General features: G+C 38.0%; 7 protein-coding genes, 1 long non-coding RNA gene and 1 other non-coding gene across 14 annotated transcripts; 3 read left to right on the forward strand and 6 right to left on the reverse strand.

Annotated features, from left to right (window-relative positions):
• Positions 1-315: 315 nt before the first annotated feature.
• On the forward strand, positions 316-84,858 carry LOC101746018 (protein split ends). Its single transcript, XM_012695226.4, has 8 exons — positions 316-548; positions 22,743-23,244; positions 76,300-76,362; positions 77,117-77,314; positions 77,690-77,816; positions 79,662-79,846; positions 80,304-80,458; positions 81,089-84,858. Exons 2-8 carry the CDS (start codon positions 23,074-23,076, stop codon positions 81,555-81,557), a joined length of 1,368 nt encoding a protein of 455 aa, XP_012550680.1. The 5' UTR covers positions 316-548; positions 22,743-23,073; the 3' UTR covers positions 81,558-84,858.
• Positions 34,219-52,248, forward strand: LOC101740981 (malate dehydrogenase, mitochondrial). Of its 2 annotated transcripts, none has more exons than XM_004931662.5 (7): positions 34,219-34,563; positions 35,144-35,357; positions 39,902-40,049; positions 43,918-44,103; positions 47,690-47,890; positions 48,510-48,721; positions 51,530-52,248. In XM_004931662.5, the coding sequence occupies exons 1-7, from the start codon at positions 34,296-34,298 to the stop codon at positions 51,786-51,788; spliced, it is 1,488 nt and encodes a 495-aa protein (XP_004931719.1). In that variant the 5' UTR covers positions 34,219-34,295; the 3' UTR covers positions 51,789-52,248. The 2 variants fall into 2 exon arrangements, with proteins under 2 accessions (XP_004931719.1, XP_021207311.3); XM_021351636.3 differs by lacking the exon at positions 51,530-52,248 and adding an exon at positions 49,596-49,938.
• LOC101741123 (pancreatic lipase-related protein 2) lies at positions 52,236-73,259 on the reverse strand. Its single transcript, XM_004931663.5, has 8 exons — positions 71,345-73,259; positions 65,936-66,035; positions 65,323-65,471; positions 63,978-64,044; positions 61,342-61,529; positions 59,517-59,735; positions 54,196-54,349; positions 52,236-52,368 (listed from the first exon to the last, which is right to left on the reverse strand). The coding sequence occupies exons 1-8, from the start codon at positions 71,388-71,390 to the stop codon at positions 52,305-52,307; spliced, it is 987 nt and encodes a 328-aa protein (XP_004931720.1). The 5' UTR covers positions 71,391-73,259; the 3' UTR covers positions 52,236-52,304.
• Positions 79,494-82,291, reverse strand: LOC105842406 (uncharacterized). The gene is made up of 3 exons (XR_001140057.4): positions 82,166-82,291; positions 79,988-80,097; positions 79,494-79,893 (listed from the first exon to the last, which is right to left on the reverse strand). It is a non-coding gene; the product is annotated as an uncharacterized LOC105842406 (long non-coding RNA).
• LOC100174851 (lethal(3)neo18) lies at positions 84,857-86,871 on the reverse strand. The gene is given in 3 exon segments (NM_001130905.1): positions 84,857-85,316; positions 86,293-86,503; positions 86,692-86,871. Coding segments are annotated over 3 exon segments (573 nt in total). The 5' UTR covers positions 86,847-86,871; the 3' UTR covers positions 84,857-85,109.
• Positions 86,872-88,313: 1,442 nt separating this feature from the next.
• Positions 88,314-112,946, forward strand: LOC101745882 (brefeldin A-inhibited guanine nucleotide-exchange protein 3). Of its 3 annotated transcripts, none has more exons than XM_021351620.3 (24): positions 88,314-88,574; positions 92,428-92,561; positions 93,273-93,392; positions 93,786-93,963; positions 94,787-94,916; positions 95,488-95,667; positions 95,918-96,016; positions 96,781-97,008; positions 98,051-98,287; positions 98,691-98,743; positions 99,182-99,341; positions 99,709-99,823; positions 101,707-101,874; positions 103,000-103,171; positions 103,427-103,550; positions 104,592-104,769; positions 105,032-105,173; positions 105,769-105,979; positions 106,592-106,685; positions 107,652-107,804; positions 108,371-108,580; positions 109,186-109,359; positions 109,770-112,379; positions 112,642-112,946. In XM_021351620.3, the coding sequence occupies exons 1-24, from the start codon at positions 88,562-88,564 to the stop codon at positions 112,852-112,854; spliced, it is 6,096 nt and encodes a 2,031-aa protein (XP_021207295.1). In that variant the 5' UTR covers positions 88,314-88,561; the 3' UTR covers positions 112,855-112,946. The 3 variants fall into 3 exon arrangements, with proteins under 3 accessions (XP_021207295.1, XP_062532306.1, XP_012550641.1); XM_012695187.4 differs by lacking the exon at positions 88,314-88,574 and adding an exon at positions 90,165-90,305; XM_062676322.1 differs by lacking the exon at positions 92,428-92,561.
• Positions 112,941-162,429, reverse strand: LOC101740837 (reversion-inducing cysteine-rich protein with Kazal motifs). Its single transcript, XM_004931661.5, has 18 exons — positions 162,293-162,429; positions 155,841-155,971; positions 146,767-146,831; positions 123,730-123,813; positions 123,042-123,078; positions 122,387-122,569; positions 121,560-121,739; positions 120,934-121,160; positions 119,997-120,129; positions 119,338-119,479; positions 118,738-118,849; positions 118,066-118,237; positions 117,234-117,383; positions 116,353-116,532; positions 115,433-115,613; positions 114,668-114,813; positions 114,236-114,375; positions 112,941-113,997 (listed from the first exon to the last, which is right to left on the reverse strand). Exons 2-18 carry the CDS (start codon positions 155,959-155,961, stop codon positions 113,362-113,364), a joined length of 2,889 nt encoding a protein of 962 aa, XP_004931718.2. The 5' UTR covers positions 155,962-155,971; positions 162,293-162,429; the 3' UTR covers positions 112,941-113,361.
• A 2,438-nt stretch (positions 162,430-164,867) lies between these two features.
• Mir2807b (microRNA mir-2807b) lies at positions 164,868-164,951 on the reverse strand. Its single transcript, NR_107424.1, has one exon. It is a non-coding gene; the product is annotated as a microRNA mir-2807b (primary transcript).
• A 4,306-nt stretch (positions 164,952-169,257) lies between these two features.
• On the reverse strand, positions 169,258-189,362 carry LOC101740562 (NADH-ubiquinone oxidoreductase 75 kDa subunit, mitochondrial). 3 transcript variants are annotated; one of them, XM_004931660.5, is made up of 14 exons: positions 189,223-189,362; positions 188,742-188,912; positions 187,896-188,227; positions 186,628-186,769; positions 186,196-186,321; positions 185,119-185,214; positions 184,285-184,458; positions 177,906-178,071; positions 176,845-176,996; positions 175,047-175,253; positions 174,014-174,188; positions 172,674-172,836; positions 171,307-171,454; positions 169,258-170,099 (listed from the first exon to the last, which is right to left on the reverse strand). In XM_004931660.5, exons 2-14 carry the CDS (start codon positions 188,907-188,909, stop codon positions 169,953-169,955), a joined length of 2,196 nt encoding a protein of 731 aa, XP_004931717.1. In that variant the 5' UTR covers positions 188,910-188,912; positions 189,223-189,362; the 3' UTR covers positions 169,258-169,952. The 3 variants fall into 3 exon arrangements, with proteins under 3 accessions (XP_004931717.1, XP_004931716.1, XP_012550658.1); XM_004931659.3 differs by having other exon boundaries at positions 189,068-189,264; XM_012695204.3 differs by having other exon boundaries at positions 189,062-189,250.
• Between the last annotated feature and the right edge of the window lie 14,239 nt (positions 189,363-203,601).

Raw genomic sequence — 203,601 nt, forward strand, 5'->3', positions numbered from 1 at the left:
ACAATTTCCTGGCGAACACTTTCATCAGACTATAGCAATTGACATCACCAGAATACAGCCTCCGTAGCTTCTATTGTCAAACACATATTTAATTACGACCGTGTGCAGTGCGGCACGCGCTATCGTGTCTGCTTCAAGATCACAAGCGTCTTAAAGTGTTTACCTGAAACGAACCGTAAAGAATTGAGAATAAGTCTCGCTATTGAGCGATCAAACTAGTTCAGTTCAAACGTTTATTATAACGGCACAGGGGTGAATTTCAGCCGATTCCGTACTTTAATACGCCTGCGCAAGAACACAAGACAAGTAAGCTTCAGTCAAAGTGAGGCGGCGCGCCGGCTAGCGCGCTCGCCCGCCGACTGTTCGCGAATCCCGCCAGACACTATGTTATAGAGCATACATCAATAAAACTAACTCCCAATGTGCGTCCCGCTGTAAGGATCTTATCCGTATCCCGCCAACTGAGCGAGAGACAACACACAACCGTCTTTCTAGTCTTCCTAAAGAAAAACGTGGTCAACGTGTGACGATACCGTTGTTTTGATTAGGTAAGTTGCAATTGCCGGTTTAAGGTCGAATGTCGCCCTTGGACAATGCCGGTCTGAATATACGTGTCGCAAATTGAATGCGTGCATGCAACAAAATCATTCAGAAAATTGCCTACTCAAATGCTACCTGAGTTCAGTCATCATTATTGACCATCAAGTTTGCCCATTTGACGTAAGGACGCGCACTATGATCGAAATTCGACCACAATTAATTGACACCTCAAGACCTAAGTAGATTCATTTTATGTACCACTTTCTCCTTTGTTCTGGTTTTGAAAAAATAGAATACTCGCGATTTGAAGAATTATTTACGTTGGTAACACTATGAAAAAAAAACGGTTGGCAAGAAACAAGAATTGGTACTTAGGTATTTCGTCTCCGCCTTTTTAAATATAAATAAAATCGAGATTCGCCACGCATTACTTTGCTGGAGTTCGACATAACCCGCTCTATTATGCCTCTCGACCGGATGTCCATAAATGGATTTTCCCTAGCGTTAGAAAAAAAGGATATCTCGGCACTTTTGTAAATTTAATTTATCAACACGAGTTACGTAACTGTTGTAATAAAGATATCTGCAAAACAAATATTGTGCTATGAAGGATTTCGAACGTAAATTTAAATCTGTCTTTAAATATCTTTGAAGCAAAGGAGTTTTCCAATTAATAAATACGACAACCATAATAATTTTATAGTTACAAAAACATTTTGAAATCGGAATGCTTATTAAATCATAAAGTTATTTAATAAATCCATACAACTTGTTTCTCGTGATCGTAATCAGAAAAGGCAGTAGACAGGTATATGTAATATCTGGATCATGTAACTTTCTCTGACCTCGTGGCCTAAGGAAATGGGATTGTACGATCATTGTGTTTTTTTTATATATTAATACAGAAAAGAAACTACCTTATATAGCAGCGTACTAATGTAACCGTTTCCGAGTTATGTAATATTCTTATTAAAATAATAAGAATATTTTTTTTTTTTTAACTTTTTATATTTTATACGAAACAATCAGTACACTTCATATTCAATACAGAAGTCGTATATTAAACAGGTTAATTCGAAATAAAAATACAGTCATGCTGAGTCATTATACCTACCCGCAGCCCGTTATTTCACAAGGTATTCTTTTCCAAGAAGCGTAGTTGGACGTGCAGGGTAAGTCATACACTGCCCACTTAACTAACGACTTGCCATCTGTGATAATTTGAATACGTATTCAAGTATAACATAAATGATTTTACCTTGACGTCGTAAATGAAAAGTTTTATCTGAACATCTAAATTACAACACAGACTTGTCTGTAATATAATACAATATTAGCATTTTTTTCAGTTTTCGCGATACACTAAATTAAAACTACGTTTTGTCGATTTATTTTATTGTCGGTCGTAATCCGGTTTAACCCGGTATAAAACACGGTTTCACTCTAACGTGAAAAGAAAATTTCCCCAAAACCCTCATATAACACGGTCCTTCTACAACACGATATTTGTTTAAAATTATTTAGAAATTTTACTGTTTATTTTTTATTTATAATAGATAAAAAATACATACGGGCATAGTTGAGATGTTTTATTCAGAAAAATTACTCTCCTTTTTGTACTGGCTTCTATTCTCTTATAACACAGTTGTTTTGAGATTTTGTGAGAACGTATTTACCGTGTAACAGGACCTTTACTACATACATTGTTGTGGTTCACGGACGAGAGTGGTCCTGGGCCAAGGAAGGTCAAGTAGGTACCTGGGAGACCCTGGGTGCATCGATGACATTCCGCCGAACTCACAAACACGAACTCGGCAAAGAGATCGACGTGCAACCTAACCTAAACCTCAGCCCGCTGAGCTTCTCGCCGGATCTTCTCAGTGGTACGCGAGTCCGATACTAGATTCATTCGTGAAGCAATTGCTCTTGAGTTGTTAGATCTCCTTTGGAGGTACTCGGGTAGCTCTTAGCAAATCCCACCCCTCCTGGCTGAGCCCTTGCTCACCCAGCTGTCCTGGTGAAACTGGAAAGGCCTCCGGGCCACCAGTAATCCCTCAAACATAAAAAAGGACGATTGTCGTATAGGAAAGCTTCGATTTTTTTTTATTGCTTAAGGTGGGTGGACGAGCTCACAGCCGACCTGGTGTTAAGTGGTTACTTGGGCCCATAGTCATCTACAACGCCACCCACCTTGAGATATAAGTTCTAAGATGTCAGTATAGTTACAACGGCTGCCCCACCCTTCAAACCGAAACGCATTACTGCATTACTGCTTCACTGCTTCGGTGGAGTACCTACCCGCGCGGACTCACTAGAGGTCCTACCACCTGTAAAATAATGACATTTAAAAAACGCGAGATTAAGGCGTAAAAGTAATTTTAATTATGGAATACAATAGTATTATTGTAAGTGGTGCGTAAACATAATGTATTTAAGCTGCTTATTCCATTTAAGTATCTCGAAAGGTCGCCGATTTTGGGTACAACATGATTAATGTACCGACCGACAGCCGCTGTGTTTTGCTGCTCTGTTCCTTTTGTCTTTGATCGTGAAGCCGTGAATGATTTGTCTGTTTCCATCGTGTTAAGGTACCGGATTAAAATATTAAAGAATTATTATTATATTTGTATTTTTTGACGAATAATAGCGTGAGTGGCGTAGAATTTTGGCTACACACACACAACAATAACCTGCTCTTTTTTTTTATGTTTGAAGTATTACTGGTGGCCCGAAGGTCTTTCCACTTTCACCAGGACAGGCGGGCGAGCAAAGGCCAGCCAAGAGGGGTGGGATTTGCTAACAGCTGCCCGAGCGCCTGCGAAGAAGACCTAACAACTCAAGAGTAGCTGCTTTGCGAATGAATCTACTACTGAATCGGAATCGCGACCTGCTGAGAAGATCCGGCGAGAAACTCAGCGAGCTGATGCATGGGTTAGATTGCACGTCGAACTCTTTGCCGAGTTTGACGAGTACGAGTACGGGATCCCTAAGCCTGCTCCTAGTGTTAGAGCTGAAGGTATCTAATGCAGGAGTTATAGGATCTGATGGATCCGTAAGGACGTGAACCTGCTCATTTGAAAGTGTCGTCTGAACCGAGACATTGAGACATTAGTCGTATGTTACAGGTTGGGTGACAGTATTAACTTTGTGATTTATATGGGAACCTCTTTACCGGATGAACCGTGAGTCTATGTTCTCACATCCAAAAAATACCTCTTAAACAATAACCGTGATATTTAAAATGTCGAATGCACGTTAAATATATTTTAAACAAACAATCTTATATATAGGTACTTCATGGCTTATCAAATAGCTGAAACTTTCGTATTCTGTCGTTGACTAACAATTTCCAAAAAGAAAAATAGCATTGTTCGACAAAAATCTAAGCACGCAGAATTTAAAATTTTACTTTAATTAATATCCTTTGGCAAATATGTCAATTTAACACAGATGAAATTACAATAGGTATAGAATCTAGTTTATCATAAATTAGCTTCCATTTAAACTGAAAAACGAAATTAGATGTTTTTTTTTTTTAAATTGACATAGCCAGCTTTATTTTATTACCTGACGAGCATACGTTCTATCTGATGTTCGGTCACGAAGATCTGTAATGCTAAGGGGCATGCATAGTTAAGCCGCTGCCTACCTATCTCAGTGTGTTTAGTGTGAGTTTTTTAACGTTCTCGATAGCGTGAAAGTTAACTGAAATTTGTATGAAGTTTAAACGTTTGCCTACGTTTGCCGCTAGAGACGCTGTTCCTACTGCATACTTTGAGTTAACTTTTACGCTATCGAGAACGTTAAAAAACTCGCACTAAGCACACAGACATACTCAACGTTGATAATTTTGAATTCTACCGAATAAAATATGTATTCGCATAAAACTCAAACTCAAAGAATGCAATCTCTAATTTGTAGCTTTCCATAGCTAAATTTCTGTTCAATATACACAAATAAAAAAACTAGTTATTTGTCCAGAGTAGTTTATACTACCTCTTACTATACCGTATTCATTCACAAAAGCCTCACAGGTTCAAAATTATACATTTTCAGTATTCTGAAAGGCATGTGAACCTAACATTATGCCAAGGGATCTTTGGTATAATTCTGTCAAGATCAACCTTGAACTTGCGACTTAGTCACGAAGAAGCAAGGATTAATATTGGACTACGCGTAATCTTCAAATTGATTCACTACTTGACCTTCATTAGTGCTGGTTATCCGATAAATTGTTTTATTATTAGCTAAAATTGACATATGGAAAATGATTTCAAAATCTCCGCAACGTACAATATTTGCGTGCGTACTAAAAATGCTTACGTACAGAAATACGTTAATCGTAGTTTCTAAAGTTGAAAAAACTCATTATTTAACCTCTAAATTATAACTGACCTATTAAGTATAAAGCAATTCAGTTTTAGCAGAACAAGAAAACATAACTTCGACTACCTATGTAGAGTTAGTTTAAATAAAAAAAATCAAAACATTCATATTTTTAAAGGGATTTTATAACCTGGTAACTAAGACCTTTAAGCCATGTCTTATTATATATATATGTTTTATGTATATAATAATATATTATATTCTTATTTTTATGAAAAATGATAATATTGAGTGAAATGAAATGAAGATGATTAATTTGAGACATTAATTTAATACTATACTACTATACTAATTCTACCACGTAAACCAGAGACACGATAATCTTTACCGGACTGTCAAAATAATTCTACTTGTGGATTCAGTTCAAGAATCGTTAACTGAATTGACTTATTTGTTATGTGTATTATCTATACTGAACTATATCGAGACTATCACAGAGTGGACGTACGGCTAATTATACTTTGTAGGCTGTTTCCATTCGGTATCCGTGTGCCATTGTGAGCGTGAAACGCAATTTGCCAGCCTATTCAAATAAACTCTGAACAGATCTGCTCCGTGATTAGACTATTATTTGTTTTGCGGACAATTCAAAACATGAATAAAGTTTGTAAAGCAATTTTTAGGATTTAGATAGTCTTTTTATTACTTTAAATTTGCCTTTCTCATAGTATCAGCATTTCAGTGTATTTTTAATGGACTATCCTATAATTTAATCCAGACCACATAATTACTTTGTGATAGAAATAGGCAAGTCTATAGGAATCTAAAATAATGAGGGTAGAACTATTTGTATAGGTTCTTTTTCTTCAGCATAAAATTCGTTTATGTACATTTATAAGTACATATGTATTTTCTCAAATAAAAGGGGGAAGATATCCAAACAAAGCAGGAACAATAATTCGAAAACACATAGGTGCATACCCATATCTTCTGATACCGGTTATTTATAGGTACACTCACTATTAGTTAAGTTCCTCTGATGGAAATATTCCTATACCTCTGTTTTTATTGTGTTAGATCGGGGAGGAGCTCAGGTATACCTATGACACTCACTATTTTGCCTGCCTACTATTAATGTTTAATTAACATTTCATTTCATAAAGAATATTAAAGACTTTCTCTAATTGGTTTAAAAGTCTTTGCTAATTTTAAGTACAGAGGTTCTGTTTTGAATGTTGAAAAATAGTAGTACCTACTACCTGAATAAATTTATTGCTTATTCGCTGATTACAAATATTGCGCGTAACTATGTTATCAATAGGCGTCCAAATAACACAGCGCTTTTTTTTTCGTGCTTGTATTATCTGTGCTACACATTTCACAGGTATTTATTATCTATAAGTATTTCGCTAATAAAAATGAGGACTTTTTGGCGGGAACGCGAGGAGTGAAGTTGTGTGATTTGTTTTATTTTGTCTATTTAGTGTTTCTTCAGGTTTAAATGTGTAATAGCGGTGGCTTATTAACTGTTTAATATCTGTGAAAGTGCACAAATGTGGAAAAATGATACAAAGCCGTTGGACGTAACTTCTCGGGATCCTCCAAAAAGTCCACTGAAAAAATCTCAGTAAATGACCACAATTTTACTGAGATTAGGTATATTTCATCCCATATATCTCATCTCATTTCATTTCATTTCATCCTAGTTGATTAATTATCATCCAATTAACCAATTAATTATCTTCATTTCATTTCACTCCATATTATCATTTTTCATAGAAACAAGAATATTTAAAATAAAATAAGACATGACTTAAAGGTCTTAGTTACCAGGTCATAAAATTCCTTATAAAATAAAAAAATAAAAATGAAGCGCTATTCAAAAGATCAAAGTGTTATCATTGTTAATTCTATAACAAAAATGGGGAAAGTTGTGGCAAGAGTGCTCGCAAATTCCCCGAAATTTGCGATCGCAATAATGCACCATGCTGATAATCTAGAGCGTTACGTTCTTGAGAACGACGCGGTCTTCATGTTTTTGGTATGGTGATGTGTATATTATTATAATATGCATAGATAATATACTTAATATTTTTAAGAGTACGGTTGAGTCAACGGAGAGACGTGAGTGTTTTGTATCTTATATTCCATGGAGAGTGATCTGTGGAATTGTTTCGTCGTTTTTACCATCGCACCGCCCACCACTTGAGTAGAGTTCTACTACCTGGAGCCACTGGGCTTATCCACAGTGCGTTTCCAGAGATCTTTTGTGCCACGTACCATCCAACTTTGGAATGAGCTCCCCTCCACGGTGTTTCCCGAGCGCTATGACATATCCTTCTTCAAACGAGGCTTGTGGAGAGTACTTAACGGTAGGCAGCGGCTTAGCTCTGCCCCTAGCATTGTTGAAGTCCATGGGCGACGGTAACCACCCACCATCAGGTATACGGCCTACCTCGTCTGTCTACAAGGGCAATAAAAAAAAAATCGCCCATACTATCTAGAATCACTGCGTTAATCCACAGTGCGTTTCCAGAGATCTTTTCTCCGGCTTTGGAATGAATTGCCCTCTACGGTGTTTCTCGAGTGCTATGACTTGTACTTCTTCAAACGAGGCTTACGGAGAGTATTAAGTGGTAGACTTGGCGCTGCCCCTGACATTGTTGACATCCATGAGTGACGGTAACCAGAGACCATTAGGCATGTGCTTGACTGCCTATAAGGGAATAAAAAAAAATGTAATTGAAAAGTCAAAGATGACAGCTGTCAAAATTTAGACAAGTCATTTTCATGAGAAACAAATTACATACGCAGAATTTAAATAGTCTACTCTAATTGAGATACCGTTTAATAAACTTTTTTATTATACATCTATTTCGATTCTATCTTAGACACAAGTCGGTTAAATTTTGTCTAAGTAACTAGCTAGCCTAGTTTCAAACTTTACCACAAACTTCGTACTTGATATCTCGTGGTAGATCGGGTGTTCTTTGATCCACCGCCCACACCATCTAGCATGTTCTAGAAACTCAACCGAGTCATTACCCTTGGATGGATACAATAGGCATGCAGCCATTATTTTGCTTGCATCTCAAAATGTATTTAGACATTTTTTGTGTGGTGTTAAGTGGTTACTGGAGCCCATAGACAATGACATTTACAACGCAAATGCGCTACCCACCTTGAGATATAAGTTCTAAGGTCTCAGTATAGTTACAACGGCTGCCCCACCCTTCAAGCCGAAACGCATTACTGCTTCACGGCAGAAATAGACGGGGTGGTGGTACCTAACCGTGCGGACTCACACGAGGCCCTACCACCAGTAATTACGCAAATTATAATTTTGCGGGTTTGATTTTTATTACACGATCCTTCACCGTGGAAGCCAATCGTGAAAATTTGTTAAGTACATACTTCATTAGAAAAATTGGTACCCGCCTGCGGGATTCGAACACCGGTGCATCGCTAGATACGAATGTACCGGACGTCTCATCCTTTGGGCCACGACGACTTATTGATATAGATACCTACTAAATGTGTAGGTCGCGCTCCGCTGACCCTATCGCTGAATGAATTAAGATACTTCGGTGGATTTTTCAAACAAAAAGTCGTTCATGCCTTCCGCTGATAATTACGAACCCAATGAAAAATAATTTAAGTATGTATCGAGAAGTGAAAACCTATTTGGCTTAAGCGTCATTTCGGTTAAAACGCGACGTTGATATTTGTAATTAAAGGTGCGTTTTATTTATTTGTATTAGTATCAACAAATCGATGTTTTTAATTGAACTTCAATTATGTTTACCACATTCAAGTAGATGAAGAATTGTCATGTTTTTTTCCAATTTTAATTTTAAATGGCTTTCCTGTAAGATTGCAAAAATATCGCTTAAGCCTTTAACCTATTGATATTTAGTTTAGAACCTAATAAAAACATGCTTATATAGCCAACTATACTAACAATTAATTTCATATTTTTTTTATTGTTTAAACAAGTGAATATTTGAGCGAAATTATAATTTAAAATTAAATATTTCTCTGTCATCGATCCCTAACGCTTGTGCAAATTTTCAAGTTAATCGGACGCCTTGAAGTCTGTGAAAGCTACGGTCAAACATTTCAAACAAACAAACAAAAATACCGAAGCTAAAAAGGGTGTAAATTTAATCTATCAAACCAATCGAATCATTCTCTTCGTCTCAAATACGGCGATTGAACTTTATAGCATATATAGGACGCATATATAGACGTTGCAAATAAATGACCTTAATTCTTAACAGTCTCAATTAGATTCTATAGACAATATAATATGAATACCGCCCCACCGTGATATACTGGACCGAATTTTATGCTCTTGATTTATGCCCCATAATCATTTACTCAATTTAAAATAAAAATCTTACTGTGAGGGCTTAATTGAATTCGTCAAACTACTTATTCTATGTAAGACTTCCGAGTGACTCAAATATCAGAGGTCAGTCGCGTCGAAAAATATATTATAATGGAAATCTTAATATCATTTTTCACTGTTTTCATACCAGTAGGGCGTGCGGTATAAGCATTCTGCTTGTTTCCATCGCAATTATGGTTCGGTGTGTGTTATGGCCTTATTGTAATACAATTCGTGCTTCGTTTTCATGTCGATGAGGTTTTTTTTTTTTTTATTGCCCTTGTAGGCAGACGAGCACACGGCCCACCTGATGGTGAGTGGTTACCGTCGCCCATGGACTTCAGCAATGCCAGGGGCAGAGCCAAGCCGCTGCCTACCAAAAGCCGCTGCCTACCATACCAGGTATTTGCGTCTTGATGCGTGTAGGGTCTAGTAACAATACCACGTGGTTCTTTTTATCTGTTAAGACAGCTCGAAATATCGGTAAACGATAATTTGAAACCTGGTAACACCGCAGTATTTTGGCACTTATCAAATAAACTTGGAATGCCACGTTCTGAACGAGTCCTAAGCAATTGGCTACGACTCGACTATGCCCTTAGCACTGTTGAAGTCTATACTCATCGATGTCTAACTATCAGGTGGCTCGTGTGTGCGTCAGCCAGTTGAGCCAATATAAAAATAAAAAAATATTAAAAATAAGGCGATCCATGAACCTTTAACCGTACCCAATCGACGTATAGTTAGATTTATTTTACGGAACGAATTAAAAATAAGCATCTGCTTTTGCGTGGGTGTATAAGAATTTAAACACGCACTAGCACAGAGAAATATAGTTATTCATGTATAAAATTATAAATGCGAAAATCAGTTTGTTTTTTATAAGCTTTCATATACCACTCGGTAAGCAGTACAGAAAAGAGCATACTGGGCTACAGAGAAGAACATAAAGACGAACATATTTTCGATCTGTAAAAACATTAATATTTCCGAGGGATATTTTTTCCGTATATAAACGGAAGCGAAGCGACGTATCAAGTTGATAATATTATAATTCTAAATTCTTGGTATTGATATAATATATTATGACTATATGACTAAGGACTCGAAGCGTCCAACCATTGCTTGAACTATAAACTAACATTGAAGATCTACAATACCGCATTGTGCCTATTATAATAATAAAACTATATTGCAGTTTTATTAGGAGTTGCCCATTTATATGGAACGTCTGTGAGAATGCGTTTGTTTTCTGAAAACTATTACGAGTAATTACAGTTGCAGTCTTGTCACTTGTCTCTGTGTATGAAAAACAAGATAGTTCATTAAAATTGATGAATTTTACTTTTGATGGTTTGGTTATGGTTTGATTGATTAAAAGTGAGAAATTCGTCCTCTTTGGGACTATACTTATTATAGGATACAATACGCACACAAATAAAAAATCGAATAAAGGTATATTTTTTTGGTAATAATTACCAAAAAAATATACCTTTATTCGATTATATTACTCTAATGTAAAATACTCTTTATTACTCAAAGTATTACAGAGTAATCCGGTCACGGTCCTCGTCGAACCCGTCGCTTGCGACGAAGGGCTCGAAGAGCGAATTAACCCATAGACTCAGCCCACTGAGTTTCTCGCCGGATCTTTTCAGTGGGTCGCGTTTCCGATCCGATGGTAGATTCTGCGAATTCACTGCTCATGCTAGGGTTAGTGTTAGCGCCACTCCGGTTTGAGCCCCGTGAGCTCACCTACTAGCTAAGGTTACGCTGAAATTGTCTCTGAAGAGCTTAGGTAGGAAAAAAAACAGAGTAAGCTCTAGTAAAAAGCAAAAGTAATAACGTCCTAGAAAAGTTACACTTTACATTCTTGTGCGGGACATCAACACTGTATCTATGTTGCAGTCCACAGTATTGGTTTAATCAGAACGAGAATCAAACCAACTAGTTGTACGAACTTTTCTTTTCAACTTCGAAATGCTCTGGTTTTGTTTGCAATCTCGTTTTTCATGTGACTTGCGCACTACAGACTGACATTTACAACTCTTGTCCATGTTTGTTTTTGTAATGGAATTTTGATTTCATTAAATTTTATTTTTAATGTTAAAGACAATTACTATTTCCATATTTTTTTTCTAGCACCTCATCAGTCACAAAATAAAACTGAAAATCAACAGGCCACAAAAGAGTTATTAACTGGTTGCGCTTTGCCTATTTAAGTAATCTATATCAATACTAATATACCTAGTCTTGCCATAAATACTAAGACAAAGGAAAAAAATAATTCTATTGCAAATAGCATTTATTACTTTTACTGTGTCTTAGTTTAATACGTAGATATAAAACAATTTAAAGTATAAAAAGCTTATTCAAAGTGGTCTCCATTGGCTGCAATACAGTCCTTTAAACGTTGAGGCCAGTTATCAATCGCACTCTTTTCATGGGAAAAATTTTCACTACCAATCGTACGGATTGTTTTAGGGACTCCAAATTATCATGGCGTTTAGAGCAAGCCGTACTCTCTAAAACTGACCATAAATTATGATTTATAATTTATCCAGCGGATTAAGATCGGGACTAGACGACGGCCAGTCTTCAGCTCTGATGAAGTCCGAAACGTTCGTTTCCAAACAAGACTGCGTAGATCGAGCTTTATGACCTGGCGCCGAGTCTTGCTGGAAGGACCATTCTTGATTATTGAACATGGTGTTGTTAAGGGGCTTCACTACCTTCTCAAAAATGGTATCTTGATACACTTGTGCCGATGTTTTGATGCCTTTTTCACAAAAATATGGCTAAGTCACTCCTTCATAGCTAATACCCCACCAAACCATCACTGAAGTCGGATAGTGCCCACGTTGCACTCTGTCAACTAATTGGGAAGCTTCCTTAGAGCTTTGAGCATAAATACGGTCATTTTGCTTGTTAAAATGTTGCTCAATTGTAAAAAATTTCTCATCCGTAAACAAAATTTTTCTATGACCTCCCTTTGCGTACCGCTTCAGTAGTTGTTTCGATTTTACCACCCTGTTCTCTTTTAAATTATCAGTTAAGAAACGACCAGTACGTCTCTTATGGGCTGCAAATCCTAAGTCATCTTTTAAAATACGCGACATGGTTCTAGGTGCCATCTTCATTTCCCGAGATAAAATCTTTTGCTTTCGGATAGGATTTCTTCGAATTCTTTCCCTTACTGCTTTGACCACCTTTTTCATACGAACACTACGTGGACGGCCAGATCTTTTTCTGTCCCAAACAGAGGAGCTCTCATTGCACCTATTAATAGCCCGGTACACAAACATTTTACTAATACCAAGCGTATGGAGAGTTTTAAAAATTGCATTTGGCTCCATACCTACTTTGTGTAATGCAATCACAGCGATTCGGTTCTCTTTGTCACCCTACTCCATTTTAATATTATACAATGTATTGGCGCCAAAATGAGAAAACTCAATGAGCAATCATATAAAAATAACAGATTCCAAATTCAAATGTAATATTTTGTTTATTTTCAATTGTAACAGTATTAATGGACAGACTAAGTATAAATCAACAGTGGTTTTTACGGATGTTCCGTTATAACTGCTGAACCATCCATCTGATTGACTTGAAACTTGGTATCCACGTAGAAAATACATGTACTTAATGGATAGCCTTATATTTATATGAGTGTTAATAATAATGACAATAAATAATAATGTTATTTTTAAATGCCCAGCAAAGCGGGTGAGTACGTCTAGAATAATATAAATTTATAGAAGATAGATGTGGACTAGACTGGACTAGTCTGTCGTCACGCTAGCATACATATTACTTGCTCTCATAGGAGTACACGAAGCCTTTACATTTCCTACTTAAATTCAGCTTGCAACGGTGAACATTTCGTGCTTAAGCATAATTAAGCTACGCTTGTTGACATAACCACATACTGTATTAACTTCACAGTTTCTTTGAAATTCATGAAGTCATTGAACTTTGTTAGTTTGCAATAATTATAAGTTCAATGCCTTCTCGTTAATTCAAAATAAAATGGATCGGAAAACAGAATGATTTTTTTCTTAATTTTTTATTTGTACACAATAAAAATGCGTAACTTGTGGAATATGATTTAATTAATCTATTTTTCTGCAGAAATAATAAAATTGTTAGTAAAATTAATAACTAAATGTCGAACATTTGCATTATCATACAGGGTGGCCCATAAGTCCTTTGAAAAGTAAAATTTGAATAAAACGAACAGGGCGCGCGTGAGCGGTGCAGGGGAAGCGGAGGGAGTAACTTCGGTTTCTGGGAATTTAGTCGCGATGGAGCGTTTTACCGGAGCGGACCGTGCGTTTTGTGTGCGCGAGTTTTATAAAAACGACAATTCGGCAACCGTTGCGCGGCGTAAATTTCGAGAACACAAAGGTTTACACAACTTTGACGACACTCCAACTCTTCAAGCGATTAAGAACTGGGTTGCTAAGTTCGAGGAGACCGGTTCGACGTTAGATAAACCGCGGTTGGGTCGCCCAAGGACGTCACGTACGGAACAAAACATAGACACAGTGACACAGTCTATTCGCGAAAATCCGACACAGTCAACTCGTAAGCGCGCCAGAGCATTAAACGTATCCAGGACATCGTTACAACGGATTTTGAAGAAAGATTTACATATGCACCCTTACAAAATTCAGTTGGTTCAAGAATTAAAGGAAACTGACGGTATTCAAAGACAAAATTATGCGAATGAAATGTTGAATCGGTTTACTTCCTTCAATAACATAATGTTCTCTGACGAGGCTCATTTCCATCTTAACGGGCATGTTAGTAAACAAAATTGCCGCTATTGGAGCCCCATCAATCCAAAACTTAAGCATCAGAAGCCCTTACATAGTCCGAAAGTGACTGTTTGGGCCGCTATGTCAGCCCATGGTATCCTAGGGCCTTACTTCTTTGAGGATGGCAGAGGGCGCGCAGTTACTGTTACGTCGGAGCGATATGTGGCTATGATCGAAGAGTTTTTCATACCAGAATTGCAAAACTTTTCAGGCTTTAATGCCAGGACGTGGTTTCAACAGGATGGGGCCACTTCTCACACCTCTAACACTGCTATGCCCGTTATCCGTCAACTTTTTCCTGGCAAAGTTATCTCTAAGAGAGGAGACATTTCCTGGCCTCCACGTAGTCCAGATCTGACCCCGATGGATTTTTTTTTATGGGGCTACCTTAAGGCTAAAGTATACGACACAAACCCGCGGTCAATTGAGGCCCTAAAAGAAAACATCCGCAGAGAAATGACAAGCATTTCAGCAGTGACGTGCCGCGCAGTCATCGACAATTTTAGACGTCGTTTGCAAGAGTGCCGTGATCGCAACGGATTACATTTAGGAGATGTTATTTTCAAAAAATAATTCCCGTTTTTTAAGCTTTTTATGTAAATAAAAATTTAATTCATAATGTAATTAGTTTTATTTTAATAATTTTTTTTTCATATCAAAGGACTTATGGGCCACCCTGTATAATAGACTCTTATTCTAATACATAGTTAAGTCGAACAGTTTTAATTTAAATCACGAATCCAATCCGAGTGCTTTCAATATTTAAAAAAACATTAAAAAGCCCAATTTTCGTGATTGATCTTTTTATAAATTTATGCATTCATGAATATTCATAGCGCCCGAGAACAAGTGTTCATTTTAATTAAAAATATGGCGGCGGTGACACGCTGCAAAAAAGACTTCAATTAAAAATCGATAGCGGTAGTTGTTTGATAAGGTTGTGAGTGTTTAGGTTTTTTTTTTAATACTTTTCTTTATTATTCTATTATACTACAAAACTCATAACTTTATTCCGCTACTCTTATATAACAAATTCAATTTTTATTTCTTATTAACTCAATGACTGTCAATGTTTCTATTAAAAGCTTATTAATACGCTTTTATTAGCTTTATACGTATGTTAGCATGTAACGGAATCTTTGAACATGATTTGGACCCCCTTCAAAACGTCCGATTAACTCGAAATTTGGCATAGGTAACTTATTAAGGACCGATGACAATTCAATATTTTAAACAGTTTGATCCCTTACTAGGATAATCAGGACCAGAGATTTTTTGTTTTCCTGACACCCGGAGTGTCTGCGTCAAGACTAAGAACGGAAACTAGCAGGCGCGTCGATGACCTATGTTTCGGATAAGTTATCGACTAATTCAGATGGTATTTTTGAAAAATTAAAAAATTTAAATTCAACTAAAAATTAAAAATAAATATCAGTATAAAAAAATAGGCTTTTACAGAAAATCCAACTAAAAAATAAAAAATAAATTTTAGATGGGGTGCATAGTATCAATAGTTATAAATATTTTGATAATATCCTGAAAAGCACCCCACGCTTTTTTTACAATAAAATTATTTTAGCCTACACTATTTTTAATTCAAATTTATTAAAAGTTTTTTTCTATTTTTTAGTTGGATTTTGTATAAAAAAGAGATTTTTTTTTGTTTTTTTATACTATTATTTATTTTTGTAAGTTTATCTATGTCTAATACGAGTACATTACGCATTTTTGTCGTACAATCTCGGAATATTAAAGCTGTAACACTAGAACTTATACATTGGAGCTCTAACTATCTAGGACTTACTTAATTACTTAATACTTACTTAACTTAATTACTTAATACTTACTTAACACTGGTGGTAGGACCTCTTGTGAGTCCGCACGGGTATGTACCACCACCCCGCCTATTTCTGCCGTGAAGCAGTAATGCGTTTCGGTTTGAAGGGTGGGGTAGCCGCTGTAACTATACTGAGACTTTAAAACTTATATCTCAAGGTGGGTGGCGCATTTACATTGTAGATGTCTATGGGCTCCAGTAACCACTTAACACCAGGCGGGCTGTGAGCTCGTCCACCTATCTAAGCAATAAATAAAAAAAACATAGCAGTCTTATTAAGTTATCTAAAGTTGTTTTGACATATAAACTTATTTCTTTATCCGCCTTTTCCAAGTGTTCCTTAAAGTACCTCTTAACTGTAAGTTACATATCAAGACGGTAAAATGATAGAGAGCCATCTCCTACCTTAATCCAACGTATATAATATAGGCTACATTCCAAACATAAAGTTGTTTCGGTAAACACTACCAAAACTGACAGTGGCCATTTCATTTAGTTTGATAACACCATTATTTGTGGACGCGGAGTGTAGGAATGTCCGTGGCCATTTGGCGCGCTGCGGCATGGCCGGCGGATGCGGACATGACGTCATCCATTCCTCCCCTTGCTACTGCTAATGCTAGACCAAAGGTCAGTTCGTCCGAAGGTTAATAGACCAACACCTAAGTAAAAATTTTGATGGAATTATGAAAAAAATCGTTACCTATCCACTACCTATTTGTTGTTATATATTTAAAGTAGATTCAATACACATTAAAACGCACATTGAAGATTTCTTTATGGCAATAAAAAAAAAAACAGAAACACGTTTTTCAAAAAGGAAGGCAAGAACATCGCATGAAAAGCCCTTATTACTAGTTGCGAAACTTCCATTCAGAGGCATTGAGACTTTGACGAGAAATCGCAACTTGGGTAACTTTGATAGTTCAATTCTTGCAGTGTCCTCTCCGCAGAGAAGCGCACAAACACCCGAACTGATGACCAAGACCACTCTGCCGAAAGTGTAAACGGCTGAGAAATTCAGATCTCGCCACTGACCTAATTATATATTGCATTATTTGAGTCGACTATTATCAAAGCCGGCAATCTGACTTTTGGACAATGATTGGTAAATCAGACAAACGAATTATTGACTTTGTATTCCATTGGCAGTCACAAAACTCTTCGGAACGACATCTTAGATAAATAACAGGTTAACTATTAACCTTTATTTAATGCAGGTTTTGAACCGTATTCTTTGAAGGAGACGATTATATTCAAATGAATCTGTATTGAAATATCAATAAAAAATTTTTGTCCAAATGCACAGATTGCCACCTTTGATAATAGACGACTCATTTCAATGCTTTGCGTTTATTTTACACAATGTTGATTTTAAATGAGTTCTATCACATCCATATTTCTTTTCCAATATAGAACATCCTACGCATAAAACTGAAGCGGCCGAGAAAAAAAATTTGAATAACAAAAGAGAGTAACATGAAAGCTTTTAAAAGGGAAGAATATTAAAAGTGCGCGATGCCGGCGGAACCCGACGGTCTTGTCATTTTCCGCATGAGGGATCCACAAGAAATCACTTGAATGCCTGTAGTTTAGTACGCGAAGCTATCTCTATTGTTTTTAAGAAAACAAAGTCTTTTGTATGATTCTTAAAACGCAGAAAAAATATGCTGATAAGACTTAAACTCTTCTTAATTTTTGGCGACTTTAGAACTCATTAAAAGTTGGTTCGTTCTAAACGAAGAAACATAGTCAGAATGCAATATAGACAATCTGGCACACTGAAATTCAAAGTGACGAATATTACACTGTTTCAAATAGTTTTCTCAATTGGAGGCTTATACCGAGTACGCACATACGACTCTTAGTAAAAAACGGCTCAATATAAAACTCTAAATTTAATAATGACACGTTTGTCTCCTGAGTTCTCTTTCGATTTCTTTGCTAATGCTTCAAAGGAAGTTGGGTAATGTTTTTTCAAGTCATATACACAACTGAGCAAGATCAACTTAGTGTAAAACTCAAATAAAGACTAAAATAAACCGAACGAATTTGGAATATAATATGTGAAAAGTTAAAAAGTGATGAAAAATATTTATAACGCTAAACGTCAAAGTTATTAGTAAAATTTCAATCTTCTTTGTAACGTACAGTGAATTGAACAGGCTATACTACCAACAATAATTATAGAAGTTTGGCAGGTTTGATTTTTAATACGCTTTTATTAGCTTCATACGTATGTTAGTATGTAACGGAATCTTTGAACATGATTTTGACCCCCTTCAAAACATCGGATTAACTTGAAAGTTGTCATAATTATTAAAGACCGATAACAATTCAATATTTTAAACAGTTTGATCCGTTACCCTTACTAGGATAATCAGGATTAGCGACTTTTTGTTTTCCTGAGACCCGGAGTGTCTGCGTCAAGACCAAGAAGGGAAACTACCAGACGCGCCGATCACCTATGTCTCGGATAAGTTACCGACTGATTCAGATGAGATATATGAAAAATTTAAAAAATATATTGAAAAAATAGAAATTCAACTAAAAAATGAAAAAGAAATGATTTATTATTACAATTTATTATTACAATTATTCCTTCATCGTGGAAATCGTTCAAAAACAAAAAATTCCTTGATGCACTTGCTATGGAAAACACGATCATTAAGAAAAATCATGGCTATTTACACAGTAACAATGGCTTACTTCATTTAGTGACATATTATATTTATTAAAATTATATTATATAATATTAATATATAAAACTAATGTTATATACTTTGTATTAACGAATGCTCTCGAAAGCTTAAAATAGACCTGTAGCCCAATTTTATAACGTGAACAAGAGTTCAGTCTTGGCAACCGTAATTACCCTAATCTCATTTGGATTCTATTCAAATAACTTCAGAGACTGGCTTTTAACCTGATTAGCCCTTTGAATATTTCTCTTGCGCTCTCTTTGATTTCGTATTTCGTTTGTAAAACTGGTACGACTTTGTGTTTATTAAAGAACAAACAACAGGGGCGTTATGAAAAATTAAAACGAAATACTAGGAGCTCTTGTGAATCCGCCTGGGTAGCTACCACCAATTCTATTCTATTTCTGCCGTGAAGCAGTAATGAATTTCGGTTTAAAGGAAGGTAGCTGTTTTGATGTAAAAAAAACTGAGACTTAGAACTTATGTCTCAAGGTAGTTGGCGGCATTTACGTTGTAGATGTTTATGGGTTCCATTAACCACTGAACACCAGGTGGGCCGTGAGCTCGTCCACCTGTTTATGCAATAATAAAAAAGCAATATTTAGGGGTCCATACAAGACGCTGCTAGGTGTATTTTATCATCTTCAACTTAAAGCCGGATATAATAATAATAATAATAAGTAATATAATAATAATAATAATAATAAGCTTTGGCACATAGCTCCATGACTTTGTTCAGATGCTAACACGGAATATTCCTAATATAATTCGAAGCACACCTAAACTCGTTACACGGTAGTTATCCGCGAGGCAATCAACCGGCGGCCGTGCCGTGGCCATTTCACAGGAGAGTTTACGTCGCATCATAAGCCCTAAGAATGGCATTTAGCTTCAACGATCTACTTTAAGACTTAAAGTGGATGCTATCTTTATTTTCAAACGTGAAGAAAATGCCCGTTTGCGCCCAGAAAAAAACGAACAGTCTTTATATCTTTAAAGTTTAGTGATGATAAAATTATTTTATGATATTATAGTGCTTTAAAATACTTAATATTGCTAATGACTCGTGATTACATTTGTCCAAACACTCTCCTCCTTGCGTCGGTTTCCTCATTACTGAGGGTCGTGGTCATGGCCTTGAAACAGTTTGTTTTATCTGTTCCTATCTGGAGCTGAGTGCACAGCAAGCAGTATTCGTATTAAATTGTTAGACTTCTTAGATTCAAATATAAAAAAAACTTTTTGCGCTTATTCCATCTTCCTCCGTCATTCCCTTGTCTTTGCCTAAGTTCATCTGTTTCCTGTATAAAGACATCAGCCCACCTTCTAATGTCCAGTTCCCATTTATAGACCAACAGGTTTATCGATCAAAATTCCTTTTCCTCTTTGGTATTTCTCATCGTAGTCACCTTTTTCTGCCTGTTTATCTACCAGTAGCCTCGAGTAGCTATTCTGAATTGACCTTGGTGTGTGGGCGAACACACAGCTCAGCCCGAGAGGGTTTCCCTAAGTGTGTTAGGTCGTCGTGGCCTAAAGGATAAGACGTCCGGTGCATTCGTGTTGAGTGATGCAACGGTGTTCGAATCCCAGGCGGGTAACAATTTTTTTTATGAAATACGTCCTCAACAAATTTTCACCATTGACTTCCACGGTGAAGAAATAACATCGTGTAATAAAAATCAAACCCGCAAAATTATAATTTGTATAATTACTGGTGGTAGGACCTCTTGTGAGTCCGCACGACTAGGTACCACCGCCATTCTTGAGACCTTAGAACTTATATCGTATTTACGTTGTGGATGTCTATGGGCTCCAACTTATTACCAAGTGGGCTGTGAGCTCATCCACCCATCTAAGCAATAAAAAAAATATATATAATAAAAATGCCGGAATAGTGCTTCGTTGAATCTACCACCGGATCGGAAACGCGCATCGCTGAGATGATCCGCCTAGAAACTCAGTAGATTAATCAAGACTATACGGAAGTATTAACATTGAAATCCATAATTCATCCTGAAGTGGCGTCATCGAAAGCTACAAGCTTATACGGCGATCCTATCATGTCAATAAGTCTACCGCCGGCTGGTACGGTCTTGCACGGGCATCTTAAACCAAAGCCGTTCGATTTTACGAGGCCACTCATTGATTCTGGTGAAAGGTTTCTGCGTGCGATCGGGAAGGTCACTGACGGGGGAAATTCAATTGTCGTTGTTAAATTGTCTTCTTTTGTGACGCCTCTATCGATTATCATAATCGTTTATGGGTGATTTTAAATGGTCTTAAATTCGTTTTTTTTGTATGTCTTTTTCTTTATTTAGGTTATTCAATCGAAAGTATATCATTGAGTAAATAAAAATTCTTTAAAAAAATATTTGTTGTTTTTAAATTATAAATTATTTTTTGAACACAATAAATAGGCTGTCCAAATTTTAAAATTCGAATTTCTTAGCACAAATTTATGTATTCCAAATTTTGAATATCTGTTCCCACGTTAATATTTGTTATTTGTTACCGTGACTTTGGAAAAGCTACGCGCGTTTGGAAGAGCTAACATAATATTTACTAGGTTTATTGCGTAACATTTATAGACATGTTATATAAACTATTTGTTCGCTCGCCTACGAAACGACGGGAACGTAAAAGAACCTATTACCGCATTTCGCTGTAGGAGGAAACTGTCAATCAACATCGTCGATGATTAGGGCTGAATTGTGTTTTTTTTTTGTTATGTACGACGACATAATTACATTTTTGTTATCAATGAATTTTGTTATTTAGATTTTTATATCCAACTAGCTGACCCGGCAGACTTCAAGGTGCCTCAATCGAGAAATAAAAGACCTAAACTTTTGTATAAAATAAACTTAAAACAAACAAAATGAATCCGTCCGACGGAGGACATATCAAAGAAACAAAATTGTTATTTTTATTTAACTCCGAGGATTTTCATATTTATCTACCTTTTAAACCTTCTCTGGACTTCGACAAATAATTTAAGACCAAAATTAGCCAAATCGGTCCAGCCGTTCTCGAGTTTTAGCGAGACTAACGAACAGCAATTCATTTTTATATATATAAATGCAATAAATATGAAAGGTGAAAATATCTAAAACTTATTCCTGTCAACCTATCTATTTTTAGAAAGCACTTAGTACTTTGATATTTAAATGACCTTTTAATAAACCATAGACACAGCCGACTGAGTTTCTCGCTAGATCTTCTCAGTGGGTCGCGATTTCAATCCGGTAGTAGATTCTGTGAAGCACTGCTCTCACTAGGGCTAGTGTTAACAAATTATCTCAGGCTGAGCCCGTGAGCTCACCTACTACTGGGCGCAGATGGGATAGCCCCCTATGCTACCAGCGAATAGGTAGGAAAAACCAAATCGCTTTAACTCTTGTTGTTCTATATTCAAGGCAAAGTTCATAATACTTACAATAAATTTTTTACCGCAAATTTTACATGGCAATTTATGGACAGCCCTGGATTTGGCATCCATTAAGCCTATTTCGGTCTCAAGCATATCAGTAAGTTCGTTATCAGGTAATTTAAGGCATTAATTAATCGGATTCCGCTGGATTGTCGCCGAAATCGCATGATCACTGAGGGGATCTCGGCGGGGTGTTTGCTCTGAATTGGCATACTTCGGATTATTGAAGATCTTGTTCGATATTATTATATCAAAACGACACGGCTTTTAAGATCTAAGGTTTTAGATTCATTTAATTTAAGGAAATTAATTATACATATTATATAATTAGTTTTTACTGGTGGTAGGACCTCTTGTGAGTCCGCGAGGGTAGGTAGTTACCACCACCCTGCCTATTTCTGCCGTGAAGCAGTAATGCATTTCGGTTTGAAGGGTGGGGCAGCCGTTGTAACTATACTTGAGACCTTTAGAATATCTCAATATCTCAAGGTGGGTGGCGCATTTACGTTGTAGATGTCTATGGGCTCCAGTAACCACTTAACACCAGGTGGGCTGTAAGCTCGTCCACCCACCTAAGCAATAAAAAAAAGAACATTACATCTATGAATTTGTTCATTTAAAAATCCGTTTTGGAAGCATTGATAATTTTTTATTAATAACCACTGTTTTAAAAACTTCTTTTTTCTTGTTTCAGATACGGAGCAATGACACAATTGTCTGAAATTCTCAGAAGGAAAATGCTCTAAGAACGTGTGAATAAAATTACTAGGTCTATTAAAAAAAGCAATAATAAAATCAAATTATTAAACGTAGAAACCCCTTAGCAGTGCTACATAATATAAAGGCTTAGTTATATTAGTTTTAATCTATCGAAATCTTCCATTAAGTGTTAGTCGCGTCATAACATTTATTCATTGTAAAATGATTTCAAACGTACAGAACACAAGGCTTAAAATCGCGAGTAGCAGTACTGTCGCCGAGAAAAGTGCATTTTAAAAACGGAAATAAATAATGGTAATGGGAAAATGCCGCAACGAGCGCAATCCTCGTCGAACAGTTTGATGCGACCGTTCGTGGTTCTAGCCCTGCCCGGAATGTATTTGCTTTACAAATATAACCAGTATCGACAGCAGCAGATGGAGACCGCGCGGCGCCGTGTCACCGAGAGGGAGCTTATGCATCTCAATACGAAAATCGTGAGTATTGGCAGATCTTTAATTTGGCGTTTGAAAGGCCCCTTTTTGGTGCCATAGTGCTTATAACAACAATCTCGAATGGAATCTCAATACGCAAATCATGAGTAGATCTTTAATTTGGTGTTTGAAAGAGCCCTTTTTGGAGCCATCGTGTTTGTAACAACACCCTGGAATGGAATTTGTTCCAACACATTAGTACCCGATAGTGGTTGGTAAGATCATAAGCATTGGTTATATGGTACAAAAAACAAAGAACTTAACGCTTCCATGAGTCCAAAGGTTAGAAAGGAACGATAGCTTTGCCGGAGGATTTCGCAAGGAGCCAAACGAATGTGGTTGGTACTTAGAAGCCCCATATCAGAAATGAGATCTCACACTATCACACTAAATTTCTGTTCACTACTAAGCTTCTCTCTGCCAGTTTTATCTAATTACAGAAATTGTTTCTGTTAAAATTTTTACATGTTACATACTTTATAACCGCCAATCTGTGTAATTTTTGTTTATTCGCCGAAACCTTGCTTTTGTAGTTACATATGGATTCTATATGTATGTAAAAGAATGTACGAAGGCCGAAAATATTAGGTAAAGCGATCAATCTTGGTCGCGAAACCTTACCAACAGTCCCAACGCCTGTTGGGTGAATAAAGTTTCAACGCGTCTTACTGATCGTGATATGTTTTTAATTGAAGCCGTAAGCGTAAAAGTGACCTAAGCTTACCATAGTTAGTATGGAGGCAATTAGGTTTGAATTTTCGTGAATTTGAATTTGAGTAGGCAAAAAGAACAGTACGCGCAAAAATAATGTTTACAAAGCTAGCTGTTGTCTATGGGTGATGGATAGGCCAGTTTTGCATCAAATTTTATATTATTTCAAAAAAAAAAAAATATTGCTTAGATGGGTGGACGAGCTCACAGCCCACCTGGTGTTAAGTGGTTACTGGAGCCCATAGACATCCACAATGTTAATGCACCACCCACCTTGAGATATAAGTTCTAAGGCCTCAGTATAGTTACAACGGCTATCCCACCCTTCAAACCGAAACGCATTATTGCTTCACGGCAGAAATTATACGGGGTAGTGGTACCTACCCGTGCGAACTCACAAGAGGTCCTACCACCAGCGATTACGCAAATTATAATTTTGCGGGTTTGATTTTTATTACACGATGTTATTCCTTTACCGTGGAAATCAATCGTGAACATTTGTTAAGTACGTATTTCATTAGAAAAATTGGTGTCCCGCCTGCGGGATTCGAGGACCGGTGGTACATCGCTACATACGAATGCGTCGGACGTCTTATCCTTTAGGCCATGACGACTTATATTTTAAATAAATTCCAATATACGTCATGTAAGCTTGAATATAAAAAATTGTGGGTTAGGCCACTTTTGCGCTGATGGCCTCAATTTATCTAGCAGACGACCTCGTGCTACTATGGACCATACTATTAACGATTTAAGATATAGTGGTTATATAGTATATTGTTCATGAGTGGATACCATCATCTCGTCTATTTCAGCCACGGATCGGTCGTGCATTCAAATTCGGAACACTAGCAAGTCTAGGGCTCCTCCTGTCCGACTTAGGATATTAATTTTTTTTTAGTGCTTAGTTTGGGATGAGCTAGCGGTCTACCTGGTGTTAAGTGGTTACATGAGACCATAAACATCAACATTAGCATTAAATAAAAAAAATGTACACGAATAATTAACTTCGACATCAAACACCTTAAGGATATATTAGTGGTAGTTGAATTCCAATACGAGGACCACAATATCCTAGGCTATTAACATTGAATGTCTTCCGACCAGTGGAGTACCAGAACTTAACCAGGGTTAGGTAAATCTCAGTACATACCAGTATACGAAAATTTTGTGATCACTATATTAAGTATATAATAGTAATTTAAAGATTCCTTAGTGAATTAGAAAGATGAGATTCACATAATCAGTGGAAAGCACAAAATTCGTACCAGAGGTAGGTGAACTAGGTGTGACTAGGTGTATCTACACGCGATGTCGTGCGCTTTGCTGCTCAGTTCAATGGAACATATTATCGTACGTATAGACATCACTATTTGTAACTACATAACGAATTTTACTATTTTATGGCTTGAGAGGTTTTTAATGCACATAGAACGTAAGTCGTGAAAAAATCTACGAAAATTTATGTCATGTCACAACGTGAAAACCGCTTTAAATAAATAAAAGGAGAATATATTCCTTGTCACCAAAATTTATATTTGTCATCAAGTTGTATCAGCTAATAAATAGATCTATCACCACGTATTATTTTCATTCTCAGATAAGCAAAAGTGTTCCCACGTATGAATTATCAAATTAATGTTAATATGTATATGTGCAAAATAAGAGATGGATTACCAACAAAATTGTAGTGCATTAGATGAATATAAACTTCGTTCTTAAAACAATACTTTTATTACTAACTATACTTGAGACCTTAGAACTTGTATCTCAAGGTGGGTGGCGCATTTACGTTGTGGATGTCCATGGGCTCCAGTAACCACTTAACACCAGGTGGGCTGTGAGCTCGTCCACCCATCTAAGCAATAAAAAAAAAAAAAAAAAAACTTAGGATATTGTTATATAATATATAGGATAATAGGAATTGATTTTATATTGTTTGGTGACTACATTTTGGTGACAAATCTACTATTATATTTTGCGGGCAAAGCCTATTATTTAAGAAATACATAAGTAATTAAATTGGCGATAGCTTAAATGATACCCTATATAAAATATAATAGTAGCTACTAATTGGCTCACAATTCAAATTTCAAAACCTAGTTGAATCAACCACTCAAAGTTGTTACCGAGAGGGTGTTAAATAAGAACACTATAGTGATTTAAAGATGCAATAAATCAGAATCTATTCATTCAATACCGCCATCTTCTTCAGTACTAGCATGCTCTACTAGATCTAAAGCCTGAAATTTAACAACCATATTACACGGATTTACGCATCACGAAGCCCGGAATCACCTCACGGACGATCGAGAGTCAAGACCGCTCGTAAAGAGGTCTAGTTTATTGCCACTTTAGCCCACTAATGGCCAGTTGAGGTTATCACAAACCAAAACCTACGCGCGTCACGCTATTTCGTGTATTCGCATTCATACAATGCTTCGATTGAGGCGTATGTAGTTCTGTATCATAAAATGAATCTCACTTTAAAAAGTTTTAATTTAGTAATAAAATAATAATATAAGGACTTTTTGGCGAGAACGCGAGGAGCGAAGTAGTGTGAATGGTTTTATTTTGTTTCTTCAGGTTTAAATATGTAATAACGGTAGTTTATTCACTGTTTAATATCTGCGAAAGGGCAATGTGTGTAAATGAAACAAAGCCGCTTGGACGTCGCTTCTTGGGGTCTCCCAAAAAGTTCCCTGAAAAATTCTCAATAAATACCCACCATTTTTCTAAACTACAGACGCTAAATTTCATCCTATATAATTAAATTTCATCCTAATTGATTAATGTCTCAAATAATCAACCTCATTTAATTACGTTCCACATCATTATTCATAAAACAGAACATACAAAATATTAGGCCGTATGGTGTGATTGATACCTTCGACTTTCCAGTTATAAAAATGAACTACTACCTACATATAATATAGATGACGTTTGATGACGTTTATCAAATTTTGACTGCAAAGACTAATGTTGAAACACTGAAGTATATCATAAAGGTCTATATTTTATGTTGAAAGGATGCCACTAAAAGAGCGCTTAGACAATACAGATAAAGCCCTTTGTTACGCCATTTCCTGACGCACCGAATAACGAATCAAGTGATTACGAGTATAAAATAGTTCGCGAAGGGTTCGAGTCGTAGGTACAATAGAAAGTTCACCGTGCACCGTTCAAGGTTTATGTTAATTATGTCTAGAAACAGCTGAACAATCCAATGAAATGAACCTTATAACAGTATTTTTCTAATGGGCTGATTTAATGGGTAAATAGACATTACAGTGTGAATGCCGTCACTACCTTGAGACATGAGATCGATGTCTCAATACTATTGTACAAAAACCATAAATAAATTCGAACGTAACTCTGCTTTGAGGCCAAGGAAGCAGGATGGTGGTGGCGTATTTACAAAACAAAATGTAAGAAAAAATCAGTAGTCACAAAATATTAAATAAGTTGAGATATGGTTGCGAGTTAAAGTATTACGGAGTACGACAAGAATGCATCTTATCGCTACTACTATTCAATGCCTATAGGACATTATGCTTATTATCTTGGAAGAATGGCACAAGGACATATCAGTTGAGGGACGACTGATAAATAACATGAGATGTCCTGATGATACTACCCTTCTCGCACAGACCAAAGAAGACATGGAAAATGTACTGGCGCATCTAGAAACTACCAACCTTAAGTTCTAACTTTCTATTGACCTGGAGAAGACTAAGATGATGATTGTAGACCAGGCTGAATGAAATAGAATCAATGTAAACTACACTACACTACATAGCTGATTGCGAAGTCGTACACATCTATATATCTCTCGGTTCCACTATCTCAAGCACTGGAGGATGTGGAGACGAGATCAAATGACTGTGCGCCTTTAGCAGGTTGTCAGTGGAATGGCTGGAAACTATTTGTGGGTTATGCGGATTACCAAGAAGACTAAGGTCAGATTGATGAAAAGCCTTGTGTTTATAATATTTCTTTATGGAGCCGAAATCTGGTCTCGGCGACCGCATGATCACCGTAAAATCGATGCACTAATATGACGATGCACTATAATGCTAAAACGCCTCCTAAAGATCCCATGTAAGGCATTCCGCACCATTCAAAGAATTCGGTATCAAGGATCGACTTTCGTCAAATGCACAATTACGGGATATAAAGTTTTTTGGTCACATCTCCAGAAAAGGGGATTAAATGGAAAAACTAGTGATTCAAGGCCAGATCACCGGCCCACTGGACTAGCCTAATAAAGAAAGCTACTGAGTCATTCATGGCCCAGTGTATTCGAAACGCTTCACGCCGCCAGATGTGAAAGCGCATCTCCAGGAGGGAAATTCTCGAAACCATTGGGGACTTATCCGATAGCTTCGTTTACAGCATCTGCACAATTACAACCAATCTGTCAAGAGTGTCCGACTAAGAAGAAGTTAACGTATTATGAAAATTTCATTGAATTTCGCGAGTCGTAGATAGAATTATAATTACATTTACGGTTGAAATTTATTATTTTTGACGTTTCAAATACTGTATAGTTTTCGTAGTCTCCTAGTACGAGTACACTAAGATTTTGTTATTCGTCGACATTTGAATTTAATCTTAATTTTTATTTTTTATTTTTACCATTTATTTACAAGAAGCACTAAACAGCAAAAATTAGAAAAAAAAACCTAACCTAAAAAGCTGCCACAAAATGGTTACTTACTCAGCTAAATCCAGTAATTGGTCTCCGCGTTGGAGGTCGCATTGGACTTTTTTACTTTTTAAAGGTCAGCGGGGCTTACTTCGTAATTTAATGCGGACAGTAATCGACCTTTAACCCTTACGAGACAAAGGTATTCATATTCTAAAAATGTAAACCATAATTTAATATTTCTCGCTTATAATTATAACGTGCGCGCGAAAATACATTTCTACTTCCAAATTCGAATTGATATTTGATTCCTTTAAACAAAAACTTACCTAGCGGCGAACGCACTTAAACATCCATACATTAATCCGGTTGTCGTTTTCGAGAGTTTTCCACATGAAATTGTTAAGCGGTTGAATTCGAGCTTAACCGTTTAAGAGATTATAAAATGGTTTTATTAGCCTAGATAGTTAAGGTGAAGGATAATAGTGCATACAATAATGAAACAATTTTCTTCGCTTAATTTACTTTACGACCGCGGTCAATGCTGCAACCAGACACGCGGCCAGCGAGAGCTATGTCCAACCTATCCATAACTTATTTATAATATGTAGATATTCAATATGTTGTCACCTTATTTTCTTTGTCGTTTCCACACGTATGTAAGCATTTCCATGAATATCGGTCCGCTACGAGGTGGACCGTCTGTTGGATGGTGCCTCTAACTGTCCTCTTTACAATGTTTGACCATCTTGTTGGTACCCTGCCTTTGGCTCATTTCCCTTTCACTTGACCAAGAATGAGAAGCTTTTCCAGACTGTGCCATGGAAATCGCATGATATGTCCGAAAAATTAGAGTGCTCGATCTTGGCAAATGGTGGAGAGCCGCCTTGTGGTCTAGAGTTCTGGGAAAATTGAGTCATTGGTCCTCAAGGCAGTCCATGGTATGCGTAGCAATCTCCTCCAGCACTACATTTCGAAGACATCGATCTTATTAACATCGTGACGCTTTATGCAGCAGGTTTCATCACCATACAGAATAATGGAGAACACTAGCGCACGCACCAACCTAAGCTTAGTCTCATGGCGAATACTTCGGTTTTTCCATATTCTTTATAGTTGAGTCATGGCACTTTCTGCTATACCTTACCTTCGACGAATTTCTTCCGAGTAGTTGCCATTTTGAATTGTAAGCGAAGCCAGATACACATTTTTTTTACTTTTTCGTATCCGCTGAGGGCCGTGGTTTGCGAAAAGCTAGCGTCTATCTATAACCATTAGTTTTGTTTTAGAGTAGTTGGTCTTCAGGCCAAGCTTGGCACTTTCGGCTTCTATTCGTTTCAGAACGAAAGCCATCTCATCCTCACTTGATGCAAAAATCTGCATATCTGAGATTTGTGGGCTTTTGGCCGCTGAAGTAAACTCCGCCGTCCCAGCTCTCAAGTGCTTTCCTAATGATATGTCACTACCTATATCCAAATGAAGTTTGCACTACAGTCCCCACTGAAGCATCTAACTATTCGTAGAAAACCCTCGAGTTCTGTTCTTTACGATAAGTTTGTTTAACTTAAATATCTATAAACTGTAATGGTGTTAATATAATGTAAATTTCATGACATCTACACGGTAAACGGCCACGTTAACAACTGTCTCGGAAACTTTTTTTTATTGCTTTGGTGGGTGGACGAGCTCACAGGTGAGCACCTGGCGTTAAGTGGTTACTGGAGACCATAGTAATCTACAACGTAAATGCGCCACCCACCTTGAGATATAAGTTCTAAGGCCTCAAGTATAGTTACAACGGATGTCCCACCCTTCAAACCAAAACGCATTACTGTTTCACGGCAGAAATAGGCAGGGTGGTGGTACCTACCCACGCGGACTCACAAGAAGTCCTACCACCAGTAAATACGGGAAACTTAAAACCTAAATCGTTAATAGCAACAGCAGTTAATCATATGAATACCGATCAAAACAAAATCCAATTTTAGAACTATCGGAGAGGTAGTAGTACTATAAAAGCAATGCCTATAAATACTGCAGTGTCAAGGTAGTACGTCGACGTTCGCTTTCCCTCTCGGTGTCACTATAAATATGTTGGGACAACTATTATCGATAGAGTGAACTTAATTAAATACTAAAGTCTGAGCTGGTGATGAAACTGACTTGCTAATTTAACACGGATCGCGATATTACAAGATTATCGAATCAATGGGTTTTTTTGTTTAGCTATAAATATACTTTTTATTTTTTTTTATTTTATGGAGGGATTGTGAGGGGTGTTGTTGTGTTAACTGTTTTACTCTGTTAATTTAGTGTTTGTTCAGGTTTATACTATTTACTAACTAACACTGTCTTTTGATTATTACCTCATTATGGTAGATAGCTCGTATAGTATATATCGATATACCATACGAGTAGTATATATCGATATAAGTTGTAGACTTACTGTTATTGCGTTACTTACAAAGCAAAGTTGAGTCGGTCGAAGACACATGAATGTACTCTCGACGGTGCAGTAGTTAGCGCTTTTGCGCCGAGAGTCGTGGGTTCGATTCCCATATTGGGCATACTGACGTGTTTTTTTTTACCCTACCTATGCTGATAGCCTTGAGAGACTATTTCAGCTTCGCCTTGACATGTAGGTGAACTCACGGGGCTCAAACCGGAGTGTTGCTACGCTGCACTGCTCTTGCTAGGGCCAGTGCTAGCAACACTCCAGTTTGAGCCCCGTGAGCTCACCTACTAGTTCGGTGAATCTATAATAACCCCTCGAGGTTACCAGAATAGATAGGAGAAAAAAAACTGGTGGTAGGACTACTTGTGAGTCCGCACGGGTTGGTACCATCACCCTCCCTATTTCTGCCGTGAAGCAGTAATGCGTTTCGGTTTGAAGTGTGGGGCAGCCGTTGTAGCTATACTGAGACCTTAGAACTCATATCTCAAGGTGTGGGCGGTATTTACGTTGTGGATGTCTATGAGTGGTATGTGAGCTCGTCCACCCATCTATGCAATTAAAAAAAACCCGTGATATAGTAAACAGAAACAACATGCCACGTTTTTCGATTGTGAGTACTCTGTTATTTAGAGGAAATCACCGTTGTTATCGGTCAGTGAGCTAGATAGCTGTTCAGCTTAAATGAACTTCGTTTAACAGGTAGCGCTCGCTCGTACGCCCCGGATACCCCGCGGGGTCTGAAATAACGCGGGGGATTCTGTCACCCGTCCCCCAGCAATTATAGAAGTCAAGCATCAACTGTCACAACTCGTCGCTACCTATTTTTGCAACAAGGATATATGGGGGAGACCGCTAGCTTTCGCTTCGCCGTGTTCAAGTTAAGGTGCACAGACACCATCCTTTTGTTCATTACGTTTCATGTTTTTTTTTATTGCTTAGATAGGTGGACGTTCCTACGACCCACCTGGTGTTAAGTGGTCACCCGAGCCCATAGATATCTGTTTCGTACTGAAACAGATTTTTTCGTTTTTTCTATATTTTTTATTAGTATCGAGTATTAATTAGGTGATACATCTTCAAGACAACACAAATCTTAACCTAGGTGCAGTAAGGTTCGATCTCGCCTGTAGACGGCCGACTAGCCAACCAGAAGCTTGCTGAGCAACCCCTCCAAGCCTACGGGCAGAGATCGCCGTCGTATAGTAACTTAGCACACGCGTTCCGCGGCAGACATTCTTTATTACAAACAACAAAAATTATCCAACGCAAGTCACGCGTAACCATTAGAACCAGCGACAATTGTTCATCGTGTACCAGTCAAGGGACAGACGGTCCCACCTCCGGAAACGACGCTGAGCCCAGGGAGCGCGAGGCAGTGGAAGGAAGGTGAACCGGTAAGTCTTCAGACTTATTTCGTTCCTTACTGTACAATATCTACAACGTAAATCCGCCGCCCATCTCAAGATATGAGTTCTAATGTCCCAGTTTTTACAGTACAACGGCTGTCCCACCTTTCGAACCGAAACGCATTACTGTTTCACGGCAGAAATAGGTAAGGTAGTGGTACCTACCCGTTCGGACTCACAAGACGTCCTACTGCCAATATATAACATTACATAAACTAAATTATGATTATGTAAATGAATACGTACTTAAATAAAGCCCATGGGTGGTTTCTGTGCATGCGTATTATTCTATTCATGGATGTTATGGACAACAATTTTCTTGAATTGACGATCAACTAAGCGAGGAAAAGAAGCAAGTTTTATCTTATATGATTGTGACAGTTTGCGCTCATTTTAAATATACGTTTTACTGACTTTTGCCTGCGACTTTTGTCCGCGTGGAATAGTTAGTTTGGCATAAAGCTAAATTTTACCCGCCCCTTCATTTACGTAGAATATCATCATCTTTATTAAAACACCTTTACAAATAATACTTTATTTTAGAACAAATTTGGTTAGCATAAAAAACGTTATATAGAGCCAACCTTTACATATAGACATAATAATATGCTGTCGTGGACTTTTTTTTAGGTCTTTTAAAGATATTTTAAACAATTCTCTCATACATTATTTTAGCGAAACTTTAACCGTTTCCACAGCGCACGCAGTGGAAGCTCTCAAAAGGGAAAAAAACTCCGATTTTGAAACATTATTTATTGGTGCTCCGCTTGCATTGGTCTTGGCGTGTTATAAGCCTATAGCCTTCTTCGATAAATGGGCTATCTAACACTGAAAGAATTATTCAAATCAGACCAGTAGTTCTTGAGATTAGCGCGTTCGAACAAACAAACTCTTCAGCTTTATAATATTAGTATAAATAAAAACACCTATGCTAGTATTACATTAAGTATGTAGATGAAATCCGAAGCGACCGTAGGTTTAGTGATTCGACTATGTTTTCATTCAAGTACATGAAAAAAGGGCATTTTGTTCGAAATAAAACGGATATTAGGATAGTCTGTGTGAATTTTTTTTTTTCGAATTTTGTCGAGAAAGTTTTCTTACAATTTCGATAGTTTGTAGTAGGCAGAAGCGTGACCGGATTTCACTAGTAACGTAAAAAACACGCAAACGTTTATCTACAGCAGTAAAAAAAATAACTATTACTGTCATACCAATGTTTTCCTTCAAAGATAAATAAAAACAATTCTGTGTTTTAAGCAGTTAATCGATCTTCTATATATATAAAAATGAATTGCTGTTCGTTAGTCTCGCTAAAACTTGAGAACGGCTGGACCGATTTAGCTAATTTTGGTCTTGAATTATTTGTAGAAGTCCAGAGAAGGTTAAAAAGGTAGATAAATATGAAAATGCTCGGAATTAAATTAAAATAACAATTTTGTTTTTCCTTTCAAATCAAATCAACGTGTCCCCCGTCGGACGGATTCCTTTTGTTTGGTTTAAAGTTTATTTTATTATACAAAAGTTTAGGTATTTTATTTATCGATTGAGGAACTACGAAGTCTGCCGGTTCAGCTAGTTGGCAATAAATAAACGAATTCAGTTGTGCGTAAATTCACGACAGAGAATCCAGATGTTTCGTAAAATCACAACAACCACGATAATTGACATAACAATTCAGTTTTAATTTTAATAAAAGAACAAAGAACTAAATCCTCTTTTTTAATCAGACCTGACATGCGTTTTACCTGATTTGTGACAGAAAAAAAAACAAATTAAAACATGTCAAATTCTAGCAGCAACATACAATAAAGTTTTTTTTTAATAAATAAAAATGAATCCATCCACAGTCTTCATTAAATCAAAACATTTATGGTCATGTCTACTCGATGCATATGTACCATTAACGTTTCGGAGTGACGTATTCAACAGATGTTATGCTAAGAAATCTGGTGATGACGAATGTAGAAGAGCATTAGTGGATATTCCACCGGACGTAGACCCGAAATGCCCACAGCCCTGTGAGAGAATAAAAAAGAAAAAACCTGGTTTATTACATAGAATTAAATTGAGGGTCATCGAAGGAGGCACGAATTTCGGAAGTAAGTCCCGATTATATCACTTTCACTATCACTTTTGTAAAGAAGTTTTGTTTTTCATTCTGCCCTCATTTATAGGACAGTACGTTAGATGTCTCTTTTTTTCTTTAAATTTTACCACCGACCAGTCGTATGCTGAGAAACATTAGGTCTTGTATTGGCAAGTAACAGTAGCAATCTGTTGGATGGTTTAATTAAAAACCACCCAGCGGCTAGTGGTCTACTGCGGACGAATGCTCCAGAGATAAAAGAACTAGCTCGTGTTCAGTCGAGCCGAAATGTCCACTAAGTTATATCGCCCGACGTATAAGCCTGCTTAACTATGTTATGTAATTGGTGCCACAGTCCTGCCTATCACCGTCCGTCCGCTTTGAAGAAGAAAATAAAGATTAAATGGAAGTAATCCGTCTCAGTTCGTCTTCGAAGTGTGGGGAAGCTGTTGTACTGTAGAACTCAGAATTAAAACTCAGTCTCAAAGTGGGTGTCGACACGTACATAATTGGTGTCTTTGAGCTCGTAAACACTTGACACCAGGTGGACCGTCACCAAATTCTACTGTTTAATCAATTGTTTTAAAACACAGCTCCATTTCGGCGCGTCTCGTGTAAAGAAGAGGAGAAGCTTCCTCCGAAAAAAGTTGATACTGAAACGAAGGCATTGCCGCCACCGTCACGACCGGCAAAGGTGCCTTCAATGCCGGAGACTAGGTCAGGCGTCCAAGTATCGATTCTTGGTGCAGACTCTCCGTTAGGACACTACGTAGCTTTGCTTTTGAAACAATGTCCTTGTATAAAGAAGTAAGTTTGTCTTCTAGTCCATTTTTAATTATAGCTCGTGGATTTTTTACAAAAGATATATCCTGGTCGAAATGACGCAGTAAATGTCACTAACCACCTAATCGATCGAAACTGCTGGAATATCTTTAAATATTTTCCTACCTAATTTCTTGAGTTTCCTGTTGCAAGCCCAAATAGTCACTATGACTCCACCTATTTCTACAGCGGCCGTTGTGTCAAAGATGTTTCGATACCTAACCCATGCATCAGCCCGCTGAGTTTCTCGCCGGATCTTCTCAGTGGCTCGCGATTCCGATCCAGTGGTAGATTGATGATAGTCGTCGTGGCCTAACGGATAAGACGTCCGGTGCATTCGTGTTGAAGCGATGCACCGGTGTTCGAATCCCGCAGGCGGGTACCAATTTTTCTAATGAAATACGTACTCAACTAATGTTCACGATTAACTTCCACGGTGAAGGAATAACATCGTGTAATAAAAATGAAACCCGCAAAATTATAATTTGCGTAATTACTGGTGGTAGGACCTCTTGTGAGTCCGCGCGCGTAGGTACCACCACCCTGCCTATTTCTGCCGTGAAGCAGTAATGCGTTTCGGTTTGAAGGGCGTGGCAGGCGTTGTAGCTATACTGAGACCTTAGAACTGATATCTCAAGGTGGGTGGCGCATTCACGGAATAGATAAATAAGGTTCGAATGGTAATGTAGGCGGGGCAAGCGTGCCACAGTTATGATTGTACAAACATAACTCGACCGATTCTTTCATTCACCGCGTTTAGTGCGCTTCGGACTACTTTGGCGAACAGATCTCCGCATTATAGTGCCGTGTTGTGCAATTATAACTTGTAAAACAAAAAATCAGACCTCAAGTATAGAGCGAGGAGGTATATCTTTCGATCGGTAAGTCGAAATTACCATTTAATTACAATATTATTTGTCTAAAACATAAAAATATACTGAGCATTATGAAATTCCAAACATTAACAATATTATTGCAGCAAGTTATAAATAGCATACATTGCGCGATGTGTACTCGCCCAATGAACGCAATGACCAAGTAAGCTTCCAATGTACTACATGCATTGCGTTCTCTACACTTCAATCTTTGAAATTTCGGCCTTTGCACTGATTGGCCGTGGTGCAGTTTGTCGATAGTGAGGTGACCATGTGGTGAAATAAAATCATCGACAGAATTCTCGACTATATTTACATTTGACATGGATAATTTTTGCATTATTTTATATTTAATTAATGATACATAGTATATTCTTAGTGAGACGTATTTTGAGTAAAATAAATATGTATTATTATTATTGAATTATTATCATTGAATTAAAGTGAAGATATAATATAAAGGGGCATGTAGACCTCTCATTTACGGGTATTTACTATATTGTATAAGACGTATTAAAATCTAAGTAAAATGCTATTTGACTTATGCAGTAAATAAAAAATTTTAGGTTTCCTAAAGAACCTAACGCCAGGGAACAATGGATTGACGTGACAGGTAGAGGAAACTGGAGACAAAGACGAGTACTATTTGCTCTAAACATTTTACTGAAAATGATTTTACCATAAAAAAAATCAGAATACACTTAGTTTTGAAAAATTCATTCGCAATTAATAGCAAGCGCCAACTGCTTAACAAATACGTTTTATTCCAGCGACAGTGACTATTTGTAATTAATAAAAGTAAAATAGTTTTTTTTTTTCAATATTTATTTCATGTTTCATTTTCTCCATTCATTCATCAGATAATTTATCGATAAAGAATATCGATTTTATCAAGCACTAGCGTGTATGAACATTTTTATTGCCTTTTTTCGTGTGTGAGTGTGTATGCCTACGGGTGTTTTGTGCTAGTTTGCGAACGAATATCTGTCCTGAGATTTATGTGTGGCTGTTTTTGTTGTGTGCGAAATGCTTGTAATCACAGTGTGTGTATGTGTAGAAATTAAAATAGTGGGGATGAAGCGGCAACACTGGTTCTAATACAAAATTAGAGCAAAGGCCTTTCCAACCTTATTTATCTATTCCGTGGGCGCATTTACGTCGTAGATGTCTATGAGCTCCAGTAACCACTTAACTCCAGGTGGGCTGTGAGGTCGTCGAACCATCTAAGCAATAAAAAAAAACATTTAAAAGCGAACGGGCCTGAATTCGCGCTCCGATCAACGGCAATAATTTGTTAGATTGTCTGATATTTTTCGAGTATAGCGTTTTCAACGCGATGACCTACTTGCCGGTCTGCCCGCGCAGGGAAACTGTATTATGAAAGTGTTGCCGAAACAAAGCCATTTACAATTAACAAAGATGATCGTGTTTAGCTAAATTACAGCTCTACAGTTTAATTGTAAAGTCCTACTAATTAAATTTAATTTTGACCCATTTCTGAGCGACCCCGTTCTAGTTTGTTTTCCTCACACGAAAAGCTTTGTAACACGATTTCGATTTTTAGAAATGTAATTGGAATAAGGCTCCCAAGTTTAAACTTTGCTAGAATAGGTATTCTTGTTTTAATTTTAAAATATGCGAAAAAATCAAATTACCTACCTACTCATTTTTAAATTTTGTTAATTTTTATTTTATTTAACAAGCAACTATTTCGTAGGTCAATGGTTTTTTGTATACATACTAGAAAGCCTTAGCGTTTGAAACATCATTCAAAATCATTAAAAATCATTTCAAACTTGCATCACGGTTCTTAGAGATTGAGTGTGCGTTGTATTTGCGTCGTTATTTAGATGAATTGAAACATGTATATAAATATCACGTTCCACAGCTTTTCGTCAGCTTAGAAGCAAACGTAATCGCAATGCCATTGACGTAATCGGGCCCTTAGTTAAGAATTACCTCGGAACCAATCAAATTATCTTCCTCAAAAGTTTTTCGAAGTGTCATTTTGTAATCAAAAGCAAAATATCTCAGACATTCAAAATCGAAATCTCTCACAATAATAATATTGTTTCGTTGATTATTTCAAGACTACTTTACGTTTTTACTCTTTGTTGGAATTCACTAGAATTGCTCAACAACCAAACGAGCCTCATGACAAAATTAAAGTGTCGGCAAGATACATCGGTAAAGCGTGCTCGAACCCGATGCGGCTCATGAATCCGACCCTTGAGGACCGTTCGTTTCAGCCGATGTCACAACATGAGCCGTATACCAGTGTATTTATCGCACTCCCTGATCCGGACATGAGAAGCGGGTCGGCGGGCCGAAATTAAAACGTAAACTCGGGCTCCATTTGACGTTCAAATGCGAACAGTTCATGAATATAAATTTGACTATTTAAAACTCAAAAAGAGAATAAATACTTCTGCCCAAAAATATTTAATAAACTAAAAGAGAGTTCAATTATTAAATTTATAATTAAGTTAATAAACAAAAGAGAAAAAGAAAAAAGGTCTAATTTCATTTGTTTACCGAAACGTGATCGCGAAAACTAAATTCGGATATCGGAAATGTGTAATAAACCGCGAAATTAAACCGGTCTAAGCAGTCTTAATTATGTCTACGACTCGTAAAAACTGAAGAAATTACTATACGCGTACTAGTAAAAATACATTACGGCGCCAGGGATGGCTGAGCGGCAGTTTCCGTCATCATTCGTATTCGGTAGAACTCAGCTTATTGCAATAAAAGCCAATAAAACCTTTTGAATAATCGTTATTGAAACTCTCAACACATAATTTTCACAACGACAGGGTAAACCAACAGTCTCGTTTCAACTGACAGACTGACAGACACTGACTGACTGCCTGAGACTGACCGACATACTATCAGACTGACTGACTGCCTGAGATTGACTGACAGACTGACTGCCTGAGACTGAGTGACTGCCTGAGTCTGACCGAGACGACTCTGTCCACGTACCGCCATTTTATACTCTGGCGTTACGGCGTCTACCCTACATTTTTGTGATGTTTATCAAAACAACATTTTATCATTTAAAATAACAATCAAAACAAATCAAAACTATATTACTAAAGTCGTTATCCACGACATATATTTTTATTTCGATAATCGCCCAACAATAATCCAATCCAATCTCTAAATAACGCCTCCGAGCTCATATTAATACGAGGTCAACTCTAAACAAATCCAATTGCCCTCGTCCGTTCCAACGCGCCGAGAATTTGCGAGGTATTCAGAAAGCACACATCAAACTTTTACTGAGGCTTTATACGCCCCATTATATTGTACATTGAGGCGAACGTAATAAAAGAAGTCAAGATTTTACGGCCACTCCGTGACTACCGCGCGGTCTATGTTTATCATTGAAATTTTATTGCCCTGAAACTGTGTAATATGCATTTGATTTTCTGACGTGCTGTATTGAAATATGATATTTGAAATTTGATTTACAGCTGTATTGGTTTTAAGCGTGTTCAATAATATAAAATCGGGCTAGCTAGGATACTGAATCTCTGCTCAACTTACTAGTCATAAATGCTTCAAGGTTTTCTGCATCCGTATACATTATCGGAAGAATGTCCTTTACAGAAATATGGTACAGTATAATACCTCGTAATTCACTTTCAGATTGCGTTTGTACGAAGCAAAGCACTGCGAATGTTCGGCATGCAACCGGAATCTTTGTAAAGTCGTGAAAGATCTACAACATATCAACACGAATTGCCTTGTGCAGGCTTTTAGCAGTTCTTGTAACGAATTGGAACGATGTCTACAGGTATATTTGATAAATCAAAATTGTAATATGAATTCCAATAGAGAATATTCATTATTTTCAACGGAATTAGGCGTATTTAAACCTTCCTTAATTGACTGTTAAGATGCGCGGAGGTATTTAAAATGATCTTTTATAGGTCTCATAAAATTCTACCCATAAAATATACCTGCAGAAGAAAACCAAATTAAATATGTTTAAAAATATGTTTAAAAATGAATAAATCAAAACCATTCTTATTTCACTTAGACAGAGAGCTCACTGTACTGAATTTCTGTTTCTGTATTGGTGTCATTTTTCATATCGGACATAAGTTACACGACAAAATACCCTGCGAAAAGGAGTAGCATCTTCAACCTCGGAAAAAACTCTAGACGACCATCTCTCAGAATTAGCCGCTTAATCAACTGCTTTAATTATTATTTTTCAAACATCTATTTCGTTTTACGTGTGAAATTTGAAATGGTAAAGTAAATTTATTATATTAAGCACTCTCTGAATTTTTTATATATTTTACTTGGTTTACAATCCTACACGTTTACTGTTAGTTTACCAACATAAATATTTAAAAATTATGGTTCGACGTTTACCTAAAGCAATAAACTTCTCGAAAATTAATTATTAAGATGAAGTTATTTGTTAAGTAAATTTATTAATATATTCCTCTTAATACTGTATGATCTATTATATGTATGTATGTGTGTATATATGTATATGTGATTTTGTATATATACTTTTTTTTGTATGTATTCGTAACTTAATATAAATTTCATTGCACCTACCACTATTCACTCTGCACTACCTTTGGTTGACTGGTAGAGAATGCCTTAGGCATTAAGTCCGCCAATGTAAATTTTACATATATATATAATATAAATATAAATAAATAATAGTATAAGTATAAATAAATAAATTATAGTAGTTATGTATAGAATTTCAGGTAATTTAGCAATAAATTTCAATGTCGATAACTCTTTATTAGGACAACATTGCCATGTTGGGTTCATGATTCAAATTATTAATTCTCGATTTTACTAATTTAGTTTTCCTTGATTGTTTAGGCACTTCCTAAAGGCCAGCTTGAGTATAAATTAAATTTTATTTTAATAATTTATACGCGGCTTATGGTACATATTGATAAAACAATGATAAATAACTATTACTACTTAAATAATACCTCGTAAAATGTTTGGTTTGTTCAGTGTCAGTTTGACAAGGCAAATAGATTAATTACGACTTAACGTATTTAAAGTAAGTAGATTAACCTAATTTTGCAAACACAGCATTCACCGTAATTTGTAGTATTAGTGAACAGTTTACTGTACAAACGTTAGTAATTTCTATTGCTTAGATGGATAGGGATGAGCTGACGGCCCACCTGGTGTTAAGTGGTTACTGGAGCCCATAGACATCTACAACGTACATGCGCCACGCACCTTGAGATATAAGTTCTAAGATCTCAGTATAGTTAGGTACAACGGCTGCCCCACCCTTCAAACCGAAACGCATTACTGCTTCACGGCAGAAATAGGCAGGGCGGTGGTACCTACCCGTGCGGACTCACAAGAGGTCCTACCACCAGTACCACCAGTATTCGAGAATTAGTTACATCTCATAATATCCAAGTCAAATCCAGTTTATTGATCTGTGGTGGATAGATGAATAAACTTACGACAAAGGTGATGATTTCGAAGCGAAAAAAAATTTCCCCATTTTCAAGTTGATAAACTTTCATGGTCTCTTTCTCCTGAAATGGACAAGAAACGCATATAAAATCTAAAATTCAAAACGTGCCTTTGAAAAAAGTTTTGGAACTCCAGGGGTACGGTTCGTAAGACGGAAAAAAGTTGGCGTCATTAATAAAAGTTACGTCATCAAAGTACTTAGATACGAAAATATGTCGAATGGAAATAATTCACAAGAGAAAGCGCAACGGCGTCGAAGGCCGCCTAAAAATAAAACTCAAGTTAATAATTAGTTTGTGCAACATCGCTTAGAACAACCGCAAAAATAATTTAAGTTTCAATGACTGACCTATTTAAATTTGTACGATTTGTTTTTCAAATTGCGCTCATTTATTTTCCAAGAAGCCTTAATGCAAATAATGTTTAAGAATCTAAATTGAATTTAACTGTAGCGTGACTTTTAGACGATATACCAGAGTTTTATGTTGGAAAATACAGTAACCCTAGGGAGTTGTTTGGTCGATAATAACGTGTTTTATTTTATGTTTTATTCGCAAGTAAGTGATGGACGACGACCTTACCCGACTTGGCAATCAATATGTTTGTACCGCACGGATATAAATTAAGTAATACTAGAGGTCCCGCAGTAGTCGAAATTCGACTATAATTAATTGGTATTGTAAGTTTGTACACTATTATGATTGTATTTTATACTTCTATAATCACTAATTTCGCCAAAACTACACAAAAAATATTAACAAAGACAAACGATGTTTAATCTATTCTCAATTTCACAACAGACGTCAAGAACAAAAGTTTGACAATAAATAGTATGCATGCGTGTGTGCGTTAAATACATGGTATGTAGTGTGTGTAACGTTTTCTTTATTGATTTAATGTATCTTTTATGCATTATTTAAAAAAAATATTAACATTGTGCACTTCTTCTCTATATTCTCTATAAGTGTAGAAAATTTCATACTCCTCCGTCCGCGCAATTTTCGTAAAAAGGGATACAAAGTTTTTGCTTCACGTATTAATATATAGATATGCATACGAGTTCGTACTAACTACTAATTCTTACAAACAACTAATTCCTTCCGAATCAGAATTAAAATGAGAAATCTGCAAAGCAATTAGTTAACAAAAAAACCTTTGGATAGTTTTTTTATTTTTTTATTGCTTAGATGGGTGGACGAGCTCACAGCCCACCTGGTGTTAAGTTGTGGTGGAGCCCATAGACATCTACAACGTAAATGCGCCACCCACCTTGAGATATAAGTTCTAAGGTCTCAGTATAGTTACAACGGCTGCCCCACCCTTCAAACCGAAACGCATTAATACTTCACGTTAGAAATAGGCGGTACCTACCCGTGCGGACTCACAAGTGGCCTACCACCAGTAAATTTTTATTATCGTAATTTACATTATCGCAAAAAACCTCTGTTGCTAATTGATATCAGTGGCTAATTTAATATTCATCGTAAAATATACGAAACACAGGGTGTAAGATGATCTAGATTATCATTCTACATTAATGTATACCATACATTTTAATTCCAAATAATGGAGTGTCTTCCTCGTCTATGGAGAAGGAGCGCCGCCAAGTCTATTCGCTGCGAATGTTTTATTTTCAACTTACAAACTGTTATTTACTTGACTGATATTAATCACATTTAAAGTGTAATTTCTTCATTGAATTTTCCCTTTTCGGATAATTAATGATCGTTTGCTTTAAAATAGTTTTTGTTATAATAATATTTTTCGAAAACGCTTGATTATTAATTTCAACAGGGAACGGCTTATTAGTGCCCTTGACATTGACAGTGTCTATGAGCGACACGAGCTGCTTACCATTAAATGGTATCTATACCTGTTTTCGATAGTTAATTTATTTCTAATTTATATGATGTAAACGAATCACTTCATCTGTTTAAGAATAACTGTGTATGTGTGGGTGTGTGTGTGTGTGTTTTAAGCACCTTAAATATTTAGTTATTAAATATTAAAGCAAAATACACTTTTCTGGGATTAAATATTGCCAGTCAATTTACAGTCCAAAAAAGCACATTAATTCACGCGTGAAGGAATGACAAGCTAAAACAGCCTTTTCAATCATAAAACATTTTTTATATCCTATCACTCTGATTTGCACACACGTCTGATTTTGGCTCTTTGTTCTTCAGAATACAGATATAGTGTTGATGCTTGAAAGCAGTTATCCGAACTTGGACCTATCTTTTGAGAAGAGATTCAATTGTCAAGCGCCCATAGTGAAAAACTACGCCGATGCTATAGCCAACGAATGTCCTAAAGCGTTCATAATAGTTTGCACAACGCCCATTGATTGTATGGTACCATTGATAGCAGAGGTATTTGTTTATTTTATTATTCTTACTATACTGAACTGGACTTTAATGTAAAAATGCTTTTTTTTGCGTCGATGATCAAACTCGATATTTCATGACCTTATTATATACATGTCATTAAATACCAGGTATATCAGCTGTTCCAAGTAAATACGTACCTAGACAAACTTAGTTTGCGTTCGCGTATGATTTTCACGACATGGGAATAACCGCAAAATTTATTCTACAGCCCACAGACGTCCACTGCTGGGCATGGGCCTCCCCAAAGCCTCACATAACCATCGGTTTTGGGTTGCTTGCATCCAGGGGATCCCCACGAATCTCGATAAATCGTTGGTCCACTTTGTGGGCGGGATACTCACCCAAAATTTATTAATTTATTATTACTGGGTGATGACCGAGCTTTGCTCGTTTTTTTTTTTTATAACGCCATCTTATATGTCTTTAAAGCAGTAAAAATAGTATTTTTATTCGCCAATAGATGTCGAGAAGAGTCATAAAGTTGATTATCGATAAAGTTGATTATTGAAAACACGAATAAAACAAAATTTTCTGAAAAAAAATCGTAGCTATATCGATTTATCGCCCACGAAATCCCCTGTATACTAAATTTTATGAGAAACGTTGGAGCCGTTTCCGAGATTTAGATTACCTACAAGAATTGCTCGTTTAAAGGTATAAGATTTTGCTAAGTACTAGCATCAATCTGACTGCGAAGCACTTAGGCGTACCGATTTGAAGGACAATTGTAATTGATACTGACTAGTCCGATATTAGCAATATTCGATATGAATATATAGTATTATATGCATTCTCTGCACGTTATTAAAGGTTTTACGATACGATAATGTCAACACGCTAAAAGTTTACGAGCAGCCGATATGGATCGTCAAATATCGCGTTATGAATGTAATTGACTCCTGTAGTAAGCGTTTTAATGACGTGGCTTTTTCTGGGTTAATTTGAAGCACGTTCCTAAGTTGAACTTATAGTTGATTAGGTGAACATTCTGTTTGAGAATTGCTTAAATCGTTTATTACGATAATTTAATTTTACCTATATACATTTTAACTATATTAAAGTTTACAACATATCAGTTTCTAAGCACGATGCCCGGTGTACCAGTGGTCATAACACAATTTTTTACTGCTCCCGATGGATGGCTCATGCTTTTTTTTATATTGCTTAAAAGGGTGGACGAGCTCACAGCCCACCTGGTGTTAAGTGGTTAATGGACATAGACATCTATAACGTAAATGCGCCACCCACCTTGAGATATAAGTTCTAAGGTTTCAAGTATAGTTACAACGGCTGCCCCACCCTTCAAACCGAAACGCATTACTGCTTCACGGCAGAAATAGGTAAAGTGGTGGTACCTACCCGCACGGACTCACAAGAGGTCCTACCACCAGTAAAAAATGCGGGGTTAAATGGTCACCGAAACACAAAAATACAACAAAACGAATGCCTTAACAATTATACTGTTACAGTCCCGACCTTCAAGCAGGAATACACGACCGCTTCGCGACTCTTGTTATTTCCAGCAACACAACTACTATAATCTAGACATGTACATGACAATCATCGTTTCAAACAGCCTGTTTTACACTGAAAGACTTCATTTCATTGATCGACCCGTTCCAAAAGCTGGCTTGTAACCACGTCACAAAGTCACATCTACAATGTTCAACAGGCGAAAAATTGGCAGTTAAATCTCGTTGCATGAGTTTCCCATATTCTCTTTACGCAAGGGCCGTGATAAATATTTCGCATGTTTCCCTGGGGCCGGGCCGTTTTCAATCTCGTGCTAAATTACATTGTTCCACTCACGGATCCTGTCCGTAGCTTTTATTGTGAGTTCGCTATTTCTTTGAACTTTGCAGAGTTCTTCCTCATTCATATGGAACAAGAATTTGATTTGAAGATTGAGGTTCGATTATTGTTGTCCTCGAGAAGTTTACACTCAATTACGATCGAATGATTTTTTGGCATACATTTAATGATGAAAAGGAAATTGTGATAGCTACTTCAAATTGCATATTTCGTTGGTGTCATTGTGATTGTGGGACGCATCGATATATATTTTAATGATTTGCTATAGTTGACGGAAGACGCCCTGGGACCGCCTTTTAAGTAATTGTTTAGCCCGTGAATAATATAATGTGAATTTAGCAACCTTGAAACGTAAGGTCAAAGTCTAAATTGTATTGTAAATTCCTGCTACGATTAGGCAAAATTAAATCAAAAACATTCCCATTTTCTTAGACGAGAGAATCGATAAGTAGAAAATGCCTTCAATTTCACAACACTTCCTCGCAACCTCTCAAACAAAATGTCCTATTTTCTTAATAAGTCCGAAAATAGAATAACATGGCCAATCATAATAATACAAATAAACGGTTTATTATCACATTGTCTGGAGCACCGTGTCTCTATGAGGGTAATTGGGAAGGTCAATACTTTGGCGGAGTAATGGACTGAACAAATATTCAGAGAGAGGCCTCACCACTTTTATGCTATCTCTTGGATTTCTAATTTCCTCGAATATAAGAGTAGACAAATGAGATTACAAATATAGATAGATTGCTACAGTTTCCATACTGTTTTTAAGTACAATTTAAAAATAATTTAATGGTTATTCAATTGTCAGTTTTAATAATTCAAATACTAAATTATGAGTCAATGTCTTTTGATAAAACTGTTGCGAATAAGGAGCAGTTTTTTTTCGTTTCATGAAACTACCGAAAAAGATCCTAAGGGTAATCTTGAAAAGAATCAGCATTGTTTTTTTTTGGACGTCCATGCTATGACGTAACGAGGCCTTGTAGAGAAGGGCAGACTTGTTTTTTGTAATTTTACCCAAGACGCCACGTTGTGGAAACGATAGCAAACTTCAAATAAAGGAATATTTTTAAGATATGAAGTTAAGTTCGAGAAGAAAAACATACAAATAGGGTTATATTATAGTCGATAAGTAAAATGCACACACACAATATATGAAAATTTGTGCACCTGTAAAATTTATTTATTTAAAAACATTTCATCTTATCATTTGTTAATCTATGCATATTCATAGTAATCTATATTAGGCCATAGTTCTAATAAATTCACCAACAAAAATTTCTGAAAATAAATCGTAGCTAGATCGATTTATCGCCCCCGAAATCCGCTGTATACTAAATTTTATGAAAATCGTTGGAGCCGTTTCTGAGATTCAGATTATATATTTATATACAAGAATTGCTCGTTTAAAGATATAATAATATAGTATTATAATCATAAAATTTATAAAGTTAAAATTACCAATGTCAAATAAACATACAAGAAATCAGTAAAATTTTAATGTACTAAAATCTTCATGTGTTACATGTAATATGTATGTATGATCGTTTACGGAAGTAATTATTTATACACTTTTTAAAACACTTGTAATGAAGACTGTACTTGTAATAAATCTGCCAATAATATGCTACTGTTGAATATAGGTAATATAAAGTAGTTTATTTCTGCAGACGATTGAAAAACGTAATGGAAATAACCCTCGGAAGAAATTGTTGTTAAGTAGTACTTAAATAGATTTTTTGTTCAGACGCTGAAAGAAACCGGTTGGTATGATCCTCGAAAGGTGCTCGGTTCTCTGGCTGTACCAGAAATGCGTGCTAGCACGCTCGCTGCAAGGGCCCTGTGTCTTGAACCTCGATATACTAGAGTCCCTATCGTTGGAGGAACTGAAGGCGAATCACTAGTTCCGCTGTTTTCAAAAGCTGTTGAATACTTTGACTTTGCTAAGGTACCAACTTCCTATTCCTATTCATGAGCACAGTTGTTAATAAAAATATATTTGGTAGATCATCGTACCTATTTGTATCACGAAAATAACTTATGTTTTTTTTTTATTGCTTAGATGGGTGGACCAGCTCACATCCCACCTGGTGTTAAGTGGTTACTGGAGCCCATAGACATCTACAACGTAAATGCGCCACCCGTGCCTGCTTCACGGCAGAAATAGACAGGGCGGTGGAACCTACCTGTGCAGACTCACAAGAGGTCCTACCACCAGTGATTACGCAAATTAGAATTTTGCGGATTTGATTTTTTTTACACGATGTTATTCCTTCACCGTGGATATCAATCGTGAACATTTGTTAAGTACGTATTTCATTAGAACATCATTAGTACATCCAAGAAGCCGTAAAACAATCACTGAAACAACTTCACGCTGTTCTATTGAAACCAATTCCGGGCCAATCTCCGGGGATTATCCATTTCTATCGCAAATCCTTTGCACGGGTTCCTTTTAACAATGTTTTGCTACAAACGATTTTATTGAATTAATCTAGAAAGAGACATTACGTAAAGTAATTTAATTACTCGTATATCAAGGTTTTTTGTTGTTACTTTCTTGCTAGCATAATGCCCTTATGATGACTGATGCTGTGCGAGGGGCCCAAACTGCTGTTACCAGGACCGATGGAGCTTGTGTTAGAGCTGCCGACCTTAGCGAGGCCCATGCGCTATCTGGTTTAGTAACAAAGGTCGCACATGCTCTCCTCTGTCACGACATCCCAAGAGTTACTGGTTTTGTAGAAACAGATGCCAGTCAAGTCATTTCTCCTGCCAGGTTTAGTATATGATTCTATTTTGTATTGCTACATATATTTAGGATAGTTGTACATCGAATCAACGTTGTACGTTACAAAGAACATAACTTATTAGTGCAACTCATGTTAAATTGCCAAAAAGTTACACGAAATTCGAAAAAGACCGCGATATTTAAAAAAAAGGGTGCGTGCACTTATGTACGCGCGTAAGAAGTACTTTATTACTTTACTACGTAAGCGTACTTTATTTTTTTTTTATTTTTATTTTTTTAATATTAAATCGTTAATAATAAATATTTAACGTTAATAATTTCATAATATTTAGTATGAATTATATTAAATAATAATTTTGTCATTTATATTACTAAATAATACATACGGATAGTTAACCTCAATTGTATTGGAGCACTTAGGAAGGTTGATGAGCACAGTTTTTTCACAAATATTTTCTAATATTAATTAGTATTGATTTAAATATTCAATTTAAATCACTTCTGATTATAATTCAGACGCACATATAAAATTCGCACTTGTATAATGAAAACAAACACGTGTTTTAAATGTGGAAACTCAAAGCATGTGGATAAATATTATCAATATAAATACACAGTCAACAGAGGCAGCGTGCGTGCCAACATGCGCCACTAACAGAGGTTCCATTTCTGTTTTGTTGGTAGCATTTTTTCCTCAACTTAATGAGCGATTTAGTGGGCAACTGCATTTCTGTTAATTTTGTGTCACGATGTGCGCGCATCGTAAAATTTCACTCTCATCAATTTTTCATAACGCGCCTAAAGAACGATAACTTAAAAAAAATAATAGTTTAGAAGCGTTTTTTTTTCCTGAATTATGTTGAATAAACTAGAAGATTTCAACGCCCTCTTCTGCCTTCAGATATGTAGCAAATACTGTAGTAATTGGAGGGAGTGGAGTAGTGAAAAATTTGGGGCTACCCAAGATGACGGATTGGGAAACCACACTTGTTAATTTTGCGTTAATCGAATTGCTCGAAAAGCAGAAAATGGTTGAAGATTGGCATTTTAAATACTGCAGCTCTTCCTGTAGACTGGACGCCTGTCAGTTCCAATTCTTCACTCCGGGGTCTTTCCAAAGATTTGACGACTGTGCTTATGCTAATTTATAGTGTTTGAGTGATTACTTTTTTTTAAATAAATTGTCGTGTTTATGTATGTAATATGTTTGTATTTTTTTATTCAATAAAATGTTTTTATTGTTAGTTTCTGTTTTACTACCAACGTTGTTAATTCGCTTAGTATAGGTTAACGACACTAAATAGCTACTTACTTGATCAATTTTATTGTTAATCTGAATACGTACGAGAAAGGGACGTCTCAACAAACGTGACGCATGCGTTACATAACGTAACGTAGGTGACCTAATTATATGGAATAACAAGTGTCACATCCTTCAAACCGATTGTTTCGCGACAAAAATAAGCAGAATAGTTATACCTAACCACTTGGATCCAAAATCCATCAAGCACTGGTTAATGATTACTTGATGAAATAACACTCTCCTAACTTTAAAGGACAATGCCCATTTTCTATGGGCGTTTGGGCCCCTAAAAAAAGTTGTCCTGTCATGATGGTTTTAACTTCATTTGATAGACAAAGAAATATCGTTTCATATTCAGAAAACGATTTTTATATTCTCACCCAGGCTTAAGAGAAATCTGTTTTTTTCTGCAGCTAAAATTAAGTTGTTAATTGTTTTCTTCGAAATCAATAATCGCTCTCATAATTATTTACAGTATTAAATAAGTTAATTGTGGTTAATGTTGCTAGAAATAAGCCCTTACGTACATTTTATTATTATTATATCCTGATAATAATAATAAAATGAAATGAAAATCCGGAAGCCGGCAACGATATTGTTGTTGTTGTTTTTAAATTCACCAATAAGCAGGCAAAGAGCGTAGCCTATACAGCCTAGTCTGTCGAAGTTATATATTTTTTATGTCAATAAAAAGCCGGTGTATCTCTTTTTATTGCTTTTTGGGAGTTTTGACGTCAACTCGATGAATACCACATTGACTGAGCATGAGTTTACGCAGACCTTTTATACACAATATTACAAATACAAATAATACAAATTACACAATAAACTATTAAAAAAACATTAAAATAAAAATTCAAGTGACGCTTCACTCGGGTTGCTGCCAAAACTCTCTGATCATATATAATAAGAATAGAGTAATAGTAGGCCATTGATATTTTTACTAATGGAATCATTAATATCTAAAAATGTTAAATAATTCATGGTTTTAAGTAATAATAATTATTACAATATATAAATATTGAATTGAACAAAAATAAACTAGGAAGCCTGTGAATTATAAGCATTAGCAATTTTTTTTTTTTATTTGTTGTTCAAGTCACAAACAACTCTTTCGTTTGACAGCATATAGGTTTGCTATAAGGCTGTATGGGCTAAGCCCTTTGCCTATTGGCGAATTTAAAAACTATGGCATGGATAGTTTTGGGATGTTATCAAATAAGTAATTTAATTTTTTGGAAAACAATGCCAGGTTGAAAGAAATGTTGATACATAAACTAAACAACGTGAAAAAATAAGGCAGTTTTTCAAGTACAAATAGTTTTGACATAAAGTTGGCCCACTTTTAGGCATTGTCCTTTAAATAAGAAATTGACATCTAAATTAACGATGTTACAGTGGAGACATTCTCTGTACGATATCAGATAAGCGCTGAAGCAATAGATACCCTATAAGCTTGATCTCTTTGCTTATTCCGTCTAAACCATCAATACTTCTATAACGTTTTGATTCATTTACATCTTCACATCCAGATACCTTGCAATCGAAGTTCTGCTAAACAAGCACGGGATTTGCAGGAAGCTTGACCTGCCGAGCGATATGAGCTTACTCGAACTCGAACTCGTCGATTTGGCTTTTGAGCATTTAAAGCTTAACGTCGATCTCGCATACAAATGGTACGATGCGTTATTAGTCGGTGAATGCGAGAGATGCCAAATGGCGATGAAGACCGACTGGCACATGCCGAGGCACTACCGCCATTTAGATGACTGCGCTAGTCAATTGACGTAAGGGATTTTGTGGAAAAAAAAATGGAACACCGGTTTAAATATTATTTTTTTCTCTTATAAGAAGTATAAGTAAGAAGTAAAATGATTCGATAGATTTATCTATAAAATTCGTCATTATGGTATTTGGTATTGCTACTATTACTTAGTTGCTAGATACCGTGAAATAGATACATAGTAAGGAACTCGATATTTCTTTTTGGCATTACATTTCCCGCTCAAAAAACGTTATCTTTTTTGCATGCATAATCTGAATTAGAATCAAAATTTAATTCTGTAAATGATATGTGAACTTGTCTGTAATGTAACAATAGAAGAATAATGTTTATTTTATTTTCTGTGATTCACACAAATTTCAAGAGCATTGTGTTCAGACGTAAAAAGTTAAAAACCTTTACTGAGTCTAACCAGACTTATTGTATTTTGTTGCTGTAAAAAAAAAACGAATAAATTTGAATAAATAATCGTGTTTTTATTTAACATTAGCCACTAATTTGTTTGGTAACACAACACTTATATACTAGGGTCCATTTTTGGCGAATGGCGGACTCTGGTTTGTTTCTAAATACATTTTCCCCGCCATTCTGTAATGAAAACGTTTATTAATTGACATTTACTTGCGATTGGATTTGTCGAGCCCGTTTTGTATAATGTTATGACGAAGCTATCTCTCTTTTCGGCTTGAATAGTATGCAATAAAGACTTTAATATTTATTTTTTGATTGCTTAGATGAGTGGACGAGCTCACAGCCCACCTGGTGTTAAGTGGTTACTGGAGCCCACAGACATCTACAACGTAAATGCGCCACCCATCTTGAGATATAAGTTCTAAGGTCTCAAGTATAGTTAGAAGTATAGTTTATTTGGGGATATGAGTGAACAAGCTCTCCGGGCACCAGGTCCTATGGTTATCAGAGCGCATAGACCTCACAACGTGAACGCTGACATTGAGGTATGAGGTCGAAGTCTCATTTACACTTAAATGCAATATTTCCAGCTCACGTCTCAACGTCTCTGTCTCTAAATACAAGAGCAATTGCATATCTATCTGCGGCCCTCATCCAAGCAAGCACGCCATGACGCGCTATTTCAGAATTTCTAAAAACCTATTCTATGTCACGCTAAATGTTAATGGCGCGGCCATTGTGACTTCGAAACTTGGAATGTATAATGCCGTGTCGTACACAATACCGACGCGATATTTCACTCTCAAACCTTTCGGGACCTCTTTGCTTACTGGCTTAGTACACCGTAGATAATCTCGACAAGGTTGCCTAGTGATCACCGTCACTGTTTTTTTATTTATTTTTTATTGGTTGGATGGGTGGACGATCTCACAGCCCACCTGGTGTTAAGTGGTCACTGGAGCCCATAGACATCTAAAACCTAAATTGCGCCACCCACCTTGAGATATAAGTTCTAAGGTCTCAGTATAGTTACAACGGCTACACCACCTTTCAAACCGAATCGCATTGCTGCTTCACGGTAGAAATAGGTGGGGTGGTGGTATCTACCCGTGCGGATTCACAAGAGGTCCTACCACCAGTAACAGTATCTATCCGCGGTCCTCATCCAAGCAAGCACGCTATGACGTGCTGATTCAGAATTTCTAAAAACCCATTCTACGTCACGCTAAATGTCAATGACGCGGCCACTGTGACTTGGAATCTTGGAATTTTACAATACCGACGCGATATTTCACTCTCAAACCTTTCGGGACCTCTTTGCTTACTGGCTTAGTACACTGTAGATAATCTCGACAAGGTTGCCTAGTGATCGCTATCACCGTATTCAAATAAGGCCTCAAAGAAAACACTATTGCTGTTCACGGACAAATAAGTTCAGTGCGACTTCAGATTCTCCACGAGCTCGTTATACAAATGGAAATTGAACAAATACTGGGAGAAAAATCTGATAAGCTTATTCGAGAATACCACTCTTGGTTATGGCTAGGTCATACACTAATTTACAAATAGATATACTAATTTTTAAATATGAAAACGTATATTTTTCTTTTCAATCCCACAAAAATAAAAAATAACGATATTTAGATGAAATTGACTCCGCTTGGTAAGTGAGCTCGGAAGGCGCGGTACTCAAAGTAAGCACCTGACCAACATTTCAACCAAAACATTGTAATAATTAAGGACAGTTTTACTGGTGGTAGGACCTCTTGTGAGTCCGCGCGGGTAGGTACCACCACTCTGCCTATGTCTGCCGTGAAGCAGTAATGCGTTTCGGCCTGAAGGGTGGGGCAGTCGTTGTAACTATATTTGAGACCTTGGAACTTATATCTCAAGGTGGGTGGCGCATTTACGTTGTAGATGTCTATGGGCTCCAGTAACCACTTAACACCAGGTGGGCTGTGAGCTCTCCACCCATCTAAGGAATTTAAAAAAAAAGTCACTCACTGCAATCCGGCCCTTATTCCTAAATACCCGTGTACTTGGAATTGACAGTCACTGGTGGCCGACTTCCAATCTCGGCACAGAGTCGCCGGGAAGCCTAAAGGGTTGCCCACTGACTCTGCGTAAAGCCTCCACGATCGGACGTGACTGCAACCATCTGAGGGTATTACAATAATTTCATTTGACTTACCTGAACATGACATTGAACACAGTAATTTATTAAAACCATCCTGTTTGCTTAGCGCGAGTTTTTTAACATTTCGATCGCGTTGAAGTTCACTCAAATTTGTATGGAGTTGGAACAGCGCCCCTGTTTGCCGTTAGGAAGTTAGAGAACTCTCACTAAGCACACTGGTAATTTGTGAGAGGATAGTATAAACATTTTAAGAACACTTTAAATATGTCGATTTTCTTCGAAAATCGATTTTTATTATTGCTTAGATGCATGGACGAGCTCACAATCCACCTGGTGTTAAGTGGTTACTGGAGCACATAGACAACTACAACGTAAATGCGCCACCCACCTTGAGATATAAGTTCTAAGGTAGTTACAACGGCTGCCCCACCCTTCAAACCGAAACGCATTACTGCTTCACGGCAGAAATAGGCGGGGCGGTGGTACCTACCCGCGCGGACTCACAAGACGTCCTACCACCAGTAAAAAATCGTATATCATAGTATTTCATAACCTACTAACATTCTGGTTCGGTGCGTCCGATTTGTTCGTAGGTCGACCCCAGGTACATTATCGCTAATAAGCTATTGACATTTACTGAAAGATCAACCTTTGGCGCGGGGCCAAACAGACACCCTCCTAGGCTTATACACACATGTGTATGAGAAAATGTCATGTGCAAATATAATATTATATGTTCACAAAATGAGGTCAGAGTAATTTCCATTTGCGACTTAAGCGTTTATTTTGATTTAAGAGTGTATGTAAATCAAATTACCGTAATGAATGTGTATTTTTTTTGTAAATGAGTGAACCAGCTTAAGGCCCTTCTGTTGTTAAGTGATTACCGGAGCCCGTAGACATCATATCGTGAACGACACCATCTTAAGACATAAGCTCAAAAGCTCAATTTTATTGCAACGATTGACCAATCTTTCAACCCGAAACGCATTACTGTTTAGCGACATAAATAGATGGGACTTTCGAATGGCTTTCAACGATAATATATTTTAAAGCTTACTAATAATCATGCCTAAATATTAATGAAATATGTACATATATACATACATATGTGTTATGTATCTCATAAAATTCATACAACTGAAACATTATTCCTTACGTAAATATGATTATTTCAACTGTCAAAATTATGTTTTTTTTTTTTTTTTTTTATAACAACTAAGAGGCAAACGAGCAAGACGGGTCACCTGATGGTAAGTGATTCACCGCCGCCCACGGTCACCAGCGTTTACGCCAGTGCGTTGCCTACCAATGTTATGTTTCATGAAGCTTAGAAAAATCTACTAAATTAGTACTAAGTTAGTCCATACCCGTGAGTCTTCGTGAATATGTAAACAATACAATTTTCGAAATCTGTACCATGATAACTGGTTAAATTGTTTTCGGTACATTAAGAAAAACAATACTCTAATAATCTTATAAAAAAAAGTAAAGACAAATAATTTTAAGCGCATCGAATCATTGTCATTAAAATTTTGTAATATCTGTTCATGCAATAACAATCTAATAATGTTTACAACAATCCAAGTCGCGTTACAAGTAAACTAAACCACCTACATAACCTTTATTATTATCTAATAGAAAGGTAATACTGTGTTCTAAAAGCAAAATCAGTTTGGGGTGAAATCGATCGCGCCTAAACTGTGATGGGTTGATATGCAGAAAATTCACTTAACCTCATCATCAATCTCATAGTAATTCGGAGCTAAGCTAATTTCCCGTCTGGTTCGCCTCCTAGAGATCGTTAACACGTTAGAAGCAGATGCGAGTAACTAATGTTTTTCTATTTAATCTGTTTGTATGTGTGTATGTGTATGTATATATTATTTTCAAGGTTTCTCTCTAATCAGTAAATTGGAAGGTGCATCTTTTATCATATAATATATATTCATTAAATAATAAATGTTGTTTAAAAAACAAACATGTGTATTTGTGAAACCTTCAATAATTTTGGCTTCAAGATTCAAGGAGACGCATGTAAACTTTCTGGAAGAGGATAATTGTAGGATTTAGTAATGATCATAATTGATAATTATTTTGCATTTTATTCGTTTAAATTACATAGATTTATTTAGAATGTATTAAGTACGAATATTAGGTACGAAGCAGAGCGCAAAGAGAACCACGAATATAAGAAGCAGTGTATAATGCTTCCTATCTCATTTTTTCTCACTTTATCTTATGAATTTATGTGTCTGTCTCTTTTTAATACGCCTTTATTAGCTTCAGACGTATGTTTGTAACGAAATCTTTGAACATGATTTTGACCCCTTCAAAACGTCAGATTAACTCGAAATTTGGTATACCTACTTATTAAGGGCCGATGCCAGTACAATATTTAAAAAAAAAATTAAAAAAGATTTGAAAATATTGAAATTCAACTAAAAAATGGAAAATAAATAATAGTAAAAAAAAATAACAAAATACGCTTTTACAGAAAATCCAACCCAAAAAAGCGTGGGGTGCATGGTACAAGTAGTTATAAATATTTTATGAACAGATAAGAGTAGAAGGGTTATTTTGATAATATCCTGAAGAGCACCCCACGCTTTTTTTACAATAATTCACTATTCTTAATTCAAATTAATTTAAAAAAAACTATTTTTTAGTTGGATTTTCTATAAAAGCGTATTTTGTTAGTTTTTTTAAACTAATATGTATTACTGTCGCTTTTTAGTTTCATCGACTTTCAAATCACAACGATGCCAAAGAAGTTTCCACTTTAAAAACATGTGATTACAATTAATTTCTGTTTTTTTTTTAAATCCTGCTAATTTCGTTAAGGATATTAGAACGAAATTATAAAATTATTGTTCTGTCATCCTTCCTGGATGCGTTAGCAAATTTTCAAGGTAATCGGATGTTTTGAAATAAGTGACAATAAAATTCATAGATTCCGTTATATACAAACATGCATACCTAACAATACATACATACCAAGCTAATAAAATCGTGTTAAAATCTTTGTCATCAAACTGTTTTGATCACGTAAAATTGACTAAATTGAAATCAACCGCTTCATTTCGGAACTTGTTTTTGTCGTTGATCTGTTCAGTGGTGAATCACTTGAACAAAATCTCTTGCTTTTACTTACGATAAAATATTTTTATCGACCCTTTATTAAGAAGTTACGAAAACGTTAATACGGATTGTTTATGTCTATAGAGGTTGATATTGTGACAGACGTTCTTTTTCTTTGCCGGAACTTTTTCTTGTTTAGCATAATAATAGCATTTGTTTTTTAATACACACATGATTGAATGAGGCTATGACCCACCTCCAGTCCACTTTGAAGCATATAAGCTCGAAGTCTCAATCGGATAGTACAACGGCTATTCTGCTCTTCAAATCGGAAAGCGCGACTGCTTATGACAGAAATAGTCAGGATTATGCCTACACGTGCGTGCTTACAATAAAATTGTCAAAGAACCTTGGTACAAAGTTGAATGGCACTATTCGTTTATCAACTCCGTCAACAACGTCAACTCCTCGCTCGATTACGTTGGCATAACTCCCTAGGTTACCAGCTTAGGTAAGAGAAAAACTGACTAATAAATGAACTGAATAACTGAACACTGATGTTCATTCAATATCATCCATCAGTAGTAATAGTATCCTCACTTGACGTCCTTACGGATCCATCAGATCCAATAACCGTTGCATTAGACGCCTTTAGCTCTAACACTAGGAGCAGGCTTAGGGACCCCGGTAACCGTACTCGTCGAACTCGACAAAGAGGTCGACGTATAACCTAACCTAAACATCAGCCCGTTGAGTTTCGCGCCGGATTTTCTCAGCGGATCGCGATTCCGATCCGGTAGTAGATTCATTCGCGAAACAGTTTCTCTTGAGTTGTTAGGTCTCCTTTGGAGGCGCTTGGGTAGCTGTTAGCAAACCCCACCCCTCCTGGCTGAGCCCTTACCCACCTATCCTGGAGAAACTGGTAAGGCCTCCAGGCCACCAGTAATCTTATTTTTTTTTATCTTATATGCTGGTAGGATATTGCACGCGTATTACACTGTCTTTTATGCCGCGATATTTGCGTTCTTATTGCTTAGTAGGAAAGCCCTAAAGTCTTCAATAGTAAGCCTGGTTGACTAAAATCGATCTTGGAATAAATGTAGCACGTATTAGTAAGAGTAAGACATAGCCAAGCCCTTACTTATATAAAACATTTCGAAGGATGACCTATATGATTCTACGTACAATACTTATTACGTATGGTAAGAATGTTACAACCCTATCGTTTCGGCGGGAGACGATCGATGCTCTGACGTCACTAGGGATGCTGCGGGACGAGGTGGGGCGCACGTAGTACGACAACCACGTTTATTCGTTTAATATTTGTATTTTATTACTGTGGATACATTTACGAGCTCCCAGTCTATGTGCCATTAAAATATTTTAGGAATCAAGACGTCACAATGTGAATGTCTAAGCCCGAATCGAGATATGAAGTCGAAATCTCGAAACCGACCCAAAGTATAATTACATTTAATAAATTAATTAATTAAGAAACTTAATTTCATTAATCACGATTTACGTTTAATGGCACTGAAAAAATATCCAATTATATCTAAATCTGAATAAAAATGGCACAAAACGTTTCCATTAATTTGTTTTTTTCGTCCATAATTTTTTTTGGTTTCCTTTAGGAGCTCGTATCACGTTCCTAACGATTGCAATAAAGCCTGTTTTGTTGTTAAAATGACAATGAGAATGAGAGAAAAAAAAGATTAAACGCGGACTAATGACTTTTGATTATTGTAACTTCGCAATATAGCAGAGCATTTCAAAGATGGGTAGATATCGCAATGAAAAACATTGTAATAGGAAGATTCCTTTAGCAATAACAATACACAGTAGTCTGAACGAAATGGCTGCTATATAAAGTCGAAAATACCGTCCATTGTACTAAAAAGTATCTAAATATTTGTTTTCAATTCATGTATTTTGTGATAATACTGTATACAAAGAAGTGGTGTCGATAAATGATAAAAGGAGTGAATCGTGAATTACTCTTGTGTGTACATGCCGATATCGGAATTAAGGCAAATAAAATAAAGTTAATTTGTGATTATTGAATCTATTGTATGGAGTGTGTGTTGATTATGAGAAATATACTTACAAATAAACCTAAATTCCCTATTTATAATAAGCTGGTCTACCCAACAGCCCGGCTGGATCCACTTGCCAGGATTAGGGTAGAAATCCACATCCCCTATTGCTTGAGGGAAGCCAAATATGCCAGGATTCGTGTGGATCACGTCCACGAAAATGGCGTCACCCTTGGCAAGATGCCCGTCACTATTGGACAGACTGTAACCAGGATAAGCCGGGTCTAAACCTGAAATTGCGAATAGTGGAGATATTATTTTCGTTTCCAATTCTTTTTATTTTCTTAATGTTTGTACTACGTAAATTAAGCTTGCGAGACGAAAAAATATACTACAACACATTTTATTAAGGAAACTATATCACTAAGATCTTAATGGAACAATGCGAACTCATCAGCATTTAATATAAATCCTCAACATATTGTGGATTAAAATCTATTAGCATTCAAATCTGTTCATCTTATTTCCATTGTTGTCATTTAAAATTCTTAACATTAACTCTTCTTGGTATCAATTAATCTATGGAATTATTTTATACGCTGACAGACAAACAAGCTACTTTATTCGTAACATATTTTTATACAATAAAACAACAAACGAATATTTATATTAGTGATGCGGGGAAATACGAAATTGGTTGATTTTTTGAATAAGTTAAAGGTCACCCGATTACGAGACATTGACGAAAACTCCATTCTGACCACTAAAATTAAATATATTAATAGTAAAATTATGTGGAAACTATTTTTATCGAAAAATTACAAGTGAATTATTACCGCTACCTTTGACCAGAATGATTTTTAAATATTTTAAATTGCAACTTTCTTTGCAAATAGTATTGTTACGCTACAGAGGAACTTGAAAATAAATATATCAACAGCAAATTATGGATAGCGTTATCCTACGTTCTAGTTTCAATGATGGGTCCTCATGATATTAAATCCGGACTTCAATCTCATATCTTAAGTATAAGGTGGGTGGCAAAATACATATTGCGATGCCTGTACCAAATAAAGGCAGACTAAGCCAAATAATGCTATCAATACGCTGTACATGTCTCCTGAAGAATTATCCTGTTTTTGGATTCACGCTATTCGTCGCGAGATTTATTATTAACTTTCAAATGTAACAGAAAAATATTTATTTTCATACACCATATCAATGTGATATTTAATTTAGTGGCTGCGTATTTTCGATCGCGATAAATGTATTCGCGCGTCGGTATCCGATAGAATTAAAACAATGTACAGTCGTGTTGTAATGTTTTGATCCGGGAAGATGTATGTTAGTACTAGTTTTCGAGCTCACAGCCCACCTGGAGTTAAGTGGTTACTGGAGCCCATAGACATCTACAACGTAAATGCCGCCACCCACCTTTAGATATGAGTTCTAAGGTCTCAGTATAGTTACAACGGCTGCCCCACCCTTCAAACCGAAAGGCATTACTGCTTCAGGGCTGAAATAGGCAGGGTGGTGGTACTTACCTGTGCGAACTCACAAGAAGTCCTACCACGAAAAAGTATGGTAGACTAGTACTTTTTTATTGCCCTTGTAGGTAGACGAGCTTACAGCCCGCCTGATGATGGTGAGTGGTTACCGTCGCACGTCAGTAATGCCAAGCCGCTGCCTCCCGTTAAGTAGGTACTCTCCACAAGCCTCGTTTGAGAGTTTGAAGAAGGTTTCAAAAAATGAGCGTTTTTTTTTCATATAAGATTCCGCGATAATCACAGCGAAACGTGTCGAGTTTCACTAGCTTTTTAAATTTTATTCTTGATTCATATTTTGTTTTCGACACTTCTATAAAATGAGGTATTCAATCTAATAATCTAATCTTACCTGTTATTCTACCCAAAGCAACACCTTTTCTTCTAAGCTCTTTGCCGGCAAACCCCGCGGCCTCCGCTCCTAATGAGAACCCTATGACGTGCAACGATGACGCTCTCACCCCCGCCCGGTCCAGATATTCAACGAAATTAGCTAAACGCTTTCCCATGTAACGCGTGTTTCGAACTGCTGTCACATACCTAGAATAAAATATTTAGAAATTCAAGAAGACTCCATAGACTTCATGCCCACAAAAAAAAAACAAATTAGTTCGTCTGTGCCAAAAAATATATAAAATGATTGTCAAAGTAGCGTAAGGCTTTTAATTTCCCAAAATATCTCATCGGAAATACTTTAAAAATATTTCAGACATATTTTCGAATTGTTAACTTACGTAATTTTCCAATACTACATTTATTAAGAGAAACAAATCTTTGTTGAATTAACTTTATATAACTAAGTAAGCAGTTTAAGCTTAAGAACTCGTAGCTTTTAACAGGTAAAATATCAATTTCTTTAAAGTTCTAAAGTTCTAAATATTCCGCATATTTAGATAGAAATGGATCTTACAATAAGCTATACTAGAGATCCCGCAGTAGTCGAAATTCGACTATAATTAATTGGAATTGTAAGTTTGTAAACTATTATGATTGTATTTTATATTTCTATAATCACTAATTTCGCCAAGACTACACTATAAGAAATATTAACAAAGACAAACAATATTTAATCTATTCTCAATTTGACAACAAACGCCAAGAACAAAAGTTTGACAATAAATAGTATGCATACGTGTGTGCGTCAAATACATGGTATGTAGTGTGTGTAATGTCTTCTTTATTGATTTAATATATCTTTTATGCATTATTTAACAAAAATATTAGCATTGTGCAATTCTTCTCTATATTATCTATAAGTGTGCAAAATTTCATACTCCTCCGTCCGCACAATTTTCGTAAAAAGGGATACAAAGTTTTTGCTTCACGTATTAATATATATAGGTAGATACTTTAAACTTTTAAATAGCTTGCAATCGCGAGGGAAATAATTCCTGAGATACATCATCGGTATTTTTGTCTTTAGTTCATAACATCTATAATTTTTTTATTCAATTATTATCTATAGAGTACTTAATAAATGATTTTCTAAATTCAACTTTTTATTTATTTCTTGCCTTTGTAGGCAGACGTGCATACGGCCCCCTAATGGTGAGTGGTTACCGTCGTCCATGGACTTCAGCAATGCCAGGGGCAGAGCCAAGCCGCTGCCTACCGCAAAAGTAGCATTTTAAAGTCGCCAATAGAAATAAATCCCACTCGATATAATATTACACTTGGGAAACTCCGTTACCGCAATAAATAGCATGACATAAGCTTGCTCCCGTAGGGAAAACGTACCCTAGTATTTCTTCATGGCCGTGAATGTACGAGCTAAATTTTAGCGCTTAGTCCCTGAGAAATTTTTCATGGAAGATTGGTGGCAAAGCTCTTGAGCCAATGCGCATTTAGCTGTTGTCGTATTTATTAACAACGTCATTCTACAAATCAAATCGCTTTTTTTCATAAAATTGAAACGATTTACGAAGACTTGAGTCGTCTATTATCAAAGGTGGCAATCTGTGCATTTGGACAAAAAATTTTTATTGATATGTCAATACAGATTGATTTGAATATAATCGTCTCCTTCAAATAATACGGTTCAAAACCTGCATTAAATAAAGGTTAATAGTTAACCTGTTATTTATCTAAGATGTCGTTCCGAAGAGTTTTGTGACTGCCAATGGAATACAAAGTCAATAATTCGTTTTTCTGATTTACCAATCATTGTCCAAAAGTCAGATTGCCGGCTTTGATAATAGTCGACTCACTTCCTTGTTTTTTTTAATGTTATTTAAAATTTATTGCACATTATATAATATTTACTACACACATTAGATGACATTAGCGGTTTTAGATCAGTAATGCTTATGATTGGAATTTATGAGACACTTAAAATATGGGAAAATACGCGCATTCGATCGACAAGCGGTTCTACTAAATCGTGATTCACTCGGTGGCGCAGTGCTTAGCACTTTTGACTGCTGAGCCAAGAGTAGTAGATTCGATTCCCACATTGGGCAAACATTGCGACAAATAGGTTTGATTGCTCCGCGTTTGATTGTTCAATATCTATTTATGCATGTGTAAGAATAAAGTAAATAAGTCTGTATTTAGCTCACACAGAACATAGAATCCTAGTTTGGGATCGGTTCATCGTTTGAGAAGTTAAAAACAACTGTATAATAGTCACTATTGTCACAATGAATGCCAGCCATCTATCTGAACGCTATAATCATCTTAGAAGACACTTTTCATTAACCTTAATAAAACAATCTACTTAACTTAAAGTATTTTAAAAGATCTCTTTATAGACTAATATAAGACTTTATATAAACTAGAAACAATAGTATTCTGTACTAAATTTCCAAAATTTTCTTTTTTATTCTATGCCATATTTAAAATATAAAACTTCCAGACTAGGTACCTAATGTCATGTTACAGACCATCCTTATTCATGTAGAAACAATCTCCGCAGTCGTTTTCACACTAAAACAAGTATCTGAATGTTTTAAGTATAATATAGAATACAGAAATCTTTTGTAAACTCACCAAGGGAAAACAATGAGACGAGACCAATCTACAGCTATGAAGTTATAATGGCCGGAATTTAGATACGCTGAAAACAAAAATTTCAATGAAAAATGAACATCAAATCCAAACTATAAAGTATAACTATATAGTAAATGCCTAAATTCATAGTTTTCATGTTTATCAAGAACTAGCTGAGTCCGGCGATGCTACCCGCGGTTATTGTCGTACCGCGGGTGACGCCACGGGGGGAAGCTAGTCTAAAAAAATATATAAAATATAAAATAATAATATAAGAGTAAATAAAATTATTAAAATATTACTCCTTATATCATCAACTGCCTATCAGTGAAAGTCCGTCAAAATCGGTCTAGCCGTTCCAGAGATTAGCCGGAATAAATAGACACACAGTCAAAATAAATAAAATGTTATTTTGGTATATGTACTGTTAATACATTCTTATGCATTTAGTAATAAGTGTTTATTTTATTATTAGAAACAGACACTCCATTGTTATTTATTTGTATAGAGTATAGATGGTCAAGGTAAACAGTACAAGACGCGCAAAAGTTTTTTCCTACATCTCCTAGACTTTGAATTTATTATAAGTACTTAATGATTAAACTATTCTTCGGATCACCAGAATTAGTCTAACTGTTTAGTTAAAATATGATTCGTTATTAGAAATACTGCCGTTTTGCGCTGTTTGTATTCTTTCGCTCTTTATATTAACCACGACCATATTGATGCATTACGCAAGTATGATTTGTATCTTCTCTATCTCTTGCGTCTGTGTTAATCTGAGTTGTTTGATTTTATTCTACATAAATCTTATAGGTTTGTAGTAAAGCAATATTTCGTTCCGGTATGAAGAATAGGATAGCCGTTGTTATAATACAATTGAGATTTCCATGTCTGGTCACAAAATTGAAGGCGATATTAACATTGTTTTGTCTATTTGGATTTATGTAACAGTTTAACACCAGATGAGCCTTGAGTTCTTTTTCTAGAATAGGTGTAAGGGATTTCTTCCATAAAGCCATAGGCATCCAAATCTTTACTTTCAATTCTCTTCGTTTTGAGTAAGTACATAAGTTAACAATCGTCGTGAAAGTCAAAATGAGTAAAAACACTAAAGACTAATTTTATACCATAGCAATACCATTGTTATTAACCATTTACTCTTATCCATTTATCCATTCATTTTTATCTATATAAACGAAATCTAGAGCGTAATGGTAATTAATTTCTTAGATTTTGCTAAACGTATACAGTATAGGCGACGTAAAATTGAACTGAACGGATAATGATTTTTTTAAATCTATGATACTAAACAAGCAAGCGCATCTGTAGAAACTACACCTACCATTTCTAAGAGTAGTAGTACTGACTCCTCTCGTAGATTCGGAAAACCCCATCAGGTACAGCACGGTGGGGTTTGAGAAGTTAAACGAAGTCACACCTAAGCCATTCTGGAGGCCAACTGGTATTACCTGGTATCGTGTCGGATTCAATCTGAAAAAGTTGTGTTAGGCTTAGCACATACGTACGGAAGTTAACGGTTTGAATCGAAGCAAATTTTATTGACGTTTCGGTAGTTATTTTTATGAATATGGTCGCCTTTTGGAGAGGCGGTTTTACCTATGGTGCAGAGCTTGTGTCGCACACGGGACAACGGTATTTGGTAGCGCTAACCTCGACGCTTGCAATGAAACTGTTACATTTGTACTTATTTCATTTTGACCGTGCTCTTACTGGAGGACGCTAGGGTAATTACACATTTGGCCTTTTGCATATTACATGCTTTTATATTTCATGCTTACATCCATATTCAAATCTCATCAAGAAAGCGAAAATTTTATCAGGGAGTCTGATGTGTGCAGCCAGCCTTAACGATTTGTCGAAAATGTAGAAAAAAAAGCTTAAGGAACATGTTCTTAAACGATTTAGTACTAAAAAATTAATTTATTACTGCTAACCTGGTGAACAATTGGTACTGAATGTCAGTGGAATCATCACGTGGACAGCAATGATCACACTCCCCCACCGGGGCTGACATGTACCATATTTCTGCTATTCCTGCAATAATAAGCAATTAACATGCGTTAGAAATACTTTAAAATGTACGAGATAAAATTTAACCTACATCGGAAAGCCGCCTTAATATATGCTAAATAATCTTCAATATATTATTGTAATATTACATATAATTACGTATATCGAATATCTTACTTTATTCGCGTAATTTCAATATAAAGATGGTAATGTAAGCAATCACATCACGTTGATGCAAACTTGAGTTAGCAATGAATATGCATTATAACTGCGTCATGTATAATTGTAATAGCCATTCTTATTCCGCAATTTCAATTTATATTACCGTACATCAATCATGTTATTAGTGTTTGTTAGATTCTACCTGAGTACTACTTGAGAAGTATTATTTGTAAAATGAATATTGACATGAATAGCAGACAAAAACTTAAGCTGCTTAAGACTTGTGTTATGAAGAATTTTTTTACATTTAATTGCTTTTAATTTATAATTAAACGAAGATGAAACGGAGCAAATATAATTTAATGATTTTACGAATTTATAAATACAAAATTTTATTAGTGACCATAAATTTTATACAAAGTAATAGATTACCATCACCTTAAGTATATATCTGCACTTTATAATTTTATGCTTAAAAGGATAACGTCATAATACTCATTATAATTTTACAAAATCATTGACCTTCTCCACCAGACTTACTTAGTTATTACAATAATTACGTCAAATATATCCTTCACCCTTCACTGCACTGTTGTAAATTGATAAACATAATGTTATCATGTGGAATTAACACTACCTTTTGTTTGCATTTTGTAAGTGCATTTAATAAAATGACAATCTTTAAGTCGTCTATAATAATTAAGATGTTTATCCGTGTGTCGTGAGCTCATCTCTTAAACTACATAAAAAAATATTTACGCAATAGAAATTCAAAGGTCAATGAGATTTAACCATAAGACATCTAACGTATAGTCAACAAAAAGCTGTGTGATTTTTTTCGATAGTTTGCAATGCCTGATTAGTACTAAAACTAGGCGTAAAAAAGTTTTCTCAACGCGCACGATTTGGTAATCAGGACCCTGCCTATCTCGGCCAAACAGTATCGCCAGCCATGATTCTTCAATGGCGAACGTCGTCGGTTCGATAACAAGTCGGTACCGATTTGTCCAATGGACAATGCCCGTCCATGGTTGACGGTAATGGCAATCTGCGATCAGCTGAGCTCCAGTCCGGTGCAAGTGCTTTCCGAAGCAATCATGCTTTGTCAGACCCTACAGGAATCAGAAGGTGAATAGTCTTTGTTCACAATTAACCCCATCCCGTGGCTCGCGTACCGCATGCGGCTCTTTGTCTCGTCAGCTACGACTCTCCCGTGAAATGTTTAACCACGGAATATTACTTAATATCTTTCCTTGTAAGAAATGAGTAAACAATTTTGAAACCCAAGGCTATAAAAATATATTTATAAATAATTTCTTTGAATAAATTTCAATTGTGTATTGTCTATGTTTGGCTCTTTTGATTATCGAGATTACCGACCACTGCGGCCTAGACGGTACGCCTCGGTACGCTGACAGGCGAGGGCGCATTACTGGTTATCGTTAGAAATATTCACAGCGGTGACGCTCTCCTTCCTACTCATACGGGTTCACCAGTATTAACGCAAAATATTACTTTTCTTGTTATTCTTTCACCGTAGAAGTAATTCGTGAACATCTATATATTAATTAATACGTGAAGCAAAAACTTTGTAAGTCTTTTTACGAAAATTGCGCGGGCGGAGGAATATGAAATTTCCCACAATTATAGAGAATGTAAAGAAAGAGTTGTACACTATTGCTATTTTTTTTTAAATAATGCATAAAAGGTACATTAAATCAATAAAGAAAACATTACACACACTGCCATGTATTTGACACACACACATATGTATATACTCTTTGTTTATTGTCAAACTTTAGTTAATGCTTAAAGCCTGTGGTCAAATTCAAAATAGGTTAATATTGTTTATCTTTAATATTATTTGTCTATAGTGTAGTCTTGGCGAAATCTGTGATTATAGAAGTATAATAGTCTTTGACAATATAACCATAATAATGTTCAAACTTATAATTTCAATTAATTATAGTCGAATTTCGACTACTGCGGGACCACTAGTGCAAGTAATAACGCATTATAATGAAAAAACAAATGACCTATTAAGGGAGTTGAACGCTGACATAGTCGGATTGCTCGATACGAGTACACCGGGTGAATTATCGTTTGGCCCACAACCAGAATGTCAAAGGAAGAAGATCTTTAACGTAATGTGCGATTGTATCAAGAATACGATATCAAAAAAAATTTCGCCGTGACGTAAACAAATTCAATGGAATGAAATAGCTCATTATAAGAACAGATAAATTCTTATTTAAATGTAAACTTTAAACAGGTCCACTGTTAGAACAGGTTTTGAATACATTTCAGTTAAAAAAAAATAGTTCGACCGGAAAAGTAAAAATTAGATATATTCAAAGGACGTTTTAAATTACTATGAATTTAATTTTAAGATTTATAACGTAATTTTAAAGTAAGCGTAATATACAAATAAAGATTGTTTAAACGGCCAACTAAATCGGTATATAATTTTTTTCGCAATCGATAACTTTAATCTTGTTTCACTGTATATTGAAATTTTATTAAGATTTTCGTTTGTTTGTTTAGAAAAGGAATCTTAGCTTCAAATATTATGTATAAATTAATTTAAAGAATTTCAAATCACTTTATAAAATTCAATGATCCATGAGCGGTGGTTTCTTCGATCACGTGAACAATATATATAAGTATCTAAGATCCCGACACCATATCATCATGAAGAACATAAACTTTTTCCTAACATTGGTAGGCAGCGGCTTGGATCTGCCCCTGGCATTGCCGAAGTCCATGGGCGACGGTAACCACTCACCATCAGGTGGGCCGTATGCTCGTCTGCCTACAAGGGCAATAAAAAAAAAACATGATTCTAAACGTTAAATCGTGAATTTAACATTTTTGCTGATATATATTATTAATTCGAAAATTAATTTTGCGCACATCGTGTATTGTGCGAATTTGTGTTAATATTTTTATTGTTATCGGAGCAAGCGTACCACACATCTTTTTGTGCTATGGATATCAGCAATATCATGAAGGAGCATAGCTGAGCCACGGCCGACTAGTTCGTACCACACATCTTTTTGTGCTATGGATATCAGCAATATCAGGAAGGAGCATAGCTGAGCCACGGCCGACTAGTTAAGTCCCTTTATCGAACCTTGCTTGGAAACGGATCTCTGTAAACGTATCGTACACAATCGCCCAGTTATTCTAATTAATACGGGCAGACTCTGTTCTGGTGGCGATTAGTGTGATCGTAATATAGAGATGCCGCATCACCTCTAATAAGCCCTTAGAAGAATTCCTCTCATCCATGAAAGCTATGACACAAATCACGATCCATTAACGGTGCTTTTAGGTACCCCAGGCACCGGTCACCGTCATCGCCGAACCCATTGCTTGTGACGAAGGGCTGAGGCGAGAAAATTAACCCATAGACATAGCCCACTGAGTAGTCGGGTCTTCTCAGTGGATCGCGTTTCCGATCCGGTGGTAGATTCTGCGAAGCACTGCTCTTGCTAGGGCCAGTGTTAGCAACACTCCTGGGTGAGCCCCGTCAGCTCACCTACACGTTAGGGTGATGCCGAAATAGGCTCTCAAGGCTATCAGCATAGGTATAAAAAAATCACAAAGAGATGTACTGACATCCGTAGATTCAGACATTTCAAAGGATCTGTCATGACGGGATTGTGAACAATCCGAGCGACCTTCTTTCTTCTACTTGAAGCAAAATGAATAGAGCCAGTGGATTAACCTAAATTTAAAAGTTTATTACCTTAAAACAGCCGGTTCAACTAATGAACACTCAAATGAATTTGGTAAGTAATTTAAAGTATCAAGCAGCAGATATGATTGACAAAGAATTTGAGTTAAACGTAAAAGCTGTTAAATCGCAATAAAATAACATGATAAGTGTTAATAAAACTAGCACAGCGATAATAGAAAATATACAATAGGCCCATTTACGTCGTGTATTACAAACTTTAAGCATTTTGGCAATCAAATACGGGGAATATTATAGTTAAAGAAAATCGGTATCTGTAATGGACCTGTTTCATGAAAGGAACACTTCATGAAGTATGATTCATTTTCAGCATAACACTCCTCCAGTCCTCCTCCAGTAACAGTCTCCTTTATAAGATTGATCATTATTGAAATATAGATAATATTTGTGATAAAAAAAAGGTGAGACCTTAGAACTAATGCCTCAAGGTGGGTGGCAGCATTTACGTTGGAAATGTCTAGGGACTCGGGTAACCACTAAACATCAGGTGAGCCGTGAGCTCGTCCACACATCTAAGCAATAAAAAAAAAATAATATATAAACAGATAAACACACGCCCAATTACTAGTCGTGACAAACTGTGACGCATCTTGAAATTTTACGAACTTTTAATTTCATGAAAACTTATATTTACAGCTTTGTCTAAGGTCAATAACTAAGCAAAAGAGAAAATGTTCGTGAATATTTCTGAATTTCGATCATTGGACGGCCATCAAAAAAAATAAAATCGAAACAAAATTACGAAAAAATTCCATCAATTTTCAAATCTGTATTGACTTCATTTATAGCGATGGTTTTGTGTTAACTCAATAATGACATTAATTTGTGTTGTTACTCTTACAATAGGTCATTTTTAGCACGATTCTATTCCACTATCGTGACGTTCGCTCGTGTACGCATTATTATCAAGTATCTTAATAAATTGGGACAAAAAATATGATGTAAGAGCCGTAATTTCATGTTCACGAAAAAAAAAAGAAAAAAAAAATATTGATTGTCCATTTTTTACTTACATACACAAGGTTTTGTGTTCACGAGTGCTTTTTGTTGGCAATCAGTTAACAATCATGGTAAAAAGGATATAATAACATATATAATATATAAAGTATATTTGTATATAACTAACTATATACATAATATACATGTTACGGATAGACCTAAATGCAAAGATTCGTGAATTTACTTTTTTATTCAATAACCAAAAACAATACATATTATCATTGAATAAAACTGCTACATTGCATTATCGGAATTAAATTCATTATAGACCGGTTTTTAGGAAGATTTTTTTTCTTTTTCGATTCTATTAACGCATACGTGAAGGTACAACAATCCTACCTGTTCCTGACGTTTGAAAGGTAGGACATCCATTTTACTATAAAAATAAAATAATCAAATAATAAATACTCACCTATAAAAAATGAGGCCAGTTTACAAACAGACGGACTTACAGGCATGTTCTGACAATTTTAACAAAAAAATAATAACAAAGTTAGATTGGGGATTTTTCATCTGAAAATACCGCGCATTTCACCGGCACAGGCTATTCAAGCACAGACTATTCAGGTCACATACGAAATTTGAATTCGGAACGTAAGGTATTTTTTTTTTAATTTTTGCAATAGGTATTATGTGCCTCCTTGCATTTTTAAATATTTTTAAATAACAATAGACTGGTCTTCATACGGTTGCTCCACCGCGCACGATAACTTGCAAAGTTATGAATGAGTTACAAGTGTGTACGATTTTTAAAGCGACATAATACATTCTACGATCGAAGCAAAGCGATGACTAATTTTTAGTTTCCGAGTTTGAAATATGTACTGAGTTTGAAGTATCACAAACGCTAACACGTAACTTTTCACAAAGGAAAACATAATAAATATATTTACATAATTTTTATTATTATTAAAACTAAGCTGTTGTCGACCATAGATTGGTTTAGCAACTGATTTACTGAAATAAAACCGAAACCAACGGCCGCCATAATTACGTAAGTCTTACACAAAAACCAATAGAAAACTACGGACACTATGTACCGAATCGATTTTTCTACTAGATTAGCACTAGTTGGTTGATCAATGTTATTAAATATTTGTTTAGTTCTAGACTGTAAAATTGACCTCCGAAATGTTTTCTTAGCACTTATCTGTTACCTAACACAAAACTAGGTCTAAAACATTCATAAATAATATAACGTAAAAAAACGATTATTTCAATTGAAGGCTATTTTATAATTTTATAATAATAATAATAATCAATCATAGTCCATAAAAAATAACTATAATAGTAATTTATTCTTAAACCTGGACGCATATTGCAAAACATGCACGTACCTAAATCTCTACAAACCCGGGCGCATATTAAAACTCCTTAGGAAGATGCTGTGGAAGACTATATTTTATATTGCCATTAGAGAAAGGCTAGCCCATGGCAAATGATTGTATATGGTCACCGACGATCATGGACATGGACATCGGTTGTAAAGACACAATAACACCGCTGCATTTCAATATTTACAAAAACAATCTGCAAAACTCCTTTGAAAGTCGTTTAAAGGAACGGAACTCATTCGAAGCTGTAATGATGCCAACGTGGCGAAACTACCTCTTTAAATGCACTGTGAATCAACTTAGTAGTTCCGTGTTAGGATGAACATCACTCATGTGGCGGGTCTTGGGATAGATAAAATTAAATGGACTCATCTCGGAATCCTGGACTACCAACGATTACTTTATTTAAACAGTTTTTCGAGAAAGATCCGGGGCTAAAACTAAACGCCAGAAAAAAGTGTTCTTAATTTCCGCAGACACAATTTAAACAATGAATACTAGAATTATCGGGGTCCACGTGAAATATGATCGTACTTAAGGTTTTTTATGGCCACTGTAAGCAAATGAGCTCGCAGTCCAGTTGATAGTCACTCATGGACGTCAGCTACACCCGGTGCGTAGTCAAATACTACTCACTATTTTATGTTACTTATATTCCATACTAGCTGAGTCTCGCGGTGAAGCCGCAGAGCGAAACTAGTAGTAGAAAAAAGTAGCCTAAGCTACTCCTTATAAGGAGTAACTTAGGCTGATAGCTACCCACCCATCAGAACAAACAGACAGACAGACAAAAATAAAAAATAAAAAATATTTTGGTATATGAACTTACTTACGCATTTAGTAAAAAGTGCTCATTTTATTATTACAAACAGACCCTCCAATTTTATTTATTTGTATAGATAAACGATGAATAGTCCTCCAAGCTCAGTTTTCTTGCTAAATATTAATTACTCTACATGTTTTACCGCGAGATGATTTGAAAAAAAAAATACGAAGTTCAAATTCTGTCTGTCAATTCACATAGTATAATAAATAAAACCCAACTTTCAGTTCTCTACTGCCTAACAGATCTGTCGTCGATAATTAGCAAAGGCGGCACTTTAATTTTTTTGCATTGTGATTTACATAACCGGTATTTATTTCCTATGTGAAACGCGAAACACAAAAACGAGAATCAAGGCTTTCCGTAGATCCAGTTCCGAATTGATCATAGAACGAGGATTATCGAACCAAACGGATCTATTCTTTAAAGACTGAAACCAAGTACCCAATCCGGAACTAGACCTCGATTCCCTTAGTTTTGAGAAGTAAACTTTTAGGTACCTGTGTTACTAAAACTACATATTAGTTCATTGAAATTGGTAACCGGTCGAAAATTTGACCCCAAACACAGACGCATCAGTCGATATGGCTACAACTGAGTGAGCATTGAGCAACAGACTTCACAAAAACAAAAAGAATAAATTCAAATATACACGTGCTCCACAGGAAATATTAACATAACAGGTCATTTCATAAAATAAAGTTACCTTCTTGAATTATTAATATACAAAACTATTTCCTGCCTAGACAGGTTTTCATTATGACTTAGAATATATCAATTTATCGTTTGATTAATAAATAATTATAATACAATGGGAGAACAAATTTCAACCATATCGAGGGTTGAAATGCTATATGGTTTAAGCGACATTTTTGCAACTTTACAGGAGAGCCATTCTCCCCTAAAAAACCCAACATCACAAAAAAAACCTTCTCAGCTATTTCAATGGAATAAACTTAATTGAAGTTCAATTAAATATATCGAACTGTTGATACTAATACCAAATTAAACGCACCATTAATTACCAAGATAAATGTCGCGTATTAAGCGAAATCCCGCTTAAACAAAATGGCGTTTCACGAACATTACATTACTTTTACCTTTGAAGTTAAATTAGCCATTCATTGAACAAATATACGGTTAATTTGTCCGACCGAAATTATTTTCGACGTTTTGAATATTTATAGACCTCGTGGTAAGAAAAAAAAACCGTGAAAAAGTAGTTTAAAAATATGTTTACGAGTCGTGAAAACCGAAATGTGGTAAGGTAGTGTAATGGTTATGGTCGAATTTCGATCAGTGATCGCATCACCGTATCTATTTATTCATCACATCTTTTACATATATATGTACTCATACAAAAAAATGTGACAGTACCTAACATAATTAGTATGACAATCCAAAGAAATGTGAAGACTTAACATCTTCTTTTTTTTTCTACATAACAACTGGTGTCTTTATCTACAGAAACTCAAATAGAAGAAGCATTTAATTTATTTACAGAATATAATTTAGAGAAACAAATCAAACTTTTTACAGAGCAACAGTTACAATTTAAATGTGGATTTTAACTGTTTCAAAGGTTTCAAAGGCTCGGTTCATTTGCGTTTTAAAATTTGATCCCTTATTGTTATTTTTCAGTGCGACTATCCGATTGCAAGTTTCGAGCTAAACATTAAAATCTGCGGATACTACTTGATCTCTGTGAACTTTTGTTCAATTTTGGCACACTTTCACAAATAATTACACGTTTGATAAGCTATTAGTTAAGGACTTCACTTTAAGTATACATTTGAAAAAAAATTACATTGACTTCAGATACCCGCCAAAATTTCCGAGTGAAATTATTCGAGAATAACAGAATCGGATGTTTTCGAATATCGATTTTTTTATCATCGAAATAGTAAAATATATGTTCGTGCTATAACAAAGGAAAACTCTCCGCTGTTACCAACGATAATCTATATATCTATATATATAAAAGAAAGTCGTGTTAGTTACACCATTTATAACTCAAGAACGGCTGAACTGATTTGGCTGAAAATTGGTGAGGAGGTAGCTTAGAGCCAGGAGAAGGACATAGGATACTTTTTATCACATACCCGTGGGACGTGACATAAAACGTTGTATAACAAAACGCAACTGACAGCTAAACGTTCTATGGTTAAATTTTGATGTTGACCGGTTGATGTGTTTGAAACAAACCGTGTGGCGGAACAAAGCTCGCCGGGTCCGCTAGTATATATATATAAATGAATTGCTGTTCGTTAGTCTCGCTAAAACTGAGAACGGCTGGACCGATTTGGCTAATTTAGGTCTTGAATTGTTTGTGGAAGTCCAGAGAAGGTTTAAAAGGTAGATAAATATGAAAATACTCGGAATTAAATAAAAATAACAATTTTATTTTTCCATTGTTGTCTACCGCGTCAGACGGATTCATTTTGTATGTTTTAAGTTTATTTTATACAAAAGTTTGTCTTTTATTTATCTATTGAGGCACTACGAAGTTTGCCGGGTCACCTAGTGTAAAATAGAAATCTCATAACTTTGCGGCGCGGGGTGTAGGCATGGCATACCGCAATATACAGAAGGCAAAGACAGAAAAAACTACAACCTGTCTAATGGAAAAAGGTTATTGTCGCGACATCGAGGAAAAGCCCGCAACGACTTTTCAATTTGCGTCAGTCAACAAATAAAATCACTAAGTTATGGTGCAATGAAATATGCAAAGAAGAACTTCAGGAAACATACATTTAAATCTATACATATAAATAAAATTGGAGTGTCTGTTTGTAATATTGAAATAACCGCTTTTTACTACATGCACATGAATATATATATACGGTACATACACCAAAATAACATTTTTTACAATTTTTGTCTTTCTTTCTGTCTGTCTGTTTGTTCCGGCTAATCTCTGAAACGGCTGGACCGATTTTGACGAGACTTTCACTGATAGGTAGCTGATGATATAAGGAGTAACATAGGCTTTTTTAGCCTAGCTTCGCCCCGCGGCGTCACCCGCGGTACTACAATAACCGCAGATAACAGCGCAGGACTCAGCTATCAATAATAAAATGTAATGCTTCCGAAGCGAAGCGAGGGCGGTCGCTAGTTATATTAACTTGATTCATTAAAAACATTAGTCAACCTAATTTTCTTATTTTCGTTGAACACAGAATATTAAAATCTTAATTTTGTTCGTTACAGGATAAATTGCTCAATAAACTGGAAGAAAATGAACCGGAATTAGCATCATCCCCCGAGGAGGAGGTAATAATTAAAAACAAAAAAAACGGGCGCCATTTGTTATTACTTACGAAGAAACACCCAACGGCATACCATTTCACGGTATGCTTAGTGTCCTAGTAGTTGTGGCTCGTAGATACCACCAATGCAAAGAGAACGGCAAGCCACATGGAGTGTAGTGTTAGTTTATTAATCAAAAGAATCGGACACAGCCAACCCATCTTGAGCGTCTATCTTACCTTAGAACAGTGTGCTTAGTGCAAGCTTTTTAACGTTCTCGATAGCGTAAAAGTTAACTCATTTTTGTATAGAGTTGGAACGTATGCTTAGGTTTCCCGCTAGGGGCGCTGTTCCAACTGCATACAAATTTGAATAAACTTTTACGCTATAAAGAACGTTACAAAGCTCGCACTGAGCACACCGTATCCTTATCTAATTTCTTACTTACTAATACCAATCTCCTGTCTCTACACGATAACATTTATCCGAAATCCGAAAGAGAAAAATCCGATAACAACTTTTTTTGGTGTTTGGTATTACACCAATTTTTTTTATTGCCTTTGTAGGCAGACGAGCATACGGCCCACCTGATGGTAAGTGGTCACCGTCGCTCATGGACGTCTGCAATGCCAGGGGCAGAGTCAAGCCGCTGCCTACCATTAAGTACTCTCCGCAAGCCTCGTTTGAAGAAGGACATGTCATAGCGCTCGGAAAACACCGTGGAGGGAAGTTCATTCGACCACCTAATCAACTTCAAAAAATATTGTTTACATTCCAGTGCGTGATATGTGTGAACGCGAAAGCGACTATGCAAACCTCACCGTGCGGACACCGCGTTGTGTGCCGCCGGTGTTTTGTCAAAACAATACAGATGGCCGTAAGTCAACGTTTGCTGCCTCTAAGATGCGTCATATGTCGCGCCAAAATCCTCAGGCTCCGGCAGACGCCTAGACTAGTTACTAGCAAGAGTTGGCAGGTGAGAAAACCAAACTTTTACCTTGTTTAAATTTTAAGGTTCGGCATTGAGCGCCTTTGTTTATCTGGGACGTAATCTCTATATCGCTATATTGGAAGAACATTCATATAACACTTTAGAGTCACAATAAAGCTTGCAAAATAAACAATAAAGCAACACACTACTTATTTTCTTTTTTGTTTGTTTGTTGTCTATGGATTTGGTTAAGTTAATTGTTATTTGTTCCTGGGTTTTAATTTTAGCATATTTGCATTGTTATGAATAATCTCATGCACCGACCACCGTTCCCGTCCAACCCGTCGTTTGCGACGAAAGGTTTCATTAAGGGACCATTAAAAACTGCCCTTTTTTCTATTTAATACTTTTCTATTACAGGTGTCGAGTAGCAGCGGCAAGTCTTGGGGAGTGCCGGGCTCAGTTTCCAGCTACTCTGTCGGTGCCAGATCAGTGCCAGCGTCAGCTTCCCTCTACTCTGTGACCAGTGGAGAATCTTCCCTTTCTGGTACGTCTCTAATATATAATTAAACTTTAACCACAGTTACCAGTAGGTATTTCAGAAAAAAGTTATCTATAATATCTTATATATATAAGTTATCTCATCTTCTCATTTATTCTATACACGACAAAGGTAGGCAGCAGCACGGCTTCCTTGCATAGCTGACGTTTACAATACAAAGATAATAAAATAAAATAAAATAAAATATGGTCCGACGACTTTGAGGTCTATCTGGTATTTAGTAGATTACAGAGGCCGTACAAATCATCACGTAAACGCAGTCACCCACCGTAAGACATAAAATCCGAATGTAAATTATTTTGAATAATAACAATCCACCCTTCAAACCGGCAGACACGAGTATTTTGAGGTACCTCTTTTTTAATTACTTGAAAGTAAAATTCACTAACAAATTTTGAACACAGATCGCGTTACAGAAGCAGAGAAAACGTTGCAGTATTACTGTAAAAACTTGACCTGTGCTTAGGGAGTCGAAGAGAGCTCGTCGAGAGACCAAATAAGGGCTTTTAACCCTCTCACTCGGCCGAACTATACTTCAGAACTCCATAAGAGTCATCCTCTTGACGCTCAACGCGCGAAAAAAAGGAATCTCTTGCTGTTTAACTTAAGCAAAATAAACAAGAAGAGTTTGCTTGGTCGAATTGTATTTATTTGCATTAAAAACGTAGTACACACATAGTGACCATTGGCGAAGCAAAAAAAGGAAATATTCTTTTGAAGTAGTCGTGGCCTAAAGGATAAGACGTCCGGTGCATTCGTGTTGAGCGATGCACAGCTGCACCGGTGTTCGAATCTCAGGTGGATACCAATTTTTCTAATGAAATACGTACTTAACAAATGTTCACGATTGACTGCCACGGTGAAGGAATAACATCGTGTCATAAAAATCAAACCTGCAAAATTATAATTTGCGTAATTACTGGCGGTATGACCTCTTGTGAGTCCGCACGGGTAGGCACCACCACTCCGCCTATTTCTGCCGTGAAGCAGTAATGCGTTTCGGTTTGAAGGGTGGGGCAGCCGTTGTAACTATACTGAGACCTTAGAACTTATATCTCAAGGTGGTTGGCGCATTTACGTTGTAGATGCCTATAGGCTCCAGTAACCACTTAACATCAGGTGGGCTGTGAGCTCGTCCGCCCATCTAAGCAATAAAAATAAAATAAAATAAAACTTAATTTCACCGGGAAGAGGTAATTGTTTGTGGAGCTTACAATTTACATTTTCATCGTTCAGGCCCGTAATTGAAAGCAAAGGGAGTTGGCGGACGCCTTAACCGCGTGACAGGAGAACGTTGACCCCGCACGTCCGCTGTTTTTTAATAGGGGTTATAAATACTACTGTTTTTGAATATTTTGTTAACGCAAATTTTATTTTACTGTGCTAACCATAAATCATACAAATACACTAATGCACATCGATTAGCTACGTGTGACATCACACTTTAAGATTTTTGTTTAAGTTGACCTGAAGAAATGCTACAAATTTCGATTTAATATAGCTTTAACATGTGGCTTCATACGCATTAGTGTATTGAATAAATTTTATAGCTTTATTTTTTTAAAGTACCCTGTTTTTTTCTTTTTTTGGATCCCTGACAAATGTATGAAAAATAAATCACTTCAATAAATTCAATAATCACTTCAAATAAAATAAAAACAGTTTCGTTTCAAATTTTAATTATCGGTTTATTGAGATCATATATCAAGAAACCTTCTTCCCTACCTACTTTGTGAAAAATTACCTACCTTCTGAAAGATCATAAATTTCGCTTACACTTAAGATTATACCAAAAATATCATTCAATTCAAAAATAAAACTTTTTTTCAGGAGTGTCTTCCGTGTCGTCGAACAGCGGCAACGTGCCCACTGACTGCACAACAAAACTATGTGGCGGAGCAAAATGCGGAGGAGCTTGTCTTGGGGCGGTCCCGAGGGCGCAGGCCCCAACGCCACCGCGACCCAGACAACCAGCCTCTAACTCGTTACGGCGCTCGCAGCATCACAGCATGAAGGTCTCTAAATTTGTCTTTTAGTCACGGAAATTCTCCGTCACTAAAACCTAAGCAATAAAAAAAAATTATCAATTGGATTTTAAATCTAGAATTTTCTTAAAATCTTTCCTGTTTTACGTGGTAAACGACCCGGATACGTACCACGATCCTACCTGTTTCTACCGCGTAATCGTCCAAGATTTCTGTTTGAAGCTTTACCCACTTTTCACTAGATGAGCAATGAGTTCGTTTGTCTATCTAGACTACAGATTCTAGAGAGATAAAAACAATGAAATTAATTTTAAACTCTAATTAAAATTTCGGAACTAAAAAAATTCATTCTAAGCGAACGACTCTGGTTTTCATGTTATGTTTACGAGTTTTTTTTATTGGTTTGTTTGCGAGCGATCGGCCCGTTGAATAGCAGTGACGGCTTTTATTAGGTATCACTTTCTAATAGTCGATTAAATATTTCCAGGTTCGATTACAGGAATACCAGATGCACAGCTACACGGGAGGACCAGCAGGCGAGCCTTCAGGTCGCCTTCCCCCCATCCGGGAATTCCAGAGGGAATTTAGAGAGGGTAGACGCGAAAGTACAACTGCTATCGCGTCTACTTCAACTAGAATAAGGTATTTTAGTACCTAAACTAACTCTTTCATTTTTTTACTTTCCTACCTCGGCTGGTAGCCTTGAGAGGCTATGCCAGCGTCTAACTCTTTAACGTCAAAGCTTAACTATTAGAAGTTCTTGCTACAACGTTCATGATTTTTTTTTCTCAATCATGTAAAATTCCTAATGCAATAGTTTCTAACAATGTTAAACTCAAAGCGTCATTGTCAGTTAATAGTTACAACGTCCGGTACATTCATACAGTGATGCAATTATGCCACGGATTAAATGCTGCAGATATGTAAGATTTTTAATAAGCACATCCCGAGCATATGTTCACGAAAAATGTCCTCTATAAAACAATATTGTGTAATAAAAAGAAAGCGGACAAAAATAAATGTTTTCATAATTACCGGAACGTAGGTAACATATAAGTGGCATATTGTAAACCAAGGTACCACACCACCACAAATCTGCCTACTTCCTTCCATCCCGTGAAACAGCAACGCGTTAAGATAAACAACGGGCACGCATATTTCTCCAAGTGGGTAGCTTTGACGTTGTTTACAGGCTCTCCAATAACCATTCAAAATAAAATAAGGCAAAAGCTTAAATAAATTAATAACTAATCCCAATACTTTTGCTTATAGATGTGCCCAGAAAATAGTTACGCAACTTGAAACCTCACCAAAACAAGACAAACAACATTTCTTCCGACCTTTTAGAACACCAAACAAGGAAGACACGCCCGGATCCAGAGACCCTAGTAAAGAGACTGATAAAAAGAAAGATAACCCCAAGTCGAAACCAAAAAAAGAAGACAAGAAGAAAAAAGACGACGACAAATCAAAGAACGACGAAAAATACAACAAAGATGAAACAACTGATAATAGAAAAAACGAAATAGCGGAACGAAAGAAGGAAGAGAAACTAAGACTCAAAGCTGAAAAGGAAGCCAAAAAAGAAGCTAAACTTCAAGCTAAAGAAGAGGAGCGACAAGCAAAATTATTAGCAAAAGAAGAGGAAAGACAAGCCAAACTGCTAGCTAAAGAAGAAAAGAAGAAAGCTAAAAAAGAAGCAAAACTAGCAGCGCAAGCAGAAAAAGAGAAAAGCAAATAGTAAAAAATAGCGAAACTAAAATTACAACGTAGAAACTCGTAGCCGTCTTATTAATATTAGATTGAAATTGTTATTGATGAATCGTAAAATTTTAAAAATAGAGATTTGATAATCTAAGTAGTCCATAGATAAGTACGTATTTAGGATTATTATTTATATTTGAATTATTTTCAGCCCAGGAAATAGTGCTGTACCGATTCTTGGTTACATTTGTTTGATAAATAGAAGTTGTTAACCAAAAATGTACATAATCTTAAAATTCAAATGATAATGAAAAGCAATTTAAGGTACATAGTTGTTGGATCATACTAATTGGAACTCTACAAACTGCGAAGACTGAAACAATGGGAAAATCATATCGTTTTGTAATTTAATTGTGTAACAGTAAATATAAGGGCTTTGTGCATTTCCGCATTATTTTCATGATTTAGTTTAACCAATTTTAACTAAAGCAATAATCTACAAAAAAGAGATAGGTCTACAAAAAACCACCATTTGGGTGGTAATCGCGTGCTGTTTCAACGATCACAAACTCTAAAAAGTGTGAATTTTTAAAATCAGTCCACAAATTACGGAGAAATCGGTGAATATAAATAAAAAATACATACACAATACCTTCCTTTTTTGAAGTCATTTATACAAAGTCTATAACGTCCCATCGCGTATGATTTCTTTGGATTTCTTTTTGTACAACACCAAAGGATGGTTGGCGATAATTTAAATAATTTCCTGTGTAGATCACGAAAAAACGGATATCACAGAACACAATTGGTCCATCTTTCCAATACTGGACGACTATATACTCTGTCTTAGATAATATTTATTATCTGTTATGATTATTCTCTTTTTTGTTTAGTTTTAAATAGTGTATTACAGACATTTATTTTTTAGTTTTAAAGTGAAATTCACAATTAAATACGAAGGAAAATTGACCGTACCAAAAAACCTTGTTTATTTTTGTTTTCATGAAGTCATTTTTTTTTTTTTTGGGAAAATACGTTTAATCCTACGCTCTTTTACACTTGCATACTTGTTATTTGAAATTTAAGTTATTTTTAATAATTCTCCCATTTCATTTTTTACAATTTCAGCCTAAAATACCTTCATTGTCATAGTAACGATTAGATGTTATCAGCTAGAAACAAGAAAATAAACGTGGCAGTATTTTTAAAAACCATTAAGAATGCAATACCTTTGAGACGGTTTTTTTTTTATTTATTGCTTAGATGGGTGGACGAGCTCACAGCCCACCTGGTGTTAAGTGGTTACTGGAGCCCATAGACATCTACAACGTAAATGCGCCACACACCTTGAGATAGAAGTTCTAAGGTCTCAGTATAGTTTACTGCCTACATGCAATGTGTCTTTATTTAGTGGATATCTCTTTTTTTATGTTATTTTTGTCTTGTATACGGTACTTATTTTGGTATTAAAATAACAACGTGAATCTTCCGTTATGTAGCTGTTCCATATCTCCATCCATATATTAGTCGACTATTATAAAAAGCCGGCAATGTGACTTTTGGACAATGATTGGTAAATCAGAAAAACGAGTTATTGACTTTGTATTCCATTGGCAGTCACAAAACTCTTCTGAACGACATCTTAGATAAATAACAGGTTAAGTATTAACCTTTATTTAATGCAGGTTTTGAACCGTATTCTTTGAAGGAGACGATTATATTCAAATCAATCTGTATTGACATATCAATAACATTTTTTTGTCCAAATGCACAGATTGCCACCTTTGATAATAGACGACTCATATATGACTGATAAAAGATGTCATTAGGGGGGGGATAGTCATTACCGCGCGTCATAAAATATGTCTACACACCTCGTATATTCCGTCAAACTAAAAGCGTGTACGAAGCTCTCGTATATTCGATTGAGTTATGCCACCCTTTCTGTCTCCGTCAGAAAGGGTGACAGGTTGTTCTAATTTTGTGACTTGTTGAATTATTCAATTTTATGTTTATATCTGTCTATATCTTTGTATCTATAATACTTTAAGTTCTTATTTTAAGTACCGGTAACCTCGTTTTTTTTTTTTGTTTTTTTATTATTGATAGATGGGTGGACGAGCTCACAGCCCACCTGATGTTAAGTGGCTACTGGAGCCCATGGACATCTGCAACGTAAATGCCGCCACCCACCTCGAGACATGAGTTCTAATGTCTCTGTTTTTGCAGTACAGCGGCTGCCCCGCCCTTCAAGCCGAAACGCATTTCTGCTTCACGGCAGAAATAGGCAGGGCGGTGGTACCTACCCGCGCGGATTCACAAGAGGTCCTACCACCACCAATTATTACCAATACCAATTAGTAAGAATTAGTGAAATGCGGGTGTTTTTTTCCTACCTAGTCGCTGATAGTATAATGGGCTATTCGCGCAGACGGGTAGATATGCTCTCGGGCTCGACCTGAGGGAATTTGCTAACACCAGCCCTAGCAAGAGAAGTGGTTCGCAGAATCCACCACCGAATCGGAATCGCGACCCACTGAGAAGATCTGGCGAGAAACTCAGAGGGCTCTATATCTGCGGATGGGTGGAGACCAGAACGCCAAGACAACTACTATATGGCAAACCAGAAGGCCGCAGAAGTCGTGGCAAGCCCAAACTCCGATGGTTAGATGGCGTTGTCAGGTTGTATTAAGCAAAATATCGTTTAAACCAAATAGTGTTTCACCCATCGATATAATATGTCAATATGAATGATTGAACAATATTCAATGCAGAGCAAGTGTTCCCCTAAATATATCTAAATTTCGCCAAAATTTACCAATACTGTGCCTACATATTAATGCAAACCTGTTACAAAAAGCAATTTCGCTAGTAATAAATGAGTCGACTATTATCAAAGCCGGCAATGTGACTTTTGGACAATTATTGGTAAATCAGAAAAACGAATTATTGACTTTGTATTCCATTGGCAGTCACAAAACTCTTCTGAACGACATCTTAGATAAATAACAGGTTAAGTATTAACCTTTATTTAATGCAGGTTTTGAACCGTATTCTTTGAAGGAGACGATTGTATTCAAATCAATCTGTATTGACATATCAATAACATTTTTTTATCCAAATGCACAGATTGCCACCTTTGATAATAGAAGACTCAAATACTCTTATACCCCACAATCTCGTTACTGAAATTTCTTCTAGTTGGTATAAAAGCATATCAGGTTGCGATAGCATATGCTAGATAAGTGTTGTCATTTATTTATTAAGAGTTCCAAAAGAAGGAATTTATAATTGTCAATCGTTAGTGTTTTCCTGTAAAATTAAATAATGTTACCATACATTTTATCTTTTATTTCATTGCAAATATAGCTATTAAGTAAAAATACACTATTTATAATCATACAAATCAAAGGTAAACCAAACATCGAAAAAAGACAAAGGTATTGAATTACACAGCCCCGATGTATCTATAGGTTGCATTCACAAAAAGAAGAAAAGTACTAACAATTCAACTTTATTTATCTACATTGCAATATGTAACAATTCACTTGATTACTAAATACATTAATCACCACATAAATCTATCAGTTTAATCCTTGTAGTCATCACCAATACGGTTATACAATTCATCACCGGTTCTCTTATTCATACGTAAGTATTTGTTGACCATCGGTTTATAGTAATAGGCTTGGTAGTCCTGGCGCTCAGCCATTTTTTTGATAATTTCTTTTTCTAATGCACGCAGTTTTATTCTCTGTTGTTCTTCATCAAGGAAATGCATAAATTTCTCATAATCCTAAAAAAGTAAAGTTAGGTAAATTGAAATCAATGTCCACATGTCCACAATTGCATTTGTATCATTTTAAAATAACTGACTTTGTCATAAACATTTTTTTTTATTGCTTAGATGTGTGAACGAGCTCACAGCCCACCTGGTGTTAAGTGGTTACTGGAGTCCATAGACATCTACAACGTAAATGCGCCACACACCTTGAGATATAGTTTTAAGGTTTTCAGTATAGTCACAACGGCTGCCCCACCCTTCAAACCGAAACGCATTACTGCTTCACTGCAGAAATAGGCGGGGCGGTGGTACCTACCCGTGCGGACTCACAAGAGGTCCTACCACCAGTAATTACGCAAATTATAATTTTGCGGGTTTGATTTTTATTACACTATGTTATTCCTTCACCGTGGAAGTCAATCGTGAACATTTGTTAAGTACGTATTTCATTAGAAAAATTGGTACCCGTCTGCGGGATTAGAACACCGGTGCATTGCTCGATACGAATGCACCGGACGTCTTATCCTTTAGGCCACGACCATACCATACCATAAGATACCAACGTAAATAGCAAATTGGGCTTCAATCTCTGACTCTATCTATTTCTATTCAGCATTTCCAGAAACTGCTATCTCTTGTTTTGTGAAACTAAGAAACATACTAAAGATGGAAAATCTTTGAGAAAAAGAATCCACACATAATGATGAATAGCAAGAAATAATTCAATAGTTAGTTTAATAATAGTACTCTAGTATTCCTAATTAAATTTATAAGCAATAACCATTTAGTTTAATTTCTACAAGAACCTTTTTAACACAAATATCTTTGAAAAATAGTAAAAATAATATTTTTATTAGTTAATACTACTGATTTTAGGTTTGTTTAAAATATTAGTAACATATTCAGATATCTCTATTTATCTACTTACAAACATTCCTGTTTTAATGAGAATCTTATTTTAAAAACTCAAATCAAAAGTTTGACAAACCTGTTGTGGATTGTTGTGAATATAGCGAGCAATAAATCTGGTGATTGGATGGCGGTGGTACTCCCAGTATTTGGGCGTATATCCTTCAGGGATAGGTGTCAATTGCGCCGGCCCAATGAATACGTTACAGTAGAATATAAGGGCACCGGCCGGTATAAGTCCAACCATCATGTAAAAGTGCAGCATATCCTTAAATTTGTGCCATTGCCATCTGTGATCAGGAAATTAAAATTAGGTTACATGTTAACAATATAATTCAATAAAATGCATTATTCTGACAGAAAAATGGCTTTTTAATGATAAACTATTTTTTTTTTGTTATGTTTTGTATAAAAAATATAAATTATTATTCTATTAAAATCAAAAGCGATTAGATAATCACTAGAAACATCACAGTACCTGGATGGCTGCAGTGCCATTGTTCTTTCTCCATGACTGCCTTTTAAGGTTTTCGCGGTGGTGAAAGTCACATTCTGTATTTTATTAGGCGACTTTAAAGAATTTTTTACCAAATTTATGCCGAAAGATCGACCGAGAGCACTCCAAGACACCATTTTTATTTTGGCCTTTTTGACAGTTGTCGAAAAATGTTGCCAGAATAATTTTTCCAATTTAACAGTAGCAATGGGTCTATGCCATAGCTATAGAGTCTATCGAAAACAAAAATTCAAAGATCATGTTCAACCTGTTAAGTTTGCCGCTAATTCCTGGGTAGTCTGACTCGGATCGGCTTCCACCATCACTTTCAATTCATTGTTATTCACATGTGTGGGCGGCTTTCCACGTGGTTCGTTCTTCAAATTAAAATTTCTATCACGAAAGCGTTTAAACCAAAATCACACGGTGCTTTCATTAGCAGTCCCCTCTCCAAACGCAACATTGATATTGCTAGCTGTTTCTGCAGCTTTAGTTCCGCGTCGAAACTCGTATTCAAAAATCACTCGAATTTTCGAAGTATTAACCATCTTTCTTGTCTAAACTGAATAAAAAAAAACAACTGAAAATCGGTAATCGAATGTTGCACATTTTTTAAAAGAAGAACCTCATAGGTACCGTTCGAAAAAAGTTTCACTTAAAAATCTCAAACCATGAAGGTTCTATGTCAATTCGAAGTAGCTATTAAAATAAAACGGCAATTTCGTACTTTAACCCCTACTATTAAGCTGCTAAAATTCACAATGCACCGTGAAATGATGTTTGTTATTTTTGGGAAAGGAATCACAAAATATAATATGATACTGATTGTCGCAGTGTACATATATTAATATAATATGTTAATAACATATATTATGTAATATAAAATATATAAATTTAGAAAGTAGGTATCACTGTATAAATATAAATACTCTATAGGTCTATGGGAGGTATGGAATAAAATATAATGGTATAGGAACGCTCACACAACTGTATTGCACAACATCATTGCTAACATCAAACATTTAGAATTACACACTTTAACGAATTGTTTAAGTTCGATAAATGCTAGAAATAAAAAAAAATTAAAACTAAAAAAATTCCACCTAATGTAATTTTTGTTCTTTAAATAGGAGATAGGTACATTTTTTTAATAAATTCCCATGGTAGTTTTACACTAAAACTTAAGGTGTTATAAACTTAAAGTACCTTATGTGAAAAGGTTTTTTACAATCAGCAACTAGGTTAATAACAAAACCGCGTGTACTCCACACAGCAACTGTACTGAACAGATACCTATTTAATAAGTGTTTGGAAAAACAGAGCTTTTTTTTTCTAGATATAAACATATTAAATACTAATTAAAATATTTTAATTTAATTTTGTTGTTGTATATATTACACATATTTTGTAAACTTTCAAATTCTTGTTTTCGCAATAGGCAAACTGCATTTCCAATAGTTAGTAAAATAATGATTATTTGAAATCGCCTAATTGAATAAAGGCCTACCGGAATTTTCATTTTAAATGCAACCTTTTTTTTGGCTTTTGCCATATGTATTTTTCGTTGATAAACCACAAATATTATAACTATTTTCAATGACATTGGAATTATTGTGACTGGTGGCTGTTATGAGTATTGTAATATGAATGTTTCGCTTCATTCCGTGGTACGTTGTTATTGCCGAATCAGTTGGTAACACTGGACAGCAGTTAAGGCGCAAATCCCTTTGCTTACTTTTTTTGAGAGAGTCGACCTTCGCTAGAAGTAATAGTGTTCTGTGGAGTCGACCTCTATGCAGCCAGCTCGACGAATCTGTGGGATTTTTGGCGGCAACGGGAAGAGCGAAGTTGTATGAATTGTTTCGGTAATTTCATTTCATTTCATTTTTTTTATTTTTTTATTGCTTAGATAGGTGGAATAGCTCTTGGCCCACCTGATGTTAAGTGGTTACCGGAGCCCTTAGACATCTACAACGTACCTAAATGCCGCCACCCACCTTGAAACATGAGCTAAATGGTCTCACTTTTAACAGTACAACGGCTACCTCGCCTTTCAAACCGAAACGCATAACTGCTTCACGGCAGAAATAGGGAGGGCGGTGGTACCTACCCGTGCCGACTCACAAGACGTCCTACCACCAGTAACTACGCAAATTATAATTTTGCGGGTTTCATTTTTATTAAGCGATGTTATTCATTCACTATGGAAATCAATCGTGAACATTTGTTAGGTAAGTATGTATTTCTAAGAAAAATTGGTGCTGGCGGGATTCCTACACCGATGCATCGCTACATATGCACCGGACATCTTATCCTTTAAGCCTCGACGACTTCAATTTCAAGTGATTAATATTTTAGATTAATCAATTTCATTTCATATTATTTTTCTCCTTCGTCTTTCCGATTGAAAAAGCGGAACTACTATATAGTTATTTAGTTACTTTATAATATTATTTATGACTTTTTAGCGGGAACGCGAGGAGCAAAGCTCTGAGATTATTTTAGCAGAAAGATGAGAAAGATATTCCTGCAAAGAGTAAAATAAAATGAAGGAAAAGAGAAACCTCATATGGCGTTTTTCATACAAACCTATTTCTTTCTTCTTCTTTTGCTAGTTGCCCCCAAAAGACATAGGTACCATATTACATAATTTTTACTATATACATACAGCAAAAATGCTGCTATTACGAACGATTACGATATTACGATTATGAACGCTAAAATATTAATATTCATATATGTATAGTATTGAAACGTTGTGAAAATAAATGTTAAAACGTTCAATAGATTTTTTGTATTTCTATAAAATTTACTAAATAGCACCATATATTTACACATCCAAATTGTGAATGACAATGGTACTGCACACCAGTTTTCATTTCGTCTCCTCCATCATAATCGAATCGCTAGCACAGGAAAGCTATTAAATCTATGAACAAAAATGATTTGAATTTCGCACCAGACTCATTGAGGATTGATTGACTCAAAATATTTATTTCCCACTGAAGCGGAGTAGAGCCAAAACTACAACGGAAGACTCAAGGGGTCGAAAGTTTCAATTAATAATATATTCCAGAACTTCCGGGATTCTTTGAGCTCGTCCACTGCTCTGAGCAATATTAAATATTCAATACCTGAAATACGTTTACGAAATAAATTATTTTTATCTTCGTGAAAAATGATGAGGATAATGGCGTCAATTAATACTTTTAAATGTCGTTGATGCTGTATTGTTATTTTTAATTGTCATAAAAAATCTGACCTGTTGCGCTTACAAAAAAAAAACGCCAGTTCCAATATTACATATTGATTTTTATACTGAGCATGCTCCGACCGACCTCCCATACACACCAGTGTTTGATAAGCTTGCAAACGACACCCACACGATTCACTAGTTTACTCGAAATCATTACTGTGAATATACAGTGTGTTTTGCTCATCAAATCGATATTCCTAGTTAACTCCTTGAAATGTGGTAAACTTAAAGTTCGTTTCGGGCTTATTAGAAATCATGGAGGAACTGTTGCAAGATATATTCAAAGAATCCACTGGTCCTAAGCTCTCGTCCTTGAAAAAATCAGCCCAAGATGCATTAGGTACGTAATTTGATGGACTTCTAAGTAGTTAAACGTCTAAAACAGAATATACTGCTGTGGAAGTCAAAATTAATTTGCGAATAAACATTTCTGATGAAACAGACAGTCAAAACTGTTTATGATCTTCTCTTGTTTTCCTACAAAATTATAATAGGGTCTTGTAATTTCTTCTGTGAGCAACTAAACAATAAACCTAGATTGGATCAATAAGATTCCTTATTTGGTTCATTCGTTTACCATTTCACTTCCGTTGAGTTTGTAATACAGAAATTTACCGGATTATATAGTTGCTCTTGCTACTGTGTAGTCTAAAAATTACCAGTCGATTTGTAGCTCTTTTGGTACGTATAATCACGAACAAACTAACGCAGTGTTGTATTTATTACAGCAGATTTACCCAGCATTACTCACTTCATCTTATTTACGACCATAAAAATTATTTAATTGCTAATCCAGGCTAATATATTTTTACGTCTCATCCGAACCTATCATCCAATCATACCAACTTTCACATTTCTCATATACAGTATCGTGTAAATGTCTAAAGTTTAAATTAAATCATGCACATACTACTACTGTATTTTAGTATCCAGTCTATAGACTGAAATCTTTTTTACGCTGGTAAAATTAAAAATAATCTTAAATTTAAAAATGACCGTAAAATTTTAATTACTTTGGTATATTCTTATCTTATTTAATAAGATAAAACTGGAAGTTAAAGAATACGGAAAGGTTTTCGGTCATATCTTAACCACGTAATGATACATAATACTCTCAAAATAAATTATTTTCGATATGATAAGTGATTAAAGTCGCTTACAGTAGCTAGCGTTAAACATCATGTCGCTGGCTGTTCTCATAAAGATTGAGAATAATCGATCAGTGGCTTTTTACAGTTGCAAAATATTTAGTTTGAAGGAGTAAATCAACATGTCTTCTTTTTTTTATTTAGAAGCGTGCACCTCTCAGATCTGAATTCACTACTTAAATGTTTACAAATTCATCTTAAAAAATTAATTGTAGTGCAAACTGTACCAACAAACGTCACATAACTGAATTCACGAAACTCGTTTATCTTTTTCATTTAATTGAGTGTAATTGTAACGTCTAATTAAAAATAACAGAAATGCCCTTAGTAGTAGTCTTTCTTTTATTTCGTTAAAGTCTCGTCACATGCGTTTATTTTGACTCCAAAATCCTTATGACTCGCAACAAAATTTCAAGACAAAAAAAACACTTCGATTGTCCGTCTTATTTCAAGGAATTTGTATAATTAGAAAATATAAATGTTTTTACTTAATACGTTCGTTGTATGATATGTAACCATTTTTTGACGTGACAACGTCTTATAATTCGACGAAGCCGGCTGCACGCACGAAAAAATGACTCATGCGACGTTACCTCGCCCTGAGGCGTTCCATTTAAGGTTTGAAGTGCAAGCGAGAGCGCGCAACGAGCGTCAAAGAGGCACAATCGGCCTCCGCGCAAGGGCGGATCCGGCTTTGGCGCCAGGAGGGGGTCACATAGTCAAATTTAGATGCGTTCGTTCCCAGACGTTTGCCATTATACAAAGTTATTACATTAAATTAATTAAATATTGAAGGTATGTAGTTATATAAAATCTGTATTTTTACAAAATATATAAATAAAATCATTATATTCAATTAGTGGTCCACCTAAGTCCTGGAACCGGCTCAGGGGGTGGTCATGACCCCCATGACCCCCATGACACCCCCCCCCCCTGGATCCGCCATTGCCTCCGCGTTCGGCAGCGTTCGACATCTGTCTCTCTCCTACTTGAGTGAGCGACGCATCCGCGTGGACAGCTGCTTTACAATAATACAATTCAAAGCACATTCATTCTTGTAAAAAAACTATGTACATAGTAAAAAAAATTGACATAATTGTATTTATGCGTACAAATAAATGTAACTTGATCAATTCAATAGTGATTACCATTTACCTCCTTCTCTATATCCATACAAAATATCTATCAAACAAATAAAATTAAAATTTTCTTTTGAAAAATGAAACCATTCCATCAGTATTTTCTTATGACGTTGTCACGTTCAACTATCCTCAGTAAACCGACTTTACAGACAACCGATTTTAATTCTTATAGAACTGCTATGCCTCCAAGAGAGTAACGCGCGCCGTCCTTCGTACGAGCTGCGACGCGCCTGTCTCCTCCCATTGCAGATCGCTTTGGAAACAAAGAGGCCAAGGCTAGTTACATTCGCAGTACAGGGATTTTATGTACGTTGCAATAAGTTAATAATAATCTATAATATAATAATATTTTTGCCCATAACGTTACGTGATATCTATTTATTATAATGGCTTATATTACCATGATGACCTACTTTTAATACGAAAAGGGATTAAAAGATGGTGGTAGTTTGGTAGTACTTCAAATCCTTGTTAAAATCGTTCCGTATGATAGAAGACATATATTTTAATATTTCCTGGGGCAGGTACCAATTTTTCGTGTCCCCGATTGAATTTAACAATGAAGTAATAGAGCCGATTAATAAATTGGCAAACTCCCTTTAATTAATTAAAATTGGGATTTCAACAGCCCTTTACAGTGGATACAAGCTTTATGTGTTTATCTTACATAATAATATTTTTAGCGCCAATTGTCTCATTATTTTCTCCCATCGATGTAGGTAATAAAGAATGACAATGTAGAGAGCCTTTTGCAAATTACCTAAGACTAAATAAACAAACACAAACCACAGTAATTGATAGATACGATGTATATATTAGTAAACAGTGTATTATTATTTAACGATATTATAATAAAAATATGTGCGACGTTGTATGTTATATTTGTGGATTTTTTTTCAATAAAGCAAGAATAAGACTAGTCGAGCTTAAGAAATTATACCGCCATTTTAATATTATGCATAAAGTTAAATAAATCAACAAGAGTTAATGAGCTAACCAATAGCATGCTTCTTTCAGAAAATCTTAAGAGATGACCGTTTCCACCGTGGAATCGAACCAGAAGACGATTCGCTGTGGATGCCCTCACAGTTATTATGTGCCACTGCTTCAGTCATGTTTCAACAACCAGAAACACAGGTAATAAAACTCTTTGTGCTTTTATACATTGAATATACATTGTACACTAATTAATGGTCTACGTGGCGTGTAATATCCGCAAGTAAGGAATTATACGTCTTTGGCATAATCGAATAAGTCACAGACTCAATCTTTATATATATACTAGCTGACCCGGCAGACTTCGTAGTGCCTCAATCGATAAGCAAAAGACCTAAACTTTTTATAAAATGAACTTAAAATAAACAAAAGGAAACCGTCCGCCGGGGGACACAACAAAATTGTTATTTTTATTTAATGCTCAGCATATTCATATTTATCTAGATTTAGATTTAGATTTATAGAGATTTATATAGATCTAGAATCTAGAAAGAATTATCATCTTTCCACTTCTATCAATTGAATATTTGTCAGGTACAAATATTCCGCATGTATCTATCACTGGCGTTGTCTCCTCGCCGAACATTGAACGGTCGTCTCTGTGTGTGGGCCTGCGGTCGGTGTGGAGAGGCAGCGGGTGCGGCTCCTCATGTGGCCGCTGCCGCGAGGGCTGCAGCCGCCCAAGCATTGAGAGCTTATTGTGCACAATTAGGTATGCCTCTTTTTTTTCCTGCCTGAGCTAAGATGAGAGGCTATTTCAGCCGTAACCTTAACTAGTAGCTCACGGGGCTCAAACCTGACGACGTTGCTAACACGAACCCTAGCAAGAGCCGTGCTTCGCAGAATCTACCCCACCGGATCGGAAACGCGACCCACTGAGAAAATCCGGCGAGAAACTCAGTGTGTGTCTGTTGGTTAATTTACTCGACGAGCCCTTCGTCGCAAGCGACGGGTTCGACGAGAACGATGACCGGTGCTTAAGGTTTTATTCTGTAAAATCAATTATCCGTTACAGTAAGAGGACCGGACGTCTCGTGAGCACTACAGGGGATATTTCAGTGGGGCACTTTTTATACTATACAATTAAGATAGAAACCTTATGTCTCAAGATAACGTTGTGATGTCTATGGACTCCGGTAACCACTTAACAACAGCTGGGACGTGAGCTTTATCCACTGTCAATGCATCAAAAAAATATTACTTACCCACAATAAAGACATAAGGTCGGAGAACCATGATTTCAACTTTTAAATTGAGTATTTCAAATCCATTGGTTCTGAAAAGTAATATTTGAAAGTTATATTACATCATCGATATCTTTGCGACCGATTGGTGGTCAAGATTCCTTAAAATCATTTATTTATACTATAAAGATCCGGATTCACTGATCTCTAAACCCTTAAGACTAACCTTAATTCCAATTAACTTTTTAACTGAGTTGTATTTACTTTATTGAGTTTTGACTGAAAGCCTTAATTAGTGTGCGCTACACAAAATGTTCTAGCGCCTACTAATAATACAAAAATTCGCTGCAGACGAGGAGTGTACCGAGCTGCTGTCGGAAGGTTCTCCACTTGGCAGGAACCACATAGTGGCAGTAGGCTGTTACAGTGAAGTAATACCAGTCATACAATACTTGTGCAGCAGATTGGCCGAGACACAGTCGTGAGTTGCTTAGAAATAAACAAAAACTGACCTCATATTTAGTAGTTTTTCTTTAATAATAATTAATAATTTTAGTTATATTTTTTGTAAAACTTCAGTCATTCCAAAGGATGGAGGAAATTTTCAATTTTTTATCATCAATTAACGCCTTTATGGTTAATGTCGCGCATTAGTGTGAGTTAAAGGTTAAAGGTATCTTATGCTACATCCTTATTAGACTAGAACGATCTACGAACCTCTAGCAGTTTAAAAGTAAAAAAACGATGAATCTGAGAAACGCTAAAACATTAAAAGGACTTTTTTTGGTAAGAGGGCGTCATGTGAGTCCGCACGGGTAGGTATTTCGCACCCTGGCTATTTCTGCCTTGAAGCGGTAATGCGTTTCGGTTTGAAGGGTGGGGCAGCCGTTGTACTGTGAAAGCTGAGACTTAGAACTCACGTCTTAAGGTGGCATTGACATAATTGATGTACATGAGCTCCGGTGACCACTCAACTCCAGTTAGGCCGTGAGCTCGTCCACCCATCTTAGCAATAAAATAATCTTAATAATGCTACCGTATTTCCGATACAGGAATCCAAAGCAAAACCCGCTGGCCCTATTCTTTTTGGATTGCCTCTTAACGTTGATGTCCAGCCTATCGGAACGTGTTAGCGGTAACTTGCACTTCACAACATTCCTGTGGCAGAAGTTTTGTCCGTCGCTTATATCTTTCCTCGGAACGCCCCGGGTCGACAAGAATATCAAATCCAGGTAATCTTTGAGAACCACTGGACGTTTTAAATCTCATCATATTTCACTGTTAGGGCGTAATAAGCAAGGAAAAGAAACATTCAAAAATTTTTTAGAAAATGAAAGAAAATATTCTTATATTATTTTATTTACTTATGCGAACAATTCAGAGTAATAATAACAACATTATGCAGCGAGATGTATTTAATGGATGGATTTTTGCAAAGCAGTGAAGATCATATTCAAATAATTTTATTGACTTAATTCCCAGAGATCACGAAGGACATTTAGTTGACGATTCTGGAAGAGGATCCGGAGCTTTGAACTCCGCACCAAGCTTCAACAGTAAACAGGCTAAAGCTATTTACAGGTATGTGATTGCTAAAATTCCAAAATATACATTCACAAAACGAATAGCCCCAAAATAAATTCCAAATTTTGATACAGCATATAAATGCGGGAGATTCAAACGCTTGTTAGTTTAATAATAAACGTAAACTCTGATCTAGTATTAATACTAAATACTTAAGAATTTTTACTGGTGGTAGGACCTCTTGTGAGTCCGCGCGGGTAGGTACCACCACCTTGCCTATTTCTGCCGTGAAGCAGTAATGCGTTTCTGTTTGAAAGGCAGGGCAGCCGTTGTAACTATACTGAGACCTTAGAACTTATATCTCAAGATGGGTGGCGCATTTACTTTGTAGATGTCTATGGGCTCCAGTAACCGCGGAACGCAGGGCTATGAGCTGGTCCACTCATCTGAGCAATAAAAAAAAAAGAATAGAATAAGAATACTTAAGACGAAAGTCTAAGTAGAGCTCAAACAAACATTGACGAAGGATTTTTTTATTGCTTAAATGGGTGGACGAGCTCACAACCCACCTGATGTTAAGTGGTTACTGGAGCCCATAGACATCCACAACGTAAATGCGCCACCCACCTTGAGATATAAGTTCTAAGGTAAGGTAAGTTTTTTTTTTTATTGCCCTTGTAGGCAGACGAGCATACGGCCCACCTGATGGTGAGTGGGTACCGTCGCCCATGGACTTCAGCAATGCCAGGGGCAGAGCCAAGCCGCTGCCTACAAGTATAGTTACAACGGTATTAACCCTTGGATCATTTCGTTGTTTGCAGCATAGCAAATCAGCTGGTGCGGCTGGTAGGTTCAACCTCGAATCTCCGACCGGTCCTCGAAGCACTGTACCACAGAATGCTACTCTACCCCCCGGTGCCGCATCGCGTCGAAGCACTGCGGAGCACCCGAGAACTGCTGCAGAACCCGAGAAGGATCTGCCAACTCGTCCTGCTAAAAAAGCAGGAGAACCAAGAGCGGCACAGCGACGACATGGCCATAATCAGACTGTGAGCAAAAGCACTAAAGATCTATATATTAATACGTGAAGCAAAAACTTTGTACCCTTTTTACGAAAATTGCGCGGACGGAGGATTATGAAATTTCCCACACTTATAGAGAATATAGAGAAGAAGTGCAGAATGCTATTTTTTTTTAATTATGCTTTTATAATACATTAGATCAATAAATAAAACATTACACACACTACCATGATTTGACGCACACACACATATATGTATATACTCTGTGTTTATTGTCAAACTTTTGTTATTGTTTTAAGTCTGTGGTCAAATTGAGAAGGAATAGGTTAATATTGTTTATTTTTAATGTTATTTGTCTATAGTGTCGAAATCTGTGATTATAGAAGTATAATAAATAGTCTTTGACAATAGAACCATCATAATGTTCAAACTTAGTTCTAAGTCCTCGTGGCCTAAGGGATAAGACGTCCGGTGCACTCGTGTTGAGCGATGCACCGGTGTTCGAATCTCAGGCGGGTACCAATTTTTCTAATGAAATACGTACTCAACAAATGTTCACGATTGACTTCCACGATCAAGGAATAACATCGTGTAATAAAAATCAAACCCGCAAAAATTAAAATTTGGCGCATTTGCGTTGTAGATGTCTATGAGCTCCAGTAACCACTTAACACCAGGTGGGCTGTGAGCTCGACCACTCATCTAAGCAATAAAAAAAAACTTATAATTTCCATTAATTATAGTCGAATTTCGACTACTGCGGGACCACTAGTATACTTTAAATCGCGTCCGCCCCGATCCGTTCCACCCCTGCACCGCGCCTTAAGTCTAAGGCGGTTTTGTGTATTTCGCGTCTAAGGAATAATTTATTTTAAATAAATAATAGTTTAAAAAAACTAATAAAATATGCATTTTTAGAAAATCCAACTAAAAAATATGAACATAAAAAATGAACAGATATAAGTAGAAGGGTTATTTTGATAATATCCTGAAAAACACCCCACGCTAGTACGATTAAAAGCACTAAAGATCTTGTTATGAAATTGAAACTAAATTCCCAATCCCATAGTTTAATGGATGGCATAGAAGAATGCGGCAGGAGCGGGAATCCAGAGACAGTTGCCGCAGCCGTAGAGTGTGTGGTCTCCCTACTCGATGCCTTAGAGAAGCTATGCTCTGGACCCGAGTATTACATATGCTCTGAGACGGCCGCCCTAATACTAACACATTGGCCTAGACTCCAAGACGCCGACTACGCCGGGCCATTGACCTATCAAACGCTGGCCAGGTTGCCAAGTCCGTACAGGTAAGCCTAAAACTCCTAAAATCTAAAACTCTGAACCTTGGCCGGTGAGTTGTAAAGATTGACTGAAATTTGATATCTTTTTTTTTTATTGCTTAGATGCGTGGACGAGCTCACAGCCCACTTGGTATTAAGTTGTTACTGGAGCTCATAGACATCTATAACGTAAATGCGCCACCCACCTTGAGATATAAGTTCTAAGGTCTCAACTATAGTCACAACGGTTGCCCCATCCTTCAAACCGAAACGCATTACTGATTCACGGCAGAAATAGGCAGGGTGGTGGTACCTACCCGCGCGGACTTACAAGATGTCCTACCACCAGTAAAAACTAATTAATCAAAACCAGTAAAAATAAATTAATATCGCGTAATCTTAGTGCTTAATAAGCAATGTACTGTTCCAGGGATGTTGTTGCTGTTCTACAGAGTAACGATACGAAAGACCGCGACTCCTCAGGTACGTTATTCGATACTATATATATTTTTTTAATATCTAGGATTTTGAAGAGTCAAACATAAAATTAAAAATATTGTTAATGATTAACACCTTCACTGCGGAACAGGCCCATATCGGCGAACACTTTCAACTGATGCGGACGAAACTATATCCCTTTCGCTGGTACGGACCGATTATTTCAGGTGTTTGTCAGAATTCGATACCGGCCAAACTATATACCGCGTATGTTCGCAAAGTTGTACCATTTAACCTACCCTAGTTCTGGTGGGTCGAGAAAGACCTGCCACGCACTAGTGAAAATATATTTGGGGGCGCTTTTCGGCCCGCCGCCGCAACAGATGAAAGTTTATGATTTTACTTGCCGCAGCCAAGGCATTAATAGCTGTCGGAATGCAGAACTAAATTCATAATGTAGACTTTGGTTTTCCAACGGATCAGACACATCGGGCCCCGAGAATGTGACGTCAGGCAGCGACGGCGAGGCAGACTCCGATGCAGATAACGTTTTCTTGCCGTCGAGAGCGAACAACCCTACGGATGCTGTGAACGACGTCATAGTAAAAACTAAAGCTGTACCTAAAACTCTGAACCTTGGCCGGTGAGTTGTAAAGATTGATTGAAATTTGTTTGATATCTTTTTTTTTTGTTGCTTAGATGCGTGGACGAGCTCACAGCCCACCTGGTGTTAAGTGGTTACTGGAGCCCATAGACATCTACAACGTAAACGCACCACCCACCTTGAGATATAAGTTGTAAGGTCTAGTATAGTTACAACGGCTGCCCCAACCTTCAAACCAAAACTCATTACTGCTTCACGGCAGAAATAGGCAGGGTGGTGGGACCTACCCGTGCGGACTCACAAGAGGTCCTACCACCAGTAAATTGTGAGAAAAGCAAGTTTAACAACAATCGCAAACCTTCAAAGGCAAGAGAATATGAAGCCTATGAATTCATCTCCTTTTCAGGTGCACCGTAACAGAGTGCAACGTTGACTTGGAGAGGCACAACGCTCGGCAGTTCGTGAAAACCCTACAAAACTCACTACTACCGAAGCTACTGAATCTCAGAACTTGTATTGAGGTAAACGTCCACAGGTTTAATTATTGACAGAGCAGACACATTCAGAACCCGCATTGAGGTCAACATCCACAGGCTAAGCTATAGATAGAGCAGACAGATTCATAATTTGCGTTGAGGTAAACATCCACAGGTTTAATTATTGATAGATAATACAAATACAGATTTACAATTCATAATTAAAGAAAATACCTAGTCAGGTCATAAATTCTGTCACATGTGTAATGTAAAATAATTGAAACAAGTTTATTCATTATGTAATCATTCATATACCAAAATGAACTTAACAAAACATAGATTCTTATGACACTAAAGTTTATTCAAAATGACCTCCGTGATTTTGAATACAGGCCTTCAATCTGCGCGGCCAGTCGTCTATCGCAGCACGAACGAGGTCCATGTCAATATCGGCGGCTGCCTTAATCAAGGATGTCTTGAGTAACTCCAAATTGGGATGAGGCTTTGAGCACGCCTTTTCCTCCAAGTGTTGGCATATCTTGTAATCTAACGGATTCAAATCTGGACTGGAGGAGGGCCAGTCTTCGTGCCGGATGAGGTCGATTTCACGCGCCACCAGCCAGTCTTGTGTGCTCTTCGCTCTATGAGCTGGCGCCGAATCTTGTTGGAATACCCAGTGCCTGTTATTGAACATGGTATGAGAAACAGGTTCCACAAGGTTCGTCAGGACTGTATTTTGATACACAACTGCATTCGTTTTTACACCTTTCTCACAAAAATGTACCTCTGGTAAGCCCCAATAAGAAACTCCCAACCATACCATGAGCGAGGATGGAAAATGACCTCGTTGGACACGCGGAATACGGTTGCTCGCTTCTTCACTACTGTGTGCGTACACCTTATCATTTTGTTTGCTGTAGCTCTCTTCTACGGTAAAAATTTTTTCATCCGAAAAAAGAATTTCCCGATATTTTTTTCCCGCGTACCGCTTCAACAAAGCGCGGCATCTCTTCAGTCTCATGTCCATTAGACGAGCATTCAAACGATGTCCTGTTTTTCTTCGATATGCCCGAAGCCCTAAGTTTTCATTTAACACCTTTTTCACCGTGGTTCTGCTTAACCCCATCTGAAGGGCCTACAGTTTCTGCTTACGTTTGGAATTTCTTTGAATTCGCGCCTTCACAGCTTTTATCACTGCTGGAGTCCTAACAGACCGAGGGCGACCACTTCTTGACCTGTCATCTACACTAGAGTCTTCATTGTATCGTTTGATGGTACGATAAACGAATCTTTTGGTTATATTCCAATTTTTCAAGACGTTAAAAATTTGAATTGGCGCGTAACCGCAACGATGCAACGCAATAACTGCAACACGGTCTTCTTTAAGCGTCCACTCCATATTTAAAAATGAGTAAAATTCTAAAAGTATACATTTTTATTTTCATGAACAATTCGAAATTCGAATTCAATAAACTTTTTTGTGGCCAGCATTCTAAAAGAAAAGTTTTTACTGTGTGACAATACTTATGACCTGACTAGTTACATACATATAATATGAAATCAGTATATGATATCGTCGCTGTCAAACCCAAAATCGGCATATATTTAATACAGAGTTTTATGAAGTCTGGAGTCATCTTAGCCGCAAAATAAAAATCAAACCCGCAAAATTATAATTTGCTTAATCACTGGTGGCAGGACGTCTTGTCAGTCCGCACGGGTAGGTACCACCGTCCTGCCTATTTCTGCTGTGAAGCAGTAATGCGTCTTGGTTTGAACGGTGGAGTAGCAGTTATACTGTAAAAACCGAGTCCTTAGAACTGATGTCTATGGCCTCCGGTAAGCACTTAACACTAGGTGGGCCGTAAGCTCGTCCACCCATCTAACCAATAAAAAAAAAGATTGATATTATTCTTAATTATTTGAAGGTTGACGAAGCAATGCAAGACTTCGCATCGAAATACTGCCAACACAACGCTTCACAACCGCCGGCTACTTCGTGCATAATGAACGCAGACGGAGTGTACCTGGCCACCTATGCTTCTCTGCTGCTCACTTTAAGGCAACGACGTAACAATTACTATAGCGACCCTCCAGTGAGTATCCACGGCAGGCTTAATATCCGTTTTTATTTATTTACTAGCTGACCCGGCAGACTTCGTAGTGCCTCAATTGAGAAATAAAAGACCTAAACTTTTGTATAAAATAAACTTAACACAAACAAAAGGAATCCGTCCGACGGGAGTCATGTCAAAGGAAAAACAAAATTGTTAATTTTATTTAATTCCGAGCTTTTTCATATTTATCTACCTTTTAAACCTTCTCTGGATTTTTACCAATAATTCAAGACCAAAATTAGCCAAATCGGTCTAGCCGTTCTCGAGTATTAGCGAGACTAACGAACAGCAATTCATTTTATATATATATAGATTTTTAATTGATTTCAAAGTTGCAACGACAATCAATACTAACTATTCAATATTATATTATTGCACATATATAGCATATTATATTATAATACATTTAAATTATATTATTTAAATACGAGTATATTTTCAATTAATAGATACAGCCACGAGCAAAAATATTAGACACCCCTACTATTTATACCTGTATAGAGAAATCGTGTATAGATAAGCTTTTTAAGGTATTAGTAATTGATACCTTCAGTTCTAACACTAGGAGCAGGCTGAGGAACCCCGGTAACCGTACTCGTCGAACTCGACAAAGAGGTCAACGTGCAACCTAACCCTTGCATCAGCCCGCTTTTCTCGCCAGATCTTCTCAGTGGGTCGCGATTACGATCCCGTAGTAGATTCATTCGCGAAGCAATTGCTCTTGAGTTGTTAGGTCTCCTTCGGAGGCGCTCGGGCAGTTGTTATCAAATCCCACCTCTCCTGGTTGAGACTTTGCTCGCCCACCTGTCCTGGTGAAGCTGGAAAGGCCTCCGGGCCACCAGTAATCTTTCAATCATAAAATAAGGTATTAGTAAGGCAGTTCAATAGGGGTACTTAATACTTTTGCTCGTGACTGGTATTAATATAACGGATATACGAGTACAACGAGCTAAACGTCTTGATTACATGGAAAACTAGTAACTAATTCTGACAATTTGAAAGTCGATAAACATTCAAACAAAACAACAACTCAGAATGAAGACATGAATTATCATGTATATTTTTTTCCACCATAATTAAAATCAACTATATGTTCATAATTAGAAGGTAGAAATAGCAATGACAGAGGATCAATTCGTGGACGAGGTACAAGGAAGTGGAGTTCTGGTATATCTATCAGCGACGTGGCTGAGGGAGCTATACCAGCAAGTATTAGCTACTGACATCTTAAAGGATGCGCCCATTTACGATCATCCATTGGTCCATTTGCTGTCAGGTAAGTTCTTATCCTTTTGTGGATTCAATGAGTAATTTTGATAAAAATTTTAAGGGTTTTTTAGACCACTATATGATGGCAGCCGTCGCCCATGGACATTCGCAACGCCAGCTGCACAGCCAAGCCCACCATAGAGTATTCTCCATAAACCTCATTAGAAGAAAGATATTGTCACAGCGCATTTGCAGAGACATGTAAAAAAAAAATTATTGTTGATTACTTTCTTGTAAATGATCATGTCATTTACGTATTCAGATTTGGGAGGGCTAGACCAAAGTCCGGTAATGTCGGACTGGCAAAAGTTAAAAGAGGCCTCAATGCTGCACAACAACACGAACGACACCCCGCAACACCAGTCCAGCTTACGTTGGGCGAGGAGGTACGTAAAGCTGCCGTTTCGAAGCCTCACAACGTCCACATAAATACATAACAAAAACATCCAATTATAGCATCCGGTATCAGAAGCGTACATATATTAATCTTCCGGTTAATAAAACGTAGCATACAATGGATCTCAATGGATTTTTCGGAGTAATGACACAGGCAAAATTTTCCACCGAGTGATATCTCCCGAAAGATTAATATAGGTACGTTTGACAAACGGTTCGAACGCTATTGTTCAAAACTTGTATATATGCGAGCTTTTCTTGAAAATATCTATACTAATATTATAAAGAGGAAAGATTTGTTTGTTTGTTTGTATTGAATAGGCTCCGAAACTACTGAACCGATTTGAGAAATTCTTTCACTGTTTGGAAGCTACACTATTCCCGAGTGACATAGGCTACATATAATATTTTTTGAAAAAAATTAAGGATCCTTAACTAAACCTCCCATAATGTAATCCAAGGTGTAAAAAAAATACCTAAAATATTCTTTACATCGCGTGCGCTGCGAAAACGATTTATGATAGAATAAATAATGTACTACAACTTTGTAGAGCACATTATTATTTTCAAAAAGTGTCGCGAGAGCATATGTCCAACTATTATAGTTATACCACAATAAGTGTCCATTTATTTAAAAAAATAAAATAACGTCAAATATCGTTGAAATTTGTGTTAAAGACCCGAGCGGAGCCGGTGCGGGCCGCTAGTCTTAGATATAGATTCAGGCGTCTGTCAAATCATCTTGTGTTCCGTGGTAGCTAACGCCACAGATTCACTTGGAGTTCAGTATTGTTTGCCTATTGCAATCACGATCTTAAAGCTCATCCGATATAAAGTGAATATGTGTGAGATAAATGCGAAGACATGAGACTGAAATGTCAATTGCTTTCAAAAGTTCTCCCTCCTGTCAATTGGATGACAGATAATTACTACAAAAACCACAACTCCCAAGCTCAAAGCTGAGGCGGTCGCAATCTTACTACAAAACTTACAACACTTCTTTAGTTTGGCTTCACAATTAATCGTTTCAGAATCTTAACGTGCGTTTGGGATTCAATGGTGACCGTATTAAGTGTACCGTTGACCGGATATATGAACAAGAAAGAGAGACTACATCGGATTATATCCAAGAAGATAAACACGTTCGGTAAAAGGAAACGCATTGCTTGGGAAGGACTGACCATACAATGTTTGGAGGGGTTGCATAAGGTACCGTAATTTTTAAATAGGGCTTTATGTGCAAAGACCCTCATGACCCCCGGGTGGGGCAGAGGGTTTCGACAGTATTTCACTACCACGATCGGTCCTGGACTACGCGCTTTATATCGGACCACATTAGCCAGATTGTCTTCATCACCGCTGCTACAGTGCGCGGCGACGCCATTATTTAAAAGGATTTAACATAATCAAAATTATCTCGAAGTTGTACAAATTTGGGGCAAAATTGAGAACTTAACAATTTCCATTCCAGGCCGCAAGAGTCAGTAACACGTTAAGCTTACAAAACCGGTGCAGCAGTATCTTGGCGCTGTTGGCAAGATCCGCTATTTCTCAGATACCAAACGGAAAGATACTATCAACTCATGCCCTGTCATTGGACATATTAATTACCGGTATTTATATTACTTCACTACCTACAAATTCTTGAAATTGTATATTTGGACCCTATTGCTTAGATGGGAGGACAAGCTTACAGCCTACCTGGTGTTTAGTGGTTACCAGAGCCTATTAACATCGACACGAGGTCTAAGCTCTCAGTTTTACTGCACAACGGCTGCCCCACCTAAACTGAAGCGCATTACTGCTTCACGGCAGAAATAGACAGGGTGGTGATACCTACCCGTGCCGACTCACAACACGCCCTGTATCTAACTGTATCTATTCTGTGTCCTAAGTGTATCTTAATACTCGTAAATATTAAAACAAAGGTGGCTATACCATGAAAAAAAGGTGTTTCCAAATTTCATTAACATAGTATTTGAGAAATCGTTCCAATTTACTTTATTGGATACTCTGAACATACCTACTAGTTGGTTGCTCTTTGCATGAGTGTACCAGGCTCACCACAAACCGGGAGGAGTGGCGATTGCTCGTGAGGCGCATAACATCTGCCCACAGTAGTGATACTGACTGACGACCATGACCACGCTGACAAGAGTGATACAAAGGAAGGAAGGAAACATACTTATAGAGAGGGGACATTTTCAGGGGGCCTAGAGCTGGGGTCGAAGGCACCGGACTGCTGGGAGCACATATTCACGGCCTGCCAGTACGTGTCGAGCTTCGAACACTCTCTGTTCGGGCAGCAGGGGAAGAACGCAACTCCCATAGTCACCATGCAAACTGGAAGGAACCAAACCGTCTCGATACTACAAGCGGACGCTAAGCTCGGTCTGGACGGTAAAGACGATGAGACTTGGTGAGGCTGCGAGTATGTTTTAGTAAAGTAGCATTTTTTTTTGTAGTCCAATATAAAATAGTATGTGATCAACTGCATTTCATACCGTTGGTAGGACATTTTATGAACCCGCGTGGGTAGGTACCACCACCCTGCCTATTTCTGCCGTGAAGCAGTAACGCGTTTCGGTTCGAAGGGTGGGATAGCCGTTGTACTGAAAAACTGACACTTAGAACTCATGTCCCAAGGTGGGTGGAAGCAATTAGTTTTTGAAGTCTAGGGTTCTGGCAACCACTTAACACTAGGCGGGCCTTGACCGCATCTAAGCAATAAAAAACATGATTATTCCCTATTTCTTCAAATTTTTGGTTTTATATATATAAAGTTATATTGTGTTGTTCCGAGCAATATATTTGCTAAGCACAACTCACTTTTAGTAGTGTGTGCAAGTGTTTAGAATAGCTCCTTAGACTACCAAGGTTAGGCATGAAAAAAAAAAAAAAAAGGAGTAAGCAGCACTTGGACTGTGCTTGGACTGTAGCCACGAGCGATACACCCATTATTATTTATAAGACCCAAAGCGTAAGGCAATTAAAAAAAGAAAACGATTTAAAAACTCCGAATTATTTTTAGCGTGGACGTCTTCAATTTTCTTCAGCCTGTCCTGGAAAATAATTACAACAACGATATGTCTGTCGCAAAAATAGTGGAAACTTGTCGACAGGAGGTAATCACGACAAAACGACCTACGTTCATTAATAGAATTAACTAAATTACTTTTTTATTTTGATAGATTAATAGGTAACATAATCGTTGACATTCGTGAAGTCGTCGCGGCCTAAAGGATAAGACAATGCACTCGTATCGAGCGATGCGTCTGAGCCGGTGTTCGAATCCCACCAGCAGACACCGATTTTCCTAATGAAATACGAAACTGACCCATGCTCACCAACGACCTACACGATGAATGAATTACATCCTGTAATCGTAACAAACCGGCATAATTATAATTTGGTTGGTGACTGACGGTAACCATGTAACACAAAGTGGGACTACGGACTAAGCCGGGCTACCTACGCAATAATAGTTATTTGTGCAACAAGAGAGCAAAGTTGTTTTTTGTTTCGAGTGCCGATTTTCTTGATGACTCAACAGCACGAGATGCAAAAAACTTTGCTTTCGTGTAGCACACATAACTTTTCACCTCAGCAGTGAGAACACATATTAGGAGACATAGAAATGATCAGAAATAGATTAAAATAACTATTAAAAAAAATGTATTTCTTTATTACAAATATCGTTAAATTTTAGGGTATTACGCGTTTGTGAACGTGTTTTCTTTGAGGTCGAATTCCAAAATCGAATTTCGAAGGTGTTTATTTTTTTCACTCGCTTTTTGCATGTGAAAGAAACAGAGCACAGTAAAATTCGAATGTTTCAATTTTATGGCTGAGCAATGCTAATTCGTGGCACCGAAGGTGAAAAATTCAAAAAACATTTTGCTCGAATCAAAATCGAAGCATCATGCAAAAGCAACATGTTTGAGCCGCTGAGGTGAAAAAAATATTTATAACCAAACTAGAAATTAGGTCTAAACTTAAACTTAATAATATTGATTTATGTATTTTTAATATTGAATTTATTTTCACTGTCGTAGAATCCAATTCAGTGATATTCTATTACCAACTTCCAGGGTGGGAATATTATATCAGGGTCGAATGCAGCGAGAGTTTGTTGTGCTCTGTCCGCCGCCGCCGATACATTGTTCAGTCGTCTCGCCGCCACCACGACGCTGCCCACGCTCAGAGCGGCCCTGCAGAGACTCGTGGCTCACCAACACCGACTGGTACGTTCATCGGACTCACAGCGGTCGATGTCGGCACTCGCTCCTCTATCAGCCCACAGAGGTCCATTGTTGGACATAAACCTCTCCCAAGCCTCCCCACAAACATCGGTCGGTCTTCCGGTACGCGGTCGCCATTCAAGAACTTTTCAGCCCCAATGGCCATCCGTTTTGCGACTAATGTGCCCTGCTCACTGTCACTTCAACGTCGCAATCCTTTGGCTATGTCGGTTATCGTGGTTTTCCTGCGAATCTCCTCATTTCTGATTTGATTGATTGCTCCGAGCATAGCCCTCTCTATTGCTTACAACAGCAAATTTTGGAATTCACACAATAGACATGAAAGGTCTGTTACAGTGGCGAAAAATTGAACAACGCTCAACCCAAATGGTAGTGAAAGACAATTACAAAGGGAAGAGGAAATTATGGTTTATGGCCATAATTTATAGTTATTTGGTGGTCTTACCAGCCGTAACTAAGCCTATAAAAGTTCTTTAGACTACGGCCGCTGAATTTTGGTAATAAATTAACTTCAATAGTGTGTTTCACATTTTTTTTGTTTCTTAAAGCTGTTCACGTCATGGGATCAAGACGCGTGCAACAACAACAGTCCGTGGTGGCGGGGCGGGGCGCGCGGGGGGTGCGCGGTTGCGGCGCGGGGCGAGGCGGCGCGGGCGTTGTGCCGCGGGGGGGACGTGGCACTGCGCTGTCTGCGCGCCGCGAGACCGCTCGCGCACCGCATGGCCATATGGACTGTTATTGGACCGCACTTTATGCAGGTGTGTGTATTATGCAGGGTATCATTCCCGATCCTGCGGACAGAATGGAAAGCAGTCGACGTCGCCCAAAACACGTCATCTCAGATCCTCCCGATCCACTAACGGTGCTTTTAGGTACTTCAAGCACCGGTCACCGTTCTAGTAAATTAACTCTCAGACACAGCCCACTGAGTTTCTCGCCGGATCTTCTCAGTGGGTCGCGTTTCCGATCCGGTTGTAGATTCTGCGAAGCACGGCTCTTGCTAGGGTTCGTGTTAGCAACATCGTCAGGTTGAGCCCCGTGAGCTCACCTACTAAAGTTAGGGTTACGCTGACATAGCCTCTCAAGGCTATCAGTTTAGGTAGGAAAAAAAAAAAAAGCAGGGTATATGCAGGTGTGTGTATTATGCAGGGTTTATGCAGGTGTGTGTGTTATGCAGGGTTTATGCAGGTGTGTGTATTATGCAGGGTGTATGCAGGTGTGTGTATTATGCAGGGTTTATGCAGGTGTGTGTATCACGGTTCATGATCACGGACTCTACAGCCATTTGAACATTTAAAATTACAAATCACCTTCAAATTGACTAACCTTCCATTGAAATTTTAATCCAAACTCTTGATCACAGGCAGCTTGTCATAAAGACATCCAAATATCAAGTCTGGCAATACAGTGTCTTCACGATTGTGCAACAGCCCTTCTGAATCAACAAATCGAACTGCCTCACTTCCACTTTAATGAAGCACTGCTGAAGCCTTTCGAGAACCTTCTCTGTTTGGAGCTGTGCGACGATGATATACAGGTACCAAATTTATATTGAATTTATAGCCAATTCGATAGAATGCTCACCATCAGTTTGACAGTACGCTCGTCAATCTATAAGCGCAGTTTAAAAAAAACATCTTATTTCCAAAGCTGGTTCACAACTTTATTTACATCGAATCGAGATTGTATGTGTGTTAAAAAAAAATTATTGATTAGATGGGCGGACGAGTTCACAGCCCACCTGGTGTTAAGTGGTTACTAGAGCCTGTAGACATCTACGACGTAAATGCACCACCCACCTTGAGATATAAGTTCTAAAGTCTCAGTATAGCTACAACGGCTGCTCCACCCTTTAAACCGAAACGCATTACTGCTTCACGGCAGAAATATGCGAAATAATATATTTATAACGTTTCTTTTAATTTATTTTTACGAATTTACTTATAGGAACAAATCATATCCTGTATCTGTGAATTCGTGGAAACAAACAGAATGGAGATCCGCTCCGGCTGGAGACCGCTGTTCAACACTCTCCGGGCTGCCAATAATGCGAAACAGTACTCCGCAATACTGGAGATATTTAAAGTATTTCTCGGCACCGACAACACGCTGGTCTTCGCAAACGCGGCTCTAGACTGTATACTGTGTCTATTAAGTCACATTAAAGGTCTGCATTACGAAGAAACGTCAGCGGCTGAAGCGAAGCCCAAGAAGACAGCTCAAGCCCAACAAAAGCCGAACCTAAATCTGAAATTTTCTAAAAACAGCAAATTCATCCCACTGAACGAGGAGAAAACGGAAAAAGTCGTAATCGACATGTGCAAAGAAGCTTTGTACCAATTGGAAAATTGCGCCGACATTTTAACCATCATGTACAATATGCCGAAGTGTCCGATATTCAATACCGGAAACCGAATAAACGGAGACCTTCCGGTGTCAGTGGTTGATCCCATCATACAGACCACATCACTTGACATCACCAATTATATCGCCAATGAAAATTGCGAGGAACCGCCCATGTCGTATATAGTGTTATCAACCAGTTTATCTTCGACTATGACAATAAACAACACCCTACTGAAACACGATAAACCAAGCAACATTCTCAAAGTGTGGTATGTTTTGATCGAGGGCATAATTACGGCCACAGTCGTGTGCTCCAAGAAAAATCAACCAGCCACGATGGAGACTTTGTTCAAGTTGCTGAGGAATGCCATCGATGTGCCCGGAACGCATTTCGGACTTCACTGCATAAACCACGTTCTATTACCAACCATACAGAATTGGCTGCGGCAAATTGCGAATGTCAATAACCACTGGGACAGCGTGATGCCGAACTTCAAACAGTGCTGTGGATTGACTACTGACACAATTGTGATTTACCTTCATCATTTACAACAGATCAACATAGAAGGAAAGTCTAATGATACCGAGACGGATAATGAAGATGAATGCGAAAAATACGAGAATCCTGATGTAACGTTTGCTCTAAAACAAATCATGTTGATTCTAGTTGAATGCATCGCTCAGCCCCAAGAACCGATAGCGCGTCTCGGAGCGTCTTGTATCAGACATATCATTCTAACTTCAGGACACCTCTTGACCGATCATCAGTGGGAACTAGTTTGCACGAGCCTTCACAGGGCTTGTAATGTCAGTTTGACACCATTGAAACAGCTAACATACGCTTTCAAAGAGAATTCCAATAGTTTTTACGGAGATTTAGCCATGGTCAAAGTGGCAGCAAGGCGAGATTGTTCGGTGAACGATAACGTCAGGCTACACGCCATGGCGCAACAAGTATTTTGGACTGATCAAACAAAAGACGCGCATTCAAAATTGAGTCCGAAGAACAGTTCGCAGATGTTGATAGATGATAGGAGTTACATCTTCTTGATATATCTGCAAGAATCAATGAATTTACTTAATCCAGATCTATATACAATAAGAATACCTCACCGAGGTCTCGTTGTCGGTTTGTTAGCACATCAGATACTTGTGCAGATCGTTGCCACGGTGCTGATTCAAGCATCATCCGACGTGTTCCAAGGGATCAATGGTATTTTACTGGAAAGCCTTAAAACTGGACCAGATATATGCAACTACAAGTTTAGTCTAAAAAAATCAAACTCTGAGCTACTTCTCAAAAGTTTAGATATTTCCTTGATGCGTGCTATACAGTTCGACGCGCGACCGGGATTGAAGTTTCTCGTTCAAAAAGTGTCTAATCTGGATCACGCCGCCAACTTATATAAGCAAACGACATCGTCATGGCTCATTAAAGTCATTACACTGACTGAATCTTTCTTCAGTGGTATACAGAGATACAAATTAGGAGCAACCGATATATCTATATTGATCCATAACTATTCGAATACTCCAAAAATGCTCCTGCAATACGATCAGTTTGTTGTCAAAATGTTCGACTTAAAAAACACGTGGGAACTACTGTGTAACAGCTACGTGAAGCATCTGATTAATTTATCAGATTTCGATGAACCTGATGTTATTAAGCAGAGAACACCTCTTAGTTCCGTTGGTAGTGACTCTTCGCTTAACCAATACGAAAATGTTTACCAGGAAGAATCTACGCTAGTAACAGAAAATAAGGAAAAAACAACTCCAATAGAAGAATCAGCGAAAGATTGTAGTATTACTAACGAGATAGAAGAGAAACCAAAACCATTCATCTTCGCGGATTTCAAAACTAATAGTCAATCATCAGAAGTGATAGCTTCTGTTGAAGATACCTCACTAAGTGATGAACCGGAAAAAGAACCAACAACCAACGAAATAAGAGATGACGAAGACAAATATCAAGAGCGATCAAGAAGAGAAAGAACCGTTTATTACTCAGAAGTTAGCAAAGAAAGTCCAACAATCAAACCAAAAGTTAACACTTCTGAGATTTTGGACAAACATACTGATCCCCGAAAAGTTAACATAACAATAAGCGATGACCCTAACTATTCTAATAACAAACATGTTGAACCAATAATTCCACCGCAACCGGTGCCGCCTGAAATCGAACAACAAAGAACTTTAAGTATCAACAAGGTAAGATCCAATCATTATACTTATACAAATTTTACTTTATATAAAAAGCGTGAAAATCACATTATTTCATTGGAGCGAAGTATTGAGCCATAAACACGTTTTTATGGGTCTTTCTGATACACTCTCGGTGAAGAAATCCTCGCGTTAAGAGAAGCGATACCCATGCACATTTTTCTAAAAATAGCAAATGAAATTTTTGGATTTTGCGGTCCCTCGTGTCGAAACCTTTTTGTTCATTATTTACAACGTTCCCTTTTTCCAGGACGCTGAAGTTCAACGTAACTGTTTCCAGAATGTTCTGATGGCATACCTAGAACTCGTTCTGACATTCCCATTAGAACGATTTCATGTGATCCACCCTGTATTGCAGGGAGGCTTTCTACAACTCGCCAAAACGGTTGCCGACCCCCAACTCCTCGATAGAATCAATTTATTTTTCGATAAAAAAGACTTGTCTTCTTCTAATTATAAGTGATCAATTACTATTTATATACAATATCATACGAAATATATTTTTATCGTATTTAATTCTGTGTCATGTGGAAAAAATAAAATATGATATACTTATTTCAATGTTTTAATCATCTTTCACTTAAAGCTCTTAGACAGACTCCAAAATATACTCTATAACTAAAAATCTAACAATCATTAACAAATCATAATTCTTATCGTATTTGGTATAGACTGTAAAATGTCTTTTATAAAAATCTAAATCCATTTGTACAAAAAGGTTTATTTGTCCTTCCAAAATGCAGATCTTAACAAACATGGCACCGTGAACTCACGACATATCATCCATTACAATGTCACATATAATCTACTTCTCATTCAAATTAAAGCAAACCAAAGCTAAAATATTCGTTTAGTTTACAAAAACATCGACTATTATACAATGGCACTATATTATTTGGTGTGTATTTCAGAATATTTACAACTGTGCGTACAAATTACATATTTACAAAAAAAAACAACAAACATCTGACTATCTTAATACGTAAACACTAAAATATGAAGAGACTAATACGAAAACGGATAGAGCTATAGTAGACGAACCTTTAGTTGGGTGTTTGTGAACTACTAACGCGTATGAGAGGGCACTCAGACTCAAATCAACTGCTATCAAAGGATGTTCCGAATTAATCATATCAGCCAATTTCTCGGCCTCAAGGATACACATTTTCAATTGTAAATCTGTTGGATTTTCAATTAGTGATTCTATCGTAACGAATATTTCCGTTTCGATGGTCAAATAGCCTCTCAGAGCGCATTCGGCTATGGTGATGTGTCTCTCTAAGCCTTGCACTACATTGTGGAGATTAACAACGGTCGCGGATATGTTTGTACCGTAAAGGGCTCGGTCGATTTGTTTCTTCGAATACAAGATCCGCAATGCCCCACCACATCTCGGGCAGCAAGCGCCCGGCGCCGTGAACCCTTGACAGTCGTCCTTCTTCAACGCTGGACAGACTATTCTGTCGAAGGTACATTTCGGCTCCATTTGGTCCGATATATATCCGACCGCGAGACAAGGGCCGACGTAATCAACGCTCACGTACTCGCTCCAAGCGGCACATTCGGAACCGTACGTTACGCCATTCGCACCGCATACGGCAACGGACTAAAATTTGCAAATTTTTTGATCAAATAAATTTCGAATCTAAATATACAATTCTTCTAATAATGTAGATGTTTGAGTGAAATGGTTTGGACCATCACACGATAGATCTCGTATCGTATTAACTTAATTTTTAAATGAAATTAATTTAAATTCGGATGGTATTACTCCAAATAGAAAGAAAAGAAAAGAAAAATTCTTTTAGGAGTTTGAATGACGGAAAAAAAACCAAATTGCTCACCGAGGAACATCCTCGAAGACACGGTCCCCAATAGCCCATCTTCCTGCCGCTCATCACAAGATGGCAGGGGTTCGCATGTGTTCTGCCATCAGTGTCACACACCGGCATAGCGGCTTGCGAATTGCAGTCTGTTGTATTCACTGTTAAAGAAAATTGAACCTGCCATCAAATAACAATCAACAACTAATTAAATACGTATTTTTATATACAAACAACATTATTGCTTTTCTTATAGTCACTAGTATGTTGATGTTTGGAACTACCAATAATAGTTAACCTAGAAATCATTACCAAACAGTTCCTATTTCTAGCACAAAATAAACACAAATTACTATTTGTGGAATAAATGGTTCTAATATCGGTGTTATCGAGTTTCATCCAAAGTGGACATTCATTCATCCAAAGTGGACATGCCTTCACGTAAAATCTTACCACAAACGTGTTGAGGGCAGGATGTTTGGAGACGAGACAGGCATACGTTGGAGGAGGGCACGCACACGTGACGTCTCGGACACGTGACTCCGGCGCATGGAGACTGGACGCCGAACTCTATCTCAGCGTCCGTCGCTCCCACACACCTATTAGTGAAATCACAATGAATTAAAAGCGAAGTTCTCAGATTTTTCCGGAAAATCGTTTTTGTACAATCCATACGAGCGCTGAAGATGTGCAAAAGCAAAGAGAAATATTGTAATGAAACGTTATATTACATAAACCCGGCCACGGTAGGGCGCGACTTTCCCCCGGTGAAGGCATGGGACGACCTGAGGGGGTCGAGGTCGCGCGGCGCGCTACCGTCACTCTAGCGCACCGCCAAGGAGTAACATCGTAAGAACGACCGATTGACGGTGTATTGCGTCCGGCCTGGCAGGCTGGTTGTGGCCCAGCGGCACCGCCTGGGCGACCTGACTGGCTGACGTCCAGAACCTTCGATCCGTCTCGAAGGCTCTCTGGGCCGGGCGTCCCTGGGATGAGCGCGTCTGGTTGCAGTGTTTTACCACCAATTACTCCACCCGAGTTCTGACCCCGGGGATCGAACGCTTAGTTGAGATTGCAGGAGAGTCGTTTTGTGGTTAGGGTCCTAAAATCTATTCCTTGGGCACGCGGTCCCTTCCCAAATCTGCACAGTCTCACATATAATTTGACCCTTTTTTTAGATCCTTTAATTATGGACTAGTGTATAATCTATAGTCTGACCTGGCGAGACAGGCGTTGGGGTAGAGCACGTGGTTGGTGTGCGCAGGGAGGTGGTGCGGCGGGCAGTTGCAGGGGAGACGCGTCAGTCGCGAGCCGCGCCTCGCGCCGCACGCACGTCGCGCACACACGCGCTCGCCCCACACGCACACGCACGCGTTGCACTCCATGTAAAACTTCTCACCTGACACAACGACATGTATTAATGTATATACCGGATGTATCACACTCGCAAACGAAGGTAATGCAAAAATTAAAATCGCGCAGCACGCAATGTAGAACAACTAAAAAGTGACTGGAGCAAAACAAACTTTTCCTGTATTGCGGGAAGCGTTTACTTCAGTTTACATTGCGGGGTCACAAAACAATTAGTGATGGTAGGACCTCTTGTGAGTACACACGGGTAGATACCACCGCCCTGCCTATTTCTGCCGTGAAGCAGTAATGTGTTTCGGTTTGAGGGATGGGGCAGCCGTTCTAACTATACTGAGACCTTAGAACTTATATCTCAAGCTGGGTGGCGCAATTACGTTGTAGATGTCTATGGGCCCCAGTAACTACTTAACACCAGGTGGGCTGTGAGCTCGTCCACCCACCTAAACAATAAAAAAAAATCATGAACTTCCAATCGTACCATATGCTCAGGGCCCACTGTCATATGCGCACTGTACGGGAAATTCATCTTTAGATCCCAACTATGAAACAATTCGATTATATTATGCGATCTAACTAATCGAACAAACTGAATACACAGACAAAGAGCTAATAAAACTTTTAGCTTCAGGCAAAATTAGGGCATCAGGGCAATCAGGGGCCATGTGAAGGCAAACGCGTTCACCCAATCACATAATATGAAGGTCTACCTACTCTGTAACTGTACTCTGTAACATACTGTCTAAAAGAAAAGACGTAATTCCCCCTACCGTGTAGGATAAGTTTATTGTTGACGAAGCAGTGCTGCATGCTAAAGCAGGGGAGCGGCTGACATTTCGTGAGGCCCTTCCCTTCGCACTTGCAGATCTTGAAGCACAGGCCGTGAGATAAATCCGACATGAACACCCTCACCCACGCCCCGATGGGCACCACGTAAGAATTTCCTTCTCCTGCAATCAATCAAGCGCTTTAAAGCGAATATTTGTTAAGAGAATACAAAATGTGTGTGTGAGGGCATAAACCAAGAATGGGCGCAATTTCAACCGGCTATTTTTTTTTCTGTTGTGCCCCAAATTGGCGGGTAATATACCTAAAAGCTATCTCTTCCAGACACGACCGTTTTTATTGACAGCAATTCTGAAAAGCATACAGCAGATATGACGCAGTATAATACCGCTGTTGGAAACACTCAGAGTGAACTATCAACGATAGACCAAACAAAAGGGCTTCTAATCAAGATACCGAAACTGTAGGCAGCGGCTTAGCTGTGCCCCTAGAATTTCTGACGTCCGTGGGTGACGGTAACCACTCAATGTCAGGTGGGTCGTATGCTCGTCTGCCTTCAAGGACAATAAAAAAAGTATGTGAAAGCCTATGTTGAGGAAACTCTATTAAATTTGTTCTTAACGGACCTTACGAATGAACCAACCGATATCTCGTCTTTTAGATTTAAAAGACAGAGTTTATTAAAAATAAGGTATTATCAACACTTTACAGAGCACATAATCTTATTGTGGAATGCATGCAGAATACTATTCCCTGAAAGAGATCCCCAAGTGGTGGAGCGTGTAGCAAGTTCTAGCACGTGGATCCACACTTGGCTCTACTTGATATTTGAGTGGTGGCATTTATGACTGCGAATTGAATTTACCGAGCGGGCACCCGTCAAGGCAGTGGTAGCTGCGGCAGGCAGCGGCAGTAGAGGCGACGGCGAGCGCACAGTTCCGGTCAGCGCGGCACAGCTGTGCGCGGCTGCACGGGGCGCCGGCGCACGGACGGGACGCGGGCGCCGCCAACCTGCCTGCGCACAAAGCCGCCACATGATCGTCAGCCGAATAACGAAACCAAACTCACAGTATACACGAATACTAGTTAATACTACTAATAATAGATACTACAATACTAGTTAATACTGCATACTATAATACTAGTTAATACTACTAATACTAGATACTAAAATAATAGTTAATACTAGTTAATAATAATTCTAAGGGAGCTAAACATCCGAAAACAGCTCTCTTCCATCTACCGGGAACGTGCTATGAGCTTCTTTGGGAACATCATGCGGTTTCTCAGACATGAATTAGAGAAGTTCATAATTGTGGGTCGCATAGAGGGCAAGCGCGCCGTCGGCAGAACACCAGCCAGATGGTCAGATCTAATAAGAGAAGCATTTGGTGGTAGTCTATACCATGCGGTCCATGCCACCCATGATCGAACACAGTGGAAGAACGTCACATGTGGTCGCGATCCTCAGTAGTGAGGGAACGATATAGAAGAATAATACTAACAAATACGCAAATAACCATACATAGATTTTAAGTTTTTCTAAAACAATCATTCCTTTACCATGAAAACCTATAAGGAGCGTTTTTACTCACTAAAATACTTAAACTTGTCGCAAGGTCTGACAGGGCTTCTTAACCTCAAAATTTCTTTCTTTGACACTAATACTTGTTCAGTAATAAACAATGATCACTCACTCGTACTGGGCTTCATGTACTGTTGCAAGGACACACAGTTGGTCGTGTTGGACTGCGGCACAATCCGGGCGCACAACGTATTAGCTGTGTACGGCAACTTGAACTGTGCCCAATCCACACACGACGATAACATCTGCACGCAATCTTCTTCGCACAAAAGACTACTTAAACCCTTGAAATAGGAAAATACAAAAGAATTAACAAGGATCTTGTTGCTGTTTTTTTTGAAAAGTGTCTATAGTTCGATAGTATAGACAGGTCAGGTTACGGTGACCACTAGGGGGGCCTGCACGAGATCACGTAGTCTATTTTTTTCCATTCCTATTCGTCGGTAGCCTAAGGGGCTATTCCAGCTACGCCCGGACGGATATGTGAGCTTGCTTTTACCTTTCCTTATTCCTTCCCAAATGAATCCCAAATGCAGACTGGTCCCCAACATCTAATTGCTATCTAATTTTATCCATATTGGGACTCTAACGTCACGATTCGAAGGTAAGGCTCCACCATTCGGCTTTGTCTATGGACTCTAATAAATAACCCTTAACACAGAAAAGCTCGTCTGGCCATATGACACAAACAAAGTACCCAACAGATTCACAGATCTTTATCACTTTTTAAATCAATTTACCAAACGCAAACAAACAGGTCTCGATAAATTGGACAAGTACATACCTTGGTGGTGCAAGGCTTAACGTGTAAAACGCACGCAACGCTTTTCCACAGATCTGTCGAGCACTCGCTTGAGTTTTTCACTGGTAAATGCATACCGGCCACTTGCAGCGTTCTAAAACCAATGAAATACCCAAAAATACACGACTAGCGCAATCCGTTCGAACCTAATTAATACTGATCTATTTCAAATGCAATTTATCTTTCCCTTGCCAATCATAAACGTAATGAACATGCAAAACACTCGCCAAACAGCGAATGTTCGCCATGCGTCAGCTGTTTTAATTGTATTACATTGCGTTTTCAAAACTCATTATTAAGTCAGGTTGTGTTGATATAGTCTGACATTACGAGGACTTATCAACAAACACTCAAAGAAGCGAATTAGGATATTAATATTGTGAACCTTCCTAATCATAAATGTAACAAGCTTGTAAAACGAACACCAATCAGCGGACGTTCGCCATGCATCAGCTGTTTTAATTACATTGCGTTTTAAAAATACACTATTATGTCAGATTGATACTTTGACTGACATTTCGAAGAATTGTCCACAAACACGAAAAGAACCTAATTTGGATATAAATATTGTGAACATTTTACCTGCGGCCTTCTTGTTCGGCCATCGACAAGTGTGCGTCCAAGTCGGCGCGCACGTTACAAGACCTGAACATGGTCGTGTGACGATCGTTCAGTTGACTGCAGTAAGTGAGACTGGAGCATCCCAGCGAGCATGGAGTACGCACTGGAAGATGATACAATACTTAATTATTGAAGTGAAACTTCTTAAGAATCGTTGTGATGTGATTTCTAACTCGATGAAACGAAAAAACGAAACGTGAACCTACCTCTCCGCACGAAGTTGAAATAGCCCCTTGGGCTACCAACGATTAGATAGGAAAAGAAAAAAGAAAGGGTTTTCTCTAGCTACTGATTGTATTAGGATGTCATCCGCCTGCAATAGTACGATATCTCATTTTCCTACCTAACGATCCCTCTCGACTAAAATAGAATTGCACAAAGAAGGTGATTCTAATTTGAGTACATTACTCCAAAGCAATTTAAACATCGTGTTTTAGGTACATATTGTTGTGTCCGTAGATCGGATGAATTCAGAAACCGTTCCGTGAGTTTCCAAAGTACATGTATCGAGCCTGTTATAATTCATAAGAAAATATTGGTAGGTGTTAATTGAAGTGATTATTGGTAAAGAACGCAAAGCACTTAAATATTTGTGGATTAAACTTTATACGTAAACATACCATCCTCGAGGCATTGCGACAACATTGTCTCCTGTGAATTATCTAAGCACTGTAGGTCAAACATATCCCATTTTTCCTGCGACCCCTTGTTGAATGTGTGGAAACACAGTTCCTTGCACGTTGCTGATTTCGCCTGAAATTGTAATTTATTTACAATGAGTTCGCAAGTTAAAGTATGTGATTAGATAATTTGCGATTGGGGCACAGTCGATCTTAAATATGTATATATGTGGTAAAAATATAGTAATATTAAAATAATGAGCAGCCTCAATATCACTTTTTTGTGTTATGTTTTAAAACTGTAAACTGTTTTACATAATTATCAATGATTCATTTCTCTTGTCAGATTTAAATATCGAATGATATTAAAACGATAGAATGATAGTTGATTTGAATCTAGTCAGCTAAATTATAATCCATATACATGGTGCAATGAGACCGTTTCCAAAGTCGAAACATGAAATAAATATTAACCTAAAATAAATGAAACAACGATTGATTCACTGAGTTCGACCAATCACTGAATCAATCAAGAACAATACTTGTCGTTCTTAAGTGTACATTTAGCAAATTCGAAAAACACCGAACGCAGGTGGCCGCCTACCCCGCGCTCTATCTAGGGCGTTGACCCCGCGCCCCAGTTGGTCGTATTACATTGCGTGCTTTAAAAAGAATAGTAATACTTTTTAATGATATCGAGTTAGTAATTCTTAATACATCAGCACTACTTACTAACTTTCAAGGAACTTTTAAAAAACACCCTATATATTTTAGGGGTTACCATAAGTCATGAAAACATTAATGTTGCTACCGACCATAACACTGTAGTCTTTGTGGATTTTAAAATAACGGATTCCAATCCTCAGACAAAACAGAAAATTTGTTGGCTACTATTAAAACTGGATACATTTTTATTGATATTCGTGTAAATAAATACCTTCAAACAACAATGCAAATTCGCAACGTCCCTCGGAATCAGATCCTTGGTGTCCGTCGGTGCATCTTTCCTCAAAAAGCATTGCCACAGTACATTATGTATGGCGGGAGCTCCACAGTCTTGGCCCAATGCCTCTACGATCTCTTCTATGTCACTGGTCCGACGCAACACAGACTCACAAGTACTTCGACAGCTTTGAGAATCGGATTCATGGCAGCATGGAAGATCTATATAGGTAATTCAGTACAATCAACTCTAATGTTTCTTTTTTTTAATGCTTAGATGGGTGGACGAGCTCTCGTTACCGGAGCCCATAGACATCTACAACGTAAATGCCGCCACACATATTGAGATATGAGTTCTAAAGTCTCCGTTTCTAAAGTACAACGGCTGCCCCAACTTTCAAATCGAAACGCATTACTGCTTCACGGCTGAACTAGGCAGGGTGGTGGTATCTACCCGTACGGACTCACAAGACGTCTTGCCACCAGTAATAGTATGGAATCGAAATCGATTACATGAAATCATTAGTGTAGATTTATCAAGAAAAACAATCCATTATCTATCATAACACAAGTACAATAAAACAACATACTTTTCAGATGAAAACTTACAGGGCTACTCACATTTAGACGTGTCTCCAACTACCGTAGAAGACGTCAAGTCTCTGAGGCAGTGCAGTAGCTCTGGTGATTGTTCGCAAGCATCAACTGCTGCTTCCTTCGCGTCGCCATCGATGCGCGAGTGTCCCAGCCTCCTCAACACTTTCTGGCACGCTTCGTGACACGACACAGACTGCGTCTGTGCTGATAGAAGAACGACACCCTCATAAGTTTAGAATAGCTTCATCATGAGAAGTATGCTCGAGACATTGCTGGCTAGAACACCGACCAGTGCCGCGTTTAAATTACTCCCATGACCGTACTTTACTCATGTCTCCACACTCTTCGTATAACCTCGATTTAGAGTCAAAGGCCTTTCATTATGATGCGGCTTAAAGAAATAATATGGATTTTTTTAAATCGATAATTATTTAGGCTCATATTTGCAAATGATTTATATGTATATGTTAGCTAACACTTGGATGGTCTAGTCTAGTCCATTGGCGTTTCAGCATCGAGAACGTTCCGCTCTCGGTGACCTCAAGCACCAGTCATCGTTCTCGTCGAACCCGTCGCTTGTGACGAAGGGCTCGACGAGTAAACTAACCCAAAGACACAACCCACTGCGTTTCTCGCCGGATCTTCTCAGTGGGTCGCGTTTCCAATCCGGTGGTAGATTCTGCAAAGCACGGCTCTTGCTAGGGTTCGTGTTAGCATCGTCGTCAGGTTTGAGCCCCGTGAGCTCACCTACTAGTTAAGGTTGCGCTAAAATAGCCTTTCAAGGCTATCTATCAGCTTAGGTAGGAAAAAAATCTCGGTGTATGTCGTAAATAATTGTTTTTCGTACTCACAACAGCACCACTGAGCCTCCTGTTGTTTATCCATGCAGTCGAACATGGCTATTTCGTCAGATCGACGACAGGATTCGGTGAGGGCTTTCGCGTCCAGAGCACTAGCGCACGCAGCCCGACATTCCGATGATCGGCTCAATTGACAGCACACTTGACCCCACCACCCTGTTCCCGACACCACCTCTGCGAGACGAAAAGTGACTTTGAATAATTTATATTAGTAGCTTTATTTGTTTGGCATCGACGTAGACTAGCTCCACCCCATCTTTTCGGGTGGGTGTCGTAAAAAATGACTAACTCGTGAATGGGTATTTTACGAGTATTTTACCAACGTACTGAAATCTCCAAACGTCTTTTGGTATGGCGTAGGTAATGTAAATGCGCTCGGATACCACCAACCTTTCTATGTTAGCCACGAAGCAGTCGAGCGGTTTAACAGTTTTTAAACAAGACGTTTGAGACTGGAACCTCATGAATCAAATTAGGTGACAGTGTTCACTTTGTGTTGTGTATGGGCTCTGGTTACCACAGTACTCTACATTCAGATAAAAAGTCAAACGTTTGGGGATTACATCTTAATTTGAGTAATTTAATTCGTTGGAACGATCTATAAAAATTATCTATACGTCGCTTTTAATCAGATATATTAACTTACCTTGTATTGTTTGATTCATGCAAATCCAGAACTCTGTCTGAAAATTGAATAGAAATAATAAGTGAACGATTTTTTTGCTTAGCAATCTGATACCTCAAGTTCCTCGTCTTCTTGACAATACAAGAAATTTGAAACCTATACCAATTACAATACAATGGGATAGGCGGTTTATTGACGTTCAATGGAAGTTCATTTCGACTAAAGAACTCGAAGGGTACCAACTTAAAGATATCAAATAACATAGCCCTTACAAGTTTGAAGAACATTTAATATGATTTAACGTCAACCACTTTTTTACTAGCGATAACATCGCGTTGTTAGATATAAACGATAAGGTTACGAAGTTTCTAGAACGACTTCATATTTCCTTAATTAAATACTTCTATCTCGAGTGACAATCGGGATTTTTTCGATATTCATCGAGAAACTAGCTACGCTCTTTTCATTATTAATAGCGGTATAGTTTACGGATAACTAAAAATAGCTTGGAATCTGTACTTTTTAATCATAATTTATGTTCATTATCACATTGAAGAGTCACATATCAAAGCTAGGGTGCAATCAAATTATTATCTTATGAATTTTGTAGTAAGCCTAGTAACTAAATTCTAAAAATTTTCAATTAATCGTGATGAACAAAACACAAGAAGACGGAAGGATGAGTAGTGATATTGTTACTAATACTCACCAAGTGATGACCGCAAAATTTGTAAATATTCGGCGTGCTTTGCTCTATAACAGATCTGTCTGTCGTCATATTGAGCTGGGACATCTGGAACGATATGGGAAATTATTGTAATGGTGACAAACGTGGCGTTAATTTTAGAGCGGTGTTAGGGTTCATTAAGACGAAACCAATGCCGGTTTTTTGAATGATGTAAACCCATTAAGAAACCGTTCCGGAAAACGCAAATTATAATAACGAAGATTCGTGGCAAATAATTCATGCTTCCATGCTAACATTATGAATGTAAAAGTATTTTATGTGTTTGCTTATCCTTCTTTCACGTGGAAACGAAGCAACGGCTTGACGCAAGATTTTTTAAAAGTTATAGTTTTAAGTCGAGTAAGTGAAGTAAAAGACCCGCCGGCCGGTCACCGAACCGTTGGTCAGATCAGTTTACTGCGATGACTGGACTCTCTGTTTCGACCGCCCTGAGTGAAGCCGAAATCTGTAGGAAATGGAAGCTGATGGTACAAAGAGACACGAAGGGCTTTCAGGGACACTGCCTTCAGCAATGAAGCTTGCGACTAAGAAGAAGAAGAAGAAGTGACAGTGGCTGCGTTTTATCCCGAAAAAATATCTTATTGCCACAGAAAATAGACTGATAGTTTTCCTTGAGCACGCGGGTACAGTCACAGTTAACAGCTGGTATCGAATAAATTTCAATTGCAGTACTGCATTTTACTATTATATACTAGTATTTTTTTCTTGGCGATGGATTGGACGTATATGAAGTATGTGAGCTTAGAATCAAAGTCCTTGACGAGAGCGATAGCCGCCACCTAGAGTGTGAGGTTGCGTTTTTTTCCTAAAACAACATTATATGCCGGCATATAGATCCTAAATACAATTTGGTCAAATAAATAAATACTAGAGGTCCCGCAGTAGTCGAAATTCGACTATAATTAATTGGAATTGTAAGTTTGTACACTATTATGATTGTATTTTATACTTCTATAATAAAAAATTTCCCCAAGACTACACTATAAAAAAATATTAATAAAGACAAACAATATTTAATCTCAATTTGACAACAGACGTCAGAACAAGTTTGACAATAAATAGTATGCATGCGTGTGTACGTCAAATACATGGTATGTAGTGTGTGTAATGTTTTCTTTATTCATTTAATGTATGTATCTTTTATGCATTATTTTAAAAAAATATTAGCCATGTGCACTTCTTCTCTATATTCTCTGTAAGTGTGGAAAATTTCATACTCCTCCGTCCGTGCAAATTTTCGTAAAAAGGGATACAAAGTTTTTGCTTCACGTATTAATATATAGATAATGCATATTAAAATAATCATCTGTATAAACCATAAACACGGAACGATGGTTACGTATATACGGAACCGCAACGATGTGATAAACTTAAGCAAAGATGGGCGCGGTGCGAGTCAAACGTGCGCTTCGAATGTCGTTAATATAACGATCACTAGTTCGGATGGGTAAATATTAACGTATTCTAAAGTGGAAGCCACGAAATTATAATTAGAACGGCTAGTTGAAAACAGAGCGATCTGCAGTTTTTTTTCTGCCTATTCTGATAGCCTTGAGAGGCTATTTCAGCGTAACCTTAACTAGTAGGTGAGCTCACGGGGCTTAAACCTGACGACGTTGCTAACACGAACCCTATCGAGAGCCGTGCTTCGCAGAATCTACAAGTGCGCGACCCACTGAAAAGATCCGGCGATACACTCAGAGGGCTGATCTGCCGCTGATAACTTATAAAAGCCAAGCGTTGCTGCAATCTATCTGCTACTGTTTATAAACAATGCTTTGCTTAAACGTGTTTGATCTAACTGAACATCTGGTACTAATCGTGCAATTTCTATAAATTTTAGAATAATCCAAAAATCAGATTAATCGCATCTACATCTACATGTGATCTACATCTACATCGTTTGGGACATCTACGCCTAGGGGTAGAGGTCCCAAACGATGGTCGGACCAAATAGCGGAGGAACTGGGGATACCTGTCAGCGACGCACTCCACCGGGCTGCAGGGTGGGATCGATGGAGACAGCTGGTTGACGGAATCGGACGGAGTCACGATCCTCAGCAGTGAGAGACCGATCGAAGAGAGAGAGAGAGAGGACGAATTGGCTTAAAGGATAAGTCGTTCGGTGTACCTACTCGTATCAAGCGATGCTATGTCGGTGTTCACGCAGGCAGATACCATTTTGTCTAATGAGATACTTACTTAACTCATAATCACAAATGACTTCCACCCTGACGGAATAACATCGTCTAAGTCCCACGCTTGTATTAGCTCACCATTGCAGCAATACCAAACCACATCCGTGCCGTAAAAATGTACATACCGCAAAATAAACATACTATAACATAAACATAATGAATTTATTATAATTCTCATTGATCTAAGCAGCGTAGCCATGCGCAATTTATCCAAATTATTTAAAGACACTGCTGTGAAATAAAATTCGACCAATTTCGTACACATCAAAAACTCTGGACCGTACAGAAAATCTTTCACTAAAGCCCTTCGTTGCTTGAAAAAATAAATATAGGGAATTTTTACTAGCATGAAGATGTGAGTAACCCAAACACACAATGTTAAGTCTGGCCGGAGCCCACAGACTTTACTAAGTGAGCTGAGACCTGAGATAGAAGTCTCAATTGTATTGTATAACGGTTGTCCCAGTTGCCCCCACCCATGATACAAGAACGCATGACTTCTTCGCGACTGAAATGGACAGAATTACGTACCCCCGCAAGATTACAATGCACCCTATATAAGTATAAAATTGAATTGAGTTGGCAAACTTAAGGACTCCACCGAGAAGGGAAACTTACTGATTACTGCTCGAGTGCCTTCGAAGGAGGCCTGAGATCCACGGGATTGGAACCACGACCTGTCACGTCACTCCTCGAAGAGTACGGAGACCTGTGCTTTGTCTAGACCGTGCACCGAGCAAGAACCTGAATTTTTTTTCTACCTATGCTGATAGCCTTGAGAGGCTATTTCAGCTTCTCCTTGACGTGTAGGTGAACTCACGGGACTCTAGCCGGGAGTTGCTAACACTGGCCCTAGCAAGATCAGTGATTCGCAGAATCTACCACTGGATCGGAAACGCGACCACTAAGAAGATCCGGCGAGAAACCCATTGGGCTATGTCTATGGGTTAATTCACTCGTCGAGCCCTTCGTCGCAAGCGACTGGTTTGACTAGGACGGTGACCGGTGCTTGTGGTACCTAAAAGCATCATTAATGGATCGGGCGGGTCCGTAATGAAGTGTTTAGGGCGACGTCGATCACACATACCCGATCCTGTTTACCGTTCGGGCCACAGGATCGGGTATGTGTAAACCTGACGCGACCGCGGGCTTACTTTATATCAAGCTAGAAGGTCATAGCACCACTCTAAGACACTTAACCTTTCTGGTATTGGCTGGCCGAAAAGACTAGCCGGGGGTAATGAACCGTACATTGTCAAAACTAACTCAATTCAAAAATAACACATGTTGCAAACGATTAATGATGAACATTAGCGTCGCTTGATTATATTTAATTGATGCTCGGAAATACTGAACGCGTATTGGAACAGAGTAACGATCGTATGTCCTTTTAAAATATCCAATTACTGATTCGGAGCGCTTTGTTAAGCCTAATTAAGCAGTAAAAATAAAACGAGGAAGTGGTGGCTGTTTTTTTGAAAAGCAAAACATCTAAACTCAATGATATTTTTGAATTCGAATTCCTTTGCAATATTTTATCATGCAACTAAAATTGTCTTGTACACAGCAACCAACTTTCTGAAAATATATATAATGATATTTGTTGGGTACTCCAGATTAAATAAACAATAAAAAGCTTAATTGCGTTTTCTGTTATATTTATAACTAGCGACCCGCCCTCGCTTCGCTTCGGAAACTGTAATTTATTATTGATTTTTCCACTATTTAATGGATGTTATTATACATATAAACCTTCCTCTTCAATTACTCTATCTATTAAAAAAAAACGCATTAAAATCCGTTGCGTAGTTTTAAAGATTTAAGCATACCTAAGAATATAGGGCCAAAGAAAGCGACTTTGTTTTTTATACTATGTAGAGATGAGAAAACAACATTTAAAGCCCAACAAATCTAATAAAACTTATATTTTTAAACAAGCTGAACTTTCTTTTTACTGAATGTCAACTTCACTGAATGACATATATGAAAAATCCTTTTTAGAAAAAAAAAGAAAGAGAAGAAAGTTTTATACTATGAAGGTTTTTCTTTACATACATAATTTAGATTAATTTTAATTCATTCATTCATAAAGGCCCGCAAGAAATTGATAGAGAGAACCGAAGACTGAGCCCAGTGGTGTGGTTTGGGAGAGAAACATGCCCAGCAGTGGACCATTACCGGCTGAAGATGATGATAGATTGGAATAAGGCCATATTATATTGTATGCGATTTTTGGTATAAGATTATTTAAACTATTGACTATTGACCACTGAATTCGTTAGAAGTTGAGATACCAAGAAAAATAGATCAGCTAAGAGCTATTCTTCAATAGAACCGATCATGTTTCGACTTTGAGAACTACACATTGTTAGTTACGATTTTCGACCCTTGCATCATGATGTCTATAGGGTTAGATAGCCAGCTTGTTGATCAAAGCACGCCACATATCAATTTTCCCAATCAGGTGGTAAAACAATAACGAACAAAAAAATAATGCTCTACGTGCGAAAGATCTGTACTCCGAAGTGAAGAGGTTATCATAGTTCAAACTCTGAGGTAACATTCAAAGAGATTGATAACATCATGAGAGTTCTTGGAAGTGCTCAATGCGCAAGCGCGGCTGTGGTGATAAGAACATTACTACCCACATTAATAAATTTATTGGACATCGCTAACACATTTTACAATGACATTAGTTTTCTTCTTAAAATAAATATTGGTTATTTTAGCGAATAGACAAATAAAAATTAGGGATACTTCAATGAATGTATGAATGTAATCAATTCATATTTTCCCTCATAGAATTGAATTGAAACTCGAAACCGCTGCAACAACTATGGACATACGATACAACAAGAACCACTTAGCTTTACCCTCAACAAATAAAAACATAAATTCTACAATTACTTAATTTAAATTATAAAAATATCTACAATAATTTCAAGTTTCAGGACAATTAATACATTTTGATTACTGTTTCTTTTTCGTTAATTAAATTCTTGGTACAAAACGAATCGAATCAGTTCAATAGTTTTACATGTAAATAATACAACTATAACATAATACAATATATACACATATGCATCATTAAAATATGTATGGAAATCACGCTTCAAGGTGTCAGAACAATGATCATTGTATACAAATGACTCTCAACTTATCCGACATAATTCAGAGATACAATTATTTGTCAATTGTTTCTCTACCAATAAATTAAGGCGAATTTCAAACATTTTTAATGAAGCAAGATAAGATAAGCTATTTTCCGTGCACCAGCATAAATGAAGAAATGATTCGACAGCTAATGAGAACCAAACATTTAACGGAAAAAATTTGGACATTGTCATATTACGTTCATGGAAGTAAGCATTTGTTAACATTATAGTCCACCTGGTGTTAAGTGGTTACTGGAGCCCATAGACCCCTTCAACGTAAATGCGCCACCCACCTTGACATATAAGTTGTACTCAGTATAGTTACAACGGCTGCCCCACCCTTCAAGCCGAAACGCATTACTGCTTCACGGCAGAAATAAGCGCGGTGGTGGTACCTACCCGTGCGGACTGACATGAGGTCCTACCACCAATAGTTGTTAGTATCCATTGCAACGTTCATAAGGGACTTTGTCTATTTCTTTTTTTCTTTTAATTCATTCGTTTTTGGTTCTATGAATTATATTTTATCATTATAATCATTGAGATTTTGAAATATCGAACAGATAAAAATATTACTTTTCATTAGTTTTTCACGTTTGAAATTTAAAAAAACAAAGCTTAATTAATATTCTAACGTTTCGTCGCAGACGTGAGTCATTCGGTGGCTAACGGACTCTCTCACGTTCATTATTTGTGGACTTTGGCAACAAAACTGAAACAAACTTATACAAAAAATCTAAAACGAATTGTGAAATTAGCATACGAAGCATTAACCCTTTATTCGTCAGAAAAATAAAGGCTTATTCTTATTCTATAAAATTAAAAACTGCATACTTTGAAACATAAGATTGTATGTAAGTAAATCAAAATAAAATAAATTACAGCTGTTTTATTTTTACATTAATATTGTTTCGATTGTTTTACAGTTTCTGTAAATACTGTTTATAATCAAAGAAAACAACTATAAATAAATAAATAAATAAAAAAACAGATGAATATAACCTCATACAATTTGATTTACTTATCACGCCTGTTGGTATCAATCTAGACTAATAAATTTCTACATAACATATTACGTGTTAATAATTATTTTTAGGAAACGTACCGAAAACTAAATAAAAATGTCAATGCGGAAATACGTGGGCGTTTCCAACATTCTTCGTAACGCGAACTAACGAAGTGCCGATCTCTAAAATAAACCAACAAACAACAATAGCCAACACAACACACACCTCGTATCTTCACGGATTGCAATATTGGCATTGGAAATATTCTCTCCTCGCACGTCCAAGTGCAATAACCCAAATAAGCAAGAATATTTTTACATTCATACGAGGTTCGGCATTAAAAAACATGGCTTATTATTCAATCCGCGACGTGCGTTTGTCAATGGCGACAGAATAAAAAGTGTTCCGTTGTATTACTGAGATGTAAAGGTCTCCCATGATATTAGCATAGACACAATCGAGTCAGGTTGACATCACCTCTGTATCGACGCCATGTCAGTTGACACGTCCTGCGATATACGTGGCCTGCATCCAGTGGAGGTTACCATAACTATGAGTTTGGTTGTGCACGCTTCCTTGAAATATACATATGAAGATTAGGAAGCCAATATTAATATTAGCTTTTTTTTTTTTCACTAACTGATCAAATATATTGAAATCATTCAATATTCTTAGATAGAGCGTCTTGTGAGCCCGTACTGCTATGCACCACTACCCTGCCTATTTCTGCCGTGGAGCAGTAATCCGTTTCGGTTTGAATAGTGGGTCAGCCGTGTTACGGCAGTGGAGGTTTTGTACTGATATCTATTTTATGTCTATGGTAACAGTGGTAGCAACTCGATTTTGGCAGTCCACTGACCTAAGCAAAAATTACAAAAAAATATCATTTAAATCATTTAAAAAAAAATACTGCAAATCCCGTGCTTGGAATGAAATGGTTGGTTTTACCGTAACTCAGATAACTACCATCCAAGTAGTAGTAATCTCCCTACTGCCTGAGACTCCCATTGAATATTTTTGGTAGTAAGACGTATTGCGAGACCATGCGGGTTGGTAATATTTCTGTCCAAAAGGATGCATGAGTTTGAAGAGTCAATGGAAACCGCTACATCATGTAAGTAGGCTAACGTCAGGATTACCGTGACACCAGATGGCAAGGCATCCTTATGGTGGTCTAATAAAAAAGATGAGGTAATTTAAATGATACACAGTAGTAATATCGTATCAGAAACTCAGCAACTCCTGGCCTCATTCATCAAAAACTACAAACATAATGAATCTATTAGAATTCGGTGCACAAACACCGCAGCCGTTTCGCAAATACTGACGTAATACAATCGACTATAATAAAATGATATCGCTCTCCGCTGCATATCGCCATGAATTTACATAAAATTAGGGGATCAAATATAATCACTATTACAATCAAATCAAATCAAATCAAATAATTTTTTATTTTTTTTTATTCATCATTCAACATAAATGAAAGTACATACTTGTTGAACGTCAAAAGAACTACCGCCAATTCACAAGAACTAGCCTCCGTACTGAGAAGAATTGGCAAGAAACTCAGCGGGCATGTTTTTTTTTTTTTTTTTAATAAATTATTATTTATAAATTTTTTAATATTAAATAAAATTTTTTAAATATGAATTTTTTACAATGAGTATTATAACGTAACAATTACTACAATATTGAAATGCCCGGAGCGAGCAACTCATTCCCACTTTGTGCAATCTTCTAGATAATCATTGACTTTATAGTAAGCTTTATTGCACAGATGTTCTTTAACAGTTTTCTTAAACCTATGTATATGTAGGTTCTGAACATCTTGTGGGATTTTGTTGTACAGGCGCACAGAAAAACACCCGAATGAATTTCGTATCTTATGTAACCTACTCATCGGCACAACAAGCTTGTGTTTGTTCCTAGTATTTCTATTATGTATGTCCGACTTTTTAGGAAACTCCTCAATATGTTTACGAACATACATCAAATTTTCAAAAATGTACTGGGATGGCATAGTGAGAACTTTAATTTCTTTAAATTTCTCCCTCAGGGATTCCCTTGAGTGCATGTTATAAATAGCGCGTATAGCTCTTTTCTGCAGAATAAATATCGTTTCTACATCGGCCGCATTGCCCCATAGCAAAATGCCATAGGACATGACACTGTGGAAGTAACTAAAGTAAACTAAACGAGCCGTGTCCGCGTTTGTTAACATTCTATTTTTTTTTACTGCGTATGCTGCAGAGCTGAGCTTACTCGCCAATTTATGAATATTCACTATAGGGAATCACTATTTTAAATCTACGAATGTATGATAATAGCCAGGGACGTCTTAAACTAGGCTGGGGCCCTTGGGCACACAAGTATTTGAGGCCCTTTTGGAAAGTAAAAAAAGCGAATTATAATAACATTTTTTTACTGAGTATGACCATTTATTATAGGTAATCAAATACAGTATGATATAATATGTCATTAATTATATTAGAATGCTGCTCGTTTTTTGGTTACGATTACGATAATGGTTTCTTTCGGGATTTCTGTTGAACAAAATATTCCATTATATCTTTAAAGTCAATTTTTTGAAAGATATCACAGAGCAAAGAATCCTATGCCCATAATTGACAAATTACTCAGCCGTTCTTGTAACATTGTTGTTCGCAATTCATTTTTTATTCTCTTAAGCTGCGAAAATGACCGCTCTCGACTACAATTGGTAATCAAATTGTCGGTCCTTCGGGGCCCCCTGAGAATGGAGGCCCTGGGCACGGGCCCCGTGTGCCCTTATGGTAAAGACGGTATTGATAATAGCGATGCCAACAAAAACTCCACATCTTTCTGCACGGCACTAAACACGCCCCTGTGATGGACAAAACATTATAGTTAACATCAGAATGCGTGATTCGTTTAAAGACCGCAACACCTAATAAAGTTCTCAAGTGTCATTCTGATGCTAATTAAAACACAAAGGGTTCGGTTGACAGACCGAAACGACGGCGAGTGCGAATGGAATGGCGCCCTAAATAGCTTAGCTAATGTGATTATTATTGCCACGGGGATCGGACGGCGAATCTTCAAAATTCCAGTCCTCTTACCCTATTCAACTTAAGGAGTATATTTTAATGTGAAATCCGATGTCCACAAAGATTTATAAACTTTTTGCATTAGAGGACCATAGATGTAAACAGCATTCAAATCTAGGTTTACTATTCAAACACGATTCGATTGAATTTTGAGACAAAACGAAACTAAGCAGTTTTAAAATCGCCAATTTTCACGCGATTCCCAGTGACCCGATCCATTACGAAACAGAAAACTAGGAACAAACTCCGTCGGTAATCAAAGAGCGAAATCAAACGACGCCACCGTCACTGCTTTGATGTCTCTTTGTAAATTTGTCTTGATGCCATTCCTATTTCTTGATTTACATAATGCCGAACGCAGCTCCGTAGGAAATAGCCGACTTTGAACTGATATCAAACGTTCAAACTTTTCTAGTCGGTCTCTCAACACGACAGTTTGTAAACAATTTTATGAAGGAATAAACCTAATTAAATTTAAGTGGGTTACCTATCATAAATATGTTTGGTTTAATTTAACGAAAGCTGTAATCTTCAGACGACTCCAATTTATAATACATTTTTATAAAGGACTAGCAACTATTAGATGGTCTATCATAGTGTTGAAGTGTACATGTATTTAAAAAAAAAGTCTTGTACTATGTACGAACACAGACTCAATAACGAAAAGGTTTCTTCAAAACCATACTAAATGACATGTAATCAAATTATCAAGTAGCCAAAATACATGACTTAAAACCGTGCAAGAATAGCCTAAATTTGATTTATTCAACTTTGTGTACCAGAGTACAGGAGTGGATTAATGGCTAATTGTTTACCAGTCAACCAAAGGTGGTGTAGAGAGTCATATGTGATCGGTGCACGTTTTGGATTTTTTTACTAATTCTCAATAACTTTACTAGTTTCTATCGCGTTGTTGAACCACCCTGTATATATCAATCAATACCTAAGTAGCAATACGTTTTAAAACAAGCACAATAATTACAACCTCTATCCCTTTTAAACAATACCTCGCAAGCTCTTTGATGATTTTAATAGTTCCCCTCATTTATCTTTATGATTGAGTTTCTTTTCAGAAACGTCATAAGTTTTAGTCTGCGCGCTGAAACTGCTACTATTACGTTGACAAGAACATGATCGATGATGTGTCTTCATTTTTTGTCATATTTATAACAGCTAACGGCTTATCTAGTCCTAAAATTTATTGAGAAATGTTTAAAACATAATGCTGATCATTGATTTTGGCACAGTCTATTTATTCTGTTGCAGAAAAAAAAACATACTTATTTATTTACCTATATATTTGTTTTATTAAATAATACAGCTTGCTTTTGAACAATTTAAAATTCGCTATGGCAAATTCAACATAAACTGTATAGAATATGAGAACGTATGTATATAAGCACGGGTTTTCGGAACGTGCTGATCTCAAACATACAGTCCATCATATTTTTTGTAATACAATAAAATATTTAACTATAGAACGTTAACGAAGTAACCCGATAGTCTGTTTATATCGCGTCCCCTTTTAACTTGAAAGTTGCGAAAACAAACAAACCAACAAACCGGAGTCGCTTCAAAGCGATGAAAATGACACTGCGGTAAAAATAGATCTCGTCTGTAATCCTTTCATGTTCGTCAGTCCGCTCCGTCGATGTCTGCGACACTTCTCATCGGCAGTAAACTTTTAGGATTACCTATCTATTTGACAACCTAATACAGTACGGGCTATCAGCAAAATATATTGCAAAGAAAAATAGACTTTAAATGAGATAAGCAAATACCATTCTCTATTAAAAGCTTCACGCAAGTTGCACCCATTAGGAACTCTCTCTCACTTCCATATCCATATCATATATATTAGCCATCTTAAAATGCTAATTACTACGTCATTTTAAAAGTATCTTCGATATTGAATTTAACAGGTCAAATACTTTTGTAAAAGTGAAAACATTTGTTTTTTTTACATTGTCATTATCGGAGTTCCTTGACTATTTTTTTATTTAGCCACTAATAATAAATACTTACTTAACCTTTATAAATTATGCGATAATGCAACATGCCTTTAGGACCCAACAAATTTAGAATTGATCTGTAGGTAAACGCCACCAATGTCGACGGTACGTGATCAGCATCCACCGGATTTCGGATGGCATACTGATCACGTGTCAAGAATTCCCAATACACCGTCAATGGGACGTGACGCGGCCCGTGGTTGGGCCCACCAAGCCACGGACGTCAATAACTGACAAAATTTAATGAGCAGAGGCATATCTTGCATTGCCAGTTAAAAAAAATGTAGGTGTAGTTCATTAATGTAACGACGCAACAATTATTAGGTATGTGATTCGTTTTGTAATGTCTCGACCAAATATTAATCAAACGTACCTAACCTTTTTTTTCCACAGGATAAAATCGCCGGATCCCCACCCGCGCAGCTTAAGGGATAGTTGAACCTCACTAAAAACTCCTGTCGCTCACAGCCGGCGTCCTACTCCGGGCCGGGCCGAAGCCCAGCCGGGACTATTGAGACGGCGGAACAGTTAATGGAACTTTCTTTTTTTTTATTACTCTTTAGGGCAGCCCATAGACATCACCACGTGGACGTCGCAAACTTCAAGGTGAAGGTTCAAAGAATCATTTTATGTTGCACAACAGCAGTTCTACCCTTCAAGCCATGGTTACAGAAATGTACAATACGCCATGTCACTAGTAAACACCGATCGGTCATCTCAGTATTCAGGTAAAATATTCAGAGAACACTGCAGGCTGTTCTTCGATAAATCCTTCAATCGCCCCTTATTTCGACCCACAGGAAAAAGTAATGCTAATTAGTATTCATTGAAAAACATTTCTAGCTTAAGTCTCGGCGAGCTACGATGTGCTTATTCAGAAAATTGCCTTATGTGGATTCACGGGCACTTTATGAGAAAAAAAGTACACGATAATATTTATTTGTCATGATTTGGTTTCTATGGGATTTTGATTATAATATGATAAAAATAAATACATATAAATACGATTAAAAATACATAATATGATGTATTTTTTCGTTAACGCCACATCACATAAGTACTCGTTTTTTAAATAAATATCACTAAACGCAACTTAACCTCAAATGTCAACAATGTCACTGTCATTAATTGTCAGAATTTCTTATTTAATTTCTTCAATTACAATAAAAAATATGATACCAACATAATAAATTAATTTTACTTTATTTTAATACTATATACTTTTTTCCTACCTATAATAACCGATGTACTTTATCTGAAGAAAAAAAGGTGAATACCCTAATGAAGACCCAAGTCCAACAAACAGCCAAATCTCAAAATACAGTTAGTTCGTTCTGTGTTAAATGAAACGTAAAAAAGCCTAGATACATTTTTATAGTAAAATAGACGATGGTTATCACGATACTCAAACGTCAAAGAATATAGCACTTCAATCATCCGTGACCACGAAAATAACGTATTCGTAGTCGGAAACAATATAATGACAGTCAAAATTCAAAATTAAACCATAAAAGTCTTCTTCTTTTTCTCCACCTTATCTCACTAGGTGGGGTCGGCACAGCTAATTTTTCTCTTCCATTCTCTTCTATCAGCCGTCATCTCATCACTCGCTCCTCTCTCTCTCTCTCATATCGTCATTCACACACTCCATCCATCCATTAAACCATAAAAGTACTTTTCATTATCTCTTCAATAAAGTTTCGATCTCTAGACTAAATTTTAAATCACATTTTCTGATTACCTACCTATATCCTAAAAATACTTTAAAAGGGTTGTTGATTTATTCATACTAGTACCTATATAACGTCAATATTTTAAGTAAAATAAAACATATTATTAGACGGGATACACATTAAACATCAGACAAAACAAAACGATTTTGAAAATTTAATATTCTCAAATGAACCATGTATTATTGAATAATTTATTCCTCCACACGCTTCGAACAGACAGATATATTACCTATAATCTATTCAGCAACATCGCCTATTTGTAGTCGGTTTTTTACCGCTCATAAATACATTCGTCTACTAAACAAACAAATTTAGAAACTGTCGCAACAACCTGGGTCACTGTCCACTGAGGACATCAAAGACTCCGTTATCTTTGATCTGGCCGCTTCAAACCGCCAACATTACAGCTGAAATTATTAATAAAAGAAATATATTCTCACAAAATATTCGGTACTTCATATTTTTTTAGTGACTCGTTCGTAAAAGTGATTATAAAAACCCCAATGAGTCAGATATTTCAGCCAACGAGGCAATATCGAACTTTATCGTGTACTAACTGATACATTACGGTTTTACATTGGTGATTCAAATCATATTTACTGTTTTTTGACTTTGCCTCATCCAAAACTACTATGAAATGATATTATAGGAATCTAAAGTGTTTAGAATTCGGTTGAAAAACTCGATAAAAAACATTACCAATGTATTATTATCATAATAAATACTTAAAATACATAAAAAACCGGCATTCCAATAAAACTGAACTGGCTAAAAATATAAATAAACTTTAATTAGAGGAAAAACTCCGAAAAAAAATATTCGTATCAAATAGGTACTTATAAACACAGTATTCAATTCAATTACATCATATCCAATTTTAGGAAAAACCCTGAATATGATAGTGAAAAACCATTAATTACATTCGAAGCTCCGACTACTGAATTACTGTTCATTTTGAATCCAACATGGCGAGCGGCGCTATTAAGTCATTATAGTGTCCTTTAATCTAGATCCCACAATTACTCACATACTTAAGGACGTATATTTCGATCACAGTTGCAAAGAAATTTAAAGTTTTTTTTTTCTGATTGAAGGATTACTGGTGGCCCGGAGATCTTTCCAGTTTCACCAGGACACATGGGCGAGCAAAGGCTCAGCCAAGAGGGGTGGGATTTGCTAACAACTGCCCGAGCGCCTCCGAAGAGACCTAACAACTCAAGAGCAGCTGCTTCGCGAATGAATCTACTATCGGATCAGAATCGCGACCCACTGAGAAGATCCGGTGACAAACTCAGCGAGCTGATGTATGCGTTAGGTTGCACGTCGAACTCTTTATCGAGTTCGACGAGTACGGTTACCTACGGTCCCTAAGCCTGCTCCCAGTGTTAGAGCTGAAGGCGTTTAATGCAAAGGTTATTGGATCTGATGGATCCGTAATGACGTGGAAATTTCGAGTCAATAAAAGCAAGTTCATTAATGTTTTATTGCTCAGATGGGTGGATGAGCTCACACCCTATGTGGTGTTAAATTGTTACCGGAGCCCATAGACAACGACAACGTAAATACCGCCAACCATCTTGAGACATGTCTTCTCAGATTTACTATACGTACGGCTGCCTCACCCTTCAAACCAAAACGCATTACTGCTTCACGGCAGACATTGGCCGGGCGATGGTACCTCGATGAGCTCACGAAACGTCCTGCCACCAATGATTACGCAAATTATAATTTTTACGGCTTTGATTTTTATAACCCGTTGGAAGTTATTCGTGAACATTTCTTAAGTACGTAATTCATTAGAAATATAGGTACTTACCTGCCTGCGAGATTCGAACACCGGCCCTTTCGTATCGATCGTTACGAATGCACCGGCCATCTTATCCTTTAGACCAGGACGACTTCGACGAATATATAAATGTCATTTTCTGAGATCTCCGTGAACGGCATAAATTATAATAAAAACAAGGTTATGTAATGCGTATGGACACCGTTCCATTTTCAAATTAATATTTGTTTCAACAAATTCAAATATTTCTATTTAATATTGAGATTAAAAAAAAAGTAATTATTTCTTATTACGCTTTTAACTATATTTATATTCAAAAAAACACTACACATATATATTGGTACAATTAATCTTGGTCGAGCCATTAGGAGGGGTTAAGTATGTTTAATAGCGGGTTTAACGAGGAGCCACTTTATTTAGATTGTCGCGTTTGTCCCCTACAAGTTGTATCTGTCGTACACCAGACAAATATTGACGTTGTAAACGTTTATTGGCTTATTTTATATGAAGAAGAAACTTTATATGTAACCACGAATATAAATATTTGTTTTCTTTTAAATGTGAATACGCTTGAACAGTTTTTTGATGTAGGTCTAAAATACACATTTGTGACTTATTTCTCAACGATCATAAATATTTTTTTTTATTGCTTAGATGGATGGACGAGCTCACAGCCTACATGGTGTTAAGTGGTTACTGGAGCCCATAGACATCTACAACGTAAATGCGCCATCCACCTTGAGATATAAGTTCGAAGGTCGCAAGTATAGTTACAACGTCTGCCCCACCCTTCAAACCGAAATGCATTACTGTTTCACGGCAGAAATAGGTAGGATGGTGGTACCTACCCGCGCGGACTCACAAGAGGTCCTACTACCAGTAATTACGCAAATTCTTTTTATTTTATGGTATTTTGATGTATAGTCCAGCATTTTCTACTCTAAAAACTTGTGACGAAGAGTTCGACGAGCGAACTAACCCATAGCCTAGTGGAGGCTTAACGACAGAGGAAGATTTTCCATTACTCGGTAGTATTACTGGTGGTAGGACCTCTTGTGAGTCCGCACGGGTAGGTACCACCTCCCTGCCTATTTCAGCCGTGAAGCAGTAATGCGTTTCGGTTTGAAGGGTGGGGCAGCCGTTGTAACTATACTGAGACCTTAGAACTTATATCTCAAGGTGCGTGGCGCATTTACATTGTTGTAGATGTCTATGGGCTCCAGTTACCACTTAACACCAGGTGGGCTGTGAGCTCGTCCACTCACCTCAGCAATAAAAAAAAAAAAAAAAAAAAAAAAAAAAAAACCGACGGTCCAAATGTTGTTCGGAACTTGTACATATGTAGTTCTGTGATTGCTATCAGTGTTCTGTGATCTTGTGAGTCCGCGCGGGTAGGTACCACCGCCCTGCCTATTTCTGCCGTGAAGCAGTAATGCGTTTCGGTTTGAAGGGTGGGGCAGCCGTTGTAACACTGAGATCTTAGAACTTATATCTCAAGGTGGGTGGCGCATTTACGTTGCAGATGACCATGGGTTCCAGTAACCACTTAACACCAGGTGGGCTGTGAGCTCGTCCACCCATCTATCAATAAAAAAAAAACAATATAAAAAATGTTCGAGGGTACCGGTACTTCAAATAAAAAATTTAAATAAAGATACAAAGATATAGACAGATAAAAACATAAAATTGAATAATTCAACAAGTCACAAAATTAGAACAAGCTCATGAGTTTTATACGGTCGCTAACAAGCAACGAGAGCTTCGTACAAATATACACACGCTCTTAGTTTGACGGAATATACGAGGTGTGTAGACATATTTTATGACGCGCGGTAATGACTATCCCCCCCTTATGACTTCTTTTATCAGTCATATATATATGGATGGAGATATGGAACAGCTACATGACGGAAGATTCACGTTGTTATTTTAATACCAAAATAAGTACCGTATTTAGATACAAGAGAAAAATAGCATAAAAAAAGAGATATCCACTAAATAAAGACACATTACATGTAGGCAGTATATTTTAGATACAACGTATCGCATAAATATTCTACGTAATCTACCAAAAAATTGGTGTATAAGTTCGAGTAATAAATATCTTTAAAGAAAACAGTAAATCGAACAGAAAATCCCCTAGATTTTAGTTCCACAATGTAGTGGGTAAACTTGATATTTACTGAGAAAGTACCGAAACTTATTGAGACAGGCTCGTAGGGATCTGACGTTACTTTAAAACAGTACTTTAGAAATAATGTTGCCGGGAATTCTTTAACTTTTCCTCATTCCGCGTTAACTTTATATTCCTCTGTAAGGGAGTCCATTAAAAATATGTAGTTCAAAACTAAAAGTCGTAGAGTAATTCAATTGTAAGCATGTTTGTAATCATTAATGAATCATTATATCATGCTTCTCATTGAATTTAGCCCAATAACTTTAACATAAATTTATTTTTATATTAACCAATAAAACTTTATAACACGGTATAAGAACGATACGACAATTACACGTCTTAATTAAGCTGTACAAAATAAATTACATAATAATTTGATTTTACTACTGAACAGTTAACGTGAAAGAAAGACGCCTTTTCAAATATTCGCCGAAAGTTCATAGAATAGTTTTGTCTCACAGGAAATAATAGTTCATATTTAGCATTCGTGTCTATTATTGAGTGTGAGTCACGATATTTATGATTCGGATAGTATTGATGTAGTTGTTAAGTTATTCAGACAGTGTCGCGGGGAGGAAGCGACCGTCACGCGGCGTTCCCTAACGAGACGGAATTAAATACTAATGTATTAACCACGACGTAAACTGTTTTGATGTTTATTCTATAAAAGGCAAATGAAATGGGAACTCTTTCTTTTTCGTTAATTGCCGTAATCTATACTTCTATCTATATCTATACTAATATTATAAAGAGGAAAGATTTGTTTGTTTGTTTGTTTCGAATAGGCCCCGAAACTACTGAACCGATTTGAAAAATTCTTTTTCCATTAGAAGCCGACATTGTCCCTGATGAACATAGGCTACTTTTTTTAATTTATTTTTTTTATATTTTTGGATTCATGTGTGTTTTAATGTTTCCGAAGCGAAGCGAGGGCGGGTCGCTATACTTAATATTATAAAGAGGAAAGATTTGTTTGTTTGTTTGTATTGAATAGGCTCCGAAACTACTGAACCGATTTAAAAAATTCTTCCACTGTTGGAAATCTACGCTATCCCCGGGTGACATAGGCTTATTTATTTTATTTTCAAAAAAATTAGGCATCCTTACTGAAACTTCAATAATGTAACCCAATGTGTAAAAAAATTACCTAAAATTCTTTACATCACGAGCGCTACTTCCCAAGCGAAGCCGGGGCGGGCCGCTAGTTTAACAGATAAAACTCACGGCCCACGTAGTATTGTGTTTCTACCGGAGTTCATAGACAACATGAACACCGCTTACAATTTTGAGACGAATGGTCGAAGTCTGTGGTTTTTTTACTGGTAGCAGGACCTCTTTTGAGTCCGCGCGGGTGGATACCGCCACCCTGCCTATTTCTGCCGCGAAGCAGTAATGCGTTTCAGTTTGAAGGGTGGGGCAGCCGTTGTAAGTATACTGAGACCTTACCACTTATATCTCAAAGTGGGTGGCACATTTACGTTGTAGACGTCTATGAGCTCCAGTAACCACTTAACACCAAGTAGGCTGTGAGCTCGTCCACCCCTCTAAGGTATAAAAAAAAGTCTCTACACCATTGTAATAACACACACGCTTCGGGAATAAATGGCAGGATGTTGATAACCACCCGTAATCACAATACGTCATCATCGTCCTCCTTCCCTTCTCCCAGTTACCTGGGGTCCGCGCAATATGCTTTCTCGTTCCATAGTCCTCTATCATATACCGTTTCTGTGCTCACTCCCCTCTTTCACATATCGTCTTCACGCAACCCACCATTTTTTCTTAGGTCTACCTCTTCCTCTAAAGCCTTCCACATTTTCACGATACGCATTTAAATTATATTTATAACATTGCTACTCGGCATTTTTGTTTCTTTATCTTCGTATCATATTTATTTTTTAGTTCAAATTTGTTGTAATTCGGCTCAAATAATTAAGTCTTTATAATTAATTCTTTTAAAAATTATTTAAATTATATTAATGTAACAATGATGTTGAAAAATACGACGGCGAGCGAATGAAACGTGTTTGTTTTAACATTCCACCGACAATGTCCATAACTTATATATGCGTTTAATAATTTGCTTTTTATTCATTCAACGCTTTTTCTCGGAACGAAGGACACTCGTGATGCCTTCCTTGATTGAGACCGACGCGCTTGGACGAATAATTTTATTATACCACTCTCTAATATACAGGAAGAAGCTTGTACGTCGATTGATCGAAATCGTAGGAAACACCGGGCTCCGTTTATTTTTGAACTAGATGATGACCGAGCTTTGCTCGTTTTCGAAGTGAAACTTCTTTAGGCGCATGAGGGTAAAATTTTTACAGAACGTCACGCAGGTATGCAACGGAAGTGACATCAAACTACTATTGAAATTAAGTACTTGTCAAATGTCAGTAGTAGTAGTTGTTGTATTTTTCCAACTGGAAAGGCAAATGTATCATACCATACAGCCTAATATTTTATAATTTTTTTGTGAAAAATGTTAATAGGAATTAAAATGCAATGAAAAGAATTTGGAACATTAATCAAATAGCATGAAATTAAATTAGTCAATTCAATTTGCAAAATATTAGTCATTTACAATTTAGAAATCTAAACATAATGTGACTGTCAACACTGAGGTTTGAGATTGACATTTGACAGACTTTTGGCGGGAACATATCTTCCTTTTTCCCTTTCTCTAAGTCTCGGAAATCTAAAGTTTTAGATTTGTATAAATATAAGCAAGACTTATAAATTATTTCGCCAAACAAGTTTCACTTCTGACATGTGTACTTTGTACGCACGCACTTTTCTTTTGTTTTTTTTTGATAACGCCATCTTGTTGTTTCTTTAAAGCAGTTAGTTGCTCTCAATTAAGAAAAATAGTATTTATATTCGCCAATAGATATCGGGAAGAGTCATAAAGTTGATTATCGATAAAGTTGATTATTGAATACACGAATAAAACAACGTTTTCTGAAAATAAATCGTAGCTAGATCGATTTATCGCCCCCGAAATCCCCTGTATACTAAATTTTATGAAAATCGTTGGAGCCGTTTCCGAGATTCAGACATATACAAGAATTGCTCGTTTAAAGGTATAAGATAGACTACAAACAGATTCATCGAAACGAACCAAAGACAAAACCTTTTGTGTGTAAGCGCCGCCGTGCCGAAATAAAATATCAAATGACCTCGGAGCGTACGGAGGTAAAAATATCCAACACTAAAAAAATCCCGGGGAAGCAATAAATCTGCTTAATTAGTCAATTCGAAGCTTGAAGTCAAAACTTTGATTGGGAATTGTGGAGTTAGGACCGAGACGCGGACGAGGGGGAGTCAATAAACGATGTCCTTTGTCGAATTCATAATATTATTCTTATCAAATTCCTGACCTAAATATGGCACAGAATTTCTAGGATTAACAAACGAATATTGAAAACATTGAAGATTATTTTCCGTAAACAAATTTTAAAATTTAATTCGCGTTCATAATTTACACGTTATTAATTGAATTGTCACCAAAAAAAACCTACCTATGTGACCACGAAAACTGAAAAGTATTCGAAAGGTCGACGGAGGACTGCATGGCCCGTTTACCATTTAAAAAAAAAAACAATTGATTAATTTAAATGTGTAGTTCGAAATTAAAGCATCTTTCAGAGGAAGATTTCATGATCTGTTTTTTTTTTTTTTTTTTTTATTTATTAGACTCACAATACACATCACGAGCTAAAAGTTACATAAAAACACAGCTAAAAAGAAACAAAATCTGGCTTGCAACATAAGTTATGTGCGCACGACAAAACAAGACATTCCTTACAATCATTTCCAAACATTTGTACAACAACGTTCCTTACAATTACGACAAAACGACACGATAACGAAAACTAATCTAACTTATAATGCAAGGAAAAAAAAAAAAATCTCAATATAATACATTAAACAATTACATAAACCTATCTATTACTATTTTTTACCTTAGTAAAGTTAGAAGCTTTATACATTCAGCCTGTTCGAACGGTATGTGCGTAACGTGGGAGAATACGATCGATTAGATCAGAATATTTACATGCATCGCGTCTTCTATCGACAACGCAGTCGCAGGGAAAATGTCATTCCCTTTGAATTTGCAAGAAAGCAAGCGCATCACAGCGGAGGAATACAATGATATCAGTGTTGTTCTCTGTTGTTCATAAATGCGATTTTTTGTTTTTTTTATACTAGATGGATAAACTTTCGACTTATCAGGTACTAAGTCCCAATGTGAATGCACGGCTTGAGAAATAAAGTCGCAGAGTCAAATGAATTAAAATATAAAATAGCTGTCCCACGTCTGAAACAAAAAATGTGAGTTTGCCGCAGAAATAGGCAGGATTGTGGTTCCTATCGGCCTGCACTCACAATACTCCCCCCATCATCATAAAAAGTGCCTTTACCAAAACTTATGAGTTTTGTTTTTCCGTAATATCATTTCAGCCGACAAAAATTTCTAGATAGATTCAGAAAACAATAATCGCATCGCTCAAAACGATTCAAACCAACGTTTTGCCTATAAAGGCACGGCATAACACACTTGTAACATAACAGTCATTTTAAAACGTTACTCAAAATGTTAACAAAACAATACAAACGTCCGTCTGGTGTAGTGGTAAGTGACATGGTCACTACACTAGGGGGTCGCGGGTTCGAATCCCGCCAAGGGAAGATATTTGTATGATAAATATAAATGTCTTTTCCAGGGTTATGGATGTATATTAAATATATATATATATATATATATGTGTATAATAAAAATCTTACATTTATTTCCGATATCTGGTACCTGTAACACAAGTTCTTTACGAACTTATCACGGGACCAGTTAACGTGGCGTGATTGTTAGTAAAATATTTATTTATATTTATTACTCATGACGACGCTTGTAGCTGAAAGTAAGTATTGTACTTTTTGACGAAGCATGTTGCTGATAACTTTATTTCTGTAATCTGACGAAGCGTGTTGCGGATAATAAAATGTACTTTTAGGTTATTTAGGAATCTTATGTTTTTTTTTTGTTATAATAAATTTTAAAACGTTGCGTAACAATGAAAATGGCAGTAATGCTAACTTCGATTAGGTAATGTCAACGCAATATAAAATTAATGTTGTGTATTGTTCATATATTATCAGTTTCATGCGCTCGTGGATCGTTAACATCATATCGAGTTGGAACCTCGGACATTCGTTTGCACTTCGACGATGGTTTCCGGCGCAGTATGACCGTCAAAGTATCTAAGCTTAGTTTAGCACACGAATAGACTCAACAAACGTATCCTGAATGGATGCTTCGGGAAAACCGGAATGTGACCAATTTCGTTGGAGTGCGTACAATCCTTTCTATTATGTTTATACTAGAGGTCCCGCAGTAGTCGAAATTCGACTATAATTAATTGGAATTGTAAGTGTGTACACTATTATGATTGTATTTTATACTTCTATAATCACAAATTTCGCCAAGACTACACTATAAAAAATATTAACAAAGACAAACAATATTTAATCTATTCTCAATTTGACAACAGACGTCAAGAACAAAAGTTTGACAATAGTATGCATGCGTGTGTGCGTCAAATACATGGTATGTAGTGTGTGTAATGTTTTCTTTATTGATTTAATGTATCTTTTATGCATTATTTAGAAAAAAGATTAGCATTGTGCACTTCTTCTCTATATTCTCTATAAGTGTGGAAAATTTCATACTCCTCCGTCCGCGCAAATTTCGTAAAAAGGGATACAAAGTTTTTGCTTCACGTATTAATGTATAGATATTACAAATAGTATTTGAATAATGATAAAACATATGAATTACCTTCTCACATACGCTGCGACATGTTCCTTCAGCTTTGTCCGCTTTATCACAACATATTGATATATCTGAAACAAAACAAAAAATTGTTTTATTTTTAAAATATGTATAAACTAAAAATGAGGTATGTATTCGGAAAGCAAAGTAAAAAACTATTAATATTAAATACCTATTGGATCCACATTAGAACCGATCTAAAGAAATATAATAAGGTAGATTTCTTTTTATTACTACGATCTGACTTCTTACGTTTCGTCATAGTCTTAAAAAAACAGATATAGCTTCACTACATAGTATAAAACAAAGTCGCTTTCTCTGTCCCTATATCTGTCTGTCCCTATGTATGCTTAAATCTTTAAAACTACGCAACGGATTTTGTTGCGGTTTTTTTTAATAGATAGAGTGATTGAAGAGGAAGGTTTATTACAGTTCCGTACATGTAGTACATTACAGTTTCCGAAGCGAAGCGAGGGCGGGTCGCTAGTTAACAATAATTTCGAAATTACAGCAATCCCCTCTTTTGTTGCTAAATACTTTCGTGCTATCTGGAAATGACCTTTATACTCTCAACTAAAATAGGCAATGACATCTTGAACCGCTTTTATTAATAGTCTTACCTATGCACAATAATCATCATGAGATCACGACTTTACCGATTGTCAATTATTACATAAACCTATCCACAAATATATTCCATCGGTCGTCTTCAAACAAGACATCAAAGCTCCATCGGAATCGCTTCCACGTCACATATTTAGTTGAAATCACAACTAAGGCCGGCATTTTTTAAATTTAAACTCTTTTTATATTCGAAATAGCTATTGACACAGTTGAAGATGGAAACGTCCCTTCTACTAAGACAGCTGGTACCAGACCACAATAAAGCAGTTGCGACACATACAGACGACGACATAAAACGTTTCATCTACAATTTCCTCTGACGTCTCTTTATTCATATTACATCTGTCACACACATACACAAACCGGAGACTTTTGACAAAATCATATACTTACGCGCCTGTTATTTCCGCTTCTTTGTCGTGCAAACAAAATCGAATATTTTCTAATCTATATATTAATACGTGAAGCAAAAACTTTGTATCCCTTTTTATGAAAATTGCGCGGACGGAGGAGTATGAAATTTCTCACACTTATAGAGAATATAGAGAAGTAGTGCACGATGCTAATATTTTTTGAAAATAATGCATAAAAGATACTTTAAATCAATAAAGAAAACATCACACACACCACCATGTATTTGACACAACACATACACAAAAATATACTCTTTGCTTACTGTCAATTGTCGAATTGAAAATAGATTAATATTGTTTGTCTTTAATATTATTGATCTATAGTGCAGTTTTGGCGAATACTGTGATTATATTATCGAAATACATTAGTGTTTGACAATAGAACCATATTAATGTTTAAACTTATAATTTCAATTAATTATAGTCGAATCTCGACTACTGCGGGCCACTAGTATAGTATTCATAGTCGATAAGATACTGTAACTTTGAAATTTCAATGACGAAAAATATCGTTTCAGAGTTCGGGTCGTGGTAACAGAATCTCGCTTAATTGACGAGTGTGTGATAAAAAGTTTGATAAGCACAATTTAAAGTTTATTTATTTATTGATTTATAACTTTATATACTAGAGTATTGTACAGTATAAAGGCGGACTTAATGCCATAGGCATTCTCTGACAGTCTATCAATCTAAAGCTCATTTGTATCCTCAGTGAGGAACACGTGTTTGTGAGACGCGCGAACTTGTTCGGCCGTGATCGCTACAAACCGTGACTGCCGAAGTTAAGGAACTTCAAACGGTTTTAATTAGATATTTTTTCCTACCTATGCTGATAGCCTTGAGAGGCTATTTCAGCTTAACCCTAACGTGTGTAGGTGAGCTCACGGGGCTCAATCCGGAGTGTTGCAACACTGACCCTAGCAAGAGCAGTGCTTCGCAGAATCTACCACCGGATCGGAAACGCGACCCACTGAGAAGATCCGGCGAGAAACTCAGTGGGCTGTGTCTATGGGTTAATTCACTCGTCGAGCCTTTCGTCGCAAGCGACGGGCTCGACGAGGACGGTTACCGGTGCCTGTGGTGCCTAAAAGCACCGTTAATGGATCGGGAGGATCCGTAATGACGTGCTTTGGGCGACGTCGACTATTTACCATTCGGTTTTAATTAGAATGTATTTTTACACTGGCAGTCGAGAGAATGACCCCAAACATCGTTCATGTTAAGTCGAATAATTAAAAAATCACCTTTTTATTCAATATTTATCTTCCAGTCATACTAATCTCTACATAATTATCTTTACGTTTTATTTTTTATTTTTAAGATTGTAATACTTATTTAAAATCTCAAGGAGTCCATACAAGGAATGGCTGCATCTACGGTTTCAGTACACCAGGCGTTTTATCCTTTACGCCACGCCGATTTCAAAACTTTGTAGGTAAACTTCAAACTTTTTCCTTTTCTTAAACTTTGTATACTAGATTTCCGACCTCAGCTTGGCGAGTGCTGACTGTACACTTTAAATCACGTGGGCGTGGATTCGTGCTTAGCTGTGGCACGAAAGCCTCCTATAAGGGTTCAAACTATATCAATCCATACCTGATTTCCTCAAATCGGTTCAGCGCATTGAATAAATATGGATAGAGTTAGTTTCGAATTTATAAATCGAGGGGTGAAAAACTATTTTTTTAAGTGACATTTTTGTAATTTTACAGGAGAGCAATTTAAAGCTGACAATTTTGAAAAAATATAAAAAAACCCCAACTATTTCAATGGAGTAAATTTAATTAAAGTTTAATTAAAAACATCGAACTGTTGATGCTAGTAACAAACAAAATGCATCTTTAATTACAAATATAAATCTCACGTATTAATGTCGAAAATGTATGGCTCTAATAAAGTGTGGGAGGGTTAAACGGCAAAACGAAAAGATCTTCCACTGAGCTGGTGATGTTTGCTCGGTAGACCGACGGTCCAAATGTTGTTCGGAACTTGTACCTATATACCTAGTCAGGTCATAAATTCTGTCACATGTTTAATGTAAAATAATTGAAACAAGTTTATTCATTATGTACCATTCATATACCAAAATGAACTTAACAAAACATAGATTCTTATGACACTAAAGTTTATTCAAAATGACCTCCGTGATTTTGAATACAAGCCTTCAATCTGCGCGGCCAGTCGTCTATCGCAGCACGAACGAGGTCCATGTCAATATCGGCGGCTGCCTTAATCAAGGATGTCTTGAGTGACTCCAAATTGGGATGAGGCTTTGAGCACGCCTTTTCCTCCAAGTGTTGCCATATCTTGTAATCTAACGGATTCAAATCTGGACTGGAGGAGGGCCAGTCTTCGTGCCGGATGAAGTCGATTTCACGCGCCGCCAGCCAGTCTTGTGTGCTCTTCGCTCTATGAGCTGGCGCCGAATCTTGTTGGAATATCCAGTGCCTGTTATTGAACATGGTATGAGAAACAGGTTCCACAAGGTTCGTCAGGACTGTATTTTGATACACAACTGCATTCGTTTTTACACCTTTCTCACAAAAATGTACCTCTGTTAAGCCCCAATAAGAAACTCCCAACCATACCATGAGCGAGGATGGAAAATGACCTCGTTGGACACGCGGAATACGGTTGCTCGCTTCTTCACTACTGTGTGCGTACACCTTATCATTTTGTTTGTTGTAGCTCTCTTCTACGGTAAAAATTTTTTCATCCGAAAAAAGAATTTCCCGATATTTTTTTCCCGCGTACCGCTTCAACAAAGCGCGGCATCTCTTCAGTCTCAGGTCCATTAGACGAGCATTCAAACGATGTCCTGTTTTTCTTCGATATGCCCGAAGCCCTAAGTCTTCATATAACACCCTTTTCACCGTGGTTCTGCTTAACCCCATCTGAAGGGCCAACAGTTTCTGCTTACGTTTGGGATTTCTTTGAATTCGCGCCTTCACAGCTTTTATCACTGCTGAAGTCCTAACAGACCGAGGGCGACCACTTCTTGACCTGTCATCTACACTAGAGTCTTCATTGTATCATTTGATGGTACGATAAACGAATCTTTTGGTTATATTCAAAATTTTCAGTATGTTAAAAATTTGAATTGGCGCGTAACCGCAACGATGAAACGCAATAACTGCAACACGATCTTCTTTAAGCGTCCACTCCATATTTAAAAATGAGTATAATTCTAAAAGTATACATTTTTTATTTTCATGAACAATTCGAAATTCGAATTCAATAAACTTTTTTGTGGCCAGCATTCTAAAAGAAAAGTTTTTACTGTGTGACAATACTTATGACCTGACTAGGTATAATCTGAACCTCGGAAACGGCTCCAACGATTTTCATAAAATTTAGTATACAGGGGATTTCGGGGGCGATAAATCGATCTAGCTACGATTTATTCTCAGAAAACGTTGTTTTATTCGTGTTTTCAATAATCAACTCTTCCCGACATCTAATCTATTATACATACATCATAATACTATTTTTCTTAATTGAGGGCAACTAACCGCTTTAAAGACACAACAAGATGACGTTATCATCTAGTATCCATTAATTTAAAACGTTCAGATAGGATGTATTAGACAATACTAAAAATAACGCATCACGAATTGATTGACATTCGCGTATCCAATTTGCATTACGCCACCGACATAATTTAATCTCGGTAGGATCAAAGAGAAAGTAGCTACTTGAGTTCTAAGTTGTCGCGAACCAGTTTAATGGGCCAATCCCTTGGAATTATTTTGTCGAACGAAATTATAGGATGCAGTTGATTTAGTGACGTTGAGGTCTAGGGATGGAAGTTATGTAAACGACGTGAATGTAAAGTTTCTTATGCAATAACGAAAGGCCTATAAAATGCAATATAAATAATTGTAATTTTGCGGTAGGCAGCGGCTTGGCTCTGCCTTTGGCATTGCTGAAGTCCATGGGCGACGGTAACCACTCACCATCAGGTGGGCCGTATGCTCGTCTCCATACAAGGGCAATAAAAATAAAAAAGCATGCTTTAACAAAAACCGACTTCAAACGGAAAAAAAAAAAAAAGATATTCCAAAACAAATTAATATACATTAAAAACAATAATCATCGAAATCGGTTGGTGTGATATTGAGTTATTGAGCTATTCATCTATTTGTCGCGCACGTACTAAATGCAAATTTAAGACTTATATGGTTTTCTCATGGATACCATTATCAGAACGGGAATTAATTGAAATGGGACCACACGGGAAGCGTCAGCTCGCTAATAAAAAAAGAATCATCAAAATCGATTCATCCAGTCAAAACTTATAAGGTACTTATAAGGTAACAAACATAAAAAAAAAACACAGAGTCGTATTGAGAACCTCCCCCTTTTTTCAAGTCGGTTAAAAATGGCAATGCATGTTATAAGAGTTTTCGTCTATGTTGGGGATATGTTACAAAAATTGGTACACTCATGAAGCTGAGAAGTAATCCATGGAATCTATTTATTAATACGTGAAGCAAAAACTTTGTACCCCTTTTTACGCGGACGGAGGAGCATGAAATTTCTCACACTTATAGAGAATATAGAGAAGAAGTACAGAATTATAATATATTTTTAAAATTATGCATAAAAATACAATTTAAAAAAAAACATTACACACACTACGATGTATTTGACACACAGCATGCAAATATACTCTTTTGTTTATTGTTAATCTGTGGTCTAATTGAGAATAGATTAATATTTTTATCTTTAATATTATTTGTCTATAGTGTAGTCTTGGCGAAGTCTGTAATTAAATAACAATGATTATAGAAATGTGACAACAGAACTATAATAATGTTCAAACTTATAACTAATTTAAATTAATCATGATCTAATTTCGACTTCGGGGAGGACCACTAGTAAAAATAAATCGACTAATATTATGTCAGTAGCAACAGTCAGTAGTATATCGACGCTTGAAAGGCAAACGTGACTGAGCGATAATAACTGCTTTGTACATTCGATGCGCAAAAAATATATATTTCTAGATCTATTAAAATCATTTCAATCCTACAGCTACTAGCTAGATTCTACTACAGCTAGATTCGTTAAAATATTTCTTTTTTCAGTTATTTTAACTTTAAATTAGTCTACTGTAAAGTTCACGCATTGTCGCTTAGTCACGTTTGCCTTTCAAGCGTCGATATGTATGTATGTTACCTAATGTACCTAAAATGCAAGGAAGAGGCTATAAAATAGACAAAGATCGACTAGTATGCGTGTCATAAATAAAGGCCTATGGGGTGTTATTTGAGTACATTATTTCTGATATCGTACTTTCTGAAGTAAATGTATTTTGGCTGTGTGTGTGTATGTGTGTGTCTGGTTTAGCGTGTGCGTGTGTTTGTTTAAATAAATATTAACTGGAGACAATTAGTCACACACGGTCATCTGGCCTTTACTAAGATTCCCTGTACTATGGCAACAAGAGACTTTTACACACTTATATACGTTTAAACATATACCATTTTTTTTATTGCCCTTGTAGGCAGACGAGCATATGGCCCACCTGATGGTAAGTGGTTACCGTCGCCCATGGACTTCAGCAATGCCAGGGGCAGAGCCAAGCCGCTACCTACCGTTTAATACTCTCCACAAGCCTCGTTTGAAGAAGGACATGTCATAGCGTTCGGGAAACACCGTGGGGGGAGCTCATTCCATAGCCGGATGGTACGTGGCAAAAATACCTCTGGAAACGCACTGTGGATGACCGCAGTGGCTCCAGGTAGTGTGGATGAACTCTACTCCGGTGGCGGGCGGTGCGATGGTAAAAACGAGATGCCGGTATCATCTCGAACAATTCCTCAGAGCACTCCCCATGGAACATACGGTACAAAATACATAACCGAAGTCCCTCCGCAGACCCAGAGGTTCCAAACGGTTCAATATGACGTTCATCAGACGAATGTTTGCCCGATCTAGAAATCGAATCTACGACCCTCGGTCCATTATTCAGGGGCGCAATTGACCGCACTACCGAGTCAGTATCATATTATAATTATAATAAAAAATTAGAGACTTAAAGAGAAATAAACTTGATGTGTCAATTGGATTAACTAAACTTTTCGTCTAACTATTCAGCAAATAATTTTATATTATATCATTGAAACGCCAGCCCTTTCTTGCTTATATCATTTCAACTATGTTACTATTAAGCAACGTATCTTATCCGATTCCGTTAATAATTGCATAATACTCAAGAGCCCAACGACCCAATCATGCAAAATACAGTTGTAAAGGTATCCTTTTAACTGTACTATGAATCTAAACGAGATTTCTTCATATGGTAGATGAATTCACATGTAATTTAATAAGAAATCAAGTTACCCGTTTGTGTTACGTACTTCATAACTGGAAGTCGCTTTGAGATTATGCTATGCAATATGGACAGGAGTTCTGCCATCCTTAACTGAGATCGGCCATGCTACGAAATAACCTTCTATAAGCTAGTCGTAAACAACAAATTTCAATGTAAAAATTCGAGAAAATTTTATAAGGATTTGTATCACGCATGCGTAGCGTAATTGTATACTAAGAATGGTAACAAATAAAGAAGAAGGAAAAATATAAAAATGTTGTACATACTCGTTTTTATTGATTTTTTATGAAGGAAGGATTACTGGTGGTCCAAAGGCCTTTCCCGTTTCTCCAATAGCGAGCAAACGTTCAGCCAGGAGGGTTGGGATTTGCTAACAGCTGCCCGAGCGCCTCCGGAGGAGATCTAACAACTCAAGGGCAGGTGCTTCGCGAATGAATCTACTACCGGATCGTAATCGCGACCCGCTGAGAAGATCCGGCGAGAAACTCAGCGGGATGATGTATAGCGTATACATACTCGTCTCAAGTAATCGGGGTAATAAAAAAAAACACACAATTTGCAAAATTCATTCATTCAGCCCACACAGGCGCAATACCATCATCCTTTTTTTTTCATACCTAAGCGATAGCGTTGAGAGGCTATTTCAGCGTAACCTTAGCTAGTAGGTGAGCTCATGGGGCTCAAACCGGAGTGATGCTAACACTAACACAACTTTATGTTGAATTAAAAAAAAAATTTGATTTTGATTTTGATTTGACTGAACCTAGCATGAGCAGTGTTTCGCAGAATCTACCACCGGATCGGAAACGCGACCCACTGAGAAGATCCGGCGAGAAACTCAGTGGGCTACCATCATCGTGATATTTTTGCTGAAAAACATTTGGTTTGAAACCAATGAAACATTTTATTGGATTTCTCAATCTTTTCAAACTTCGAAAATCTTTTTAAAAACGTCAATAAATAAAATTCAGCCTCAAAACACAATTTAAATATCGAGAATTATTTAATACTAATACGAATTCATATTTCAATTTTATGCAAATTGCCGTTCGCCAGTGCCGAAACTAGTGCTGCAATGTGTTAACAGTCGAACTCAGGCAGCGCTACGAATAATTTGTGTGAAAACTTTATAAAGCAACTTAAAACTGTAAAATTTACGTTTGTCCATCCCTACAGCCTGGAACTAACAGCGGCAACGCCAAGCGAGTTTTTTTTTTATTGCTTAGATGGGTGGACGAGCTCACAGCCCACCTGGTGTTAAGTGGTTACTGGAACCCATAGACATCTACAACGTAAATGCGCCATCCACCTTGAGATATAAGTTCTAAGGTCTCAGTATAGTTACAACGGCTGCCCCACCCTTCAAACTGAAACGCATTACTGCTGCACAACAGAAATAGGTAGGGCGGTGGTGCCTACCCGTCCGGACTCACAAGAGGTCCATCTTTTGCTAAAAATCATTTTCAGAGAGGCATCAAGCTTGGGCTAAATGTTTCACCCCACTTGCCCAACCGCAATAACGGTAGGCAGCAGCTTGGCTTTGCCCCTGGCATACCTGATGTCCATGGGCGACGGTAGCCACTCATCATCAGGTGGACCGTACCCTCGTCTGCCTACAAGGACAATTAAATAAATAAAAAAGCCGTAAAACAAAGTATAGAATAACAAGAATTACTCAGTTTAAAATAACCAGCGCGAATTACCTTGAGCATTTACAAAAGCCAACGCAATAGCAGCAACGAGCAGCCTGGATTCCCACCGGGCCCGGCCTCCGCCACTCTTGCCGTGCCTCATATTTTCAGAAGCTCCAATTAACCAGCGCATTTTATGGCATCTGCGAATGAAATTCAATTAGTAAACATTATATTTGATTGGTCGTAAGACGCCACGTGAATGTTATTATATCAAAGTGGGAATGTTGAGAAACGCCCGTTAATTTATCACATTACAACATTTTATCGTTGCCTTGGGAACCCGCCACTAATAAGGATGTGTTCTCGTTTATATTAACAACGGGATTGACGGGGATGTTGAGTGCTAAATATGACACGTGCCCGTAATTAGTTGAATTTGTGAAATTAAACCAGCGACAACATTTCATAGGCTATTTCAAAAACAACTGGCGATTGGTCTCAAATTAACCGAATTAGTTTAGTTTTATTCCAGCGACGTAAAGTCGAATTGCCGGTGGTTTTGTATTTTTAATACGCTTTTATTAGCTTCAGACGTATGTATGTTAGTATATAAAGGAGGAATCTTTGAACATGATTTTGACCCCCTTCAAAACGTCAGATTAACTTGAAATTTGGTATACTTATTAAGGACCGATGACAAGAGAATATTAAATAAAATATATTGAAAAAATTGAAATTCAACTAAAAAATAATTTAAAAAACTAACAAAATACGCTTTTATAGAAAATTCAACTAAAAAATAGAAAATAGATATTAATAAATTTGAATTTTAAAATAGTGTAAGTAAAAATTTTTTCATTGTAAAAAAAGCGTGGGGTGCCTGGTATCAGTAGTGATAAATATTTTATGAACAGACATGAGTAGAGGGTTTTTTTTGAAAATATCCTGAAAAGCACCCCACACTTTTTTTACAATAAAATCATATTTTTCCTACCTAAGCTGGTAACCTAAGGGGTTTTGCCAGCGTAACCGAGCCAGTACATGATCGGACGGGGCTCTAACCAGAGGATATCGTGTTGCAATAATGGGTTTGTCTAGATTTGTAAATTTTGCGGGAACTAGGCTATATTATTCCTACATAATATTTTAGTCCTTGTTTTGCGTTGCTGAGTGAACGTGTTTCAGCCAATTTCGCATAAAGTGGTTTCCAGAGCCCATAGACATCGCAGTTAGAATACCTCAATCCACATAGACAGTGAAGTCAAAGTTTGTATTGTATTGTCAAATAAATGTGCCGCCCTTCAAATTGTTTCACGACAGCAATAGTCAGGAATGGAACCCGGATTTGCAATATCCTCTGCCACCAGTCGTTCGTAAAGATGTTTTTTAAATATCTATTTACTAAGAAAACATTTTAAGCTCCTACCCTAAGCAAAGTCTTTCGTCACGAGTAGGAACTCTGGCTGGGCAACATACCGCACATACGGTGTGATAACGTCACTTAAGCAAATTATGTAATTTTTCCAGGAGAAACGTTGGAAAATTCAACATCTTATTATAATTGCTGCAGGAAAGCCGTCGGAGCGCCTTGGTTCCTTAGGAACGTGGATCTCCACGATGACCTGGAGCTCGATTCAGTTAGTAAGTATCTGCAGTCGGCATCGCTGCGCCATTTTGAGAAGGCGGCACGACATGAGAACCCTCTCACCGTAGCCGCTGGAAACTACATACCCGACCCAGTAGACCGAATGGTAAACCATCGACGTCGCCCAAAGCACGTCATTACGGATCCTCCTGATCCATTAACGGTGCTTTTAGGCACCACAAGCACCGGTCACCGTCCTCGTCGAACCCGTCGCTTGCGACGAAGGGCTCGACGAGCGAACTAACCCATGGACACAGCCCACTGAGTTTCTCGCCGGATCTTCTCAGTGGGTCGCGTTTCCGATCCGGTGGTAGATTCTGCGAAACACTGCTCTTGCTAGGGTCAGTGTTAGCAACTCTCCGGTTGAGCCCCGCGAGCTCACCTACAAACGTTAGGGCGAAGCTGAAATAGCCTCTCAAGGCTATCAGCATAGGTAGGAAAATAAAAAATAAAAAAAATATAATTGTACAGTTCTGCTAGACTAAAGAAATAAAAACGATAATACCTATTTAAACTACGACTTTAAATTACATCAGTAAAAGCAGACATCTCACTGATAACTATTAAAAAATTTATTTTCTCATACTCAGTTCAGTTTTAACAAAAATTGCATAAGTGACGCTATCACACCGTATATGCGATACATCTTAGAGCCGGGATGCGTTATTTGTTTAATTTTGACTGTCGTTAGTAAAGGCACGGTCTACCTGACGGTGATTGGTCGCCATCGCGGCTTCATCGGCACGAGCAATACCAGAGACGGCTTAAGGAAAAATCGTTTTTTATACTTTTAAAGAGCTTATTATAACGCTCGGGGAATACCATGAAAAACAAAGTTTATTCTAGCTCCAAATATGTACATGGAAAAACGAACTCATGAAACGTACTGTAAGCACCATAGTTTCAGGAAATAGGATATAACATATAACCATAATATAAACGATAATTAAAATAAAAGCATAAGAGTGAAATATACAAAACAAAGCGCATGTGATTACGTAGGTACAACACTAGCAATAAAATATCATTCGTGAGAAATAAACATGAGTTTGCAATGTGATCAAACTAAACATCGTTTTGTGTCTACATGTGTTAAATTTCTCTACTTATTCAGCTTTAACAACTTTATTTGAGGTGCATTATAGGCAGACCCGTCGAAAGAATCTAGAATAAACCCCTTAGACTACAGGCGTATATGTAAAAAAAAATAGTCTGGAATTTTTAATACAATTTTTAACAATAAATGGCTAAATTAATAAAGCCACAGCGTAACCTTGTAATTAATTATAATACATAAACGTCACAATATGGATTCCAGTACAAACTCGGGAACAAGGTTCAACTCATAATAAAATTATATTACGACTGCCCCACCCTTCAAACGAGAACGCGTTACACAAATAGGCAGGTTGGTTTATAACTTGTGCGCTCACAAGCAAGTAAGGCATTGACTGTTGTAATATTGGCCGTATGTTGGCCGTCAACAATTGGGCATACGCGTTTTGTCCATAGCCGAAGCAATCGCATGATTACCGTGAACACGTCTACACGAAAAGCTGCAAAGTTAAAACAAATTAATAGTCAGGATCCCGGAGTTTTTGTAGACAGGTAATTAATAAACCAATAGAAGTAAGCCCTCGTAAATGTTCTCCGGCACTCGAATTTCCAAATAACATAATCAAACTTTATATACAAATCAAAAGACGCAGCGCCCGTGCGAAGTACCGGATATCGGAATAAAAATGTTTTATGTCCCCTGCCAGCGTAGTTAGTTATACACAACTTCGACTACTAGAAACTTCTGACAACGCATAAACTTCTTTTTCCGCTTAGTTATATAACAATTTTATAACAACGGCAATAATTTAAAAAAAGAAGACGGTAAAACTCATTATGAGTCTACATTCGACTGACTGATGCAGTAGTTGCATCTGGGCTGAAGGTGGGGACTTAGATTCCAACATCAGGCAAACATTCGAGTGATAAACAGACTGGCTTACTCTTTATCTGGGTGTTTAATACCTATATACGTATATTATAAATAATTTATATCAGTCTCTGGTTTCCATAATAAAAAAAATCCTAGTTTTGGACCAGATGACCGTGTGTGACATTTTATTTAAATTTTTTTATTGCTCAGTAGGGTGGACTAGCTCATGGTCTACCCGGTGTTAAGTGGTCAGCAGAAACCATAAACATGAACAACCTAAATGCCAACCCCCACTTTGAGACACGTGTTCTAAGTCTAATTTGTTTTTTTTAAAAGCACAATGGCTGCACCAACCTTCAAACCGAAATACATTATTACTCACAAGACGCCCTACCACCAGTAATATTTTTTTGTGATTTCAAGTTTAATGTGAGCTTTCTACAACAACTCCGTGGTGGAATTTCCAATCTCTGAATCTTCCAATCCAGAATCTTCCAATCCAGAATTTACAATCAAAATCTGTGCCAAAAATACACATGCTATTTTAATTACATAAAACTAAATATCGAACGAAAACACCCAACACTGGATTCATAAATCGAACATTAATTGACTAAAGAAACAAGCTTGATTGTGTAGATACAAAAATTTTTAATGCATAGACATCTTACCATACCTATCGCGTTATGATCATAGGTGCTACTTTAAATGCACTACGATGCAAATAATATTGTGTCTATGGACTTTTCTTTCTACTTAGTTGAAAATATGTTTACCCCTTAAGATGATTGTCCTTTAATTAAGTCAAGATAACGAAGTAGGTTGGTCATGTCAGATTTAATCTATAATTCATTTAATTGTCTTTGAACTTATTGGCGGGAATACGAAGTGTTAAATTATGTAAAAGAAATTATTTTGTTATTTTAATGTTTCTTTAAGTACTGACGTGTAATAATTGCGGCTTTAAGTGTTTATCTATGTAAAATTTTATGAGCGTATTCAAAGTGAACCAAAGTCGCTAGAATTCATTTCTCAGGTTCTCGCAATAGCTCAATTGAACTCTCCAATTTCCACCATTTTACTTAGAGGTAATTTCCGGTATCTATCTGTCTATTTTATGGGAAACTTCAAAGACATTTTCACAAACTTGACTCAGTTGAAAAAGTTAACACATACCGATGAGTATACATAAATTTTATGCGCTGTTCAGGTTCACTAGAATAATTATTAAAAAAAATACTATTAAAGCGCGTTTTATAATTAAATAATATAATATATATTTGTTAATTTCATATATTTCAAAAACAGATATTTTTATTTTACAAATCGCTTATTGAAATTTTCAATCGGATTTCGGATTTCAATCGGACTTTACTGGTGGTAGGACCACTTGTGAGTCCGCGCGGGTAGGTACCACTACCCCGCCTATTTCTGCCGTGAAGCAGTAATGCGTTTCGGTTTGAAGGGTGGGGCAGCCGTTGTAACTATACTTGAGTCCTTAGAACTCATATCTCAAGGTGGGTGGCGCATTTACGTTGTGGATGTCTATGGGCTCCAGTAACCACTTAACACCAGGTGGACTGACAATTCGTCCACCCATCTATGCAATAATAAAAAACAAATTAAAAACTCAATGTAGTTTTGGATTTCAATTTAGTTTCAGAAGAACATTCGTTAACAATTTTCAAACTTAACAGAGTTAAAATAAGACCTGTAAAAATGTGGTGAACGCAGCTGAGAATTTACTCTTTCTGGGAGTTTTGTTTTTTCCTACCTATTCTCTTGTGGCCTGAGTGGCTATTCTAGCTACACGCGAACGGATAGGTGAGCTCACGGACTCAACCTGAGAAAATTTTGGTAACACTAGCCCTAACAATCTACCACTGGATCGGAATCGCGACCCGTGAGAAAATCCGGCGAGAAACTCAGTAGGTTGTAGCTGTAGCGGTAGCCATCACAGAACTACATATATACAAGTTCCGAACAACAACATTTGGACCGTCGGTCTACCGAGCAATATCACCCGCTCAGTGGAAGATCTTCTTCTGTCATTAAGCCTGGCACACACATGGCTATGGGTTAGTTCGCTGGTCAAACTCTTCGTCACAAGTTTTTAGAGAAGAAAATGCTGGACTATACATCAAAAGTGCTTTTTTATCCTACCTAAGCTGCGTCACCGGGCCAGATGTTGAAGTGCAATGAGCCATCTTATCGGTAAAACTCCAGGTTAGATAGAACTCAGTGAGCTCACCTATTCGCTCGGTTACGCTGGCATAGCCTCTTAAAGACTACCAGCTTAGGTAGGAAAAAAAATCGGTAAAAGCGATCTCCTCCAAACAATCTTAAATTGGGTCAAGAGAAACAGGTACCTAAATTACTTTTTTTTACGGTCATACCTATTCGACAAATTTGTTACATAGTGGTATGTAAATCCTGACCTCGTTTTGATATATCGCTGAAATATATGAAATACCTCCATTTGCAGAACTGCCAAAAACAAGAACAAGAACTGCACAATATTAAACGCTATCGGATAAAAGGCCCGCCACACAATACAGAACAAATAAATCCTGAAGCATTTTACATTATGATGCCAAAAGAGCAAAACAAAAGTAGGTAATTATTTTTATTATTATTTGTTACATACAAAAATCTCAGTTATTTTCAACTAAGATAAAACAATTCATGAGAATAGTTGATGAGTCAATCTTTGTAAAGTAAAATAACATTTTGTCGTACTTAATTAATTATGCAATAAAGTTACTATTTTAAGTTTCTTATACTTCATCCCGCATTCTGGGACATTTATCTTATCTTAATTGTGTGTACATAACACATCCTCCTCAGATTCTTAGCATAAACAAAAACATATTACTAAATAAACCATAACCTATTATTTAAAACACTATCCTTATTTTGAATTAGCTTTCCAAATTAATTACTAACCTCTTTCACGGAACAAAAAATTTAATCAGTCATTATCACACGTATAAATTTCGCGGACTTTAAACACAAGACTTGAACAATCCACACACTCCACAACCTTTCTCGCGCCAAATTGACGCGTAACTAAATAGACCGGCATAAAATTCATTCAACTCCAGCCTCATGTGTTTCCACCCTTTTCTGACAACTCCTATTCTGTATAGTTCTATCCCGTTCTATCACTTCCGCTTGATGAACTCTATTGAGCTCGTTAGTCATTAATTAATTCTGCATAAGAAAATTACTTTTAATTTAACCAGTGGCTCAGATGGGAGCAATTTGTCGGAACGAAAATTTTGACTTTGTAATAAATAAATTACTTTGGTTTTCAAATTAAATTTAGTACTGTTTTTTATGAAAAATTACAAAGTTAATATTAAAATAAAGTTATTTTTTATATGGTAATTCACTAAATATGTATGAATAAACTATGAATACTAAGAGGTATTATTATGTATTTAAATTGGAGAATACTAAATGTTAATTTAGTAACAATGATTTTTTCCAGGAATAATCCGAGTATTTCAAAAAACGACATATTAACTTATCACTTTGTTAATCACTGAATTAATTTCAATCACTAAGTTGTGGGAACTTAGTAAAAGATACTTAGATCATCTCCCACAACATTATATCAATTATTATTAAAAATGTTATAAAGACGTAAGTATTTTTATTAAACTTCAATACATATTTTCTTAGATAGCTATTCATAAATTAAAATGTAACTCATGAATTCAAGATGAGAAACTATCCAAGAAAAGTTACAATTCGATGTAGGTAGTGTCTATGGAAATTTCGAATCCCAATACATGAACATTATTGACCAATTTTGCTAGTTCATTATTTACTTTATTACGCGACCTGGTAAGTGGTCATTAATACATAAGAAATGTTATGTAGGTGCGCATTTTTTCATTATATAGATTCTAGACGTTGCTTATACTGGAATGAAGACAAATTCACCTTCTTAAGCTGTAGAAGAAATATTGGTGCAGTTCGCTACTTTTCACGTAACACACATTACCTACGCTTAACAAAAAGCTTGTAGTGCCATAGCTGTGTATGTAGCGAAGTCATTCTTTAAAAACTTTGTCTTATTTAATGTCAAGAAATAGATATCTTCGGATCGACAGAGACACGTTAACTGTTTTCTCTATTTTTGAACAGGCTTTTTTTTTTAAACTTGATATTTGTGTGTAATGGAATATTTGAATATCATTGCCACATTCAAAAACTAAAAATTTACACAGGCATCAAAGACCGAAGACAATACAATGATTTTGTAACTTTTCTCTAAAATCCTAGCCGATATAAACAGATAATGAGATAATAATAATGTTTAGTTAGATTTGCTACAGAAGCGTATTTTTATAGTTTTTAAATCTCATATTTTTGCAGCTGAGGTTGCATTAGGAAAATGATTGTTTAAGCAGATCCCGTTCTTTTTCGTCATATCCTATTTAGCTTTTACTGGAACATGTATGAAAACCTAGAACCACTGCACTATTTTTACGATACGACGATTCTAGACATAACTTTTACATACATAGATACAACATGTGAAGCTTAATTCTAATAAGATTTTATTTTTCTACCACAAAAGCGAAGCCAGTGCTACCGCATAGAAACGTCCCGTTTACTATTGCATCATTTTTCAATGTCTCGCGATATTACCCAATATATACGTTTGTATTATATTTATTCACATAATTAAGTATAAGTTACGTTGCAACAAAAAATCTAATTCTGTTGTAAAGCTTACTTTTGTATGCGTGATATTTGTGTACTAATTATAGTAATGATAAACAGAGAATAGGTCACCTTGCTCGTAGAACGGATTTTTTTTTATTGCTTAGATGGGTGGACGAGCTCACAGCCCGTCTGGTGTTAAGTGGTTACTGGAACCCATAGACATCTACAACGTAAATGCGCCACCCACCTTGAGATATAAGTTCTAAGGTCTCAGTATAGTTACAACGGCTGCCCCACCCTTCAAACCGATGGATGGCCATTGGGGCCGAAATGTTCTTGAGTGGCGACCGCGTACCAGAAAACATAGCATGGGTAGGCCTCCCACAAGATGGACCGACGACCTATTGAGGTTGACGAGGATCCGCTGGATGCAAGCAGCGCAGGACCGATCTTTTTGGCTAGGCTTAAAAGGGGCCTTTGTCCAGCAGTGGACTTTTGTGGGCTGATAGAATAGAATAGAAACAGAGAACATTGTAACAAAATATTTACGTAATAATTGCGTCAGTGAAATATGGCTTTAGGCACAAGAAAAACTTTGAATTTGTTTCTAAAATTTGTGAACGAGCTCACGACACCCTCAGTTTAAAGTTGTTACCGAAACCCTTAGAGACCACAATGTGAATTCTGCCACTCACAAGAAAAAAGTAGAATGGTCAATTGCTTAGCAGATGTACAAAACGCCCTCTAACCAGTACAAAAGCTATGAGATTTACTCGAAGACGTTAATGATAATATACAGTGTGCTTAGTGAGTTTTTTAACGTTCTCGATAGTATAAAAGTTAACTCAAATTTGTATGGAGTTGAAACAGTTGCCTACGTTTGCCGCTAGGAACGCTGTTCCAACTGCATACAAATTTGAGTTAACTTTTACGCTGTCGAGAGCGTTAAAAACTCGCACTAAGCGCTCAGTTTCTTTTTGCGGACATGAAAAGTGTTTATTTTCATTACTCGCGTATTCTTTTAAATTTCAAAATAATAAAGCTTTAACGTATTACTTCACACCTAACTAATTTTAGTTAACTTTCTCACTCGTTTCATGACACATTAAAATCCTAGTCAAAACTGTGAATGAGTATTTTAAGACTAAACAACATATTTCATGGACAACCCCTATATAAAAGGGAGTAGAAAATAAATCGTATGTCTGCGTCGGTGGCACTTGACAGCACGTGTTTGCGAGACCCGGCGCTTCCCGCGTTTTTTATGCGTCGAACACAACTATCCATCCGTCTACCGTACTTTTTAGTGATTGACTTGGCTGTTTTCATTAAATATTTGGTGGCAAATGTCTTTTTGTAATAAAAAAAAACATTTTTGAGGTTAAAAAAAGTTGTTAGATACACTGTTGACGATTATTTTTAATGTTCGTGCTGCTTTTTATTTGAGTTCGAGTTGTCTGTGATAATTGCATAATTTGAAAATCATGTGTTGTCACATGTGTATCCACTTACACGCTCTTTCGTAATAGATTTATGAATTATGTAGTTTTAAATTATGGTTTTTCATTTTACGTTTTACGTTTACAACACTGAATTTTTTAATCACACTTAGTTACTCTTCTGACTCAATGATTCAATCAAAGTGAATTAGCCCCCGAAATAAAACCTCTGTATTTGTTCCATAAATGTAACCAAATACAAAAATGTTTAATAAAAGACATAGGTATTTCACTATTTGTCCAGTGTTTTTTTTTCGCAATTTTACGTAATGTTTTATTGTAGATTCTAACATACCCCTCTATATGTTTAATTACCAGATTACATATTTGAATCTTATCCATTGATTCTTCTTCTCAGTCGTATGCACTCTTGGCAGAGTGGTCGTGGTCATCATTTCGGGTGGTGCTGCGCTTCACAAGACGTCGCCTTTCCTCGAGTACCGCGGCCTTTCTTGTACACTCGTTGACGGGACCGTTTAGAGCTGCCTTTATTTGATCGGTCCATCGTGACGATGATCTGCCGCGCGGTCTTGTGCCCTCAATCATGCCCTGCACCACAAGGCGCTCAACTGAGTCGTCACCCTCTCGCAACTAAGTCGTCGAGTCACATGTGTCGCAAGAGGGTTCTCGCGGCACATGTCCGAAAAAATAAATATATATATCCATTGATATTAATATAGAATCGATCAATGGCAAAGATAATTAATAATTTAAATGTCTTTAGATAAGGATTGAAATATACTTTATTAACTACGGTTATATGACTAGAGCTTTTATGTAATCGAATCGAGAAGTGAAGTCGGTGTAAAGCCGCTGCAGATCTGGTAGATAATGGCCTTATCCAAAATAATTGAAATGCTTTTAGAATTCCTAAAATAAACGGTCCGTTTGCAAAGCTCGCCAGCACTATTATTTGTCTAGATTTCTGTATCGTAAATCCGTGATATCTCCGCTCCATGAATCCTGCGTCGTAGCAAACGTTAGTGCTACGTAAGCCCAACGTATCTGACCGGCATGTAAATTTATTCATGGAAATGTATTTACTATGCATTTGATACAAGATTCATAGGTAACACGAAATAGGTAAAAGTTTCTCTAACGGGAAAACGAATGACGAACTATTACGGTACTATTGTGGAAAGTGTAAAAAAATTAACATTAAAATTTGTACAAGTTTTTTTTTTTGGAACTGTTTCATTAATTATGTTTCTTACGAGTCCTACTCGATACTACGATTATTTATCTGCAAAAAAATTTTTTGTACTCCGAATACTAAACCAATTGAAAATGAGAATTGTGAAATTATGTACTTTATTAATGTTTGTGATGGTAATGTTTTCATTATTTTTTTATTTATTTTACATTTCAAGCAATTCAAATTTTTACTAAATCCATTTCTATCTGTTACATTTTGCAAAGTACAGTAGGTATATAAAACAGAGCTGTGTCGTGCCACTCGAGCATTTCTCAAGTGGTCTATTCCCACACTCCACGCTTTAGCAGGTATGTGACCGATACTAACAAGGCCAATATCGGATAAAAAATCCGGGCATTTTTGTGGGAATTTTGTATCGAATAATGCAGTTTCTCAATTAATGACGTAATAGAACGGCCGATGTATTGAGTGATGCGAATTTCACTGTTATATTTGAACGTACATATCGCACTTTTAGAATTATTAGCGACCTACAAAAAGGTGTTTTTTTGGAAAACATCGAATAAAGTTTGCAAACCGAAAAAACGTAGAGGATGTTGACGGAGTGAAAGAGACCAATGGATAAGTTTGCAGCAAAACTAACTTAAAAAGGTCCAAAATTTAATTACTAACCGCTTATTCATAAAATATGGTGCCCTAATTAAAACAGTGATTAATTTTTGATTAAGTGCAATGCACCGATGCAATCGATTTAAGAAAAACTGACTTCTAAACGCTGGCACTGAAGCGATCTACTTATTTTAAAAATCAACAAAGATACCGGCGCGCGGCAGTACATGGTGTCGGTAGGCGGAGCCAAAATGATTTGAACGAAATTAACCTGGTTTCTCGAACTGAAACACTGAATATATTTGCTCTTTGATCAGAACCCAAATAATATCGATTCCGGTAGAGCGGAATCGAAACATTTCGACTCTTTTTTACATGTATGGCATTTCTAATGAGCTGGTTAATTATTTTAACCTGGTATCCGAGCCCTGCTTTTGCTGACTCGATTATTAGGAAAAGGGTCGTTCTAGGTCAATTTTTAAATTAAAGTTGAAATCCTAAAATTTCGAAATCGGTCTCTTTATTTCTAAAGGTGCCACATAGGAGTATACGACCTGAATATTAGGATCACAGCCGAGCCACTACCTACCGATTCGGAAATTAATGGTACGTCTCGCGAAACACATTGCAATGTATGCACCAGTCCCAAAGTAGAAGAAATAGAGACTCTGCCCTGTTGAGTGATGGTGCGATGACAAAATCATCAATTCAATTTCTCAGACTGTGACGGACGGCCTTCAAAATTATATTATCTGTTTTCTAAGTAGATAGGAACGAGTTCTAAGTAATTCAAAGTTTCAGTTGTAGTGTAAATCAGTTGTGGCATTATTTTAAACCGAAACACGCGACTTCTTCAATGCAGAAATGTACCAGATCATGGTACCAATCCATACAAACATACACCCTAGTAAATCCGCAAATTTCTAAATTTTGCAGATTAAATTTTCTTACACGCCGCCGGTATAGTAGCATCGCTCAATACGAATACACCGGGTGTCTTATTTGGACTGCAACGTCTTAGTTTATACGCGTGCCCGTTTAGCCCACTCAAATCGCCACTCCATTAACGGTGCTTTTAGGCACCACAAGCACCGGTCACCGTCCTCGTCGATCCCGTCGCTTGCGACGAAGGGCTCGACGAGCGAACTAAACCATAGACACAGCCCAGAGTTTCTCGCCGGATCTTCTCAGTGGGTTGCCCATTTCGGATCGAATTTATGTGTAGAACAGTAAAACATACCTTTGTATTCATTAATTTCGGGACCACTGAATAATTCTTGTTTAGTCCGTCTGTAAATTAATTAAGATATGCAAAAATCCTTACACTCCCATAACTAGACTATTATTTTACACCCAGCTCAACTAGCCATAAATCGTCAATTGTTTTTCTCCTTATTTTAGTGAAAAATCGTCTACTTTACATCTAGCTCTGGTGGTAGGACCTCTTGGGAGTCCGCACGGGTAGGTACCACCAACCCGCCTATTTCTACCGTGAAGCAGTAATGCGTTTCGGTTTGAAGGGTGGGGCAGCCGTTGTAACTATACTGAGACCTTAGAACTTATATCTCAAGACGAGTGACGCATTTACGTAGTAGATGTCTATGTGCTCCAGTAACCACTTAACACCAGGTGGGCTGTGACCTCGGCCACCCATCAAAGCAATAAAAAAATAGTTAAGCCAGCCACACATCGTTAATTTTCTTCCTCCTAATTTAAGTGAAAAATCGTCTTGAAAGCTAACACAGGCTTATCCAATGCTTCCGGATATTTATTCTACGATGAAATCGTGCATTCCAGTTTGTAAGAAAATATAACCGTGATTAAAATACGATTGAGACTTTATTGAATGTCTTAGGGAAGTATCGAGCAACCCGTGGAATCTATATATCCTTATATATAGTACCTATATCCTTTCGAACACCAAACTTTACACATTAAAAAATTAAGGAAGAAATAAAACCACAATCTCAACAATCATTATACTACAAGTTTATTTTATACTACGTGATTACTATTTACAAATATCTGTCTTCGTTCACATTCAGATGTAACACAGACCAGAGTGCATTCCGTTATATAGAATAACATGATTTGAACATCTACACTTATTTAAAAATAAATAGCGCGAAATCATTAAATACAAGTGCAGCTATATTTTTTATTTACCATAGACATTTTTTTTTCGTACAATTTTTCCTTATTAGGAAATTACCATAGACAAAAGTTAGTAATCAAATCAAAAGTCAGATTTTGTCTATGCTTTTTTCATTAGGGCTACGCTAGGTGCATTCTGTAGTATTTCTTTCGTAAAAATGATTGCAGAAAGACATTATATAAATTTATTATCCTAAGATGAATACAACTCTTATCGGAATTCGATGTTCATTGGAAATTTCCGAACCATATTAAACAAAATAAAAAACAAATTTTGAACACAAATTCCAATGAAAGTTGCCAGGAATAAATTTTTAATCTCACAAGGTCCAGAAAAAAAATCACAGATAATAAATAAATGAAAGCCGTCGATGGACTAATTTTAACATAATCATTTATTGCTGCTCTTAAAACGCTACGTTACAAAGTTGTACTACACACAAATGCATGGTAATTTTCTTTTCTATTACAAAGTGAATTTATTACCGGACCTCATTGTCTATGTCGATTAATAAGGCGATTGTTTTTGTTTGATCACGGCTTGGATGCATTTGGCCATTGTTGGCGAAGCGCGACTTATCGGGTCCGTCATGAAGTAGTCTTCGAGTTGCTTCAGTTTCACATCTAATTTACCAGACAGGGATTTCTGAAGGCTCTGTGAAATTTATATATTTTTATGCCATCCATATTACGTTATAGATACCAGATACAAGATCAGAATAAGTTTTTTTTTACATCAGGGCAGACCAACTAGCAGGTGACTTGAGGTTAAATGGTTACTTGACACCACAAAAGTGCATTCTACAACTCCTCCGAGACACGGGTCGAAGGTTCGAACTTTTTTATTTTTTATTGCTTAGATGGGTGGACGAGCTCACAGCCCACCTGGTGTTAAGTGGTTACTGGAACCCATAGACATCTACAACGTAAATGCGCCACTCACCTTGAGAAATAAGTTGTAAGGTCTCAGTATAGTTACAGCGGCTGCCACACCCTTCAAACCGAAACGCATTACTGCTTCACGGCAGAAATAGGCAGGGCGGTGGTACCTACCCGCGCGGACTCACAACAGGTCCTACCACCAGTAAGAACTGGAACACATTTACTTGCTTTTTAGTAATGGCAACAATGTGGGCTCATAATTGTTTTTTTATTGCCCTTGTAGGCAGACGAGCATACGACCCACCTGATGGTGAGTTGTTACCGTCGCCCATGGACTTCAGCAATGCCAGGGGCATAGCCAAGCCACTGCCTACCATTAAGCACTCCCCACAAGCCTCGTATGAAGAAGAAATTGTTCGTTGAAATTGTCACAATAGTTCCCTTAGCGAGAGTTGTAATACACTCTCGGACACATCAATTGGCCTAGTGTTTTAAGTTTTGACGGTCCCTAGCAAAAAATAAACGTTAAAGTTAGGTTAGGTAGGCAGTTTCTTTTCTTTTTCATAATTCTAAATTTGAAATTTTAAAAAGCATCATCAGCTTCAAAACTGCATAAAAACTTATTGCTCTACCTAACGTTTGTTTTTAGCTAGGAACCGTCAAAACTTACAACACTAGGTACACCGATAGATGTGTCCGGGAGTGTATTACGATACTTTTTTTTATTGCTTAGATGGGTGTCGTCCGTTACACAATGACATTGTTTTTACTTATTCCAATTATTATACTCTTTATGCAAAACGCAAGCGTATTTTAATTTACTCGATTTACTAAAGAAAATTTATAAGAAAATGAAACCCATTTTATCTCATCACAGCCCGCCTGGCGTTAAATTGTTACTGGAGCCCATAGACATCTACAAGGTAAATGCGCCACCCAGCTTGAGATATAAGTTCTAAGGTCTCAATATAGTCACATACCTGTGCCAGAGCCGTCGCCTGCGCGAAGTAGTTGTTGTCCTGCACGTCCCCGTAGGCGACGAGCGCGGGGCTGATCTCGCTCATGCGCGCGCGGACCTCGTCCAGGTTGTCGTACGGGAGCCGCTCGCCCACCACCTCCGACAGCGCCCTGTCGCGTCACAACACTTACATTACAGGACAAACGAGGCCCTTGGGCAGTATTAAGTGGTAAGCGGCGGCTTGGCTCTGCCCCTAGCATTGCTGAGGTCTATGAGTGAAGTTGATCAGGCTGTATGCTCGCCTGCCTACAAGGGCAATAAAAAAAAAAGTTAATCATCATCGGCCGTCCCCTATTGGACATTGATCCAAGCTTCATTGGTATTCCTTCACATTATCATGAAGCGTGTAAAACAATGCTTGGATAATTGTAATATGCTAAATCGACACATAACGAGAAACAATATTAGTTTCTAAACATAAGAAACTTATCAAAGTCATACGAAATACATTGACGTGTCAGCTGATTTCGTATCGATTTACATTGCATGCTATACAAAAAAAAATATAAATGGTATTTTTCTATAACCATTATATTAAAGTTTCAGAAATCACGAAATTTCAACAAAGAATATCATCGACACACTGCCTATATGTACAAAATTCATTCGACCAGTATATTAGAGAGTCTGACGTAGGGCACGCGATTTACGCGCGTATTTTGAATATCGCGCGATGCTTGCGGGCGCGATGTATTAGCGCCTATAGTAGAATTATTTTGTCCGTGCAGTTTGGGTCATAAAAAATCGGAGCGGTGAAGCGAGTATTTCGCTCTCTCTTCCACTCACGAGCCCTATGGACGGGCATAGTGATGCGCACTATTGTTGTCGATAAGCGTTATCGATAGTGTATTTAGTTTTGTCATTTTGTGGGTTAGTGATAAATATGAAAGAAAGAATCACTAATCGAACACTTACACCACATATCGCCGCAGCAAGTTAACGATAACGGCAAAAATTAACACTTTGTAACTTTTCGGGATTTATTCTTATTTCAGTGAAAAAATTTAACATATTGTTGATAACAACACGTTCAAATATTATTTTGAATAAATTCTGCCGTTTTGATACAAAACAAAAGAGTAGCCGATTACTCATTTGTTTTTATCGTTAATGGCGTTGCGCCCGCGCCACAAGCTCACCGCCCTAGCCGGGCTATGTTTTATGACCCAAACTGCACGGACAAAATAATTCTATTATAGTATCTCATAAACGTTTCGCGGCGAATTCGCCCTTTCTGGATCAAATCTTATTGGTATTATTACTCTAAGAAAAATCATTAAAAATTTGTATTGGATTTGGAGATGCCCACTTCCCCCTAATCTACGGTACCGAATGATCTTCCAGTCGTCCCTGGCCTTCCCGGGCGGCGACACGGCGAGGAGCGTCTGCTGCGCGCGGCCCTCCGCGTTGACGTAGGTGGCGCGCTTCTCCGTGTAGGCGGCGCCGGGCAGCACCACGTCCGCGATCTGCGCGCCCACGTCGCCGTGGTGACCTGCAACCATAGCAACACTATCATTAGCCTCTTTTTTAACGCTGGGGTATCCGTTTACTGATACCCGGCCGAGAGGGGTAACAGACCGGGTTATGTCGGACTCCGGCGCCTCCAGAGAAGAAGAGGGAGAAGAAGAAGACCAAAGTCCTCCTCTTCTTCCTATTCCTACCAGGATACTACGCCTTGAGAAAGGCACGCGAGGCGCTGCGCGGCGTCTACCACGCAGGATCCGTCCCGCACAACCGACTACCGACTAAACCCCATCGAGCTCCACCACTCCGACTCCACCAAACCTACGGTACCGCACAGTGCGCGCCGAAGAACACTATCATTAGCCTGCACAATTAAATACCATCAATCGTCCTATTCCTACTGCTTTTTTTTTTCCTACCTAAGCTCATGGTCTAGCTAGAGAGACCATATCAGCGTCACCGAGCTAGTAGATGAGCTCACAGGACTCACACCTGATGACGTTGCTAGCCCGGACCGTAACAAGAGCCGTGCTTCGCGGAATCTACCACCGGATCGGAAACGCGACCCACTGAAAAGATCCGGCGAGAAACTCAGTGGGCTGTGCCTGAGGGTTAATTTACTCGCCGAGCCCTTCGTCGCAAGTGACGGGTTCGACGAGAACGCTGACCGGTAAGAGAACGATGACAGGTCCGGTTTTGTTTTGCGGTTAGAAATATGGATATTTTTTTAAGTCGTCGTGGCCTAAAGGATAAGACGTTCGGTGTATTCGTATCTAACAATGCACCGGTGTTCGAATCTGGCGGGCTAGTACCAATTTTTTCTAATGAAATACGTACTCAACAAATGATTACAAACAATTGACTTTCACGGTAAAAGAATAACATAATGTAATAAAAATCAATTACTGGTGGTAGGACCTCTTGTGAGTCCGCACGGATAGGTTCCACCACCCTGCCTATTTCTGCCGTGAAGCAGTAATGCGTTTCAGTTTGTAGGGTGGGGCAGCCGATGTAACTATACTAGATCTTAGACCTCATATCTCAAGGTGGGTGGCGCATTTACGCTGTAGATGTCTATGGGTTCGAGTAACCACTTAACACCAGGTGGGCTGTGAGCTCGTCTACCCATATAAGCAATAAAAAATAAATAAAAATAAGGTAGGTAGTTTGGACAGCCCTGTTATGAGAGACATCGGCATCTATACCTTGGTATATAACAAAGGCGTCTTTAGGCAAGGCCTCCCGCGTGACGACTCCGCTGTCGGCGCCCAGCAGGTACACCACGCGGGGCCCGCCCTGCAGCGCGCCGCCCACGCCCGGCTTGTACCCGATGTCCAGCGCCGCCACTTGCGATGCTGTGCGCTGGAGCACGTTCAGCACCTGGAGACAATAACGTAACTATTTATCGACTGTCCAAACGACGGTTTAATTAACTGCCTCAGTAATTTCAATACATTTCATGGACTTTTTGGCGGGAGCGCGAGGAGCGAAGTTGTGTGGTTTGTTTTATTTTGTCTATTTAATGTTTCTTCAGGTTTAAATGTGTAATAACGGTGGTTTATTAACTGTTCAATATCTGTGAAAGTGCACAAATGTGGGAAAATGAAACAAAGCTGCTGGACGTAGCTTCTCGGGATCCTCCAAAAAGTCCACTAAAAAAATGTAAATCACCACCATTTTACTGAGATTATATTTCATCACACATCATCTTATCTCATTTCATTTAATTACATCCCAGTAGATTAATGTCTCAAATTAGTCATCTTCATTTCATTTCACTCCATATTATCATTTTTCATAAAATTAAGAATATAAATTAAAATAAAACATGACTTAAAGGTCATAGTTATGAAATTATTAGGTCAAAAATCCCTTAAAAATAAAAAACGATTGTGTGGTTTTATGAAACCACGATAAAAGTGAAACTTTTTTTCACATTATAGACATTTAGCTCTGACAAAGAACATTTACATTAGACACTGACAAAAACAAACAAAATAGCGTCGAGCACTCGCACAAATGAGTAATGGCCTATACACTACACGGTCGGCTGCTGCGAACTATAGGCACCGCCATATTGGCCTTGGCTGCTCTGACGAGCCCCTTTCACTTTATCCCTACTCCGCGGCCGACCGTCACGCGACATGCGACACACAGACGAAAAAGTTTTGAGACGATGTAATAAAAGTTTCACTTTAAAAATACTTTATATTCTATATAGATTAATTGAGAGCCTGCCTTCCAGCTCTTATCGGCGAGCTTGTCGTGCAGCTTGAGAGCGAGCTGCTGCGTGTAGGCGAGCAGCGCGGCTCCCTCGGGCCCGCGCAGCTGCTCGGCGCCCAGGATGACGACGGGGCGCTTGGCTTGCTCCAGCCGCCTGGCCACCGCGTGCGAGCTGGTGCCGGTCGCCAGATCCTTCACTATAGAAGCTGAATCACCAGCGTGCTGAGCGTACCAAAAAAACAAAAAAAATTACATTTAGTTATTACCAGAAAATAAGAGGCTCTCAATGACGGAGTCCCATGCATCAGCCCGCTGAGTTTCTCGCAGGATCTTCTCAGCGGGTCCCGATTCCGGTAGTAGATTAATTCGCGAAGCAGCTACTCTTGAGTTATTAGGTCTCCTTCGAAGGCGCTCGGGCAGTTGTTAGTAAATCCCACCCCTCCTGGCTGAGCCTTGCTCGCCCACCTGTCCTGGTGATACTAGAAAGGCCTCCAGGCCACCAGTAATACTTCAATCATAAAAAAAAGAAATGACGGTGTTATTATTCATCATCAGCCTGTATCGCTCCACTACTGGATGTAGGCCTCTCCCATAGTCCGCCAAAATGAGCTATCCTCCGCTTTCCGCATCCAATCAGTCCACCGGGCAGGGGGGCGTCTGACGCTTCGCTCACCGGTACGTGGTCTCCAGTCCAGAACACGTCTTCTCCATCAGCCATCAATTCTGCGACACATATGTCCGGCCTATTGTCACTTCAGCTTCCTATCTTTAGGGCTATGTCGGTTACTTTGGTTCTTTGACGAATTTCCTAATCTCTGACTCGATCCATCTAAGAAACTTCGAGCATACACCTTTCCATAGCACGCTGAGAGAGTTTGAACTTACGGACCAAACCTACGTTGTTATTGTTGTGTTGTTATAATTAACAAGCAATTCATATCAAAGACCGAACAAATTTGAATGATGCCATATTGGTAGGGCGCCAGTAACAAAACACCCGGAAACCAAATATTGAAGCTAAGGAATCTACAGTTTCTAATTATTATATAGTTTTATTTAAGACTAGCTAGACCCGTCCGCTTCGCTGGGCATTTAAAATTAACATTATTATGTCTCACCCCCACAAAGATTCTCATTATGAACGCCCCCGCAACTGGTGTAAGGATTCCAACACTCATATAAATATTAGCCTATCCATTAAGTACATTTTCTACATGGAGCCACCAAGTTTCAAGTCAATTGGATGCATGGTTTAGTAAATATAACGGAACATTCGTAAAAACCACTGTAGATTTATATATTAGTATATATAAAAATGAATTGCTGTCCGTTAGTCTCGCTAAAACTCGAGAACGTCTGGACCGATTTGGCTAATTTTGGTCTTGAACTCTTTGTGGAAGTCCAGAGAAGGTTTAAAAGGTAGATAAATATGAAAATCTTCGGAATTTAATAAAAATAACAATTTGGTTTATCCTTTGATGTGTCTACCTCGGACTACCTCGGACGGATTCCTTTTGTTTCTTTTAAGGTTATTTTATACAAAAGATTAAATCTTTTATTTCTCGATTGAGGTACTACGAAGTCTGCCGGATTAGCTAGTATTAGTATATATGTAATATCCTATTTACTTTTTTTTTTATTGCCGTATAGTCAGACGAGCATACGGCCTACCTGATGGTGAGTGTTTACCGTCGCTCATGGACGTCAGCAATGCCAGGGGCAGAGCCAAGCCGCTGCCTACCGTTTAATACTCTTCACAAGCCTCGTTTGAAGAATTTATAAAATATAATGAAATCAGAAGTAAGAAACTAACCATGTACTCATAAGTGAGGTCGACCTTGGGTCCGACGAGTGCGACGTCCGTCTCCTTGTGAATGAAGGATTTACGGATCCGCGCGTTCAGGAGCGGCGCCTCGAAGCGCACGTTGGTTCCGATCAGAAGCACAAAATCAGCATCCTCCACGTCTGCAAGCAGCACCCGCGTTAGCAATGAGAGACCAAGCTAAGTCCATCTCTACATCTCTACAGTTTATGAGAGCTGTTTAGAGCATAGGAATTTATTACGGTAACGCTAAATGCGAATCTATACATGTAAATAAAATTGGAGTGTCTGTTTGTAATATTGAAATAGCCGCTTTTTACTACATGCATATGAATATGTCAAATATGTGGGCAGAACACCAGCCAGATGGTCAGATCTAGCAAGAGAAGCACTTGGTGGTAGTCTGTACCATGCGGTCCATGCCACCCACGATCGAGCACAGTGGAAGCACGTCACATGTAATCGCGATCCTCAGTAGTGAGGGAACGATATAGAAAAAGATATGAATATGTATACTGGTGGTAGGACCTTTTGTGAGTCCGCGCGGGTGGGTACCACCACCCTGCCTATTTCTGCCGTGAAGCAGTAATGCGTTTCGGTTTGAAGGGTAGGGCAGCCGTTGTAACTTACTTGAGACCTTAGAACTTATATCTCAAGGTGGGTGGCGCATTTACGTTGGGGATGTCTATGGGCTCCAGTAACCACTTAACACCAGGTGGTCTGTGAGCTCGTCCACCCACCTAAGCAATAAATAAAAAAAAACATGTATATGGTACATACACCAAAATAACATATTTTACAATTTTTGTTTGTTCCGGCTAATCTCTGGAATGGCTGGACCAATTTTGACGAAACTTTCACTGGTAGGCAGCTGATGATATAAGGAGTAACTTAGGCTACTTTTTCAAACTAGCTTCGCCCCGCGGCGTCACTCGCGGTACGACAATAACCGCGGGTAACAACGCGGGACTCAGCTATCCATAATAAAATTTAATGTTTCCGAAGCGAAGCGAGGGCGTGTCGCTAGTTCAAAATATAATTTGATTAGTTACTGGCAATCTTCGTGTTGAGCAAGTACGAGGATCGGAGGTCGATGCCGGCGCCCTCTAGCGGGAAGTACTGCTCGGTGCACGTATTTTCGGAACCCAGTTTGTTGACGAGATCCTTGAGGGCCACAAGCGATTCCGCGTCCGCAAGGTCCCCAGCCACTGCCAGGAGCTGTTTACATTATTAATTCTATCACAATATAATGCAAACCCTTTAAAGCAAATATCGATTTTGCACAACATAAACCACATATAATCCTTATCCATATAATTCTACTGCATGTGTGTATGTCACATGAACTTCTCCTAAACGGCTGGACCGATTTAAATGTTTTTATTTTGTATGTATTCATTTCATTCATTTTTTGTATGCATAACAACATCTGCGGGTCCGCTAGTTCTATATAATTTTCCAGCTACTGCACAATACAATTATATAATTAATGAAACACAATACAAATAATAACCTAATTAATGCCTCGCGCTATTCACGTTGTGATGTCTATGGGCTCCGATATAGTATTGTTACGCCGGTAAGAGTAATGCCATCTATCGCCGAATAGCTGAACGAATGTCGAAGGATCTAGTAACACCTAGAACGCTCGAGGGGTACAACGCCATCTATTGTCATATGCCGGAAACACACATCGAAGGTACTCGACTTGTGAGGAATGTTCTCGACGATTTTAGGGATTTTGCCTCGACTATAAAAGCGTTGCAAAGATGGCACACAGTCAGTAAGTAATCGGAAATACTCGAAGCGAAACAGCGAACGGATCACCTGAAGCGAAGCGGAAGAAGTGAATTAAGAATTTTAAATCGTTCTGTGGGTGTTCTAAGTGATAAATACAGTTTTAAGTTGTACTCCGGTAGAATTTTTATTTATCCCGAACCCGAGCACGTAACAGTATTAACCGGATAAACTAGGCGTTCGATTAGTTATCTACAACAAGTATACAACAATTATACTAGACTGTACTGTAGGACTGTAAATTGCTTTAGCTATCAGACAATCACAATAACAATGGGAAGTGTTCACAGTCAAGTGACCCTGTATAACGATGACTGTGGCGGTAGCCATCACAGAACACAAGATATTTGACAGATGCCTGAATCTCGCTTACGACATTATTTTTATTTTTTTTTTCCTACCTAAGCTGATAGCCCTAGCGGCTATGTCAGCGTAACCCTAACTTTAGTAGGTGAGCTCACGGGGCTCAAACCTGACGATGTTGCTAACACGAACCCTAGCAAGAGCCGTGCTTCGCAGAATCTACCACCGGATCGGAAACGCGACCCACTGAGAAGATCCGGCGAGAAACTCAGTGGGCTGTGTCTGAGAGTTAATTTACTCGTCGAGCCCTTCGTCGCAAGCGACGGGTTCGACGAGAACGGTGACCGGTGCTTGAAGTACCTAAAAGCACCGTTAGTGGATCGGGAGGATCCGAGATGACGTGTTTTGGGCGACGTCGACTGCTTTCCATTCTGTCCGCAGGATCGGGAATGTAGTTACCGGCGGCCACGATGAGAGGGTTCTCGTGTCGTGCCGCTTTATCGAAGTGGCGCATGGACGCCGACTGCAGATACTTACTGATGGACTCTAAGTCCAGGTCGTCATGGAGGTCGACATTCCTGACGAACCACGGGGCTCCGACGGCTATCCTGCAAAAACGGGATTGAATGATTTGAAAGGATTTTAAGTGTATGCGGGCCGCGTGAGCGAACACTACACTTGCATAGGTCATGACGGGGCGTATGCAAGTTTTGTAGAGTGTCACCTTATTTCTAAGGGACATTTTACTTCGCCTACATATCATCGGGTAGAGACGTCCTAGGATGAAGGCGGCACGATCGCGTACCGTCTTGATGTGGGGCGGAATGTCATCCTACTGTCGAGGGTGACGCCTAAATATTTGACCTTCGGGGCCCACGGTATGGGCTGGTCGAACATCGTGATTGGGCGAACGGCGGGGGCGGGGGTGTTGACGCGCCTAGTCGGGAGAGGGATGCTCAGCGTGGTGTTCGGAGGGCGACCCCTTTTGAACAGCACCGCTGTGCTTTTCGTGGGGTTAATGTCGATGCGCCACTTCCGGAACCACTGTCCCATGGTGGTAGCTGCGATCTGAAGTCGTCGATGAAGCAACGCCTTCTTCCTACACGAGTAGTAGATGGCGGTGTCATCGGCGAAGAGCGCCAGATGGGTCTCCGGAGACCGGGGTATATCATTGATATACAAACTGAATAGTAACGGGGAGAGGGCGGAGCCTTGCGGGACTCCGGCTGTGACGTGACGGGGCCGGGAACGCGTTCCCTCTACTCGATATCGGAACGAACGGTTCGACAAGTAGTCTCGTATGATGAGCACGAGCCTGTCTGGCACTCCCATGTTATACAGTTTGTATATCAAACCGTTGTGCCAGACTTTGTCGAACGCCTTCGCTATATCGAAGAAGAGGGCTCCTGTCGGAATGGGTTTCCGCCTGTTCAGCCCTAGTAAGATGTGCTCCGTGAGGCGGTGCACTTGATGGACGCACGAGTGTCTGGCGCGGAATCCAAACTGCTCGTCTATCAGAATTTTGTTCGCGGATACGAAGTCCCAGAGGCGTTTACGAAGGAGCCGTTCGTATAGTTTACCTATCGCCGGGAGGAGACTGATGGGGCGGTAACTCGCGGTTTCGTTCTTCGGTTTGCCCGGCTTGTGTATGCCGATAACGTCCGCTTCCTTCCACGCCGCGGGAAAGATGCAGTTCGTCATAGCAGCATTTAGTATAGTGGCCAACATCGTTATTAGTTGGGCTGGTAACAATTTAAGCGCGCGGTTGCGGATGCCGTCGGAGCCGGGAGCTTTCCGTGGTTGTAGGCTATCGATCGCCTCCTTAACCTCGGAAGTGGTAATGGGGGGTAACGCGTCCGAGGGCGGCAGGGAAGCTCTGCGCTCGACCTCCCTGTCGACGAACTCGGTGTGTTCGGGGTCCGCGTGTTGAGTGCTGGTGGTGCACTGCTCTTGCAGTGCATCGGCCAGCAACTCTGCCTTGTCATCGTCATCGTAAGCCGGTGATTGGCCTGAGGGGCGTATGAGAGGCGGCATAGTGGCTATAGTTTCGGACTTGAGGGTCCTAGCTAGTTGCCAGTATGCTTGGTGAGTGGGCGCGAGCTCTTCTAAATAACTATCCCAGTTTTCGTTTCGGGCGTCGCTTAAGCGGGATTTGACCTCCCTCTGTAAGCGACGCATCCGAGTCCGGTTTGAATCCGTGGGATATCGATCGTAGGCCCGGATTGCCGCGTTTCTAACTCTTACGAGGTCCCTAAGATCGGGGGAAAGTCTGAGGCGGTGGAAGCAGTCCTCCACATCGACTTGCTTAGAAGATCTTATGATCGCCGTCGAGACGTGATCAGTGAAGATGTTTATGGATTCGACGGTATCCTCGGGGGATGGAGTTGAATCCGGGCCGCAAGGGAGGATTGGTGGAGCGGTGTCAGCTAAGCACGTGCCCAGCTTCTTCCAATCCACCATGGTCCTCGTATCTGGTTCGCGGTTGACTGGGCGACCGAGCTGCATGACGACAGGTCGGTGGTCTGAGTCGAGTTCTGACATTGCCTCGATGGAGCGTAAGCGCAGAGTTACGTTCCTCAGCAGTGCCAGATCTATTGTGCTCGGACGACGCGCGGCGTTGTACGGATAGCACGTGGGGGTCGGGGGGTTGAATATTTCGAATGTGAGGTCGTCTATGAACGCGTCGAGACGCCTACCGTTCACATTCGTGCGATGGCAGTTCCACCTAGTGTGGTGGCAATTTAGATCGCCTGCCAGGATGACCGCGTCCCCCATACCGAGCAGTGTCTCGAGGTCACTGCTCAGGAGGGGTTTGTCAGGGGGGAGATAAACGGATGCGATGACGATCGGCTGGTGTCCCGTCAGCGCGATGCGGCACACTGACGCCTCGATATGTAAGAGCGAGGGAGTATCGAGAGGGACGCAGTGCAGGGCCCTCCTATAGTAAATGACAGTCCCGCCCTTGCGGGTGGAGAGTCTGTCATTCCTAACCATGACGTAATTCGCGACTTTGGGGTCGCGACGCGAGGGCTTTAGGAAGGTCTCCTGCACCAGAAGGATGTCGATGAGATTATCGCGGAGAAACTCATATACTTGATCGCGCTGACGCGCGAGTCCGTTAGCATTATAAAATGCTAACTTTAAGGAGCGCGGTTTTTCCCTACCGTTGCACGCTATCGATTACCGGTGATTAAACCAGCGTGCGCTGGATGGACTCGATGACGTCTATGTATTCAAACGTCGCGTATAGGCGGTCTTCGGCCGTGACCGCTCTGCGCATGGCGTCGGCGAATGAACGCATGCGGTCGATGTTAATCGCGGCGATGTAGTCGCGAATAATCGAAAAGTCGTTTGAGTGTGCGGGGCCGGGGCGAGGCGCGGGGGCGGGGCGCGGCGCGAGCAGGGGCTGGGGTGCCGGTGGTTTCCCTGCCAGCGTGAGCGGCAGCGGTTTTGCCCACGCGGAGACGGTGGGCACCGGTGCCGGCACGAAGGCAGGTTTCGGCGCGCGGGGCGCCGAAGTCTTTGGGCCGACGGTTTTTGGTGGCGCGTTGGCCAGACGCTTTCGCGGGGCCTTGGGGCATCCGCGGTAGTTGGCTGTGTGGCCCTGCTTCTGGCAGAGCACACAGCTCGGCGGTTCGGTCGCGGTCTCTTTGACCCGCGAACAGTCGGCTGTCGCGTGGTCGCCGAGGCATTTGACGCACCGCGGACGCGCGTGGCAGTTGCGCGCGGAGTGGCCATAAAGTTGGCACCTATGGCACTGTCCGGGAGTGCCTTTTTTGTGTGGGGCCTCGACGGTGACCCCTGATAAACTGCAAACGGTGCGGAGGCTTGAGGCAATTCGTTTGCCTTCGGCGGTTGGTTCCAACGCGACGAGAACCATATTATACGCGAATTTGTCGCGCCCGCTGTGCATACGGTGCACACTTACGATCGGGTACGCTTGCCTGATTAGGTCTTCCTTAATTAGCTCGACGTCGAGCTCCTTTGGTACTACGCCTATTACTACGCGGAGCTCGCGGTCCTCCTGGAGTGCATAGGTGTGGTAACCTATGCTCTCCTTTCGGAGGTAAGAGGTGAGGGCCCTATGGTCGCCCGGCGTTGCGACCTTTATTTGTATCCCGTGCGCGAGATTACGCGCTTGGGAGTAGTTAATTTTGTTGGCCGTAAGGACCTGGGATACCCGGTTCCACGCGGATTTTTCACGTAGGATTACGGGCGGGGGCGCGGCGATTTTACTGACGGGCGCGGGTTGGGGTCGCGGCGACGGGGTTGCGCGGCGAAGGGAGTCGGGGGTTACAACGGTCTTAGGCCGCGACGCGTTCGCGGCCTTGGGTTGTTTAGGCGCCGTGGGCGGATCCACAGCGCGGGCGCGTTTTTTGCCGCGCGCGACGGTGGTGAACCCTTCCGAGGTTCCCGGTTGGGGACTCGCGGCGGACTCGTACTCCATTTCCGACTCGGAATCGGAGCCGGAGCTAGCTACGGAAGACGCGATCGACGCGGGCGCGGGGGTGGGGGGCGACATCGGCGAGTCACGGAGTTCCGGCGCGGGGGGCGATAGCGGCGAGTCGCGGAGTGCCGGCGCGTCAAGGCCGGCCTTGTAAACTTCGAAGCGTGCAACTATGTCCGGACAGAAGTCGCGGACGAACTTTATGAAGAGCGCAGCGTTGGCGTCACTCATGGTGACGTGTGCCCGGGGGGGGCGTCCCCGGGACTTAAAGCAAACTCGCCGAAAGGCGAGTCCCCTGAGTGGGAGTTATACTCCCTGCGCTGTGCCAGCAACAAGGGGGGGAGTGCCTTTGCCGTGAAAACGGCAGTCGGCTGGGGATTGGGGTGGAAAGTTGGGAAGGTGGGGCTCCACTGGGTTGTGAGAATGCCACAACAAGCGGTGATCTCAGTGGAGTTTTAGTCTCGAAAGAGACTGTTTTGCTCGCCGAATATATAAATGAATTTAATATATGAAATGGATGAGTGATAATGAGTTGGCGTTACGAGTGCACAACAACAAGCTCGAACTGTTTTTGAGATTCAAGGTCGCGACGCCAGCGACAGCGCGTCGAGAATGCACAACAATGTCGCGATCTATGCGACAACGACAATGTCGGGCAACTCACAACTCACGTTCGCGACGGCAGCGACAATTTTTCACAAAAACGCGTCCGGACCAAATGGTGTTGCAATCGGAACTGGTACGACATTATCAAGATAAGCTTGCATATATACAAGTTCCGAACAACAACATTCGGACCGTCGGTCTACCGAGCAAATATCACCTGCTCGATGGGAGATCTTCCATTTGTCGTTAAACTTACCAAAATGACAATCAAAGTGTACCTTATCAGGCGGGCAGTCCCGGAGCGCGCGGGCGGTGGCGACAATGGCGTCCTCCCAGTCCACGGGCGTCAGGTTCCCGCGGCTGTCCACCAGCATCGGACTCACCAGACGCTGTCTCTTCAGACCGTCACACGCGAACCTAGACTTGTCTGCCAGCCATTCCTCGTTTATCTCCTACAAGGCATTATATCACTTTCAACAACATTATCTATATATATATAAAAATGAATTGCTGTTCGTTAGTCTCGCTAAAACTCGAGAACGGCTGGACCGATTTGGCTAATTTTGGCCTTGAATTATTTGTGGAAGTCCAGAGAAGGTTTAAAAGATAGACAAATATGAAAATGCTCGGAATTAAATAAAAATAACAATTTTGTTTTTTCTTTGATGGGGGACACACGTCGGACGCATTCCTTTTGTTTGTTTTAAGTTTATTTTATACAAAAGCTTAGGTCCTTTATTTATCGATTGAGGCACTACGAAGTGTGCCGGCTCAGCTAGTTTTGAAATAAAAGTTGCAAATTTTTGACATTGTCGGCTGTAAAATATGTTATATACATTTCTTATGAGCTTGCCTGCTTTAGTACTACTATCCTGTCATTTCTGCCATGAAGCACTAATGCTTTTAAATTTTAGATAAAACAGCCATTGCGAAAAGGCAATTGATCTATTAAGTGTTATAAACAAAATTCATATTCCTATTGATGGAGTCCACTAACTGTTTAACTTATGAAATCACTAGTTTGACTCATGAGCCTTAACACACTTTTAATTTTGAATGTTTACATTTTTATTGTCTATAGACAAAGTATTGTGAATTAAAATCATTCTTACCTCATTTGTACGCGGGAGGATCCGCAGAACTTCATTCGTTCGTGTAGCGACGACAATATTGCTTCCCAGAGGATCTAAGACGTCTACGGAGTCTACCTGTGGAAAGTATTTGATTTTTTTTCTTTGATGTGTGGACGAGCTCGCAGCCCACCTGGTGCTAAGTGGTTACTGGAGCCCATAGACATCCACAACGTAAATGCGCCACCCACCCGCTCAAGATCTAAGGTCTCAAGTATAGTTACAACGGCTGCCCCACCCTTCAAACCGAAACGCATTACTGCTTCACGGTAGAAAGAAATGATTTGATTTGATTTGATTTGAAATAGGCAGGGCGGTGGCACCTACCCGCGCGGACTCACAGGAGGTACTACCAGCAGTAATTACGCAAATTATAATTTTGCAGGTTTCATTTTTATCACACGATGTTATTCCTTCACCGTGGAATTACAACAAATATTAGCTATTTAAAAATTACTTATTTAAACAGGGCCTTATTGTTTCACAGTAGATTTATTTAAAAGATGCCTTTATGTTTGATTTTGACACTTATTAGGTTTATCTGTATAATGGATTTTTTCAAGGTTATTAAATAACAATAATAAGAATTCCGTGGACAGCCTTCCGGACTAACGTGTCAATATTGAAGCAACTGGGCATCAAAATCAGACTGTCTACTGTATGTCTGAAGCGGATCCTCGAATATTTTGGTCACATTGCGAGGAAAGACGGCGATAACCTGGAAAAACTTATGATCACAGGGAAAGTTGAAGGCAACAGATCTAGAGGCCGCAGCCATACTCGTTGGTCCGATCAGATCCGCACCGCTTTGGACAGTACAGTGTACAGCGCGCTGCATGACGCCGTGGACAGGGGAAAGTGGAAAAAGATCCTAAGATTGAAGCTCATGGGTGATGGTGGTCACGACCCTCAGACATGAGGAACACGACTCGAGGAGGAGGAAATAACATTTAAATATAAATTTTCAATCTATCAGATCATATATGCACCATCACAAAAATTACATACAAACATGAAAATTCATTGTATCATAATATGTATTTCAATATAGTTACTCACTCTTCTGGTTTCCCAAGGTCTTGCAGCAAAGCTATAAGGTTTGGAGGTGAGAGCTCCAACAGGACACAGGTCAATTATGTTCCCGGACAGCTCTGAGAGAAACATTTTCTCAACATACGTGCCAACCTAAGGTAAAAAAAGGTTTGGCATGGTGAAATAATACAACTACTTAATCTATATAAGCAAATAAGCTCGAAGGGCCATGTGTCTCAATGAAACGATAACATGAATATTATGCATTATATACTTTCTGTCAATTTCTAGTTTACTCATTTCAGCTAGCTTTGATTTTGACATGAACTTTATTGGCACATGGAGAACTTCTCAAATTTTTTTTTACCTTCGAAGTCAAACTGCAATACGGCCCACCTAATAATGAGTGGGCGCCATAAATCTTTCAAGCTACTTATGATGCTAGAAATATTTAATCACCTGCATATCAGTTCCACGTCCTGTTGTACCAAAATCATCAACCCCGGCGACTTCAGATGCAAAACGAATGCACCTGGTGCAATGAATGCAACGTGTCATTATGGTCTTGATCAATGGGCCTACATCCTTATCTTCAACAGCTCTGCAAAAAAATTTATACATTCAGACAAAAAACTAACGGGAATTAATTACATGGTGGTCTGGAATGAATTACATGTCTATGGTTGATTCCAATTTTTTTTTTGTTTTTTTTTTATTGTTTTTACATTGGCACAGTGGTTTTCCAATTTGACTCGATGTTTGAATTGCAGCTATTATTTATATTGAGTACAGTGGTTTTTTTAATCATGTCATATCTAGTCTGTATTGCCAATTTCATAATGGACAAAAACATCAAAGATTGAGTTTATCTTAAGCTTTGCATCGTCAATGGAATTTCATGTTTTGAGTCACTGAAAATGTTACAGAAGGCTTATGATAAATGGAAAAAACACATGGTTATGGGTAGTACAAAGCGGCCGAGATATGATGAAAATTTGGTATTTCTCTCAAAAGCCAAAAAAAAAACATGTCTGCAACTGAAGTTAACATTACTAAATGTTAGTAAACATCGCTAAAGTGAAGAAAATAGTGACTGAAAATCTTAATTGAAGTTTGAGAGAGATAGCCGCCAAACTTTCTGTGTCTCACAAGAATCTCGATCGATCTGTACCATTATAAATAATCACTTTGGTTTGGAATATATTGCTGCTCAGCTAGACCCAAAAGGCCTGAATTTTCTCCAAAGCCGCTTAAAGTTGGTTTGATCTGTGGGCTTACAAATTTTACACGCAAACTACCTTTGAAATGGCACCATACAACTAAACTGAAACCCTAAATTTCACACCAAAGTCGATTAAAAGTCAAAGTCATGCTGAATGGCACTCGGATTTCTTCTCAGGAGGTCAAATGGTAAATAAATAAGTGTAATTGAGTGTTATGTGACATAATATTGTATTTACAACTCAATTAAGAGAATTTTAATATCTTAATGTTTATAAAATAATAATAAATAAAATAATAATTTTTTACCTTATACAAATACAACAAAAATTCAAATATACGTCTCTTCTTATTTGGTTAAAAAAATAAATTCTACTCCTTCAATGCTTGTGCAATTATTTTGTAAATAACAAGAAATTCATTCACTCCCAAACTTAACCATCACAACATTTACTTTGTGATTTTTATGAAATTATTGTTAATTAATCAGCTATAATTGTACATACCTCTTTCCTGAGAAATGGATATCAGTGAAGCGACTTTTGTCAGATCCAAAGGCCATGGACTGATCCTGCAAATCACATTCACCTCCCTGATCACATATAGGACAGTCAAGAGGGTGGTTTACTAGGAGGAACTCCATAACACCTTCACGCGCCTTCCTTGTGAGGTCAGAATTGGTCTTCACACGCATACCCTTCATAACAGGCATTGCACATGCAGCAACTGGTTTAGGAGATTTCTCAACTTCAACAAGACACATGCGACAATTGCCGGCAACTGCTAAGCGTTCATGGTAGCAGAATCTAGGAATTTCCACTCCAACTTGAGCGGCAGCCTGGAATTAACATATTTCGTTATTTTCTTAGTTTTGAAGACTTACAATAACATATTATATATCTATAATAAACTGATTCCTGAATAATGTTCTCAGATATCTGTAGCTATTTATTTTCATAGCTGAATCAGCTGTGAGAATTGTATACTGCCCATTTACATCATAATATAAATAATGACACTCATATTCAAAAATTGCTATAATCAAATTTAATAAGTTCAAAACTTAGTTGCATTGGGATAACAACTATCAGACCAAAACTCATGATTCCTGCACAGCAGAATAATTATTGGAATTAATGGAATGTTTTAAGCACATTCATTGTATTTGAAATTATGTAAAGTGCTTGCATTATATTATGCTTAAGTTATACTAATTTTTTGCACAAATATGCAGTTAGGTACTAAAATAGTTGTTAAAGAATGAAATCCGTTTTGAACTAATATTTCTCCCTTGCGTACTTACTAAAATATGTGAAGGTTAATCCTAAGAAATATAATATCTGAATGCAAACCTGAAGAACAGTTGTGCCTGGTACTACATGAACTGGTTGGTCGTCAATAAAGACTTCTACTTTCTCTGGTTGAGCTTGCACTTGATCAGCAAAACGACGAGCTGTTAGTGGTGCCGCCCGCACTGGAGACGTCAGCGCGAGCGCCCGAGACAGAGGCTGGCGCAGCATTTTCTACATCGAACATCAAAACACTTTCAAAACATTTGAGTAATGAACCCAGTCTAGGTTAAAATGTCGGGAACTTGCTAATGCACTATGCAAGGTGTTAGATAAACATTTTGTAAATACGATAATTTAATATTTGTTACATAAGTACGAACCCTAACCTAGTTCTGTATTCAGTTATCAAGCAAGTATGTCAGTTTATTCCTTTTCGAAGTAATAATTTTACAACATGGAATAGCTGACTTATTTTTTTCTAATAGTCGTATTTAATTTCGACAAAAATTATGTTTTAAAATATTTTGTCAGTATTTTGCACCTTTTGTGTGTCAGGAAAGTAATCTGACAGCTGTCATCTGTCAAGTCCATAGGTAATACACATAATTATTTGAGAGTCCGTCTGTGGACCACTGAAGTAGGAAACCTAATGAAATAAGCGAAAACCTTTACTGAATATAAGGTTTTAATAAGCTAAAATTAACAGTAAAATTTGCTTTGATTACATTAGATACATTGACCAATAACGAATAAAACAGATTCACAATGACGTCAACTTATGGCTGATAATTTCAACTAAGAAGTTTACATCATTCTCCCGCACTATTTTAAAATATAATCTTTCAAAAATCCTGGCGTTTTATGGACGCGACCAGATCTACGAAGTGTTGGCTCCGGCGGTGGTGATGATGGTAATTCTGTCTCTAGCTCTCTGCTATTATCAAGTACCACAGGTCCCGTTTCATTAGATGAAGGAATCTCCATGTTTTGGTCTTCTGTTTCCGGAAGTGGTTCTGCGACGTTATGATAATCAATAGTGTGTTCATTATCTATTCGCAGATCTACCCTTTATGAACCCAATGGTGCTAGATGACGATTCGACACTGTTGTTTCTCGGCCATCTGGAAGCCGAATGTATGAAAAGTCAGGATTGCTGTGTATCAATTCAACCTCTTCTACTAATGGCTGATATTTATTTGTACGCTTAAATTTCTTCATCAAGACTTGTCCAGAATTTGTAAGCCACGATGGAACAGAAGTGCCGTTAGTAGATCTTCGAGGGTGTCTAAACATTCTTTCATGTGGAGGGCAATTTATGGTTGTACAAAGTAATGATCGAATTGAATGTAAGGCTTGTGGTAATACTTGTTCCCAATTTTCTACCGAAAGATTCTTCGTCTTCAGGGCCAAAAGAATCGTTCTCCAAAGAGTAGAATTAAATTTTTCTACTTGACCGTTACCTTGAGGGTTATAAGCTGTAGTTCTACTAGTGGCAATACCTCGAACATGTAAAAATTCCTGTACTTCAGCAGAAAGAAATGCTGTTCCGCGATCTGAATGAACGTAAGAAGGCATGCCAAATATCATAAACAAGTTGTTAAGATGTTTAATCACTGTTTTCGAGCTTACATCTGAGCATGGGAATGCAAATAGGAAACGTGAAAATTCGTCAATCACGATAAGTATGAATTTGTTATTATTATTTGTTGGAACTGGTCCTTTAAAATCTATGCTAAGGCGTTCAAAAGCAGCCGTCGCTTTAACAAGTTTCCTCTGGTCATCAAAGGTATTTCGGAAGAATCTAGGTTTTATTTCAGAGCAGGTTTGACAAGATTTTGTCATTGTTCTGACTTCTTCAATAGAATAGGGAAGGTTTTTAGAGCGAACCCAGTGAAACATTCTTGTTACCCCTGGATGACAAAGAGCCTCATGCAGCGAGAAAAGTTTTGCAGTACGTGTTTCTACAGTGGCACAAACTCGGGATAGTGCATCAGCAGCATAGTTCTCTTTCCCCGGTCTGTATATAATATCGTATTTGAAAGCAGCAAGTTCCAGTCGCCATCTTTGAATCTTTTCATTCTTTATCTTACTTGAATGTTTCATATTAAACATAAAAGAAACCGAGCGTTGGTCAGTTACCAACTTAAAGTGTCTACCAATAAGGAAATGTCTCCATTTCTTCAATGATTCCACAATGGCGTACGCTTCTTTTTCAATGGCGGAATGGTTTTGTTCGCTTGAATTTAACGTTCTTGAGAAAAACGCCACTGGTCTAGAATTTTGCGTAAGTACTGCTGCAATGGAATGATCGGAAGCGTCAGTTTCCACTGTAAAAGGTATATTTTCATCAATTGCATGTATAGAAGACTTTGCGATATCATTTTTCAAGCTTTCGAAACATTTAATTTGCTCGCTTGTGAGTGGAAAAATCGTCGTATTAGTAAGTGAGTGGATCCGTTCAGAAAATTTTGGAATCCACTTAGAATAATGTGCGAACATGCCGAGTGTCCTTCTTAAGGTCGGTAAATCGCTTGGTGGAGGTAAATTAATCAGTGGCTTGAGTCGCTCATTGTCAGGTTTAATTATGTGGTTTTGAATATTATAGCCTAGAATATTAATTGACTTTTGAGAAAATTTGCATTTTTCTATACTCAGTGTTAAGCCGTATTTCTTTGCGGCATTCATAAAACTTTCTAAGTTATGATCGTGTTCTTCAAGAGTACGGCCAGAAATAGTTATATCATCAAGATACGCATATGTGTTTTGAAGCTTCTCTTTTCTTATAATTCAATCGATTGTTCGCTGGAAGCTCGAAACACCATTTGTTACTCCAAAAGGAATACGCTTGAACTGGTACAAATTTCCCAGTGCTTCAAAAGCGGTAAATTTTCTTTCTTCGGGTAGTATAGGTACTTGATGGTACGCGTTTTTCAAGTCTATTAGGCTGAAAAATGTATTCTTTGCCACTTTCGAAACTAAGTCCTCAATGTTTGGTAAAGGGTACGCGTCGAGTTCTGTGTAACGATTAATTGTCTGAGAGTAATCAATTACAAGGCGTTTTTTATGAGTTTCGCTTTTTGTTATTAGTACTTGGGCCCTCCACGGTGATTTACTTTCTTCAATCACGCCCTCTGCTATAAGGTTTCTGATTTCTTCTTTAATAAATTCACTATCCTCTTTGTTGTGCCTTCGAGACTTTATAGCAATAGGTTTGTAGTTGGGAGATACATTCGCAAAAAGCGGTACAGCTGGTACTGATGCTTCAGCTACGTTACATACTTGAAGTGGATGTTTTGGCCCACCGAAAGAGAACTCTAGCGATGAATGTTCTTCGAGGACGTCATGGCCGATAATTATATCAGCACAAAGATTTTTCACGATAAGAAGATTCACATTATCATATCAATGATTTCCGATTTTCAGAGTTTGCGAAGTTTGACCTTCTACTTGTGAAGTATAATTAAGAGAGGCCATAGAAATAGTCTGATTGCAGGATTTTCTTTTTAACCCGCATAGTCTTGCAAAGCTGTCATTTATAAAACTGATGGAGCTGCCGGTGTCGAGAAGTGCTTCTGCTCTTATTCCTCGAATATAAGCGGATACAGTAGCTTTACGTAATGAAGAAGGTGACGCTGCTGTGATACAAGCGGAAAGATCTTCAGTACCTACTACCACAGAATTTGTAGATTTAGAAGAGCTTCTACAAACAGTGGCAAAGTGCCCCTTCTTGTTACAGAGTTGACAAGACTTTTCAAAGGCAGGGCAGTTCTTACGAGGATGTATTTGACCCCCACAAAAGAAACATTTTTGCCGTCGAGGATTATTAACAGAAGAGCAAGTCTCGTTGTGCAGAGTTTGTGATTTCGAAGAGACTAATGTTGGTTCTTTTGGAGCAACAGCATTTAAAGAGACAGTATTGAAGTTTTGAGAGTTGATCTCTGCAGTTTCTAGAGAGAGTGCTTGGTTGTAAGCTTGATCAAGTGTTAGAGTTAAGTTTTCTAAAAGCCTTTGTCTGATTTTATGCGATGATATACCGGATATGAAAGCATCGCGTACGCTATCGTTTTTGTTTGTTTCTGCATCAACAGCCACAAAATCACAATCTTTGGAAAGTAGTTTCAAAGCTTGTAAATATGTGTCAATAATAATAATAATAATAATAAGCCCCCCGAAGTTCCAACCATACGTCCGAATCGACCATCAGATTCACGTGGGGGGCGGACACGTGATATGAAACTACTGGCACGGCTAACATGGCTCTGGCAACCCATTAAATATGGAGACGCGCTTAAAAAGTAAACGTATAGGGCCGCTACCCGGGGGTGATCGCCGGGGCGCACCTGGAGCTGACGCTGGGTGTGGCAGCATACGAACCGTCAGCGGAGAGGAGCTGAATAGGCGGGCTCCCTCCGGGTCACTCGAAAATGCTACAGCCAACCTGAATTCCGAACAACAAACTGCACCTATAGCCACACCTGCCTTAGATGTTGCGCAGGGGGTGAATACCCTTTTACCTGCGTCCACTAAGGCTGGTAAACCACGTGTACGCATGAGATGGACAGAAGATGTAAACATATTCATCATGCGTACCTACTATCGCGTCACCAAATTAGAAACAGATATGACCACATATAGGAAACTACTACATGAACATTTTTTAAGACAGTACCCCCACGTTATGGTTTCAGAACAACGAGTTTCAGACCAAAGGCGAGTTATTATTAGAAATAGAATGCTTACCAATGAAAAATTAGAACAAATAAAAGAAGAAGTTAGGCTAGAACTAGAACAAGTAGATATCTCCCTACATACACAGCCATCACTTGCCGAGCTGCAAATAATTAACAGTACAGACCAAACTCCGCGACAAACAGTGGTAACAAGTACACAATCACCCTACAACTACCTAAATGCAACCGAAACACAAACACCATTTAGTACTCACGTATCAACGCAAACTGAAACTACTATACTATTAATGGAGACTGAAATAGAAACTTTACAGACTTCAGTCCTCCCAGATTCATCCACGGAAAAATTCAAAGAAAATTTACAAACAGCTATAATAGAATTTGCGGGTTTAGACCCTACACTCAGACCTCGACTCCCTAAGCTAAAATATAGTTTGCGTCTTGCCAAATTAACTCAGTTTTTTAATAATACCTTACTACCTGAGTTTTTCACTGATGAATCACAATTAACCGATATTCATACACTTATATATTGTAGTGCCCTAGTAATAACACGAGAGCTTGGATATAACACCGAATCACAACCCAAACCCCAACGCATTAATAAAAAGCCAGCTTGGCAAGATAGACTGGAAAGAGATATAACGCAACTTAGATCCAATATCGGTAGACTAACACAATATTTAAATAATAATAGATCAAAAAAGATAGTAGATACGGTGAACAAAATTATAACTAACACACCGGTCATGACAATAACAATAAAAGACCCGAAGACGCTCTGGACACACTAAAACAAAAGTTAGCACTAAAATCGCACAGACTAGCTAGATATAAAAAAGCACTTCAACGAAAAAACGACAATAAACTGTTCCATACCAACGAAAAAATATTTTATAGAAACCTGAATACAAATAAAGAAAACCTGACAAATAGTAACATAGAAACTCCAGCAATACATAATTTGGAAGAATTCTGGGCAGGTATTTGGGAGACAGAAGTACACCACAACGAGGAAGCACCATGGATAACCGAGGAAGAAAGAAAGTGGGAAGGCATAGATGAAATGCAATTCAAAGACATAACGGAATCTGATATAAGATTCGTCACAAGCAGGTTACATAACTGGAAATCACCAGGAATAGATAGAATTCACAATTACTGGTACAAAAAATTCACTACACTTCACAAAATAATAGCAAAAAATTTTACCAGCATTATTCACGGACAACAAAGCACACCCCCATTCATAGCTAAAGGTATAACATACATGCTATCTAAAGGCAAATACACATCACAACCATCACAATATAGACCCATAACTTGCTTACCTACAATATACAAAATTCTCACATCAGCTATATCCCAAAAACTTACCACTCACATAGAACAGCACAGTATTCTCGCTGAGGAACAAAAGGGGTGTAGAAGAGACAATATGGGATGTAAGGAGCAACTTATTATCGACTCTGTAATTCATAGACACGCAGCTACCAATAAAAGAAATTTACACTGTACATATATAGATTACAAAAAAGCTTTTGATAGTATTCCACATTCCTGGTTACTATACGTTCTAAAAATATACAAAATTAACCCTGTTATAATAGACTTTCTCAAAAACATAATGCCTCTCTGGAAAACGACACTTCACCTAAACACAATCACTAGTAGAGAAATAGTAATAAAAAAGGGTATATATCAAGGTGACTCCCTGAGTCCTCTGTGGTTTTGTCTCGCCCTAAACCCTATATCACAGATATTGCAGAATTGCAAGGCCGGATATATATTAAAGCATGATAGCACTGAAACTTGTATATCACATTTAATTTACATGGATGACATAAAGCTATATTCAAAAACAGCAAAAGAAATGAAATCACTAATAGACGCTACGGCTAATTTTAGCAAAAACATCGGTATGCAATTTGGTTTAGATAAGTGCAAAACTATTCATATAGCAAAAGGAAAGATCCAGCCAGGCAATTACACAGTAAGTCTAGATGAAATAATTACAGCTATGGAACCGAATGAGTTGTATAAATACTTAGGATACCAGCAATCAAAAGGAATAGACCATAATAAATTGAAAAGCTCTTTAAGGGATGAGTATAAGCATAGGGTACATATTTTAAGTAAAAGTAACTTAGCTGCTAAAAACTTAATAAAAGCAATAAACACATATGCGATACCTATATTAACCTACTCCTTTGGGATCATAAAATGGACTAAAACAGATATCAATAATATACAAATAGCAACAAGAACTATACTTACTAAACACAATTGCCTACATCCAAAATCTGCCATAGAAAGAGTGACAATCAAAAGACAGGATGGAGGAAGGGGCCTTATCGACATATTTACCCTATGGACCACACAAATATCTAAATTACGATCATTTTTCTTTGAAAAAGCTAGCAGTAGTCAAATCCACAAAGCAATAGTTAGTAATGATCTGAACCACACACCGCTAAACCTAACCCAAAATTTGGAAGTAGGTAATGTAGAAAATAACTCTGAAAACTGTAAAATAGAACAATGGAAAAAGAAAACACTCCATGGCCGACATCCTCAAGATCTCGAACAACCGCACATAGACAAATCAGCATCAAATAAATGGCTCACTCTTGGATTTATATTTCCAGAAACTGAAGGCTTCATTATAGCAATCCAGGACCAAATCATTAACACTAAGAACTATAAAAAACATATTATCAAAGACTCTACAGTAACAGACGATAGATGTAGAAAATGTCACAACCAACCAAAAACTATTCAACATATCACTGGAGCATGCCCTAATCTTGCACAAACAGACTACACACATAGACATAATCAAATTGCAAATATTATACATCAAAGACTAGCTCTCAAATATGAACTCATCCCGGACACACATACACCATACTATCAATACACTCCTAAAACAGTTTTGGAAAATAGCACTCATAAAATTTACTATGACCGCGCAATACTAACCGATAGAACCATACACTACAACCGTCCCGATATTACCGTACGAGACAAAATAAATAAAATCACTTACCTGATCGATATAGCTGTCCCTAACACTCACAACCTACAAAAAACAATAGCAGAAAAAATACACAAATATGCAGACCTTAGGGATGAAGTTTTAAGAATCTGGAAACAACAAAAAGTATACATTGTCCCTCTAGTATTGTCCACAACTGGTGTTATTCCAAAACATATACATCATGGTTTGAAGCTCCTTGACCTAAAACCTAACACCTACATACTTCTTCAAAAAGCTGCTATATTAAACACGTGCAGAATTGTACGAAAGTTTCTGCAAATAGAATATGATCAACCACATAATGCAATAGTTAGCCAACCCCAAGAAACCGTGACATTTACTTGACCGAGTCCGTAAATGTCACTAAAGTACTACCAGCATAAGCTGAGAAAATAAAAATTAAAAAAAAAAAAAAAATAATAATAATAATAATATTTATTCATTCAAGCCTCTTAAAATACAAACACGTACAAAAATACTTAACACTAGTATAATAATATACATGGCTTTTTTATGAGGTATACAATAACAATATTCCCTGACTTTTATGGTAGGAAAACCTGTGTTACAAAAGTCAGTGGTTCAGTGCTAGGTCACCAGGTAAAGAAAGTTAACCAGGAAGAACGATCTGTAAGAATATAGTACGTACGTGTGTGTGTGTGTGTGTGTGTGTGTGTGTGTGTGTGTGTGTGTCTTAGTGTGTTTCTGTGTGTGTGTGTATGTGTGTCATACAATAAAGTATAAAATATTATTTATATTATATTATATATTATTATGTAAAATATTAATTTAAAATTAGCTACAATAAATCAACAGTATATCATACTATATATACATCATTATACATTTTTACAACACGACTTGTTCTGTTTCAAAATAGTCTAAGTTTAAGAGCCAAGACTTCAGATTATTTTTAACGTCATACCTATTTAAGCCATCTATCTGCTGAGATATATTTACTTTATTATAAATTCTGCTACCTGACGAATAAATCTGTCGTCTGGCAAATTCCGTCCTACAAGCAATAGTGTCAAAGGCCGGTTTTCGTCTCCTTGTGGAAAGTGAAGTTTCTTTAGGTATTGATGGGAGGCAGGAGTGCTGTCGCAGAACGGACCTGTGGATAAACAGTTGTCTAACCGTCAGCCAGCACTCCTGCGTCACGATACAGTTGTCTAGTAGAGTACCCAAAAGGCTTCCCCAGCATCACCTTAACCACTGCCCTTTGCGCTCGTTCGATATTAATAAACTTTGTCTTGCAGGCACATCCCCAAATAGGGATGCAATAAGTTATAAGCGACTCGCAAAGGGAAGTGTATACGGTAAACAATATTTGCTTATCTGCCGAGCCTCTTAGCTTTTTAAAAATAAAAATTAAGCTTCGAATGCGCGTCGTCACAAGTTCCAGTTGATCATACCAATTGAAACAGCTGTCCACCAACACCCCCAAGTATCTGATATTATCAGTCCTAGCAATGTCCGAGCAATTACATGCGGAATATCGTCCATTACATACATGGGCCTTGAGAGTAATAGAATCACGCGGGGGTTGGACAGATTTTCTGCTTGCAAATGTTAAAAATTTGGTTTTGTCAATGTTTAGAGTTAATAGGTTGCGGTTCAGCCATGTCATCGTCTGCTTCATTGCAAACTCAGCATTCTCAATTGCCTCTACCCACGTGTTGCCTGAAACTATAAGTGCTGTATCATCAGCATATGCAAAGAGACGACAGTAGGGGTAAGATTGACTACAAAGATCGTTTACATAGAGCAGGAACAAAGTGGGCCCAAGAATACTGCCCTGCGGAACCCCGTTTATATATATATTTTATTTATATATAAGATACTTTCTTCTGGTCGTTGTTTCCTTGTTGCTAACATATGTCTAGCAAAAATCAGATTTTTTGGTTTTACATACAGTTTTTGCAGTATTGTGATCGCTTCTTCGTAGTTCGTAGCTTCGCTTATATATGTGTAGATATTTGGTGATATATGGTTTACCAAAAGTTGAAACTTTATGCTGTCCCATTTTTCTGGCGGACGAACCGACTGTGCATCTGTTTCTGGAGCGGTCGGCTTCTGTACGAAAATGAAGTTTTCGAAAGTTTTACGCCAATGTATCCAAGCTCTCGTACTAGAGCTATCTGACGGGTCGATATCAAACCTTTCAGGGCGGAGATATCTATCCATTTTTTTATTTATTTAGCTTATTAAATTGAAAAATGGATAGATATATAAAAAATATATACATTGACAAATAACGTATAAAACAGATTGACAATGACGTCAACTTATGGCTGATAATTTCAACTAAGAAGTTTACATCACCTAAGGTCTATGCTGTGGACTCTGGACAGAAATCCAAGTCTGTCCAAGTCTCATTTTAATGTAATGGCTTGGATTTTAGACCTTTGGCATAGATATGGATGCCATCAATCCGTTAGCAATGTTCATTTGCTTTTTTTATAACGTTTGTTAGTTATTAGTTCGCTCCTAGCCTAAAAGACTATTCCAACCCATCACGGATGGGTAGGTGAGCTCATGGATTTAATCTGAGAGAATTTCCTAATACTAGTACTAACAAGAGCGTTGGTTCGCAAAATGTACCACCGGATCAGAATCGCAATTCACGAGACGACGACGCACCAAGATCCGACGAGAAACTCAGTGGGCTGTGTGAGAAGTGAGTTTGAAATCTATACAGCAGCAACTAAGGTTGTTTAATATTTCTAAAACGTTGCCTCGCCTAAGGGGCCATCCATAAAGTACGTCACACGTTAATGGGGAGGGAGGGTATCACCGAAGTGTGACATCGTGTGACAAGGGGCATGGGGGGGTCAATACTTTTGTGACGTCACATGTTAAAATTTAAAATACTAAAACGCAAAGTTTGTATGTGAATTAAAAATTTTAAAAATTTACAAACTTGATCTATATTTATTAATAATTTAGCATTCTCGCTATGCGATAATCTCTCATGCAACGTCATTTAACTTCTAGAGCGGCGTTGTAATGCAAGTGAGACACTGAAATTCACGAGAATTTTGAATCATCATCATCAGCCTGCGGCAGTCCACTGCTGGACATAGGCCTCCCCCAAAGCTCGCCAGTGAACCCGATCTTCGGTTCTACGCATCCAGTTACTGCCAGCTGCCTTGCGCAGGTCGTCGCTCCATCTAGCAGGAGGGCGTCCCACACTACGTTTGCCGGTTCGCGGTCTCCACTCCAGAACACGTCTACCCCAACGGTTATCGGTTCTGCGACATATGTGACCAGCCCACTGCCACTTCAGCTTACTAACTCTGCGAGCTATATCGATCACTTTGGTTTTTGCCCGAATGACCTCATTGCGTATTCGGTCTCGCAATGACAAACCGAGCATAGCTCGCTCCATAGCTCGCTGAGTAACTTTTAATTGGTGGACTAGTCGCACAGTCAGTGTCCACGTTTCGGCTCCGTAGGTAAGCACGGGTAGGACGCACTGATTATAGACCTTTCTCTTCAGACATTGTGGTATGGGCGACGAAAAGACCTGACGAAGCTTCCCGAACGCTGCCCAGCCCAACTGAATCCTTCTGGTCACTTCCTTCTCAAAGTTGTTTCTACCTAGTTGTAGGGTCTGTCCCAGGTAGACATACTCTTGAACAACTTCGAGAGGTGTACCGCCAACATCGATTGGTCTCGGAATGACGTTTCCGTTAAACATTACCTTGGTTTTATCCAAGTTCATTCCGAGGTCAACCCGTTGGGATGCAGCATTAAGGCTGTGCACCATCTCTTGTAAGTCCTGCAGCGATTCCGCCATGATGACGATATCATCGGCAAAGCGAAGATGTGAGATGTACTCGCCGTTTATGTTAATGCCGCGTCCGTTCCAGTCCAGAGTCTTGAAAACGTCCTCCAGTGCGTTTGTAAACAGTTTCGGGGATATAATATCCCCCTGTCTTACACCTCTGCGCAACTGGATTGGTCTCGTCTGGTCTTTCTGTACTTGGACGGTCATTGTAGCGGCATCGTACAGGCATCTTAGTGCATCGATGTATCGCCAGTCAGCTTGACACCGCTGCAAAGATTCCAGAACAGCCCAGGTCTCGATCGAGTCAAAGGCTTTCTCGTAGTCCACAAACGCCAGACATAGTGGCAGATTATACTCTTCAGTCTTCTGTATAATCTGCCGAACTGTGTGAATGTGGTCCACGGTACCAAATCCTCTTCGGAATCCTGCCTGTTCCGGAGGCTGGAAGTCGTCAAGTCTCTGAGCGAGACGATTCGTTATGACTCTTGAAAACAATTTGTAGACGTGGCTCAGGAGCGAGATGGGGCGATAATTCTTTAAAAGTGTTTTATCTCCTTTCTTAAAGAAAAGGACAACTATGCTCCTGCTCCACGCCCTTGGAGTTTTACCGGTAAAGAGGACAGTGTTGAAGAGCTTCTGGAGCTCCCTAATAACAGGAAGACCTCCTGCTTTCAAGAGCTCAGAAGTAACACCATCCTCCCCCGGGGCCTTTCCGTTTTTAAGATTTTCAAGAGCCATCCCGATCTCGTCTACACTAATCTGTGGCAGCTCGTCGGTGTAGTGGCGGGACAGTGTGGCTCGGACATCTGCTGGGTCGGAGACAGGCTTTGTTGCTTTGGAAGTATAGAGGCCTCCGTAGAAGTCCTCAAGTTCCTTGAGAATCTCCGGTTTGGAGGCGAGAATTTGGCCATCCTTTTTGGTCAGTTTTGTAAGGTGGCTTTTACCAAGAGGCTGCACGAACACCTTGGCTCCTCGGTTTTGCTCGATTGCGTCATTGATCCGCTGAGTATTGTACCGTCGGAGATCGCGTCGTACCAGCGTCCTGATTTTCTTATTAAGAGCCACCTTCTCTGATTGTGTGGCCTGTGTGTTTTCTCGCCTTTCTTCCATTAGCCGGAGAGTCTCGGATGATAACTTTGATGTTCTGCCTGTACGACCCTTTGGACACAGTCTCTGTCCCTCCTGTCTCAGTGTCCTCACCACGCCATCTAAGGCCTCGTCTACGTCTGTGGTGGTTTCCAAGGCAGCGAATCGGTTATGGAGATCTAGCTGGAATTGCTCCGGATCTACAGCCATGTGATGTAGGCTGGGTCGAAGCGTAGACTTTATTAGACGAGTGCGTTCTAACTTGAAGTCCATATTCAGTGTGCCTCTGACAAGTCGGTGATCACTACCGGCTGATCACAGAGACATCCCTGAATATATGCTTCTTGTCCGTCATAATAAAGTCTATCTCGTTTTTCGTCACAGCGTCGGGGCTTAGCCAAGTCCACTTCCTTTGTGGCTTCTTTTTAAAGAACGAGTTCATTAGAAAGAGCCTCTCACGCTGAAGGAAGTTGACTAGCATTTGCCCCCTGTGGTTCGTACATCCATAACCGAAGGATCCTAGCACCGATTCGTCGCAAGTCTGTACTCCCACTTTAGCGTTAAAATCTCCCATGACAACATTGAAGTGGGCTTTTGTGGTATCGTGCAGAGCCCTGCTGATATCGTCGTACACAATCTCCACATCGTCATCCGAGTATGACGAAGTCGGTGCGTATACTTGCACCACCTTAAGAGAGTACCTTTCGGTGAGCTTAATTATGAGGTACGCTACCCGTGTCGACACACTGGATACCTCTACAATGTTGTCCGTGAGGATTTTATTGACGAGAAAGCCAACTCCACCTTGTCCAGGTTGGTCTCCTTCCCGGAAGTAGAATAGGTGGCCTGAGTCCAGAGTTATGTCGTCCTCCCCCTGTCTTCGGACTTCGCACAACCCTAGTACGTGCCATCGTATCCTTCCTAATTCCGCTTCCAGTTCCTCAATATGTTCGTCAAGCCGCAGGGTCCGGGTATTGAGAGTCGCCAGGGTCATTTGGTGGTAGCTGTCCGTAGCCCGGGGATTCTTCGCACCCCCTGCCTTACCGTTACCATGACTGCTACCGTAGCCAGGGATAGTAAAGCTGCCGGGAACTGGGGGCCGTTTTTTATTTGTAGCTGCCATAAGGGGGGGTTATGCCGTAATCGCCACGCTTGGCAAGCGGGTTGGCGATCGCATTGCTCGGTGCCTTGCACCGGTAATGCTGCTGCCCGTTACCGGCCAGGAGATTTCCGCACCGAGTGGTTTTCGCTGATGGTTATTCCGCCATCTATCGGTCACCAGAGCCCTGTTCGTCAATCAGCAGGATGCACCACGTGCAGGTAGGGTTGGCATTTGAGACAGTGTGGTGTTAATTTGCCCCATTACATCCCTTTTTCCCTTTTGCGAGACCTTCGACAAGTGCTACTTCACGCGCCGGCGCAGTGACTTCAATACATTCCTTTTGTTTATTTCACGATTGACTTTTGCCGAGTGGCAGTCATAGTCTTCTCAGTTTAATTGTTTTAACATTTTTAATTTATTAAATTATTTTAAAATGAACAAAAAGATTGATTTCGGTAGATCAGATTATTCGATGCCTATAGTGCAGCCTATGCTGACAAAAAAAAACAAATCATACAAGAAGAAGTTAACGCCTTATGGAAAAGATTAAAAAATAATAGCTGATATAAAAGAGTGGATCCAAAGTCCATGGACACTCGCTAATTAAGTTTTTTATCTTTAATTAATATAATTAATCGTTTATTATTTTCTAACTAGTCGTTTGTTTTTTCGGTTTTATGAAATGTTGGACTTTATGTTGATTTTATTAGATTATTATTTAATAAAAATAAGTAAAAAATGAAAATAGCTCTTTTCTCTCGATTATTTTTAAATACATACATAAATTTAAAAAATGTGTGACGTCACATCAGGAGGGGGGGGTTATAAAAATGTGACAACCTGTGACAAGGAGGGGGGGAGGGGTTCAAAAGTCCTAAAATTCGTGTGACGTACTTTATGGATGGCCCCTAATCATAAGGCAACTGAATAGATTAAGCTAAATGCAGGTGTAAACGGGAATTGAAATACCAGGAAATGATATAATATTAAATTTTTTAAATATATTATTATTTAATCTATAATTATATTTATAACTTAAATAAATGTGGAATTTTTGGCGGGAACACGAGAGGAATGAAGTTGTATGATTGTTTTATATATAATAACGGTGGTTTATTAAGTGTTTAATATCTGTGAAAGTGCACAAATGCAGGAAAATGAAACAAAACTGCTGGATGTAAGTTCTCGGGATCCTCCAAAAAGTCCAC

Source organism: Bombyx mori, chromosome 3 (genome assembly GCF_030269925.1).
Source record: "Bombyx mori chromosome 3, ASM3026992v2".
In the NCBI taxonomy this organism is placed as follows: Eukaryota; Metazoa; Arthropoda; class Insecta; order Lepidoptera; family Bombycidae; genus Bombyx; species Bombyx mori.

What these genes read in the sequence shown, in the direction of transcription:
- LOC101746018 (XM_012695226.4), top strand. Translation starts at nt 23,074, where the DNA reads ATGCCGCAACGAGCGCAATCCTCGTCGAACAGTTTGATGCGACCGTTC. An exon ending in CATCATCCCCCGAGGAGGAG is followed by an intron (nt 76,363 to 77,116) that starts GTAATAATTAAA and finishes TTTACATTCCAG; the next exon opens with TGCGTGATATGTGTGAACGC. An exon ending in TTACTAGCAAGAGTTGGCAG is followed by an intron (nt 77,315 to 77,689) that starts GTGAGAAAACCA and finishes TTTCTATTACAG; the next exon opens with GTGTCGAGTAGCAGCGGCAA.
- LOC101740981 (XM_004931662.5), top strand. Translation starts at nt 34,296, where the DNA reads ATGAATCCATCCACAGTCTTCATTAAATCAAAACATTTATGGTCATGT. An exon ending in AATTGGAACGATGTCTACAG is followed by an intron (nt 40,050 to 43,917) that starts GTATATTTGATA and finishes TTTGTTCTTCAG; the next exon opens with AATACAGATATAGTGTTGAT. An exon ending in TGGTACCATTGATAGCAGAG is followed by an intron (nt 44,104 to 47,689) that starts GTATTTGTTTAT and finishes TTTTTTGTTCAG; the next exon opens with ACGCTGAAAGAAACCGGTTG.
- LOC101741123 (XM_004931663.5), bottom strand. Translation starts at nt 71,390, where the DNA reads ATGCCTGTAAGTCCGTCTGTTTGTAAACTGGCCTCATTTTTTATAG. An exon ending in CGTCTCATTGTTTTCCCTTG is followed by an intron (nt 61,530 to 63,977) that starts GTGAGTTTACAA and finishes ATTTTATTCTAG; the next exon opens with GTATGTGACAGCAGTTCGAA. An exon ending in TGCTTTGGGTAGAATAACAG is followed by an intron (nt 59,736 to 61,341) that starts GTAAGATTAGAT and finishes TCGCAATTTCAG; the next exon opens with GTTTAGACCCGGCTTATCCT.
- LOC101745882 (XM_012695187.4), top strand. Translation starts at nt 90,221, where the DNA reads ATGGAGGAACTGTTGCAAGATATATTCAAAGAATCCACTGGTCCTAAG. An exon ending in AGCTTACGTTGGGCGAGGAG is followed by an intron (nt 103,551 to 104,591) that starts GTACGTAAAGCT and finishes TAATCGTTTCAG; the next exon opens with AATCTTAACGTGCGTTTGGG. An exon ending in GAACTTTAAGTATCAACAAG is followed by an intron (nt 112,380 to 112,641) that starts GTAAGATCCAAT and finishes CCCTTTTTCCAG; the next exon opens with GACGCTGAAGTTCAACGTAA.
- LOC101740837 (XM_004931661.5), bottom strand. Translation starts at nt 155,961, where the DNA reads ATGCGCTGGTTAATTGGAGCTTCTGAAAATATGAGGCACGGCAAGAGT. An exon ending in GTCGCAATGCCTCGAGGATG is followed by an intron (nt 119,480 to 119,996) that starts GTATGTTTACGT and finishes ATCATCTTCCAG; the next exon opens with TGCGTACTCCATGCTCGCTG. An exon ending in CTGCCCTCAACACGTTTGTG is followed by an intron (nt 114,376 to 114,667) that starts GTAAGATTTTAC and finishes TTTCTTTAACAG; the next exon opens with TGAATACAACAGACTGCAAT.
- LOC101740562 (XM_004931660.5), bottom strand. Translation starts at nt 188,909, where the DNA reads ATGCTGCGCCAGCCTCTGTCTCGGGCGCTCGCGCTGACGTCTCCAGTG. An exon ending in TCCTCCCGCGTACAAATGAG is followed by an intron (nt 184,459 to 185,118) that starts GTAAGAATGATT and finishes AATGCCTTGTAG; the next exon opens with GAGATAAACGAGGAATGGCT. An exon ending in GACGACTGGAAGATCATTCG is followed by an intron (nt 171,455 to 172,673) that starts GTACCGTAGATT and finishes GTGACGCGACAG; the next exon opens with GGCGCTGTCGGAGGTGGTGG.